The 267653-nt window shown below is 49.4% G+C and overlaps 99 protein-coding genes across 99 annotated transcripts in view, besides 2 other annotated features; 56 read left to right on the forward strand and 43 right to left on the reverse strand.

The window, feature by feature from the left end:
- Nucleotides 1-836: 836 nt before the first annotated feature.
- N7443_005717 (fungal specific transcription factor domain-containing protein) lies at nt 837-2501 on the reverse strand (the record flags this gene model as incomplete). The annotated part of the gene is made up of 1 exon (XM_056885773.1): nt 837-2501. One exon carries the CDS (start codon nt 2499-2501, stop codon nt 837-839), a length of 1665 nt encoding a protein of 554 aa, XP_056741221.1.
- A 1133-nt stretch (nt 2502-3634) lies between these two features.
- On the forward strand, nt 3635-4919 carry N7443_005718 (uncharacterized protein; the record flags this gene model as incomplete). Its single annotated transcript, XM_056885774.1, has 6 exons — nt 3635-3668; nt 3729-3799; nt 3864-4072; nt 4123-4204; nt 4261-4552; nt 4615-4919. 6 exons carry the CDS (start codon nt 3635-3637, stop codon nt 4917-4919), a joined length of 993 nt encoding a protein of 330 aa, XP_056741222.1.
- A 6352-nt stretch (nt 4920-11271) lies between these two features.
- On the reverse strand, nt 11272-12578 carry N7443_005719 (uncharacterized protein; the record flags this gene model as incomplete). Its single annotated transcript, XM_056885775.1, has 3 exons — nt 11272-11682; nt 11733-11932; nt 11996-12578. The coding sequence occupies 3 exons, from the start codon at nt 12576-12578 to the stop codon at nt 11272-11274; spliced, it is 1194 nt and encodes a 397-aa protein (XP_056741223.1).
- A 905-nt stretch (nt 12579-13483) lies between these two features.
- On the reverse strand, nt 13484-14940 carry N7443_005720 (uncharacterized protein; the record flags this gene model as incomplete). The annotated part of the gene is made up of 4 exons (XM_056885776.1): nt 13484-13862; nt 13951-14211; nt 14293-14561; nt 14626-14940. 4 exons carry the CDS (start codon nt 14938-14940, stop codon nt 13484-13486), a joined length of 1224 nt encoding a protein of 407 aa, XP_056741224.1.
- A 2505-nt stretch (nt 14941-17445) lies between these two features.
- N7443_005721 (cytochrome P450) lies at nt 17446-19257 on the forward strand (the record flags this gene model as incomplete). Its single annotated transcript, XM_056885777.1, has 4 exons — nt 17446-18348; nt 18407-18534; nt 18592-18893; nt 18959-19257. The coding sequence occupies 4 exons, from the start codon at nt 17446-17448 to the stop codon at nt 19255-19257; spliced, it is 1632 nt and encodes a 543-aa protein (XP_056741225.1).
- Nucleotides 19258-19637: 380 nt separating this feature from the next.
- N7443_005722 (cytochrome b5-like heme/steroid binding domain-containing protein) lies at nt 19638-20356 on the reverse strand (the record flags this gene model as incomplete). The annotated part of the gene is made up of 2 exons (XM_056885778.1): nt 19638-20191; nt 20257-20356. The coding sequence occupies 2 exons, from the start codon at nt 20354-20356 to the stop codon at nt 19638-19640; spliced, it is 654 nt and encodes a 217-aa protein (XP_056741226.1).
- A 454-nt stretch (nt 20357-20810) lies between these two features.
- N7443_005723 (cytochrome P450) lies at nt 20811-22521 on the forward strand (the record flags this gene model as incomplete). The annotated part of the gene is made up of 3 exons (XM_056885779.1): nt 20811-20940; nt 21000-21092; nt 21164-22521. 3 exons carry the CDS (start codon nt 20811-20813, stop codon nt 22519-22521), a joined length of 1581 nt encoding a protein of 526 aa, XP_056741227.1.
- A 955-nt stretch (nt 22522-23476) lies between these two features.
- Nucleotides 23477-25778, forward strand: N7443_005724 (asparagine synthetase B family protein; the record flags this gene model as incomplete). The annotated part of the gene is made up of 3 exons (XM_056885780.1): nt 23477-24247; nt 24307-24562; nt 24628-25778. 3 exons carry the CDS (start codon nt 23477-23479, stop codon nt 25776-25778), a joined length of 2178 nt encoding a protein of 725 aa, XP_056741228.1.
- A 321-nt stretch (nt 25779-26099) lies between these two features.
- Nucleotides 26100-27095, reverse strand: N7443_005725 (NADP-dependent oxidoreductase; the record flags this gene model as incomplete). Its single annotated transcript, XM_056885781.1, has 1 exon — nt 26100-27095. The coding sequence occupies one exon, from the start codon at nt 27093-27095 to the stop codon at nt 26100-26102; it is 996 nt and encodes a 331-aa protein (XP_056741229.1).
- Nucleotides 27096-27490: 395 nt separating this feature from the next.
- Nucleotides 27491-28379, reverse strand: N7443_005726 (uncharacterized protein; the record flags this gene model as incomplete). The annotated part of the gene is made up of 2 exons (XM_056885782.1): nt 27491-28182; nt 28241-28379. 2 exons carry the CDS (start codon nt 28377-28379, stop codon nt 27491-27493), a joined length of 831 nt encoding a protein of 276 aa, XP_056741230.1.
- A 981-nt stretch (nt 28380-29360) lies between these two features.
- N7443_005727 (type I polyketide synthase) lies at nt 29361-36668 on the forward strand (the record flags this gene model as incomplete). The annotated part of the gene is made up of 5 exons (XM_056885783.1): nt 29361-29700; nt 29763-30031; nt 30092-31770; nt 31844-36447; nt 36508-36668. 5 exons carry the CDS (start codon nt 29361-29363, stop codon nt 36666-36668), a joined length of 7053 nt encoding a protein of 2350 aa, XP_056741231.1.
- A 3916-nt stretch (nt 36669-40584) lies between these two features.
- On the reverse strand, nt 40585-42429 carry N7443_005728 (uncharacterized protein; the record flags this gene model as incomplete). The annotated part of the gene is made up of 4 exons (XM_056885784.1): nt 40585-41623; nt 41676-41750; nt 41808-41876; nt 41930-42429. The coding sequence occupies 4 exons, from the start codon at nt 42427-42429 to the stop codon at nt 40585-40587; spliced, it is 1683 nt and encodes a 560-aa protein (XP_056741232.1).
- Nucleotides 42430-44947: 2518 nt separating this feature from the next.
- N7443_005729 (NAD(P)-binding protein) lies at nt 44948-46464 on the forward strand (the record flags this gene model as incomplete). The annotated part of the gene is made up of 4 exons (XM_056885785.1): nt 44948-45062; nt 45224-45300; nt 45367-45598; nt 45692-46464. The coding sequence occupies 4 exons, from the start codon at nt 44948-44950 to the stop codon at nt 46462-46464; spliced, it is 1197 nt and encodes a 398-aa protein (XP_056741233.1).
- A 4042-nt stretch (nt 46465-50506) lies between these two features.
- Nucleotides 50507-51877, forward strand: N7443_005730 (uncharacterized protein; the record flags this gene model as incomplete). Its single annotated transcript, XM_056885786.1, has 1 exon — nt 50507-51877. The coding sequence occupies one exon, from the start codon at nt 50507-50509 to the stop codon at nt 51875-51877; it is 1371 nt and encodes a 456-aa protein (XP_056741234.1).
- A 2072-nt stretch (nt 51878-53949) lies between these two features.
- Nucleotides 53950-55241, reverse strand: N7443_005731 (uncharacterized protein; the record flags this gene model as incomplete). The annotated part of the gene is made up of 3 exons (XM_056885787.1): nt 53950-54830; nt 54958-54988; nt 55050-55241. The coding sequence occupies 3 exons, from the start codon at nt 55239-55241 to the stop codon at nt 53950-53952; spliced, it is 1104 nt and encodes a 367-aa protein (XP_056741235.1).
- A 1687-nt stretch (nt 55242-56928) lies between these two features.
- Nucleotides 56929-57808, forward strand: N7443_005732 (intradiol ring-cleavage dioxygenase; the record flags this gene model as incomplete). The annotated part of the gene is made up of 2 exons (XM_056885788.1): nt 56929-57120; nt 57173-57808. The coding sequence occupies 2 exons, from the start codon at nt 56929-56931 to the stop codon at nt 57806-57808; spliced, it is 828 nt and encodes a 275-aa protein (XP_056741236.1).
- Nucleotides 57809-58464: 656 nt separating this feature from the next.
- On the reverse strand, nt 58465-58738 carry N7443_005733 (uncharacterized protein; the record flags this gene model as incomplete). Its single annotated transcript, XM_056885789.1, has 2 exons — nt 58465-58577; nt 58606-58738. 2 exons carry the CDS (start codon nt 58736-58738, stop codon nt 58465-58467), a joined length of 246 nt encoding a protein of 81 aa, XP_056741237.1.
- A 528-nt stretch (nt 58739-59266) lies between these two features.
- N7443_005734 (uncharacterized protein) lies at nt 59267-61060 on the reverse strand (the record flags this gene model as incomplete). Its single annotated transcript, XM_056885790.1, has 3 exons — nt 59267-59866; nt 59937-60351; nt 60504-61060. The coding sequence occupies 3 exons, from the start codon at nt 61058-61060 to the stop codon at nt 59267-59269; spliced, it is 1572 nt and encodes a 523-aa protein (XP_056741238.1).
- A 1214-nt stretch (nt 61061-62274) lies between these two features.
- N7443_005735 (alpha/beta fold hydrolase) lies at nt 62275-63084 on the forward strand (the record flags this gene model as incomplete). The annotated part of the gene is made up of 1 exon (XM_056885791.1): nt 62275-63084. The coding sequence occupies one exon, from the start codon at nt 62275-62277 to the stop codon at nt 63082-63084; it is 810 nt and encodes a 269-aa protein (XP_056741239.1).
- Nucleotides 63085-63232: 148 nt separating this feature from the next.
- N7443_005736 (uncharacterized protein) lies at nt 63233-64631 on the reverse strand (the record flags this gene model as incomplete). The annotated part of the gene is made up of 4 exons (XM_056885792.1): nt 63233-64140; nt 64194-64354; nt 64408-64510; nt 64571-64631. 4 exons carry the CDS (start codon nt 64629-64631, stop codon nt 63233-63235), a joined length of 1233 nt encoding a protein of 410 aa, XP_056741240.1.
- Nucleotides 64632-65510: 879 nt separating this feature from the next.
- N7443_005737 (EI24 domain-containing protein) lies at nt 65511-66432 on the forward strand (the record flags this gene model as incomplete). The annotated part of the gene is made up of 3 exons (XM_056885793.1): nt 65511-65612; nt 65680-66260; nt 66315-66432. 3 exons carry the CDS (start codon nt 65511-65513, stop codon nt 66430-66432), a joined length of 801 nt encoding a protein of 266 aa, XP_056741241.1.
- Nucleotides 66433-66685: 253 nt separating this feature from the next.
- On the reverse strand, nt 66686-67321 carry N7443_005738 (uncharacterized protein; the record flags this gene model as incomplete). The annotated part of the gene is made up of 1 exon (XM_056885794.1): nt 66686-67321. One exon carries the CDS (start codon nt 67319-67321, stop codon nt 66686-66688), a length of 636 nt encoding a protein of 211 aa, XP_056741242.1.
- Nucleotides 67322-72044: 4723 nt separating this feature from the next.
- N7443_005739 (putative mucin family signaling protein Msb2) lies at nt 72045-74462 on the forward strand (the record flags this gene model as incomplete). Its single annotated transcript, XM_056885795.1, has 1 exon — nt 72045-74462. One exon carries the CDS (start codon nt 72045-72047, stop codon nt 74460-74462), a length of 2418 nt encoding a protein of 805 aa, XP_056741243.1.
- Nucleotides 74463-75572: 1110 nt separating this feature from the next.
- On the reverse strand, nt 75573-76947 carry N7443_005740 (uncharacterized protein; the record flags this gene model as incomplete). Its single annotated transcript, XM_056885796.1, has 3 exons — nt 75573-75878; nt 75973-76525; nt 76808-76947. The coding sequence occupies 3 exons, from the start codon at nt 76945-76947 to the stop codon at nt 75573-75575; spliced, it is 999 nt and encodes a 332-aa protein (XP_056741244.1).
- Nucleotides 76948-77544: 597 nt separating this feature from the next.
- Nucleotides 77545-78069, forward strand: N7443_005741 (ATP19 family protein; the record flags this gene model as incomplete). Its single annotated transcript, XM_056885797.1, has 3 exons — nt 77545-77671; nt 77786-77913; nt 78021-78069. Exons 1-3 carry the CDS (start codon nt 77624-77626, stop codon nt 78067-78069), a joined length of 225 nt encoding a protein of 74 aa, XP_056741245.1. The 5' UTR covers nt 77545-77623.
- Nucleotides 78070-78771: 702 nt separating this feature from the next.
- Nucleotides 78772-79347, forward strand: N7443_005742 (uncharacterized protein; the record flags this gene model as incomplete). Its single annotated transcript, XM_056885798.1, has 1 exon — nt 78772-79347. The coding sequence occupies one exon, from the start codon at nt 78772-78774 to the stop codon at nt 79345-79347; it is 576 nt and encodes a 191-aa protein (XP_056741246.1).
- Nucleotides 79348-79872: 525 nt separating this feature from the next.
- N7443_005743 (histidinol-phosphatase) lies at nt 79873-80986 on the forward strand (the record flags this gene model as incomplete). Its single annotated transcript, XM_056885799.1, has 2 exons — nt 79873-80640; nt 80747-80986. The coding sequence occupies 2 exons, from the start codon at nt 79873-79875 to the stop codon at nt 80984-80986; spliced, it is 1008 nt and encodes a 335-aa protein (XP_056741247.1).
- Nucleotides 80987-81566: 580 nt separating this feature from the next.
- N7443_005744 (FKBP-type peptidyl-prolyl cis-trans isomerase) lies at nt 81567-82291 on the forward strand (the record flags this gene model as incomplete). Its single annotated transcript, XM_056885800.1, has 6 exons — nt 81567-81700; nt 81754-81821; nt 81901-81961; nt 82018-82038; nt 82157-82198; nt 82249-82291. 6 exons carry the CDS (start codon nt 81567-81569, stop codon nt 82289-82291), a joined length of 369 nt encoding a protein of 122 aa, XP_056741248.1.
- A 271-nt stretch (nt 82292-82562) lies between these two features.
- Nucleotides 82563-84746, reverse strand: N7443_005745 (putative triacylglycerol lipase (LipA); the record flags this gene model as incomplete). The annotated part of the gene is made up of 9 exons (XM_056885801.1): nt 82563-82702; nt 82763-82898; nt 82967-83250; nt 83307-83565; nt 83614-83704; nt 83899-84017; nt 84067-84181; nt 84267-84345; nt 84374-84746. The coding sequence occupies 9 exons, from the start codon at nt 84744-84746 to the stop codon at nt 82563-82565; spliced, it is 1596 nt and encodes a 531-aa protein (XP_056741249.1).
- Nucleotides 84747-85999: 1253 nt separating this feature from the next.
- Nucleotides 86000-87895, reverse strand: N7443_005746 (putative LysM domain protein; the record flags this gene model as incomplete). The annotated part of the gene is made up of 1 exon (XM_056885802.1): nt 86000-87895. The coding sequence occupies one exon, from the start codon at nt 87893-87895 to the stop codon at nt 86000-86002; it is 1896 nt and encodes a 631-aa protein (XP_056741250.1).
- Nucleotides 87896-88678: 783 nt separating this feature from the next.
- Nucleotides 88679-90004, reverse strand: N7443_005747 (protein-degrading AAA family ATPase MSP1; the record flags this gene model as incomplete). Its single annotated transcript, XM_056885803.1, has 2 exons — nt 88679-89887; nt 89939-90004. The coding sequence occupies 2 exons, from the start codon at nt 90002-90004 to the stop codon at nt 88679-88681; spliced, it is 1275 nt and encodes a 424-aa protein (XP_056741251.1).
- A 273-nt stretch (nt 90005-90277) lies between these two features.
- N7443_005748 (putative chromosome segregation protein (Pcs1)) lies at nt 90278-91930 on the forward strand (the record flags this gene model as incomplete). The annotated part of the gene is made up of 3 exons (XM_056885804.1): nt 90278-91166; nt 91220-91651; nt 91704-91930. 3 exons carry the CDS (start codon nt 90278-90280, stop codon nt 91928-91930), a joined length of 1548 nt encoding a protein of 515 aa, XP_056741252.1.
- A 955-nt stretch (nt 91931-92885) lies between these two features.
- On the forward strand, nt 92886-96027 carry N7443_005749 (mannose-ethanolamine phosphotransferase MCD4; the record flags this gene model as incomplete). The annotated part of the gene is given in 5 exon segments (XM_056885805.1): nt 92886-93351; nt 93378-94809; nt 94867-94984; nt 95003-95111; nt 95168-96027. The coding sequence occupies 5 exon segments, from the start codon at nt 92886-92888 to the stop codon at nt 96025-96027; spliced, it is 2985 nt and encodes a 994-aa protein (XP_056741253.1).
- A 1010-nt stretch (nt 96028-97037) lies between these two features.
- On the forward strand, nt 97038-98637 carry N7443_005750 (FAD-binding oxidoreductase; the record flags this gene model as incomplete). The annotated part of the gene is made up of 4 exons (XM_056885806.1): nt 97038-98004; nt 98055-98203; nt 98285-98503; nt 98554-98637. 4 exons carry the CDS (start codon nt 97038-97040, stop codon nt 98635-98637), a joined length of 1419 nt encoding a protein of 472 aa, XP_056741254.1.
- Nucleotides 98638-100208: 1571 nt separating this feature from the next.
- Nucleotides 100209-103576, forward strand: farA (CeGAL family transcription factor; the record flags this gene model as incomplete). The annotated part of the gene is made up of 7 exons (XM_056885807.1): nt 100209-100339; nt 100503-100527; nt 100691-100708; nt 100778-101693; nt 101741-101813; nt 101863-103473; nt 103528-103576. 7 exons carry the CDS (start codon nt 100209-100211, stop codon nt 103574-103576), a joined length of 2823 nt encoding a protein of 940 aa, XP_056741255.1.
- Nucleotides 103577-104080: 504 nt separating this feature from the next.
- On the forward strand, nt 104081-105519 carry N7443_005752 (cystathionine beta-lyase STR3; the record flags this gene model as incomplete). Its single annotated transcript, XM_056885808.1, has 3 exons — nt 104081-104290; nt 104354-105397; nt 105448-105519. 3 exons carry the CDS (start codon nt 104081-104083, stop codon nt 105517-105519), a joined length of 1326 nt encoding a protein of 441 aa, XP_056741256.1.
- A 495-nt stretch (nt 105520-106014) lies between these two features.
- Nucleotides 106015-107035, forward strand: N7443_005753 (uncharacterized protein; the record flags this gene model as incomplete). Its single annotated transcript, XM_056885809.1, has 2 exons — nt 106015-106226; nt 106291-107035. The coding sequence occupies 2 exons, from the start codon at nt 106015-106017 to the stop codon at nt 107033-107035; spliced, it is 957 nt and encodes a 318-aa protein (XP_056741257.1).
- A 1104-nt stretch (nt 107036-108139) lies between these two features.
- On the reverse strand, nt 108140-110214 carry N7443_005754 (ferric reductase family protein; the record flags this gene model as incomplete). Its single annotated transcript, XM_056885810.1, has 5 exons — nt 108140-109157; nt 109205-109555; nt 109605-109719; nt 109770-110020; nt 110075-110214. The coding sequence occupies 5 exons, from the start codon at nt 110212-110214 to the stop codon at nt 108140-108142; spliced, it is 1875 nt and encodes a 624-aa protein (XP_056741258.1).
- Nucleotides 110215-111105: 891 nt separating this feature from the next.
- N7443_005755 (putative cysteine synthase B) lies at nt 111106-112768 on the reverse strand (the record flags this gene model as incomplete). The annotated part of the gene is made up of 3 exons (XM_056885811.1): nt 111106-111636; nt 111703-112532; nt 112585-112768. The coding sequence occupies 3 exons, from the start codon at nt 112766-112768 to the stop codon at nt 111106-111108; spliced, it is 1545 nt and encodes a 514-aa protein (XP_056741259.1).
- A 979-nt stretch (nt 112769-113747) lies between these two features.
- Nucleotides 113748-115724, forward strand: N7443_005756 (MDR family MFS transporter; the record flags this gene model as incomplete). The annotated part of the gene is made up of 6 exons (XM_056885812.1): nt 113748-113903; nt 113966-114099; nt 114156-114949; nt 115000-115255; nt 115305-115358; nt 115406-115724. 6 exons carry the CDS (start codon nt 113748-113750, stop codon nt 115722-115724), a joined length of 1713 nt encoding a protein of 570 aa, XP_056741260.1.
- Nucleotides 115725-117124: 1400 nt separating this feature from the next.
- On the forward strand, nt 117125-119841 carry N7443_005757 (uncharacterized protein; the record flags this gene model as incomplete). Its single annotated transcript, XM_056885813.1, has 6 exons — nt 117125-117229; nt 117300-117468; nt 117527-117888; nt 117937-118771; nt 118829-119012; nt 119070-119841. The coding sequence occupies 6 exons, from the start codon at nt 117125-117127 to the stop codon at nt 119839-119841; spliced, it is 2427 nt and encodes an 808-aa protein (XP_056741261.1).
- Nucleotides 119842-120028: 187 nt separating this feature from the next.
- Nucleotides 120029-121651, reverse strand: N7443_005758 (Phosphopantetheinyl transferase PptB; the record flags this gene model as incomplete). The annotated part of the gene is made up of 3 exons (XM_056885814.1): nt 120029-120385; nt 120435-120906; nt 120978-121651. The coding sequence occupies 3 exons, from the start codon at nt 121649-121651 to the stop codon at nt 120029-120031; spliced, it is 1503 nt and encodes a 500-aa protein (XP_056741262.1).
- A 1750-nt stretch (nt 121652-123401) lies between these two features.
- N7443_005759 (E3 ubiquitin-protein ligase) lies at nt 123402-125729 on the reverse strand (the record flags this gene model as incomplete). The annotated part of the gene is made up of 1 exon (XM_056885815.1): nt 123402-125729. One exon carries the CDS (start codon nt 125727-125729, stop codon nt 123402-123404), a length of 2328 nt encoding a protein of 775 aa, XP_056741263.1.
- Nucleotides 125730-126321: 592 nt separating this feature from the next.
- Nucleotides 126322-129135, reverse strand: mfp (putative peroxisomal multifunctional beta-oxidation protein (MFP); the record flags this gene model as incomplete). Its single annotated transcript, XM_056885816.1, has 3 exons — nt 126322-128643; nt 128703-128930; nt 128980-129135. The coding sequence occupies 3 exons, from the start codon at nt 129133-129135 to the stop codon at nt 126322-126324; spliced, it is 2706 nt and encodes a 901-aa protein (XP_056741264.1).
- Nucleotides 129136-129750: 615 nt separating this feature from the next.
- Nucleotides 129751-130981, forward strand: N7443_005761 (TDA10 family protein; the record flags this gene model as incomplete). The annotated part of the gene is made up of 5 exons (XM_056885817.1): nt 129751-129912; nt 130007-130509; nt 130569-130592; nt 130650-130765; nt 130827-130981. The coding sequence occupies 5 exons, from the start codon at nt 129751-129753 to the stop codon at nt 130979-130981; spliced, it is 960 nt and encodes a 319-aa protein (XP_056741265.1).
- A 525-nt stretch (nt 130982-131506) lies between these two features.
- On the reverse strand, nt 131507-132362 carry N7443_005762 (ESCRT-II subunit protein SNF8; the record flags this gene model as incomplete). The annotated part of the gene is made up of 2 exons (XM_056885818.1): nt 131507-131819; nt 131890-132362. The coding sequence occupies 2 exons, from the start codon at nt 132360-132362 to the stop codon at nt 131507-131509; spliced, it is 786 nt and encodes a 261-aa protein (XP_056741266.1).
- Nucleotides 132363-132704: 342 nt separating this feature from the next.
- On the reverse strand, nt 132705-132917 carry N7443_005763 (uncharacterized protein; the record flags this gene model as incomplete). Its single annotated transcript, XM_056885819.1, has 1 exon — nt 132705-132917. The coding sequence occupies one exon, from the start codon at nt 132915-132917 to the stop codon at nt 132705-132707; it is 213 nt and encodes a 70-aa protein (XP_056741267.1).
- Nucleotides 132918-133316: 399 nt separating this feature from the next.
- On the forward strand, nt 133317-134278 carry N7443_005764 (60S ribosomal protein uL30; the record flags this gene model as incomplete). Its single annotated transcript, XM_056885820.1, has 3 exons — nt 133317-133403; nt 133598-133764; nt 133819-134278. 3 exons carry the CDS (start codon nt 133317-133319, stop codon nt 134276-134278), a joined length of 714 nt encoding a protein of 237 aa, XP_056741268.1.
- A 2605-nt stretch (nt 134279-136883) lies between these two features.
- N7443_005765 (uncharacterized protein) lies at nt 136884-137616 on the forward strand (the record flags this gene model as incomplete). The annotated part of the gene is made up of 2 exons (XM_056885821.1): nt 136884-137236; nt 137343-137616. The coding sequence occupies 2 exons, from the start codon at nt 136884-136886 to the stop codon at nt 137614-137616; spliced, it is 627 nt and encodes a 208-aa protein (XP_056741269.1).
- Nucleotides 137617-137870: 254 nt separating this feature from the next.
- Nucleotides 137871-137895: a sequence feature (Protein overlapping with rRNA (N7443_005766, KAJ5300764.1) was converted to a misc_feature.).
- A 159-nt stretch (nt 137896-138054) lies between these two features.
- Nucleotides 138055-138266: a sequence feature (Protein overlapping with rRNA (N7443_005766, KAJ5300764.1) was converted to a misc_feature.).
- A 5112-nt stretch (nt 138267-143378) lies between these two features.
- Nucleotides 143379-144327, forward strand: N7443_005767 (ankyrin repeat domain-containing protein; the record flags this gene model as incomplete). The annotated part of the gene is made up of 2 exons (XM_056885823.1): nt 143379-143782; nt 143844-144327. 2 exons carry the CDS (start codon nt 143379-143381, stop codon nt 144325-144327), a joined length of 888 nt encoding a protein of 295 aa, XP_056741271.1.
- Nucleotides 144328-144423: 96 nt separating this feature from the next.
- N7443_005768 (uncharacterized protein) lies at nt 144424-145118 on the reverse strand (the record flags this gene model as incomplete). Its single annotated transcript, XM_056885824.1, has 2 exons — nt 144424-145029; nt 145089-145118. 2 exons carry the CDS (start codon nt 145116-145118, stop codon nt 144424-144426), a joined length of 636 nt encoding a protein of 211 aa, XP_056741272.1.
- Nucleotides 145119-147634: 2516 nt separating this feature from the next.
- N7443_005769 (uncharacterized protein) lies at nt 147635-148558 on the forward strand (the record flags this gene model as incomplete). The annotated part of the gene is made up of 2 exons (XM_056885825.1): nt 147635-148062; nt 148117-148558. 2 exons carry the CDS (start codon nt 147635-147637, stop codon nt 148556-148558), a joined length of 870 nt encoding a protein of 289 aa, XP_056741273.1.
- Nucleotides 148559-150377: 1819 nt separating this feature from the next.
- Nucleotides 150378-151461, forward strand: N7443_005770 (Riboflavin synthase-like beta-barrel; the record flags this gene model as incomplete). The annotated part of the gene is made up of 5 exons (XM_056885826.1): nt 150378-150402; nt 150521-150608; nt 150661-150886; nt 150972-151114; nt 151179-151461. The coding sequence occupies 5 exons, from the start codon at nt 150378-150380 to the stop codon at nt 151459-151461; spliced, it is 765 nt and encodes a 254-aa protein (XP_056741274.1).
- A 265-nt stretch (nt 151462-151726) lies between these two features.
- On the reverse strand, nt 151727-152621 carry fmaE (monooxygenase fmaE; the record flags this gene model as incomplete). Its single annotated transcript, XM_056885827.1, has 4 exons — nt 151727-151884; nt 151942-152190; nt 152253-152347; nt 152440-152621. 4 exons carry the CDS (start codon nt 152619-152621, stop codon nt 151727-151729), a joined length of 684 nt encoding a protein of 227 aa, XP_056741275.1.
- A 1299-nt stretch (nt 152622-153920) lies between these two features.
- N7443_005772 (uncharacterized protein) lies at nt 153921-154806 on the forward strand (the record flags this gene model as incomplete). The annotated part of the gene is made up of 3 exons (XM_056885828.1): nt 153921-153978; nt 154311-154434; nt 154488-154806. 3 exons carry the CDS (start codon nt 153921-153923, stop codon nt 154804-154806), a joined length of 501 nt encoding a protein of 166 aa, XP_056741276.1.
- A 2261-nt stretch (nt 154807-157067) lies between these two features.
- N7443_005773 (uncharacterized protein) lies at nt 157068-157970 on the forward strand (the record flags this gene model as incomplete). Its single annotated transcript, XM_056885829.1, is given in 3 exon segments — nt 157068-157190; nt 157270-157728; nt 157746-157970. The coding sequence occupies 3 exon segments, from the start codon at nt 157068-157070 to the stop codon at nt 157968-157970; spliced, it is 807 nt and encodes a 268-aa protein (XP_056741277.1).
- Nucleotides 157971-158405: 435 nt separating this feature from the next.
- nip1 (translation initiation factor eIF3 core subunit c) lies at nt 158406-161107 on the reverse strand (the record flags this gene model as incomplete). Its single annotated transcript, XM_056885830.1, has 2 exons — nt 158406-160663; nt 160774-161107. The coding sequence occupies 2 exons, from the start codon at nt 161105-161107 to the stop codon at nt 158406-158408; spliced, it is 2592 nt and encodes an 863-aa protein (XP_056741278.1).
- Nucleotides 161108-162142: 1035 nt separating this feature from the next.
- Nucleotides 162143-165240, reverse strand: N7443_005775 (putative protein kinase Yak1; the record flags this gene model as incomplete). The annotated part of the gene is made up of 7 exons (XM_056885831.1): nt 162143-162915; nt 162967-163325; nt 163385-163836; nt 163897-164056; nt 164108-164307; nt 164368-164630; nt 164685-165240. The coding sequence occupies 7 exons, from the start codon at nt 165238-165240 to the stop codon at nt 162143-162145; spliced, it is 2763 nt and encodes a 920-aa protein (XP_056741279.1).
- A 1264-nt stretch (nt 165241-166504) lies between these two features.
- N7443_005776 (DNA-dependent ATPase RAD26) lies at nt 166505-170012 on the forward strand (the record flags this gene model as incomplete). The annotated part of the gene is made up of 3 exons (XM_056885832.1): nt 166505-166597; nt 166646-166719; nt 166781-170012. The coding sequence occupies 3 exons, from the start codon at nt 166505-166507 to the stop codon at nt 170010-170012; spliced, it is 3399 nt and encodes a 1132-aa protein (XP_056741280.1).
- Nucleotides 170013-171978: 1966 nt separating this feature from the next.
- On the forward strand, nt 171979-173160 carry N7443_005777 (uncharacterized protein; the record flags this gene model as incomplete). The annotated part of the gene is made up of 1 exon (XM_056885833.1): nt 171979-173160. One exon carries the CDS (start codon nt 171979-171981, stop codon nt 173158-173160), a length of 1182 nt encoding a protein of 393 aa, XP_056741281.1.
- Nucleotides 173161-173851: 691 nt separating this feature from the next.
- Nucleotides 173852-175429, reverse strand: N7443_005778 (uncharacterized protein; the record flags this gene model as incomplete). Its single annotated transcript, XM_056885834.1, has 1 exon — nt 173852-175429. One exon carries the CDS (start codon nt 175427-175429, stop codon nt 173852-173854), a length of 1578 nt encoding a protein of 525 aa, XP_056741282.1.
- A 717-nt stretch (nt 175430-176146) lies between these two features.
- N7443_005779 (uncharacterized protein) lies at nt 176147-177914 on the forward strand (the record flags this gene model as incomplete). The annotated part of the gene is made up of 3 exons (XM_056885835.1): nt 176147-176677; nt 176798-177742; nt 177894-177914. The coding sequence occupies 3 exons, from the start codon at nt 176147-176149 to the stop codon at nt 177912-177914; spliced, it is 1497 nt and encodes a 498-aa protein (XP_056741283.1).
- A 1822-nt stretch (nt 177915-179736) lies between these two features.
- Nucleotides 179737-180304, forward strand: N7443_005780 (uncharacterized protein; the record flags this gene model as incomplete). The annotated part of the gene is made up of 2 exons (XM_056885836.1): nt 179737-180112; nt 180186-180304. 2 exons carry the CDS (start codon nt 179737-179739, stop codon nt 180302-180304), a joined length of 495 nt encoding a protein of 164 aa, XP_056741284.1.
- Nucleotides 180305-181415: 1111 nt separating this feature from the next.
- On the forward strand, nt 181416-182363 carry N7443_005781 (uncharacterized protein; the record flags this gene model as incomplete). Its single annotated transcript, XM_056885837.1, has 3 exons — nt 181416-181539; nt 181590-182180; nt 182230-182363. The coding sequence occupies 3 exons, from the start codon at nt 181416-181418 to the stop codon at nt 182361-182363; spliced, it is 849 nt and encodes a 282-aa protein (XP_056741285.1).
- A 974-nt stretch (nt 182364-183337) lies between these two features.
- Nucleotides 183338-183808, forward strand: N7443_005782 (ankyrin; the record flags this gene model as incomplete). Its single annotated transcript, XM_056885838.1, has 1 exon — nt 183338-183808. The coding sequence occupies one exon, from the start codon at nt 183338-183340 to the stop codon at nt 183806-183808; it is 471 nt and encodes a 156-aa protein (XP_056741286.1).
- Nucleotides 183809-183893: 85 nt separating this feature from the next.
- On the reverse strand, nt 183894-185066 carry N7443_005783 (RNA polymerase II mediator complex subunit MED27 domain-containing protein; the record flags this gene model as incomplete). The annotated part of the gene is made up of 3 exons (XM_056885839.1): nt 183894-184064; nt 184120-184776; nt 184884-185066. 3 exons carry the CDS (start codon nt 185064-185066, stop codon nt 183894-183896), a joined length of 1011 nt encoding a protein of 336 aa, XP_056741287.1.
- Nucleotides 185067-186347: 1281 nt separating this feature from the next.
- N7443_005784 (uncharacterized protein) lies at nt 186348-186792 on the forward strand (the record flags this gene model as incomplete). The annotated part of the gene is made up of 2 exons (XM_056885840.1): nt 186348-186557; nt 186610-186792. The coding sequence occupies 2 exons, from the start codon at nt 186348-186350 to the stop codon at nt 186790-186792; spliced, it is 393 nt and encodes a 130-aa protein (XP_056741288.1).
- Nucleotides 186793-187600: 808 nt separating this feature from the next.
- Nucleotides 187601-189273, forward strand: N7443_005785 (uncharacterized protein; the record flags this gene model as incomplete). Its single annotated transcript, XM_056885841.1, has 4 exons — nt 187601-187811; nt 187862-188033; nt 188081-188559; nt 188615-189273. 4 exons carry the CDS (start codon nt 187601-187603, stop codon nt 189271-189273), a joined length of 1521 nt encoding a protein of 506 aa, XP_056741289.1.
- Nucleotides 189274-189534: 261 nt separating this feature from the next.
- On the reverse strand, nt 189535-189756 carry N7443_005786 (uncharacterized protein; the record flags this gene model as incomplete). The annotated part of the gene is made up of 2 exons (XM_056885842.1): nt 189535-189668; nt 189726-189756. The coding sequence occupies 2 exons, from the start codon at nt 189754-189756 to the stop codon at nt 189535-189537; spliced, it is 165 nt and encodes a 54-aa protein (XP_056741290.1).
- Nucleotides 189757-190241: 485 nt separating this feature from the next.
- Nucleotides 190242-191346, forward strand: N7443_005787 (uncharacterized protein; the record flags this gene model as incomplete). The annotated part of the gene is made up of 4 exons (XM_056885843.1): nt 190242-190346; nt 190396-190631; nt 190694-191040; nt 191102-191346. 4 exons carry the CDS (start codon nt 190242-190244, stop codon nt 191344-191346), a joined length of 933 nt encoding a protein of 310 aa, XP_056741291.1.
- A 162-nt stretch (nt 191347-191508) lies between these two features.
- Nucleotides 191509-191880, reverse strand: N7443_005788 (LysM peptidoglycan-binding domain-containing protein; the record flags this gene model as incomplete). Its single annotated transcript, XM_056885844.1, has 2 exons — nt 191509-191687; nt 191742-191880. The coding sequence occupies 2 exons, from the start codon at nt 191878-191880 to the stop codon at nt 191509-191511; spliced, it is 318 nt and encodes a 105-aa protein (XP_056741292.1).
- A 984-nt stretch (nt 191881-192864) lies between these two features.
- N7443_005789 (flavin-containing monooxygenase) lies at nt 192865-194322 on the reverse strand (the record flags this gene model as incomplete). The annotated part of the gene is made up of 1 exon (XM_056885845.1): nt 192865-194322. One exon carries the CDS (start codon nt 194320-194322, stop codon nt 192865-192867), a length of 1458 nt encoding a protein of 485 aa, XP_056741293.1.
- Nucleotides 194323-194826: 504 nt separating this feature from the next.
- N7443_005790 (uncharacterized protein) lies at nt 194827-196438 on the reverse strand (the record flags this gene model as incomplete). The annotated part of the gene is made up of 7 exons (XM_056885846.1): nt 194827-195199; nt 195249-195621; nt 195679-195759; nt 195821-195857; nt 195912-196090; nt 196138-196273; nt 196322-196438. The coding sequence occupies 7 exons, from the start codon at nt 196436-196438 to the stop codon at nt 194827-194829; spliced, it is 1296 nt and encodes a 431-aa protein (XP_056741294.1).
- Nucleotides 196439-197209: 771 nt separating this feature from the next.
- N7443_005791 (zinc-binding alcohol dehydrogenase family protein) lies at nt 197210-198310 on the forward strand (the record flags this gene model as incomplete). Its single annotated transcript, XM_056885847.1, has 1 exon — nt 197210-198310. The coding sequence occupies one exon, from the start codon at nt 197210-197212 to the stop codon at nt 198308-198310; it is 1101 nt and encodes a 366-aa protein (XP_056741295.1).
- Nucleotides 198311-201380: 3070 nt separating this feature from the next.
- On the reverse strand, nt 201381-202953 carry N7443_005792 (uncharacterized protein; the record flags this gene model as incomplete). Its single annotated transcript, XM_056885848.1, has 3 exons — nt 201381-202268; nt 202321-202560; nt 202609-202953. 3 exons carry the CDS (start codon nt 202951-202953, stop codon nt 201381-201383), a joined length of 1473 nt encoding a protein of 490 aa, XP_056741296.1.
- Nucleotides 202954-203541: 588 nt separating this feature from the next.
- Nucleotides 203542-205042, forward strand: N7443_005793 (uncharacterized protein; the record flags this gene model as incomplete). Its single annotated transcript, XM_056885849.1, has 3 exons — nt 203542-203714; nt 203765-204001; nt 204055-205042. 3 exons carry the CDS (start codon nt 203542-203544, stop codon nt 205040-205042), a joined length of 1398 nt encoding a protein of 465 aa, XP_056741297.1.
- Nucleotides 205043-207464: 2422 nt separating this feature from the next.
- On the forward strand, nt 207465-208685 carry N7443_005794 (uncharacterized protein; the record flags this gene model as incomplete). Its single annotated transcript, XM_056885850.1, has 2 exons — nt 207465-207561; nt 207613-208685. 2 exons carry the CDS (start codon nt 207465-207467, stop codon nt 208683-208685), a joined length of 1170 nt encoding a protein of 389 aa, XP_056741298.1.
- A 1932-nt stretch (nt 208686-210617) lies between these two features.
- Nucleotides 210618-213507, reverse strand: N7443_005795 (uncharacterized protein; the record flags this gene model as incomplete). Its single annotated transcript, XM_056885851.1, has 3 exons — nt 210618-212700; nt 212751-213263; nt 213311-213507. The coding sequence occupies 3 exons, from the start codon at nt 213505-213507 to the stop codon at nt 210618-210620; spliced, it is 2793 nt and encodes a 930-aa protein (XP_056741299.1).
- A 1156-nt stretch (nt 213508-214663) lies between these two features.
- Nucleotides 214664-217204, reverse strand: N7443_005796 (uncharacterized protein; the record flags this gene model as incomplete). Its single annotated transcript, XM_056885852.1, has 1 exon — nt 214664-217204. One exon carries the CDS (start codon nt 217202-217204, stop codon nt 214664-214666), a length of 2541 nt encoding a protein of 846 aa, XP_056741300.1.
- Nucleotides 217205-218163: 959 nt separating this feature from the next.
- N7443_005797 (uncharacterized protein) lies at nt 218164-219101 on the forward strand (the record flags this gene model as incomplete). Its single annotated transcript, XM_056885853.1, has 2 exons — nt 218164-218722; nt 218779-219101. The coding sequence occupies 2 exons, from the start codon at nt 218164-218166 to the stop codon at nt 219099-219101; spliced, it is 882 nt and encodes a 293-aa protein (XP_056741301.1).
- Nucleotides 219102-221182: 2081 nt separating this feature from the next.
- Nucleotides 221183-221688, reverse strand: N7443_005798 (uncharacterized protein; the record flags this gene model as incomplete). The annotated part of the gene is made up of 2 exons (XM_056885854.1): nt 221183-221208; nt 221358-221688. 2 exons carry the CDS (start codon nt 221686-221688, stop codon nt 221183-221185), a joined length of 357 nt encoding a protein of 118 aa, XP_056741302.1.
- A 1453-nt stretch (nt 221689-223141) lies between these two features.
- On the reverse strand, nt 223142-225120 carry N7443_005799 (carotenoid oxygenase family protein; the record flags this gene model as incomplete). The annotated part of the gene is made up of 3 exons (XM_056885855.1): nt 223142-224311; nt 224363-224999; nt 225071-225120. 3 exons carry the CDS (start codon nt 225118-225120, stop codon nt 223142-223144), a joined length of 1857 nt encoding a protein of 618 aa, XP_056741303.1.
- An 817-nt stretch (nt 225121-225937) lies between these two features.
- On the forward strand, nt 225938-227784 carry N7443_005800 (phytoene desaturase family protein; the record flags this gene model as incomplete). The annotated part of the gene is made up of 4 exons (XM_056885856.1): nt 225938-225974; nt 226036-226157; nt 226209-226742; nt 226789-227784. The coding sequence occupies 4 exons, from the start codon at nt 225938-225940 to the stop codon at nt 227782-227784; spliced, it is 1689 nt and encodes a 562-aa protein (XP_056741304.1).
- A 769-nt stretch (nt 227785-228553) lies between these two features.
- On the forward strand, nt 228554-230630 carry N7443_005801 (uncharacterized protein; the record flags this gene model as incomplete). Its single annotated transcript, XM_056885857.1, has 6 exons — nt 228554-228576; nt 228639-228738; nt 228785-229134; nt 229198-229371; nt 229433-229726; nt 229781-230630. The coding sequence occupies 6 exons, from the start codon at nt 228554-228556 to the stop codon at nt 230628-230630; spliced, it is 1791 nt and encodes a 596-aa protein (XP_056741305.1).
- A 926-nt stretch (nt 230631-231556) lies between these two features.
- Nucleotides 231557-233313, forward strand: N7443_005802 (phytoene desaturase family protein; the record flags this gene model as incomplete). Its single annotated transcript, XM_056885858.1, has 4 exons — nt 231557-231584; nt 231639-231757; nt 231814-232347; nt 232405-233313. The coding sequence occupies 4 exons, from the start codon at nt 231557-231559 to the stop codon at nt 233311-233313; spliced, it is 1590 nt and encodes a 529-aa protein (XP_056741306.1).
- Nucleotides 233314-233466: 153 nt separating this feature from the next.
- N7443_005803 (alpha-L-arabinofuranosidase A) lies at nt 233467-235538 on the reverse strand (the record flags this gene model as incomplete). Its single annotated transcript, XM_056885859.1, has 2 exons — nt 233467-233856; nt 233913-235538. 2 exons carry the CDS (start codon nt 235536-235538, stop codon nt 233467-233469), a joined length of 2016 nt encoding a protein of 671 aa, XP_056741307.1.
- A 1120-nt stretch (nt 235539-236658) lies between these two features.
- N7443_005804 (SDR family oxidoreductase) lies at nt 236659-237616 on the forward strand (the record flags this gene model as incomplete). Its single annotated transcript, XM_056885860.1, has 2 exons — nt 236659-236942; nt 236998-237616. 2 exons carry the CDS (start codon nt 236659-236661, stop codon nt 237614-237616), a joined length of 903 nt encoding a protein of 300 aa, XP_056741308.1.
- A 439-nt stretch (nt 237617-238055) lies between these two features.
- On the forward strand, nt 238056-238879 carry N7443_005805 (uncharacterized protein; the record flags this gene model as incomplete). The annotated part of the gene is made up of 3 exons (XM_056885861.1): nt 238056-238377; nt 238432-238533; nt 238584-238879. The coding sequence occupies 3 exons, from the start codon at nt 238056-238058 to the stop codon at nt 238877-238879; spliced, it is 720 nt and encodes a 239-aa protein (XP_056741309.1).
- Nucleotides 238880-239725: 846 nt separating this feature from the next.
- Nucleotides 239726-240860, reverse strand: N7443_005806 (uncharacterized protein; the record flags this gene model as incomplete). Its single annotated transcript, XM_056885862.1, has 2 exons — nt 239726-240664; nt 240714-240860. 2 exons carry the CDS (start codon nt 240858-240860, stop codon nt 239726-239728), a joined length of 1086 nt encoding a protein of 361 aa, XP_056741310.1.
- Nucleotides 240861-242073: 1213 nt separating this feature from the next.
- On the forward strand, nt 242074-243117 carry N7443_005807 (uncharacterized protein; the record flags this gene model as incomplete). Its single annotated transcript, XM_056885863.1, has 4 exons — nt 242074-242138; nt 242223-242391; nt 242457-242729; nt 242782-243117. 4 exons carry the CDS (start codon nt 242074-242076, stop codon nt 243115-243117), a joined length of 843 nt encoding a protein of 280 aa, XP_056741311.1.
- Nucleotides 243118-243224: 107 nt separating this feature from the next.
- On the reverse strand, nt 243225-244923 carry N7443_005808 (carboxylic acid transport protein; the record flags this gene model as incomplete). The annotated part of the gene is made up of 4 exons (XM_056885864.1): nt 243225-243887; nt 243947-244125; nt 244183-244313; nt 244370-244923. 4 exons carry the CDS (start codon nt 244921-244923, stop codon nt 243225-243227), a joined length of 1527 nt encoding a protein of 508 aa, XP_056741312.1.
- A 1590-nt stretch (nt 244924-246513) lies between these two features.
- Nucleotides 246514-251945, forward strand: N7443_005809 (uncharacterized protein; the record flags this gene model as incomplete). The annotated part of the gene is made up of 6 exons (XM_056885865.1): nt 246514-246552; nt 246619-246639; nt 246778-246804; nt 246879-247250; nt 247319-251539; nt 251592-251945. The coding sequence occupies 6 exons, from the start codon at nt 246514-246516 to the stop codon at nt 251943-251945; spliced, it is 5034 nt and encodes a 1677-aa protein (XP_056741313.1).
- A 2482-nt stretch (nt 251946-254427) lies between these two features.
- N7443_005810 (pyruvate carboxylase) lies at nt 254428-258065 on the forward strand (the record flags this gene model as incomplete). The annotated part of the gene is made up of 2 exons (XM_056885866.1): nt 254428-257901; nt 257958-258065. 2 exons carry the CDS (start codon nt 254428-254430, stop codon nt 258063-258065), a joined length of 3582 nt encoding a protein of 1193 aa, XP_056741314.1.
- A 765-nt stretch (nt 258066-258830) lies between these two features.
- On the forward strand, nt 258831-260558 carry N7443_005811 (putative carboxylesterase; the record flags this gene model as incomplete). The annotated part of the gene is made up of 3 exons (XM_056885867.1): nt 258831-259182; nt 259235-259513; nt 259573-260558. The coding sequence occupies 3 exons, from the start codon at nt 258831-258833 to the stop codon at nt 260556-260558; spliced, it is 1617 nt and encodes a 538-aa protein (XP_056741315.1).
- Nucleotides 260559-261575: 1017 nt separating this feature from the next.
- Nucleotides 261576-262068, forward strand: N7443_005812 (uncharacterized protein; the record flags this gene model as incomplete). Its single annotated transcript, XM_056885868.1, has 2 exons — nt 261576-261731; nt 261835-262068. The coding sequence occupies 2 exons, from the start codon at nt 261576-261578 to the stop codon at nt 262066-262068; spliced, it is 390 nt and encodes a 129-aa protein (XP_056741316.1).
- Nucleotides 262069-263336: 1268 nt separating this feature from the next.
- N7443_005813 (60S ribosomal protein uL5) lies at nt 263337-264013 on the reverse strand (the record flags this gene model as incomplete). Its single annotated transcript, XM_056885869.1, has 3 exons — nt 263337-263463; nt 263554-263951; nt 264011-264013. 3 exons carry the CDS (start codon nt 264011-264013, stop codon nt 263337-263339), a joined length of 528 nt encoding a protein of 175 aa, XP_056741317.1.
- Nucleotides 264014-264201: 188 nt separating this feature from the next.
- Nucleotides 264202-265300, forward strand: N7443_005814 (small nuclear ribonucleoprotein-associated protein; the record flags this gene model as incomplete). The annotated part of the gene is made up of 5 exons (XM_056885870.1): nt 264202-264366; nt 264503-264574; nt 264633-265025; nt 265092-265136; nt 265199-265300. Coding segments are annotated over 5 exons (777 nt in total), but the record flags the coding sequence as incomplete, so codon positions are not given.
- Nucleotides 265301-266002: 702 nt separating this feature from the next.
- N7443_005815 (pyruvate transporter MPC1) lies at nt 266003-266770 on the forward strand (the record flags this gene model as incomplete). Its single annotated transcript, XM_056885871.1, has 4 exons — nt 266003-266075; nt 266267-266339; nt 266451-266609; nt 266698-266770. 4 exons carry the CDS (start codon nt 266003-266005, stop codon nt 266768-266770), a joined length of 378 nt encoding a protein of 125 aa, XP_056741319.1.
- A 626-nt stretch (nt 266771-267396) lies between these two features.
- The window catches only part of N7443_005816 (putative amino acid transporter), a gene marked incomplete at both ends in the record, with an annotated part of 2296 nt that continues 2039 nt past the window's right edge, over nt 267397-267653 (reverse strand). Inside the window, 2 exons of the mRNA XM_056885872.1 lie at nt 267397-267567; nt 267617-267653. The exon at nt 267617-267653 is cut by the window's right edge and continues 2039 nt beyond it. Coding sequence (XP_056741320.1) covers nt 267397-267567; nt 267617-267653 — 208 coding nt within the window. The remainder of the gene's footprint in view (nt 267568-267616) is intronic.

Below are 267653 nucleotides of genomic sequence, written 5' to 3' on the forward strand. Positions count from 1 at the left end.
AAGAGGTTTAGCGCCGACGCGTCAATTCTAGAGACCCACCGGGTCAATTCTCGATGCCAGCTATACACTCAGTTGTTAGCTCGGCCTGTCAAGTTGGGCGCTAGCCAATATTGGGACATGGAAATTCGTACTGTTACACCACTTATAATTGAGACACTCTACGGTCTCTCAATTCTCCATGGCGAGCTAACGAGTTCAAAGAAGAATGGATGCGAAAAAAGCAAAAAAAACATACAACAGCAGGGATTCGCTGGTGGTCACCCACCCAACTACTAACCTGCCGGCGTGTGGCTTAAGTACGGCTGAGCGGACGGGAAGCCCTGTTCTCCACACCCTATGGTCGTATGTGTTAAAAATTTGTGATATAGAGGTTATACCTCAATTCAATTTAACATGACGTCTGTGGAATTGTTGGCAGGAGACAGTATCCTGAGCGAAGTCACTATTTCTGGATATAGAATTTATCAATAGATGATGTTGATCATAAATAGTGGCAAGGAGAAAATAGTGACTCGTTGATAAGAACGATTGGAAGTTGAAGTCATGGAAGACTATATAGAATAAGGAGCTCCTCGAAGGTGTTAATACAAGGTGGAGGAAATTCAGATAAACGCCTTTCATTGCCTTGCCTGAGACTCAATCTTCCGGCATTCCTTGCCCATATGCTTCGCTGTGACATCATGTACAGAAATCAACCTTCCCAAATAGTTAACGCAATCAACATTCACTCCCCGAGTTCGTGTTTCGCGTTTTTTAATTATTTCTTTGATCCCATGGAAGTGAGATGCATTTGCCTTCCTTTCTCATTCCTCATCGCTGGTTTTTTCTCCCTCTTTTCATTTCTGTCCACGTAAAATACTATCAAAGAAGGCCAGATCAATGCCTTGCAGGTACCATTCATCATCGTTTAATGTAAATTCTGTGGACGGAAGTAGCTGCGCGGGTTCGCTCTCGCTACTGTTCGCGATTCCAAATCCATAAAACGCAGAGTATTGTTGCCATGATGAAATTTGGTGGTGACTTGATGGTATCGCCTTCGAATAGGACCAGTTAAATTGATTCTCGCTGTGAACTGCAGATAGCTCTTCCGATCCAAGCGGCAACTGATTTGCCGGCTGGTTCGGATCCAATGTATTCGCGATCGTCATGGGTAAGATGTCTGGTAACGTTGAATTGGATTTTGAGATAACACCATGTTCGAAATTGATCGTGCCAAGATACGGAATGCGGATATACAAAGCCTTTCCGCCGTGGGTCAATCGGGCATCACAGTCAAGCTCTCTCTTGCCCTCTTCCGATGAGCTTACGCTGTACATGTCGCCACTTGCGGCACTAGCCTCGATTATGAGTATATTTTTGATTATCCGGGTGAGTTTGTAAGCGATATCATCAATATCGTGTCGGGCCGTCGACTCGATGAGCTCTAAGGTACGTTCCATAGAGCCGCGGTCACTTGGACGGCTGTGGGCAAGAGAGTTCAAAACTGTCCCTGGGTTCGAGGATTCATCAAGGGCTTGAGTCTGAGTATGAGAACTGATATGAGCGAAGCAGATTGCTGTAATGGCCATGAACGCGAGAAAATCGGAGCCACGGCAGTAATATTTTGCTGGGTTAGAAGTGCGAAACGTTAGATAGCGAGATAGTATTTCGCGGGCAGAGTTGAGAACAGTGAGCTTGCTGTGATTGTATCGATGTTCAGAAGAGTTACACAGCATATAAGGTAAATGAAGCCGCATAAGCAAATGGTAGTGCGAGAATTGATCCATGATAGAAATCGTGTCACGAAACATATTTGTTTCATCGTAATCTCTGGACGTGAAATTCGGAATCATCCACCACTGAGGCGGCATCTCAGATGCGGCATTATATAAAAGCAAATCATCCTCGTGGACTTTGGCAAAGCCGTTCATATCATCCTCTTTGCCTTCAAGTATATTTCCAGCAACGACGCAGTGAATGCGTTGCAATTTTCCATTGGGGTGGCAGTTTTCGAGTGCTTGAGAAGTAGAGAAGTCATTGATGACTGAACTATATGGTAGACCCAACATAATGGAAAGATAACGGTCCATTTGGGCCAGTCGAAAACTAATCTGGATTGAGTTGAAGGTAGCTCGAGTCTCGGGATCGAGGATCTTCAAGGACGACGAGCCGAGACCGCGGTGTAACGCCAACATCTGGGCAATGGCAACGGCGCGGTGTATTGATATCCATGCTCGATGAAGATTTCCGGAGTAGTTGTGATACATGGCTTCGATCATAATACACTCGATGCCCTCGACAGAGCCGATGAGCTCGTCATTGGTAGTTACTAGTCTTGTGGCTGTATCGACGGCGTGGGTCATTATTGAGCATAAATAAATACCACGTTCCTTCGAGTCTCGGGTAAGATAGGGTGGCATTCCTTGCAGAAATGTACCAAGGACCAGAAGCTTGCGCGCAATCAGCACTGGGTGAGAATCTATTGGGGGTAACCTTAACATGTCTCTTGGTGATGACGGCATTGAAGCTGTAAGCTGGTGTAGGTCTTGCATATCCCAGAGAACAGTTGGGTTGAAATGCCTAATGGGAGGCTACAGATTATATCGAGATCACCCTTGCTAGGCCATGCGGCGATGAGGTTGTGAGCCAGGTCTTCATTTTTACTTGAAGCTCGCTTGTTCGAGTTCTGAAGAACGACTGGTTCTGGGTGAACAGTTTCATACTCGTAGGTAGGACTCTGTCTGAATATAAGCAAGATTCCTTGGTAATTTTCACAAGAATGACAGAAAGACCTACTACTCTATCAATATCTTGCCGTGGGTCTTCCCTATCTCCCCTTGTCCCCAAGGCCGAGTTGGACCCAAGCTGATCTTCCGAAGCCTGTTGTCGAATATGAGCAGTCTCGTCATTGGTCACTAATTGCTCGAGGATGTTCTCTAACTGGGTAAGCCGAGACTCTAGCTGGTCAGCGTTGGAGAGAGCCGGCTTATCAGGGTACTCCTGGCCGATGCATGTTGTCCCACGCCTTCGACAGTGATTGCATGTAGAATGGGTTGAGACAAAAATACAGCGAACTTTTCTTTGTTTATATTCCCAGCAGCTTTGAGTTCCTTTTCGGATCTGTCTGTGTCTGGCGCCTAAGCCGGCTTCCAGGGAGCTTCTTTCGGCCATCGCCGGTTATCAATTCTGGGCTTTGCGTCAAGAAAGAGCCAACTTGGTGATCAGTATCGACAGCGCCTAAACATTTGATCTCGACACTGACAAAAAGTTCGGGGCACCCCGACCGGAAGGTGATGCATTACCAAGCGATCTCGGCTATTTCGGCCGAAGTGATATGCTTATCTCCGGTGCTTAAAAAGTGGCGGCGCTTCACCCGAGTTCAGCGGACGAACAGAACATCACCCATTAAAAACTTAGAATGACAACATAGCGCCCAAGGGCCGAGACGTATACACTGGTCCAGTTGATTGGAAGTCAAAGTGTCTTTTCCAATCATTGACATGTAGTATCATTGAATCCGACCGAAGTCTCGGCTCCTATTCCAGGTATATAGTTGAGTCCATACGCTCGCTTCAAACATCTGAGTTTAAATCAGCATAAGAGATTCGTTGTAAGGATCATTTGGAAACGGAACCAAACAATCAATTCAACGAAAATGGTCAAGATCGCGTTTGCAGGCGGGTCCGGCAGTAAGTAATGGGCATACATATGACACATACACACTCTGCAAATGTCTTATTTGTCCACAGATGTCGCTCAGGAAATCATGGATGTCCTGTTTGAGAACAAAAAACACAATATTTTGATTCTCTCTCGAAAGGTTTGCATAGAATCTCGAGCTTCTCTTAGACTGTTGTTGAGTCTTTATTGATTGGTTTCTACAGGATGCGCTTGTTCAAAAAGCCACTCCAGGAATCACCTGGGCTAAAACAAACTACAGCGACACGAATAAGTTGGCACAGGCCCTGCAGGGTGTCCATACCCTGCTTTCCTTTGTTTCCGAAGAGGATTCATCTAGTCCAAACCAGAAGACGCTCATCGATGTCGCAGTTCAAGCTGGCGTGAAACGGTTCGCACCTAGCGAGTGGGCCACGTAAGTTCTCTTCAATTCTTGCTGCTTTCTTGCTTATTAACGGATGGTAGTTCTGGCTTGAGTCACCTAGGCTGGTATGCCTACAAGGGGGAGATTCGTAAATACCTCGAAGAGCTGAACAAAGACAAAAAAGTAGATCCCAAAGCCGCCTTTGCGAAACTGTAAATCTAACACAATATCTTTTACAGCACTTGGAGTATACACTTTTCCAACCCGGCTTTTTCGTGAACCACCGGACTCATCCTCATCAGTCAATGAAGTACGTTCAATCAACGGAGCTGCCTTTCGATTTTGAAAACCGTCGAGCGCTCATGGTCAATGGTAGCTGCGATGATGAGATCAGCCTCGTTACAGTTGATGATTTTAGCAACGTGGTAGCTAGAGCCATTGATTTTGAAGGCGAGTGGCCAGTCATTGGTGGTATTAGAGGCACTATTATCTCTATTAGAGAGCTCATTGCCCTTGGCGAGAAAGTTCGAGGTGCGTCATTCTAATCTATCGAAATGAAGGGTAGGAGAAATATGCCAATACCTCGATATTAGGAGGGACGCCATTTCATATTGAGAAGGTTCAGGCAAAGGACATTGAAAGTGGAAAATGGCAGACCTCATGGGCACCCAAGCTCAGTCACCCTTCGATTCCGCCCGAGTATGAGGAAGTGTTTTCAAGAGTCGGGGTCGCCAGCATTTTGTTGGCGATATCTAAAAATGCCTATTCTGTGTCAGATGATTGGAATCGGTTGCTCCCGGACTACAAGTTCACTGCCGCAAAAGACTTTTTGAGTCAAGCTTGGGGCGGCAAACCTCAGACAAGTACAGAGATCGTTGATCTGAAGGCTCTTGTTTAAGCCAATAGACATGCTAGGCCTAGGTAGCAGAATGTTACTGTCAAGATTTTGATTCGCCGCATATCTACTTAGGTAGATATCTGGACCTTGTAGAACAACTTGCTGCTTGAAATGATCGCTCGAACACCTGGCGCCTTCTTCAATTGGTCGGGGAACCCCGAAGCCAATCTCTTAATAGTCTCATTCCTTCTGCTGAGACTATGGCAGAGTTCCGCAGCTGTGGGTAATGATGATAGCCTTTGGGGGGAGCATGTGCAACCCGTACACTGAAACCTCAGTAAATTACCTCCTGGAGTGGGGAACTACTGACTACCTGAAGTGGCGGTCTATCGGGTGATTCAGCTTTTTGTGTTATATAGGGCTTTCTGCGCGTAGCATAGCAATATAGACACACTATATTTTCCAAACCACCCCAATGTGTTCTACTCTCCTATAGTCCCGTCGGCCGACCTGTTCGCAAAAAGATAGGCAGAGGTGGATCTACCTAGGTTTTATAGATATTAATTATTGCGGTCGCCAACTTGAAAATAGTCTATTATTTTTGTATGAGCTAATATAACCGAGGGCCTCTCATTTTTCAAGGGCAAAATTGTCAAAACCAGTGTTTAGGACTGTTTTTACATATTCAGTCATATTCAAAGCAACTTATAGATCAATAATGGGACTTATCTCATACCGATCGCATCAATGGTGTACCGGTAACATTAGCGCCTTCCACCTTCACGATAGCGCTAGCACGGGGTTCGACTCCCCGTTGATGCATTGTTTTTTTTTTTTTTTTTTTCTTCTTTTTTTTAATTAAGAATGTAATTTACAGTCTCTCTTCTTTTTGAAATTCGAAGGAAGCTAGCGGATCATCGCATAGTCGGGTTTTGGTAGGTTTTCAATGCAGATCTAACTTGGTCAATTTTGGACACAAGCTATTTGCCAGCAGCTAACGAAATACACGCCAACCCCTATATCTCATACAAAATACAATTTTATGACTATGTAGGTAAGTTAATAACTATCGAATAATCAAGTTGAACTGCTTCCTGCGTTTATTCATCAATAATCTGAGCGCTAAATATGCGACTAGGTCATATTGCGCTCTTGGGGCTTTGGCTAGTCAGAGGAGGGCCCTTTGTTTTGTGAGTACTAGGCTAGATCTTGGTAATTATATGGTTTCTTTTGAAGAGGAGTGGTGTTGTTCTTTGAGGGATACTTCTTGTGAGGGAATGTTGTTGGGAAGAGTACCGTTCCTAGGTAGCAGGATGGGTCAAAAGGTCCACCCTATCCCTACGTCCTTCTTTCCTTCCTCAAATTGATGTTTTCATTTTTTGAGACTCCATTATAGGTGTTTCACTCCTTCTCTGGCTTGTTTGTCGGAATGTTTTATCCACTTCGAGGTAAGAATATATTCATTGGATCATAGTACGAAAAACATACTGCCCGTGGCGAAAAAGTAGGTATTGTGGTGGTGAAAGCGGTGATATGGTATATAGTGTGCCCGAGGTGTCTCACATGCCTCGGTCTATCTGCATTCTTCTCTCTTACATGGACACAGAGGCGGAACAACTATTCGGAATATGACTGCACTATTCGGTTTCTTTACTTCATGATACAGTGTCAAGGATAGAGTGATACTCACCTGCAGAGCATGTCCACTACGCCTTCCTGAGTCCTTGTGAATGTGTATGTGCGTGTTGCTGGCGCCCAGTATGCATTGCCAGAAAGCCATTGAGCCACCCCATTTCAGTCTATATACAAAATTACCACTGCCCGAAAAATCAACATATGGAAATTGGAATGCTCCGGTAAACGTTCCAAGAGTCTACTTGGGATTATAAGTGGGTAGGTATAGATACTATTTACATATGCAAACGCAATATGTTTCCGGTGAACAATGTTTACAAAGGCCATTAAACAATCCCCCTTTGGTACGTGATGGTGGGCCGTGGCCTGGTGCCCTCGACGTTTAAGATTATTAGTAGCACCTCGGAGTCTGAATTTGAAGAAACTTTAGCCAGTACAGTCATGCCAGATATATACTATTTGATTTCAGAACTATTATCACGGTCGGCATGTCATGGAAATTGGTAAATTATTCCAATGAGTCTTGGAAACGAAAAAAAAGTCGAGACAATAATGAAAAGGACGAAAAAGTAGGAGAAGAAGGTTCATATAACCACTCTTACTCTTACTCCTAACGGCACTCTTCCACGCAATAGTGCTCCATAGAGAGTATCATCCAAACATAGACATCGAAGATCTTACGCGGGAAGTATCCTCTGATGGCCAACGCTAGACAACAAAATACAAACCCAACAATTCTCCTCTAACTGGCCAAAGCCCTAAAACAGCCATGTGACCTGGTCATGGATATGGAATGAGTCAGACTTCATGACATGGTCGAAAACTTATCTCAATCTCGAGATAAAATCACATCAGAATAATGAGTCTTGCCTCATGGTCTCTATACCAGGGAAAAATCTTCACTGATCAAGCATCAATGGTGTACCGGTAACATTAGCGCCTTCCATTCCATGATAGCGCTAGCACGGGGTTCGACTCCCCGTTGATGCATTCTTTTTAGTGATACTTTTGATCCAATGTTTTAACCAAATCTAGTAATGTGAAAGGTGCTTGTTATATCAAAACCAGGGAAAAACGTCATCGATCAGCATCAATGGTGTACCGGTAACATTAGCGCCTTCCATTCCATGATAGCGCTAGCACGGGGTTCGACTCCCCGTTGATGCATTTATTTTTTTCCCTTTCTTTCCCACCTTCGATCAGGAAGCCAGCTAAGTTGGAGTGATGGCCATGTTTATCCTTGATTTGATTCTCGTTACAGTGATATTCGAAATCAGTTTTACCACTAACTCTTGAGACTTATTGCTGGAAAATAAATCCTGAATGCGCAGGTCCTCATTGGATAGGCTATCAGTACCCCGCTTTCCAGACCGCTTCCTAGAAGGGTCAGCGTATTTTACAATACGACTAGGAGACCTTTACGAAAGTATTTTACATGAAAGTGCTAACATCGGCTGGCCAGCACGGTAATGTCGCCGCCAAGATCCATAATGCCGACCGGCAAATACAAGCGCCAGATATGTGATTCTGAACCAAAACAATCTACCTGGAATGGAGAAAGATACTCCTGTGCTGGACTCAAAATTATGTGAATGACACGCAGTCTTTTCAGCATATGGGAGGGAGTGCTTGGAGCCGGCCCGCGCTAACCAGTAACTGGCCCTGTAGGCTATAGGACGCTTACATTGATCCAATATGCCCTACATTCGACTGACCGAATCCTTGAAGTCATTTCTTACTATTGATTCCCTTTTACCGTAGTAAATGAAATGCTTTTTTCCCCCTCTGATCCCGGGACTGCGTCTGCTGTATATGATTGATGTCATGGGTATAGTCGGCTTGACAACCTGGGTTGGTATGACTCTTATCAGTGACCCTTAGCCCAGAGACACAGTTGTCGTTTCTGCTGCTGCCGGTGCCACAGGAAGCATTGCCGGACAAATTGTCAAGATCAGAGGCGCTAAGGTGATTGGTGCGGCGGGTAGTGATGAAAATTGCAAGTGCTTGAAGAGTTTGTTCTCGACGAGGCGTTGAGCTACAAGGATCCTGACTTCGGGAAGAAGTTCATCGAGGTCCCTCGAGTTGGCGGGATGGAGACAGGAGGGTAAGCTGAAGACCAATCTGTCTTCGCTCACGAGTGCCTACTCGGATATTATTAATCTAATATACTTGAGGGATTTTATATAATCTTGGCTGCTAGGTTGGCCGGATGTTTGGAAGGAGCTCGCTGGAGGGTATTTTTAGAAGCTACTAGTAGTAATTAGTTCATATCATAAGGTTAGAATGGTACATATTCAATTTATGGTAACCTATTAGGTAGCCGGATGGGTCAATTTAGACGATATAAGTTGAGTAGTTACTAATTGTTCCCGCTAGTAGTAACTAGGAATTACTATCTGTGAATTTGGGTCGCGTTGGAGAAATATAGGCACCCTATCACACGCGGTCAACAGAGACGGATCAGTACCCTCCTCTCAACGCGCCATCTTCTTCAGGCTGACTGGAAATTGCGCTTTTCGATTACCTTGAATATCACTTCTTCATTTTGCTTCCTAACCCGTGGAAAACCTGAGGAATCAATCAATCAATCGATCAATCCATGGGTAGCCCCTGCCATGGGCGGAGTGAATGTGTCCAGACCCGCTCACGGGCCGGCCACGGCCTTGTCCATACGGGCGGCCCATGGGCGGCGCCGAGGTCTAATTACTCGATCCGATTTATTTGACCAGTTGCGGTGCCTGGCCTAATATTTTAAAACCGCGATACCCGAGGGCCTTATTGAGAATTTCCCCTTCCCAATCACATGCAACTTTAAGCAATAACTTCCCGAGGTTGATGGAAATAGTGGATATTCAGTGGCGTCAGCATTAATAAAAGCCTACTATCATTGTGATAGTATTATATCAACGGTTACACCTTTTTCTGACGGTAAAATTATCTGTTTTTTCTTTTAAGTGCTCTTTGAGGCCACGGTGTTCCTATCACTGACGAGGAATTCGCTATACTTTCAGATATAGTCTAAATTTCATGCAAAAGCCTTTATTCTTTGGTAGCTCTCAAAGAAGCTTCGAAAAAGATGTCACAAAATGGTTTCCCTTCAATGATATTTTTCGATGTCTTGGGGACAATTGTGGAGTGGAGATGTTGCATCGCGAATGAACTGAATGCCACGGCACGAAGGGCTATGCAAGATCAAGATCGATATCTGAGTGCCGATGTGCGAGCACGTGTCTCGGAAATGTCCACTTCGAGCTGGCAGGAGATCGCTGATGAGTGGCATCGCTCATATATGAGCTTCGGAAACACTTACGATGCATCTAAGCCCTTTGTCTCAGTAGATGAGTACAACCGCATTTCTTTGGAAAATATTCTCATGAAATGGCTTCTCCGGGGTTTATTTAACGACGACGATCTCGAAAATTTGACTCTCGCTTGGCATCGACTTGACTCACACTCTGACAGTGTACCAGGCCTTTCGTTGTTAAGCACTAAATTCTCGACATCTACATTATCCAATGGTAATGTGAAACTCCTCGAAGACCTACAAAAACACAATTATTTGCCTTTTAAGCACATCACCAGTGCAGAGCATTTCGGTGCTTACAAGCCGTCACCCGAGGTCTATCATGGTGCTGCTCGCAGATTCGGTTTGAAGAATTCGCAATGTTGTCTCGTCGCAGCCCATCTTGAGGACTTGCATGCCGCCAAAAAGTGCGGGTTTCAGACAATCTATCTTGAGAGACACTTGGAAGAAGCTTGGGATAGTAGAGAAATTGCACGAGCGAGAGAAGAGGGGTTTGTCGATCTTTGGGTCGGAGTTGGAGGCTCAGGCCTAATTGAAGTTGCTCGATATTTTGGAATAGAAAGTGGACTTTGAATAAATTATCACCCAGTCGCACCCCGAATCAATAGATCCAAAGCACTTCATCAGCTCTTGTGCAGATGGAAGCCACTTTGTCACAATGATGGTCTCTCTCTTTTCTTTCCATATTTGAATAATTCTATTAGAATCGTGGCTAGATAGTACAGTAACCTGTAAGCGAACGGGCCACGCAAGCCGTTACGCCATAAACATTGCCTTTAATGAAATTGTGCTATGTTTTCCCATTTATTGCAGCAATGCTTGGGTAATTAGAGAAGTCTGAAAATTGTTTTGGCGTCTTGGTGCTTTCTATTCGGAAATCTTATTTCATTATTAGTAAACTTGCCTGTTTTTCTGGATATCAAAGCTCTAAATATGGCAGAAAACTCGTGGTACCAAAGATAGCTGGACAACACATAGATTGCTGCTTCATTGCGTCTGATTCCCTCGGCAGAATAACTTTAAAATTCTCGTTCAACGGCTACTGGCACTGGTCGTTCTTAGAGCTCGACAGGGCGCGTAAGGTTGAGTCAAGGGTTTGCCCAGACGATCCATCATTGGTTCTCTATATTTGGTACTATCACAGCCAGCTTCACTTTTCCAACCATCTTCACTTTTCTGAATAGTAGTCCGCTCTAGGCAAGTCGTTGACTTTTGACTGCCTCACCTCCAGACACTACACCCCGGCTCTATGCCTCGTGACATCGCAGTATCGGAAAATAAAGGACTGTCAAAACACTTTCGGATACACGAGCAAATGCATCACGCTATAAGTAGTAAAGTTTACATTTATTATATACAGGTCTTTTCATCCTCAAAGTTTTGCTCGGAGCTGTGGTCCCGATATAATGAATCGTGCTCCCACAAGAGCGAATACCGCCATGATCAAGGCTGACCCTGCCCACATCTGCGAAGCTAAGTAATTCCCCCTGTGCGCGCTATCAATGCCCCCGCCACGGATGGGCCGGTCAACGGTCCAAAGCTTATTATTGAAAGCGCCATGCCGACTCGAGTGCCGATTTTGTTGAGATCTTTCGTCAAGGAAGGGACAGTCCCAGCAAACAAGGCCATAGCTGCCGCTGATGCCAGTCCATAGAACACTGCGAAGACGTATAGCTCGGCCACAGTATGTACAGCGGCCCAGCAAAATATGAGAATGCCACAAAGAGTCACCCAAGGAATTAGACAATTAAGCGGACCGATGTACCGATCGGCCAGATAGCCAAGAGGGGCACGGATGGGAATCCCGAGGGCGTTGGTAACAATAATCAAATTGACACCTGCTTTTTGGGAGAGACCGAGCACCTCGGTCGCGTAGACTTGTATCTAGAATTCGTTCAGCTCAATCAATCGTATATCTCTGGTGGGGAGCGTACATAGAAGAAGGTAAAATAAAGGCTCCAGTATAGCAGAAAAACTCCTAAGGTAAAAAGCATGTAGGCGGGCTCTTTAAACGCACTCCATTCGACCAATGGTCCCGACTTCCGCGGTGGCAGCCGAGGGCGCAGAAGCGCTAGGGTGATTGTTACCATAATAAGGACAACAAATCCCATGCACCGGATAGCCCATGGGAACCCTGCTCGTTAATTTGCCCAATAAGCCATAGCACGTTGATTAAACTGAACAAACGTTGACTCACCAATCTTTGGAGTAAGGTACTGAATCATTGCCGGGAAAATTATGCCCCCGGTACTCGTTCCCGTGGCAGCGGCCGTAACTGCAAAGACACGCAGGCGCACAAAGTACGTCGAAATCAATGTTACACTAGGCAGCCACATGAGACCCTGGCCAATACCAATGCAGAGCCCTTGAGCCAGAAAGATCTGCCAGTATTCGGTGGCCAGACTAGTCAAGAAGGTGCCCAGAACCAGCAAGACCGCGCCCACCCCTACCACCAGTCTTGCCATTCCAGCATCTGTTGCGCGACCAGATAGTGCCGAGATGAACAAAAGACAGAAAACCTGGAAACCACCGATCCAAGAAATATCGGAGGGGCTTTGAGGCAGTGTAGATTCATAGTGGCTCTGAAACACCCCGAAACTAGCAGCGTAACCCCAAGTCAGGGCTACGACTAAGTGGCCCGAGACAACCTGAGCCCAGGCGTGAAATCCACCGTCGGGAGGCGGTGGTATGGGTGAGGTGTCCCTGGACGGTGCATTTATCGATTGGGTGTTGTTCTCTCTCTCGCGATTCTGAACTGTTTCACGCTTATGATTCGCCATGTTTTCCCACGGTAAATGAATTGAGAATTTTATGCCAGTTGTATGGCGGAACGGTGCCTATAAGTGTGCGGACAGAGCAGAACGAAAACCGGCTATGAGGAGGAAAAAAAATCGCAAGTCAGCAGCAGGGGGTTGCTTCAGCATGTCAGAGCAAAGTCCTATGCACGTGAAACATATTCAGATTTATTTGGAATACGAAAAGCGTTTGCACAGTTTTGAGAATTGTAAGGTAGGACTCCCAAATACTCCTAGGGTCTCCACCTGATGGCGGCCCGGCTGTAACCCCAACCAGTTGCCTATTTCCCGCACTGTCAGGCGCTCGGTTGCATCAGTTCGGGAGCGCGTGCGATTGTAGATAATCAACAGGATCCGTAGAGGCTGCTGGTGTGCCCAGAGATGTTTGGGGACCAAGTTTCGGCACATACCTACCTGACAGAAACAATATTTAGTCCGAAGAAACCAGAAATGAGGTGGCAAATGTATACGGCCCATGTTCCCTAGGCCGATGGACGTGATTTTCCAGGGAAATATAGCTTCCATTTGGATGATTTATCTGTGCCGTTTTCTAGAATCCAGAATTAAATTAGATTCATTTCAGCTACCACAGTCAGTGTTCTTATACCAAAATTCTCTGACGGAGTCAGACTGGTCAAACAGGAGATTGGCCTACCACTTGAAGTTCCGAAATAGCAGATTTCCATATGCGCTTGCTACCTCCATAAAACGAGAAAAACATTGGGATTCCACAATATTATGATGTCACCGATTTAAAAGAATAATGAATGAGCGAGTTACTGCTACTTGCTACCAAAGTAACACTAAGGTACTATGTTCACAAAATTCTCAAGTTTCTATAAAAGATCTGCACATCGCTTTGAGTTCCCCAATTACGGGTTTAGAAAGGTTCACTCGGTACCGCCTGCGGTCGTGAGTGGGTCGGCGGCCGGTGGTGTATTGTCAACCTGTATTCCGCCTCGTTTAGGGTGGCAGCTGTCGTGAAAAGGCAGGCACCATCCCCCCTCGTGTTCAGGTGTCGACATCCATGTGCGTAGTAAATATCTCTGCGGCTGTGGAGGAGGGGGATCCGTAAATCCGGTGCGCGAGTGGAATGTCTGGCAACAAGACACGAATTGGATGTCTCCAATCTCGCAATCATAGACAAGTCCGTTCCGCTGACAGGTCTCTTCCAGGACTTTCATGGCTTCCAGTTGCTCTGTGGAGAGGGAAGGGATCATCCCCCTGTCGCTGAAGCGGGCCAATGACTTAACAAAGTACGGGTCCCACCTATGGGATTGAATGCGAGGTTAGCACAGTCCAGATTTCATACTAGCCACGAAGAGTAAATGGTGTAATAAGAGGAAAAAATGCATACTTGACATAGACACGCTCTTTACCACCCGGCTCCACCATGAAAACGGGGTTCCTGAACCAGGGCTCTTGGCCATCTGTCACCTCTCCTTTGCGGTCTACATACCAGATCGGTGAGGCCAACGTCTTGGCCACATCAGGTCTTTCTTTAAGCAATGCGTTCCAAACCGTATGTGCAGATGCACAGCCCGAGGCACCACCCGTTTCTCCGGGGGCACAAAATAACAGGCCAACGATATCCGTTTCGTCAGTGTGATAGAATTGACTAAGACGTATGAGGTTAGCGCTCGAACAGTAGAGTAAAATCCGAGATTCTTTTATGGATCGAATGAGGTGTTGGACTAACGGTGCGTTTGTGGCTGAAATTTTGATCTTGTCCAGACTATTGTGATAGTCGGCGCCTTGGTTCGTCACATGGCCGAGGATCAGGCCAAGCTTATTTTGCGATAAAAGGTACCCGAAGTGCGCGGACAATCCCATTGTGGCCACTGCCGCCTTGTATCGGCCCCATTGGCTGATGGGTAAGCCACGGAAAACAACGAACCCACGCCCATTCAAAATGTCGTTCCGAATGCCCTGTAAAATGCTCTCAAGAGTGGATAGCCTGAAATTAGCCTTGGAGGACAGACATCTATGTCAGCTATATAATTCATAGATTGCGGAATCTGTTTCCATCTACCTTGTTGATACTGGTGAGTGGGGTTCCTGAGGCGATGAATGTCTCAATGGCCTGCAGGAGCTCCTTGAGCTCTCGCTCAGTCCATTGGTGAACCCATTCCTCTGGATGATCAATCATCTGCTGCGGTGTCCAGACAGTCGGCCCCGTTATCTCCCGTGGGAATTCCTCGAAAGGACGCAATTGGCCTTCGATTGGTGGATGCTGGCCACTCGTGCGAAGACCATCAGGGAATAGCGTGCGGTCCACGGGCATCAAGCGAGGAAGGCCAGCAGGTAGACCCCGGAGGGCTGGCGCTACATTCAAGTCAATTGACATATTGACAAGGCACAAGATATCACAGGATTCTAAAAGAGGAGAGAAAATTTTTGCGTTCTCAAACACGAGAATCAAAGGAAGTTTGCCACGCTTAAATACACGTTTGACGCAGCTAACAGGTGTAATTCCGTCTCAATAAGGACTTCGTATATGCTATGCAACGAGCTTGAACCGTGTGGGCGGAATGACCCATGCAAGCAGCTGCTGCATAGCCTTGTAGTCGTCCAGAGTACCGAGGATATTGATAGAGTAGTATTACAGTACGATATCTTGTTTGTATACATGTGATCAAGGATCTCCAAGTCTCACGGTTTGTGTGCATGTGATCAGGGATCTCCAATTTTTGCCATTCGTGCAGACATCCCGTACGGTGCACCGAAAAACTTGAAGATGTATATTTCCGCGACCCCTAATGGCCGGGGATCGATACCCTTTGTGACTCATCATTATCCTTCAAACATGATGGCAATCTTGAACGAAGAGAGCGTGGCTAGTGTATTGCATGCACTATCACCTTCAGAAGTCCAAGACTCACAGATATCACCCCATGCTGCCATCAATTGCTGAAATAAATATAGCTCATCGTATACCCCATATCCTCAGCGATTGTTAATTTCTTTTCGTAATTTCTTTGCTCGAGGATCTGCCTCGGGATTTCTATAAACTTCTGCCTAACCTGGACAAAATCTTCTCAGAGCAGTCTCAGCCAAGACCCACTTTCCTGGCTCCTCAAAACTCAAGAGACATTCTAAATGCAAGTTCTCAGCCGGAACGGAAGCCCAAGGCGTCTGTTTCCTAAGAGAAGCAACCCAGTGTGGTGCCCTGTCATCCCAATTCTGTTGAGAACAATAATTTCACCACTGAAATACAAGAAACACTTACATTCTTTGCGAACAAAGTGTCTTCGACAAGCCCAACTGCATCGTCTGAAGTGGGTCTTGCAGGGGGCCTGGAAAGCGCCCCGTCAGTCCGCAAATTTTTATCTCGGATTATGGTCAGCTCACCGAAGTCGCGTGTTCGACGCAAATGGAGCCGTTCAGTCACGCATAGCTCGATTATTCCAGGGCAGAAAAGTACTTAAGCAGGAGTCCCAACGTTTTGAACATGCTAGCTGGTTATTCTTGGTTTTTCTCTCTCACGATGTCGAGGTAATCAAAGCCCAGAACTAGAAACAGGCCCCAAGGCAAAGTCAGCAAAACGCTGCAGTAATTTTAATTGCATGCCATCTCAAAGCGGCACCTGAAGAAATCAAAGAAGAGTGGCGACGTAGTCGCAACTACATAGAAATAGTTGAAGAGTGCGGACCAGCTTTGTTACTGGAGTTGGGTATAGGGGTAAATTGGTAATGAGTCAAATTTCATTCAAGTTAATCGGCTGGGTCATAAGTCTGACAATTTTGGTTCATTAAACCTGAAAGTTGGGAAAGGGCACTCAATAAGCAGGATATGACTCTGTTCATTCAGTTATACAAGAAAAGGTACGTAAGTTTTGTTCCAAATAGAATGGAACTATTCAGCTAAACAGAATGCTTGCTTAGGAAACCATCCTTTGCTTTTCATGCAAGCGATCTCAACCCAGTAGGAGCGTAAATGATGTCGCCAGGCTTATCGTTAGGGATTTGGAGAAGAAGACACAGACTGCGGAGTAGCCTCGCATGATGGCGTCGAGCTATGCCAGGGGCACGTAGGAGCGAAAATCTGGAAGCCAGAGCTTGTACCGCTTTTTCTCAGTTTCATCAACTATCTCGAGATGGGTTGCTGCGATTAAATTAGAGAAGAAAGATTTTATCAGAAAGAAGCGAGTTGTTCTTACCATTAAGCCAGCCTCTCATGGCAGGTTCAAGATCCAAGTCTTATATTTCGGATATCACCTTACCGTCCTTGACATCTTTAGGCTTGGGAATATGGGTCTTTTCTGGTGAAATGTTACATCAAGGTCAATGTCACCCTTGGAATGCTCGAGAATGGACGAGAGGCTATTGCGAGACCTGATTACTGGAGCTTTCTGTATACTTGAAGGAAAGGAAGAAAAAGAGAAGAAAGCGATAGATTGAAGCTCTAAAGAAGAAAGAAGAGAAGAAGCTATAATCTATCTGGAAAGTAAGCCAGAAGGCAAAGGCGGTGAGACTCAGTAGAACTATCTAGTACGGGTGTGTAAATATACAGCATAGGAAACAATGTGAGTGGCCCCCGGACTCTACTAAGAGGGAACGGCGAGACGCTGAATTAAGCGTCCCGCAGTGGGTCTTTCGGCCTTTTCCAAATTCGGGGTTTCTCCGCTCTCTTTTTGGGTTGAGTATTGTTCCGACCGAAAGAATCAGTTACAATCAATCCTAGTGTAGTATATCCAGTCAGGTAGTCGCATACACCAAAAATGTATATAGTCTAATTAAATATTTAAGAACATTTCTTCCGCAAGGCTTTGGATCAGTACAAAGACCTAATACGCACTTAAGCTTCAGTGTCCGATAGAAATCTTTCACGTCGTCTCCCGCAGTCGCCTAAGATGCATCTGAAATTACAACTGTTAGCTTTCATCGCTGGCTCCCTCTGCTACGTGGGATATTTCAATCGTGGTGAACATCACATGCATGGCACAACTTACATCCAAATTCACACAATCACATATGCAGTCTTGGCTGCTCTGCAGTATCAACTGGGGGCCACTCTGAAGGAGGCCTTGAAACAGACATGCTTGTATGATGGTATATTTTTGGTCGGTTTATTTGCAAGTCTTCTTTTGTATCGTGCTTTCCTAAACCCGCTTAACGTCTTCTCGGGGCCATGGATAGCACGCATCAGCAGCTTTTATATGCCTTTTCGCATCCAAAGAATGCGAATGTACAAGGCTTTACACGAGCTGCACGAAGAATATGGCTACTTTGTGCGTATTGGCACTCAAGAACTTTCGATTACGCATCCGAGCGCGGTCCAGGAGATATTCGGAGCCGATTCAGTGTGTCAAAAGAGTCCGTGGTACGACCTTACTCGGCCACAAGACTCCGTGCTTCTTCGTCGGACCTTTACTGGGCACGCCGAACTGCGTTCAGTCTGGAGTCAAGCCTTCTCTGTAAGGGCGGTTAAGGGCTATGAGAAGCGAATTCACACATATAGGAGCAAACTCATTGCCGAACTCGATGCTCACGCTGGTCAACCTGTGAAAATTAACCACTGGCTGGGGTTGTATTCCTGGGATGTCTTGAGCGACCTATCATTCGGTCATTCATTTGGCATGCTGGAGACTAAGGAGCATCACTGGGCAATGAACGTTCTCGATAAAGGGATGAGCCCTATTGCTTCCCATTTGCCAATGTGGTTTTTCCATATTGTGGCCTCAGTCCCCGGCGGCAACAAGGATATGAAGTTCATGTTAAAGTATTGCAAAGAGGAAATGCTTAGAAGATGGAAGGTTTGTGCTCCTTCATTCTTACTCGTTGTCCACTTTATATCTTACCAGCTTTAAACAGACTGAGCCTCAGGTACCGGACGCGATGAGTGCCCTCTTTGCACCATACAGGAAGAAGGAAAAGAATTTTGATGATGCTGCGGTAAATCTCTTGGCTGGAGAATCACACCTACTTATCAACGCCGGAAGGTAAGGCGGGCCTGATCAGGAGAGAAGTACAGAGTCTTTCACTAAATCCTCCCTTAGCGATACCACGAGAATCACGATGGCTTGTATCTTTTGTACGCTTACTCAACAACCCGAGCTCGCGGAGAGGTTGCGTAAAGCATTGGAACCTCATGTTCCACAATCGCCCGATGAAATTTTGATGGACGACCAAATCAAAAACGTAGACCTTTTGAATGGGGTTGTTCAAGAGGCACTTCGCATGTATCCACCAAGTCCTAGCCATCCAACTCGGGTGACTCCTCCCGAAGGTACTATGATCGCTGGCCGATTTATCCCGGGCGGAACGCAAGTGATGGCCCCTCAGTACGTTATCGGACGAGGTAAGTGGTTCTGTTCCTAGTTAAAAAAAAATACTTGATATATTCCTATTGACGCATAATCGCAGACGAACTTATCTTTCCCCGTGCCAATGAGTTCATTCCCGAACGTTGGTACAGCCTCCCAGAGTTGGTCAAAGACAAGAATGCAACGGCGCCATTTTCACTGGGACCCATGAATTGCGTCGGAAAACAACTCGCAATGGCGAATATTCGAGTTACGGTTGCAACGCTCGTCATGCGCTATAACTTGAGTTTCGCCCCCAGTCGCACCGATCCGGCAATTGATTTCGAGCAAGGCATGTATGAGCATTTCAGTATGCAAGCTGGCCCACTGTCCCTATGCTTAAAGAAGCGGAATAAATAAGCGACTAGGAATGCAACCCTGAAACACGACTTCAGAATGGAGTTAGATGAGTTGGGTAGTTTTGATAGTTATGGATTTTATAGTTTGTATTCCATTCTTTGCCAATAGCTACAAATTCTGTCTCCAATTTGCTTAAGGCAGCAAAACGCATATGCAGTATCTGTCAAATATAACAAAAGCTCTTTAATACCTTGAACTTAAGTGGGCATCAACCGTCGATAAGCATAAGGCCTTGAAAATGCGAACAGAGAGCCACCTCAGTCTCCTATCTTGGACCCCTTCTCAAATATATCCGCTAATGTACTGACTACCAAGCTCAGTCTATCCTTTATATATCACTGAAAATGTGTCACAGCTGATCCTGGTTTCAATTGATGACTCTAAGGTCCACTGATTTGGTTCTGTCTTCTTGTCTTTCTTGGTATGGTAGGTGGAAAACTGAATACGTCGTTTTGGTAGTCAAGGGACGACAAAAACAGCTTATAAAAATACCTGAAAGCCATGCTGCTGACTGATAAAGCAATCGCTATACCTGCCCAAAATTCATGCCCAGTCTTTTGGTCCGAGATGGTTGTGAATTGGAGCTTGGAGATATCCAGTGTCGACGAAACGCAACGGTAAGAAAGAGCCATGATAATGCAAGTAGCGATTATAGTGAATGCCAGATTCATCCAGAAAGGGATGGTGAACTGCTCGGGACTGAATGCAGCGCTTCTTACGCGCTTAGTGTTTCCAGCAAGGGGGTTATGGGAAAGTGGAGGAGCCTGTTCCGGGTTTCCGGCAAGCCTGCCGACACAGTATTGCTGCATTTTCACCATGTTTTCTTCGCTGTGGCCGGCGTATTCGTAAGCCTCCGTACCATCAGTTCCGGCACAGCTCTCAAGAACATCGATGCCGCCTGGGTGGTCCGAGCTGACGGTTGTGAGGTCGTACACTGAGAAGCTGGTCAACTATACATCCAGTGTATCATAATTTGCAGAAATATTAGTGCTAGCCTACCAAGACCATGGACCGCTATCCATAACGACTGTAGAGTATTGTGATCGGCCAATTGCTCAAGTGTGATGTTTTCGCTCAGCTGGGTAGTTGTGGATGCCATTGCCGTTGTGCTTTAACACGAAAGAATTATCAGAATTATCGAGAGAATCTTTGTAGGAATAAGGATCCCTTCATTGTTTCAATGGCAACAGCGTCATCAATCTGTCTTGCGCCTGTGAGGTACATATGCTACGCAGGGATTAATTGCCCGAACCTGGGCGGCCACTAACGGCCTTCCAAAAACGGTCTTTCGCCGTGATTCCCAAAGGGGATAAACCAATAATATTGCTGCATCAGACAAATAAATTTATTACAAGCAGTATATTTTCAGCCTAAAAAATATATTTTACAAATCACAAACAAGGCTCAATATCTGGCCAAGGTGGATTGAGTATATTAGTAACGTGTACCTGGAATTCGGCTACCAATCTAGCTGAAATCTAGTTCTTATCATCAAAGTGACTCCAGGCTTACTGTGCTCGCGGCATTGTAACCACCATTATATTGTCGCAAAAATGTACAAAGAATTCTATATCGGATGTCAGAACAACGTACACTCGCACCGTCTGGATATGTCATCCTTCACCAGCATAGAGCAACTCACGACGACGCTGGCGAAAGTTTTTGGATTTGTTGATACAAAATGTGCGTTCTCGCTGCCATGTCGAGGCAAGCTCACTGGATTCTAAGCTAACCCGAGAAAGCGTTATGGCTCGTCGATCATAAAGGAAGCCATCTTTCGACTTTGAAAGACGTGCAGGAGACCAAAGACAATGTTGAATTGCGAGCAACCTGCCGTGAATCTATTCGCGAGCCCCCGGGCCTCGCTTGGTACCCTTTGTCGGCAACCGCTACGAGCTATATCCAGACGTGCTCGGAAACTACGACCGGTTGTTCTCGCTCTATGGCCCGATGATCAAGACTGTCAATATGGGAACCACCATTTATCACACCAATGATCCCGCGATTGCCCGTCATCTATTGCGCGAAGACGGGTTCTTCACCAAGTCAACGTCCGACTCATCACACCCACTTCACTATATGGCCGATCAAGACTGCCTCTTTACGTGCGACAGTGCATCCCCTGCTTTTGCGCCGAGCCACAAATTTGTACCGCCAACAATGTCGCCACGCGCTGTGGCTCACTTTATGCCGCTGATCCAAGACGCCGCGCAGTCCATCTTTCCGGCATTTGACCAATTGGCCGAAGCCGATCTGGCGGTAAATGTCTATCAATACATGTTCAAGCTTGCATCACAAATCGTCTGGCGCGTCATGTTAAATCAAGACCTGAAGCACTTTGAGTCGCCCAAGACTCCCCCATCGGTACCTATCCGGCTATTTGGCCAGTATCTCTCGCTGATGAAAAAATCATCCATGCAGCCACAGTGGTTCAAATATATCCCCTTTGGAGTCTCTACCAAATTGAAAAACGTCCGTCAGCAGGTGCTTGACACCACCGAAGAGGCCATGGACGTCAGCATCCAAAAGAACGGCCCACCTCTATCTTTATCTGACCCCAAGGCAATTCAAGGCGCCACATGTGTGGCTGATTTCCTATATCGCGCCCGTGATAAAGATGGAAAAGGACTGCCGTATAACCTAGTACTTGGCAACGTAGTGGTAAGCTGTGGCGCCGGGTTCACCACCAGTTCATCTCTACTTTCCTGGGCTTTATATTCCCTCGTCCGATACCCTGGAAATCAGGAACGTTTATTCGAGGAGATAGCCAGCCATCGTGGAAATGTCGACAAACGCTGGACGTATGACGAAATCCACGACATGAAATTTCTGGACTGTTTCGTCAAAGAAGTTCTCCGTCTCCACAGCCCCAGCTTTCAGACAGCACGCAACGCCAAACAAGACGCAATTCTGCCGGGAGGGTACTTGATACCAAAAAACTCCATTGTCATTGCGTGTTTTCCAAGTATACACAAGAACCCAGCCCACTGGGATAATCCTCTGCGCTTTGACCCTGACCGCTGGGCACAACAAGGTCTCGCGGCGCAGATGGCCCGCCAAGGGTCTTACACGCCATTTGCAGCGGGAGGCCGCGGCTGCGTGGGGTTCAATTTGGCGCTCACACAGGTCAAGGTAGTTCTAGCAGAGCTGGCCTATCGATACGAGTTCGACGACTCGTCGCCCGAGGCGGTCATGTATGATCCTGAGTTCTTGGTCGTGCGGCCATTGAACTTCTACGCGGGGATAACGAAGCGGGTACATTGAGTTAATTTCCAATTCTGATTCTGTGGATAAGAGCCATTTTAAAGCGCTCAAGCACAATGTTTATTGTTCTTTCGTAGAGTACCCAGAGATCATTTCTATTCACCTTCTAATCAAATACGAAAACATCGGTTATACCCAAGTTACCTCGCGAAGACCAGTATGCGTTCAGGAGTGATGCGACAGATTGTCAGCATGCACTATTTCAAAATATTTCTTTTTTTTTTAAACCGTCCCGTGCGGCAATTTTCGGCGTTGAAACTCAATCGGTACAGGGGTTGATAAAAAAGGCTGCGGCCCGTTTCAGGATGATAGCCAGATTTGGATGATGATATCGGAGGCACCGATTTCATTCGGCCCGACACAGCGATTCCAGACGTGCAAAGTTGGCGCAGGGCTTGTTACCAATTCAGTCCATCGCCGACTCAGTCAGGCGGCTCCGGTCTCGGACTTAAATGATTTAGCTGCATCAGTAGAACGGCTCTTTGCCCAGTCAGTTATGCCCGATTTCAAATCATGCCCTGAATACGGAACTGTATAGTTAGTTGGCCCTTGACCGCGCTGCCACGAAACAGCCAGCTGGTTTAGGGAAAATACCTACTGAAATGGGAATGGCTCGATGGCTGTCTGGCAATGCAGACCGGGCGCCAGCAACACACGTATACACACTCCCAAGGAATCAGGAAGGCGTAGTGGACATGCTCTGTAGGTGGATATCGCTTTATACTTGAAACTGTATCATGAAGTAAAGAAACCGAATAGTGCAGTCATATTCCGAATAGTTGTTCTGCCTCTGTGTATCCATGTAAGAGAGAATGCAGATAGGAGAACATGTGAGACACCTCAGGCACATTATATACCATGCCCCCGCTTTCTCTGCTACACTACCTTGCGCGGGATCTCTTCTGCAATTCTCTTTTCGATTATCACAATCGATCTAAAGAGAAAAAAACGAACAATGTGCGGAATTTCTGCCTGTATTTCGCTTGCACCAGCAAGCATCAACGGCCATGATGGCTGCAAGGAGCATGACAGCGGGGTCATCAAGTCAGACCACCAAGTCAACGGTGTAGCAAAGGGACTTGCGACGCAACTCAAAGCTTCGCTCGACATCATCGCCCATCGTGGTCCCGACGACTCGGACGTATGGATCAGTGACAAAGAGCAAGTAGGACTTGCCCACTGCCGACTCTCCATCAACGATCTATCTTCTGCAGGGCGACAACCCCTCCACAGCAGCGACAGCCAAGTTCATGCTGTGGTGAATGGCGAGATTTACGACTACGATCGCCTTCGCCACGAATGCGAAACCGTTCACAAATACAATTTCCAAAGCGACAGCGACAGCGAGCTTGTTTTAGCACTCTACGAGATCTTCGGCGCCCCAGAATTCTTCAAGCATCTGCGAGGTGAATTCGCATTTGTCCTCTATGATAACCGCCAAGGAACTCAGCGCGTAATTGCTGGACGCGACCGTTATGGTATCAAGCCGCTGGTGTATACTCGCCTCGGGTCGAAGCTACTCGTCGCTTCTGAGGCTAAGGCATTCTTGCACATGGGTTGGAAGCCACGCTGGGACGTGTGTGCAATTGCCGACGCTGGCTGGATGTTTGATGACCGAACGCTGTTCCGCGGCATTCGAAAGGTTCTGCCTGGACACTATCTTGATATTACAGAACAAGATGGTGTGCAGCAGGTCAAGTATTGGGACGCTGAATATGAAGACAAGGTTGGTGGCCAATTGAAACTTCAAAAAGTGAGCGCCCACAACTAATTGCCTTTCCACAGAATAAACCCGAAACTCGCACCATGGACGAAATGGTAGCTGGCGTCCGTGAAAGGCTAGTCGAGTCTATTCGTCTTCGCCTGCGTGCTGATGTACCTGTTGGCATCTACCTGTCTGGCGGAATCGACTCTTCTGCCATTGCCGGTATAGTTACTGAACTTGCACGCAAGGGAAAGGTCAAGATTGGAAACGAGGAGGCTACTCGCGTCACCTGCTTTAGTGTGGCGTTCCCCGAGATATCCGGGTACGACGAATCAGGTAAGTCTCGACAGCTGCGCACGAGCATTTCTTCCAGTATTATCCTGCAAACTAACAGACACAAGATATTGCCGAGCGTACAGCCGAATGGCTCGGAGTAAAGACCATCAAGAAGACGGTCACGGAGGATACCCTGGCTAAAGACTTTGGAGACGCCGTATTCCACTGCGAGCATCATCACTTTGACCTCAATTTTGTGGCCAAGTTTGGGCTCTCGACTCTCCCCCATGAATATGGCGTCAAGGTCGTTCTTACTGGTGAAGGCGCCGACGAGCATTTTGCTGGCTATCCATACTTTTTTGGCGAATTCCTTCGCGAAGCTGATGAAGCTTTGCCTGACTCTTCCTTGTCCCAAAACAGTGACCTTCGAAATGACATGTTCAAGTCCGTGCAGCGGGAAATGAAAGAAATTTGGCAAAAAGGTGGTGCAACGGCATATGAGGATAGACCAGCTCCTGCATCCATTGCAGGAGTGGGCGCAACAGACATGAGTGATAATTTGTTGGCGTGGCATCCGGCGGCCACTCTCTTCGCTACCTGGCTACAAACTCGACAAGATAACTTTGACTGCCGCAAAACGGTCCTGAATTCGTACCCTAGCGATGTCCAAGCCAAGATGCGGTCACGATGGCACCCTTTGCACACGTCCATGTACATGTGGAACAAGAATTCGTTGGCCAACGTTCTGCTATCATGCCTTGGTGATCGTACGGAGATGGCACACAGTGTTGAAGCACGCCCACCATTCCTAGACCATCACCTCACCGAGTATGTCAACCGGTTGCCGCCCAGTGTCAAACTGCGCTACTCAGCCGACGCTACAAGTAATAATGGCGAACTAGGCCCCATCTGGACCAAGTCTAGCGTAGCTTTGCAATCACTTACTGAAAAATGGATCCTGCGCCAGGCGGTGCGCCCTTACGTTACGGACGAGCTGTTCAAGCGAAAGAAGCACCCTTTCCTTGCGCCAACTCGATGGGCCGAGGACGGAGCATTGCATCGCAAGTTCAAGGCGCTACTGACGCAAGAAGCTGTGGAAGCACTGGGCTTTGTTAATTGGGAAAGGATTCAGGAGGATATGGACGTTGCTTGGGGCGGGACAGCAGACCCCAAGGCCTTCCGACGGTTGATATATTGCGGAGCTTGGGTGACGCTTAGCCAACGTATGGGCGTGGCGAAAGCGGAGGAGTCTGATTGGGAAGTCACTAAACAGTAGCTGTCTGGTTTTGTGGATGATACTATCTCAGTAGTGTGAGAACTGTATAGACTTCTTAAAGCTGTCGTCTCTAAATGACTGATTGAAGGGATTTTTTGAGTCATGCTGAGTGCTTCTCGGTAGATGATGCATGTAAATAGATTGATGGTGCATCATAGTGCGCGGTTCATATAGTGGTTACATTGATGGAAATCTAGATGCCCCCTCAATTCGGGTTGGCGCAAAGCCAAAAGATGGCAAAGAACACATCTAGAAGACAAATTGTTTTTTTTGATAAGCTTGATGTCGTGGAAATGTAGTTTATTCAAGGATAAAGTGTATTTAGATCAACACCACAATCTTGCCGTGCCCAACACCTCTAGAATGAGCAGATTCATAGGCTTCGCGTACGTCGTTGAATGATACCACTCTTGATACACGCCCTTTTATATGTCCCTTGGCAACATGTTCCGTGATGCGCGCCATACTCTCTGTCGACGGCTCGGCAATCATGAACAGTGCCCGAACTCCTTCCTTTCCTTTGCTGATGCCCTTTTCTTTGTGGTCTTGTATATAACCCCAGCTGCACGCGTCAAAGGACAAGAGGGTACCGTCTGGCTTGATAACGCTCCAGCAGTCTGCGAGAATCTGAAACCCAACAGAATCAATAATCACGTCGACCTTGTCCAAAGTGCCGAAATCTTTGTATTCCACCACTTCATGAGCGCCAATGGAGTGCAGGAATGGCTCGTTCCGCTCGTTCGAGCTAGATGCTGCCACGACGTGGTGTCCAGCCAGTACAGCAAACTGCACGAGAAACGTGCCAATGCCACCACCAGCTCCGGTGATCAGGACCCTCTTTGGTCCGTTTTGCGCTGTGGTCTCGAGTCCAGTATGTCTGAACAGGGCCTGATCAGCCGTGATGGCACTCCCGGGGATAGCAGCAGCCTCCTCCCACGACAGGTTATCCGGCTTCTTGACTGCTTCTTCCGTCATGACGATGGTGTACTCTGCCCATGTACCTCCCCGATTTGCATGCGTCATACCGTACACATGATCAGCGACGCGGAAGGTTTTCTCGCTGTCGTGCACGGCCACGACTATGCCGGAAAAGTCATTTCCCAAGGTGGCATGGCTAGGGGGGTACAGCTCGTTCCACTCGAGATTGTCCTTATACACGGTAGAGGCTTTCACCTGGATTAATAGTTCGCCAGGCTTCGATATTTGCGGTTTGGGGACGTCCTGGTGGATTTCAATGGCTGAAGACGGAGCTACATTTCCAGGGAAACCGTAAGGTGTTCCCTCGGGGGAGGTAGGTCGAACTCGCGCAGCTCTCATGGTTGTACTTCGGGGTTTAAACTAGGATATTGTTGCGGGAAATGTGAAGCACATAGTGAAGTGGGGGTTTCAATTTGGGAAGACGACCTTTAGGTTTGGGTTGTAAATGTTCGCGGGGTGGACCCGACGTCCTCTCGGAGTCCGTAACGGTGATTTGCCAAATTGGGAGTGCCTCCCAATATTGTACAAACTAGGCGTAAACCTTGTAAGGCTTACCCTTTTCAGCCAGCTGAAGCAGTGTCAGTTTGACTTAGACATGGTTCTCTTGTTTTCTTTATTATAATTATCTATTGCATACATGATCATGGTCATAATGGAACCTTGACTGTTAGAAAGGGAATTTTGAGTTGTCATCTCTCTAGCTCTCTATATGTATGCTATGAATCTGATTAACTCTATGCCTGGGCTATAGCCCAGTCAATTCCTCGAAGCACAGCTTTGATCTCAGTCTGTTTCTTCGGCATGTCGTGTAACCCACTATGTAAGACTGTTTTGGATATGGACTGGTCGCATAGACTGCGGGATAACTTGGCCATTTGGATCATATACTCGAAGTCATTTTGACCCCATACATGGACAGTTGGAATTTGAATCTTTCGTGCCAGCGCTGATGAATACATCACCCGAGGAATATCGTCAAGTTCTCCGCGACGATATACATCCATGTCAGTCCATGGGAACAGCGGATCTTGGATAGCGGCGTCAACAACTGTCCGCTGTAGTATCTCCACAAACTCTTGCTCTTCGCTCGTCAGATCTCTCCCGTTGGCCCCTGCTCGATCCGTAATGTCGTGTTCCCTAGCTCGTAACTTTGATATGACGGCATGCCCCAAACTCACATCAGAGCTGCATGGCATGGCAGTCGAGAAAAGACATGCAAAATTGACTGCGACTGGGTTTTCGGCTGCCTGCTGCTGATAGAAATATGACAGCATCAAAGCTGAGCCCTGACTAAAACCAAAGATGCCATCAAAGGGCCCCTCGTCTTCAAGGATCTCTTCAAGGTAACTGATAGCTTTTGCAATGTCGGCAGGAGAATAGCCTTGGGTGTGAGAAAAGTATGGACCGGTCTGGTATTCCGACACGCCTGTATTTCAAAGTATTAACGACCACATCAAGGCCTGTCCGTCACATGGCCTACGTACCAGGCCCTCTTTCACACTCGAATGGCCCGTCTACAAAGACAAGCTCGAAGCTGGGATCCAGTTCGCGCCGCAAGTTAGACATCTGCTTTTCAAGAATGGCACCGGAGCTGCCAACACCATGGAGACAGAGAATCCTCATTATTGCGTGCAAAGTATCGAGTACAGCTTTATGCTGGTAAATACAAGAATTAATAATTGGTAACATAGCAATTTGAGACGAAAGACTTACAATGCCGTTGTTCTGATCATGGCCTCAACATGCGCTTGTGCGATCCTCTTTCCCTGGTGGGTCTTTAACTAGCGGAGAAACGCCTAATTTGAAACGGGCCGCGGCAGGGTCCACGGGTTTCTTCGCGCGACATTGACTAATACCGCTTGCCAAATCCGACAACTCGCCGTCCTTCCATTTTTGACGCCCTCAAACAAATCAAGGGACATCGTCCCGGACACTCGGCTTTGCGTAAGCCAGCAACCACGCTATACCATAGAGAGCCAATTAAAACCACATAGGTCAGCCTATTATATCTTGAGAGCATCCGTGTCTTTTGATATCTTATTTATATATGAATTCTATATGATAAACAATCAATCTAATTAGAATATTGCGTAATCCGATACTTTATATATGAACTTCTTTACAATTAAAACCAATAGATAGTGTATTATTTTCTTAGATTTTTACTCAATGATGTTGTAGTTCTTGAAAACAGAGATAAAGGAGATATATAGAAGTACTTGGGCCCACATTTTGTGGCGCTGACTGTAGCAGGTACGGAGAGCCGGGAGCCTTGGGCGTCATCCCTCGCGCGCACGACCCTAAAGGGGCTTGAAGAGTCTCAATGTATGTGACAACCAAATCGAGGCATAAGCATGTTGAGGGTGGCGGAGCCGTTGTGTTAGGAAAGGCGGAATCTTGTGAAGACATGTGGCCGGACAAGGATGCAGGATATCCACAGTGAAATCCAACTCAATCTCTACAAAAATCCTAATAAGATCGTCTATCATCAGCTTCCATACTCTTCTTCACTACTGTTATTCTTCCTCTCCTTCTTGACATTGATCTTCTTGTAGTTCTTTTGGTGCTAAGTCTACAACCAGTCACATTCATCAACCCTGCGCCATGGACTTTTCATATTCAGATAAGCAGGAGCCCATCGCTATTGTTGGTGCCGCATGCCGCTTTGCTGGCGAAGCGTCCTCCCTGGGATCACTATGGAACATGATAAGCAAGGTCAAGGCCGGCCACGGTCCCGTCCCCAGCGATAGATGGGACAGCAATATGTGGCATCATCCTGATCCAGACCGAAAAGGCGGAATCAGTCCACAGCATGGGTACTTCCTCAAGCAAAATATCAGCCACTTTGACGCTCCCTTCTTCTCAGTAACAGCCAAAGAGGCTGCTTCCATGGACCCGATGAAGAGAATGTTGCTCGAAGTATGTTACGAAAGCTTTGAGAATGGTAGGTGATGTGCCCCCCCCAAGTCCGTCAACGAGAATGTGGTGCTGATTACGAGCCTGTAGCTGGCATCCCCGTTGAGGATTTGATGAACAGCCGTACAGGTTGCTACGTCGGTTGCATGACGAACGACTACGAAATGATCTCCTTACACGACATCTACGACATCGGGCATCCGGCAGCAACAGGTCTAAGCGAAGCCATGACCGCTAATCGTGTGTCCTGGTTCTTCGGTCTCAAGGGTCCCAGTTTGACGCTTGACACCGCTTGCAGCTCTTCACTTTACGCTCTTCACCTTGCATGTCAGTCACTTAGGCTGAAAGAAACAAACATGGTAGGTTGTGACAGGCCACAAGTTTGCGCGCGGAATTGATAGCTTACCTTATTTCCGTAGTCTCTCGTCACCGGAGTCAACCTCATAATTAACCCAAATACCTCACACCAGCTGACTGCAATGCACATGCTCAGCCCTGAGGGTATTTCACACACATTTGATGACCGTGCCAACGGCTATGGCCGTGGTGACGGCATTGGCGCCATGGTCGTCAAACGTCTGTCGGATGCTATTCGAGACGGCGACACCATCCGCGCCGTGATCCGTGGCTCTAGTGTTAATGCCGATGGCAAAACACCCAGTGTTACCCAACCAAGTTCCACAGCACAAGCCGAACTGATCAATCGGACCTACGAGGATGCAGGTCTGGATCTGTCAGAAACAGGGTACTTTGAATGCCACGGCACAGGGACGCCGGTCGGTGACCCTCTTGAGCTTACCGCCATTGCTTCTACGCTTGGTGCAGCAAGGCGCGCAGCTGGAAAGCCTCCTCTCCACATTGGAAGTATCAAACCTACCGTGGGCCACACAGAAGGATGTGCTGGCCTTGCCGGCGTTTTCAAGTCCATCCTGCTACTTGAAAAAGGAATGCTGGTCCCCACATATGGCGTAGATCGGGTGAACCCGAAACTGAAGTTGAGCGACTGGCATCTTACTCTTCCAGAAGATGTCGCCAGATGGCCGACGCCAGGACTTCGTCGAATCAGTGTCAACTCATTCGGGTTCGGTGGTGCCAACGCTCACGTTATTCTGGACGATACTTACCACTATCTCCAAGAACGGGGACTGGCTGGCAAGCACAACACTGTCATAAGTGATTCTGGTTCTGATTCCGGCGTTGAGGACACATCAGTAAACGGCCTCGTCCACGACCCATCCAACAAACTTTTCCTCTTCACTGGCAAAGACCAGTCTGGAGCCAAGCGTGTGTCCGAGGCCTTAAACACATGGCTGCAACAAAATTCGGAGGATACCCATGACCCATCCTTTTTGGAGAATCTCGCATTCACACTCACGCAGCGCCGCACACATCTAGAGCATAGAACTTTTGCAATTGCAAACTCGCTGTCTGAGCTCACAGAAAGGCTCTCGAAGGGTCTGCTACCAGCAACTCGATCACAACGTCATGGCAACAACCTCGTCATGGTATTCACCGGTCAGGGTGCTCAGTGGCCGGCAATGGGTCACGAGCTTTTCGCGAACCCCATCTTCCGCGCAAGTGTTCATGTTTCGCAGTCTTACCTCCAGGCCTTCGGCTGCAAGTGGAATGCAATGGAAGAGCTGACCAAGACACCCAACCCAAACGTCAACCGCCCAGAATACAGCCAGCCCCTCTGTGCGGTGGTTCAGGTCGCGCTGGTTGACCTTCTTCGCTTCTGGAAGGTTTTACCCAGAGCCACAATCGGACACTCGAGCGGCGAAATTGCCGCCGCATATGCAGCATCGCTTCTAACACACCACGATGCCATAAAGCTTGCCTTTGTCCGAGGTATCAGCTCCGCCGCTGTCTCCAAGCAAGGTGCAATGATGGCTGCTGGGATTTCTGAGGATGATGCCCAGGCGTACCTTGAGAAGGTTCCAGCCGGGTCTGCAGTCGTTGCCTGCATAAACAGTCCATCCAGTGTGACTCTCTCCGGCGATGTCGACGCCATTGATCAGCTGGACACCCTGATTTCTGGCGACGGTAAATTTGCCCGCAAGCTCAAGGTGGCCACGGCGTATCACTCCCCCTCACATGCGTGAGGTCTCGCGGAACTATCTTGAGATGATTGGTGAAATAACACCCAAGGAGGCAAATGAGACAGAAAATAGCCCTGTCATGTACTCATCACTTACCGGGTCTATCGTTTCTTCTGCCAAGGAGTTGAGCGCCCAGTACTGGGTCAACAATATGCAGAACGCCGTGAAGTTCTCACAGAGTTTCTTGGCATTGCTGAAGCATAAGAAAGTCACCCCAGGCGGCACCCGCCCCGTGGCCGTACAGTGGGGAGGCTTCCTTGAGGTCGGCCCTCACGCAGCTCTCCAGGGACCCGTGCGACAGATCATTGACGCAAGCAATAGCAAGTTTGCTAAGTCCGCCCCTTACGCCTCTATGCTTGTTCGTGGCAAAGACGCAACGGAGTCAGCTCTGAACGCTGCCGGTGTGCTCTGGGCTGCTGGCTACAAGGTCGACATGGCTGCAGTCAACCAGCAGGCCTCAACAGGGAGCAGCACCCCTCATATGCTTTGTAACTTGCCCAGTTATGCATGGAATCACACAAGGAGCTTCTGGCACGAATCTTACTCGTCGCGCTCGTACCGCTTCCCTCCCCACGCGCGCAACGACTACCTGGGCATGGCGGAAGATTCTTATAATAGTCATGAGCCGCGATGGAGAAACTACCTGCGCATCTCTGAGAACCCATGGATTGAAGACCACGTAATCACAGGAACCGTGTTATACCCAGGCGCAGGAATGCTTGTCATGGCCTTGGAAGGCGCAATGCGCACCGCCGACTCATCCAAGGTGATTGAGGGTTTCCGCATGACCGATGTCATGTTTGAGCGTGGACTGGTCATCCCCATGGACGAGGAAGCGCCTGTGGAGACGCGCATCAGTTTCTACCCCCACAGCACGAAACCCGAGTCATGGATCTTCACTGTCTATTCGATGACCAAGGGCTCTCCATGGGCGAAGCACTGCGCTGGCACCGTTGCTGTTGTGTATGAGAAGGAAGCGAGCGAGGTTGAAGAAGACAGCGTGGATGCCTTGTGGCAGAAGCAATTGGGCTTGCGCAAGACCCTGCTATCCGAAGCCAACGCCGCACATGTCAACGTGGATGAGTTCTACAAGAATCTGAACACCATTGGCATGCAGTATGGTCCATCATTCCGCAATGTCCAGTCCCTCACGGTAGTACCATCTAAGAAAGCCTCGTACGGATCTGTGACTGTTCCAGACACGAAGTCAACGATGCCTAAGAATTACGAGTCTCCCCATGTCATTCACCCGGCTACCATGGACTCTATCTTCCACCTAGTAATTGCGTCCCTCGATGCCGGCCAGCCAGTGAAGCAAGCCGCGGTACCATATAGCATCGATGAGATTTACATTGCCCATGATCAGCCAAAGGAGGCTGGGGCTCTCTACTCCGGTTATGGTCGCCTGCTGTCCCAGGACGGCCATGAGATCACCACCGAGCTGGTTGTCTCTGACCAGGAGTGGGCAAAGCCAAAACTTACTGTCAAAAACTTTGCTCTTCGTCAGGTTACTTCTGGAGGCGACTTGGAGAATTCTAGTGCCGCATCTTCTGGTCGTCCCGTCAAGAAGTGCGCCGGCATCACCTGGATTCCTGATCTCTCTTTCTTGACCAGCAACGAGTATCTTACGAAGCTCGTTTCCTCCGGTAAGGCGGCCGCGGTGGTCACCAGCTGGCTTGACCCAGTGTTCCTAAAGACGTCAAATACCACCGCCCTAGTTGTCTTGTTCGATGAAACCGAAGCTAGTATCGATGTTCTCCGCCGCCTCAAGATCCAAACATATGGCCCCAAGAACATCATTGCCCTCGCCACATCTGAGTCGACATCGCAGTTGATGAGAGACACCCTTGGCGAATGTACTGAGAATACGACCATCACCTATAAGTGGCTGCCGGAGAGCCGGCTTCTGGAGACGCTGGCTCCAGAAGATAATGATGTCTTTATAGGCTTGGGAGTTCCTGACATCGCCAAGCACGCTGCCACGCTTGCGACGCTGGCTCCTTTGGCGTGCCTCACTCACGTGGGTCAGCCAGGTGAAGTCAAAGTTCTTGTGCCAGGTAGCAAATGCATTACCACCCTAGCAGAGGATGAGATCTACGTCCTGTTCGCTTCAAGCACCAGTTCTCACTCGGCTGAGTTGCCCCACTCTGTGGTGCTTCTCTTGCCTGAATTGTCATCCACCGCCCTCGGTACATTTGCTGCCGCAATTCAGACCAAGCTTGAAAGCTCCGGTGTCACAGTCTCACAGACAAACCTAAGTCCAAGCGGCGTGGCTTCACTCGCTGGCAAGTATGTTATTTCTCTCCTCGAGATTGACAGCCCACTGGTGTATGCCTGGGGCGAAGACCAATTCAACACATTCAAGACACTCGTCTCCACGGTTGGACACCTTTTCTGGATTACTCACGGCAGTGTACTTGAGAGTTGGTCGAACGGCGTGGAATTCGCGACAACTCAGGGTCTGTTCCGCGTGATGCGCAACGAATACCCAATCGCCATCTTACCGTCTATGGATATATCCGCAGTAGCTGATATTTCCAATTTCCAATACGCAGATCTGGTTCTTAACGTTTGGCGAACATCTCTGTCCGAGGACGCGGAACTGGAATATGCCGAAGGCAACGGCTTGATTTACATTCCTCGTGTCACTGAAGATGTTGGCTTCGACTACGAACTGCAGCTGGCGAGCAACACCGCGAAGCCAATCGTTTCGGCTCTGGGCACCACTGGAAAGCCACTGAAGGCAATCGAGTCGGCAAACACCCAAGGTTGCATCTGGATCGCGGATGAGCAGGCCGAATTACCACTTGAAGCAGACCAAATCGAAATCAAGACCGAGTATGCTGGAGTCGGAACGGGCCAGACTTTGAACTCTGTCCGCCACGCTGTTGGCATCGTTACTCGTCAAGGCGACTTGGTAAAGACTTTGCAGCTTGGTCAGCGCGCCATTGTTTTCTCCGACGCTGCTGCAAAGACTCATGTCCGCCAAAGGCAGAACCTAGTTACACCGCTGCCCGACTGGCTTGCACCGCAAGAGGCTGTTGCGCTTGTCGAGCCACTGATTACTGCGCAGTATGCGCTTATAGAGATCGCTCATCTCAGTCACGGTCAGGCATTGCTACTTGATGACGCTACAAGCGCCGTCGGACAAGCCCTGGTACAGGTTGCCAAAGCAATTGGGGCCGACATCTTTGCTCTTGTTCACAACAAAGGAGCGCGCGATATCATTGCTGGCCGATATGGCATCCCTAAAGACCGCATCTTCGACGCCGCTTTGAGCAATTTCGTGCCACTCATACAGAGTGTTACTCAGAACCGCGGTGTTGATGTCGTTGTCAACCAGCAGGCCGGTGCACATGTCGCTAGAGCCATGTCGATTCTGAGCGACTTTGGCCACTTTGTCGACATTAACGGTGAGAGCTCCCGAGCTCTTCTTCCGGCCTCTAAGACCAACGTAACTCTTGCTTGCATCGACATAGCCGCGGTAATCCATTGCAGACCCGCCATTGTCAGCAAGCTCTTCCAGCAAGCCTTCAAGCAGTACATCCTGCAGGGACCTTCCCTGTTGACAGTGGTGCCGGCGACTAATCTCTCTGTTTCGGTGAATGGCATCCGCACCGAGCAAATTGTCGTGTCTTTGGACGATACCAGCCCAGTGCTCATGTGTGCACCCCCAGCCGAGGAATTGAAGCTCGACAGTGAAGCAACCTACGTGCTGGCCGGTGGTTTGGGCGCTCTTGGCCTAGACATTGCCAACTGGATGGTCGAATGCGGTGCCAAGAATCTGGCTTTCCTGTCTCGGTCGGCGGGCGTAAAGAATCATCAGGATCTGCAGAAGCTCGCCGACCGCTCTGTGCGAGCCGAGGCATTCAAGTGCAATGTTAACGATGCTGTCAGCGTTGCCAAAGTCTTCGACCTGATCAAAGCCCGTGGCAGCAGGATTGCCGGCGTGATCCAACTTGCCATGGTTCTTGAAGACGGCATCTTTGACAACATGTCCTTTGATCAATGGCGCCATGCGATTGAGCCCAAGACCAAGGGCTCACGCAACCTGCTTGCCAACATCTGGCCCGGTGATAAACCCTTCTTCATTCTACTATCGTCCATTACCGGTGTTATCGGCAACACGGCACAGGCAAACTACGCTTCTGGAAATACCTTTGAGGACGCGCTGGCACATCACGCTCGCAACCACCTCGGCATCAACGCTACCAGCATTGACGTCGGCTTGGTCTCTGACTCGTCGCACTTTACCACAGCTGGCGAGTTTGGCGACCTCGCCAGCTACCTGGGTAGATACCAGCACGGCTGGCGAGGCCTTCAGACGAACCTTGACGAGCTCGGCGTCGTGATCCGCGCCATCATGCGAGGCTCGACCACTAATGGACAGAGCACGCCCGCCCAGATAGTTCTCGGTCTGGGTGATCGCATCGAGCAAGACGAGAACACCGGAGGCTTTTCGAGAGACAAGAAGTTTGAGCTCCGTGTCGTAAAAGACGGCAGCCAGGCCGGCGACGGCAAGGCGAAGCAAGACTTGGGCACCCTCTTGACCAGTGCGACTACCATGGCTGAGGCCGCCGCAGCTGTGGAAGGAAACATCAAGGACCTTGTCGCTGCGGCCATGGGTGTCTCTTTGGAAGAGATTGATGCTCAAAAGCCCCTGTATGACTATGGTGGTACGTATCAAAGTCTTGCATAAAGAACCAGATAGAACTTTTGCTGATGTTTTATTATAGTCGATTCGCTACAAGCTGTTGAAATTCGCAATCGTGCCCAGAAGAATATGAAGAGCGATATTTCTGTCTTTGATATCTTGAGTGCTATGCCGCTGGCCGATGTAGCAGCCAAGATTGCAGCCAAGAGCCAATTGGTCAAAGTTGCTGCAAGCGAAGAGTAAGAAAAAAAGAAAGAAAAGGCCTTTGTTGATTTGAAATGGGAAATTAGACGGTTGCTTGTCCTGTATTTCTACAGTAGTATTCGAAATCAGGTTTACATCTACACTCTTAGACTTGGTCCTGATAAGGAGCGGCAAATACGTACAGGCAATAGGATGAGTCAATTATATACATGCCAAGTCGCGTAGCACCTTGTGGCGCAAGGGGCGATTGGTTGAGCCTGGACGCTGAAATATACCCGTCAAGTTAGATTGACTTGGTTAAAAAGAGATACAGACTCTTAGGATCTAAATATGAGTGTTCGTCTGGCAAGTGAGTTGAAGTTCTCAAATAAGTGCCTTTACGTTGATTTGTTGCAGGAATTATTCTGTCATGGTGGAGCCCGGCTATATTTGTTTGAAGTTTCACGCCATGCAGCAATCGTCTCTTTTTCGAGGTCCTATTGTGGATCAGGGCCGAATCGGAGGTCTTGTATGTCGAGTTCTTGCAGGAGATGAAGGCCTTCGGATGAACGTTCCGGTGACGATCCTGTCCCCGGATCGTGGGGTTATCTTTGTGGTCGAGGATCGCAGCCACATGTGTTGAGCCTTGCTCTTTGTAGTCGGTGAGGCTGAAAGCAGGGCACATGAGAACTTACTTTCTATGGATGAAATAGCCTTTCAAGGTTATAGATCGCTCTGATGGAAAGACTGGCAGGACTAAAGGTACAAGGTGTTAAAATCCAGTGGCTTTTGGTCTGTCCGGTACAAAAAATACGCAGGCGGGTGGCTTGGTGCACATGATATAGAGGTCCTCGATTTGGAAGAAAAAGGCTAATGGAGAGGTGTCAGGCAACGTTCATGACAATCTATGGAAAACAAACGGACCAGTCTGGTCTACCACGATACCTACAGCATTTTCCGCGGCACCATTGACCAGGCCCAGCAGGGTACAAATGTTTGTCAGTATGATGACAGGCATATTTAGGGTGTACGGAAAGGCTCCTGGGAAGGGAATCTTGATGCCTTGGTCCGACTGCTGGAGCAAGTCATTTGCACGGAGTCGCAGATTGATTGGACCAGTAGAATTGGTTCGCGTATGAAGCGCAGGAAATATAAAGATATTTTGGCATCTTGTTTGTGCGAATTGCTCTATCTGAACCGTGGCGAACATGGGTCAGGCAACAAGAAAGCAGTGAATCATATTAGCAAACCCGGACTTCGGAAGCTCTCTAAGTACAAGAGAACCAGGATCCCCTGACAAAAGTGACAAGATACGGGAGAAAATGCACAGAAAAGAAGGCAGATGAGAAAACCAATGAGAACAATTCTTGGCAAGAAAGTGGACGAACCAGCGTCGAGATCTGCGACAAGTTTGGTAGTGGGAGCAAAGTTTCGCAGGCAGCTCGCGCGGGGCAGTAAATCAGTCACTTCGTTCCTCGTTTCAGGGCAAATAGAACATCTTGTGCAACTTAAAATGGGTTGGTATGCTGATTCAGCACCTGAGGCCTTGAGTACGGGGGTATAACTTTACAAGATCAAGGCGTGAATATGAAGGGATTCGAAAATTAGAGCGAGTTCCAGTGGAAGAGACAGAGGCGTCTAGCCGTGGAGTCACCGGGAAGGTGGTGAGGTCGCCATCTTCATCTTCATTAGATAGCTTTCGGGGTTGATGCTGGCGGCCTCTCCATCTGACTTTTCTGTGAAGAAGACTTCCGCCGTCGGCTAATTGACAACAACACCAGTTTTGAGCTCGCGAGAGACCGCCAAGGATGTATCCGAGTGTGTAAGCAGCGTAGATTCATGGGGTTTTGCGTTGAGCTATTTCTTCCCCCCTGCAAAGTTCCAAAGCTAAGCTAGTTCAAGTCTCTGAGGGTAATGTTGAAGAAGGATCTTGGATTTTGAAATGGTTGTTAAGAACGGTGGCATTTATCCGAACTCATAGTGCTGGGCCAGTCATGTTTTGAAAAACACATAATCAATTCTTCACCAAAGGGACAGCCTACCGCAACTGTTGTATCATTCGAAGACCATTTGCACGATCGATATTCCATAGGCAGGAAAATCAACTTTTTTCCTTGATATGTCACCCAAGACAAATCCTCATTTAGTGCATAATAACCCTCTTCGAACAGGGGGCGATTTGAAGATTGTGACGAGTGCTTCACCCAGTCACTCGACCGTATATCAAATGTGCCCGCGCTCGTGTGCAAGAGGGTTGGATTCTCATAATCAAAGAATACTTCATCTTTATCTGGACAGTCAAGCATGAAAATGCATTCCATGGCGTTCTTGGTCCAAACTCTGATCTTGTTTTTGATGCCTTCCTCAGTTGTCATTGACACAGTTGCTAGTAGGTTTCCATCAAAAGACCGGGATACTTGAGAACAAGTTTTCCCACTTCAATTATCTTTGTACACTGTCCGGATACTGGGTCCCATATCCTGGCAGTTTCCATCGAGCGATCCAGATGCTAGCAAGACCCCCTTGGGCGACCAGGCCACGCACCTGGCCCAGGACAGATTTCCTTCAAGTGTCAAGACACATCTTCCGGTATTTGCATTCCAGATCTTTACTGTGGCGCCCCAAGATCCAGATGCAAGTAGATTTCCGTCCGGGGGCCATGCGAGATATGTGACTAACTTTTGCTCCCCATCGATAGGTCTTATAAATATACCGCTTCCTTCACGAGGAACCCAGATTCTGATGAGTTGATAATGCCAGAGGGTCGAGCATGTCATCACGATAATCATGAAATAAGGCGCAAACATAATCACCGAGCGGCTATTCAAGAAAAGAACTACCCTGAAGATATAGACAGTCATCGGCATATTCATAACCAACACCAAACGCTTCACAAACAGGCTGCTAAACCCGAGTACCGAATCACTGGGAAAACACATGATATGATCGATGAAATTTATATTGATGATTTGTGAAAATGTTTGAGATATCTACATAAAGTATTTCTGGTTCATATCCATGGATCGACTCACCAACATTCGAATGAAATTCATTAGTAACTTGTTCATAATTAACTCCTAACTGAAACCCCTGGTTCGAGTCCCCAAACGTTGTTTCATGACTCATGATTTCCGAATCATAAACCAGGCCGCCCAGGTACTTGTAAATCCTGGAGAATCTTGGAAGACGAAATGAAAGTCAATACTTATATCTAGAGATAACACTGATGATGTCATCTCGCGCACCGCCCCCACCGGGGTATCCATTCTCCCGGCTTGTCATGCCCCTGAACTGCACGTGCCCATGGCTGAGTTCAGGCAGTGCTATAAATGCTATAAATATAGCAAAAGCGGTGCGCTAGCTGTGCAGGGAGAGGGAATTAAAGTCTAAGAGTGTGGAAGTAAATCTGATTTCGAATGTTATTTTAATAGAGAAATGTCTTTCTTTTGAGGGAAACGGGTTTTATGTACGCTTTAACGCTCTTGTCTTACTGGTTGAAGAAAGAGAAAAGTAGACATTTTGCCATTCGCTTTGCTGTAGTCACATTCTGTCTAGCACGATTGCTAGATTTGAGCGGATTGGGTCATTCATTCTAGACATTACGAATCATAAGTCAGAGGCAACGAACAAATCAAAAGCGTAGATAGCTAGATATAGGCGCATTGTGTCATGCTTACTTTAGACACCACCAAGGACAAGCAGGAAGAAAGATGAACTCACAGGCACAGATGGCCTTCACAAAAAGATCATATGGCAGTCCATTAAAACCTTTACTTTGCAATGTAATTTCTACTGCATTAATTTCGGATTAATGCCGAAATCCAAGTATTTCGAGTAGCAAGACACATAACGGCACGACCTCGTAGTCGGAGCAGTTTTAAAGCCTTAATAGAACCTACGCGGGTGCTTTTCATTTCACGCACGATGGCGTTTCTGATGTAACAAGCCTTTTTGGTCCCGTTGTCCCCGTATGCGTTTAGGTCATTTTCACCCTCTCCCACCGCATCAAAAGTCCTGCCAGCAGCACCGTCGCAGCTCCTGCGACTGATATGCCAAATACCTTGGCAATGGTGCTTCCAATAGCATCCGACGCGATGGCACGCACCTCGGGAGTGCCGTCGGTTAGGATGGCCGAGTATCCACCGGCAAGGGCTTCACGAATCTCACCAGTGGAGTACCCTCTGCCACTGAGGGCCCTTTGCAAGGTGTTGAAGCCAACATTCTGAAAAACTGACCCTGCTATCGCCAGTGACAAGGCTCCTCCACCTAGTTGTGCCACGTTGATGAAGCTGATGACTGATGTTGCCTTATCAGCCGGAGATTTGCTAAGAGCGATCGAGTAAGCAGCTTGGAAAGTCAAACCACAGCCAGCGCCAACCAAGACCTCAAACCCATAGATGTTCTTCAAAGGTGTGGCAGTAGAGATGAGGAACAAGAGCACACTCCCGACCAAGGCTATTATGCCGGAGATGAGGTACCAAGGGGCATAAACATTGAGTCTTGGGAAAAGAGCTCCACATAGAAGGGCACTAAATATCATGAGGAGTATGAAGGGTAGCAGCCGAGCCGCGACCGAGATAGCGCCATCTCCCTTTGTGAATTCGAAAAAGAGCGGAATGTAGTAGATGTTACAGTTCAAGACGGCGGCGCTGCCGGCAGTACCAATGTACAATAGAACCAATGACCGACTTTTGAGGCACCAGACTGGATAGAGTCGATCTTCTTTGGTCGTCAAGAATGCGGTCCATTGTTGAAGCGCATAAAGAATGGTGGTGACCCCAGTCATGACCCAAAGGGCGATGACTGAACCCGAGTTCCACGGCCACGTAGTGCCGCTGTATGTGCACGAAATAATGAAAAGAGCGTACGTTGCGGCGTTGAGTAATGCGCCAAGCCAGTCTAGATTCTTGATCCGGGGAAGGATTTTTTCGTGTCGATGTGCGCCATGGCGCGGAAGCCAGAAGATGTAGATTGGGGCAGTAACTCCTCCGAGGACGAGGTTGATATAAAAGGCCCTTGTCAGGATTAATGGATGAAACTCGAAGCTTATTTTGGTGCCGCACTCACCAACGCCAAGTTGCTTTACTCTGTGCAAATGCGCCACCGATGACAGGTCCGAGGACGGCGCCTAGACCCCAGAACCTAATCACAGTTGTCAATTTCAATTCGATCTTCAAGACTAGTCAATTGCAGACGTACGTGCTGATCAAGGCAGTGTAGAGTGGCCGTTTGGCTGCCGTCACAAAGAAGGAGATGTAGCTTATGCCTCTTCCTCAATGGTCAGCGTCTACCCTCTGCAGTAGTGTCATGGCTGTGCTCACCCAAGATAGACACCTGAACCACCTATTCCTGCCACGACTCGACCGACAGTCATGGCTTGCATGTTTGGAGCTGCACCACAAATTGCACTGCCGACCTCAAAGGTGAGAATGCTGCTGAGGTACAACCATTTGACCTCTATCTTGGTGTAAAGCGAGCCGAACAGCGAGACGGTGGCCACCGAGCCGAGCAGAAATCCAGTACCGACCCATGGTAGCAGGTGAAGATCACCAAGAGAAGCCAGAATGGGTCCTTGCACATCAGCAGAAACCGTGGAGTCCAGCCCATACAGGAACGCGGTCAGGTACAGCCCAACACATACGCTGAACCATCGAAGATTGCTCATTCCCTTGACCGCAGCACCGCCAGTGTCTTGCTCTGGTGTATCGGGGTAATCATAAGCGAGGGCGATGGACTCGTTGGGCGAGGGACCAGTGACTGGCCTCTTTTCAGCGGCATCTCGCGTGTGAAAGTCGCTGACGGACTTGGTCTCCGATTTCATGATGATGGCGCACAAAGCAACACTGATTACGTTGCTACAATTGAAAGGATGGAGTTGGGCGCCGAGTAGGGCGTGACGCACGAGCTTCTAGTCCAATATGAAGAAGTGACGGGTGATGAGCAGCTCTACTCGCGTCGCTACCTGTACAGGAGGGTACGGGTTGGTACTAGTGTACGTGCGCTCTAATACTGTATAAAAAACCATATAAACTGACTTTCGTGATCTAAATGTCCGGAAATGGCTGACGCCGTTTTCCATTTTAGGAAGAGTCCGAACCGACAGGAGCTAAGTCAACCGCATCATCCACATCTGGCGTTATTAAAGAATTAAGAGGTACAAGTAGTGATACATGCCAGACGTAGGAGGTAGAGGCTGCCTGCCTCAGCCATATGCGCGCATAGTAGTTGTCACCGTACAAAAGGCGTACTAGCAGTGCGAGTCGGGCCGATTCACCGGTAGACATCGGACCGTCCCGTCCCGTCCCATGAGGGACATGGACCTTGGTTCCCCAAATTTTCTCACATGTGGTCTATACCATTGCATGTGAAATTTCTCACCAGAAGCGATCGTGCTAGATCGAGAATATCTGAGGACTTCCCCGATTTGGGATATGGAGCCGCCGGGCAATAAGTCGCACACGTGAAAGCAATAATAGTTAGTATAATTCTGGGGGAGTAATACGAGAGACCTCGGCTGCTATGTTCTGCTTATTACCTACCCCCACTATGGGCCGAGACTAGTAGATTAAAATATCGACTATGCGGCCTTCTTATGAGAGCCTTCAAAATGGAGATGACTAGGACTTGCTAGGGGCAATTTGCTTTCTCTGAGGTTATAGATAGTAGTAGGTATAGATCACTCGATTTGAGAATAGTTAAGAGTACAGGGTAGTGTTGCGCTAAGCTCCTGCACAACGGCCTCTGACCCATTTATTGATCCAGTGACCGATTGTGAAGTGGAATTCCGGCCAATGGATCCCTGGCCAATGCTCCTCATCGCCAATCACCTGAGCCGTCGCAGATGAACTGTCGACCCAGGTGGGACGGTGGGAGAGCCATCTGCATCGGGATCCTTCCGCTAATCTCACTGCATACACGCAACTGGCCCACCACGCAGTCTTTGCTCGATAAAGACGGCCCCTGAATTCCGCAAGGGGTACTGTCGAGGGTGGAGATGATAAAAGCACCGCTACTGGGATAATTCAGCTTCACCAGCCTCCCCCATTACTGCCGATTTACGGCCAGGCCTATCCTCGCCCTCAACGCCATCTAGCTGAAGATATCTTAAAGCTAGGTCTACACCCTAGATAGACAATTCAGACATATATTATCTATGAATCTATTGGCTTTCCTAGATACTAGTGTGTACGTTTCTCCGTTGTCCGACAGGTACTTTCGTTGCAGGCTTGGACCTAGTCTAACATCTGTTAGGCGTCCAGGCCCAAACCCGCGGGGTTTGCGCTAGTGTAATATATCATTAATATCTCAATCACACCAATAATAGTCGATAATCTATATATACAGTACCAAAAATACATGAATCTTTTGGCCCCCGTGGGGTGTTCTGGGCTTTCGGCAAAACCCGGGGGGGGCTAAAAAAGGGGGTTGTCGAGATCTAGAGCCTGTTACTACTAATACTTCAATTAACGTATTCGTTAAGCGAGTGGCCACCCGCAAAACACTATAGTAAAGGCCATTAATTAAAACTTTATACTTCAACAACGTCATAGTATGTTCATCTAATTCTTGGCATATAACTGATATCACATATCAACTTGAGATTGCCCGCAGGCGAACATATAATTGTTTTATCATTAAAAAAAGCACACGTCTTGATGGCTATGAGTGTATATATTTCTGATGCTAGCCATCATTTAAAACACTATGAGAGCTTAGAGATACTCTTATTATATCATAGAGACCGATAGGTAGGAAAAAGAATCGTAGTAAGCTATGGTTGTTGAAATATAAAGTTGTAGATCCATGTATTATTGCACGAAGGCTATTTCCGGCCTGCAAGCCGGCGCTGCAGAGTTATTCTCGATACATCGTGGATAACCGTCACTTGCGGACCAATTCCGAAAGAGACACATAGTAGGGATCTCGTCATTCCTGAAGCCTGTACAGCTAGTGATATTATACACTCTTGATTGGTAGAATTCTGACCGGAAATAGTGCGATTTGGTGGCATATGGGGTGATTGAATGCCGAGGCTCGCCACTTTCAGCCCAATCATGTAGAATCAGTTATTAAACATGGAGGATAACAAACTTGTTATCAGGTGGTTACGTATGGGAATCCATAATTTGTACGCTCTTCGTTTCAGCCTGTAAGATTTTGCTGCCGATTCGATATTCTTTCTGCATGTGACTTTGCTGACCCTTCAAGCCACACAGATCCCGAACGTCTTTAACTTACTGCATAGTCTTTGTCGCTACGGCGTTGCTCTTTATTTGCAGCAGCCTCTATAATTATTGTGGGCTGCTTTGCACTCGGCACAGCGCCTTGGAGTTGTTATCATGTTTGGCACGCTGGTCTCCACTGACATTGACCGAGAGACCTTGGAGTACATTGAGAACCCAGATCCTGTTGCTGCAGTCAGCCGTAACGTCCAAGACAATATACGCATTGCTTGTATGCATTGCCGCTCTAGAAAGGTATGCCCCTAACCTGTGCCTGCAACCATGGGTGAATAACCGTACTCCCCTCCAGTCTACTGTGGCGTTACGTTTCTAACAATCTGAAATTATAGGTACGCTGTTCCGGAGGACGAAAAAGATGCCAAAGATGCGTAGCGATAGGACTCGAGTGCGTGTATCCAGAAAACCAGGGGCGGAACAAACGACAGGAAAACAGCAAAAGCCATCGTACAGTAAGTAACGAACAAATGAAATTTATGTTCGCGAGATTGAGTCGCCAACGCATTACATTCATACAGGCGATTCGGCGTAACTCCAACGTCCCGACCCAGATTGTATGCGATGAAGCAGAGCCTTGCGCCAGAGACGGCCATGCAAAGTACGGCCAAGAATTGGCAGTGGATGACTTGCACGACAATAAGTTTGACGGGTGCATCGACGAGTCTCTGTTTACGCCTTGGATTATGGATACTCCCATGCAGCACAGTTTAGACAGCAGATCTTGCTCGAGCAGCAGTGGCATTCCAACCCGTATGTGCCTGGTTTATGAATATCCAAAGCCTACTAAATTGACACCTCCCATAGCTGCCATTGACCTGACAATAAGCAAATCTCCTTTTTTAGCAAGAAGTCGCAGTGCCACGGTGGCGCCGCCCGATCAGCTTCCGGAGCTATCGACGGCAGATATGTCCTTGGTGTCGCTACTCAGGCCGTCGACTACGGCTAGCGCAGGCGATTCAGCACATTGGCAAGGACCTCACATGGCGCATGACGATATCAGTTGGGCGACGGCTGTCGATGGACACGGTACGGTAGGCCCGACATCGGAACCGCTGTCTCGAGAGCCTTGGGGCAAAACGCGCACAGAATCCGACAGCTGTTGTCTGCTGAGCTCTGTATCTTTTCTCTCAAGACTCTCCTCCAGAACTGCTTCGCGCGAGAACCGTATAGACCTATTACTCGCCGACGTTCGGAATTCTATTGAAACCTTGGCGATATTCATATCATGTGAGAGATGTGCTGCTCGAGTAGAGCAGAACATGTTGCTCGCTATGGCGGCCCGCCAAATAGGCGCCATCTGCGGAAAGATGGCCAACTGTTGCAAGGCCATGCATCGGTGTGGCCTCAGCGACACTGACTCATCTCAGCAGAAACCCGAGTTTGTTGCCTCTCCGGTTCCCATCGATATTTCCGTGTCGACATATCGCGTGAGCCGACGTGAGAGGCTACACTTGCTTGAAAGCCTTGTGACTCTCCAGATTATGGATTTTCAACGGCACATCAACACAATCAAGTCTCGATATCGCAATCGGCCAAATAAAGGCCAAGCAGAAGCCCTGAATGAAGCAGAGAACTATGTCAAGTTAGCACAGGTTTCTATCAGCAATCATTTATGACAGCTATGGACGCCTATCATAAATATGTCGAACTCAGAAACGTTATTATTCTTATTCATTACTCAAGCTTTTCACGACCAGGTTGTATGCAGCCCCCTAGCTAGTGTGCCCTGCTCCGTACAATATGTGCATTGTATAAGTTTACCTCCATTCGAAAACTCAGCCAACGTTCCGTATCACCCCGCAAAAGTCAGCGATTCCATTCTCCTCTTTCCATGCTTTTGCCTGGAAGAACTTTATCCGAGATTTCAAAGGATGAAAGGGCATCACTACCCGTCCATGTCCGGGCAGGGAAAACTTCATGGAAAAAACAAAAGAAACTTGAATAGCTGACGCAGCTTGGAAACTCGGCGTAGGTTGAAATGTAGCAGCATGGCCACGTTTCCCATTCACACTGAGTTGCGTAGCTTGTGGCTTGACTGGCCACAATGTTCGTACCTGTAAGCATTCATATACTAGAGGTATGCGGTACCCTTTAAGATGCTCTGGCTGTCTAAGAATAAGGGCATTATGCCAAGACTTGCCCAGTGAGGTTGCTGGAATCAAATGAAAAGATCGAGCAGACACAGCGCACGAAGAAAAAAGCCTAGGCCGCTTAGCTAGGCTACGATGATACATTATTGGATATAATCGCTAGCGCTGGAACGCCGAAGTCTTGGTGTCTACACATAGCCACGCTAGGCCATTGTTGATTGGCGACGGGCATAGTATATATGTACCTCGATACCGCTCACCTAAGTATCCTTGACTATAGAAAATTCCGCCTAGATTGTCTGACTGTGTGATCCTAGGAACACTATGTCAGAATGTTTTGTATTCAACCAATCAACGATGTAAAAAGCTCTGTTTTTATATTACCCCTGATTCTGGTAATTTATAACGTGGTCGGCAAGCGAGTGAGCCATGTAAGCGAGTGAGCCACCCCAAAACACCATAGTAAATGCGATAGATTACAACTTAATATCTCCACAACCATAGCTTATCGTAAAGTCTTCCTGTATAAATAGTTTCTTCATGTTTAATCTGACGTATTTTGAAGGTCTCGATAATTTTTAGGAAGTGGTGATTAGCTGGTATATTCTTGAAGCTCAAAACGTTAGATTACAGTGTATTTTTTGTAAATATTGTCAAATCAAAATTAAATTAACCTAGACTCTTATGATAGGCTTCTCATGCTCTAAACAATTATCATACGGAAGATAGAGTGGAACAAACTTGTGAATGTTGAGAATGATCTTAAATTATTGCATTTACTATGGTGTTTCGGAGTGGCTCACTCGCTTACCGACCACGTTAGGGTGATTATAGATTACGTAAGTAATAAACATGAAGGATAATTGTATCTCCGGTCCACCGCGGTATTCGTACTGATATAGCGTCGTGGCCTGAGGCCGGCAGCCAGCTGGGATGCCGCGCCAAAACTGCCCAACTTTGAAAGCTTATTACATCACAACCAATAATTTTTAAAAAATTCATAAAGCAATGTTGCACTGTTCTAGGATTTTCGTTTTCATTGATTCAAGAATATCTCAAGAAAATGGCGATTGTGGTTGTGAATAGGACCTGGGATTTGCCTAATATATAAGCTAGATTTTGCGTCATAGGATACACTGTCGCCGACACAGAATCTAGGCTACGAACCATGAAGGACTTTGTCTCCCTATCTCACATTCGGTCCCTACTCCTGGAGCCCATGGTAGGATCAAGCTTTGAGCCCCATATATCGCTTCTCACCTCTATTATTCTCCAATCCAAGTGGCCACTGGATGAATTCCGTCCTGACTGACAGATAGATGACCGGTGGCCCAACATACTTCTTGCTTTCACCCATGCACGACTGTGTCTAAATCATTGCCAATCGCAGCTAGTGCTTATTCCTGAGCTGAACTAAACGGTGCGTCAGCATTGGGCGTCCCGTGAGTCACTTGAACATGACCATTGGACTCGAAGCCTATTTGTATTGTATGAGAAAAGAAAAAACCATAAACCTTGCGACCCCTTTCTCTTCATCTCTGCCAAGTTTGGGCTAGCAACCATAGTACGTGAACACACCCGGAAGGATGGCAGCAGGTCGTATGACAGTGGTGGTGACATACCCCTTCTCAGTCATTACATCGAAATGATAGCCAGTCGGCGGCAAACCGTGAACCCTTTTTCCGGTCCAGAAATCATCAATGCAATTCTCACGAATGGTGCGGGCCCTGACCGACCCTGAGAAGAGCTCAACGGAAAGAGCCAGACGCCCTGGCTGGTTGTTCTGGATTATCTGATAGAGGCAGGTCATCGCCAATGGATTGAGTACTACGGCACCAGTGCGAATGGTACTTATCGTCTGTCCTTGATTGTATCGCTATTTATTCAGCATGGCGCAGACCCCAATGGGCTACTCGTTGAAACGGAATTCAGTCCTTCGGCTCCTGCCATAGTGATTATTACGGCTATTTACCGGAAATACGCCGCTCCGGGGCTTGGTCAACTTCGCAAGCTATTGATAGATCAAGGGGCCCATGAAAGATAAGGGCATGGCATTTTTTTATGAAGTGTATGGTACCCAGTGTGACTCGGAGCATCGAAACATACCTAGCGTACATCCTTCTCTGCATACGAGCTATATTTTGTCGTGGACAGCGTCTTAATCCAGCAAGTAGGGAGCATCATGCACCTTAACCATTGGACCAGCGCCAAAGCCTGAGATTAAATGTCACCTGGACCCGGAAAGCCCCGTGCCATTCGTTTACCAAGCATCTCCCAATTTATAATTGGTTGCCTCTTTCGTGATATAGCGCGGCAATTTGGAGGTAGTATTGAGCACTTCCTCGATGTTGCCGACTACCGTAAGTGTTGATCACCGTTGAATAAAAAAGGGGTATGAGTAGACCTTGGGAGTATTAGCAACCACAACACAAGCATTCCGCCTCAGGCGCTCTTGTTGGGGAGAGCTTTTCCTGGGAGGAGGACAACACAGTAATTGCCGGAGTACCGGTCTAAAGCACAAAATTTAGGTTCATGTCCATTGCTGGGGACATGTGGTATTTTGGGGTGGCCCACTGGGTGTTGTGGCCCACTCGGCAGTGAATTATTACACCATGAGCCGGATTTGATTTGTACTAAGTCTTGCCTTTTTCGGCCCCACCTTAGTCCTTCAAAACATGGTAAATAGCAACAGACTTCAAGAGGAGTATTGGGGGGTTGCCTTCACCTATGCGATCATCAATGTGCAATGTAGTGTTGGACTGGCTATATTCTATTGAGAATTTGTTTATTGCAATGCGTGGAGATATTTCCACTTCTTGTCTCGCGAGGATCTTAACGTTCAAGTGGCAAAACAGAATAATTTAAAGCGGGTATATAAATTGCCCCAGATGAGAAGCATTCCGAGATTCAAAGGTAAAAATTCACTAAAGCCGTTATAGCACGCACTAGAATACCCCGGAAAAGAAGTGGGAGAATTCCCCCACATGTTCTTTTTTGTGACCCCACAAGACACGCAATCTATGGACTAAATAACCAAGTCGTTTTTAGCCCGATCCACATACGGCATCTCTATTGGTACAGGAGGCCTTTATGCTTAGCCCTGAAGGATTTTCGACCAAATGACTTACCCCAGCCTTAGGAGTTCCCAACGGGCTCCACATAGCAACATTTGACTGATGCGCGATCAGGAAGGTCCATAAACACACCTTAAGTAGCTTGATGATTCTAGAAACGTACGGATAGAAGAGCGCAAAATGTATGGTATGTATTATTGTATTTTCAAAATGCGAGGAAGAACCAAGTCTAGGCTACGATGAAGGTGAGGTAAGGTGGATGATGACAGTATTCTAACAATTGAATCAAGCATATGACTATTTCATGTTCCCCCGATCTGTCCACCACCGTGTGTGAAAACCACGGAACGGATGTGGACAGTTCGGGTTTCCTCGCGAGCTTTGAAGTATATAAATAAAATGCTCTTTCTTCATGCTTGTTTCCTCACAGAAAGAATTGGCAGAAAGTTGTAACTTTGATTGCCAGAGCTACCACGCGATTCCACTTGGTCAGCATGTTGAAATTTATGCTCTTTGCGGCGTTGAGCGCAGCCACCATCACTATTGTCGATCCCAGTGACTATGCAGACCTCTCAGCCGATGCGGTGGATGACGCTCTTACAGCAGACTGGAACTATCAGCCACTGTCATATCAAGCCCACGCAATTACTGGGCCATATACCTACAGCGGCGAAGAAAAAGAAATTTCTCATCACACACTCTCTGTTTCAGCCAACGACACAAGCGTCGTGGTCATCACCGAAGGGTCACAAGTGAATATCTCCGACTCAACTATTATCAAACATGGCTACTCCACTGACCTGTACCAGTCTAGCTTCTACGGACTGAACGCTGCAATCAATGTGGCTAATACTTCGGTTGCCTATTTGGACAACATCAATGTCACTGTTCACAATGGAGCGGCCAATGTATATGTATATGGTAACAACTCATACGCTTATGTTTCCAACTCTACTTTATACAGCTCAGGTCCCGTCTCTCACGGGCTTTATGCTGCTGGATATGGGACAGTTGTTGGCAAGAATCTTCAGCATTACTCGGGAGCATACCGATCATCATCCTTTGCTGGTGACAGTCCTAAAGGATACGTCTACGTCTATGATTCAGTCTCTCATACTGTTGGCATTGGCAGTGCCATTTTCTACGGGCAAGGAACAATCTACGCTGAAAATATCATTGGTCATGCCGAAAATGCTCCCATTGCGTTTTTGGATGGCTCTCAAGTGGACATCCATGAATCAGACCTGACTGCCGGTTTGCTTGCCGGCGTGATTGTATTCTCCTCGGGTGCCCGTGAATCTGGATCTGAGATCAGCTTCACAAATTCACGACTCACAGTTCTCCCAGAGTATGGGGCGGGCTTGTGGTTTGGGAATGTTATTGCCACGGCAAGCCTGGTGCGCTCCCAAATCAATACGACTTCGGGAATTCTGGTTGCTGCCAACTACTCGCAAGTGACACAAGATTTCACTTATTTTGCGGACTCAACCGCCGCCGCCGAGGCTACGGTCACCGTCTCCGAATCCGATCTCACGGGAGATCTAGTTGCCTATAACGGAAGCACAATCAGCTGGACCCTAGGTAACTACTCCTCATGGACAGGCTCAGCATATTCTGGATATGAGAAAGCGTACTTCTCTGTGTATATTGATGCCACATCTTCTTGGACCCTAACTAGGGACACTGTGTTGACAAACTTCACCGATGCTGATACGATGCTTTCCAATATCCATAGTCAAGGCTTTAGTATTTATTATGATTCGAGTGCCAAAGGGAGCCAGTGGTTGAAGGGAGCAACTAAGAAGATGAATGGCGGAGGATCCATAAAACCAGCAACCAAAAAGCAGTTGCAACACCGCGATTGATTGTTCTCTAGCTAAACAATTGATTTCATTCAAATCACCGGTTCAATCATTTCCTAGAGGTGTGCCTAAAGCACTGGGACTGCTGCCGTAGATATTGATATCTCTTGGTGTCCTCATTTGCCTTCCTAAAGGCGTATAGCTCATCAGGTCATCAGGTCAACCGCCGACCTGATGACCTGATGAGCTACATACCCCCTTCCTAACCCCCTTAATACTACACGAACAAGTCAACTTTGTTCTCTTATATTTTAGCAATGCTATGTATTACGTATTTGATACATGCCAGTAAACTTTAACTGGGATTACAAGACCTCATATGCCCCGTAGACGATAAGGTCACTGCTTATCACCGTTCTATTAGTCCCTTTTCCACACTAGGTAACAATACTGAACTTACTTTGTTCCGTCTTCTTGTTCCAACTACGACCATATGTATATCTTGCTCTGGTCTGTGCTCATCGTGCCACGCTAACAGCTTCGTCTATACCACTAATGGTTTCTTTGGCTTTTTCTTTGGAGTACGGGGTGCTGCTATGGGAAGAAATCATTCATGGAAGATTTATCAAATCCCTGATCCGGAATTTCTTCATACAACTCCTGACGCTGCTGGATAAAGACCTTCAGATCCCCGCAAAGAGCCCGATCGAATTCGGGCCGGCAGAGTATGGAGGCAAACAAACTAGCCTCGCAGCAGCTTCTATATACATCTTCTCGATCCATTCAAAGTGATTAAATCAAGCGTTATCCATATCTAATATAATTTTCAGCCTGGGCAGTTCTTCTATTCATTGAATACTGGGTAGAGCAAATATAAGCCTCTCCAAGGCTGCATTAATGCCTAGACAACTCTTGCGAAAACAAGAAAAATCCATTCAACGTCCTGGGCATCATTTGGTGCTCAGTATATTACATGTGACATCGAGAGGAACCGATTGAACCCACTTTTGACCACCCTCCATCATCGTGGTCGCCAAGATGGCTGGAAGAAAGAAAAAGGGGGTTCTATGGATGAGACCTGGCCGGAACCACCAATCGACCAGGACGACCATGAACTACGCGCGCATGCGAAGAACGTCTTGAAGACTACAAATCAATGGAAGAAAGCTGCTGACGAAGGCGGGTTGCCATCCCTCGAACGTTTCGTCAGTTTCTGGAGGCCGTGAGCTCCCTGGCTACCGGGATGAAAGACAGCGATCTGCTAGCTGAGCTACAGCGGATCAGCAAGCAGCTCAATGACAATGACCGCAAAAACATAGATATGATCACCAAGATGCAACAGTCAATTACTCTACAAGCCGCGAAAGTCGCCGCCACCAATCAGGCTCCATCCGGTAGGGGTCTGTTGAGATAAGGTAATTGTATTTGTTGAGTTATCTCATCTCTCGGAGGTGGGACTCCTCATCTATTTACATATATCTTGGTAGTCCCCGCCCTAAGCTTTGATCACCGTGATACTCAACAGCGAATATCTCAAAATATTACGAATATGTATTCGTGCCGACCCCTACACCGAGGTCATCGTATTCCGCGCTCGTGGCGAATGGAATCGCGTGGTCTGTCAAATGTTTCAAATCTAGATTAATCACCCGCTGGGTTGGTCTTGGGTACGGCGTTAGGCGCAGAATAGTCCTACTAGACTGCCCTACACTTGTAGACTTGCGGCAAGAGAGCTTCGGTAAAGGCCGACGAGGCATTGAGTAGCAAGTGAGCCCTACTAGGAGAAAGTGGAGAAGGAAGGGAGGGTACTCCCGACAGTAATTGATCTGTCAAAACGGCGGAGACCGACCTGGACTTTGTGGAAGCATCGCAGCAATTTCGAGGCCGCACCCCACAATGGCAAGATATCGAGAACAGACATTAGGCCACGGCAGGCCCTGACAAGGCTCTAGTTTCATTCAGAAAAGGGTACACGACACATGGATACGAGGAAATGCGTAGTTGCGGTAGCCTGCACATCGCTTTTCGCGAGAAGCCGAGGCGAATGACATCAACCAACCAACCAAACGTACAGCCGTAAGACCCAATTCGCCTAGCCACGCCTGTCTCCCAGCTTACTTCCGGTTCGTGACCTCTCAATTCACCCAAACTACGTTAGCGGGGCTATCAGCGACATCCAAATGCGCTATAGACGTAGCTGTTTGAGCATCTTCGCCCAATTTCCACACTTCAATAAAGTTGTTCTGTGCGTCTGAAATTGTAAAATATTCCTCGGAGAATATTGCTGGACTTATTGAATTTGAGGCGCCTCCAGACGCAGTGGTCGGAATGAGAAACAGCCGATTGTTGATTGAGCCAGTGGTGCTATCGAGCGCGAACGCAGCTACGAAACCAGGGTCGGTTGATGTTCTGGAACGGATGGTTGCGAATAGATATTTGGGGTATTTGCCTTCTTCCTGGGGGTTCGAGAACTTCACCTCATCCGACCAGTACAGGGAGCTGTTGGAGTATGCTGAATAGAAATGAGAATGATTAGCGTCTGACTGTACTTGTCGACCAAAGAGGATGCGAGTCGTACCTGTGGGAAGGAGAGAAAGGGTCTTGTTCCTTCCAGTGAGAAGTCCGCTAGTACTGTCACGATTGAACACGGCTAGTTGATTGTTCTCTTCAAGAATCACATAGACAAACGAGGCTTGCGGCGACACGACCAGGTGTCTTGGATTGCCGGAGACATTTAGTCGCTGGAGTTTTGTCACCGTGTTGGTCGCTTCATTGTAAGAATGAGTCCAAATAGAACCTCCCATGTCATCTCCAGAATAGATAAATCGGCTATCAGCGCTAAGTGCGAGGCCATGGACGCCAGAATCACTGCTATAGCTGATATTGGCTTCGACCGATTCCAATGTTCCGGAGGATCCAACTGAGATAACCTGCCCGGGACAGCCGGCTGAGTAGGGTGCACCAAAAACAGTGAAGGGAGCAGTATCTGCAGAAACGATGTAGTTGACATTGTCACCTGTGAGACGTCAGCGAATATCATTGTTGAACTACCATCGAATACGGACAGCTCTCCGAAATCGAAGTGTTCCCTTCATACAAAAGGGAATAATTTTTGCCAATCGAGTAGCTTTGGTAAGAATTACCGTCTGCGATGTAAACATTCTTTTGGCTTATCTGTAATGGCCGGTCAGCATATTTATGTTGAAGTATAGATAGACCGCCGATAGTGACATACGTCCGTCGCAATCCACTTTGAGCTTGACACGTTCAGAGTCCCGTTATAAAAAACGCTCAGTGCAGAAGACTGTTCGTTAAATTCAACCCCATACAATGAATCGCCGCTCATAAAACCAGAGTAAAAATGATGCACTTGGCCCAGTACAGGTGGAGTCAAAAGGACGCCGAGCAAGCCGAGAGCCATCATCATTTTGTGTATGCTGCCTCAAATGAACCGCGAGGTTTATTGCGAACAAGTTTTTCAAAGTTGGAGCGATAAAGCCCACCTGGGATGTTCACCTTTTCATCAATAACTCACTGAACAGTAGCAACTAACCAACTGCTGATCAAAGCTTGACCTGGTCAGCACCCTGACATCCGCGTATTGGGCTGACGTTTGCGATACACATCCAATCGATGGCGCAATAAGATCAGCATTTATGCGCATCATTTCCCGATTATCGATTTGACCAGCGAAAAGCTTTTTTGTTTTTCACATAGCCTTAATCCTCATGTCCTAAACCTTGCTGACTAGTATCTCGTTATAGTTGATTAAGTAATACGCCATTCTTCAAACGTTGATACCCAGCAACTTGACTGCACGACAGCACGCACGGAACATGTAAATACCACTTGACCAGTTGGCATCTAATCGTCCTGGAGCCGAGACATGTCAGATTTATTCCTTCACACTAAGACTCCTGTAAGCTCATGAGTCTTTGAAATTCAGGGCTGTTTGGACTTAGTTGGGTTAGCATGACGCGCAACCTTGAATTTATCTGGGCAACGCCAAGAAAGACGCGTACACACCCATGTGGGCAGGGCAGTTCCAAGGGGTGATTCTAAAAGCTGACAATCTGCACTAAGAACCTGGGATAGGAATTCGAACAACACTATCCATGCAGACGTACGCCAAATCCATCGAGCTGAAACCCGACTTTTGTGGCTCTCGCCCAGTTATGGAGTGGACTTATCACTTACGACTCAAAACCAACACGGAGCTCTCCGTCCAGAGATTGCCAAGATATGTGCCGTGAATTAGCGTCCGTTGGTTCAATTCAGACCCACTTATTAGAACTTTGCAGTCTGAACGATTAGCTAGATAAGTTAAAACCGGAGCGCGCGGCAGAGGCTGAAATACCGTGTTGCATGCCGCATATAGCTGTCGAGTCGCGGTGGAACGTGAACGCGCTATTCCTGATTCGAAGTCAGCAATTGAAAATTGAGGCATAACATGATGGAATTTTGCAATCAAGAGAAAGATCCCTGGAGGACCTCAATAGCCTCTGAGGAAGGCTGAATCGGCTTTTTTGTTGCTAGCGAAGCATTTTGAGTGCAGGAATTTGTAGGTTTAGTCTTCCTAGATAATAGAATCAAGGAAATACGCTCCAAATGGCCTTGTAACAGACTCTCCATCTTACTCTATCTCCAGTGATCTGATGTCATCAGTCAGTGGGCACGGTGCTGAGAGTAAACGGAAAAACGACTAGACTCTAGGCAGAACAAATGGAACAAACGTCACATACGCCACGAATAGTATAAAGTGATGATCTTCGCACATCAGACTCGGCTTATTCCAAGCCAAGCTCACATCTGTGATCATTTGACACAATGCGCACCCTGTTTCTTTCCCTTTTCACTATTGCTGCTGCGATCGGCAGCGTCACTGGTAAATTTTTTCTTTTCAATCCCTTCCTTTTCTACCACTAACAATACGAGAAGCCCATCCCGAACGACATGACCACGGCAGCCTAAAGCATGATCTCCATACGATCTCTCATCGTACCGACTAGTGTGCTGGTCAAATCAACGCACGTCGTGACACTGTGATTAAGAAGCGCAAAAATTATTTGAACAAGCGCGGTGCAACGCCTCCAAGTTCGTTAGCAAGTCGATACATGTACAGTGAGCTGCAGAATACGACTTGCTTGCTGGCTCCTGACACCATCTTTGGCCCCTACGATGTCAATGGAGAGCTTCATCGTCACGATGTGCGCGAGGATGAGGAGGGCATCAATCTCTATCTTGACCTGGGCCTGATTGACGTTGAGACCTGCGAGCCTTTGCCCAATGCTTGGATTACTATTTGGGTATGCGACTCTTCAGTCTCAGATTCAGAATTTTGACTCACAAGACTCACAGGCTTGCAATGCCACCGGAACTTACTCTGGATACACTGGAATTGACCCGAACACCGTCTCAGTCCTGCCTGGATGGAGCACAAGAGAAGATGGCACTACAGATGACGAGACCTTCCTGCGCGGGATTTCTAAAACCAACGATGCCGGCTTTGCTGAGTTCCTCACTGTCTTCCCCGGTTATTATGATAGCCGAACCACCCACATCCATGTGGCAGTGCAGTCAAATGTGGTCAGCGATGACACCAGTTATTCCAATGCCTCGATCCAGCACGTGGGTCAACTTTTCTTCCCGGGGGAATTGATCAATTCAGTATACCAGCTAGCACCTTACCACGCCCATTTATCGACATTGAACAGAACCTTGAATTCAGAAGACTCGGTTTATAGCGTCGCCAATGCTGATCGTTACTCTGCTATTATCTCTACTGAGCTAGTGGGTGAGATCTTAGCGGATGGTTTGATTGGGTACATCACTATTGGCGTTAACAAGAGTGCTTCTGCTATTGCTACTGTTGGCACCCAGGTCAATGTCCAAGGATACATCCCGACGGTTTCCCTTACCAGTGGAGCCCAGGCTGCTGCAAATACTAAAGACCCTCCCGAGGGCTACCGTGCCAACGGCATGAGGAAGCTCTAATTTCCATTTTCAGCGTGTTGAGCATACGAAGTGTGTAGCTATCGAGGAGCTAGTTATGGACAGTACTTAATTCATGTGGAGTTGGACTGTATTGCAGAGGAGACCCGAACGAGGCCCGAGGCTATAAAAAGGAGGGAGGAAAAGTTGGTGTCGACAATACGGCGATACATACTTTGATGTTGTGTACCGAGCGGGAACCATCCCCAAGCGGACCCACCGACAGAAGGGCCCGGAGAAAGCTTCTGTAATTACGGTGATTTCGATTTCCTTCCACAATAGTTCAATTGGCCTCGCCACGGGGTCGATGTGGTCCAGTGCCGTTTCAGACACCACGTAGGGTGCCAGCTGATTGGACAGGAGATTGGAAGCAATATATGAAACTTGATGGCTAGGCGCCAAGCGACATACCGGGCCGGCCGTTCAAGAAGCTTGTCGTGAGGAGGAAGCGTTGAGAGCGCTTCAAGGGCCTGTCTCCCAAGATCTCCCTGCTGAAGGGGATAGTGAACTTTGGACCATTTCCCGAGTGCCTGCTGATGCTGACGGCTGGCCGCGCGCTTCTTTGTTGTTCGGAGATACGCCTAATGCCGAAATATAATAGAGCCGCGAATGATTCATCTATGGGAGAGTGGCAAGCTGTGACCGCACATTACCGCACATTAACGCACATTACCACGCCGAGGTCGAGCCATGCCCAGCACGATTTCGGCGTGCTGGCCCGGGGCAGTGACAGTCAACGCATAGTGAAGATCCCAGGATCGAGTGGGCCGTTCTATCAACCGGTTGGTAGGATTTCTGACTGGTCGTGCTGGTGCCGGTCTGCCATCGAGGTGGCCGTGTGGCGACTTGGATGGGCTCGCGTTGGAAGGCGTAGGTCGGAAGCTCTGAGCGACAGCCGAAAGGCGTAAAGAATGCACCCCATTTGATAGCCATATGCAGCTCGGTAGGACTGCGTTATATTATGGAGGCGTTATCTTTCTGTGCAACGACTGACGGCAGCCAGGCAACTGAAATGACATTGTTAGCGGTAATTCCACTATACGCGAGACACGCCGTGCCCATGCCGGATAGCACCGGCTGAGGGCCCAGATCCAGGGCAATGGTAATGCTGAGGATTCTCGGGAAGTACGATTGTTGTGCGTAAGCGTTTGCTTCCCAGGGGGATGTCAGCCTAGCAGGGGGTTGTCAGGCTTGTTAAACGGTTTAACCGAGGAGTGGTTGGATCACATATGGGCTTAGTCGACCGTAACCAGGAGTGGAGTGCATAATTACGCTATATACATAAATCGAATCAAGGGCGGTGTCTACCATTCGAGGTCTCTGGTGATCAAAGTACTCCCGGTGATCAAATTGGATGGGACCGGGCGCTTCCCTTGGCGACCAAGCACCGAGTCCAAGCTCAATTAATGCCGCCGGGCTCGGGCCGAAATTGTTCGTCTTGGAACAATCAGGGTGCTCCTTTCACGACTGCTTCTGCTTAATCGAGCGCCATTCGATCAGGACACTTCCCACAATTGTAGTGCAGGCCAGTGCGACGGTCAGGTACCAGGTCCGAACCAAGCTCCGATCGATCGCAATCACAGCCTCATCCCACCGCTGCTCGGGGACTATCTTCTTAATATCACTAAGTCCATGGTACGCAATATCCGCAGGGGTCAGGCCGGACACAATGTGTCTTAAACTCTGCGATAACTCGTTCGTAAATATTACCTGCGCAATAGCAATAAACACCGCCGGCCCCATGCTCTGCCCGAACAAGATGACCCCGATGCCAAGGTTGACATCTGCGGCACTTAATGTTGCCTGTACCGCGGTTTGGGAGCCTTGAAAGCCAATGCCCCCGCTGAAGCCTGCGAATCCGGAATAGAAAATGATTTGAGCAAGGGATAAGTGGGGATTGTAAGTAGTCATCAAGCCGGCCGCAATAGGCATACAAATAGAGCCAAATATCATAAAGGGGGCATAGTATCCGAACGTGGAGGTACCGATGCCGTGTATAAAAATTCCGAGCATCATTCCAACCAGGATTGGGATCATTAGATAGCCACTTTCGCCTGGGGTCTAACCGAGGATTACATCGTTAGTGCATCTTTCCAGTAGCTGCGAACGAGTCGGTTTACCCGGGGCTTACCCGGGATTGAACGACTTGATAGTAAGTCGGCAAATACCATTCCAAGACGTTTGTCATTGAGTTAGTGCATGTTGTGTAAATGAAGCCGGCGATGACATTTCGCCTCCCAATGACGCGAAAAGGAAGCGCAGCGGAGTCTCCGCGTCGATACTGATTAAAGAAGAAGGCGATTAGTAACACACCAAATACAACAAATAACCCAATAACTTTCCCATCTGACCAGGGGTACTTCGTTCCCGCCCATGATAGTGCGATGAAGAGCGCAGTCAGAGACGGGATGAACAAGCAGTTGCTGACTAGATCTAGCGCTTTGATTTTCTGGGCCAGTGTAAGGTTATCCCCTCGACGGGTTGGTGGGTCTGATAAAAGAAAAACCATGGCCGCCAGTGATACAGCGCCAATTGGAAGGTTAATCCTAGAAAGTGGTTAGTGTGAAGCCACTCAGGTCAAGCAGAAGAGGCACACCAGAAACACCATCTCCAACCCAAAGACTGCGTTAATGCACCGCCCACTATAGGCGCAGCAACGATTGCAAGAGATTCAACGCATGTCATCAAGCCCACATACATTGGTCGCTTGTCCAGTGGCAGAATTTGAACGGCGACTGCGAAACACCCTGCCAAATTGCCCGCAAATCCAAGGCCGGTTACTGCTCTCCCAATAACGAACATCAGTGACGAAGCCGCCGTAGCACAGAGTAAAGAGCCGACAAGGTATATAACAACACTCATCAGAAAGACCCTCTTGATGGAGAAAAGCTGATATAGCTTCGCAAACCCAAACTGAAACGCGCATGTGCAGAGTCGAAAGGCGGACGAATACCATCCGACATCAGCAACCGTGTGAAAGTGATCAGTGATGCTCGGCACAGCGGTCGCAACAATATTGGCGTCGAGACCCCCAAGGACCAGGATCAAGCAGAGAGCGAGGACTGTGAACCAAAATTCTGTTCCTTTTGGGTAGTTTGGTTCCGTACGCAAGTTGGATTCGAGGTTAAGAGCTTCAATTGGTGCTGCCGCGGGTGCGGTAGATAGCGTTTGATTTTGCGATCGCGGTTGATTAGGCGATACAGGGGCCGCCTCATGCTTGGGTGAATGGTCCTTAGTGGTGGCTGGGTTCTCCATTCTGCGAGATTAGAATTGGAATTAGAAGTGGAATATGAGAGAAGAGAGGTTACGAGATCAGACAAAATAGGGTGTGATCTGATCGGTCAGCACGCATGTGATTGCCTTGTCTCCTTTCTAAACACCTCGAAGCATTCACCATAACACTGATTATTACTGCCCTTGAATATCGAATATCTGATGTCTACGGAGTAATTCACTATCGTAACTAGTATAACCTATAGGAATGAATGGCCTTTAGGAATGACGTCCGTGGCTGTTTTCTCCGCAGGCTGTGACTCGTAATATATAACCATCCGAAGGATTGGGTCCTTTTGACTTCACCAAAATTATGACAGAGACAGGGTCCATAGAAGGATAGTGTCTACAAAAGTAGGAAGCTTCAGAAGCTTCAGTAATTTTGAGAGAGCAGCACATTGACTTTTGTCAAGATTCGAGCGACGAGTCCGATAATATTATAGTTAGACTGCGCCAAAGCCCACGTTTGGGCCCAGCCATCTAGGCCTGAGCCCAACCCACAGCCCACTATGGGTCCCTATTAGGGGCCCACGAAAGCCCAACTTTACATAAAATCAAAGATACTATATAGACGCGATGTAATGGTATATAAAGTGGTAATTCTGCCAGAAGTTCACCACTCCCACACCGAGTGTACAGCTGGTATCGCTAGTTGAATCGGTGGGTCTCTACAGTTGGCGCGTTAAAGCTAAATCATTTTGGGAACCAACTGTCGACGTCAAGTAGGCAAAGAAGGTTTGGCGCGGTATAGTGGCCAAGCCCTTACACAAATATATTCTTTAACCTTCTACCCACCCCTCATGCACGGCTTTAGACCACGCTCAGAACTTTGGTTGGGGGGCGGGGCGTGGATGAAAAAGGGAGGTGTATGCCAAGGTAATAAAGTGGATACCACCAGAGTTATATGCTAATCCTAATTAGGAAGGCGGTCCTCCAACTCTGGTCTCTACAGTAATATCTAATGAAAGAAAACTGGATGGATATCGCCCATAAAAAGATGAGAGAAGAGCAAAATTTCAAAACCCTATCTTGGGATGCATACACAATATCAGTCACGTGGTGTTGTGGTGCCAATGGCTGCCTAAATTTGGGGGTGTAATATGGCCCTATTGTGGTATAGCCGCCCAGGTGAGAGATAACATGTCTTTCCAAGGCTGACTAGGAGTCTTCGAACAATCATCATTTTCCATAGCGACATGTCTTCATCCACGCTCCCAAACCTAAATGCAAAGCCTGAGCTCTTCTTCCAATCACTCAATGGCACAGGTAATGAGACAGCTCTATTGATACACGGCGGATTCGGTAGCAACAAAGAATGGGATAACGTAACACCCGCGCTCATCGAGAATGGCTACCACGTGCTTCTCCCAGACCTGCCCGCCCACGGTCAATCCGTAGCGATCCAGCCTTTCACAGTCGACTACGCAGCTCAACTAATCTTCGAGCTGATCGCCAAACATGCCCGAAATGGCAGCGCGCATATCGTAGGTCTGAGCATAGGCGCGCATGTTGCCGCCTGCGTCGCCGAGCGTGGAGGGCCTGATCATGTCCTTTCGGTCATCGCGTCGGGATACAATGTTTTCCAACCACCTCGCTTTACCGTACCGCTTTTCGCACCACCCGTCTTCTTTCTGCTACATTTGGTTAACGCCGCTACGGATCTGCGGGCAGAGTTGGCGGCTTGGCAGAATGGCGAAGCATCCTACGCGCTAATTAAGGAGATGACGAGGACGATCGTTCAATCGAGAGAAATTGGTGACATTCATATACGTCTGTTGGCGGTCGCAAGTGCATCCACTGACACTTGGTTGTCGAAGGATCGTCCTGGCAGCTCGAAAAGGCTTCTTGAAGCCGTCGTTGGCGGACGTGAGAATGGAAGTCGCGCCGTAATGCATCATAGCATCAGACATAGTTGGCATATAGAAGAGCCTGCGTTGTTTGGGGCGTTGATACTTGCGTGGATTAGGGACGAGGCATTGGATAACAAATTTAAGGACGTTGAGTAGACTATACAGAGGCAAGGTTAGCTAAGTGTTCGTTGCCTGCTAAACATACGTATCGATGAAATACTTTATGTAGCCTACACTACTCTAAACGTGTGATGGACCCAAGATCTCGGTAACAATGTGTAGACGATTAAAAAAATGAATCAATTTAAGTATAATCCCCCTCATTGTATTTAGGTAAGGATTGACTTGGCTTCACATGATGGAAGCTTTCTGAAATACTCGGAAAGAGCTTTGTCCAGTAGTTCCACACCAAAGCGGTTGCAATAGTGGTCGGCACGGCAATCACCCAGTATATCCAGATCTGGCTCGAGACGGCCCAACCTGAACCACTGTCGTAATGGAAGAATGACATGCTGAAGAGCGCGCAGATAAAAGTGGGAGGTAAAAAAGTGAGTGTAACAAAGGCAAGGGTCTTCATAGTTGCGCTGTCTGAACGAGCGGCACGGCTAATCTCAACAGTAGTGCCTGCGTCATGCTGAGCAACAACATTGAATGCTAGCTGAATTTCATTCTGCAGTCGTTTCTCGTTCGATATTGAGCGTTGTCGTGCGCTGTCAATGTAGCTTTTAAAGAATGCTAGTCTTCGAGAAACCTCTTGGTGAGCTGCTCCTGCCCTGCTATCCGTCCGAGAGCCGACGAAAACCTCGTGCTGTCTCCCAATATGCTCGATATTCTGAACTGTCACTTCGAGGGCTTCGGTTACGTGAATTGCATGGCGAGCGATATCGTGTAAGCGCCGATAATCGGGCTGTGGCTTTTGACCTGACGACAAGACCACTTTCTCCTGCTTTCGGACATGATCTCGGATGTCCCATACTGTGACATCGTCTAGACGGGCAACATCTTCCAGAATACGAGTATAAACCCAGAAGGGGTCATTCATCCGATCTGGTTCGGGACTGAAGAGCGATTTCAACATATCTTCGGATGTATCAAACAGTAGAATTCCGGTTTGATTAGTCGAGGGTAGCCATCGTGTGAAGACCTTGACCTTTGACCAATGGTATGTCATATCCATGGCTAAATGCTTAGCTTCGAAGTATGCCCAGGTATCTAGCATTTGTTTTAGCACATTTTCAATTCGGGACATTTCCGAGCAGATTTACTAAATCCAGTCACTGTGTCCCCATTATGAGTTGCCTCGCAACCGAAATACCCGTTCGCGTTGTCGATATATTTGGACCACCAAAAATGGGGCATGCAAAAGTGATTTACCAACCATTTCTGAAATTTCCCGTTCATGCTGATTTGTTCAGCGTCCACAGCTCTAGATGGATCAGCTACTTCTCTGAATACTAAGAGCTCGAAGTTTTCACGCACACGATGAAGACTTGAGTATCTTCTAAGATCATCCATGGTGGATATGACGCATTATCTGTCTGAAAGTCTTCGAGTGGTGCGTCGTGCTTTTGCCAGCCGTGGTCTGCGCTGTCAGCGACTTCCTAGAGGGGCTTTAAGCGAGCTGAGCTCGCTGAAAACCTACCTTGACGCCATTGATGAACAGATACACTGGAGTGACGATTTAAACTGCTGGTTGGAAGCATGGGGGGTCAGATATTGTTTTGTCCGGAGATCTGAGAGTTGAGTCAAGACCCCGCCCCGTCTAATATAGCTAGTGTAATGTGTGACACGGGCGATTCAGTTGCGCTAATGTACTGTGGCTGTGCACAATACTAAGCACACGCGAGTCTTCTTTTCTGAGATGAGGCCCATCTCAGACTTTGTCCGCGATCGCCTAGAGTCATCCTGGGATATTTGGTTTGATATTCTCAATTTGTAATAAGATAATACACGCTCGGAAAAAAGAAAAAAAAAGGGGTTGCTCTAGTTCTGATGAGTCAAGCGATCGTAAAATGCGCCTTTACAGAGTACTCACACTTGCAATCCTGACTTTTTGGACTGCATAGCCTCGCTAGAGCACGCGCATGATAAGTCGCTCACATTTCTGCTGGATGTTTACTAGCCAATCATCCTTTTGATCGGGACTCTATTCGCCGGTCATGAGGCTGATGGTCACTTAGCCCCGGTCCCCTCTCGGGAAGTCGCAGGGCGCCCTTGAAGATACGATCGCAGACCGTCCATTCGGTGCCCGAGACAACAAAGGACAATAGAGGGTAGCCATACTATTTCTATGGCCTTTCAAGGTTCTCGATGAGACTAGAGTGTTGGGCGCGTTTTGGGCGCATTTGAGAATAAAACCTCCGCTCATCTGAAGGGGATGGATCGGTTATAGGCATATCAAAATCTCAGTTAGATTATTGATATATGTCTTAGATGCAGAACAAGTAAATCTGGAATAGATCTAACCCAATCACGTCATGACGTCACTGTTTCCGGCCCAGTGGAGCTTTCCGCACCGACGACATCTCTTCCAATGTTGCCCCAACCTCAACTTCCTTTGCACAAGACTCATTAATTTCGCCATGTCAGACAAAGTGAAGGATGCGGTTATTGCCGAGGCCAACAGTGTCCGTGCGGCTTCCCAAGATGTTGTCAAATCCGGCGCGTATCTGTACCCGTTCAAGGTAAGTCGGCGCTCAACGAGAATGAGGATCATAGCTAGATCTAACCTCGAGCTGCGGTATTGATCAGGGCATAATCTTCTTCGCAACCCACAAAGGTCTCTGGGGTCCCTTTGCTTCCCGCGCCGGACGGACCATCAGTCTGGGGCTGGGCGTCACGACAGCCATGTTCTTCTTCACCTACGTGCCGCAGATGGCCGTAATGGCCCTCACCAGTGGCCCACTGGCTGCGGTTTCCGCTGCTATACTTGTCCTAAGTGAAAGCTCTGCGATAACCAATCTCCTCTCACGCTCCTTCCTTCTCGAAGATGCACTTCTCGACACCTTCGATGGTACCCTCATCGCCCGCAACCAGGAGCCTCTCCTCGCACAGGGGCGCCAGATCAAGCCCCAGTCTGGAGGTAGGACTGCCGCAGCGAGGCTGGGAAAGATGCTTAGTCGCCCCTTTACACGACTGAAGCCACAGGCGCTGCTACGATCGTTGATCTATTTGCCTTTGAATCTGATTCCCGTGGTTGGAACCGTGTTGTATATTGCTGTGCAAGGGAAGCGAGCTGGGCCGATGCTTCACGCACGATACTTCCAGCTCAAGGGTTGGAACTCTGAGCAACAGGGGGAATGGGTGACAAAGCATCGGGGGGCGTATACTGCGTGAGTATCTCTTTCCTATTTCAACACCATGGGCTTATGCTAACTTATTAGTAGACTTGGTATTGCATCCTTCGTCCTTGAAATGGTCCCATTTGCCTCTATCGCATTTTCTTTCACGAATACTGTTGGCGCGGCCCTGTGGGCTGCTGATATAGAGAAGGCTACAGAGTAGCGAGCGGGCTTATATAGAGAACCCCATTTTTGCAGAATCAGACAAAGAAAAGAAATGTACCAAAGGCTACATTACTATGTTTGAACGAGTCAAATCCAAAACAGCCTGAAAATCAGTTTTGCACGCCAGCTTCCACTCGGCTTCTCTGTGCGGTGTCCATCCCAAAGCTCTGCCTTGAACCGCCTTCGATCGAGCGCTATAGACCAATTAGCATTGTCTATCTATGGGTATTCGATAACCAACACGATTCAACTTACTTAGACGCAAATCCCAACTCGCGAACCTGCTGGCTCCCATTCGCAGACCACGATGTCGCTTCCTCCAACGAAACACTACGAACTCCATCGGTGGTAAGAGCTCTCAGCTCCTGACCCGCCGATGCAATGCCCTGCGAGATCTCCATCCACGTGTGTCGGCCAGTCTCCGCAAATAGCAAGCCAGTTGCTCCATAGGGCACATCTTCGTCCCCTTTGAGAACCGCGACTAAAACGATCTCAAACAGCTCTGCCAGATCTGCAATGTGCACATGATCCCACCCCCCAGCCCCGTCGCTAATGACAACCGCCTGGTCGTACTCCATTGATTGTCTCACAAGCGCTGGGATTTGGATGGAGAGCTGGTTGACGGGGCCGGTGCCGAGGCCGAAGATCGTAGGAGCCATGATTATGGTTGTCTTGATGTCGAGCTCGATACCAGTGTTGAAGACGGCCAGATCGGTTGTGCGCTGTTTGTACGCCTCCTTGGACTCGCGAACCTTCTGGTATTCGTATACACCGTCGGTGTCGAGGAGCTCGCGGGTCTCGATGTAGGTCTTGCTAATGGGGTGGTCGCCGATACTGGATGTTCCTGATGTCTGCTTTTTGTCAGATATTGAGGCTTGTGGAAGCATGTCGAGTGAAGTCTTACATGAATGAAGTGGGTTTTCTAGCCTGTTGAGCTCTCTCGGTCGTCTAGGCCTGAGATCATGGCTACTGCAGAAGCAGTGTGGAATGCGGAGGCGGTGTTGATGATTACTTGTCAAGATTTGTTATCATTTAGACCATTGGTTTGAGAGCAACTATCATACCATCATAGTTGCTTGAAATTTTCCTGATGGCATTGGTCTCATCTAGGTTTTGGAAGGTGATAACTCGAACTCCAAGATTCTCAAACAAGGCCACTCTCTCCTCTCCTCGGATGAGGACATCTATCTGAGAATTCTGTACTGTTGTATCGGAGCTAGATCTCAGCTTCATGAGAACCGATCCGCCGCTATGTGGTGAATAAGTCAGTAGAAGAAGTGGTAGCAAAGCACGATATATTTTAGGTCTTTTCTCGGGTATCCTTACATATAGCCTGTGGCTCCAGTGATCAAAATCCTTGTTGGCTGCATTCTGAGAGGCTGCGTTCTGAGAGGTGAACAAAATATTTTGAAGAAGACTTGGTAAATTGAAGACTTTATACGATCTTTAATGCCTAATGGGCTATTTATGCTCTTGATTTATCAAATCCTGGTTTTTTAATACCTCACTATGATCTCCCTTCTCCTGTTGATTTATAATCCTCCCAGAAGCATAATGGTGGGTGTAGAAATGGAAAGTAGGCAGGTTGGACCTTCCTTGTCCTCATCCAGCTCTATACACCGCCCCGAACCGGCCCCTCTGTCGCTGTCTAGCCAAAACAATCGAGCTTCGCCTGGAACAGGTGACGGGCAGATTATTACCTCAGCGAACATAGAACCCATTGAATCATTCAAAGTTTTGAGCCCCCTCAAAACTCCCAATCGATGCTTGAAGTTTTCCAAGTTGATTATTAAGCAGGTGCAACCCCGAGACCCTGGTGGCTTGGCATTCGAGGCTTGGCTGGTACACACGCATGCTGGCACTGTTAGGGAAGATCTTATTTCAGGCGATGTCGCTTGCACAGGTGCATTGGTTGGCTTCATGTCTAGGACCATATTTTGTTTATAAACTCCCATACGGCACCGGGTTTGCTTCTTAATAGATCCCGTTCTTGAACTCGACGAAGCTATACTAAATACTAAAGCAGTATTAACTGTGCACCTGTCTAAATAGATCTGACCAGAATGACAGTCTTATGATATACTATTAGGCAACCTATAGGTGTATGGAGCGCTCTACAGCTCCCCTGAGAAGAAAATCTCAAGGGGCCTCTATACTTTATTCTTCAGCTCTTTCTCGACCTCTTTCAGCCCACCTCATCGCCATTTCTTAGACCTCTTCCAAGGAATCCCTATGAATGTCCTTCAATTCCTCCGGTGGAATTAGATACTGCCGCCTATTTGGAACATTTGTGTTATATTCGTGGTCCGGCTGTATATATGTGCAGGCGATGAATCAGATTTCAGGTAAGTAGGGGCCTACTTACCACATTTTGTTGGTCTGACTAGGTAGGAATTATAACATTTGACGCATATAATGTTGCAATATTGAAACGTTGTTGCTTCCAGAATCATGTATAATCGCTGCACATATGGCGTCGCGTCCCGGTGACGTTTCCACAGCGGCGTCTTTTTTACCTTTGGCAATTCACCATAATGGACCACTCATTTTCCATGTTTCCATCCCGAGGTCTTGGAGCCCTACAGGGCTGCCCAGATGGAGCTCTTATAATAATACCTTCCCGCGTGGCTTTTCAAATAGAATTCTACCCTGAACCACGGCCAGAAAAGGTGGATATATATTCAGTGCTAATGGTAGCATATCCCCACGACCCACCGGGGCACGTACATAGACACATCACCAGTGCCCACCTGAGCAGGCCACTCGGACTCGAGCCTAGAATAGAATGATCAAACCGACAGAGGCAATACCAGTATAAGGCTGAGACACGTAAGATCTGATAGAATAGACAAACCCTGCGACCGTCTAGAACCCACCACCGGGGCCCAATGGTCCAGCCACAAAACTCGTTCTAGACTAGAACCAGAACCAGACAGGCCAGCCATGACGTGCGATTCTGGGTCCGATCGCACAATGAGAAAACCCTGGAGAGCCTCCACATGAGATACGTGTTTGACATTTTTTGACAGGGCAGATGCAGACGGTCCAGACCACTGCAATCTCCACTTGTCCACCTTTTTTCCCAGGCCATAACAGAATCACGTGATCTTATGCATCATAGTTGATGACATAATACGGGAAATCCATGGGCTTGGGTGGAGACGATATCTCAGACAGATCAGGAACAGGTCTAGCGCGGTGCCTCGTCCGTGGTCCCGCTGATGATCCTGTATTATTGTTTTTTTGAGGGGTTCATTTCGCCTGTTGTGTCCCTTATATTCTTGGCTAGGGTTGCCCCTGCTATCTGGGTAGCATATTATGGGATCGCCCTGGCGTGCTGAAGTCAGCGTGACTTGAGAAATGCCAGCCTAATGGCGCCGTTGTCGCACGAAACAAAGAAAATGGAGCTAATAGTCCTGGAATAGCTATATATAACCACGGGGCTTTTGCAGAGCCACCACTTGCATTGTTTACTATTTTAGCTTCTTCGCATTGACTTCGAAGGGTTTCCACGTATCTACCTACCTTGCAAAGGCTCCCGAGTAGTTGACTATGGATAGGACCGAGCTTAAGCTCAACGTCCATGTTTACCTTGACACGGTAATGAGAGGAACATAATACCGCATTGCGCAATGCAACGGATGCAGAAGCATGTGCACATGCGCATTGCAGACTGAGCCACACGAGATCGCGAGATCTTGTCACAGGACCCCCACAACAATGCCAAACACAGGAATGTTAAAGTGACGATGAGAGGGGAAAGAGGGGAAGGCGTGCCAGTTGCCCCTTCATTCCGATCGGCTGTCACTAGACCTACACGTGGTACCGGCAGAATAAAAAGTCTGTAATCTTACAGTGTAGATCGGTGTGGTGTGCAAGTAAATTCAGCTAGTCAATAGTCTGTAACATGGTGATCCATCCTATCTACTACTGAATCCTGGTCTCAGCCCTCTTCTTGTTTTTGAGACAGGAGTGTGTAACCTGGTATGTAAACCAAATTGCTTTCACCAATTTCCCACCGACAAGCCATGCAGGATGACGACGAACCGAAGCAGTTAGGTCGTGGCTGAGCCCGCTTCAAATACCCAACACTAACATCAACACCACTCTGCGTAGGGCGAGGGGACGGCCCCAGAGAAAACGAAGGCAAAACTTGAGCGGCTAGCGCAAAGGCACGCTCATAGGATCTTTTTGTTGATCGCTTGCCCGAAGAGGCCAGGCGAGCGAGACTGGCGCCGCAGGGCAAGCCACTAAGACCTTAAGGAGGCTAGCGGGCCCGCGAAGGCTGGCGAAATCCCCGTGAAATATGGTGGTATTGCGCAGGCTCGGGAAGGACCATGGTCAGTGTACCTGCCTTTGCCCACGCACTTTCTCACTCCTGGAGCCACGCCCAGGAACGCGCAAGTGGTTGCGGCCCCACTGCGACGACGCCGTCGGTCTGGCCCACGGACGGACTGGACTATCCTACAAGCCCGCTGATTGTGATGTGCACTCGGCGTTGAGGCCCCGGGGACTGATCATGCAGATCCATCCATCTTGGGTTCAGGAGAACAGACTGAAAATCCAGATCTTCCCATCCTCGCCCATGCTCTTCCGTTATCTTGCTCATTTGTTTCACTGGTGCGTGCATTACCCACAGACCTGGAGATGATCCGATCGATCCTAGGAAACTGCCGATCGGGATATGAGTTGGTCGCTAGTCGTACAGAGGGCAATAACGGGGTAACGGTGGGAAGAGGCATCTAAGCTCCGGATTCCTGCATGGCCGCTAGTACCTGTGTCGCGGGATAGGGGAGCCGACCGGAGCGGTACCTGGATTGGGAGATCGAGATGGGAGACAGGGTTGAAATACTAGATATTAGCTATGAGTCCTACTTTCTATCAAGCGATAGCTGACCTGAGGAAGTGAACCAAACTCGGACCTGTAACAACACTAACTCGACATAACCAGGGACCAGCAAAGACAGGCAAAAACAGGCTCAAGAGAAAAGTGCGTGTCAATACAGAGAGGGAACAACAAGGGTTGGCAACAAAGTAGATAATTTACCGTAATTTACGGGTGGGTGTTTCACACGTGTTCCACCGCCCCCATTTCCCATTTCCCCTTTGGCCTCCCCTAACAGTATCCTCACACTTCATTCACCTTATTCACTCCTTTCTCTCCTTGTATGCTGCGTCGTCGACGATTTTCGGGTTGACCTGGGTCCTTGTCAATTTCACCCCTTACCGGTCACCTTTCGTCTCGTTTCTCTTTCATCGACTCGTTGCCCGGCCACTTTCTGCCTTAAGGCTGTCACTCCCTTACAGAACCACATTCGCTTTTCCATTCGGGTCGTTTCACTCGTTGTCGACCCCTTCCATTCGTTTATCGTGCTCGATTCGCCTGTTTCACCCTCCGTTGCCTAGACGCCCGGTCTACCTGCTGTTGCGACTGCGTCCCAATAGCTCGAGATATCCCGCATTTCTTGGACTTGGAATTTGATATCGGACGATTGTTTAAGCGCAATCGCGATTTTACACGAGGTGTTGACAGACGAGACCCATTACCCTCGTTCTGTACTCTCAAAGCATTCGGACGCCATTTGAATTTCCAGCACAGGATCGACCAACATGCGTCTTGGATCTTTGTCGCTCCTCACGGCCTTCGCCATTGGAGGCCTGCAGCTTGTCGCAGCTGAGGATGATACTCACGTCGAACGCCCCCGCTACTACTTCCCTCGCGAGGTGAAGCGCGTTGTTCGCAACTACACCCATCCCGACCCCGACCCCGAAACGGACACCAACCCACTCGGCTCGCTCCTCAGCAGCGCTGAGAACATTCTGGGTGGAACTGCTACTTCTTCGGAGGCTGCTGCATCCACAGCAGCTGCCTCATCTTCGGACTCCGGAAAAGAAGTTGTTGTGGTTGTTTCCATTGATGCAGATGGCCACCGTCACACTCTGACCACGACCACCCGTACCGCCCAACCGACTGACAAGGTTACCACGTCTACTACGTCCGAGAGCCCCGATTTGAAAGCCTCTGCCGCCACGACGACTGATGGCGCTTCCACCAACAAGGCTGACACCACCTCGGCTAGCACCGATTCCTTGGCCAGCACCGACTCCTCGGCCACCAAGGCCACTACCGCCGCCTCTACTGCCTCCACCGACGGAAGCCTCTTAGGAAGTGTCGGTGACACTCTCGGCAGCGTTGTGAGCGGCGTTGGAAGTGCTTTGAGTAGCGTCGGTGTTGCGCCCGCGGCCACTTCTACTTCTTCTGATGCCACCTCAACTGATGCCACCTCAACTGACGCGACCTCAACTGACGCGACCTCAACTGACGCAGCCATTATTATGGGCTCTAGCTCCGGGTCGACTCCGCTTGTGACTGCCTCAACCACCGCTTCTCCTGCGACAACTACTGATGCTGGACTCTTGGGTGACCTTGGTAGTGTTTTGAAGACCGTTGGTAGCGGTGTTGACACTCTTTTGGGCGGTGGCTCGAACACCACTTCTACCAAAGACTCCACTGCTCTGGTGTCCAAGACGTCCTCTATCGCTTCTGCTTCCGCTTCCGAGACTTCGACCGCTTCCTCAGGTAATGTGCTCGGTAGTCTCATCAGTGATCTCGGCCTTGGTGGCTCCACCTCCGCTTCCCCCAATGCTACTGCCTCGAACGGCTTGTCTGCCATTCCCGTTAGTGTTCCTGCGTCAACCACCGCTTCGCCGACTGCTACTGCTTCCTCGGATCCTCTTGCCTCCCTCGCAAGCAGTCTCGGACTCGGCGGACTTGTTAACAGTACCGAGACCAGCGGCACCGGCATTGGCTTGATCCCCACCCCCGTGGCTCCCGCTAGCAGCCCGGTCAAGTCGACTGCCATCACTGGAACTCCCACTGCCATCACTGGCACTCCTACTGCTGGTGCTGGAACCGGTTCTGGTACCATCACTAACAGCGTGGGCACTATTCCTACTCCTCACAACTCGGGGGGCTCTGGCTCTGGTATCGCGTCTAGCACTGTCTCTGGCTCTGGAGCCGTCCCTACCCCTACTGGTAGCGCCCACGAGAGCGCCAAGGCCACTACTTCTGCTTCCACCCCTGTTGTTGTCATCCCCGTTTCGACAACCAGCTCGACCGAGGCTACGGCGACCCAGACCGCCACGCAGCAGGCTTCAAGCAACACCAATGACTGGATGCCATCCAGCATTCTTGTTATGCCCACCGTTACGCCCTCTGAGACTACCAGCACCGGTACCAACTCCCAGGAGACCGCTGCACCAACCGAGCTTCCTGGCTCGATCACTCCGTCGACCAGTGTCAGCGAGGCTCCCTCTGACTCCATGCTGCTCCAGCTTGGATTCGACAGTCATCTTCCCTGGTCGTTCGTCGCTACCACTCCTCTGTCTTCTTCTCAGATCTTCGAGTACATCCCTATGGCCCTGAAGCACGCCATGCCCAATGCCGATGAGACTATGTTCGCCCTCGAGCCTTATTACTCGTGGCAGACTACTGGTTACAACGCCACCCTGGCTATCTTCTACTTCCCTCGTTCCAAGCTGGAGGCGCTGAAGACAATGAAGCTTAACCCCAACTCTGCCCTCTACAATTCTGACAGTGAGGCTGTTAAGACTATCATGGCCATGATTGATCCCTCGATTCCCCTTGAGTTCACCGGCAACTACCCTACCGACACCGGCAGCTCAAACACCGGCAGCACTGGCAGCACTGAAGGCAACACCGATGGTGGCAACACCGACAACGGGAGCGACGGTTCCGCCTCCAGCTCCAGCACCAAGGCCAGCTCCGTTGGCATCGGTGTGGGTGTTGTGGCTGGTGCCGCCGCCTACGGTGCCGGTATGTTCTGGGTCGCCCGCCGTTACCGCAAGAGAAAGCAGCTTCACCAGCGCTCTCCCTCAACCGTCGACCAGATGAGCCAAGGCTCCAACGCCGGCTCCGTCTTCGGCGCCGGTGGCCGTACCTCCAGCCAGCGCTCGCAGATGATCAGTGCCCCGGTGATGGCCGAGAACTCTCTGGGCTGGAACTAGACTCGACTGTGACTTGAAGATAGAAAACGCCTTTCCCCCGTCTCCTCAGCTTGCAATTGCCATTGACAGTTGGGCACATTGCCATCCCACCTGTCGCCAACCCGGCCCAACCTTGCGGATGGAGATTGCACAAAACATTCCTTTCATTGTTCATCTCATCACCCTGATTCGAACTATGTCAATATCACGTACATTTACATTTCCTGGCCATTTCACCCCCATTTCCCTTCTCGACCTTTCCAAGCGACGCAACTCCGTCCTTTGGATCTTGTCTTTTTTTCTTTTTGGAATATTCCCCCTTTTGTCTCAATTACCTTTCTTTTTTTTTTTCCTATGGCACTGTGACATCTGAATGAGAACGACCCTTAATTGCTGCCTCTGCCATCTGAAAATCTTAACCTTTTTACTGGTCATACTTTTTTTCGGCCTTTGCACATCCCTAATGGGTTGGGTGGCCTGGATCCTTGATGAGCCGACGCTATGCCCCTTTCCCGATTTCATTTTTCCTTGTCTGAATCTGAGCCTGAACTTGAACTACCTTCTAAGGTTCAACTGTTCAATACCTCTCTGTCTTTGTATTTTTTTGGTTCGTGTGGTTTTTGTACAGAAGTGTGCTCGGAGCCGCGGCGAGTAGTCATCACTAAGTGAATGAGAGGTGTAGATTTCCTACTTATTTTGTTTTATTGTGGATGTAGATGTAGATGTTTACTTTTTCTTGGAAGGGTTCCTCACGAGATGCTCTGCTTGGTTCCATGGTTGTCTCGACGGCCCGTCGGCAACCTTGGAAGGGATGGCCACTCAGGTGATAACTAAACCTACACCAATCGTACTTGGAAGCTATGGCTTAATGCAAAATTCAACCGAACGTCTAGGAATTGCTAACATCGATATTCAAGATCTAACATCTGATTGAATTTCCATCCGGTCTCGATGAAAACGAGGTTCTCAATAAAAAAAGAAAAGAAAATGGATATCGATGTATGAATCAAGAGAGGAAATAGATATATACAAGAAAAGACAGGAGAGATATAACAACCACGAAAAAAAAAAAAAAAAAAGAAACCAAGAAAGGAGATGCCCCGAAATGCATCACATCAGGATCGGCTTAATTCAATCCTTCTTGTCTTTTCCCGAGCCAGACAAGCTCCCCAACCAACTCGAAACAGAAGACCCACCCGCCTGCTGTCTGAGCTCGCGCGCCTTTTCACGCTCATTCTTATATTCTTCCCAGGACAGCCGAGCCGCCAAAGGAGTGGTGCCTTGTTCGTCAGGACGGTGGTGGGCATGGTGGGGCAGAGGACGAACGGCGTCTTCGCCGCCATAGATACGCAGTGCAGTGCCGAATGCCCAGTCGACAGCTTCTTCAACGGGTTTGTCAAAGAGATAAGGCAAAGACGGGACGACCGCGAGACCGAGCTAGAGGCAATATTAGCATCCCATACTCTCAAAGCGCGGACGCAAGTGCAAAGAGAAAAGGAAAAGAAAAAAAAAAAGAAGAGAGAAAACATACCCCAATAGGCAACCAAGTACGCACAAGCGTACTCTTCGCCCCCTTCACCATCGTTCCGGAATACCTCACCAGACTATGAATAGTAAACGCCGGCAACCCCATACTAGCAATACCCTGGAACAAAGCGCGCTTCGCCATAACCATGCGATAATCCTCCGCTAGCGAAATTTCCGTCGTAGACCACGGCGTAAGCTCCTTTTCTTTCTCCCCGCTCACGCTCTCGCCCAATGGACCCGCGATATTCCCCGTAGCCATACCGCGAATAATTTGGTCCTGCGGAAGCTCGCTAGCATCCTTATACGTCTCGCCGGGCGGCACGAGCGCGCGCCGGTTGCGCAGGTATGCCTTGTAGCCTTCATGGCTTACGTCGCCAATTAGGTAGGCCCAGGAGATTCCGTAGGCGGAGCGGACGAGCCAAGGGTGCGCGACTGGGCGGAAGGATTCGCCTATGTCGGAGGTGTAGGCGACATAGCGGTGGGCGGAGAGGAGGATTGTGCGGATGCGGTTGGCGTAGGCGGCGTAGCGGTAGGGGGTGTCGGTTGAGTCGACGGAGCTGGAGTCAGAGGAGGACATGGTTAGTTTGCGGTTTTGCTTTAATGACTGTGGTGACTCTGTGACTCTGGCTCTGTGGCTCTGTGACTCTTGAGGCTGGTTTCCTTTGCAGTGTACGTCATTGGCAGACAATGCGCCGGGAAGTGGAGTCGGGCTGTGCGGGAAACGACAGAGTTGATTCCAGGTCTTGCGCCGGGTTTCGGGGGAGAGGGGGAAGGTTGGGAAATTGCAAATCGGGAAATCGGGGAATCGCCATGGTTTGGTGCGGGAGTTGCGCACGTACTAGGGAGAGTAGAGGTCGTCGTAGAAGTCTTCTTCTTCGTCGACTAGCTGTTGCAGCTTTGCGGGGAGCTTCTCTCGCGTCACCGGCTGGTCATTGAGCGTGGGAGCTGGAGTGTCTTTCTGGCGAATCCCCCAGACCATCGTGATCGTGTGATCGTGAAAATAAGGAATAAAGTGTATAGAGAATATTGGAGTAAAGAGAAGACCGAGGGGCTCCCAGATGGGCGTTCGCTGAAATGCAAAGCAAGGGAGGGAAGTGCAAAAATGCAGCAAGTCCAAGGGTCAAAAAGGACAAATGGTCAAATGGCCCGAAATCATAAGATCGGACCAAGACCAGGCACTTAAATGGGTGAATAAAACCCGCGCGTGGCAGCCGAGAAGGTGCATAGCCGGGGTATACAGCGTTCCCTGGAATACTTCACTTTTCCTCCGAGGTTCTATTGCGGCTGTCCATTCAACCCGGTTATGGCATCCGTAACAACTATACTCTATACTCTTTACTGAAATTCACCTGGATGAGTTCCTGCCACTTCATTGCCCTCTCCTCCACAACAATTCAAATGCAACCTGCAACCTTCAACCACTTAGGCGCCTTCCTCTTCCCCGGCGCTCGTGACGACTTTCCCGAATGGGTCACATGACTCGGATTAACTCGGGAGATGATATGACTGAGCGGCAGCTGAGTCATCTGATACATGCACTAGCCGAATGAGGAAAGGCGGTCTTTTGAGCCGACTTCGTCCTCACTCCGAGCCTGAGGATTCCGCTTCCACATCGCTTTTGACCTCCAGCTCCTCTCCCATCTCACTCCCTCAAGATGGTCGTCTACTACCAGATCGCCGGCAAGAAGGTCGGCTCCCACGTCGTAAGTGCTCGATCGACCCCGGAACCATCGGCCGCGCTCCCTCAGTCATCCCTTTTTGCGTCCCGGCTACACATGGACCCAGGAAACTAATCGGACCTTTCCCCATTGATCTAGCTCTCCATGGCTGTCCTCGGCTCCATGTTCGCCGGCTCTTACCTCGCCCTGAGCGGTGGCTCCAAGCCCAAGACCGCCGCTGGTCCCCCGATCAACGCTTCTTCCAAGGAAGAGGGTGACTTCATCCAGTACGTGACCCTGAACGAAACATCGACTTGATTTGATCTATCGCATTGAATGAAGCGAATGGAAGTTTACGTTCGCGTTGGGGTTGATCAATGCTAACAAATATCAGAAATTTCCTGAAGGAGGTCGACGGCGACAAGAAGTCGGAGAAGCACTAAATTCCTCCCCGAATGGATTATATCGATGGACCGACCGTGAAACGTGAAATAACGTGATGCATTGAGTCGACCATTTTATTCGTCTGTCGCTTCCATGAAAGGACTACGAGATTGTTGGATTCCGTGGCGATGAAGCTGGCGGACGATTTCGGAAGTCGGGGGTGGATTTCGTGGATCTGTACATAAGAGGCGTGTACGCTGCATAGGACAATTTCGTGTTTCTTCTGACTTTGGTCTAATTTTTGGGGATCCTGAGGGGTTCTCGGAGCTGCGCTCATCTGAATGGGGAGTGCTGAGGGCCCAGGGCTGTCTTGTCTGTTGCTCTCCCTGGTCCATCACGGTCCCTTTAAAGGACTTGATTACCTGGATTGTGATCTGCGATACTGTCAGTCGCATTCCAGGAAAGCTGATGGGGTCTCCATGTAGCTTGTAGAGCTCCGCTGAAGCACCGTAGTACTACAGAATAGAGACTAGGATCCTAGCTCCACTGTGCACATTCGCATAGGACGGATGATCGGATTGAATCTTTAAGCTTATTACCCAGTCGCATCTTCCAGATAACACAAGCTATCAAGTTCTTCCCCGCAGTCAATCAGCTAAAACGTGCGATCCCGCGCAACGTGACCACACCAAGAATATTAACCTCCAACCGCGCCCTCAATTCCACACTCCTCCGCCCCCCTTTCCAAAACTCACGTCAAAATGAAACCTTTACCATTCCCCCTTCCCCTCCGCATCGGCACAGACATAGTCCACACTCCCCGAATATCCCGCCTCCTCAACCGCGCCGACTACCTAACGCGCTTCACCCGGCGCATCCTCGACCCCCAAGAACAAGCCGACTTCACAACGCGCTTCAAAGAAACCCTCGCACTACATGGCACTTCCACCAATCCACCAATCACGGCTGACATGACGCGCTGGTTAGCTGGTCGGTTCGCGGCGAAAGAAGCTGCGCGCAAAGCTGCGCCCGAAGGCGCGGCCGAGATTGGATGGAAGGATGTGGTTGTTAGGGCGCAAGGGGGTATTGGAAATAAGGAGGATAAGAGCTCGATTCCGGAGATTGTGTATTGGCCTGAGGGGAGAAGTGGGAACCCGGGAAGTGTGGGGAGGCTTTCAATTTCGCATGATGGGGAGTATGCCTTTGCTACGGTGCTGGCGTGGACTGGAGATGTGCATTCGCATTCGCATCCGCAGCTGAAAGGGAAGGAGGAGAAGGGGAAGGAGAAGAAACACAAAGGTCCGAAGATGGAAGACAATGAAGACCCGGGCAAATGAAGCATGAAATGGGAGAAGGACTGAGAAGACGCGGAATGGGCCCGAACTGAAAAAAAAAAAAACAGTCTGGAGGAGAAGCAGGCGTAGATAGACGCCCTGGGGAGGATTAAAAGGGATTCTCTTCAAAAGAGCTGGATCTCTTCGATGGTAGATGCGTTCCAGAGGTGAAGATGCTCCTTTGCTCCTTGCGGGCCAACGCACTCAATGCCTACTGTAAATGTACAACCCAATTGAAACTATAGTACTGTTGAATCAATTGAATCGTAGAATGCAAAATGTAAGCACATGTGAAGCTTGGATCAATCTCACCTCGGAGCATTTTAAGAGCGGAAATCCTTATCGGACTCTATCGCCATCTTCCCCTCGATCATCCAATCCCTCACCAACACTGAAAAGTACTTGAGGCGAAAAAGTAAGTCCAACTAAGTGTGCATTCTGTAATAAGGATCTCTTCTATTACCCTACCTCAGGTCCCATCCCAGACGCCTCCAACCCTCGATTACTAACAGTAACTCAGACACCACCATGCCATTCTCCCATCACAGCCATTCAGGGCAATTCTGCCCAGGCCACGCTCAAGACTCTCTTGAAGATGTGATCCAAGCGGCCATCTCCAAGAAGATGCAAGTCTTCTGCCTAACAGAGCACATGCCCCGCGCCAAAGAAGACTTCTATCCGGAAGAGGTAACCCACCCCCAACCCAACCTCCAAATCAACTCGTCATCTCGTCATCTTCAATCTAACCACCTCAAACAGGTCGAATCAGGCCAAACTGAAGAATGGCACTTTACCAACGAAGCAGCCTACTGGACAGAAGCCGTCCGCCTCCGCACCAAGTATGCCGCTCAGATCCAGATCATCATTGGCTTCGAATGCGAATGGATCCGGCCCGAGTCCAAGTCTCTAATCGAGCGCTCACTGTCCCGCTTCCCATTCGAGTTCTTCATCGGTAGCTTGCACCACATGCACACAATGCCGATTGACTATGATCGGGAAATGTACGAGAAAGCGCGCGATCTCGCGGGTGGTTCGGATCTGCGACTTTTCGAGGATTACTTTGATGCGCAGCTTGATATGCTGCAGGAGCTTAAGCCGCTGGTGGTGGGGCATTTTGATCTTATTAGGTTGAAGAGTGATGATATGGAGAGAAGCTTTAAGAGCTGGGAGGGGGTTTGGGCGAGGATTCTCAGGAATTTGGACTTTATTGCGGGGTATGGTGGGATGCTGGAGATTAACGGGGCTGCGCTGAGGAAGGGCATGAGTGAGCCTTATCCTAAGGCTGAGATTTGCAAGGTATGTTTTTGTTGATGTTGATGTTGATGTTGATGGTCATGTTGATGTTCATGTTCTTGGCTGTCTTGTTTCTGGTTATGGAGTAGGGCTAATACGAGTGGTCTAGGAATTCGTGGCTCGTGGTGGCCGCTTCTGTCTATCGGATGACAGTCATGGCGTGGATCAAATCAGCTTGAACTTCCACAAAGTTCTGGAGTTCCTGGACGTTGCTGGTATTGAGACCCTGCATTATCTGAAGCTGGCGGAGCCATCGGGGACAGTGCCCGACGCTCGGTTCCCGCGCACACATATTGCTGCTATCTCTGTGGAGGATGTGAAGAAGACGGCATTCTTCAAGGTTGAATAGTGCGTGCATAGTTGTAGATGATTCGATATACATAGTCGAGGTAGAACCATAATTGACGAATCAATCTACCTCTGATCTGCATAGTCTACGGAAAATAACGGTCGACAGTTCCGGAGACCCCTCCTCCGTCAGGGTGCGGCCTCGGAAGCACGGGGCAGGCTTTGATCGCGGGTGTTCTGGAACGCCCTGTAGCGGATCTAGGAGCTATAGAAACATTCCAATCAATTGACCGTACAAAGCCACGGTGGCACTAGATCAGACAACCCGCTTAGGAAGCTCCCCGAGCTATCCCCCACCTAGATAGCGAAAGCATCAGAGCAGGCTCCCGGGAATTCCCAACAGAGACAAATGGAGAACCAGACATTAACCCTCGCCACACGAAAAGGCGTCAATCAGACTCTAGGGATCGACATGAAATGTGGCCCGTAAGCATAGGTGCTAAGCCCCGGTACAGAAAGGAAGAAGGTGGAAAGTGCATTACGTCGGGAAACCCCACTCGGAGGAAAGTGGATAAAATCACAGCTGCCCCTCGTTTTTCACCATCACCATCCCCCTCCATCAACACAACACATCTATCAAAATGGGCGTCGAGAAGACTACTCTTTCCCCCGGTGACGGTGTCACCTTCCCCAAGAAGGGCGACAATGTCGCTCTCCACTACACTGGCTGTGTGTATGACGCCAGCAAGGCTGACAACCACTTCATGGGCGACAAGTAAGACACCTCCTATCCTGCATTTCTGCGGATACTAACACTCAATCAAATAGGTTCGACAGCTCCCGTGACCGTGGCACCCCTCTCGCTACCCCCATCGGTGTCGGCCGTCTCATCCAGGGTATGTGGAAGCTCGAGGAACCAGACGATAAACGACACTAGGTTCTCATCAGAATTGTTTGCTGACGTGTGATGAACAGGCTGGGACCAGGGTGTCCCCCAGATGAGTCTGGGCGAGCGCGCTATCCTGACCATCAGCAGGTGAGTTAAATATCAACTGTCATCATTGAGTCCCTCAATGCTAACCTTCATCACAGCGACTTCGGTTATGGTTCCCGGTACGTAACATGCTATCCGAGCTCTCACGAACCTTCCAAGCTCCAGCCTTGAACCCCAGACACACCTCTATACATATTTACAGCACTGGACGTGATTCAAGTACTAATTACCTCACAGCGGCTTCCCCGGTTTGATCCCTGCCAACTCTGACCTCGTCTTGTAAGCCCCTCAGATCCCATTTCAGCTACACACCGCTAACCCCGTTATAGCGATGTCGAGCTCGTCAGCATCAACGGCCAGAAGGCCAACTAGATTGCTACCATTATCTCTTTGCATTGAGTCGACGCGGAGCTCGGATTCCGTCTCCGTGCCGAACTGGTGGAATAGTCTTATCAATAAAAGTTGAGCCGCTGCTCTCCATGTCTTCGACTCTGAATTTTGAGGAGAAGCATGAGAGATGCTGTCGCACCAGTCATTGGTTTTTTTTACGTAGGCCCTTACATATGGGTTGTAAGTTTCTTGGAACTTGTTCTCACGGAGCTCATTGCTACTCTACCATGCAATCCTAGCTACTGTTTCCATATCATCGAGCGATACTATTGATAACATCAATTCCGGTCGCGCGATACGTATCATCCTCGATATAGCTGTCCTTGCGTGGAAGGCGGAAGACGAAGTTCGTTATCTTGGAGGAATATTCCGGCCATTGGGGAACGTGCGATACTAGAGTCGTCAATACATGTACCATCCGAAAGACGCAAAGGATCAACCTCAAAGACTCACCTCCATGGCCATTCGGATCCAAATTCGTCACAAAAGAAGTCCACATTCTCGCCGCCAATTGCCCCAATTCCAATCTCGTCGGATCGGATCCGAGTGCTGTGATATTCTGCACCGGGTTCGCGAAGACGAACGGGATCTACAAAGTCAACTCATCAGCATCGTCCTACAAGGTCAACCGTCTCAGAATTCAATGTATGAACACACCTCTGCGAAATGCTGCACTCCAATCGTCGTGCTAGTATTCAGCGCCGCGACATCCCATCGATACGAATATACATTCTCGAATTTAGCCATGGTGTCCGCTAGCATCCGGCGCGGCGCGAACATCGCCAGATCACCCGCTATGGATTCATAGCGTTTATACTGCAGTCCTAGGGACGGCCAGGTAGTATTGCCCCACCCGTAGGGACACCCTAGGGCCGGGATATTGGGATACTGTGAGAGAATCTCGGTAGCTTCAGTACGGTCGAGGACCCAGCGTTTAGACACTTTTTCTCCATTAGCCGTTCATGTTGAGTCCATATGACGAGGAAGAGGTACATACAAGTCAATTGCTCGATACACTCCTCACCCGTATTCGTCCCTGTCGTACCGAAACTAGTTCCTTCGTCTGTATTCGTTCCTAATAGAATAGGCACTTTGGCGAGCTTCCCTTCTTTATAGCTGATCTGGGGATATTGGGAGATGAAGATGTTGTCGATTGTGGCGAACCACTCTAGACCCTCGTAGGCCACGTTATAGATTGTCGAGTAGGGGAGGTCGCGGAGGCATTGTAAGGTGTTTGTGGCGTTTGTGCAGCTGGACTCGGTTTAGATATAAGATCGGGGATTCGTGGAGATGGTTAGACATACCCTGCGCGCTCGATGAGTCGGTCGTACATTGGTTGATGCCATGAGGTGCCGTTGTATGGGGGCCCGACGGCGTTGCCGGATTCCATGATTGCTGGTACAAGAATTTAGCTATATATGGAATTTTTCCGTTTTAAGTGTGCCTAGGTTCGTACCAGCTCTGAAGAGACCTTCATTATCTCCGCCGTTTGTCACGAGGTGAGCGCCAACGCTGTAGGCGCCTCTAGAAAGCCAGACATTGGACATTAGTTAAATCTCAGGTTGGAGGTAAAAAGAACTTCTACTTACGCAGACTCGCCCCAGATGGTGATCCGATCCGGGTCGCCGCCAAATGCCTCGATATGCTTCTTCACCCAATGCATAGCCGTACGTTGATCCCTTAGGGCGAGATTGGTATTTCCCTCGGCCTGTAGAGTCAACTCCCTGCAAAGATCCCAGAGTGAGCAGACAACTTACACGCACTTCCTCTGAATCCAAGAACCCAAATGCAGCCATGCGATAATTAATGGACACACCAAGCACTGGTTTACCATTTAAGGCACCCTGTTGAATGATATAGCTCATATTGTACCTAAACACTCAAATTTCTCCCAGTTAGCCAATTTCCCCCCCCCCCCTTAATCCGAGTGTAATATAGAAGCAAAAACAAAACATACCTCGGATCAGCAGTCGCCCCCCTGCTGCCACCCACCCCCATAAATCCACAACATAACCGGCAATCTCTCCCCACTCCCCCTAGGGCGAATTATATTCAAATTCAGACAATCCTCATCCAACCGAGCCAAGCCTTGATTAACAAGAGTTGTCGTATCAGATCCATATGCTGGGCAGTCATATCCGTATTCTGATGCGTTGTAGTACACATGATTATAAGACGTGAACCCTCCGACTGAAAGATCATAGGCTCCGGAGTTACTATCGTTGGAGGCATATGTGGTTTTGAGTGAGGATGGTGTGAAGCGGGTTGGTTTGTCGGCGTATTTTATGCCAAGGAAGAGGTCTTGGTTAAATTCGGGCAAGGTTCTACCAATGAAGACTGTCTTTGATAGAGTTGCTGTTGGGGGGTTGGTGGTTGTTTTTGAGAGAGGGGTGGAATGGGCGAGGGTGGCTAAGACGCATATGGGTAAGAGGAGCATTGTCGGTTTTTTGCAATTAAATTTTTTTAGGGAGCTGGATATATCTGCTGGGAATGAGTTCAAGTTGTTTCAACGCTGAGTCTATAAGCAGAACGAATGTATGACTATGGATCTTGGGGCAACATGGTTTCTTATACTACATGTTACCCCTCTTACCTTCTTATGGAAGGAGGATCACAACAGGTACATTCCATCTCGGAGACTAGTCTTAAGAAGATAGCTCCCCGCAGTATGCTTGGCTCTGCATAGAGGAACAGGCTCAAGTGGTGTTGACGAGCGCGCTCATAGGTGGGAAAATCTCGGGGTAAACGCGGAAAAAGGGTTCGATCTGCAGACACTGCTGGTTCATGCATTGAAACCTGGACATTTTAAAGCGTACTTGACGCACCGTACACATACTGGTCGCTGTAGTTTGCACGTTAACTGTAAATAAGTGGCCGCCACTATCCGTATGACCTTAGGGTCAGGGGGGATGGTATCACGCTTGAGGCTTGTCAAGGCAGAAGCGGTGGCTAGCTAGGGTACAAGCGGTCAAGGGGAGTGAAAGCTTGGTTCTGCTACATAGAGTGGGTGTGCATAAGTTTGAAGCCATGATTCTACTGCCTATTTTTCACTGCCATCACTCACCCGACGCGGGCTGAAGTGTCTCATGCTATTTTTCCAATATCTCTATGCCTTGTTGATGCTATTATCCCTCTCATTCGAAATTAAAGGCTCACAATGGTACCTCCTCGCTGCTCGAAATGCCAGCTAGACGCATATATGCGTACAAAGTTTGTCGACCTTTTTGATCGGAGGCCTAAGAAACACGAGACCTAGATATCAATAAACGACTACTTGAGACGAAGCCTCGTTGTGTGCAAACTAATATTGAGGCTGATGATTGGTATACCCAACATTAGAGAGGGTTTAAGTAGTATTGTTCAATGCCAAATCGCTTGGCGAGATATTTACATGAGTCGGGTACGCAATTAAAGGTGCCGTTTCCATTAACCAACAGGCCAAGCTCAGTTACAGACAGTCAGATGCGAAGCCCTAACATCAACCTCCCCCTGCTATGCATGCGTTGCTCCAAGCAGCCCTGCTAAAAGGCCAAACGACAACGTCCGCCGAAAGAAAAGAAACACCAAGCCGCTCATGATAATCGAAGGAAAGAATAGAAGGAAAGAAGATGCAGAATCCGTGGATCCTCAAAAGAGGCACAGTACAAGGCGAGGAAGCTCTATTATATACGCTGGACGCAATCAAACACATCAGTCGTCTTTTAGACGGTCAGTTGACCCCGACCCCGAGCCTGTTCCGAGACCATTCGCGCGAGACCTGCTCGTCGAGGACGCGGAGGCCCCGGTCTGGAATGCGGAGGAAGAGGACGTGCTTTGCAGGTCAGGTCGGCGGGAGGTCCCGAATGCGCTGGGCGATCTGCGGCCTTCGGATGCATCGTCCATCTCAATGAGATCGCCCATGCCCCACAGTCCGGTGTTACGGCCTCGACTTCCGGTTTGTTGGGTTGGGTTGGCTTGCTGGAGGTCGTTGATGCCGGCTTTGGCGCGTGTTGCAACCTTTCGGACCCAGCCCTCGAGGGCGCCACCGATATTTTCAAGACCGGATGTGTTGGATGTGACAGTCGACTCGGAACCGAAAGACAGCTTTCGGTTATTTTGTTGGGGTGCAGGCGGGGCAAGATAGGTCACATGTTTAGAGAACCACTGGGTGAGGCCGTCCATTGCAGGCCCCGGTGCGGTGGAATCGCGGTCAAGGGTACCAACTCCGGTACCAGACAGGTTGATGCTGCTACGTTGCCGGCGGTGTTGTGGGCGCATGGGGTGCGCAGGGCGCGGCTTGGGTTGATCACCGCGAGTTCGAATGCGGGGAAGAACGCTCTGAGATGAACCGATTGACGGGGATCCAGCTGGGGACGGACTTCTTGTCACGTCCTGAGAAGAGCCGAAAGAAGGCTCCGCGTCGGAGTAGGACACGGATTTCCGACGAGTGCGAGGAAAGAATCCTAGAGCCCTCCGAGGAACGCGGCCAATCTCTATTCTTGAGTGGAATCCGTCTATTTGCACCCAGTATTCGTGCTTCCAGATGCGATTCATTTGTGATTCACAAGAGCCAGGATTTGTATGGTCTGGTGTCGAATCGTCTGTAGAGCCCGCCGGAGGTGCAATAGAGCTGTCATTCGGATCCTCATTATCGCTACCCAAGAGGTCCGGTTGCTCCTCATGGATCCGCCGCCCTTTCACCGTGCATGCTTCTACTGGCAAAAGGACCGTCTTCCTGCACTGAATGTTGTCATTCGGCCAGAACCCGTTCGCTTTTCGAAATACCGCAGCTTGACAGCCATATTTGATGGTCACTCCCGTGATGCTGTCCGTGGCCTGCACATGGTGAATATAGGCCAGCGCCTCTTCATCGTGCTCTGGGTTCAGCGGCTGATCAAAATAATCCCCCGAATCGCGTTTCTTATGTCGAAAGTTGCGGCTTGTAATCGGGTCGGAGTCGGCGAGAAGAAGCGCCTCGCGCTTCTTCGCCTGTACTAGTGCCTGTCTTTCCTCCTTGGTTCCAGTTCCGATTTCCGGGGTCGAAGGCCCTGATGGGCCCCACGCCGAGGGCGTTGACCTCGGGATACTCCGAATATATAAGTCTGACCGCGATGGCTTCCTCCGTGTATGTGTCTTATTCACATTGTTTAGTGTAGCCTGTCCGGCGTCACTCCCTAATACCGATGATGCCAGGTTCTGAAGTGACGACCAGGGCGAGTCCAGAAAATCGGCGGCCCCTCGCGAGGACGAGGCTTTTGATGATCCATTCCACCCAAGTGATATTGTATCGTTACGACCACGGTATGCAGATTCGGTGACACGGGAAGGATGTGTCATTGGTAATGGTGATGTGCCGCGAGAGGACAGAGGCGAGGGGGTTGCACCGCGGGAACGAACCGTCCCGATATCCGCGGACAGCGTTGTGCCCGAGGCAAGCGGTTGCGATTCATTGTATGAGTTATTGTTGCTCTTAACAACCGCGTTGTCGGATTCATCGTCCATGAAAGAGACCAGGCGGCGAGGACGCGATCGAACTGCAGAGGCGGCGCTTGTGCTGACAGTGTTGGAGTTCACAGAAGCATTGACGAAGCTATTTTGGGAACTCATTCCTATCAGCGAGGCCCATGGAGCTCTTCCTCCAAGGGCGCGAGTCGTAGGCTCCTTTAGGAACGTGTGTTGCTGTGAAGGCACTGACTTCCATCAGTGGTCTTCTAGGAGAGACCCATTCGTTACCACCGGCGTTGCGTGGCCTCAAAGCTTGGATCGAACAGTAAAAATCATGTACCGGCAATTCCAAGTAATATAGCAAGATCGTTCGGGGGCGAAAGAGGTGGGGGAAATGCGGAGTGGTAAGGTGATGGATGCGATAGGAGAGCGCAGGAGGCGTAGGTGGTCAGTGACGATAACGACCCACAAGGCGGCACCTCGAGTTCGGAGAACAGCAGTAATCCCACGTCACTCCGCGAGGGCGATTATTCTTAGTGGGTTCGACTTCGAGTGCAAGGGGTGTAAATTATAGGCGAAAAGCTAGAGAGAAGGAAGATTTTCGGGGGGAGGCGTGATCGCCAGCTGACTTTTGCCCTGTCGCAGGTACATGACGTTGGCCGGCAAAACTCCACTTGTTGGAGGTACCAGTACGTGGCTAGCATCTTGGAAATGTAGAGATGGAGCGAATATTGTATTATATAGCCCCAATGGAACGGTTGTACATGGAACTCATCAGATCACTCTATAAACATAGCCCGGCCCTGCCAGAAGTCACTTGCAACTTGCCACCGATCAGATAATGTGGCCATTATCGAGATCCCAAGTCTCCGATAACGCCTTTCCTTCAATTCAAAATTGGAAATCAAAGCAAATAGTCGTCTACATTAAACATAGAATTGAAAATTACTCTGGAGGCTCAGCCACCAAAGGACGGGCATCCGTGTTATCTTCGGTTTCATCTTCGGTGTTCCACTCGCCTTCGTCCTTCTCCGACATGACCTTGCCAGTTGAAACGGACCCCAGGACCTGGCTACCCTGAGGCGGCGGGATGACCTTGATACCTCCGGCATGGGAGAAGAAGTCTTCCGTACGAAGACCGCGAACCTCTTGAGGGTCGACGGCGGTCATCTGCGTGCCGTCGGCCTTCTTCTTTCGGATCAATTCCCGCACTGGGGCCATGGCTGCATCCCGGCAAGCTTCCTTAATGTCACTGCCGGACATACCGGCCATGTTCTTGACCAGGTAGTGCAGGTCAAAGTTGTCCCGGTCGACCTTGGTGTCCTTAAGGATTAAGCTGAGGATACGGAGACGCTGAGGGGCGGGAGGAAGTGTAACAGGGAACTTCTTGGGCATACGCCGAAGAATTGCCTCGTCGATATCCTGGATGCGGTTGGTCGCGCCGAGCACGACGACCCGCTGTGGCTCACCCATGGAGTTGGCCGAGGTGAGACCATCCCAGTGGGTCATGAACTCGGCCTTGACCATACCACTTGCTTCGTGCTCTCCACTTCTCCGGGTTCCAAGGACGGCGTCGATCTCGTCGATGAAGACAATGGAAGGCTGGAGCTTGCGCGCAAGGGAGAAGACCGCATTCACCAGTTTATTCGAGTCACCGTACCACTTCTCTGTCAACGTGGAAATGTGCAAGTTGATAAAGCAAGCACCACTCTCGGATGCCAGGGCTTTGGCAAGCATGGTCTTTCCGCAGCCAGGCGGGCCATACAGGAGGACACCGGAGGGTGCAGTCAGAAGAGAGGAGCTGGAGGAGTAGAGATGAGGCATAGTCAACGGGTAGATCACGGATTCCTTCAGTTCATCGATAATATGATCGAGACCGCCGATATCTTCGAATGACACCCGAATATCTTCTGGCGCAACAACGTCCATGGCGATGGCTTGCTCGTATTGAGTCAATGCAAGCTCGGCTCGCCGTTGCCGGCCTCCCTTTTTACCCCCCGCGCGTCGAGACGATTCATCATCTGAGTCTTCCCCACCATCTAACCTGCGCAAAATTGCTGCCGACTTCTTGCGTTGTTCTTCCTTCTTCTGGCTCTCTGGGTCGAAGTCGAGGCGCGATAGGAGGTAGCGGATGAGGAAGTATGCGGAGGCGGACTAGACAAGCTGTTAGACTGGAATGATGATGCGACACCCGGCGAAACTCACGGTACCAGCGACCATGATCATCTCCTGAAGGAACTGCTGCCATCGTCGGCCGCCTGCTGAAGCCATGACGACAACGGTATGGAGGTGATGGAGGTGAAATGGGGATGGGGATGGGGAGAGTATGGAGAGAGGAATTAAATCGGGTTATGTTGAAAGTGTCGAGCTGAAGGAATGGAGCCCGTGAGTCCGGGGAAGTTCACAGACCAAGTCCAAGAGGAAGTCCAAAGTCCGCCGATGGTTCGGGCAGCCGTGGCGGGTGTGGTCCCGGAATGTCACATGTTCCCCGGCTGTTGATAGTCGCGTCTCCTACACATATCAGACAAAAGGCCGCCTTACAATATGCCGAAACGGAAAGCTCCTACTCAACTCTCTGCCCTTGCTGGCTCGGATGATGAGGATCTGATGCAACTCACTGAAAACGAAAGCGCCCCTTTCCCCGACGCGCGCGACGAGCCTCCCGTCAAACGTCGACGAGGCCGACCGCGTACTTCCAACGAAACTGCCACCGAGACCAAAACCACGCGAGCAAAGAAGCAGGCATCAGAGCCACCGTCTCAGGATGAAGCTACAGTAGCCAAAAAGCCTGTTCGTCGAGGGAGACCTCGAGGAAGCAGTCGCACGGCCGATAATCCTGCGGGTCAAGAGCGGGCAGCCGTGACGCAGGAGTCAACAGAGGATGAAGACACCAATGACCAGGAGAATGAAGATCCGAAGGCTACAAAGGGTACGAAGACTTCGCGCGCTGCCCAGAAGGCTAAGCCAGCAGCTGCGACAACGACAGCGACCGCAGCGCGTCGCCGAGCCCGAGCACCCAGCGTGGCAAAGCAGACAGACGGCGAATTTGAGTACACTCCGACACGCGCTGCCCAACTACAGCAACTACAGCCTGAACACGAAGTGCTCGATTCGCAGATGCATGAGACCGAGCCTGGGGTTGACGAGTCTGTTCTCCCAGACCCTCCAACTCGCTACGCATCCTCATCTGTTGTTAAGAATGCGCGAGCCCGAATGGCCATTGTACGGACACAGGATGCCTCACCAAACAAGCGCAAGTCTGCTTTTGGAGTCGAGCAAGTTGTTGATCCGGACTTAAGGCGTAGGATTGGAGATCTCACCAAGAAGCACGATGGATTAGAATCGAAGTATCGCAATCTTCGCGAGATTGGTATCGTAGAAGCCAACACCAACATGGAAAGGTTGCGCAAGCAATGTGAGAGTATCACCACAGGTACGATACAACCCGAAAAGTATGTCTGCCGAGCGTCACTAATTCCCTACTAGCATCGAACGAATTGGTCGCTTCGCTCCGAACCGAATTAGAAGCACAGCGAGCGCTTGGACAGCAGAGCCGCACTCTCCAGAAGCAACTTAAAGACCGGGATGCCGAAATGGCCCGGCTCAAGACCGAGGCCGAGGAAGCTCGCTCTCATCTTGCGGCGACACAGGCCGAAGTCAAGGCCTTGCAGACGAAGCTCGCCGCAGCACGCAGCACAGCCGCAAGCCTCGAGAGTGTAGCCAAGGTCCCCGGAAGCGCCATGAAGATTGGAACCAACCGCGCAACCGCCGCTGTGACAGCCGAGGCCGCACAAGCAGCCCAGCTCGCCTCGCTCAAGGAGGAGCTATATACTGACTTGACTGGATTGATTATCCGGGATGTCAAGAACAGAGAGACAGATGATCTATACGACTGCATTCAGACCGGTGTCAACGGAAGTGAGTAACCTTCAGCTCTTCTGTGCCGTCTCAACATCTAACAATGTCACAGCACTGCACTTCAAGCTTGTTATTCCCAAGGTGGCTTCGTCGAAGTACGAGTCGGCGGAATTCCAGTATTTGCCCTTGCTGGATGCGAACAGGGATCGTGACTTGGTGAATATCCTTCCCGATTTCTTGGCGGTGGATATCACCTTTAGTCGGGGGCAGGCGTCCAAGTTCTATACAAGGGTTATTGATGCCTTGACGAAGCGGCGGTCGAGCTCAACGCGGCAGTAGTTAATCTGGGATTTGAAAGAATATAGCAAAGGCATCAAGTGGTGTTGTAAAAAGGCTTCAAGCATTCCTTTTTAAGTCCCTCAATGTTCCAACCATATCCCTAATCTCTCTTCAAATGGATTTATGGGCACCTTTCGATAACTTCTCGATGCATTCCAGATCCTTAGTCCAACATCAGTAGTCAATGCTTTACCGACCCCAATTACATAGACTCAGCCAGATTCACAACCCCACCTGGTCTTAAAATACTCGAAGCAGCATAACCATGCCTAGCAATCCCTGATTATCCCTCTATAACCATTGAATGTTGACCATCAGCCAGCCACCTCTGTAACTTTGCTAGCACTTTGTACCCATGAGAGAGAAGTTTTGCTTGAGGCCTATCGGTGAAAGATTGACTTTGATTCTACACGTGAATGCAGGGATTAGGTAGCGAGCAGGTCCTCACCTTCTCCTCCTGCTCCATCTCAGCAGATGCGGCTTTTCCATCATACTCAAAGATAGGGCCCCAGCACGAGTTGAGTCATGGTTATTAATCAAGTTCCTTACGCAAAGGATAGTTTAATGTTATAGACGACCTGGTTGTCTAGCTCAATTAGGTGGCCAAGAATAGCCCGCATTTCGGCGAGCTTATTTTTGTTCCCGGGGACGAAGTCGAGGCTTGTTAAGGCATTATGAATGTCTAGCTTGCAATCGTGTCATGAGTGAAATGTATACACAAGGTAGATTGAATGAAGGTCTAGCCCTGGCTATAAACACTTAAAACGTAAACAAGTGGTTCTGCCGTGCACAATTCCCGCCCCGTGATTGGTGTTCACCGCCCGTCCTCAAGTTCCCCGGTGTCAACGTCTGTAAAAGAGATGACCTCCTTTTAAGCCTTCCTTTCTTTTTCTCCAGGGGCCCAATTCCACTCTTTTTTTCAATTTAAAGGCTGGTTATCCCCGAGTCCAGCATAATGGCGCGTCTCGGCCGCGTCGGGTTCCTCGCCCTCGCGGTGGTCTTCCACCTGATCTATACGTATTCGATCTTCGACATCTACTTCGTGAGCCCCATTGTAAGTGGCATGCGCTCATATGGGGTCAACCGCCCGACCGATACGCCAGCTCCCGCCCAACGCCTCATCCTCTTCGTTGCCGACGGCCTACGCGCAGACAAGGCCTTCCAGGCCTTTCCCGATCCCGCCCCGGCCGCGCAGTCCGACGAATTGATTCGCCTGGCGCCCTTTATTCGCGACAATGTCCTCGAGCATGGTACATTTGGAGTCTCGCATACCCGTGTCCCTACTGAGTCCCGGCCCGGTCATGTTGCTCTCATCGCGGGTCTGTACGAGGATGTCTCGTCTGTGACCACAGGCTGGAAGCTGAACCCTGTCAACTTTGATAGCGTGTTCAATCGCAGTCGGCATACATGGAGCTGGGGCAGTCCGGATATTCTGCCCATGTTTAAGGAGGGGCTGTTCCGGGCCGCGTGGACGCGGAGATGTATGCGGAGGAGGCGGAGGATTTCAGTGTCGATGCGACGCATCTGGATACCTGGGTTTTTGACAAAGTTCACGAGCTGTTTGAGTCAGCTAAGAATGACCCGGAGCTGGATGGCAAGCTGCGCCAGGACAAGCTGGTGTTCTTCCTGCATCTGCTGGGCTTGGATACCACTGGTCACGCTTTCAGACCTTATTCCAAGGAGTACCTCAACAACATTAAGATTGTGGATAAGGGTGTACAGGCGGTTACTAAGTTGGTGGAGGATTTCTATGCCGACGATAAAACCGCTTTCGTTTTCACTGCAGATCACGGTATGAGCGATCTGGGCAGTCACGGCGATGGACACCCGGATAACACCCGCACTCCCTTGGTCGTCTGGGGCTCGGGCGTGGCACAGCCGCAGAAGACTACGAATGGCATTGCACCCGGACACGAGGATGGCTTTTCGTCGGATTGGGGATTCGACCAAATTGAACGCCACGATGTCGCACAAGCCGATATTGCTGCACTCATGGCCTACCTGGTTGGCGTTGATTATCCCGTCAACTCTGTTGGCCAATTACCTCTGGATTATCTCAATGCCAATCCCAAGGAAAAGGCAATGGCTGCATTGGCGAACACGCGCGGTGTTCTGGAGATGTATCGTGTGAAGGAGGAGCAGAAGAGAACAGCGGTTATCCGCTATGTGCCGTTTGAGCCGTTGTCGGGTGACGGCGAGACCTCTATTGAAGGCCGTTTCGCTAATCTAGAGGCGCTCATCTTCAACGGGGCCTATGAGGAGTCCATTGTTCTGTCCTCGGAACTGCTGGTTGTAGGCCTTGAGGGCTTGCGCTATCTGCAGACGTATGACTGGTTGTTCTTGCGGACTACTGTCTCACTGGGATACCTGGGCTGGATTGCCTATGCGTTGACCACAGTGATTGACCTGCACGTCTTGCATGGAACTTCAGATTCCCACCGGACGGTGGCGAGTATTTCTTTCTTTTCTTCCATCTTAGTGGCTCTTTTCTCTGTTTTCCTTTATCAGGGATCGTCATGGCGGTACTACTTCTACGGATTCTTCCCTGTATATTTCTGGGAAGAAGTTTTTGCTCGTCGCAAGGCTCTCATTGCTGGACGCCAAATCATTCTGGGTCATGTTCATTCCTTTTCCGGATATATCAGCTTTGGAATACAGCTCCTGGCATTCCTCGGTGTGCTGGAGGCACTGGTTCAATCCTACTTCCACCGAGAGATCCTCACCGTCTGCTTTGGCTTGGGTGCTCTGTGGCCTCTAGCCTATGGTCTCAGCTTCGTCCGCAACCATGCATTCTTGACGGCGACATGGGCCCTTGGCTGCTGTCTCATGAGCACTTTTACTTTGCTACCAGTCGTTAAGATGGAGGATCTTACTAGCATGTGAGTTTTTTCTGTTCATAAACGGGGTTTGTTGGTGGATTACTGACCTATGTTTAGTACCTATGGTGGTCTTCTCATGTTCCTCACTGGAATATTGTATCTGCTCTTTGAGGATGCCATCATTGGCCACAGCTCCACAAAGAGCGCTGGCACCTTCAATAGCTTTGGATCTCGGGTTATCATGGGCATGCAGGTTGGTATGGTGCTGCTCGCATTGGTCGTCACCCGATCAAGCGTTGCCTCTCTCCAAGCCCGCGAGGGATTGCCATTCGGCAACCAAGTGGTTGGCTGGTTTGTTTTGAGTAAGTGATGCATCAGATAAATCACTAGGATGCCCCCAATACTGACCCTCTTCAAGCGGCCTCGCTCTCGCTGCCATTCTTCCACCGACAATACCCCAACAGCCACTATTTGCATCGTCTCATGGTCATCTTCCTGACCTTCTCACCCACATTCATCATCCTCGCCATCTCATGGGAAGGCTTGTTCTACTTCATGTTCTGCATGACCCTCGTAACATGGGTCCGACTCGAGCACGCCATTTACGTGCACACCAGCTCGACAACAAGCGAATCCAACGGCTCCGCCACATCAAAGCCAACAACCAGCACAACAACCGTCGGCGGCCGAACATACCATTACCGCGCCCTGACGCTCTCCGACACCCGCGTCGCCCTATTCTTCTTCTTCCTCCTACAATCCGCCTTCTTCAGTACCGGAAATGTCGCCTCTATCTCCACCTTCTCACTTGACAGCGTCCGCCGTCTCATCCCCGTCTTCAACCCCTTCAGCCAAGGCGCCCTCCTCATCCTTCAAATCCTGATCCCCTTCGCCATCATCAGCGCCAACCTAGGCATCCTCAACCGTAGACTCGAAGTCCCGCCTAGCGCGCTTTTCATGGTCGTCATGTCCATCTCCGACGTGATGACGCTGAACTTTTTCTACATGGTTCGCGACGAGGGCTCCTGGCTCGATATTGGTATGACGATTAGTCACTTCTGTATCGCTAGTGCGCTATGCATCTTCGTTGCCGGGCTGGAGTTCCTTAGTGAGCAGTTCGTCAGTGGCGTGGAGTTTGGGCCAGCGCTGGAGTCGGTTGAGCGAGTTATTAGTGAGGCTGTGGAGTGCGGGCATGAGAAGAAAGAGGAGAGTGCTAAGATTGCTTCTTCGCCTGCGAAGAGCAGTAAGAAGAATCGTCGCGGTGCCAAGGGGAAGTAAGGTTGATTGTTCAGCTAGGTTTCTTTGGGAGCGATGTTAAATCCCGTGTACTTTAGGTCTTGGCCATCTTGTTAATATAGAATACGCTATTGAAGCTGCAGTTGCTTCCCGATAAGTGAAAGCACTAGGGTATATTTCGGATATGCCAGGTTTTTTTCTATTCTTAATTCCTTAAATCTGCTCCTGTCCTACCAAGTAAGACCTGATCCGGACCCGCAGGACTACCTTTGCCTCCGATCCTCAGCATCGTCATGTGACCTATTTATACGAAAGCGTGACGTTTTGGCTTTGAGAATGCTTTTTAGGTGACTATTCGTTTATCTATCAGACCTAAATAGTTATAGTGTAGTTTGTGCGGGTCGCTGCCGGTCAAACCGAATGTTGAATTTGTCAAATTGTTCAGAACCCCGATTAAAGCTGGGGCCAAAGCTGGGGTTGAAACCCTGACGGGAAGTCCCGATCGGGGTTCCACCTGGAAGGATGGATGGAGCTGACCGAGACTTCCACTCAAATCAATTGATGGTGCGCGTGAACCGCTCACTTTATCTTGAATTGGTGGAGCTATTGACGTCAGCTTCCATAGTACGCATGGAACCGCCTACTTTCAAATCGACTAGCCCATTTGCACTTGGACATTACTATTTGGCCAAGCAGGTGGAAAGCTTGTGCTATTCCACGATCACGCATTGGGCTTTTCGCGTAAACCGTCAATGACTGATGGAAGGCTGGGAAGTGTTCGGCTTCTCTACTGTTGCTCATGATTCTCCCGGATGGGAAAAGAAGGTTTCCGTATTGCTTCCGACTAGCGTCATAGACGTTTGGAAACTGATCCAAAAGGTCGAGGCCCGGTCGCAAATCCACTCATGGGCAGAAGCGGCGAAACATATACTAAAGGTTTGGCTATATATTGGGCATTATTCAGTCATATAAAACTTCGTGAAGTACTCTAACTTCGTTGCCTTTGACCAATCCGGGTGTCCTGCTCACTTATTTTCTCGATCCACCTCACGATGTCTTCAGAGCTTGACAGAATTTATGCCACGCTTGCGCCCGAAGAAATCATACTGCCAGATTCACCTGACTATCTAAAAGAAAGCAAAACTTGGGCAGTACAGAGGAATTTGAAGCCAAAGTTAGTTGCGCGTCCGAAGTCTCTCGAAAGCCTTTGCAAGCTCGTCGCTGCTCTCAATAGAACGACCTTGGATGTCTGCGTACGCAGCCAAGGTTACGGTTCGAGCTCGGCCAAAGATGTCTTAATCAACATGACAGCTTTTGACTCGTTTGAGTATAGCATTGAGCAAAAATCTATCACTATTGGGGCCGGACAAAATTGGAGCCGAGTTGATGAGAATATTGACAAGCACTGTCCGGGATATGCTACCTTGAGCACGAGATCTGGCTTCCTAGGCGTTGCAGGCACCATTGTTTACGGTGGTTTATCTTGGGCATCATCTGAGCGTGGTACTGCTGCACGACCGGAAAATCTACTGGACGCTCAGATAGTCAAGGCTGATGGTACTGCTGTCTGGGCCTCGACAGATCCAGATCTCTTCTGGTGCATTCGGGGGGGTGGACATAGCTTTGGCATTGTCACCGCAGTGAAAGTCAGGATCTTCAAGTATCCTAAGAGTATCTTCACCGGGCGGCTTGTATACCCTCGGACTTCTCTACAACATATTGCGCGTGAGGTAGCAACCTTTACTCGAAATGTCTCAGATCCTAGGCTTTGCTTGCATCTCTATTGCATGACTGTGGAAGAGTTCAAAGCGGAAGAGCCTCCGGAAGAAATGAAAATAGGATCGCAAAAAGATAATTGGTCGAGAGGCATGGATAGTGGGCAAATTTCCCTTTGGGTCTACGACGCACACGGAGAGCAGCACGCGAGGTCTGTCAAAGGATTTCAATGGGCGTTTGAAATCCCAGGTGCAATTGATAAGACGATGAATCTTCCTTTCACCGAGGTGAACAAGCTTGCTAGTAAGTCGGTCTTGACTGGCACTTTCAGAAGTTCTATTGACAGAATCAAGACCCGTTGATAGCAGCTAGTGGAGTGACGGACTCATGGATGTCAGCACCACTCATAAGTGAAATTTCAGAAGAAGTTATTTTTCGCGCTTGGGAGTGGTTTGAGGAAACCGTGGCTGCCAATCCAGCTGCTAAGAAGGCACCCCTGGGGGTAATGGTATTGATAGAAATGCTGCAGAAGGTCCGCAAATTGAGACGAATCAATTCGATCAGTAGACTAACTGTTATGAAGCCCGCAATCCATACGGACACGCCACGGACCGACTGTGCTTGGCCCCACACTCGGGCCCAACATGTGCTCCAGCTCGGAGTGGCAGCCCCCATTGGCGACGTCGACACAGGAAAATCAGTATTACAAGCTCTGGAGGAGGCGCCCAAGCGAATTTGGCCCGCACATCAACCTAGCGACTATCTTCCAAACTTCATACAACACTTCAACGACGTTTCAGCAGTAAGACTTCTAAAATTTCGGAAGTAATGGCATCTGCTGACGTTTGATAGATTTATGGACCAAATTTTAAGAAGCTACAGGAGATGAAAATTAAGTATGACCCCAATGGAACTTTTGGCGGCCCTTTTATGTAGGTTTTCAAGGGGGGTACTCCGGCTTGCATGATGTAGGAACAGAAACGCGCCAGGGCGCAACGTGATAAGCGGGGAGTCTAAACAAGTGGGGTACACTCAAGTTGCCGAGGCATCACAAGCTGGTTCCTCCTGTCAACCAACACTCAATGGCTTGGGCTTGCGAGTCACCTGTTGGTGATTTCGAATGAATTCTGATGGCGAGGCTTAGATGCAAGGTTTTGATCCCCACAATTCTATCCCCGACTTTTCATCCCCGCAATTGTCGGCTTGTTCCTCCAGTGCGTTGATATACTGGATACGTAGGTGTACGATACTCACGCTCAGATGCGCCACCATGATCCACAGGGATCTTATGGTGCATGGAGCCATGGGGTATAGATGTCACGAGGTGCATGTTAAGCACTGTGCATTGATTACCTGCAGCCTAAAGTATGGATGGATCTCGATGTAGGATGATGTATACCATCACCTTATCACAAGTAAGGCGTGGTGCCTAAGCTGCATCTAAACTACTAATAAAACGTTCAATGTCTGGTGACACCGCATACTTCCGAGTAGATGGCCCGTGTAAGGAAATAATCCCCGAAGGATCAAGGTCAACGTCCCCGAGTCACGTCTTGAGTAAAAGAGGTTCCCCATCCGCGACGACCCGCGTGGCGGGCTGGATCTGACGGTGCCTGTACTAACCAGGAAAGCCCTAGGGCGCTCCTAGCTTTGAGTCTCACGAGGGCACGAAAATCACGCACCTCGAGTTTTAGACAGGGCAGGACAATGGTTGAACCCGAAACCCGGGCTCAGGTGGTATTTCCACGGCGGTTGAGAGGGCCCTAAGAAGGTAGGTCCACAGTGCCTGGACCAGGTTGCGTTCACCGGCTACTTAACCTGTTTCTTTCTCTCTCTCTCTCTTTTTTTATCTCTCTGCCTTTCTCTGTCTCTTAGTTTTCTGTACTAGTTACTAGCCTGTACACGCGACCGTTTCAGAGCTGAAACCTTCTTTGTACGGAGCCTCCTCGGAGATTCCAGATTCCAGATTCCACCTGGATTTTGGGTCCCTCCACTCCCCTCCGTCGATCATTCCTTAAGCGGGTCAGGCAGTCGGTGTAGTTGGGATTGGGGGTTGTCCAAGTTGTGGGTGTCATAGCTATAGCTGTCGTGGGTGTCGTAGTGGTAGTTGTAGTGTTGGGTAGAAGGGTCTAAAGGTAAAGATGGCAGGGTTAAGGGGCATCGAAGTAGACAGAGTATAATGTTGCCAGGTAGCCAGTCAGAGATTGGTGATTGCCCGGGACTCCAGACCCTCTCTCTCTCTCTCACTCCTTCTCTCCACAAGTGACCTCAGATGATTTCCTCCTATTGCCACGTCCCGCCCAAGGTCCCTCACCACCCCAGATCCTCTCTACACATCTTCAATATTCTTCCCCTCCCTGTTCCGGTACTTTTTCTTCTCCCCTTGATCGCGTGGCGTTTCCGAGCCCCCTTCCCCCGACTATAATATACCGCTCCATCGCACAGCGCTTCCCTCGCTCGGGATTTCCTGCTTCCCACTTCAAGCGACGCATGGGGACTGCGCGGCCATGAGTACTACCACCGAATCCAAAACCGATCCCCAGGCGGCCAGCCCTGCCCCCAGCGCCACCGGCTCTACTGGAACCTCTGGAATCACGGTGCGCAATGGCCCTGGTGGCCAACCCTTGAGCTTTAGAAGGTGAGTTTTCCCAATACCATTTCGTGGTTGTGTGGTGCATGTGTGGGCGCAAGACATTGGGGGGTGAGGGTGGATGGAAGAAATGATCGCGCAGGGTTTTCAGCCCCTTCGGAACCTGCGAAAGAGATCTGGTATTTTATAGAGGCTGATTCGGTTTATCTAGACAACGTGCATCACGCGCGTGCGAGGTACGTTCTTGTTCTGCGACGCGGTCTGGACGTGGTGCTGGAGAGCCGAGGTACTCGGTCCCTCCTTATCGCGATGCTCTCCAGCTCCAAAGACGCCGATGGGAGCATAGGTAAATCGCCCAGTTATTTACTAGATTGCTAACATTCGATTTCTGGCATATAGACATGCCACTCTCGCAAAGTGAGCCTCCTTTTTTCTTTTTTTCTTTTTCTCGGTCGCACTCCGTCGCTGATTCTAACCTTACGCTAGGTCCGCTGTGATGCCGCCAGCCTAGGAGTTCCTTGTACCAACTGCGTCGCCTTCTCCATCGAATGCAAGATTCCTTCCCCGAAACGAAAGAAGACCTCGACAAAGGGCAAGGATGACCAGTATGCCGACAGCCCTCCCCACACTGCGTCTTCGCTCGTCGACGCGGTCGCCCAATTTCAACCCGATCACCCCGAGGATCATGAACACTCCTCTGGCGAACAGCAAGGCCAATCCTCGGACTCGGAAGATAAAGATGATGCCTTTGGATACCGGAAGGGCCGACTCGGTGTCGATGGCATGCCCGTCACCTCCCTCACGGAATCCGAGGCCGCCCAGCAGGCGTCGGCGGATAACGCTTATGCTCACTTCATGAAGCCCAAATTCGCCCGCGCTCCCATAAAGGAAGCTGGACGGGTGGCGTATCTGGGAGAATCGTCGAACCTGTCTCTCCTAGTCCAGGACCGCCACGGGACCACCGACGTCGTGCACTACCCGCTGCCACCCAATATCAGAGGGTCTCGGGCGCGGTTGACGGATCTAGACAATCTGGAGATTGACATCCTTCACCAGCGAGGTGCATTCCTGCTTCCTCCCAAACCGCTGTGTGATGAACTAGTGGATGCCTACTTCAAGTGGGTGGCCCCTGTGGTGCCCATTATTAATCGCAGCCGCTTCATGCGTCACTACCGGGATCCCAAGAATCCACCGTCGTTGCTCTTGCTACAGGCTATTTTGCTGGCGGGCTCGCGTGTCTGCACGAATCCACAGCTGATGGATGCTAACGGCTCGACGACCCCGGCTGCGATGACTTTCTACAAACGGGCGAAGGCGTTGTACGATGCCAACTATGAAGATGACCGTGTCACTATTGTGCAGGCACTGGTCCTTCTTGGTTGGTATTGGGAAGGACCGGAGGGTGAGTGGCACAGTCTTGAATAAAAGACCTTTGCTGACTGGTTATAGATGTGACAAAGAACGTGTTCTACTGGACTCGGGTCGCGATGGTTGTTGCACAAGGCTCCGGAATGCACCGCAGGTATGTTTTTCTCTCTTCAGATTCTTAGTTATGTTCTAACATCCTTCAGCGTGGAATCATCGCAGCTCAACAAACCCGACAAGAGACTTTGGAAGCGAATTTGGTGGACCCTCTTTACTCGAGATCGTTCGGTAGCCGTCGCACTTGGACGACCGATCGGTATCAACACCGACGATTCGGACGTGGGGATGGTGACTGAAGACGACTTCATCGAGGACGAGCTTGACATAGTAGCCGAATACCCACCGGACCCGGTGCATGTGCAATTTTTCCTGCAATACGTCAAGCTGTGTGAGATCATGGGTCTTGTACTTTCACAACAGTACTCGGTGGCGGCCAAGTCACGGCGCATGAACGCCATGGACCTTACACACTCCGATATGGCCCTAGCTGATTGGCTTCAGAACTGTCCCAAGGAAGTCTGCTGGCAGCGATCTCGGCATCACTTCTGGGCTGCTCTTCTCCACTCGAATTACTATACTACTCTGTGTCTTTTGCATAGAGCCCACATGCCTCCAGCTTCTTCCGCTCCGAATAGCTACCGGGTCGAGGAAATGGCCTACCCTTCACGCACGATTGCCTTCCAGGCAGCTGGTATGATGACTTCCATTGTTGAGAACCTGCAAGCCCACAATGAACTCCGCTATACCCCTGCGTTCATTGTCTACAGCTTGTTCTCCGCTTTGATCATGCACGTCTACCAGATGCGTTCATCAGTCCCTTCGATCGTGGCAACTTGCCAGGAAAGAATCAATGTGTGCATGGCAGCCCTGAAAGATGTGTCCAAGGTTTGGCTGGTGGCCAAGATGGTTCACACTCTGTTCGATTCCATTCTCGGAAACAAGGCGCTAGAAGAGCGACTCCAGAAGGCTGCTGGCAGGAGGCATCAACGGCGTCCCCACGAGCCCACTGCACCCCCGAAGAGGCCAGATGCAGCAAAGCGCAAGTTCGACGACATGGATCTTGGTGGCCTGCCTAATGGAGGTCCCACACCCCCTGTGTCGTATGAACGGTCTCGCCCGCAGACCCCCGCCGTCACACCTTCTCGCGAATTGAACCAACCTCCTATGGGTAACGCATCCCCCAATGCCCACCGTGGACCACACGACCCTATCTCCGGCCCATCCATCTCCCGAGGAAACACTCGACCCACGACACCATTCAACGCTCAATTCTCCCTGCCCGCCACCCCTCCCGATTTCTTCCTCGTGACTCGTACCTCGCCCAACCTCTCTCCATCTCTCTGGGAAAACTTCCAGCCCGACCAGCTGTTCCCCGACGGCACAGCCATCTTCCCTGAGCTCACCTCCCCGCCTCCCGGAACTGTGGATCCGTCGCTGTCAATGCCCGCACAGCCAGGTCCCAACATGGGTCAACGGCCCATGATGGGTGGTATGCCTCCACAGGTACCTGGTGGACGAAGCATGTCCGTTTCCCAAGGCAGTCCGCAAATGATGTCGGGCGTGCCAGCCGGCATGGGGATGCAGCCTGGTCAGGGACCGCAAGTATTTGGCATGGAAGGCCAGACATGGCCGATGCAGAGTATGGATGGTACTATGAGCGGAGCGGCGCTGGACGCTGCCAGCCAAGACAACGACAACTGGAGCAGCAGCTCTCGTAGTGGCCCGACTGCGCCCACGACCTTGAACGTGGAAGACTGGTACGTTTTATTCGGCTTACTCTATATAATTTGGGCTTTGACTGATTGTTCTAGGTTCCAATTCTTTGGTATCAATGGTGGCTTTGGCGACCTGGCAGCGTAAGCTCCATATATAATGTAATTGCGTGTGTATAGTTTCTTTTCTTCCCTGGCTACTCAAAATGGAAGGGGATCGGGGATTTGCCTGGCGTTTGGGTGCTAGGATGGGTGGAGGATGATGATTCTGTTCTACTCTGTATTCTGATGCCAATCAATGAGTTTCTACTCCATGCACTCTTTCACTCGTACACTCGGACGCTCGTACACTCTTCACATTCTCGTTTCGTGGTAATGTGGCACAATTAACCCCTTTAGGCCTAGCGCATGACGAGATCACATCATCGCGACTTCGTCCAATCAGCAGCCTGCAAAGGCGGAGTCATAGCAATGAGTGTCCGGGGATGCCTCAACTCTTCCATTTTTTGAATCCTACTTATTTCCATCTCATCTATCCATTGCCTTTTGCATTGTGTACTGTTCACCTGATATCCAACAACCCGTGCATCCCCCTTGATCCTTACCCCTTTCTATACCCCTTCCCACAATATCTCTGCCCCGCACGACAGCGATGTCGGCGTCAGGATCCGAAGCCCCCAACGCTGGGGCTTCATCGAGCTCGAAGAAGCAATTCCCTAACATTGACCTCGAGGGTCATAACCTTCCGCCATCCCCGGCTCCCTCCAGCCCTCACGCTGGCCGCCGGTACAATATCGCCACCGAGCTAGTCTTTACCGAGAGCAACGACCAATACAACGCGAGCAGCGTGCCAATCTACCAGGTAGATCTATGCCATTCAGTCAAGCCCACAAGAACACTCAGAACTAATCACATACAATCACAGAGCGCTACCTTTAAGCAGACCTCCGGCGGCGGCGGCGGAGAATATGACTACACCCGCTCTGGCAACCCAACCCGCACACACCTCGAGCGACACCTAGCCAAGATCATGTCCGCCCAGCGCGCCCTTGTCGTATCCTCCGGTATGGCCGCCCTGGACGTGATCACCCGTCTCCTCCGGCCCGGCGACGAAGTCGTGACCGGCGACGACCTGTACGGTGGCACCAACCGCCTCCTCAAGTACCTTTCGACGAACGGCGGTATCATCGTGCACCACGTCGACACAACCGACGTCTCAAAAGTGACAGAAGTCCTCTCCTCCAAGACAACCATGGTCCTGATTGAGACCCCAACCAACCCTCTTATCAAAATTGTCGATATCGGCACCATCGCCGCCGCCGCCCACGAAGCTAACCCGGCCTGTCTCGTCTCCGTCGACAACACCATGATGTCGCCCCTCCTCCTGAACCCCCTCGATTTAGGCGCCGACATCGTCTACGAGTCCGGCACAAAGTACCTCTCCGGCCACCATGACCTCATGGCCGGTGTTCTCGCCGTCAACGACCTCGCCGTCGGCGAACGCCTCTACTTCCCTATCAACGCCTCAGGATGTGGTCTCTCCCCCTTCGACTCGTGGCTCCTCCTCCGCGGCGTCAAGACCTTGAAAGTCCGCATGGACCAGCAGCAAAGCAACGCGCAGCGCATTGCCGAGTTCCTCGAGTCCCATGGCTTCAAGGTCCGCTATCCTGGTCTACGCTCGCACCCGCAGTACGAGCTTCACAACAGCATGGCGCGCGGTGCTGGCGCCGTGTTGTCGTTTGAGACTGGCGATGTGAATGTCTCCGAGCGTATTGTCGAGAGTGCTAAGATCTGGGCTATCTCGGTTAGCTTTGGCTGTGTTAATAGTTTGATCAGCATGCCGTGCCGGATGAGCCATGCTAGTATTGATGCGAAGACGAGGGCAGAGCGTCAGTTCCCTGAGGATTTGATTCGGTTGTGCGTTGGTATTGAGGATGCGGATGATCTTATTGAAGATTTGCAACGTGCTGTAAGTTTTGTCTCTTGGTGTTAAGGGTTCCCTGCTAACAATCTTCACAGCTTGTGCAATCTGGCGCGGTTAAGGTGACGCTGGACGGCTTTGAGGCTAACTCGACGGCTACGACTGCGTAGATGGGGTGTTTTTTGGGTTCTATGTGAATAGGGCGTTTCGGGGATTGAAATAACATATCATGATTTCATTTTATTGAGACTATTCCTTGTAGGATTAGCGTACTATATGCAGAGTCAAATTGGGGAATAGACGCTAGTGAGAAGCCTAAAATGATGGAGAGATAATAGAAGAACCAATAATAAGTCAATAATAACTAAACTATATGAAGAACCCCGGAACTGGTTCTGTAAAACTATAGTTGAAAAAAGGTATAGGAGATAGGAAGTAACGTTTACCCGGGCCGGCATCGGAGAGCCGAGAGCCCGGGCCTTTCTCGTCCGAGCTCTTCGGGATATAAGATAGCGCGCTTTTTTGTAATCACTTTTGCATCACTGGAGAACCTCGGATTTGCTGTTCTCGTCGTTGTTCATCTCTTCTTTGCAATTTTGATGGCATTCTAGTAATCTCATTTCTCGCACTTACCTCGCATTAACCTCCCATCTCCTTATATGAGTATGTCTCGCGATGCCGTCGCGCAGGATGCGTCATTTCCAATGGCCGTCGATCGGCCTGTCGTGCACTCTACAAAAGCTCCAGTAGCTGCGCCTTCACCCAGACCAACATCACCATGGAACACAAAAGACCTAGCCCTTCGCCTCGGAGTAGACTTCGCCAGCGCCGCGAGTGCTGGCGCGCTGACATGTCCGCTGATAACAATCATCGACCGGTTCGCAAAGCCCAACTCAGACTAAAAAGAAAACAACCCGAAGCTAACCGATTCTTAATTCCAGCGCGATCATCGAAAAAGCATCCAAAGGCTTCCCGATCCGCCAAACCATTACCTCCTGTCTCAAATCAATGATAACAAAACCCGGCGCCTTCTTCACCAGCACGCCCTTCCTCCTCATCTACACCCTCTACAGCTCAACCTACCTAACAGCAAACACAATCGACACCGTAACCTCAACGCTCCGCAATCAATCCTACGACACCGTAACGCCCGGCCCAGCAAAATTCATCTCCACAACAGTCGTCAACATGGCAATCTGTGTATACAAAGACGCCCGCTTCGCCAAGATCTTCGGCGCCCAGCCGAATTCAGGCTCATCTCCATCAACATGCCACCCCAAACCAACGGCAACAGGGCCCCAAATCCCCAAAGTCTCATACACCCTGTTCTGTCTCCGCGATAGTATAACCATCTTCGCCTCATTCAACGTCCCACCTCTAATCGCACCTTCAATCCCCGATTTCATCGCCAGCACGCCGTCGATGAAATCCGCCGTCGCGCAGTTCTCGTGTCCGGCGCTTATGCAGTTCGCTAGCACGCCTATGCATCTACTTGGGTTGGATTTGTTTAATCGGCAGCCTGTTGGTGGGTTGCCGTGGACGGATCGCATGGCCAGGATTAGGAGGGATTATGTGCCGAGTTGTTTTGCGAGAATGGGGAAGATTGTCCCAGCTTATGGTATTGGGGGTGTTGTTAATGTCCGCATGAGGGCGATGCTTATGGAGAGGATTCAGGAGACGAAGTAAATTTTGATGCTTATTGGTGGCTCTCTTTAATTAGTCCATGTTGTCCCTGGGCTGGGATTATGACTTGATGAGGAGGATTGATGGATTGGTCTGCTTTTTCTGCCCCTTTTCTTCTTCTCTTTCCTTTTACTTTCGACTCGACGACGATGACTCTCCACTCTACATTTGGATCGGGTATAGGGTGTTTCTGGATGGCGCCTGTTTTGATCTTCTGTTAAAAGGGTCATGTTTGCATTACGGGACTGGCGTTGCATTTACGTTTCTATATAGACTGCTCCGATTGATTCTTTTCGGGATAACGTTATATTGTGACATATTAGACTGATTACGTGCGATACAGCATTTAGGCTCGCATAGAGAGCTGGATTGGATGGGTTCCATGGCTGTTAATAATTACTTCTTTTCATTCAACTAGTCATTGGCGAGAGTAGGGAATACTAATTGCATAGTATGCACACCCTTCGTGGATCGTAGAGTATCTCACATGAACAACTTGGTATGTCTCACCATAGAAAGAGATTCTCATATAGGTGGGTACAGTGGTACATCGGCGCGGTCAGGATTTAGGCATAAATGACAAGACGAGAGAAAATATAATCCAAGGATAAAAAATTGTCTTGTTCAAGTAGATACGGTTATAGAAAAAATCGTCATTGTTAGACTCAATCAAAGTAATCGGTCAGGGTGGCTTAGACGAAGTATCATCTTATTCTCCGGTGCCTTCAATGCCCGAGATTATAATCAGAAAGGCATGATATATCGAAAGTTCAATTATCATGGTAAAATGGAAGAATAAAGGTCTTGAAGGAGATTGGGAAAGTCTTTAAGACTCTCTATTCGCTGGCCTTGGAAGCTTCGGGCTTGGAAACACCTGTGGGGCCTAAATCACCTCAAGAGGTAGAGCCATCCGACAACATTGGAACTACTTGGAATAAGGCTACGGGCTTTTAAGCCTACTATCACCCACTTGAATAACTAGCAACACCATAGCGATTATAATTATAGATTATGTGCATCAGATAGAAAAGGGTATTGACTATAAGACAAGAGCAAATATCAAGCCAGCAGACACATGCACAGAACCGAAGAAAAGAGGTATAAAGATCACCACGCAAAAGGTTCAGAGTGCAAATAAAGCTCCTCAACCTCGCCTCCAAGTGTCCGAGTCTGCGCCAGGGCTGCCGCATTGCGGGTATCGTGCAACATAGAAGCAGGTCCACAGACCAACACACCAATGCGCTGCTTCTTTCCAACATGTGTTCCCTGTGCGTGTGCGCTCGCCACGCTTCGCGCGATCAGGCCTGGGATATCAGGACGAATATTCCGGTGAATGTTTAAACTGAAGGAGCCCGTAGCCGTGATATCTGGGGATGGCATTTTTTTCTCAGGCGGGTTCTCTGCGTCAGGTAATGTGAAAGAGATGGCGGAGTCGTTGATGGGATCACGAGCTGGGTTGGAAGTGACGTGCACCGAGATGGATGTTTCGAAGCCATCGCTGTTATCGTTTAGAGATATTGTCGTTGATTTCGACAGCCGGGCTTCTATTTCGTTCGTGTACCAGTCTGCCATTGCCACGTCGCGGGTTGAAAAGACGACTTGGAGATTACGACGACCTTGTCCGGGCTTGGGCTTTTCGGTTAGGCGGAGGGCTTCATCAACCATCGCAAGTGAGAATCCGCCTCCAGAACCGCCGGCGATTACAAGGAGGGTGTCGAATTGGGACATATGGTGGGGGCTTACGCCGCCGTAGGGGCCTTCCATTAGGATTTTCTTGCAAAAACCGGGTTGTTTGGCAGCCATTGCGGCTAGGCGGCCGGTTACGCCGTGGCGGGGTTTGATGTAGAAGATTATCTCGGAGGCCTTGCCGGCTTCATCGGGATTATGGCAGGCAGAAGAGATGGTGAATGGGTGTGCGGTTAGGAGGTGTAGATCTGAGGTCAGGAAGCGGACGAAGACGTGCTGACCGGGAGTCCAATTTATGACTGTTGGGACGGTGACGCGGACGAGACCGCAGGGGAGGAGTTCAAGAGTTGCGGTGTGAAAGCCGTGCATTAGGTAGGTTCGAATATGGGCTGCACCAAGGGAGAACAGGTAGATAGAACCGGCAGCAATGAAGTAGTCCCTGGGCTATGTTAGTGGATACCAATATGGAAGAGTTGCTCAACTTACCATGAGGACAGACGGAAGTCACAGTGGAGGAAAAAGAAAACCATAAAGATCACCGCGGCACCGATATGCGTGGCTTTGAAGAACTCGTAGAAGCGGTTCCGAATACCAGGCAGGGACATGACAGTCAGATAGGTCTGGGCGAGTAAAGCGATGATACCCGTCCAATAGACAATACTGGTATTCCACTGCTTGACCATATCACCTTTCCAGATGTGATATATGACATAGGGAAAGGTGTGAATCAAAGCCAGGACGAACATGGCGTAGCTGGTCCAGTGATGGAACACCTGAAGCTTCTCATGAGGAATACCAGTCAAGGCAGAGATCATGTTTGCCTTGGCGCTTAGGGCTCTATACCATCATCAGCACAGTGCACAGCAGATACTTCGATAACACTCACAGTACGAAAGGTAGCAGTCCTAGGGCCATCCATCCAGCTCGAGTAGCAATTGGTGGACTGCTTCCATAGTTCGCATCAGTTGGCCAGTAATAAGGTTTCGGTCCAAGTGTCATAGCTTTCATTTGCGTTAGCTCTGATCCGATCCCATTTGCAAGCCAGCCATACCGAAGAAAAACGCCGCACCAGCAAGACCCAGAAGTATCACACCCAGCGACGGAGACCAGTATCGCACAACGGGGAGCCGGTAGCCCCGGTAGGCCAAATACCGTGAGATGGATGTCGTAGCCCTCCATACCCTCATCCGCTTAACCCAGTCAGGACTGAGCCGAACCAGCAGATTTGACAAAGTGAAGACACCGATAATTGCACACAGGAAGTAGACCGTATTCAACGCATAGACATTATCCGCTTGGTACCTAAGCACCAATAAATCAGCACATAAACAGCCACATAAGCCGAGGAATGCGTACCAATATCGCCAGTGGTTATTCCGATAAGCGCACTGCGCTGGAGTCAACTTGCACTTGTCCGCTCTGGACGAGTGAAGCATCACCGGCTGGTCGAGCCAGGGGATACCACCTTTGTGCATGTCCATTCCCATTCCCATCATGTTGGCTGGGCTTGTTCAAGGAATAGAAAATCGACTTTGAAGTTGCGCCCCCCCCTGCGTTGTTATAGAAAAAAGAGAAACCAGTTCGGGCGCAACGGAGCTTGGCGGATTGAAGTTTGGTAGGGTCGATAATATCATCTCCCGCTTCCTGGACCTGGTTCTCTGGGATGTTGTTTGAAGGGTGTCCGAAAGCGGGAATCTTACTACGGGGACGGCGTTACCAAGGGAATCGTCGAGCTTGTTTCCGATGACATTCCAGACTTTGGTGTTGGCCCGCCGATCATCCGCGGGGATCTGCTCGGAATTGAGCAATTTTCATGGATCTCATTATGTATTAGCGGGCTCTTAGTGGGTTCTGAGCGGGTTGTTAGCGGGCTGTTAGTGGGTGGACTGTGGGTTATTCGTGGGTCTGCGTCATTGAGTCGCGATTAAACATTTGAATCCGGTGCGGGTGGCTTGATCTTAAATGAGAGCACATTTGCGCCCCTGCAGCGGCTCGGGTGTGCCTGAGCGCATTTCCGCAGATCCCGGCTAACTGCATCCTCGCATGGAGATTCATATTCCTAGACAAATATTTTATGTCTTAGCTGCAGCTAGTACTAGAGAGCAGAGTAGTGAATAGGCTGTATACCTCCAGTATCCACCACCACCCCCAGAGGTGGGAACACTGACGTACTTGTTCTTGAAATGCTACTCTGAGTAATAGAGTCCAGGCCTCAGGACCTTAAAAGGATGTCTAGGGTTTCATGCATTAGATAATTTGACAAATCTAACACCAATAAGAAAAATGATCAAATAAAATTGCTTTAAAATCTCCAAGAGTATATACATGTCCGCAGTCAGCCTAGTGGCATGGGCCCGACCCTGCATTCTCCCCTCTTTCCGCATTCTTCAATCAAGGGGTACCGCCGAGACAGACACCGCCGCCGCAATGGGAAATTTGGTAGAAGATATCGGGGCTTCGCTCCCGATGCCATACATACTCATGGCATGGTATCCTCCCCGCACACTGTCCGCTTCAAGGTCCTTCGCCCGGAGCACGCTGGTAGCCACGCGTGCCGTGTCTCCATTGTAGCACACCACCAAGATGTGATGCGATGCAAGATCCGTCACCAGTTTGCCGTCATTGAAGATCTTCTCTAGCTCCACCCACTGGGCCTCCAGCACCGCCGGATCCGAAAACGGTGATGACGTGTGCGGCCCCAGGCTGTTCATCGGCAGGTTGATCGACTCGGGGAGGTTCCATGCGCCAAAGTCCCCTGTGCGTCGTAGATCAATCACCCGGTGCTGCGGCCTGAGACTAATCTCGCTGAGCAGGCTGTGTTCTAGGGATCGTGGCGACCCGTACACTTGCGGGAGAACCTCGAGCGCGTCCCGTTCCCATGCCTCGTCGTATCGGTGTAGATCCACATTGGCCAACCGCTGAACAATGGTTAGTTCCGGGGTCTCCTTTGTTGCATTCTGGCACGTCATAGATCGTGGACTTACCTCGTTGCGGATCGGAGGGAACTCTTCAGCTCCGAGTTTTTGGAAGTACTCGCCAATATACTGGTATGGAAGGTCGCAGCATAGGAAGACGCAATGCGTCAGTCCATCCGGGCCTGCCAAATCACCGAGCGTGCCGGCGTTCTTCCGCTTTTCCAGCATCTGAAACAGACCTTGAAGATTAAATCCGGATGATGGACCACATACCAGTCCCTCTCGACATAGTTTCAGGGACAAGGTGTACGAGCGCTCAGAGCCCACTTCTTCGATGCTATCCACAGCTTCTTTCCAGGGGAACTCAACAGGCCGCATGAGTGCATATGACCGGGGTCCAGGCACGCGGTCTCCAGGGGCAGTGCAGACGCCAAGTCGCATCACCGACGGCTTGACGCTCTTGAAGTATGTCCCCAAGCCAGTCATAGTGCCAGAGGTGCCCATGCCAGCACAGAGGACATTGATTTCTGGCAGCTGCTTGAAAATCTGTGGACCTGTCCACCGGACGTGTGATTGCCAGTTGTTATCGTTCTCGTATTGATTTGGGTTCACGATATCATCAGACTCCGCAGCCATTCTGCGAGCATTTTGGATACCACCCCGGTGGTCAATGGGCTCGGGCTGCGAGGGACCACCGAAGAGAGTGATGTCTAGGCCGAAGAACTGCATCAACTTCAACTTGGCGTCGCTGGTCTTGTTGCTCAGGAACGCTCGTGTATCCTGCACCCCATGCATAACTCGGGCAACCATGGACATAGAGATCACCGTAGAGCCCGAACTGTACTCAATGATTGTGTTTGTCTTTGTGGGGTCCACAGTCGATTCGAGCATATTCATCGCTGTTATCACATCAGCCAAGACCCTTCATCGCGTAATGCATGTTCATCCCACCTGGCATAGCCTTGACATTGTTCGCAGGATGCATAGTCATCATCTTGGCATAAATCCGAATTCCATCACAATAGTAAGGATTCAGATGTTCCGGCAACTCAACAAGCGGCAATGGTGGCTGGCTATCCGGGTCGAAGTACTTCTTCAACGAACTCGGGCCAAAATACACATTGCGCTCATTCATGTTGGGCGTCGTAGAAGATTCAAAAGCAAGCATATTACCAAACCCAACACCTACGACAAGGGTGCTTAGAAACAAAGAGGTAAATCTGAAAATCTAGGATCACATTTCAGGGGGCAATTCCTCGACAGATATACTTCCCTTCTATCCCAGCGCCCCTCCCATCCCCATGCGTACCTTGGCACCCAGAAGGTATCAACACCAAAGCACAAGATAAACCCTCAGCTCCACCATGGAAAATTCATACCTCGGGCGCTGCAAGCGCCAGAAATTTCCACCACGCGGCGGCATTGAATTGGGAAGGTCGACTAGACGATCGGGTGCATTTCGGGACATTCAAATGTAAGCCGGATCTTGATCGAAGTTTCCCATGTGCGTTGTTTGTCAAGGAAACTGCATTGCGGAGTGAGCATGTTTGAAAACGGCAGGATCACCACGAAGTGCGTCATGGCTTGTCTCCGCCGTGGTATTCGGAGGTGTGAATGCGATTGTTCTAGAAATGGGATGCGGTTCGATTCGCCCTATTGTCCCGTGCTTTAACCCCCCGATCTGCGATTTCATCTCTGGAGAAGAGACCCTTAGATTTCCAGGTATTCGGGAACAAGGAAAACGCCAAAAACATTTGAGCAGCGCACATGAGGGCCTCATGAGGGCCTCATGAGGACCCTGGTCATTTTTCATTACCCATCGTAATATTTCCAATTACTTTAGGTCTAAGAGTACCTTGAGAGTAATTGAGCAAGTTTGTCCACCCGATCAAACTCTAGTGTCCCTAGTGACGCCGATCAGCGGCTGTCAAGATCCGCTTCGGACATGCCGATCTATGTCGAATTCAGCATCCGTGCGAGAAATGCACTGACGACACTCAAATGCCTTGGCCTTTTCAGAATTGAGATCTGTGGTCCGTAATCATCTCCTGAATGCAGCTGCTTTTAAAAAATCATATCCTTCGAACAATACACCATCCTAGGTGCTGCACATAATGGCCGGAGTCTTGGAGAATCAATCAGGCCACTCGAGTGCAGATAACTCGAGTGCAGATAGCTCGACTGGCGATTTGGCTCACACTGACAAAAATGGAGCCACGGTGCTTTTCAACGAACAAACCAATTATGTACCTAGGCGCACCATTATCACGGTAGGTGGTTGTTCCTTCGAATTAAAGCTATTGGGGCTCTAATCGCGATTTTCTTTTATCAGATCTTTCTGGCGTGCTCCAGTGTTGACTTGTTGGCTTTGATGGACCAGACGATGCTGGCGTCTAGTTTGTCTATTATTGGAAATGCTTTGGGGGCGAGTGATCAGACTTCATGGATTTCTGGAGGTTATTTTGTGTATGTTATTCTTTCAAGGCATTTGTGTTTTGAATGGCTAATGTTTAATCGTGCAGTACATCGACTTGTTTCCAGCTACTTTATGGAAGACTGTCGGATATCTGGTCGCGCAAAATTGTACTTTTCGTCGGCCTTGGGATCTTCTTTATTGGATCGCTAGTTGCGTCTCTTGCGCAAAATGCCACACAACTCATCGTTTTTCGGGCCTTAACCGGTGTCGGGGGCGGCGGGTTAGTGACCGTCGCGCAGTTGATCGTCAGTGATATTGTTCCTCTCCGTGAGCGAGGGAAGTACCAGGGTATTCTTGGTGCTGTGGTCGCTATTGCCAACGGTATCGGTCCTGTCATCGGCGGAGCTCTGGCTTCAATATCGCAGGACTCATGGCGATGGATCTTCCGATTGAACCTGCCTTTGACGGTGATCACAACCCTGTCAGTGCTTTTCTACATGCCTTTGCGAAAAGTGGAAGGGGATTGGAAGCTGAAATTGAAGGCCATTGATTTCTTCGGGGCATTGCTGGCTCTGGGAGGTACTTCAGTTCTACTGCTGGGTTTGAACTGGGGTGGTGGCGAGTACCAATGGGACTCGGCACATGTCATTGCGACTCTTGTAGTTGGATTCGCTATTTCGGTGGCTTTTGTTGCCTGGCAATGGAAAGGTGCTCGTATTCCACTGGTGCCGGTACACATCTTTAAGGGAAGAATCGTCAATGGTGCCTGTCTCACTATGTTCATCAACGGATGGAACTTCTTGGTTCAGATTTACTACATTCCCACCTTCTATCAGCTGGTGTTCGGTTATTCGACGGTGAAAGCAGGTGCTATGCTGCTTCCAATTACACTGATGCAAAGTATGATCTCTCCTTCCTTGAAGAACATTGGCTAACCACCCATTCCACAGCGGTCAGTAGCACCGGTTCTGGCCTCATCGTCCACTGGGTCGGTCGTTATCGCGAATCCATTTTATTTGGTTGGATCATTTGGGCCGTCGGACTCGGCCTCTTCTCTACACTTGATCAATCGTCTGGGATTGGAAAACAGATTGGTTATGGGCTCTTAACCGGCGTGGGTGTTGGGAACACGCTACAGCCATCCCTGATTGCCGTTCAAGCTGGCGTCGAGCGACGAGATATGGCGGTGGTCACATCCTTCCGCAAGTAAGTTACTTTTAATATCATTCCGGTATAGGATCTAATCCATCATCAGCTTTGTGCGAAATCTCGGTGGCACACTCGGTCTCGCGATCGCCGGAACGATCATGTAAGTACACAATCACACGCTCGTGCCTGCTCTGCTAACACAGCAAGTAACAATATCGTTTCATCATCTATCTCAACTCTCGATCTCTCTGCATCTGAATCTCGCTCTCTGCTTTCCAGTCCGCAGACCTACTTATCCAAACAATCCGGTGAAGACGCCAATCATATCCGCAGTGTCCTCATCCCTGCATATCAGAAAGGATTCCGTATTATCTTCATCATTGGCGCGTCGTTAGCAGCTCTCGCTTTCTTCTTGGCATGTGGATTGATGCCCCAGCTCGGGTTGAAGCGAGCAGACGATGACGCTTTGAAGAAGGAAGGAGAGAAGCAGAATAATGGTGAACTGGATGAGGAGAAGCAAGGATAATTGGTTCAAGAGACTATGATGATGGAATGGAGTCGTGAGTGGTATTCAAGGTACATATTAAATGGTTTTATATATGTTCATCCTGCATGGAGCATGAAATAGCCTGCAGATCATATAATCGAGGGCTTTGGGCTTTAGTCTCCCGCTTGGTTATAGCAGGGATTTGTTTGGCGTAGATGCACTAATTCCCACAAGAGTTAAGCTTTAAATGGGGGTTTATGGTGGCTGAGGCCCACCGCGACGGTGTAACCGGTCACTTATAACTTCGGAGATTCCATAGTATCAATCGGTCCAAGTATTAATGCTGTTACCTATAAATTTGGGAGTCCTCTCTCTTGAAGCAGCAACTGACAGAGGGGCTTGCGGGAAGTTCTTAGCGAGAGTAAATACCAAGAACCAAGATTTCAAAATTTAAGCCTCACTAGCGTCAAGATCAGTCACACTTAAATGAACGCCACGTGATCCTCGTCTCCCTAGGGATTAGCTTGGGACGAGAGTTTTCTTATAGGGCTCGGTGAAACAGACGAATACTGCTAGTTGGAGGACGGAACTATCCTGTCGAGCCTACCGAATCCCGAAAAGTGAGCGGAGGACTTTATTAAAGGATGGGACTTGCCACGATGTCCAGAGTTGTACTCGTGGATGTTCAACGGCAATTGGGGATAATAATGATGTGTTTTTAGTAGCTAGGAACGATATTGTTGCCCTCTAACCTTATTGCTTGGGCCATTTCTTGTATCCATTCACCATATTGGCACGTTACCGAGGCCAGGGTGAAAGAATACGTGTGTGCGACGCGTCTCGGGCGGTGCCGTTTCTTTCCATGAACTCTTGATCTACAGTACCTTAGGACATCGCAACGCCAGTGTATGGCAGCTTTGACCACTTGATATTTCTCATATTCTTAAAATTGACTAACTAACTCATCAATACAAAGCTCATTGAGCCTATCGTGGAAAAGAAAAAAAAAAAAAAAAAAAAAAAAAAAAAAAAGAGGCAGACGGCAGTATTTTTATCCCCTCGATCAGTGGTGGGCCGGTTCAAGGCTGACGTACGACCGTTGCGCGTGGCTGCTGGCCGGACCTCCACAGTCCACGCCCAACCACGGCCTGGGACCTGCACCAAGAAAGACTTTTCAAGGTGGAATTGAAAATAAAGTTGATAAATATCACCGATGCTCTATGAATAGAATTTTCCTTGTCCTCCTAGTCTGAAAAAGCCACTTTCGCACACGTCACGGAGGATGGTCATCGCCCGCGCCAGTTCTTAGTTTGATACCGATCGCCCGACTTATTCACACAAGTTCTTGGTCTCCCTGTAGGTTAGTAGCCATCGTCTGGGTGATATAAACTCTTGATCGGCCCCGGATTTTTCTTCCCCTCTGGTCGAATCCAAGTACAATGGAGACTCCTACGCCGGGTGCCACCGCTCAGTCACGATTTTCGGACTATTTTTCAGCACACCACCGGGATAGCAGCTTCAATTCAGCCGCGAGCTCTCATGATGTGAGTACCCTTGAGATTGACCCCTCATTGCTTAAAGGGGAGAAGAAATGTGAATACTAGCCAATTTCAGCCCCGTCGATCACTAGTTCCCGGCGTCCGTCGCTATCCAACTCGAAAGATCAAGCTTGTTCAGGGCTACGTGTTAAGCATCGATTACCCAGTTCCGAGCGCCATTCAAAATGCAGTTCAAAAGAAGTACCGAGATGGAGAGTTCGCTGAAGAATTTAGCCAGCTACGTTGTGAGTTTCCCCTACAGGTCTTAGAGTCTGAATCCCATATCGGCGACTGACGAAGCAGACACCGCTGCCACCTGTGACCCGGACGAATTCGTTATGAGAAATGGATACAACCTCCGCCCAATGATGTACAATCGGCATACCGAACTCCTTATCGCGGTCACCTATCAAAGCCAGAACAAGGTTCTCACGGCTCGGACATTGCACGGAGTTATGCAGAACATTCGCGACATATGCAATCTCAAGAAATCGAAGTTCTGGAACCAAGGAGGCCCAGCTTGGCAGAAGATTGTTGTCTGCCTCGTCTTCGACGGAATTGATCCTTGCAATCAAAACACCCTAGACGTGTTGGCTACGATCGGCATCTACCAAGATGGTATCATGAAGCGATCGGTTGACGGCAGGGACACAACCGCGCATATAGTGAGTGGCCTACGGATGGGGATTTTCAAAAATTGCTAACAGAAACAGTTCGAATATACCACACAACTCTCCGTCACCCCGAACCAGGATTTAATCCGTCCCCAAGGAGACGAGCCCACCAATTTCCCGCCTGTTCAGATGATATTCTGCTTGAAACAGGAGACCACCAATAAGATTAATTCGCACCGCTGGATCTTTAACGCATTTTCTCGCATGCTGAACCCTGAAGTGGTAGTTCTGCTCGATGCTGGCACGAAGCCTGGCAAGGAATCTCTGCTTGCGCTGTGGCAATCGTTTTATAACGATAAAAACCTTGGTGGAGCTTGCGGCGAAGTTCATGCCTTCCGGGAGACGAAAAGCCTTCTCAACCCTTACGTTGCCGCTCAAGATTTCGATTTGAAACAGGCTAGTATCCTCGAAAAGCCTTTGGAGAGTGTGTTTGGAAACGTTTCACTAGGCGACTTCTCTGCATACAGGTACCGGGCCATCATGGGACGGCCACTGGAACAATATTTCAAGGGTGATTTGACACTGTCAAGCAAACTTGGCAAAAAGGGTTTCGAAGCAATGCCAATTTTCAAGAAAAACATGTTCTTGGCCGGAGATCGTATCTTGGGCTTTGAGCTTATCGCTAAAGCTGGCTTTAAGTGGCATTTGGCTCTTGTTAAGGGAGCAAGAGCGGAAGCTGAAGTTGCACATGATTTCGCAGACTTCATCACCAACCGCCGTCACTGGCTGAATGGTTCCCTTGCTGCAGACCTATACACTATCATTCATTTTGGTCGACTCTATAGTAGCGGGCACAACATTCTACAGCTTGCGCTTCTCCACTTTCAAATGATCTATACCTTCACCCGCTTTGTGATGAAGTGGTTTTCACTTGGTACGTTGAATGGCATTCATAAAACTTCTAAAATACAACAAGGCTAACTACTGATAGCCTCATTTTGGATGATCACATCTGTTCTTATGGGCCTTGTGGGCACAGCTAATGATGCCAATGACAACCGAGCATGGCCATTCGGCAATGAAGCTTCTCCGATTATAAACAACTTCCTCAAATACGGCTACGTGTTTTTCTTGGGCTTACAATTCATTTTGTCCCTTGGCAATCGTCCAAAAGGGTGGGTTTCGGTTGGGTCTCAAATTCTAGACTACGCTAACATCTGCTCATTCTTAAGGTCCCGCCTTGCCTACTCTCTCTCTTTCCTATACTTCACTTTCATCCAGTGCTATGTTACAGTCCTAGCCTTCTATATGGTCCACCAGGCTACATCACGATTCACCTTCGACTCGGTGTTATATGAGGACGACATGCTGGCGTCAACTTGGAACAATCTGGGTTCAAGCATGGTCTTGATGATTTTAGTTTGCACTTATGGAGTACACTTGATCTCCAGTGTCCTCTACACGGACCCGTGGCACTGCTTAACATCTGCTTGGGCATACTTTGCAGGAACAACTTGCGCATCAAACATGTTGATGGTTTACGCTTTCTGCAATTGGCACGATGTCTCAATCGGCAAGAAGCCCGCGCCGAAAAAGTCATCTTTACCCGAGGCTCAGACCCAGAAAGATGACAAAAACAAATTTATCGAGGAGTTGGATAGACCGCAGGCTGATATCGATACTATATTCCAAGCCACAGTCAAGCGAGCTCTGGCTGTGTGGGCACCACCGCCCGAGGGGGATGAAATTGATGTCCAAGACTTGTACAAGGGCTTTCGAACCTACCTGGTGTTGCTCTGGGTCTTCAGTAACCTTGCTATGGTCCTTTGCATCATGAGCAATGGAGACAGACAGCTTTGCCTGAGGGAGCTTCCTCAATCGCGCATCTGGAATTACCTTTTGGCTACTCTGTGGGGAACGGTTGGGCTTTTTCTATTCCGTTTCGCTGGATCTATGTGGTTCTTGGCTAAAGCCAGTGTTCTATGCTGTGTCTCACGACGTTAGGTATGAATTTTCAACAAGTTCGACGAGTTTTGAGCACAAAGTAAAATTTTCAGTGGTCAAATTTGTGCGAATATAAGAGTAGCCCTGGGCCCAGTAATAATAGGGGGTATATATTTGGACTCGATCTTACAATATACCCAAGAAAAAAAGTGTAAAAGAAGGGACAACTGTACACCGGCTTCAAAGCCTAGTACCCAGGATCCTGGTCGCACAAGTGTTTAGGACTCTCGAATCCATCCATATTAGCAGCACTGATGAAGTCCTTTGTCTTTTGCGCATCGCCACCGCAGATTGCACCGCACCAGACAGGGCGGCTATCGTGGCCATAGGGCTGCAGAATATACTCCTTGTCTTGATAATCCGCATCGACAGCAGCACCAATATCGCAAACCGGTATTGTAAATATGCCTTCCCAAGCTGCACCCTCCGAGCCGGGGTTTGCCCAGGCATTCGTGATAGCATCCTCAGCCCGTGATTTGGCAGTGTCAGCATTGTAGCCGTAACCGGCGACATTGTAGGCGTCGAGCGAGGAGTTGATGATGTCCTGTTATTATTAGACTAATGGCACCATGACCCGGGGCTGGAAAACATACCTCAACAGTAACACCACTGTACTCACTTTGACCCAGCGAGTCAGCTCCCGGAGGCGAAGCAACCCATCCCCACTGGTGCGAGGTAGTCGAGATCACGTCATTCTCCTGCCAATAGTACAGGTACCAGGCCTTTCCGTCGCGACAGACGACTGCTTCCTGGGGGCCAGAGCCGATTCCTTGGTTATCACCACATGCACCACCGCCCATGACAAAGACCTTCTGGGTGCGGTAGAGCTGGTTGACGGAAGTTCCGATTAGCATGTTGGTCATGGCATCTGTGACGGCATTCTTGTCAACGCCTTCATACTCCAGGAAGGCACCACCGGAAATATAGGTGCGAATGTCAGCGTTGCTGTAGCTTTGGCCACCCATGAGCTGGTTGTTGGCTGTTGTGAAGGACTTGAGAGAGTCGGTCACGATCGTGCCTAGTAGGCCGCCTAGATCGGCGGATTTCTGGAATGAGTCATCTGTGCTGTTGAAAATCAACAAAATGAGCTCTTCTTGAAGTCGAAAGGGACAAGAAAAAAGAAAAAAATAACATACTGCTGTCCCACAATAGAACTTGTAGCACCATTTGCACCACCCATAAGAGCCGACCCAGCACCAGCAACAGCTCCAGTAAGAGGCCCAGCCAGGCCGGCAAAAGAAGCGCCAATGCCAACAATGGTAGCAACAGCGTTCAGCGCCTCCTTTAATGCAGTAACACTCTTGTCATCCTTATCCGTATAGAACGTAGTAGCCCACGAATCCTTCGAAAGCGCCGCCCCAAGCGCAGCAGTAGTAAAAGCCTCTCCAATACCAATGAAATAAGTATGCAGACGGTTTACAGACTCCAGAATATAGTAGGTGTTGCGAATATCTTGGCCCCGGTTATTCAGGACCCGGTTATCACACAGCGACAGATCGCAGTCCGAATCTGAGCCGTCGTCTCGGCATGACCAGTCCGGGTTGCCCATTGCCCATTGTCCAAAGGCGCCGGAAAATCCGCCGGTGTTGTTGCCCATTAGGCTGGAATGGGAGTTCCACCAATTGTTGAGCCAGTCACCGGTTTGGTAGGTGTCCCAGTCGGCGGTGTGCTGGCCATAATATCTGGAGACGGCGCCGCAGCGTTTGTAAACTCCGTGAGGCGAGGTGATAGGTTCGATTCGTTTGTGATGGGGGACTGCTTGGACGGCCGGTGCCAGGGCCAGAGCTGCGAGGGCGATGGTGGGAAGCATTGTGCTTGAAGAGGACGTAACGACTGGACTAGCACAAGCTGTCGCTCGGGCTCGAGCGATGAGGAAGATGGTATGTCGAACAGGATATTAGGCATCTTATTTATACCCGAAATGGTCCTTCAATAGCCAAGTAGATGGGATCTTCATTGAAGTCAACGGCAACGGGCAACTCCTCATCAAAGCCCCACGTCGGAAGATAATGCAGGCTCAGCATGTCAGGTTTGACGTGCCAAGCTACAGTGCAAATCGAGGTGTATACCCTTTTTGTATACACCAAATCCTTGATGTGTCTGATCGACAGGGACTCGTGCACTTCGAGATTAGCGGTACGCCTAACCCGCCTCCATGCGTTGCAGACGGTGGGGGCCACGACTATGCGCGGACATGAAAGGCCAGGCTAGAGATGAGCAGGCTTGGCAGTCGATTCGGGGGCTAGAAAAGTTCTTGTTCGATTACTCTTCCGGGAAATTGGTCATTGTAGAAATGTCAAAGTTAATCATCAATCAGCTCTTGGGGTAAGTTTGTGTGAGTGGGGTTTGTTTCATCATCAGGGTCGATCTGCAAGGCGCCCCTAGGGGATCGTCGAAGCATGGTTCGGAGTTTTTCAATAGTCGGATCCTTCAGGTTTGTTCGCTAATACCTGTCGAAAGTAGCAATGCTCACGACACTAGTCGACGTTGGTGATTGAAACGAGTTATCCCATATAAATAGGGGTTTTATGCAAACAGAAGAGGTGTAAGCTATCCCATCTATCTCGTTGAATCCCATTATTTCTGTCTTTAACTTTCTAGGTCCTTCAGTTTGTCTTTAAATTTTTTTGTGAAAGAGGTCTTTATATTTCTTGTACAAAGGCTCTTTCAAGGCGTCCGAAAATTCGAAGTATGATCGCAACCCAATGCCATTAATTTCGCCAGCCTAGCAACTGTCTTCCACGACCAAAGACCGGCACAATCAACCAGTTGACACATAAGCACTCTGTGACAGCTGTCCTAATTTCTACTAGCAGAGGTTTAGGCTCTCTGGGTTATAGTAAATTACTGACCATGCGAAAGGAGCACCAGTCGGACCGCCGAATTCAGATCCTCGAAATAGACCTAGAAGATCTAGAAAGAAAGTCTCGGAGTAGGCGTCGGGAACGAGAAGGATAGTTTGAAGGGTAACTCAAGCTAAGATTGATCATCGAGTGGGCAGTTGGTTAATGTCATTTGGGAGTCTGGGAGAGTAAGACTGGATCATGGGTAGAGGAGTGAGGAGGGGTGTTAAGGAAAGTGCGGATCTTGGCCAGAAGCTTGGGACGGTCAGCCCTACGATTATCGGACAGAACGGACCTCGAATTACAGGCATCCACTGCTGGGCCGAGCCTGCATAACAAGGCATTTGATGTTTGAATTTGGCAGCCGGGTTTTCTTGAGTCGTAAATTCTCAAGTAACAACCACATCTATTCAAACCCTTGGGGGGCATTTTAATGCAAAAGAGACGTGTATTGAGTAGAGATCAGCAAACTAAGAAAAGCCCAGCACCGAAGGGGTCATAATCATGCAACAGAAACAAAGTCGTGACGGTCATCAAGTCATCATAAGCAAAGAAAAGACAAAGCCCCGAATAAAGGAAAAGCCCTCGAAGACGCCCACATCCTGCTATTTTAATTGTCTGTGTGATCCAAGCTCCGAGGCCCGAAGACCCAAAAACCCAACATGCACGGCTTGAGCCAAGCCCGGAAACTGCATAACATGAAACAAGCGCCCGGGTCTAGACGTCTTCAATCACGACAGTGCGCTCCACGATCCAATTGACCAGAACTTGGCCTTCACGTTTCCACCGCCCGTCCATCCACACATCAGCTAGCCAGTAAGTCCACGTATTGCCTGGTGCTGGGAAGTTGAGGTCCCACAGGGTATTGGAGACGCGGCGGGATATAGGGCCTTCGGTACCGGCAGAGAGGTCTTGATTGATATTACGAAGGCTAATGGCAGGTTCGCTGCTGGAAGCGACATCGCCGTGCCGGAGGTGCCATTCGCGCTCTGCTTTTTCGCCTGCGCGTCGGGCAACGGCTTCTTCGTCTTCAGCTTGGTAGAGGTCGCATTTGCTACATTCCGTGCAGCGGGAGCCGGGGTTTATACGGAAGTGTTCGCAAAAGTGTTTGTAGCCTTGTGGTTCCTCAGATTCGTCGTCCGATATGTCGTTCATTATAGCGTTATCTAGGTCGTCGGCTGGGCCGTCGAAAATATCTTGGTCTCTGGGACGCGCATTGCGGCGGGCGGGTTGAAGGGGTGGTCCGAGGGCTTTGCGGCAGAGATAGCACATCGAGTAGCCGCAAACGCAGGTTAGTTTGTTGCAGCCGGAGGATTTGACGAAGGATAGACCACAGCGGGGGCAGGTTCGTTTCACGGCTGCTGTGCGAGCAGCTTCGACAGTGGCGCGGAGGTCGGTTAGGAGGGGTTCATGACAGACGTGGGGGTCGCGCCAGGATTTTTGGCAGGTCATGCAGCTAATGCGTTTGCACGTTGGATTGGCGCATGTGAATCGCTTGGGTCGGATTTTGAGGCAGAGGTGTCGGATGGCGGTTTTAAAGACGGCAGTGAGGGAGGATGGGTTTAGGATAAGGATGACAAAGAAGGGGATGATAAGGATCGGGACAAGGTCGAGGATGAGGAGTATCATAAGGATAGTTGGAACAACATCACCATCGCGACGTATGCGCCAGCCAACAGGCACCGAATGATAGATCGGGTCGGCTTCGGCGTAGGAACAGAACGGGCATCTGACAAGCTTGAGCTGAGATTTGAGAAGCGCCTCGGATGCCAAGCGATCTTCAAACTTTCGTAGCGTCTCAATGCCAGCTGTTTCCTGCAAGATGGCCCGTTGGACAGCCAGTGGATGAAGACAACCATCACAGGATCCGATGGACAATGGTGCTAGGCATTTTAACGTAGAACGTTCCAAGTCCACAGACTTGCCCCATCCTTGGCCAAACAAGGCTTCGTGGGTAGTCCGTTGGATACATCGATAGCAAATGACATGGGCATTGGCCGAACAAGTCGCGATTTCCTCAAAGGTCACGTCACCGAAGCAGCACTCGCACTCATAGAGAGCATCGGCAGCTCGAGCCTCTTTCTCGTTGATAGAAGCGGCAAATCGGAAGTCACCAAGCTCTTGCTCCTCGCGTCGCTGTTGTAATACAGGAGCCACGAGTGCGTCATATAGTTCAGCATCCAGCTCCACGCAACCAGTTTCCTTCAGTCGGGGCAAGGACTCGCCATCAGGACCTCGCTGCCACGCCACAAGCAGATGCTCCTCTCTATCCTTCTTCTTCCGAAACGACGGAAGAATGCTGTTGAACGTAGCTCGCCAAGTCCGACGTGATAAATCTCGTAACGTCGGTCTGGCACGCGCATAGCTGAAATTCGCCTCAGCTAGCACAGCCTCAACGACGCTCTTGCTCAGACTGCTGTATTCCTTGCTCAAAGTCGCCCGGACCATCGCCTTGTATTCGTCCGATCGAAAGCGTTCTTCAAGAGGGACCAGACACTCCTCGTCATCCAGATCCTCCCTGGCCTGTAGACGGTCACCTCGGTCATCTGCATCTCCATCCTCGCCCTTGCCTTGTCCTGAAGAAATATTCCATCTCCCCGAAACCCACTTCTCCTTATGTCTCAAAAGCTGATCAACACAGACCTGCAGCCTGCTGTCACCATCAAATCTCACGAGCAGCTCTCGAAAAACCTCGATTCTAACATCCGGAAAAACTCGCGCAAGGGTCTCCAGCGCTGTATTAAGCTCGTCTTGCTCCCTCCTCTGCTCTTCGACGTCCTCGACAGAGACCTGAGCCGAGCGGGACCGCGACGTGCTCCCGAACGGGTTATTGCGCAGAGCCTCGCTCAGTGTAATAGAGGTGCTATTCGAAGACGAGGCTCCCCCTCCAAGGCCGGGTGGTTTCCAGGCATTCCGGCTGGACGAGGAACTGGACGAGGAGGCTGAGCCGCGATGTCGGCGGGATGCGGGCGCGGTGCCGTCGGCGGGGCGTGGCGGAGATGCGGAGGATCTGGCGAAGCTGGGTACTGGTAGCGAGAGCACCATTTTATCGGCAAGGCACTGCTACATTGTCGAAGTAGAGGTTGAATCGGATAGGAACAGGCTGTTTGTTGAGGGGAAGAATGAAGGATCGCGGTATCGCGGTTACATAAGGCACTGTTGCCTACGCTCGCTTTGATGGATTTTTGTGCGAGCCTTGGGTGAGCTTTGTTTGACGATTGAGGGATATATTCGCTTTTCTCTCGCTTAACATGGTAGTCTCTTGATTCGAATTCGATTCCTTATCTCGGTGTTCTCTTTCGCTCGGTTTATAATCCAGTAAAGAGCCTAGAACGTCCCACATCTAGACTCCATGCCCCCGTTGTATCCCTTACGTTCCGCCAGCCGAGACATCCTGCACAAGCGGATGCAGAGTGCCCACCTACGCCTAGAATAGAATTTAGTCTCCTAGAGTACGCATAGAATATATAGACTTCAGTCCAAAAATGAGGTCATTCCAAGATTGAGATCAGAGTCACATAGAAATAGCGCAAAAGACAAGAAAAGAAGCTAGGTATATACAAACAAGAAGCCACAATCTGATCGGAGAAACCCAGCTCCCACGCCAGGAATTGCTTCAATCGAGGTATCCCATATTTTACAGCTTGGCCTTGGCGCCCTCGAGGAGCTCGGCGCCAGCGCCAGTGATGGCGGGCTTGCCGGTCTCGACAACGGTAGCCTGGAAGAGTACGGTGTTACCCTCCTTCCACATCTCGGTCTTGAGAGTCTGGCCGGGGAGAACAACGCCGGCGAAGCGGACCTTGAGGTTCTTGTAGGCTCCGTACTTGGAGAAGACGGCCTTGGCGGCCACACCCAAGGAGCAGAGACCGTGCAAGATGGGGGTCTTGAAGCCGCCGACCTTGCTGAACTCGGGGTCGATGTGCAGGGGGTTGCGGTCGCCGTTCAGGCGGTACAGGGCAGCCTGGTCCTCGGAGGTCTTCTCCTCGATAACGGCGTCAGCAGCGCGCTGAGGGGGCTTGTAGGACGCGGTAGCACCCTTGGGGCGCTGGGCAGTAGGCTTGGGAGAGCCGCCGAAACCGCCGCTACCGCGGATGAAAACGGTAGACTCGTTGTAGAACAGATCCTCACCGGTGTTGGCGTCTTTGGTGGTGAAACCGGCCACGACGAGGGCGGCATTGCCTTTGTCGACCACGTCGATGAGCTTGGGGTAGGTCAAGGTTTTGGCGGCAGTGGGGATGGGGTACTTGCGGACCTCCATGTACTGCTCACCGTGAAGGAGCATCATAGGCGAGAAGTCCTTGACAATCTCGTCCATGTTCCAGGGGGTCTGGGTGTTGAACCAGGGGACAACACCGTATGAAGGCAAAGCCTGGAACTGGTCGTTGTTCTCGTAGACCAGGGGCAGGTCGGTGCGCTTGGCGCCCAAGCTAAGGTTGTAAAGGATGACATCACGGTCCTCGTAGTCGAAAGCAGTTCCCTCGGTGGAGAGACCCTTAGCCTTCTCAATGGCCTGGAGGTAGTCGTTTCCGCCGCTGGACTCGCCGTTGACACGGTTGGCCATATTGGCCATGATACGCTCGACGCCAGCCTGGCCATCCTCGGGGTGGTCGGCACGGCCGTCCTCGAAGTTGACAATCTGCTTCCACTTGGCAACGACCTCCTCGGGGGTCAGCTTGACGTCCACGGGGAAGCCGTGACCGCCAGAGCGCTGCCAGCGAGTGCGGCCGAACCAGCCACTGCCACACTCGAAGAGACCCTTGGTGGAGGGCTCGGGGGCGGCGTCAGAAGACAGCAGAACAACTAGGGGGGCGACGTAGTCGGGCTTGAAGGCCTGGACCATCTCCTCGGGCATGATACTACGGGTCATGTTGGTACCAGCGTTAGGGGCAATGGTGTTGACCTTAATGTTGTACTTGGCGCCCTCCATGGCGAGAGTGCGGGAAAGACCCAAGATACCCAGCTTCGCGGCAGCGTAGTTGGCCTGGCCGAAGTTACCGTAGATACCGCTGGTGCTAGCAGTGTTGACAATACGGCCGTACTTCTGCTTAAGCATGTGGGGCCAAGCAGCCTTGGTCACCTTGTAGGTACCACGCAGGTGGACGTTGATGACCTGGTTCCACAGGTTGTCATCCATGTTGGTGAAGGCCTTATCACGGAGGATACCGGCGTTGTTGACCAGAATATCGATACGGCCAAAGGCATCAATGGCAGACTTGACGACGGCATCACCATCCTCGCAGGAGGCCTTGTTGCCGACAGCCTTGCCGCCCAACTTCTTAATCTCATTAACAACATCGTCAGGGTTCATTAGGTCGTTGACGACGACAGAGGCACCAAGCTTGGCGAACAGCAAGCAGTATGCGCGGCCAAGACCAGCACCACCACCAGTCACAAGAGCGACGCGGCCCTTGAAATCGGGCTCCTCTCCCTTGGGGGCACTGGGCATCTTCAGGCCATCCTCAAGGTACGCCATGAAGTCAGCAGGGCCCGTGGGGTACTCGGGCTGAGAGAAGTCGTTGACTTCGTTCCACTTGCGGGCAATAGTGCCAGGGGTCAAAGAGTCATCGGTCTTGAGGAGAGCACCCTTGGCACGCTCCCAACGGAGCTTGGCAACGTGACCACCGCCAACCTCGTAGATGCCACCGGACTCGGTGGTGTTGGAGGAGTGAACGAGAGCCGCAACCAGAGGAACAACCCAGTCGGGCTTCAGGTTCTCGAGGACATCCGGGGGCATAACAGTAGCAGTCATGCGGGAAGCAGCAATAGGGGCAATAACGTTGGCAATGATGTTGTACTTGGCACCCTCCTTGGCCAGGGTCTCAGTGAAACCGACCTGGCCGAGTTTGGCAGCGGAGTAGTTGGCCTGGCCGAAGCTACCGAAGAGACCGGCGGCGGAGGCGGTGTTAATAACGCGACCATACTTTTGTTTCCGGAAGTGAGGCCATGCGGCTCTGGCGCACTAAAAACATGTCGAGTTAGTATTGCGCGCTTTGTATTACGTTGTGTGGGGTATCATACCTTGTATGCACCGTAAGTGTGAACACGGTTGATCAGGTCCCAGTCCTCATCCTTCATATTTTTGAAACTGATGTCACGCAGGATACCAGCGTTGTTGAGGAGCACATCGATGCGTCCAAAGTTCTTAATGGCAGTCTCGATGATGCCCTCTCCGTTCTCGACGCTGTCGTAGTTGGCGACGGCCTTGCCGCCGGCGGCGCGGATCTCGTCGACGACCACATCTGCGGCCTTCGGAAAGTTAGCGAATAATCCAAGGAATATCTAGAAGCAAACATACCTTTGATGACTGGCCCTCGCCCTTGTGAGAACCGCCGAGGTCGTTAACGACGACGCTAGCACCTCTCGAGGCGAAGAAATGGGCGTATGCCTTTCCTAGGCCACCGCCGGCGCCGGTGACGACGACAACTTGATTATCAAAACGCAGTTCGGACATGTTGTATGGGTAGAGTCCGACTTGTTCAGAGTTGGGGAAAAGAAGGGGAAGAATGACGGAGAGAGCGATGTTTAAAGACGGGGAGCTCGGCAGAGCTGGGGGACCTCGGCACGTTCTGTCCCAGCGTAAGAAAGCGGGCGTATCGTTACACTGGCACATCACCCGCTTCACATGCCGACGATCGACATAGGTATTGTACTTGGTTTGTACATGGCTTGCTATTTCCGTGGGATCGATACACTGCACTACTAGCTATCAATATATTTTATGATTGTCTTATGCCCCGGTACTCGCCTGTCCGCTGATTCTCTCATACAATTGCATGTACCGAGTACCGTGCTGACTCAGACATGTGACAACAACGTCATAGCCATGTGCCTACCCCGAGTGTGTGCGATTATATTGCCCAGCTGATCCCATTCGTACCATAATTATGTGAAGATGAGTCCAGTTTCACGGAGAAAAGCTGCTGGTTGTTGCTCTCGCCCGAGACGGGTCAAATGAGTAGGCTGAGAGATCCCCCGCGGGGGGGAACAAAACCCCAGATTCCCCCGGCAACTTACCGGCCACCGTAACCGATAGGGTCCCTCCGTAAAACCATACATCGGACCAAATATGCCGGAAATAGTCGACGACAAGTCCCAGCATTGTATTCCGTTCCTTCTGGAGCGCCTGCAAGCTCATATCGAGCGGCATCGCAAAGCAAATGGCTCAGCCGATACCCCACCGTTCTTCCTAGGTCTCAATGGCGTGCAGGGAGCCGGCAAGACAGTTCTGGTAAGTCGAATACTCGGCCTGGATTTCTCATCCAACCTCGGGACGGCATGTCGGTCTCCTCGGGGATGGAGCTAATGCTGTCAATGCTGTGCAGGTGTCAACATTGCAAGACACTCTCCGCTCTGCGCCGTACTCGCTCTCTGTCGTGACCCTCTCGCTCGATGACATCTACCTCACCCGCGCCGACCAGGAAGCTCTTGCTAAGACGCACCCATCAAATCCGCTGCTCCAGCACCGCGGCCAACCTTCGACGCACGATCTAGCGCTAGGCGAAAAGGTCTTCGATTCCCTTGTGGCGGAGCGCCCCACTGCCATACCGCAGTATGACAAGTCTGCTTTTGCGGGGCAGGGTGATCGCGTGCCCGAGTCACAATGGCAGGTCGTGAACTCTGAAGGGCAGGAGAAAGTCAAAGTGGTCATCTTCGAGGGTTGGTGTGTTGGTTTCCGTGCCTGGGATGAGAAGACCCTGCGCGAGAAGTGGGATGCTGCTGTGCGGCAGAAGGAGAGCGGCGAATACCAAGGCCGATTGGGTCATGTCAAATTTGAGGATGTTCAGACTGTGAACGATGCCTTGAAACAATATGACTTGTTGACTGAGTGGGTTTTTTCCTCAATTGAAGACCGTGCAACGCGAAGTGGCTAATGGAACCTTGCAGCAAACTTGACGCACTAATCCACATGTGAGTATTGAAGAAACCATGTTTCTTTGATATTATGTGAACTGATAACCCCTCAAGTGACACGCAAAACCTTCGGTTTGTCTACGAATGGCGCCAGGAGCAAGAGCGCGGTTTGCGAGCTGCCAAGGGTGCTGGAATGACTGAGGAGCAGGTCAATCACTTCGTGGACGGCTGTCGGTGCCCCTATCCTGGCTTAACCACCTGGTCGAAGAAACAGGGCTAATTGTACCCCAGACTATCCCTCCTACGAGCTTTTCACCGAGATCCTCCGCGACGGGGCCTTCAAGCCTGCTGCGCCCCAGCAGTCCACAGCATCCGACTGGCAAGGCAGACAGCTTCGCCTTATTGTTGATCGTAACAGGAGGGTCCAGGAGGTGGTCCGCATCTAATAGAGACACGTGGACTATTATCGAAATGTTTACAGGTCAAATGGATTTATTCAGTAACCGTCCTAGGTACAGTTGCTAGATTTGGGTGCACCAAAATATATATCGGCTAAATTGAGCCTCGAAAGTTGATATTGTAGCTGGGGGGTATAAGTGAGAAATAAAAAATAATTAGAAACAAACGCTCAAATGCATCAAACTCGGGGACAACAGCTTTGTGAGACATCAATCGAACGGGCGTCCCAGCTGGTGGAAAACCCTGTGAAATTCCAGATTCGGGTCCCCATCATGAGCCTCGGCACGACCTGCCCCACCGCCTTAGCAACCGACGATGAACCTGGGTCTTTAGTAGACACTGTGGATAATTCCAGAGGGATGAGCGGCTGTGTTTAAGGGCTTGGTAAAGATCTTATAGGAAAATTTGCCTCTTAGCAGCGCATGTGTTGGAGGCCAGGCAGATCTTGATGGGCGTTATTTGTGGCGGTGCCTGCGTGCCTGTGTCTACCATACTGATGCTCTTGAAGACTATCATCCGCTGTCATCGAGCAGATTCTGAGGCGACCAATACTCCTTCTCAGGTCCCTGGGCATCCAACCAGACGAGCCCATCGGCCAGCAGATCGTCGATCACAGTTTGCGCTCGGGCTTTTTCCCAATTGAGATTGAGCCGCAACATCGAAACGCTAACGAAGCCCAGCACCTGTATTGCTTCTAAAACCGTAGCTTGGTCGGTGTTAAGTTCCTTGGGGATAGAACGAATGTATTGCTTGGCACCAACGCGAACGATAGAGAAGCCGGAGGCGAGAGGTTCTAAGGAGCGTACAGCGCGCAGGATGTCGTCCCTATTCGAGCAAAAGCCGTGTTAGTTCAACTCGAATGCAATGCCAGCCGGATCAAACAGGTCAGCCATACTCGGAAACTTCTAGGCCACTTCCGATCGCCTTCCCTTTTCCCACGCGAGTTCGGCATTCCTCAACGCCAAGTAACCCTCCATTCTCACTCCTCGTTTCCCGACACAATTCAACCACTCGGACAGCAACTTCAAAATAGAAGTCATTCATATCACCGCCCAGAATCTGGGTCCAGAAACTGCCTCCCTCGCCGAGCCCGCGGCGGCCATTCTTGCCTTTGATGTTACTCGCGGCAAGGGGATCCACACCGATTGTATTACACATACGTGCAAACTCTGCTCGGAAGGTGGGATTCGACTTGATAGTGGAACTGTGTTCGAGAGCGAAGGTGTGTAGCAAAGATTGGAAGACGGAGAGCTGGGTTTGAAGAGAAGCGGTATGTGTGGATCGTAGGTTAGCGCCATGGGTGGCATATGATTGGGTTGTCTGATTGCGATTCACAAAGGCCCCGAGGCCGACGCCGCGACGAGACATGACTATAGGTATATAGTAGCTCTAATGAGGCGTCGGAGTTGCGGGTCGCGGGGCTGCTTGGAAGCGGAGGGATGAAGTCATCTGACTTGTCCGATAAGCAGAAAGCCCTAGTCACGGGTGATAAGGGCATCTAACGCCATATTAGGCTTAGCGCTTTATCGCCCGGTACTAACCCACATCAGGTTAGATTGGACCCATCGCTCCCACAAGCGAATTCTCTTTTCTTCGTCGTTTCGCTCGAACTTTTTCTCTCGATCATTCCTCGCCGACCACCTCGCGACACTCCAGCACAATGGCCGCCACTACGTATGCTCACCCCTTCCCTTCTGACTGACTCGATCTCTATGAGATTGTGAGGTTTGAGGTATAGTCGTCCTTCTCGCTGGAAATGCCACGGTCGTCGCCGGCCGCTGTGCACCAGCTCGATCCTTCCCACCTTCCCTGCCTGCTCGAATGACCTTTACATATATGTGTGTCAATGAGGACTGCCGAACAGGCAGGGGCCAAGGGAGTCTTGAGGTTGGAAGCTGTTGTGGCCTTCTCCTCCAAATCCATTGTTGTCAGCTATCGTCATCCAACGCTTTCGATGCGGTAAAAGCAGTCACTGCGTTTGGAGCGAACAGCGGCAACAGATCCTTCCTGAACATATGTTCGGGGTGTTGTCGGATGAGGCAGACGTGGCAGAAATTTTCACAAATTTTTGGGTGGTCATAATTTTGCGAACTTTGCGCTGGAACACGCACAAATAGTACCAAGTCCAATCGACCGTGAAGCCCCTGCCATAGCCCTCACTGATTAAAGACATTTCGTCGAGTTTTTATTTTATTTTACCTTCCAGTTGAGAATGTGGCGCTGTGCTGCAATTCTTACACTCGGCGGATTGTTTCACGTCTTGGTTCTTCCGGACGGACTATACTAACCTCCCACAGCTCTGTCCCCACCGTCGACCAGGTCATGGTCCCCGAGACCCTCCTGAAGAAGCGCAAGTCCCAGGAGGCTGCCCGCGCTGAGGCCCGTACTGCCGCTGAGGAGAAGAAGAAGGTCAGTGTCTTTCCTTCCCATCACACCCACACCACTCCCAACTATCTGATGAAAACTGCCAACCACGCGACTAGACCTCCGGGTCGATGTTGTCGGATTGTTAACCATCTTTCGGGTCTGACAAAAGTTGGATCTCTCATGAATTCGTTCACACCAACAGTTTTGGAATCTCCTGCTGACTCGAGATTCAATAGGCCAACAAGGAGAAGCGTGGCGTTATCTTCAAGCGCGCCGAGTCCTACGTCCAGGAGTACCGCAACGCTGAGCGTGAGAAGATCCGCCTGGCCCGCGCTGCCCGTGCTGAGGGCAACTTCTATGTTGATGACGAGCCCAAGCTGGTCTTCGTTGTCCGTATCAAGGGGTATGTCACGTCCTGCAACTCACGTCCTGCAACTCATGACTAACCTCTCTCCAGTATCAACAAGATCGCCCCCAAGCCCCGCAAGATCCTCCAGCTGCTCCGTCTGCTCCAGATCAACAGCGGTTGCTTCATCCGCCTGACCAAGGCTACCCAGGAGATGCTGACCATCGTCAACCCCTACATTGCCTATGGTTACCCCAACTTGAAGACCGTCCGTGAGCTTCTGTACAAGCGCGGTTACGGCAAGGTCAACAAGATGCGCACTGCTCTTACCGACAACCAGCTCATCGAGGAGCACCTCGGCAAGTACGGCATTGTCTGCATGGAGGATCTCATTCACGAGATCTACACCGTTGGCCCCAACTTCAAGCAGGCCAACAACTTCCTGTGGCCCTTCAAGCTGTCCAACCCCAACGGTGGCTTCCACCAGCGCAAGTTCAAGCACTTCATCGAAGGTGGTGACACTGGTAACCGTGAGGAGAACATCAACGCTCTCGTCCGCCAGATGAACTAGATTAGTTTCTAGTGTATTCTGCACGGGGCTAGCCATCAAAATGGAGTTTCACAAAAATTATTATGACGTTCTGTCACGGGTTGTTTGTTTAGCACACGGGCTGTGTCTATCTTGAGTCAATTAGCGATACTATGGTCTGGGATTTCCGGAATTTAATGCTTCGAACAACCCGCAATTGCACCTTCACGCACCGTAGTAATCTTGTCTTCGTAAAGTAAATGTGTCCATCTTGCAACCTTGCTCTCCCTTAGATCTCGAGGCTTTCAAAGCTGCAGGCCCCTTGAGTTCTTTTTGTTTGGTCGGCCTGTCGAAGACGCAAAGATGCACTCGACACGGCGATTTTTCTCCGCGAAGCAAACCTTCGAACTTTCATGTTTCATCATCTTCAAAAAGCCCAAGTCAATTTACTAGTTTCTTTAAGGGTTTATTTCGGTAGGCTGGAATTCCTTTGATATCTCTTCTCGATGGTGGAATCTTCAAAATCAACTTTTTAATTTATAATTTCCTGGCATTCCCCTGAATGCGTCGAACTGCCATATCAATGTACTCACGGATTATATATTCCTCAGCCCAGTCAGAGACCCCCATCACCATTGCGGACATTCTTACTCATGGAAGTCAACCTTCCAATGAACCTTGAAGAATTGGCCAGTCTCTTTATAAGTTTACTTTCGATAGCTTTCACGCTCTTTCTTGGTCGGAACTGCTTCCAGTCTGATCTCCGGGGCCCTCAGCTTGACTCATCGCTCAGGTCCACGCCCAAACAACCTTTTTTTTTTCCACTCATGGACATGTCTCGCATATTAAAACCTTAGAAATCGACAATTTTCAAGAAAGAAATAAAACTAGTCCACTATCATCCTTTTGCCAACCGTCGGGACACACACTCTGATTGGACCACCTTGCTTAGTTATGTAGATGGCGGTAGACCCCGGAGATGCACGGATTTCCCTGAACACTTACCTACCTTACCTTAGTGTCAATTAGTGAAGTACCAAAATTGCTCACGACACTGTTTGGTTTAGCGGGAACTTCCTTGTCAGACAACCCGAGAAGTCCGATATCGCTCCCGAGGTCTCCTCCAGGTTTCAAACTTCGAAAGTTCCTCGTGCTTCGCTCCCCCGCCCGCCTTCCATTTCAATTTCACAGGCGTACACTCATTCCGAAATCTCCGACACTTCCCGAATACATATACGGACCGGAAGGAACGATAAGCCCGATACGAAGCTATATATCTAGTATTCCCGCAGAATGACTATGGAACGTGACCTCCCACCACCATACGAGGCTCATGATTCCCTTCCAAATACAGCAACATGGAGCCGGAGATTGAATCAAATTGAACCCGACGTTTTCAACATCTCGTGCCCCACCACCCGCGACTACAAAGTCCATTCAGACAAGCATCACACACTATTCGTCCGCGTCCATAGGCGAAATTTTACGAAGCCGAACTTGGTACTCTACCTCCGGGATAACGACCTCGAACAGGACCTAGCCCACTGCGAATTTAGAGAAAAAATCGGCCAATGCGACATGGGCGTTTCAAAAAATCCCAGTGGCGAAAGCTCTATGATTTGGTGGTCAGATACGGACCGCAGCATTCCAGTTTCAAAAATGTACCGTTTTTCAGCGATGGTGCAACCTAACGGTGGTGGTGAAACTGTGAACAAGATATTTATCTGGAAGCGGACGTCAGGGTTAGAGTTGGTAGATGAAGCTACAAGTACGGTCGCTGCTGTAGCCCTTGACGTGACGCTCGACCAACCTAAGCTTGGATCATTGGAAGTACTGGTGCCCTATGGTCCTGATTTCAACCTGATAGCCTTGACTACATTTTTGACAGTCTGCGAGAGACTGAAGGAAGAGCATTCATGAAAAGATGCTCAAACAATAATTTTAGACTCGGCTCTCCGATCTCAAGGGGACTTGTATAGTACAGTGAATTTGGAAAAGTTTTTGACCCCAGAAAACTCTGCTATCTCCGAGTGAGGAAGTTTATAAAGCCCTGGTACAAATATAATGCGAGCATTGAGATTTGAAATAGAACTAGGGAACAAGGCGAACATGTATAGGCTTATGTTATTAGCGGTTGCCAGGAAGAGAATTGACCACTTGCACATGAATTGCTTATCGCGGCTAAAAAGCTTGGTAAAGCTTGGCTCAATGCTAGCCAAGTTGAGAAGCAAGATGAATAGGCCAAGAGGTTAACCAAAGTGCCGAATTTCCGAGTGAAACGCGCACTAGTCCATCGTGCGCCCGAGGATCTCTGTGACAGAAGGAATCGGGCCTCTTGATTTTGTCCGTATTTATTGCTAATCACTCTCGTGTACGAGGAAAAAAGCTTGACCTGAATTTAGGCTTGTTAAATCGGGAACTGGCCCCTCCGCGGAACTGGCCACGGATTCTAACAAGCGCTTAAAGGGGTTCGGAGGATCTGTATTTAGACTAGCGGTTTCTCACTCCGGGAAAGGACAATCAATTCTTCCATTGCATAAGGAACATCCTCAAGCCGCGCAATCGTCGAGCTGCGCATGTAGCGCGAAGTCTTCCACACAAGAATGCCCTCATTCAGGCGAATAATAATACTGCCTTGAAGACCAACATGAGCTCTAATCTGCAACCCTTGCTCGGAGAGCGCAACCTCGGATTTATTCGCCAGCCATCCTTTTCTTTGGCCGAGCATGAGCCCCTCATTGCGAAGTGGAGAAGGTCCGCCCGCGACTTTTTAACTTCTCGATGGGGCCATTACCTTGTGCTTCTGCTGATTACCATCGATGTCTGCTGTGGTTTCTCGGAATTTCTCATCCAGTTGCATGTCTGCGAGTCGAAGCAGAAGGGTCATGGCGTTGACCGGGGGTGGGGAGTCACCGAGCAGGCCCTGAGTGTCACCGGCCTCGTGATCTCATGTCTCTTCATGATGGAGTTGATTGTGGCGGTTCTTAGCTTTGGATTAGGGTGAGTCTTTATTGGCACCTTTTGTCCTTAATTTGACTTGAGACCCGGTTATCTCGATCTTCCCTGAAGCTCTGCATACTGGGAGTACTCTGACAATATGAACTAGTTATTTCTCGAACTGGTTTCATATATTTGATTCACTGGTTATTCTTGTCGCCTTTGTCATCGAAATCGCACTCCAGGGAATGGTAGAAGAACTGGGTTCCCTTGTTGTTGTTTTACGTCTCTGGCGCGTGTTCCAGATCATTGAGGAGTTGAGGTCTGCCAGTGAAGACACGATGGAAGAATACGAAGATGAGTTGGAAAGACTTCGGCAAGAGAATGCTGGTCTTAGACAGAGACTGAACTTGAACGTAGGGGGAAATGAAGGCATGGAGTGAATGGATAATCTCATGGGAATCGATAACAGCATGTCTACAAGATGTTACAGCTGACGCTGAGGTCATGATGTTCTGTGCAAAGGACTAGTCTTCTTGGCACCTTGGACTGGCGGGTAGTTTGATTCGCTACTCGTAATTCTACTCATTATTCGGGAGGCTATTGATCTATGTACTCATTCACCGCGCTGTGTGTGAGTTACCTCGCCCGAGGTAATCCGATAACCTTCCATCTCTCCACCAAATGTCTGAAAATACTACATCATTATCAGACCTAGACATCTGCATAGTATAGTTGAACACGTGCCTGATCTCCGATCTAGACCCACAACGGAGCGAGGAGTAGACCTTGATATACGCCATCCGTCCCAGAAAAAAAAAAAAAAAAAAAGAAAAGGTATCTCCATTGCAACAGAGATGGAGACAAAATTCAAAACATACAACAGCAGGGATTCGCTGGTGGTCACCCACCCAACTACTAACCTGCCGGCGTGTGGCTTAAGTACGGCTGAGCGGACGGGAAGCCCTGTTCTCCACACCCTATGGTCGTATGTACTTACTCGCCCCTCAACTGGGATTGTATAGAGCACAAGAACCCATGGGTGTATGGGTATAGGGTTTGGGTCTTGGACACGAACATGGACCCGGCCCATAGGTACGGGTCCTGAAGTCGTACCCATACCCGACCCAAAGTGAGGTCTACTCTCACATTACCAAATTGTACACTATGATTAGATAGGGCAAGCCTCGGATTAGGCTGTCAAATAAAGCTACCACCAGTCCCTACGCCACCCTCGCTCCCTCCAGAGAATCTACATCTCTCTCTTTCTTCCCTTCTGCCTCATAGCTCTGATGAGGTTCCTTTTCTGGGGTTGATTTACTACGCGATGGGTGTATCCCTGGCCGACTCAACGTCTAATACAATACTTCAAATCCTCGTGGTCTGGTATAAGAAAGAAAAATCGACCTGAGCCTCAATTTGTAGAGTACGCACTATATAATTCCACAACCTAGTTATTGACAACGTCATATTCCTACCGCATCTAGTTGAGTTGACACTTTTTCCAGTTTGGCGTCTGATTCGGGTACGTTTCGGGGTCTTCATGCGGTGCAGGTAATCGATTTGCATCCGCAAGTTTCCATGGCATCCTTCTCTGAAAGGGCAAAATTGTTACCGTCGGTCACATTCACAACACACTATACAGGCCCGATAATTTTTAGGAAAGGTAGCTCTTACTGCACTGGTAGTAACATTCAGCGGTTCCAACGCCTCCGTCGTTGCAAGTCGGCGTGCATAGGGCTGACCATTTGGCGCAGCACTCCTGACCTTTACACCCTCTTACTTCAAGGGGGCTTCCTTTCGAGTCACTCGAGGACAAAGCCGCTAGAGGTAATGCGAGAAGAAGGAAGGTACTGATAGTGGGGAACCTCATAATGGCTAGTTCGATAGTTGTAGATGAGATATGTGGAGGCTTGAGCGAAGTGATTTCTGAGAAGATGATGGTGGTTGTTCGATGTCATTGAGTGATAGATGGAATTAACAGTTGCTTTATATATTCTCACCCCGCGTCCGTCAGCCCGTGTAATGCCGATGCTGCCATTAAGCAAGTTATAAACTTGATTATCTGTGGAAGAACCAAGAGAAGTTCAATGTGCCGCTACTAGAGGTATAGGCCCAATAATTAGCCAATCAAACGCCAAGACTTTGTGTGTGCTATTGGCTGCCTGGCGTTTGTGTTTGGCCGATGACGTTATAAGCTTGCCTGAATGCAACTTCATATGAAACATTGGGGCCATTATCAAGCTTTAAATCCAATCTTCGCTCTCCCAGGGCCTTATTTATACCGTTTCAAGCTTTATGGTGCGCCGTCTGATACGGCCATACAAGAGGGCTAGCCAAGCCAACTGAGGATTTAGTCTCTGGGGCCGAACCAGATTGGTGTAGGCCTTGCCGATCAAACCCCTCAGCACAGGGAATGTTACTCCATGCTGACGTGGAGGGCTACCGACTGGGACGCCCAACACAGGCAAATGTTCAACTTTAATTTCAACCAGTATCATAAAGGTAGGAATTTATGAACTCTGATCGGTCGTCATCTGGTTAAGACATTGAGTAGAGGCTCGATAAACAATTGGGAATCTGGCCTACACTGGGATCGCCCCTTCAGAGACTGTCATATTATTTGGAATAGTGCGGAAGCGGGCAATGGAACAATAGTCGGAACCTGTGGAGTGTGTGCCAGAGACCCTTCAAAGAAATAAGTTGTCTGATTGGTGAAGTAGTACTCTATCCACACGTACCAGAAAAGGCCAATGGGCGTGACGAAGGCACCGATAGCCAGGACGGGGAGTCGGTACTCCGGCCTGGCCTCCCCACCATGCTTTTGATCAGATATTTGGAGACTCTATCCGAGGTGCCACTGGAGAAGAATAGAACCAATTCCCAGCCCTAAAGTCGCCAAGCCTGACGCTCCACTCCCAAAGCCGTACTTCTCGCTTAAATTACCGGGAAAGCGGTAAAACACAAGTAAAGATAGCTGTAGACGAGCGCACAATAGAGCGATAGCAAGAAAATAATCCGCGAGATAAGCATTTTCAGTAGACGCTAGATGGAAAATGCAAAACGCTGATGGACGGCAGGGTACAGCGAGGTTCTAAATCCGTAAAAGACCTGGTACACTTTACATGTATAAATATGTAACTGTGGTACCCTGGATGTTGTTTTTTGGTTGCGAAAGTCAGAGTAAACGAAGTCATAAAACCATCCATCCATCCAACCACTGTACATAATCTTTGTAGTTTGGAAAGAAGTGGCCTTGATGCTTTCAGTAATAAATGGATACGCTTTCCCAGCCTTTTCTTTCCGTATCCGTCCTTGTATGTTTGTTAAAGTGAGATCGACGATAACAGATCCGAATCATTGGCTCTCCAGGCAAGAATTCTACGCACAACGAATGTATGCGCGAAGATTCGGGAATGATATCGTGAGGAGTGAAGCCTTCCGATTCTATGTGGATTACCTGTGCAATAACCAGGGCCGTATTGGACATAGACCATTTTCCTTGGGTATAAGGCCCAAAGCTCAGTAGCCGAAGTGCATCATGTCTCACGTGCCAGTCGCGGCATTTCAAAGCGCAGAAAACAAGTGGTGTGACAATTCCCATCCAAGTCTCTGGCCCTTTTTGGAGCAGCAGGGTTTCTGCACGTTGGATAGTTTGCCGAAAGAGTGTGAGACTATCATCATACCTTGTCTCGCCATCGGCAAGTTTCATGTCTGTCGAAACCCTGATATAAAGAACATCAATCCAGATATCGAGAAACAACATCATCTTCTCTGCCCGAGATAAGAGTTCATGGACTTTCATCAACTCTGCTATCCGATTCTTCCAACCCTGGAGTTTCTCTAATAGCGTCACCGCTATACCCACCCGATTCACGGCGTCTTCTGCGCTCGGGCGGGACTTTACCTGCAGAGCCAACCAGCCGATGGCTACCACGAAACCAGAAGTTTCTTCTGCAGATTCCAGAGTGTTGATTACTGGGAACCGACCAGCGATTACATCAGGAAGAGTCAAGTCGGGGTAATTGTCGCCTTCGGCCAAGGAAAACCAGCGCAATTTGTTTTGCGTGAATGCTTGCATTAGACAAGCCCCAAAAGCGCTGTTGTTCAAGCCAACATCCTGCCATTGGTCCAACAATCTCCACCCAGAGGTTAGATGCCAGCTCGCCGCTCGGGCATCACCCTGTATCATGGACAATGCACCCAGCACAAGGCAAGTCGACAGTACTGTCTCTATCTGTGTGCTACTGGGCAGACTGACCGTTAATATTTGCCGTACATGCCCTAGGGATTTGCTGCATTGTTGAACTGGCAACGACCGATTCACGTTTTCAAGGGCCAAGACTTCGTGGTTCCAGTGCAGCGCGCCAACACCAATCGTAGCATGGCGGACAGCAGGCTGACACTCGCCAATCAGATGAACTATTTGGTCCCAGAAAGAGCGGCTGAAGTAGCTACCGACTTGTTTCGAAGTATTTTGTCGAAAGAAGTTTAGGTAAAAGCGCTCATTTTGCGTGAGTTCAACCTGACTTGAATCTACCAGGGAAGCCGCAATGACAGATCTTCCCGTACCATGTCTCTTTTGCTTATCTGAAGGGCAATGAACAGTCAGCTCTTGGAACTTGTAGCGCTGAATTCCATTGCCGACACAGGAGATCCGCAGGCGCGTACAGCGCGAGCAATTTGGCTTCAGTTCATCGCACTATTAAGCTCAGTCAATCAGAAAATCAACTGATGCTGTTGGACGACCCAGACCTTCTTCTTTTTTGTTTACGACATGCTTCGCAAGCTCGACTAGATGGAACCCCGGGCATTGTCCCTTTATTGTCCTGATGTGACGGCAAACTTCTCAACGAGTTCTTAGGGGTCAAATTGTAGGCGCATAGAACATCACATAAAACCAGATCGGCGTGGTGCCAAGTTGGCTTCAAGATCATGAAGAAGGAGAGGGACAGGGAGGGGTAAAGGTTGTTTGGATTCTGCCAAGATCGGAATCGGGCGTTCTCGGTTGTACACAGTGTTTCGGTCCTCACCATTGGCAGTAGGAGGCGTTTCGGTCGAAGACCTTAGCGATCAAGCCCGCACTCAGTACACCATCTCAGTCCTGCATCAACGTGCAACTTCTTGTCAGGTGACTCCCTTGATGAGAGAATGAGATGACCATCAGTAGACCATTTTGTTTCTTGAGTTACGGTGCTTTTGGAAAGCGATGTCACCACCTGCATTCTTCGGTTGTTTGACTCAGGCACCAACGCCAAAACCTCTTTTTTTCGAAATGCAAAATTTTGGGAAATACCGAAGAATGCCAGACTGAAGGATATCCGTACGTGATAGTATTGAGGGAATGCGTATCACCAATCTTCTAGACTTGACACGTTTGAACGCTCCCTTGGCGTCCATGAGGAGGACCACCATCAGTTGCATTGGTGTCTGCAAGCGTCGTGGGTGCTCTAGATCAGACATCGACCACGCTGCGTTCTTTGCGGCACTCTATCTTCCCGGGGTGGCGACCCGCTTGGGAAATATGTTAGCAAGCATAACAAATTTAGAGGGAAAAAAACATACAACAGCAGGGATTCGCTGGTGGTCACCCACCCAACTACTAACCTGCCGGCGTGTGGCTTAAGTACGGCTGAGCGGACGGGAAGCCCTGTTCTCCACACCCTATGGTCGTATGTGCTTCGATAGTGTTTATATAGAATCATTACAAATTTGAATTTAAGTAACAGAACTGAGATACAATAGGTCAGCGTCTGTGTGAGATTAGATAAGTGCCACTTTAGTCTCGTGCGATCGTGGGTGAGAAAAGTGAGTGTAGAGTAGATAGATCCATAGTTAGATTTCGCATTTAAGAGCTTGCTTTCGGCAATATGGGTTTTAAGCACGTTTCTGAAACAATCACGTTACAGAACGAATGATTCTATTGGACCAAGGTGTTTGCTTGAAATATGACTCAGTTTCATTCAGCCTAGGCCCACTGTTCATGTCAGCATTAGCCCCTGACAGTTCCATGATCAAATTGTTACTTTTAGCCCCATAAGCCGAACCGTACGGGTGCTCATATAGGTTGGGGGCCAACGGAAGAGTTTGAAACCGCATCAGACTCTATCCCAAACTTCTTATCAGTACAGTAGTGCACTCAGAGAGCTTCTTGAACTGTCTTGTTATGGCAGAAGCACACCCCCGGTATTCTCTTCTTCAAGACATGCAGGCCGCCGCAGACATTGGCGACCTCGCTGAACTACAGAGTCTCCTGCGAACATGGGAAAACCAAACTGTGGATGGCATCCTGGCGATAAGTAAAGATCATGAGTGGTTCACCCCGACCGTGCCCGAACAGTTCGAAATTTTCAACGAGCTGAACCGTGCTCAACAAGAAACAAAGTCAATATACACAAACTGGTACATTTTCAACCGGTTATTGAATGCCGCATCCCGGAGCAATCAAGTCGCGATTGTGAAATTTCTCTTGGATCAGGGATGTGCAATCACCTCATCGGCTGTGCAGAAAGCTATGGCCAAAGAAGCTTATGATGTGTTGGAAGTCTACCTGGAAAACGGGTGGAATATCAATCAACCTATCAGGAACAATCTATGTCCCATACTACGGTCAGTCCACACCCGGCTGGCTTTTATTACTGGCGATCAAACTTTGACTGTTATTACATAGTGAGGTGGTTATTAATGAGACTAAAACGCGCTGGTGTTTGGAACACGGAGCCAACCCAAACGCTCACAGCAAGAATAAGTCACAAGATGTGCTCAGTCATGCTGCCCGCTTCGCCTCTCTTCATATCTTAGAGCTTCTTGTCTCTTATGGAGCTAATTTCGCCAATAGCAATGCCTTGCATCATGCTACGGATAGGAAGCGTTTGGATGTTATGCGATGGTTGCTTGAGCAGCAAGCCTTCCCGATCAATCAGCGAGAGCACGAGTATGATACTGAGCTGTTCCTAGATCACCAGTCCGATGGGTTAGGAACGGCACTGCATTTAGCTACCAAGAAGAATTGTGTCGAAACCTTGCGGTTCTTGCTCGAGCAGGGAATTGACAGCAACAAGCCAGATTCTCGGGGTAAAACCGCCTACGATCTGGCCCAGGAGAGTAATGATGAGGAAATTATTTCAATTCTAGAAACGGAAAACAAACAATGATCATCAATCTCTCACACCACTACAAGAACCTCCTTATAACTGATCGTCTACCTCATTCTCTTTTGGCACCAATGCTAGGTACCAAGCCACTGCTGTTCAAGCCCATCCGGCAGCTGATACCTGCCAAGAAAGGTCCATAAATGTGGTCGAGGTGGATTGGCTAGTGTGTTTCACCATCATTGCGCCATATAGCAGATCTTCGGGGCACTCATCCAGAAGCTCATCATTATCATCAACCATCATATCCTCCGGTTCGATATATTTAACTCGCTCGGGGGTGATGTCCAAATTATTATTGACAATGTTTATCAATCGCAAGTTGTTCGGCTCAGACACCCAATCGTCGGGCTGCCTCAGCTTCACTTGTGCATACAAGTAAGCTCTGGCTCCACTCAAAGCTGCCGAGTTATCACTGATAAGTTCTGGCAGTTTGGCTTCCGCTTGTCGTATATCCGTTTCGGTGTTGCTGTAATGTCCAATAATGGCTCCCCCGTCCCCAACGATCATGATCCCAATACATCCCATGAACCCATCACTAGCGAGCATGGTTGTGCCTGATTCCCAGGCTAAGAACTTCTCTTCTCCTTGACCGACTCTGGTTGCCCTTTCAAAGTCACCGAGGAAAGCCGCGTAGTCATATCGCTTTTCGAATTGGTGAACCTCAGGTCCTCGCTTTTCAAAATTCCAGGAAGTGACGCTGGCCTGTAATTAGTATGAAACCACTTTTGAGAGGGTCTTTGGGAGGAACAATATTCACATACGTGATATCCTTTGTTGGAGTCGCGTGACATAAGGTGAAGTAAGAGAGGAAGGCCAAAAGCAAGGCCAATGGCCTGCCGTTTCGGAATTGAAGACCCATAAGGGTAGGAAATTTAGCAATGTAAACTTCTCAAGCGTGGTAATCAAAGAATCTCACTGTTGCATGGAGAAATCAACCCAGGTAGTTCTTATAGACATACACAAGGCTTTAAACAGTCTGACAGTGGCCTTGGTGGAGGCATGCATTTCACGGGAAATGATCTTCAAATTATGAAACCGAATTAAAAGATTAGTATAATTAGTAACTTAGGTGCAAGCTCCACTTGGATTTCTTTAAAGCCGAAACCCGATTTTCTAAGGACATTCAGTGAACTCCACATATGCAGGGGAAATCTGAAATTATATATGTGGCTGACAGTGGTAGAATATCTTTCGAATAGCCGATCGCAATTTCTCTCGTCTGACATCCGGTGGGTTCAAGTGCTAGGCTATCTTGCATAGCCAAAAGTTTCACTGGAAGTTTTGGTCAATAAAGCAGCTTACATAGGCAAACGCGACCTCCTCGCCTCGTTCTCAACTCTCTCGCCCATGTGACCCACATTCACACTCGAATACTTGCCGTGGCTATTTTGGAATGACAGGGATATTGAGGGCAAATTGAGAATTGGCTATGCAGAAATTGTGGCTTAAGTAAGGCTGAGTGGATGGGAAGCCCTCCACAACATATGATGGTATCTGCTAGACGGCATAATTTAATGGAGTATACCTAGATATAGAAAAAAAACGAAAGAAAGATGAGTGTGCCATGACAGAGTAAGTTTCGAGATGAGAATCGGGTGAGAATTTCACGCCTAGTCGTGCGACCAACGCACTGACCCTTTGATCTGAAGTATTGTACTTTCTATTGTGCCAGCGAGTCTTAAACGACCTGCTCTTGGTATCTACGAGCAGCACCATGCGGCGATTCACGACTGGAAGAACTACTCTGATACACATAAGAATTCTGATTTGTGACTCATGTGAGTTTAACACATCCTTCGGGTTGGCTAGAGCATGACACCGGACAGAAATTTACTGCGTTCTATTCGTATCTCACCTTGTATATGGTGAAGGCTACAGCTGAGTTCGATTGGGGCAAAAAGTCTTTAAAGGTTAAATCCTACAAGAGACAGATTCTTGGCGATTTCTAGACTTCAAATGACTGCTTTGCTCAGTCTTTGACCCGGGCCAGTTCTTTGAAACTAAAATTTTTAACAAAAACAGGCAAAATTCAATAATAGTGTACTAGCATAGATCACATTCCAAAACACTGATTACTCAGATCTATGATACGAAAGGCGTATCAATACTACCAAAGCCCACCACCATTGGGTCTCGGCGCAAGATGTGGCTAGTGTCGCCCTAAATCCTCCGCGGAGGTGGAAAATTGTTATTCCTTGTACTTGTATGTTTGTGCACTTTGCATGTGTATCCCCTAACGTGGTCGGTAAGCGAGTGGGCCACCCCAAAACACCATAGTAAGTACAATAATTTATATCAACAACCATAAGTTTATTATACTCTGTCTTTCGTATCGTATTTATTTAGAGTATGATAAGTCCAGTGTGAATGTCTAGGTCAATTCAATCATGATTTGACAACATTTACAAAAAATACACTGTAATTTAACCTTTTAGGCTTCAAAGATATATCTTCAAATCCTAACATCTTAAAAATTTTCGAGACTTTCAAAAAAACATCAGACTCAATATGAAGAATATAGTTTAAGAATAAAACTTCATGAGAAGCTACGGTTATTGAGATATAAAGTTGTAATTTATTGCTTTTACTATGGTGTTTTGAGGTGGCCCACTCGCTTACCGACCACGTTGACTAACTTATGTTAGTCATGAATTGTCGATTCAGGGATTATATATAATAGTAGAATTCATTATGCCTTTGATTGGATAATCATATTCGTATTTTCCAACAGCTAGCATACCGCTCCTGGGAATGCTTGACTCTTGGTGGTCCATCAGTAAGTTGCGGCCCTTGACAAAATGCAAACAGTCTTCAGGCTTCCAGGCCACCACGAATCCTACAGCAGCCGTAACACTGGCTCCAAACTTTGATATCAAAGCGTCAACGGTTCATGTGTAATCTATTGTCGTTTTCAGGAATCAAATTACACTTCCATGATAATTTGACCCCATTTACGACCCCATCGGATTTTTTACGCTGTGGGTCTTGAGGCTTAAATGTCGGAACTGCCCCTGAAATTTAGGGGCCATCTAATAGCGGTCTAGATCGGGACTGGGCTCGCTTATGACTATTTATTCCCCGAAACTTGGTAGTGAACTCGGACCCTGGAACGTTCGAGTGTAAATAATTCTGGGTATTTGTAGGCCGCGACCTACCCAGGTTACTTTCCCACGGAGTTTTTTTTTTTTTCTGTCACCAAAGACCCCCCCCCCCCCCCCCCCACTTCTCACATATCGTCTCTAATTTCTTACTATCGGGAATAATCTACTTCAACTTTTTTTGTCGCCCTTTTCAAATTCTCAGCAAAATGGCCTCCTCCGCCACGATCTTTCGCCTCTTCGCGTTGTCCGCTGCTTTGGGCCAGGCGACTGCTACCTTCAGTCTCAATACTTCTGGTCCTAGTTGGGACTATACAACCAAGGACTTAGCAGGCACGACGTCACAGGCTTGCAAGGATGCTTACAGCGCCAGTATCAATTGCGATGAAACCCTCCTCAAGATCGTGGCGTCTATGGATCCTGACTTCAACCCGCAATCTTCGGACTTGCAGGCTATGTGCACTACGACATGCAGTGATTCCTTGTCCCAGTATATCAAGAACGCCAAGGCTGCATGCAGCAAGGATGGCGATCTAGCCGGCGTTGCCAGCGGGAATAAGTATATTTATCAGGCTCCCGTGGCCACCGTGGGCGAGGTTTTCCAGTACAAATACGGTCAATCTTGTGCCAAGAACGGGTGAGTTCGGCACATAGTGGTTTGCTTAGGGTGCATATACTTATATTTTCACAGGTCTGATTATTGCTACTTGACCTATCCCGACAGCGACGATTGGGCCAGAACCGACTTCCCATGTAGCGACGAGTGTGCAGTCAAGTTTTACCAAAACGCACACGAGCAACCTGGCTCGGCATATTTCTTTGACTACTTTGCTCTTGGTAACCAATCATCTTACTGGGAGGATACCTTTGCCGGTGGTTGGGAAACTGTGGTTCAATGCGGCGATGGTGAAAGCGATATGAGCTCCGCTAGCACTAGCGCAAGTTCGACCAAGACCGATATCGTTGGCATTTCATCTTTGACCAGCTCAATTAGCACCAAAGAGGCTATTTCCACAACCTCAACACCCACTGCAGCCATGACAACCGCCGCGACGGTTCGGTCTGCCTCTGAGGTTACTTCAACTACAGTCACCAGTGGCGCTTCAAGGCTCAGAGCCCCCTTTTTTCTCTAGATTTCTGGGCGTAAATGTTCACCTGAAATATCTTCTTACCTAATATAACGATGAAAGCTTAGATCTTCATCTTCATTCTCTCCGCAAATTCGCATAAATCACCTGCTTGTCAGTGCTATAGGAAGTCTGCTAGCCGACCGACAAAAAGGGGTGGCAAGAAATTTATTATGGTGGCTGTATGCAAGAAGGGTCTATTAAAATTTCGAAGTGGACGCAACCCACCGATGAATTTCGATTTGAATTATTTGGCTGCTCTTTGTAAGTTTGTATTATAAGGAATGAATCGACATCTTGATCATTAAAAGGTAGAGCCGCATATGAGCGCGGGAAAGCTAATACTACAAGAGCTTGAATAACAGCCCTCAAAAGTAGCCATATTGTCAATACAAAATTATCCTAAATTGACTAAACATTCGTTAAAGGTGGTGGTGATACCACGAAGGCTTTGTGGCGCTGATACTTCTTCGTCGGGCTATGGATTGTCCGAATAGAATGAATAACCTCAGCTTGGTTTCCATGCTTATCCCTATATTGGCGCAAAGGAAGAATAATAAGATAAATTGTACAAGAAAAATTGAATAAGAACTATTCGAAGAAAGTAATTGGCTGGCTTGAGGTATTGAACTGTCTAAATCTTCTGGTCTTTCTACTTAATATCTGACGAGGATTGATAGATGAAAAGTCTTTCAATCATATATTTCATATTGAAAGGAAAAGAAATGACTTTGTAACCAAATCTGATGAATCTGGCGGGGTAAGAGGGGCAAAACAGCCTGGTATTATTATTGGACGAAAAGAGGGGTAAGCAACCAAATTGCAGGGTGGACACGCTTGTGTTGAGATAAGAGGAAAGATTCACCCTTTGTAGCATTGGCCCATATTCCAACACTTTGTGTTCAGCCGCGATTAATTCTGAGCAATATGGTATAATAAATTTGTACTCTTGAGGGGTCCTTGAAAGGGTCCAGGTACGGCTCGGGACAAGCAGTGCGCATATACAAACTATCAGGGTGAGTATGTACAGCCGCAAATGAACAGCCACTGATGGAACTCGGCCGAGTTCTGAGCAGGCTGAAGCTTGTATTGCTGAATTGGCAGCCTCATTCAGTACATCCCTTGGTGTAGCAGGCGGTCTTGTTTGTCATAACATGTAGCCTAGGACAGTAACGAGCCAGCATAGTGAATGCCGCTTTATCCGCTACGTTGTTCCTGCGTGGGCCCGGCTGCGGACTAAGCATTTGGCGCTCAAGAATCAATCACTCACGTACTGGTAGCTTGTCCAGATATTCGGGCATACTAAGAGAGATACAGAGGGAAGTCAAGAGCTAAGCATGGCCTTGTGCATAGCGCTGCAGTACCTCAAAAAACACCTGATATCCAAAATGAATTCAATGTAGATTGCCTAATGTGTGGGAGATCCTGTAGACCTCGGTCTAATGCACCAGTGTGTTTAGTCAGCCCATTGGAAGCTAATGATTGGCCAGATGCATAACTGGTGCGCAAAAATATCAAGGGCTAATCTCCCTCGAAAATCCCTAAAATGAGTCTTGCTTGCTTCCTGAAAGCTTTCCGCTTCTTTCTGGACAAGGTCAGTGGCTCCTATTTAGAGGACCGTGCGAGGGCTGAATGGGAGGCCTAGTTTCGTTTTCGCTTATTATTCAGGTGGCCCACTCGGCTCCAGTAAAGCTTATTACGTGCTAGTCGATATACGAATATTTATATGCCTTTCTTTCAATAATATCGGAATATCCTACCTGTTATCGTGCGCATAGCCAAATCAAGTTAATTCCCGATTTCATGTCCCTTTGATTGTTTAAAAATGACCGACCAAGTTCCCTCTCGAGGTGAGTATCTGTTGGTGAGGACCATGGCCGAAAGCGAAAGGTTAGACAGCCGAAGAAGCACTTATCCACTAAGACAGTCGCTTAAGTGGATGACATAGGCTGGAGACGCAATATACAGCCTGGCAAGCCAATATTGGATACCTCTTTCATCCTGTTATCGAACAACATGATAATATGCGTATCGCAGATGTTGGTACAGGGACTGGGTTAGTAGCAAATATGCCAGCAAAGCACTAGTATCTGACATTATTTCCCAAGAATATGGCTACGTGATCTTGCAGATGCTCTCCCAAATACTTGTCAGCTTGACGGATTTGACCTCTCAAACATCATGTTTCCCAGCAAGGATGCATTGCCGGCAAACATCGCCTTCCATCACCAAAATCTCCTCTTGCCATTCCCAGATGAATATATCGGAAAATATGATGTCGTCAATGTTCGAGTGATGGTAGTGGCTTTATCATCTAATGAGTGGGAGCCTGCTGTACGAAACATGATGACACTTCTTAGTGCGAAATCTCCCAGTACAGAGCCCGTTGATTTAAGACCTAACCTCTCATTGAACAGAGCCAGGGGGTTATTTGCAATGGATCGACTGTGCCGCACATGATTGTGTAATCAAAGGAGTGCCTGAGGGGAAACAAGCCAGTAATGCGCAACGCGGACTCGACTTATTCCGGAAGACTTTAAATACGCTTGGGAAAACATCAAAGTGAGCTTGAGCCATCCTAAACCAATTCCCCGGGCTAATCAAAGAGCTTCATATCTCATTTTAGTATTGCTATTCTTCACAGTATCTTCCAGAAAAGTGGACTTGTTTCTTGCGAAGAGGAAATATGCTCTCTTGATAACCCAGAGACTCGTGAAAACGTCAATCTTGCAGTTGTTGTTGGAATTCAACATATTCTGACTGCTGCTTTCAAATTGCATAAGTTGGATGAAATACAATCTATTGATCAGATTATGGAATTGAAGGAAGCTGTTTTAGGTGACCTGCACGATATGTCCTGTTATTTTTGTTACGATGTTTACGTTGTTGTTGGGAGAAAACTTGATTGAGCTTTATCCAGCTCCCTACCCTTTTTTCTTGTCGTTTAAATCGGCAGCATGCTTGTTTGAAGGGGACTTGTTAACTCATTTTACTCTTTTATTTTATATCTTGAAGATCTTCGACGTAAACATGAAACAATCAAAATAAGTAATATCAAAGTTAGGCAGTACAGCTCTTGAAGAAGGGATCAAATCATTCGGGTTCTCTGGCGTATTGGGGATAAAATGGGTAACCCTCACCTAAAGCCCTTTAAAAGACGCGTGATATTTGATTTTAGAAGATCCTCTCGTTATCATTACCTTCAGTCTCTTCAATCCTGCCCTTGTGCGTCTTGAGTCTACCCGTACTGGCGTCAAAAATAGGGCGAATCCACGTATTTTGGACGTTGTCGCTTCCGGCCCTTGGCCTGAAAATACTTTGGGTAGCAGCTACTGTTATCTTAGTTTCAGATTTATATCGCATGAATGGGAAATAGGAGCTCAACTGACCAATACCTGTAAGGTGATTGTTGATATATATATTTTCCCAGTGATTTTTCGGTGCTTGGTAGACTTCATGCATGATGCTGAGGTGTGGGTGTGATTTTGTAATTTTGTTCCACCACTCCCATGCCTTAAGGTGAAGCGGACTATGTGCATATGCGTGTACGTCCTCTAGTGTTCGAAAGTAGGTCGCAAACATCAGTTGGTTCGCTGTTGGGCGCTCGCCAGATCCCAACCAGGAGGTTGTACCGAGATCTATATCGATAACAATGTTTAGTCCGATGTACTGCGCGGGAAAATAGAAACTATATACTCACAGTTGTACTGTGTTGCATTTTTTGCAAGCTCAGCTTGCATTTGATTCATATAGTCTCCCAACATTTTGAAACCGGGGCCGAATATCCCCATCGGACTGTTGGGTGTGGGAGAACATGAGACTGGGTAACTCTAAAATGCCAGAGACCATAAAGTCACACTGGATTAGTGGAAAAGGCTTAGACATACTGGTTTGAACGCGCGGCCAGTAGGATTAATGTGACATCTTGATCAGCACCCTTTCCTGAGAACACCCCATTTCGGTCGGGGAGTAATGCGGTGAATTTGCCGTTAATAACACCAGCAATTTGAGGATTTTTGATAAGGCCAAGTGTCGCAAGAACAGTCTTGGCAAAGAGGTATGACAACATGAAAATAGGTGGTAGAACCGCGTATGAGGTCGGGAAAACTAAAACAACGAGACCTTGAAGAACGGCCCCCAAAAGTAGCCATGTTGTCAAAGCAAAATTGTCTCGGATTAACTAAGCCTTCGTTAATTTGCCTCCGAGTAATTGACGATAGAATGAACCATCATCATGTTTATTTCTCAAGCTGAGCGCAGATAGGGCGGCACAGACATTACTTTGCTGCTTCCACTCAGTTCGTGTTCTTTCGGTTGACGGGGAGAAAAGCGGTTCCATATTTGTGATAGGCCGTGTTGCCTTCGTTTTGGATGATGTTTGGAATCTCAAAGGTAGGTTTTTTAAAAATTGCTCAGTAAAAGCAAGCCTTGCAATACTGCAAGATGGATGACAGGTGAAGAGGATAAAAAGAGGGTGAAGTGGGGAAGGGCGGAGTCCAAGCCATGACCTAAACTTTTCTGGACAATCACCTCAGGTTCAGGCGACCAGCATTTGTCTATTTGTATAGCCACCTTGACTGGGGCTCCGAGCCATGTTCAATGTTATAATAACTACACTACCGCTTTGCTTAAAAAATGGTACAGCTAGCTTTTTTTCAGCGTATTTAAATCTATCAGTCTTCCACCGCCCGCTTTTATTTGATTTTTTGTTTTTCAAAACTCACAGTGCAATAGAAATCAAATATAATAAGGAAGTCTTTCAAAAGTGGGAAAAAAAAAAAAAAAAAAGGGTTGAGACTTTACAGTGCTCCCAAAATTCAATGTGACGACCTACACGCTTTGATTGTTTCTCAACTCCTAAAGCCAAAGAACTCGAAGCCAGTGTCATCGTAGCATAGTCAAGGAACTTTTCCTATTTCTAAGCGCTGTACCGTAAATACCCGATAATCACATAAGCTAGGCTCGTGTTTAGTCCAATCACAAGTCTCTCTTCAATTGGGAATTTTAAGCGAGTGGTATACGGATAATTGTTACTGCAGCTGCCACTGGCTAGGCGAATCGATTGTCTAATTTGGCTAGAGCAAAAGTTTGCTAGTACGATCATTTGAACCCTTGTTTATCTTTAGCTTACTTGTGTCAACTAACGTATACCACTTCCCCGTGCCCAAATGAATTACGACTTGCTTCAGAATGGTGCAATTTTAAGTTCACTTATTGATAAGCTGAGCTGACTGGCGATACCAAAATCTTATAAAGCAACTTGCAATATCCCGCTTTCAACTATCGTGTGAACTTCACCTTCAAAATTTTCGTATTCTTCTTCATTCCATATTGATTAGCTGACCACGTTTAGCTCGTCTTTGCCATTATGGACGCATTCTTTGCTCAAACAAAAGCCCTCATCGACGCGGCCGACGAGACCGGCCGTAAGCAGATTCTAGAAACTCTGCGTGACCTCTCCCACTCGCTCGAATCTGCCCAAGATTCAGCCCAGAGAATCATGTATCTCGTATGGTGTTCACCCCGACACAATACCACTTGTTCCTGCTGACACTTGGGTAGCAACTTCAAGTGGCCACTGTCCGGATTGGCTGTGACCTCAAGCTATGAGATGTCCTTGTGGAAAGTCCAGTTCCATTGACTGTGCAGAGCCTTTCAAAAACGACCGGCGCAGCACCAACTCTTCTAGGTAAAAGAACGCTGCAGGAGTACTATCTGCATTAGCAATGGCACATTGACTAACTAGAGCATTACGCAGCTCGTATTCTGCGTTACTTGGCCTCGAATGGCATTATTAAGGAAACAGAAAAAGATACATTTACATCAAGTAATATAACGGAGACCTTCACGAACACTGGTTTCCAAGGTGGTATTTACCATTAGTGAGTAGAGATACCGTGGACCCGAGTTTCACGCCACTGCTGTCCATTCGCAGCCATGACAGTATTGGCCCTGCCATCACGGCCCTCCCTGACTTCTTGAAGGAAAACAACTACCAGGATATCAAAGACGTGGTACAGACCCCGCTTCAAAAGGCATGGAATACAGACCTCCCCGCCTTCCTCTGGGTTCAGACCAAACCGGATAATTTTGCCCACTTCAATCAGTTTATGGTTGTTCAGCGCTTGGGCATGCCGACCTGGCTGGACGTCTACCCATATCAGGAGAAGGCAGATGGCCTAAAGCCGGAGCAGCCATTCTTTGTCGATCTAAGCGGAGGACTCGGACACCAGAGCATCGCTCTCCGGTCATGATCCAATGATTCGGCACCGTGGCATGACCGAATGGTTGTGCGGCCTTCGCGTCGTCCCGGGGGATTCTCACCTAGTTCTCACTCACATTGTCTATTGCGCCCTCACCCTTCTCACCCACGGTCGCGCGAGGATAAAGCGGCATTCGTCTAATCTCACAGACGCTGATCTGTTATATCCTAGTTCTGCTACTTAAAAATTCAAGGTGCATTTGCTCTATATAACCTTATTTGAGAGGCATTTTAGTACATACGACCATAGGGTGTGGAGAACAGGGCTTCCCGTCCGCTCAGCCGTACTTAAGCCACACGCCGGCAGGTTAGTAGTTGGGTGGGTGACCACCAGCGAATCCCTGCTGTTGTATGTTTTTGTTTTTTTTCCTCTTTAATTTTTCTTGCTTGTTTGTAAGTGGCTATTTCAAGGGAAGGTGCAATTATATGTTAATCTGAGCTTCGGTGTTTTCTACATTTTGATTTTTTTCTCTTTGCTTGCCAATCAATAAGGAGCAACTTTACATTTGAAAACATTAAAACACTTTACCTGAGCATGTAAAATAAGTCTTTCCCGTAGGATCAAACAGTGTGATCATGTCTGTTGAGAAGCAAAGAATGAATGTGTATTCCCTGTGTCAACATCAACGAACGTCTTCTTTATTGGATGAAGGGTCAACCTAAGCGAGTGAAAGCAATGAAACTTGAGCCCCATTAGGACCTTCCCAAGGTTTGCGAGATGTCTTTGGATGAAGTCCTTCAGCAACGACATATATGGCCCTAATCACCATATCAAGTACTTAGCCCCGAGATGTCCCATTTCTAAGAGCACCCGGAAATTAGGAGCAAATGATCGGTTTACCGTTCTAAATCAAAGGACCTAGGAAATTGGCAACGTATTGAATTTCCCTGCTAGACTGAGCCAAACGAAAGGTCTATTAGCTGCGCCTCAGCAAGAAGCTAGTGGAGGACCCCAAATGGCTTCGGGGGCTCAGGGCGCCCGGTTGGAAAAGTGCGTTAAGCTTTCAGCCACAATCGGCATAGCACGCTTAGATGCAGAAACTATCATGGCCGCCACGAGCCCAGGAGCCTTTCTTTTGCGAATCTCACACCTTTCACAAGGGACGACAAGCTTAGAAAAATGGAGGAAGCGGGAGATTCGGTACTTCTCCAGAGGCTTTCGTAAAGCAACAATCACTCGAAAGAAGATAGAACACCGGAAAATTCCGGACGCGTCTCAAATTTCTCAACATCAGACGCGACGGCGACGTATGATGAGGAACTTCTACCCTATAGCCAGGTGCACTCGACAGGTGAAATCTTAAGCAGGGGACACAGCGCCCTGCTTCATCGCTCCGCGTGGATGACTCTCATTACAACAACATACATAACCATGGCTATGTATGCATGGGTCATCACGGTGGTTCTTTGCTTCCCGATAAAGGGAAAGTCATGGGGCTAAGAATTTAAAGACGCGATCTACCATGACGACAGGTTAAAGCCCAAATTTGCGCGGTCTGCGAAATTTTATCGCTCGGCGCGCATAGTCCATCGTTGAAGTTGCCATACTTCCCTTGATTACCGCTGTGTGTGCCAGTGCCGCAGTTATCTTTACACAGAACCAGAATGATACAGTCTTTCAATTACGCCAGGTCATTACTTTGGCCGATCGAAGATGGGATGACTCTCCTTGTACTTGTCATTAGTCCGGGGATGTGGAAGCGATATGGTAGCGCATTGCTGTTTGTCGCGATTATCGTTTACATCTTTGGTGCTATCACCTACCCTGCACAGTCGCTCTTCCTCACCACGCAATTGATCAAGATTCCAACCGAGCCTAGCAACCGAGCAGTAATCAGTGATTTCAGCACCAATGATAGGCAGTAGATTAGTACTCCTGACCCCCAAGCCGGCCTTGATGTGCTTCAAGCCCGCAGTGCCCTCAGCCAGGCAGATAGCCATACCTACCACCCTAACGTATGGGGTAATGACAGTGGGGTGCAATTTATAACACTCAATGGGTTTTCCTCTTTCTATTTCCAGCTACTTAATGGATCTAATACAGGACTGCTGCGTCAATTCGCACCACACGTGAATTCTACAGTTTCATACGAAACCATCGTCGCAGGACAGTTCCCAACCAACTGTAGGACTGAACCTGGCACTTTCTAACTCGACTATCAATCTACATATGCATTGGATGACGAGGGCGATTCCAGCTACTATGGCCTCATCGCCTACATGCCAGCAAGCAGCACAAAATCTCGCTGTTAAATGGCGCGCAACCGGCAAGACTTCACCGAAATTCTCTACCTTAACTTGACTGGCTCGAACATTGCCGCATTCAGCTACTCCGAAAACTCATACGCCACACAATTTCTCTACAAACCACCGCGAGTACTACATCCGGCTATTTTGAGCTCCCTAACTACATGAATAAAAACACCGCGGGCCCCTCCTCGAATCTGACCCTGAGAATGTCTGCGACGATTCATGGCAGACGTTCAAGAACGCCCGCCGCTCTACCACAACAAATACAACAACATTGACAGCCGGCTCGTTGTCCCCCCTCAGCACAAAATATAAAGGCCCGCTCTTAATGACAAATTTTGCGACTTTCGGCCCCGACTCATTCATTGACACCTTCCCAGCAGCCTATGCCGCCATGGAGGCAGAAAGCAAAGCTACCGGTGCTGTAACGATGGACTCCTCAGATATCTGGATCGCCAACCCGCCTCTGTCAAATCTCATTCTTGACAAGTCAGAAGGCCCATTCTATGATCTGTGCATCTCCTTCGACATCTTGGGCGATGAGGAATGGAGCCCTGCCGGCTCGAGTATCTCCGCACGGCTGCAGTGGTTTACCAACAACGCCGACCGATTCCCGTCTGTTTTCACAGCAGCGGCGTATCTATGCAATGCACAGCTGCTCAGTGTCTTCTCGGGAGCTAGGATGTGTACCAGAACCTCGGGAAGGATTTGGAGATTCCATCCATCTCGTTGCTGGGAATTGTACTCGTCTCTATCCTTATCGGCATCTATTTGATTCCGCTACTGATATTGGGCCTTTACACGGGGAACCCTGTGCGGTGGACGGGGCATCTTGATTCATTTGTTATGTTGCGGTTTAGAGCTCCTGCAGGGGTTAAGGTCTTTCCAATATGGACGATGTGTTGAATGTAAATAGCAAATGCTCGACTGTACTTATATACCGCTATGCTGGAGCCCTGCACACTGGGAGAGGAATGACAGACTAATCGACGGTCATCTCCCTTACTGAAACATTAATATACGGAAATCTGGATAATAATTTCTTCCGTCCTCGAGTTCCATAAGTCTTTACATTTGCAAAGATTGATCGCAACCCATAGGAATGAAAACTGAAATATCTGGAGTTATTAATACCTGAACTACGTAGATAATTAAAGTTACGAATTTACTGGGAAGATAGATATCTTCTAACCATTTATATTCATTCATTTTGAGTCATCGACTGACACGAGGGATTTCCTTCGCGATCGGAAATGGCATGAGAAAAAACAAAACCATAGTAAAAAAGGGCAAGGAAAAGAGAAGAAGGCATGCCATTATATCAGATCAAAAACGAACCCTTTAAGCCTTGATCGCACCGCCCAATGCACCACCACCGAACTGCTGACCGCCAGGGACACGGGCACCACCACGGCCACCTCCTCGACCACCACCACGGGCACCTCCCCGGCCACCACCACGGCCACCGCGGGCACCAGGGCCAGACTCGCGCTGGAAGGCGTTGGCCATACCCTGAGTGCGTTGCTCCAGGGTCTTCTCGTTGGACTCGAGAAGAGACATGGACTTGTCGGCCAAGGTGACGATCTGGGACTGCAGGCGGGAGAGCTCGACGCCCTTGCGGAAGACGATGGCGTCGTTGACCTGGTCAAGGGCGGCGCCAAGCTCCTCGTGGGAGATCATGCGGCTAATGATAGCGGCGATCTTCTTAATGGGGAGCTCAAACATGTCAGCCAGGGAGGAGATGGAGAGGCTGTCGTAGAAGGGGGCGTAGGTGAAGAGGTAGGTGCGCAGGCCCTCCTCCTGGGTCTGGGCAGAGAGCATCTCCTTAATCTTCTCGGGTTGCGGCATCAGATCCCAGATCTTGATAGAGGCCAACATGTCGGCGGCCTTCTTCCAGTCTCCAGCGGCGAGGAACTTGGCAGACATGATCACTCCGTCGCGGGTGTTCTCCGGGGGTCCAGTGAACACCTGGCGCTCGTTGTAGTCGAGCATCCGGCGGAAGGTCTTGGAGATCATACGGCGGCGCATCTCAGGGGCGGAAGAGGTCTGGGCCATGAGGGGAACCTCGAGGAACATGCTGGAGGTCAGGTAGATGCACTCAAGCAACTCGAGGTTGATGTGCATGTGGAAGGGCAGCTGGCGCTGGCGCTCCAGACGCTCCTGCTCGGGGGAGACGGTGGAGTAGCGCTGGAGGATGATACCTTGGGCAAGCAGCTCCTTTTGGCGGCCGCTGCCGCAGATCTCACCGAGGGTAGTCTGGGCCTCGTAGATGAGACCGGCGCGGAAGGCACACAGACCGATCTGGACAAGGGTGCGGTTGAAGAGGATCTGGGTGCTGACGTCGAAGTTGGAGATGTTCTCGGACAAGTGCGACATGAGCATCAGGTCACGAGAGCGGTAGTATTGGTCGTGCAGGGCAAGGAAGTAGATCTGGCACAGCATGGAGCGGGCACGAATGATACCGTCGCTGTGCTGGAACAGGTAGTTGGTGAGGGTCTGGAGGAGGTCGGCCACATCGCCAGCGTTCTTGCGGGAAGTGATGGCGGAGTCAAGGTGCTCGGGGAGAGCCTTCCATGTGGCGTCTTCGAGGATGGAGACAACCTGGGAAGGCTTGAAGTAGACGTGCTCCAACCGACGGATGACAACGCGGTTGACACTGTCCTGACGAGCATCGTTCTTGTCACCGGCGTTCAGGCTCTCAGCATAGAGCTGGGTGCGAACGATGTTGTTATACAGCTGCTGTTCGTCGCTCAGGCGCTCGATATACTCAGCAGTATGGGGATCGATCTGCTGCAAAGAGCGGGTGAGCTCGTCATCCAGACGCTCGATGTATGAGACAATGCTACCGGGAATGTAGAAGGTCTCGCCATCAGCAACAGTGGGCATCTTCTCATCATCCTCCCACTCATCAGCGCCCTCGGAGATAACGAAGTTGCGGTGCTCCTCCAGAACAGACAAGAGAGTGCCAAATTCGCGATCGGCGTGCTTCCACTGCTCGGGGCTCATGTAGTTGGCGGAGGCGGAGGTCAGGTCGAAGCGGGTAGAGATAAGGGTCAGGTAGACACGGATGCGCTGATAAGGGGTGTTGGCGACCTCGAGCAGCTTCTCCATGGTGCGGATCTGGTCCAGACGGTCGGTGTTTTTCTTTCCTCGAGACTCGACAATGACGCGGAGGTGCTTGAGGATGCTCTCAGGGGTGTACTGCAGGGTCTTGCCACCACGGCCAACAGTAGCGAAACCGTCATCGTCGCCGGCGGCAGCGGCAGCCGCGAAGTTCTCGATTTTCTCGACTTTGGTGGGCTTGGGGGCGGGGGTGGGAGCGGGCTTCTCAGCCTCCTCCTCGCTGGCCATGAAGTCGTCCTTGGCGGCGCGGTACTTCTCAATCTGGGCGGCATATTCCTTGTTGCTCTTCTTGATACGCTGCTTGACGGCGTTGAGACTCTTCTGGCTGCTAGCGTTCATCTTCTTGTTGGAGGACTTCTGCTTGCTGGTGGTCTCGTTGACGAAGTCCTCGAGGTCGGCGACGGCCTTGATGTAGACCTTGGGGGTCGGGCCGGACTGGTTGACCTTGATGATCATTTTGTTAAGGTTGTCGAACTCTGTGAAATCCCATTGTCAGCCTCCAAATTCATGTGCCATATCAACCTCCCCACCGCTATCGCAACATCGCGTTTAAAAGCCGGCTCCATAGGCGAAAGAGAATACTCACCAGTCGAGATGACAGACCAGTCACCGATCTTCTGGGCGTTCTCGATCAATTTGATCGTGTTCTCCAGACCCTCCAATCGCTTGTCCTTGGCACTCTTGACGACCGTGACCTTTTCCTCATCCTCACTCTCCTCGCTATCGGAAGCATCCCTCAAGAACTTGTTGATGCCGGTCTTGCCATCGTCGGAGTCGTCGGAGTCGGAACCAGAGTCGGAAGAATCATCGCTAGAATCCTCAGCTTCGCTGTCCTCTTCCCCGGAGTGGTCGTAAACATCCTCCTCCTCGCCGGAGGAGCTGGACTCGCTGTCGCTGCCGTAGAAGAAACGCGACGCCATGCTGAATATGGTGATGCACGAAGGCCTTTGTCAAAAAGTGAATGGAGTTGAATGGCGGGTTGAGCCACACACGAAATTTAAGCGAGGGGCTGACTAAACTATATCGGGACTAGCGCAGACCGGAGTGACTCGCCGCGATTTCTTTGGTCTACTTTTTTTATACTTCGTTGATCATCATGGATTTTACAAAGAAGACTTACAGTGAAATGCTCTTGATTTATCGTATACGCTTGTTATGCCATACCCCAATTACCTTGGGGCGAAAGAGCCCCACATGTATCCAAGTACTCAAACACGGAGGGGGAAAAGAAAAAGACGTCCCCGAAGCCAAATCGAATATCGACGCGCACAAAGGGGATTGACTACTCAGACACAGATAAGCAACGTTGTTGATATCGTTCTTTCATACTCCAGGCTATGCCGAAAGAAATGACCACAAAGACGAGAAAAAAGAGTACACTAACAATCATTGCAGCCGCTACTTCCGAAGTAGTAACTGTGTTAAACCATTCGCGGGGCAGGGGAGGTAAACAAAAAGCAGGAAGTACAGGAACGGGGAAGGTGGCCAGGATGCCTTTCAGAAAGATCTCACCACACTCAGTCTACTGCTCGCCTCTTCACGAGCGACCGAGGAGTGTTTCGATACAAAGTCAGGCCGTGTACCGGGTTTTGCCCTCTCCACAGGGAAGCCATGTGACAAGACCCATGCTAGCTCTGACGCGAGACAAATGGCCTCCGAAGCAATGCGGATCATCAACGACTCACGCTCGAAGTGACTCATACCAAGGGCACATCACTTAGCAAGGATCACCTGCGGGAACCGGGTGGGTCGAGAAGGCATGTGCTAGGCACAACGAGTAAGGCTCTAGGCATCAACTAGAGAGTAGAAGGGGACTAGCGCCGATCAGGGGAAAGGGCGCACGAGCTAGGCGTACGACGCTCGTCTGCAAGGGAAAGGAACCGAGAATAAACTAAAGGCGGAGGCACCGTAAGAAAACACCCGGCAGAGCGAACCCCAGATGCCTTGAATCACCTTTAGTGCCACTGGTTCTGGCTCATGTATCCTTCGCTCAGGACACCATCCTCAAGTGTGCGGATAAAGTCTCGGTTGCGCTGGTTTCCATTTCCGGTTCCGTTTCCACTTCCACCAGCTCGACTGCCGCGACGATGTTGCTGGCCAGATGCATCGGCATAACCGTCAGCAGGGGGCGGGTAGTAAGCAGGGCTGGGCTGCAGGCGAATGGGCGCGCTGGGGTCAAGGTGGCTAGCCACTCGCTGGATTGTCGGCGGAATGCCTCCTCCATCATGCATCGTAGAAGCACGCTGACGGCCTGCCCTTGTTGTTGCTTGAGCGTAGAGGCTCTGTGATTGGGCATACTGAGGTTGAGGAGGAATCTGCCCTGGCACCATATTCATCTGGTGGCCATACCCGGGCGGTTGTGTGGGGTACGGGGGCGGCGGTGGTGGTGCGCCTTGCTGGTACATGCCGTTATACACTGGTGGGGCTTGAGCATGGGCCGGAGCGTGGTACTGGTTCATCTGCATGTTGTACGTTGACTGCGCATGAGCCGCCTGTGCCGCGCGCTGCTTACTAGCAGCCTCGGCCTGCTGCTGCTGCTGAACGCCGGGTGCGACGGTCTTGTTAAGCGTCGAGTACTTCAGGTTCATCGGGGGCACGAATGGGCCAGTGAACTTTTGCTGAGTGATGAAAGGATGAAGCTTCGCCTGCTGAGGAGACCATCGCTCAAGGGGGTTGATGGAAAGTAGCCCACGCACGAAGTCGATAAATGCGACTCGGTTATTGAGTTCTGTTAAGATTGATTAGAAAGTTTCGGGAAATGGTATAAGAAAAGACCAACCTCGTTCCATCTCAGCTTGCTTCATGTTCTTTCTCGGCATTGGGTAGCTCCGAATGATCTCCTCCAGAGTTGAGGCAGAGAAGTACTTCTTGCTCGGCTGTTCCTTCGTGTTATGCTCTCGAGAATATTGTTCTAAACTCTTGAGACGGTAGGTCTTTCGCCCATACTCATCCGATGTCTTTTCGAAGAACTCGCCCGATTGCTTGCCCATCTCCAGCATCCATGTTGGGGGTAGTCCCAGCATCTCAACAATCCGACAGACCTGGTTATATTCGGAGGAACCGGGGAAGAGGGGGAGACCGAGGAAGAGCTCGACGACGATGCAGCCGAGTGACCACATGTCAATTGCGGAAGAGTACCTATTAGCTCGTCAGACCATGTCCTAGAAATAACAAAGGATTGGATAAGGGCAACTCACGGCAAACCAAGTAGCACTTCTGGTGATCGGTAAAAGCGCGATTGAATATATGTGTAGACGGTCTGCCGCTCATCGCATGCTGAGCCGAAATCGATGACTTTGATGATTGGGCTCTCAAGACTGTTGTCCTCGAGCGTTAGCGTTTTGTCCAGGGAGACCGAGGGTTGCAAGCAGACAAGGCAGCTAACTGACTTCTTCAAGAGGATGTTTTCCGGTTTCAGATCGCAATGGATCAGGTGAGCCTTGTTTAGAAGGCTGAGGGCGTTCAACAATTGCTGCGCGAAGACACGGACGAGAGTAGTACTCAATCCGCGGAACTGATTCTGTTTGATAAGCTCGTAAAGGTTGACACTGAGAAGCTCAAAGGCAAGACACAGATGCTGCCGGTGGATGAATGTATCCTTCAGACGCAGAAGGTGGTGATCATCGTTCTTATCGTACTTGCTGTTAAGCTGTAGGGCGGTACAGTAAGCATTGCGATCACAACAACGGGTAGTCGAGATAGAACTTACCAGATCCAGTACCGAAACCTCCATCATGCTCTGGTTGAAGTATGCGGTCTTATTCTTGATGACCTTGACAGCCACAACCTCTTGGGTCTTCAGGTTCTGGCATTTTACAACTTGACCGAATGTACCTTGGCCTAGGACATCGAGGATGAGGTAACGGTTCCTGTTGACAGATTAGATGAGACAAGGCTCGATCGACGGGAGAGAACCCTACTTGTGACCAGCTTCCTCGCTACCCAGAATATCGTTGACGTATAAGATGTAATCGCTGTCTTCGTTATCGTAACCATCGTTCTTCACGCCCTTGCTAGGCTTTGTTAACACGCGTCGGGGGTTCCTCGAGGACTCGTAGTTGAAGTTTGGGTTGCAGATGCGGTACGTCGAAGGGAGGTGCGTCGTCAAGGCCTGAAGGGGCTGTGGAGCGCAGCGTCTTAGTCTGAGAACTGGGAAGAAGATGGTCTAGGGGCCACTTACACTAATGAAACCACCCTCTGGGTTGGCACGTCGGTACGCAGGCTGGGCGTGGACCCGCGGTTGCAGCTCCTGCACGGATTTGATCTTCTGGAACTTGGGAACCGGACCACGTCCGGGAACTTGTGATGGCAGGGAGCCGGATCGTGGAGATCGCGACCCCGGGCCGAATGAGGAGCCCATGTGGGAGGATGCGGACGGTGGGTAATACTGGTCTGGGCTGAGGTCGCCCGCTTGAAGCGGGGGTAGTCTAGAGGCTCGATTCGCTGAGAAAGCCATTAGCAACAGGAAGAGCGAGCTGATTACGAAAGGCGACTTACATGGCGGCGATTGATACCCGTGGGAAGGCGATGCGTAGTCGGCCGATCTGGCCGGCGACCGTCGCGTTTGGCCTGGCACCGTAGGCGGGAAGCCGTAGCTCTGCTGGGACTTTCCGGGGCTCGTAGGGTATGACATCGGCGGCGACAAGACGCTCATGGGCGAATATCTGCGGGCGGCCGACGACTCTTCGGCCTGCGAGAGGAATTGAGACGAGGCGCGATTGTGATGATTCGGCCTCGAGGGGTACTTGGCACGGTTGTATGGGTCCGCGTCCTCCATGGTGGCATCCGCATCGGTGACATAATCCCGGTTACGTGGCGTGGCGGTCGGAGATGAGGCCATGGAGACAGGCTTGGAGTTTGGACCGGCGGAGGAAGGCTTGGAGTTGGTGCTGGGAGTTTGAAAGGTCTCATATTGGAACCCGACGGGGGGCTGTGACTGCGGTGGCTGACCGTACTTCGAGCCTAGTTGCTGGGGATGCGACGCCAACCCAGTATCGTACTGCGCGGGATCACCCATCAGGGGATCCTGGTAAGGCTGCCACCCAGAGTCCATCGTGAGAGAGAAGATTCGCGGTCAAGGGAGAATGAAAATGAGCACTGTCACCGTCACCGTCACCGTCCACAGTGCACATGCACTGCGATCGGGGGTGCGAGGGATCCTAGCGGGGAAACAACACGACAGGCGCGACCACACTCAAGGCAACTGAAGCACAGGGGGATGATGATTTCTGCGATAGAGGGGGAACGTAAAAGATCAATTTGAAATTGAGCAGCAGCGCATCATCTGAGAGATCGATTTCAATGGATCCGACCTGGAGTTCAAAGGGCGGTCGCTAGTTGCGCCGTGGGCCACAACTTTGGAACGAGGTTTAAACCGAGAGTATAAAAAAGAAGTTGTTAAAGAGCTCTTTCCGTCAAGGAAAAGGGGGGGTAACAAGACACAAATCACAGATGGTGTATACCCAACTTCAACGTGGAGAGGGGAAGAGGGAAAGTGGAGAGGCACAGGTTGCTCCGTCGACTTTGATGGGATCGTCGCGTGGAATTCTATCTAACATTTATTCCCTAGTTCACTTCTGTGTGGGTTAGGGTCCTATCCCCGGGGCCCTTTCACGATCGTGATCCCGACTCGGTGGTCTCACGACTTGGTCTCCTCGGCGACGCACTAGTTTGAGATCGTCGCGTCATTGCATACCCAACTGGCGGTGCGGCGTGAATGCCCGATCTCGATTCCTTCAGCTGAAAGCCTTGACAGCCGTAGTGGGTTTTCCCGTTCTAGCTCAAACGCACGGTGCATCTGGTTAACCAAAGCAGCTGATAGGACATAGCAGAATGATGACGATGGCCCTAGTACACGATGTCCACTATGAATGCAATTTACCACCTTGGCCCACTAGCCAAAGTCTGTATATCATATCGATGCCTGAATCCTCGACAATGCTACCTACAGTGCGATCGTCTAGTCTCAAATTCATAGCAATTATACTTACCTCAATACTACGTACATATATCCCATGCCTTAGTGTGAATCCCACAAACCATTTCGATGGAAACCTCAGGCTGTATGACTCACCCTCTCACGTGATATCATGGGCGGCTCTTTAAGGCGGTGAATTGTTCTGCCCCACTGTTGCCTCCGATAACGAGAAGTGGCGCCTATCGAGGCGACTCTTAATTGATTCTTCGAAGATGCTCGATGACTGGGGTTGTCGCCATGTCCACCTGCATTTTCGTTTGACATGATTCTCACCTACTGACCCAAGTCCCTCGTTTCTTCTTTACTCTCCGAACTCTCCGAACTCATTTTTCATCCTGCCATGACTTCCAACGATACCGAGGCGAGCCGTCTGCAGGAGCTTCATGCAGTCGTACGCGATCAAGATGACCTAGAAAGAGATATCACCAGCAAGGTCAGTTTCCCGTCAGCTTGATATCTCTTGACGCTCACTGTCTCATAGGCGGACCAACTCCTCGCGGAAAAAGCGGAGGAAAACGACATCAAACGCCTGGAGAAGGCCTTGAACGAAAAAGAGTACGTTGACTTGTTCGTCTGATCTCGGAGCGCAGATATCCTGACTTTGCTTTCTTTTCAGGAAGCTCGATGCCCAGATACGATCGGCGCGCCACCGTCTGGCTCAGCATGTCGGAGCCGCAACCCGCCACAAACTCGAAAATGAGCTGCACAAGCTGGAGCAGCGTCGAACCGAAGTACAAAATGACATTCGAGATATCCAAAAGCGTATCGACGATCGGCGCAAGATCCAGGAGGCTGGGACTGGTGTCCAGGGCCCCGGTCGACAGCTCAACGAGTCACGCCGTGACTACCTCCTTCGGACGGGAAAGATCACCCCCTTCGATCTCGCGAATGCCGGAACTCAGGTTGGCGACCCGTCGACTCTCCAGGATGCCCTGGATGACGCAGAAGATGAACAAAAGCTGGAGGAAGAGCGTGCGCGGGCGCCGAACGAGCCCACTGCGTCCCACCGCAACCTTGCGCGCCCCGGACTGGATTTCGAAGACGGTAGTGAGAGCAGCGTCACGGCGGGTGCCACTAAGCGGAGGAAGCTTGCCACAAGCCCCAAGACCGTAAAAACGCGCAAGTCTAGTTCGCCTGATGCTGACTCGTCTGCGAGCTTCGTCGCCTCTGATGGCGAGAGCGCGAAATCAGAAGATGACGACTTCATGTTCGATACCAAGGCCGATACCAGTACTCGCAAGCGCAAGCAGACTAACGCCGAGGCTGAGTTCGAAGATCTCAGCGGTGTGGATGACGGGAATGAAAAGGTCTACCAGGATCGCCTCCAAAAATGGATCAAAAAACGCAGCGCCGCGCGCAAACGCGTAAACGCGGGCATTAAAGAAGAAAACGAGGAGCAGGATGAATGGCTTAAACCGCATCCCACCGAACCCGACATGGAGCTAGCAAATGGACTTCGCATCCCTGGAGATATTAGTCGATATCTGTTTGACTACCAACGTACAGGCGTCCAGTGGCTCTGGGAGTTACACCAACAGATGGTCGGCGGTATCATTGGAGACGAAATGGGTCTGGGTAAGACAATTCAGGCCATCTCCTACCTTGCATCTTTGCACCACAGCAATTTTTACGACAAGCCCTCAATTGTTGTATGCCCTGCAACCCTCATGGTGCAATGGGTTAACGAATTCCATCGCTGGTGGCCAGCATTCCGCGTCTCGATCCTGCACAGCTCTGGTAGCGGTATGGTCAATCTAAGTAAGGAGAGCAACCGCGAGAGCCGACTGGCATCTGAGATGATGGGTACCAACCCTTCTCACCATATGTCAGCCGGCCAGAAAGCTGCCAAGAGAATCATTAACCGCGTCACTGATGCCGGCCACGTCTTGGTGACTACATATGCTGGCCTGCAGTCTTACGCAGATCTTCTAGTCGGTGTTGATTGGGGATGTGCCATTCTTGACGAAGGTCACAAGATTCGCAACCCCGATGCTAGCATCACGTTCAGTTGCAAAGAACTAAGGACTCATCACCGCATCATTTTATCCGGAACCCCTATGCAGAACAGCTTGGTTGATCTTTGGTCTCTTTTTGATTTTGTCTTCCCGATGCGCCTGGGAAACCTAGTCTCTTTCAAGAACCAGTTCGAAATTCCTATTCGCCAAGGTGGATACGCATCCGCATCAAATCTTCAGGTTCAGACTGCTGCGAAGTGTGCGGAGACTTTGAAAGACGCTATCAGTCCTTACCTCCTTCAGCGCTACAAGGCCGATGTTACGTCTGATCTGCCTAAGAAGAGCGAGCAGGTGATATTCTGCAAACTCACCAAGTGGCAACGAACGGTCTACAAGCGGTTCCTTGGCTCGGACGACATGCGCTCTATTTGCAGAGGCAAAAAGAATTCTCTTTTCGGAATTGATATTCTTCGAAAGATCTGCAACCATCCAGATCTTGTAGACCACGCATTTCGATCCCACGAGGCTGATTACGGCCAGGGTGATCTGTCTGGCAAGATGCTCGTTTTGAAGGGCCTTCTTGAGGTGTGGAGAGATACCGGCCACAAGACTTTACTATTTGCACAGACTCGTCAGATGTTAGATATCATTCAGAAGTTTATTCGGAATCTCGGTGACTTCAACTTTCGTCGCATGGACGGAAATACCGCGATCAAAGACCGCCAGAGTATGGTGGATGAATTCAACACCAATCCTGACATTCACGTCTTCCTGCTTACCACCAAAGTTGGGGGTATCGGTGTGAATCTAACAGGGGCTGATCGAGTTATCATCTACGATCCGGATTGGAATCCGTCGACTGACATGCAAGCCCGTGAGCGCGCATGGCGTCTTGGCCAGAAACGCGATGTCACCATTTTCCGTCTTATGACCAAGGGTACAATTGAAGAAAAGATTTATCACCGCCAGATCTTCAAGCAGTTCCTGACCAACAAGATCACCAAGAATCCACACCAACGGGAGGGTTTCCAACTCGGTGATCTCTACGATCTGTTCTCTCTGACAGAGGAGGATGACAACGAGCTGGAGACAAGCAGGCTCTTCCAAAATGCTGAAGTGACCTACCAAGAAGAGGAGGAGTCGGCTACCATGAAAGGCAGCGCTGCGGAACTGATCAAATCTCCGCAGCCCAAGGCTGAAGATATCAACACCGTCCAAGGAGTTGCCAACATAGAAGAATTCAAAAACAGCTCCGAAGAGGCAAAGGAATCTCAAAACGCCGAACAGCGCATCATGCACGGCATCTTCGCGCGTTCCGGTGTCCATTCTGCCCTCGAACACGACCATATCGTGGACGGCAGACGCGCAGTCCGAGCTGACGCGAAAGACATCGAGCGCGCAGCCCGCCGCGTCGCCGACGAAGCAGCCGCAGAGCTCCGCAAAGCCGAAGAGACCGCTCGCACCATGCCCATCGGCCTCCCAACCTGGACGGGCCAGTACGGCGTCGGCGGACGCGACAATCAAAGCGGTAGCTCCGCACGTCCAGCACGAGCCGGGCCCTCCTCCGCCAATCTTCTCGCAAACCTCAACCCCGCCGCTGCTCAGAACAACGCATCTCCCGCCGTGCCAGACCGCATGCCCCGCGGCAAAGAATTTATCCCACTAATCCGAGACTTCCTTCTCAAGCGCCGTGGTCCCGTCTGGAGCCAGGTGATTGTTGACAATTTCAACCATTTCTGTACGAATCAGCAGCGCTCAACTGAGTTTCAGGAAGCGTTGAAAAAAGTAGCCAAGCTTGAGCGGGATCGCGGTGGGCGTGGAAAATGGATTCTGAAGCCTGAATTTGTACCCTCGCCCTCATCCGAGTCTGTGCGGAATGTTCCGAGGAGATGAATGTTGCACGATATTTGTCTTCGGATGAGGTTATTATTGGAAATGGTGTTTTGTACGATAGAAAGACTAATGATTCGATGACTGAGATCATGATAATGACAATAACATTCAAGGCAGTTAGGCCCTAGCGGAAAGCGGGGCCTTGCAGACGAATTTGAAGTAATGACCTTGAAAGGTTTTTCTAATTTTGTGAGGGCTGTCATAGTTGTGTAATGCTGGTGCGAAGTTTCCATGCACGGGTGTTCACGGATTAACATGCCAACCTATGTACTTTGAATTGAGCAAGTCTATGGGTGATCCATAGACATGAATATTCTGAGCTAGTGGCAGCCAGGTACTCCAGCAACACTGCGGCTGCATTCAGGTGCCAATTACAGAAATCCCCTTAATGAACATGACGTGTTGACTTTTGTATCTCCGTAAGATCGGCTTGCGGTGAGAGATCTGCCGCGAACGAATAATTATCCCGCCATGACTAGACGATGCTACTGCTCTAGGTAAAATGCCCAAACCGTAGAGCTCTTTGAACGACCATTGAATCTTTTTGTCGACAATAAGATACCCAATCTTTGAGTCTGAATTTGACAGCTTCCTTGGAAGGAACTTCGAGGCCGGCCATGTATATCAAGCCAAAATCTAACGCCCTACTTAGGTTAAAGGTTATTATTCGTACGTGATGGCGAAAACATAGAGGCTCTCGTATACCCTGAATACGGGCCGTACGGTGTCGAGATCAGCAATGAAGCAATGACTTAGAGATATGTAACTCATATTCAGACTCCTTATTCTAGTGCGGTACTACCGCTTGCACTATGTGGTCGAAGACGCAGTTATGCATTGTATATTGAGATTCGAGAAACAAGCAAATGGATTCGCATCCTTTGGGAAACATGTCAGCGATACAGGTTTCCAATCAATAAAACCCCCTCCTTTAGTAGCCAAACTTTTCCAGGTCTAGCCTCGTCATCGCTATTTCATAGTCATAATCTCAGGCCTTCAGTAGCCAGCCATCTGTGTTGCGCGTGTCCGGCGGGGCTTCTCGGCACCTTTGATGCATCTCAGTGGACAACAATGTAGCTGAATGTTTCGTTGGGCTATCCTGCGAGGTATGTAAGGAGCGAGGGCTAGTAAGGGGTCTTGACCTAATTATGAAACTGTAACCGAAACCGGTTCCAAAATATGCCTAGGTGAAGAGTCGGAATTCAAGCCGCAATTTATGCTTTCATTTATTGCAAGCATATTCCAGTATTGTCTACTGTGTCGAAAGCCAAGATTGAAATTATGGCACGGGGCGGTCCGGCGGCAAGTGCCGACCGGAAAGCCTTGTATTTTCTTCAGATCATCTGTAAATATACCCAGTCTCAGCAGGAGTCTCGAATGAATCATGCTTGCGTAAGGATTGTTGTCCAGCGTTTTTATTTGGTTAAGATTCAAGTTCTTAACATTTGAGGTAGGGCAACAGTTAGTTACATGACGTACAAAATACCTTTCCGTGTGATAGGTGGCTGCACCTGCATCATCCAGATGTCGTGTAACCCGAGCAGTATACCCGATACTTAGGATCTCCTCAAGATCCATTGCATAACATAAGTCCTGTTTGTACAGTCGAGCTTCAGAGTGTTACTACAGTCTGCTAGATCAATCTAATGACGGCGTCACATACACGAATGCGGAGTCTGGGTAGCGCTCGAGTACCTGTTCGTCTTGTAGCATCTGCGAGATGACGAAAGAAAATAGGAAAGGTTGATAGATCTACGCGACATCATGTGCGACATATCTCCTTGCTCTCAGGATCTACCAACTATTAGAATCTTGCATGTTCAAATAAAATTTTATTATAGTTTAGATTCTAAGGGTTTCAGGGGGGAAGAGAACTAATATAAGAGTTGATCTCATCTCACCGTCTTCTACTCCTTTCTATCCATCTTCCATCTATTCTTTCTCAAACATCTTGGACAACATCACCATGAAGTTGCACTATCTCATTCAAGGTTTGTGCTTCCTGACGGCTGTCGAGGCACAGACCGCCAAAGACGACTATGATGCACTATGTGACTCTCGGGACGAGGATATCCTTACCGGGGGCAACGGAGAGAACTTTGCCTATGTCTGCGGGATGACCGCAAAGGGAGGCCGCAATAATATCATCGACACCCTTGAAAATGTCGGATCCAGCAGTGCTTGTGCGGATTCATGTGCTGCCGTTGATGAATGCAATGGAAGCACATGGAACTACTTACTCAAATCCTGTTTGCTCCACAGAGATGCCGAGGATATAAAAAATCGAAGAGGAGGACTTTTACTCCGTCGCGCGGACAGACGCCCTTCCGCAGATTGCACGGTCATTCAAAACGAGCTCAAGGAGTGCGAGGACGCGGAGATCATACTGCAAGATGATCTGAATACGTGTAAAACTGCCCATACTACATCAGAGAAAGTAAACACCGATCTGGAAGACAAACTTGAAGCTTGCGAGTTTGAGAGAGATCTTCTTGAATCCGAGGCGGCAACCACGCAGGACTGCGAAAGCGCGAAAGGCCAAATTGAAGATCTGAATCAACAGGTGGAGCAGTGCAAGTCTGATGCTTTGTCTACCGCTCTTGATCTGCATGAGTGCCAGAATATTGCTGCTTCTGGTGCCCTTGAGCTGCAGCAATGCAAGAACGCCGCGGCGACAAACTCTCTGGAGCTGCAGCAGTGCAAGAACTCCGCCGCTTCGAGCTCTCTTGAATTGCAGCAATGCCAGACTACTGCTTCCTCCGGTGCCCTTGAGCTACAGCAATGCAAGTCTAGTGCAGCGTCCACATCCCTGGAGTTGCAGCAATGCAAGGCCGCTGCTTCTAGCTCTGGACTTCCTGCATTCAAGGATTGCACAACTGGTGGTGATGGACAGATTCTCAAGATCGGGAGCAGGAACTTCAAGCAGAAGTGCAATGTTTCTATGGCGAAGAGTCAGATGCCTCTCAGAAGGGTTGTGAAGCCGGGTCTCAATAGACTGGAGTGTGCCCTGATTTGCGCTCTTGATGCAGGATGCCAGAATGTTTACTTCGTTCGCTCAACTTCAACAGTTGGTGAATGCCAGCTGCAGCAACAAAATATCGAGTCTCGCCTAGGGCGGGGCGAAGATATTGATTATATCCCAGTATAAACCTCGAGCACCTGATCTGGGACAAATTAAAACAGTACCGAATATCTGCCACAAATATTTTCCTCATTTTACAAGCGGCCGGTCTTTCGTCTACTCGCGCATTTGAGTCGAAAGTCAGGATAGTGATCTACAATTGGTCAAATTAGGGATAGATCGCCCATCTTTGCTGGTCGGCATCTGGTGTCGTTGCGACTAGTCTGTTTTTCTTTTCTTTTCATTTCGCCATTGATTAGTAGTTCACTATCTCCTCAAGCCAATCCTCTGCCATGCTGACTCCTGTCCGCTGTCCGCTCCAGGTAGACATTGCTCGCTGTTCTCAACGGTGCCACACTCTGCCTCCTGCGAGGGACATTTCGGGCGATTGCCTTGTTTTCGTGGCTGCGAATGGCTTGTGGTGGCTGCGAATGCTCTTCAGAGTACGCACTATACATACACGAAGTGACACGAGTGATTTGTACCTGGAACGTAGCGTTGCCATTCTCACGGATGCTCTTGGGTACCGCATCGACGAGTGGCAATTATTCGTAACACGTAACAGCCGCTCATCGAGGCTCCTAGCCGTTTGCAGAAAGAGGTTTTCTGTGAAGTAGCCAGATATGTTACGACGTGAGATGATTACCCTCCTGGCAGAATGCTCTACAGCAATACCGCATAGAGAGTAACATACAGCTAATTGAAAAAGGAATGTTTCCTATAATTTCGCTGAGCGCCGATTCTTTGCAGCTCTCTTGATGAAGTCGTCCATGATGAACTGACACGAAGCCACGGCATTCATATCCTTGTCATTTCTCAGCCGTTCCAAGACGACAGCTTCGCCAGCAAACATAACATCTACTTTGCCATTATCACAACCTGGCAGGAGAGTAATCTCGCCACGGGGAAGCTCTCGGCCAAGATATGGCTCACGATACGCCTCACACCGGCCGAGGCCAGGACCCCAGTCCTCAAGCACGACTGAGCTTAGACGTGTGTGATCAGTGACAAGGGCATCGAGCGGACCATTTGGTACCAGACCCGGGTTCATAGGGTGCATCTGCGCAATCTCTATCATTTCGCAGAATACCTCTTCACTCCAGTTGTTGTTGCTACTGCGAATCATCGTTGCTACCTTGGCCAAGGCCTCCGGGGCTGTGGATGTGAAGCTATCAGTGTTTGCAGTAACTGGAAAGAGGTCCACGCAAGCCGGCATGTAGTCGAGAGGCAAAGGTGGTGTTAGGCGCGTGCGCACGCTCCCAGCGTAAACGATACGCGTCGTCTTGGGTATAGGCTCCGCGCCCGGCACACCCGGGGCCCATTTGGCTGCGAAGAAGCGCTGCCAAGCAAAAGCTGTCAGACAGTCGATGGATGATAACTTGGTGCCTCTAGGCGATACTCTATCGGCGGCGAGCTTCAGTTTTCTTATTGATGACTGAGGGAAGGTCCATACAGAGGTTGACAGCCCACGAAGCTTATCTTCAGAAAAATTGGCCAGGTCATTGTCTGTCAAACGAGCCTTTGTGAAGATGTCGTCTATTGTCTTGCCCATCTTTCGGGGATCGCGAGGATCGACCATTGTCCAATGTGGAAGATTTGCCGCGCGAGCCGCCAACTTCTCGAGATCATGCTCAATCTGCACATTAGGCATCAGCGGTGAGCGGTCCATCAAATTCGCTGCTACTTGCTGCGGTAGCGGAGGCTCAGGCTGATTCTTTGTCCGAGCATTGGCAACAGCACACGTGTTACGTGCCCAAGACCCCATCAAGTCCTTAAACTGCACGAGGTCGCACATCACATGTGCAATAGACATGGTCAGCACTATTCCGCCTTTGATGACATTGAATCGAGTAATAAGGATGGGGTCGCCGGCCTGGGCGCTTGGGAAGACTTTTTGGCGCAGTTTGCTCAAACCATCTTGGTCGCCGTCACCGAATGGCCAGCCAAATCTTCTGAACTCCTCATAAGAGGGCATGCCCTTCATATCTCGGTGGTCGTGGAACTCAAAATTGACACCGGCGTACGGCGTCGGGCGAATCTCGATCGAGTTGCGTCCAGTTTCATCCTTGAAAATTCTACCACAAAGATGTGGGTGTTGGTATATGTAGCGGGCGAGGCCACGTTTGCAGTCTTCGTAAAGCTGTCTGGGGTCGGTGTCTGGTTTTAAAGGGAAGAACTCTGTCGGCGAAGGATAGACTGGCGTGGTTAAATTATCCAGAGCAGATAATCTGATGAGAGAGGGATGCACAGGGCCCGCAGGCTCAACCCATGAGCAAGGCAGTGTTTGGGGGTCCATTGAAAAGCCAAGCGCCTTTCACAGCGAAGAGAGAAGATACAGAATCGCATTAGGCTTTCGAGGTGGTGGCACCATTAAGAACTTGTGGATTAGTGCCCTCCAGTGCCCCCTTGTTGACGTCTAATTGTAGTATGTTTCTGACGATCACGGAACTTCAAGGGGGCTGGCTTGTGCGCGCGAAGACAAGAGACAATAGAGCGTCTTCACAACCTTGATTCCGGGCTATTTGAGTCGACTATTGAATATTATAGTTACAATAGGTTAGTGTTGACACCATTTGACATAGCCCTTAGGGGATCATTGTCAAGTGGAGTCATTGCTGCTGCTCGTGGTACTGTACTGTGTCTGTTCCAATTGGTCCGGTGGGGGCACTGGAAAGCACTAAAATGTCTTGGCAGGAGGACAGTGATAATAGGTAAATTATCGCCGTCCATACATGCGTAGCATCCCGCCCTGACTAGATCCTATAGAGTAAAGATCGACGCATTAGCGGACACCGCAATGGCAGGGGCTGCTTCACGAAATCCTGCTGGAACTGTGATAATGGGTCCAAGCCCTGGAGTCTTTGCCTCCCCCTGGTAGCTAAGTCATGTCCGTCGCCTTTTTATCTTCTCCAAGCCGTTCCAAGTTATACAAATATTTGTTCACCCACTAGCTCATGCATTCCTCTTGGTTGAACATAAAGGAGGTCATAGGTGCAGAACAAAGTCACTCAAGATGTCTGACACCGTCAAGACCGCGGCCATTGTACCGACCAGCTCTGTCGCAGTTATCAAACCACATCCAGACAGCCACGGACAAGTGGTGAAGCTTTCTGCGATCGATCAGATTGCGCCTAGAGACTATATGTCGATATGCCTATTTTTCCGACTGGGTCCAGATGCGGATAAGAGACAAATCTTCAGTGTCCTCCAGGAAACCCTCTTGAGAATCGTGAGTGACATGCCGGAGCTTGCGTGCTGCGTGCAGAAACACACCAATAACAACCGTGAAGAAGTTGAGCTTGTATTCGACTCCAGCAAGGGTGTTGAAATCCATTACAAAGACCATACCTCACCTGAGCTTTGTGGTCTGTGGAACTTTGGCACGTTCGACCAACTTGAGCAGGAACACTTCCCTCTCAACAAGATGCCAAGGCACATTGTTTTCGGAACGTCCGCCAAGCTGGAGGACAACGTGAAGCTTCCATCTCTTATTGTACAACTCAATTTCATACCTGGAGGGCTGATACTTGGAAGCTGCCTACATGTAAGCCTCCACTCTGTTTTGAGTTCATCTTCTTTTGGCTTGGGGCGGGTTCTAAGGTCAAATACTTTGATAGAACCTGTCACGTCCATTTCTGTGAGGGCGATACTAATGAAGACATAGCATGTGGCTGGTGATGGTCAATGTAACTTCATGTTATATTCTACCATAGGCGCTCACTTTTCTGCTGTGGCCGATGGGCTAGACAGCAAACCTACCTCGAAAATCCACCTTCTAGAGAGAAGTGGTGTCGTTGAGGGCGATCAGAGTGTGACGCTCGAAGAATTCCCTCACTGGAAGCTCGCGGAAGACACTACCGAGTTCCTCAATCCAACGGTGTACAGAGCTAGTGAGATTCCCACATTCGAATATGCTACGTACTTTATCTCGGCCGAAAAGCTTGCCTTACTCAAAAGCCGCATCTCGAACAATGTTCCCGAAACCAAGCTCGGCACAGTCGAAACATTGGGTGCCTTCATCTGGCGTCACATAATCGTGGCCAGAAATATCAATCCTCGGAGGTATCCCGAGGCGAAGCTTTCCATCACCATTGATGCTAGGGGCCGTATGAAAAACCCCAATGTCCCATCCAACTATTGGGGGAACTTTGCCGAACCAAACGCAGTGGCCAGGCTACCCGTTGCCAGTCTTCAAGGCGCATCGTCATCAACGAAACATCTTACGAGCACCATCTACCCCGAGGCAGCGCGCCGCATCAAAAAAGCGATAGCTGCGGTGGATGATAAAGCAGTCAGGCGCCTTGTCGGTCTCCTTAATCAGATGCCCAAAAGTACGACATTAACTTGGAACGTCAACCGCTACCCTGGCCCGGACATGCTTCTTGTCTGTATCCAGGGTCATGCGTACAATGACATCTACTTCGGCCATGAGCTTGGTTGTCCTTCAGCATTGCGATGCACTGTGGGTGACACTGAGGGTAAACCTGATGGCCGTTGTCTGATTCTGCCACCTCGCCGCGGCGACGGTAAAGGTCTTGAGGTCGCGCTGCAGTATGACAATAGCACACTGAAGAGGCTTGAGAATAATATCGAGTTTGGGGAGTTTTTTGTACGTAGAAACTAAATCATCTTCTCACCGGAGGTGGCCAAGAGCTTGGTGAGACCCGTTCACTCGTGTCTCACGGAAAAGGGAAGCATCTAGAGAAAATATCAGTCTTATGGATGATGTCAACACAAGCATAGCTCTAATTGCTTCACAGTATCAATGGATGGTCATTTGACTTAGGTTCTCGTTATTCTTAGCCACCATTGATTTACAGTCACAGGGACCATACTTGGACTGTACACGTATGGAGAGAGTTGTTTTGGTTATTCACGAATCTGTCGAAATCATTGCCTCTATCAGTCTAGTCTATGCCTTTCACCTATCGAATGCTAGGCATTTTCCTGTAGATATGTTCTCCATGACACCCAGAAATTATGAACCTTGTGAAACCCACCCTTTTTCCCACTTGCATCTTCCACCCGAGGGGGCTATTCACAAGTCCCAAACAGGAAGTATTTGTTCATACCTAGGAAAATCAGTCCCACACATTTGTCCGGACATGAGATGATGCCATCGTATAGTGCTGATTAGGCAGTTTCCTTCATGCCTAGGAGGTCTGTTGACTGTCAGTGCCATAGTCATCGTCATCGTCATTGTAGTTGTCGTCGTCGTCGTCGTTTTGGAGATTCAGAAAGCATCCATTGATGGTATGGGCCGTCCAACGATTGTGATACTTGCATCAGTGCATACTATCGCGGGGCTTGGGGGCAAGGGTATCTGTATAGTTTGTAGTTTAATCAGTGATCTTGCTGACACGCACAGAACTATCATGAAGAAGAAACTGGTCGATGACGGTAGTTTGTAAGTAATATGGCATCAAGACTGTCTCATTTACGGCGATGATGATGTCTCAGAGTCAAGCCACATGCTTCCTTCAAAGTAGGGTCTCCTGTCCAATCTTGCAGCTCTGAGTGGGTAGATATCCCCGTCACCTCGGAATCGACAGGGTACGTAGAGGTCCATCAGTGACAACTTTTTTACAAGGTTCCAGGTGTGGAAATCGGGAAACGGGAAGTGGGAAACGCCGGGGTTTTCTTTGGGAAAAACCTCAACAGCCTAGTTATATGTGGTGGAGCGGATAATCCGTTGCAGGCACCGAGGTTTCAGGGGCTCGGTGCCAAGTGCGGCTTTCCATGGATGGAGCTCACAGAAATGGAGAACTCATCACAACATGATTTTACTTCGTCTTTTGGCACCATTGCAAGTCTCTTTTAATTTTACTAGTTGAAATTGACAGAATTCAAATTGCCCCGAGAAGTATCTATGTTAATATCATTTGTCAATGAAAAGTGCTTCCAGCTTGTGACACAAAAGGCAGCGGGGGCTGGTGGAAAAGGATCTACACCCCTCGATACGCTAACTGGTGCATGAATCCCCTACACATCTCCGTATCCACTCACTGAAGGAAGCTCCAAGCCGATTATCACCAGATTCATTCTCCCCGAGGCAATTACAGGATTCGGCAGATCTGCCCCGCAGAATTTACCCAAGACAATCATGCAACCCACAGATTAGGAACCCCTGGAAATAACTATGGACCATCTCATTTGAAGACCTGCAGCTGCACCAGGCAGCCCATATTTCCACGCCCTTTTCACTGCCACTTCGTCTTGAAGGCCAAAGACAGACTACCCAGCACGCCTGACAAGCACAGGGCTACGAAACACACCAGTGATCTAAGACCCTCGTTCTTGCAGGTCAGCTAAGGCCAACCACTAAGCCACCCGTCCCACGACAAGGGCTCATCAACGACCCAAGGATGCGATCGCAGATCGCCAGGTTTCTCTGGGTGGCGCTATACTCCATTCACCCCACACCCAGCAGCCCAGCACCTTCTGTCTCGGCATAAATAGCAGCGTCATTTCCTCGTCACTTTCAAGCAGCGCCCTTACTTTCACTCCAATTGAAAATTTACATCACGTCTCACCTATAAACGCCAATTCCGAGGGCAACGTCGCTACCTAATCTCTCAACCCTATTTACGCAACTCACTCAAAATGAACCTCCTCACCACACTCCTGCTCGCAACCGCGGCCTCCGCCGCCCCTCTCGAGAAAATGTTTAACCTCGTCACATCCGGTGCCCCCACCAGCAGCAACAATGACCTCTACGTTACCACCGAGTCCACTGGGCCCTTGAACAGCAACGCCGTGCTGAGTACCAAGGCCGACGCCGCTAGCTTCTACTTCAGCAACGGAACGGTCCACTATGAGGCCCCCAACGGCGCGCCCTGGGCCATGGCTCTTGTCTCTGGTTCCGAATATGAAAACCCCGTGGAGATCAGCGTGGATCCTACGACCGGAAGCGAGGGCTTCAAGGTTGCAGCAAGCGGTACTTTGTCTGTTGCGCAGCCCAGCTGGGGTGGCTGGTTGAGTAAGTTTGATTCCCTTTTTCCTTTGCTCGCGTTTTATTGGAAATTGGAAATTGGAAGCTGACTGGGATTTAGTTTGCACTGGCGGTAGTGACCCGGCTGTGTACTATGTCAACACCAAGGCGACGAGTGGGGCTTTGAAAGCGGGGTGTGAGAAGGTGCAGCTGAAAGCTGTTTTGAAGCCCTCTTCTTAGCCATGGAGCCCTGACAGTTTGAAGTGATGATGCCGACTTGATGATGAGTTTGGGTTGAAAGTATTGTTTTCTTTTCGTTTGTATTATTTTGGGCTGGTTAGACGGTAGAGGGGCGTTTTAATGACATTCATGATTCTCCACGAGGCTTCGTTATTTGTCAGAGTAGCGATAATAGAAACCAGGCCTATTCATGGATCAATTTTCCAAGTGGGCTATGTAGTGAGCAATTGCTCTTTATAGGTCTTTGTCGAGCCACTGAAGGCCGCTAGGTGCCTTTCATTCCTCAGAGAACTTGACCTCGCCGATTAACGTGGGGAACTCTAGCAGATAACAACTCGCTGATACTTGGCTTTCTGCTAACTTCAAAAATTATAAGTTATTCTATGTTTCCATGTTTTTAGTTGCCCTTCCAAGGTTGTGATAAACTGAATGAGTTACTCTTTTGGTCTCTTGGATGGCTCGGTACTTCAGTATTTCCACGGGTGGGGCTGCATGGACCATGGCTGGATTAATGTCAATTCAGGTCAGTGTTGATCTAGGAAGCTACAACAGTCCGACTATCAAATATAGGTCATGGCATTGACAATGTTATGATCGGCCTAAAAATAGCCCACTGTCTCACCTCCCTTGACAGCCATCGCCCGTTTAGGCTTAGCCCCATAATACATCCCAAACACCTTTTCCCTCACTTTCTGTGCCACCGTTCCAACCTCTTGACTATTCTCTCGCTTCAATCGTCGCTCGTTTGACTGCTTTAACCCTCGTTCGCTGTGGTGGTTGTACATCGACCCCGAGACCCGCGCTCCACAGAACCGTCCAGAGCTCCCGAACCCACACATTCCGCCGATCGACACCACTCAGGGTCCAGAGTGATCACAAGCCCGATAGCATTTTTCCCGCTCGCCAGATCTCACCAGAGGCGTTGAAGTCGAAGTCCTCAATCTCCTTGAAACTTCATTGTTCTTGGTCAACAGTCTCTAGCGACTTCACTCTGCCGCTGGCTGCAAGGGGTTGTTGACTCGGCTCTTTTACCCGCCAAGGGAATCTTTCTACCCCTGCTGTCCCTGATCCGCCCTCCTCCACAACCAGATCTGCATCCAGAACACTCACAATGCGGTCCTTCATCTTCTCATTTTTGTTTACGGTGTTGTTGCTAGGCACTGTGGCCTCGGCCTGGCCGTGGGGTTCCCATGGGGAAGTCGTCGTTCGTGATGCACTTTTAGACAGGCGCGCAGGTACATGACCTGTTTCTCGTTCCCCCAAGAAGAAACTGACCATGTCTTAGAATCAACCACGACCGAAACTGGAACCACTGACACCGCAACTACCTCTACGGGCACCTCAGCCTCCGGTACTACCGATACAACAACCACCGATACAGCGACTACCGACACTGCAACTACGGGCAAGTCCACCGACACGAAAACAGACACCAAGACGAAGACGAATACAAAGTCCACCACCTCCACCTCGATCTCTATCGACCCTGCTGCCGCTGCGGGAGGTATCTCGATGCTCACCCCGTCTGCGTTATCGACCACGTACTACAAGATCGGACAGGATATCACCTTTGTGTGGAACTACACTTCGCTCAGTGTGACTCCCACTGCCGTCGACGTCGTTGCCTCCTGCAGTGCCAACGCCCAGGTCTACACCCTCACCTCAAACATGAGTGCCAAGGCCACCGGAACCTACATCTGGGATACCGGAAAATACCAGTCGTCTGCCACTATCCCATTATTGACGGCTACTTACACACTTTTCGTCTATGATGCGAGCAAAGCCCTCACCGACACCGCCAGTGCTGGCTACCTGAGTTCTAATCAGGGTTACAGCTTTGGCATGTACAGTCCCCAGCCTTACACTCCTCTGGGTGGTGAGTCCCCTTCCACTCTCCGAAAACGATCCAAGACTGACAAGTCCAGAATTCAAATGTGCCACCTGCAGCGGCTCCATCTCCGACATCCAACGCCAAGGCATCAAATTCGCACTCGGCATGGCCTTTATCACACTTGCCTCCTTCACATGGTTCGTCGGTGGCCTAGGAATCTTCTCCTGACGGCCCACGACCTACCTCCTGTAGAAGCGGAAAATGACATTCTCATGGATATATTTTGAGCTGGCGTTGCGATTCTTTCAAGCGAAAAACTGGATTTACGATAATAGCAAGAACCCCGGCGTTTGTTAATATTTGGACTAGGGATGCTTCATGTCTATGGTTTTTTTTTTGCCTTTTTTCTTTTTTGTCTCCCCTTATTCAATTTGCACTTCCCGCTAGGTCTGCAACCTCTGCAGCCTATGAACGATGCAAGTCTAGCGAAAGGGCTCGTCCTTGTTTTGTATTATTTTTTTTCGGCTCGGTTCTCCTACATCCTTTAATTCATACATTCTCGGCACATATTGAAAAGGATTTTCTGCGTCTGCGAGGTTATTTCGGATAGACAATTTTGAGAATTTGAATTCGTTCAAAGAAACAAGGGGAATGATTCTTTCTCTAGTAGTGTTTCAGGGCTAGACAATATTCATCGTTTGATGCAGAGTTGTTTTGTAGATGACATTGTCTCCCACAGAACTTATCCAATGTAGGGGCAATTGAAGAAGAGAAAGCTAACTAACACGGAGTTTCATTGATACGGTAAAACATGCGTCTTTGATGGCGTGTGTTCCTGAGGGTACCGGGCATTGTTCCGATGTCTAGGACGGACCACAAACACAAACCGGCGCGAGCACGCTGTGACGATGTGATTTGGAATCCGAATCAAATAGATCTAGAATTTAGAAGTTGCGACAATGAAAGAAACAGCCGGAGTAGGAAATGTGTGCGTGGAAATCAAGCAGTATGTTTGTACTACGCGCTATAGGATTTTTTTAAAAAAAAAAAAAAAGGTTGATCGCTCCCAGTCGCCTTATATTCTGTCGGCAGTTCCCAGCTCCCAGTCTCCAGACTTCCACTCCTAAACCCTCGAAGTCGTCAGGCCTCCCTTAAGTAACACCAACCTCTAATCTCCCATACCGAGCTACCACCCTTAAACCATGGGCCAACCTCAAACCTTCGGCTGGATCTGGCCCAAAGACCAACGCCCCGGCAAACCCTCCCACTGGTCCCGCCGCTGGCGTTTCCGTGACATCCTTACCAACAAGGGCCCCGACATCTATGTCGGCGTGATCGGCAAAAGGAAGGGATCAGGAGCCGGAACCGGAACAAACTGGCACCGATGGACGAACGATGTCACCAACCCCGGTGAAACAGAGGAGAATGACACGCCCTTTCCTTGGGCTCGTCGGGGTCCCGGCGTGAGATACGACTTCCGGCAACGGAAGTACCAAGTTCCGAACCTTGCCACTTGGAGTAAAGTTGATTATTGTACCGGAGCGAGAACTGGGGGACGGTTCACGAGGCCCGAGGTGCATTATGTGCCGAGGAGATTTTGGGATAAGAATGGTAATGAATATCCGTGTCAGGGGTGGCATGATTGGCAGCATGGGTATCATGTTGATCGCTAGGAGGTTGTAGGTACTAGGTTTGAGAGACTTGACACTCATTTGGGATTTCTTTTGTCAGGAGGCAATGTGTGGGCATCATAGCTGATCAAGCGCAGTCGGAATGCAATGCGTCGAATGCGAAGATGCGCTGTTCGCTCTGGGATATTTGGACGGGTTGAATGCGGCGAATTGTTGGAAGTTGGGCGGCATTGTTGGTTAGACGCGTGCATTTGGTACACGGTGTTGATTTGATGTCGGCGTATGATGATATCATGTCCTATGGATGAATCAGTAAAAGAAATTTGTGTTTTTGATGTCGGAGAACAACATACCAATAAGAAAGCCAGATCCCACTTCCGCGGCCGTGAATTTAAGCAATTCATTATAGAGTTTTCCAGTTTAGTCGGGGAGCGGCCTGGGGGTGCCTTGGCGCGAACTTGCCATTCAGAGACACCAGGTATATCGGCCTCTTTCATACCTTCAACCAAGAGAATCATTCCTGCCTTTGCGAGCGCAATGCCCATCGAGAAAGGCTTCTGACCCTTGACAATGCGAATGCCGGGTATGTTCCGTTGCATGAACTTCTCGACAATAGTCCCCCATTCACCTTCCGAGGATTGAGCCTTAACACGCTCGGCATCCTCCTCTTCTCGTTGAGCCTCTTTTTCTTTCGTCTTCTCGGCTTTGAGCAACTCTTTCAGTAGGATGTCATAATCCATCTCCCAGATTCCAGTCGGTTGCAGGAGCTCTCCACTAGACTCTCTGATACGAGCCTCAACATACGACCAGATCGGCTGTAGCTCCGGGCCACGCCACACGGACTGGAAGTTCTCGATATTGCTTAGCCTGTTGCGCGCTGTCTTGTCTAGTTCGCTGCGAAGCAGCGATGGTGTCTCGGCAACTGATTTCAAAGGCGATGCTTTCGAATTTGAGATAGGGACCAGTGGCTCTAGGACCCCATCGGGCACGGACTGGCGCAAGACATGGATCTGGGTCTGTTAGATTGAAGACGTGATAAAGGGGTGTGACGTGGTGAGAATCCAATGCATCGGAAAATTCAAACCATAAGGAGCCACAAAGGAATAGCTGTACTGACTTGTCGCTCAAGCTCTTGAAGCTTTGCCAATGATGCCACGAGTTGAATCTCGGACTCCCAGTTGATCTGGTTGGAGGCATCGTTGCCGTCTTGGGACTCGTTTTTGATTCCGGGGATCTGCCCACCTGCCTGATGCTCTGCAGAGCCAGCTGTAGGCGCAGGGCCAGTAGGAACAGTAGACATGCTCGGACAACCAAGGAAAGAAAGATTGCCCGGAGTTCGATAGTGTTGACCTTGGTGTTCTGAACCAAGCGATCAGTCGCCCAGGTAGATTTTATGATTCTCGCCTTCGCAAGAGCCTGGGTTCGCGCTACTGGGAAAGCACCCAGCTGCTATCTTGACAAAGCACAATGCCAGGTGGGCCTGTTTTCAATTTTGAAGGGAGGCGGAATGTTGATGTCCACAACGGTTGATTGAAGAGCAGGAAGAAAAAGTGTTTTTCTAATAGATGGGCGGATAGTCCCGGCGGGGATTGAAACTTCTACTGGCAATTGAAGGCAGAGTCCATTGACTCTCAGGCTGTCGGCGAACGAGGGAGTCGCGGGACATGATCTCTAGCCACACCCGCAGCCACTGTGGCTGCATATCACGTGATGAAATCCTGCAGATGTCTTTTTCCCTCAGTGTATAGTACTTTTAGTTTTTGTTTTATCCGTGTCTATTTGACATGAATCCACTTTTACCGATCTAATAGCTATTCAGCTTTCTCCAGAGCCACAATCGAAATTTGCGTCGAGTTCAAAAACCGCCTGCGGTAATGGACGTATATATTTTTACCAGAACTTTCCTATGTGAGAAAGTTTTCCCAACAAATTTTCCCAAGTAGTGAGCTGCTTTATTATCTGGGCCCATTACAGCCAAAAGTTGCCAAGATAGGTTATGTTGATATGTTTGATAGATTGGTAGGTAGTTGCGGTAGAAAAATGCCGCCAGAGCTCGTTCATCCCGAGGTGTTTGGTGTTTAATGGGATTGTGGACTATTGCTATCCACCAGTAGGATTCGAGACAAAGACGTTTCCCAGTGGCTTGAATCTCAAATTTGAGATCGGCAAAGTGTTGGAGAATGTCTGGAACACCATGTCACTTGATGAATGCTCTTTGAACGAGGCCTGGGGCGCTTTGAGTGGAGACTATATCGGCACGCGGAGAACACAATATGGAGAGCAACAAAAAGCCAAGGCAGTATCAGGTTGAACCTTTCCAGTTTGCGACAAAAAGCAAGTCGTCGGAAGGCATCACATTTAATTTTTAATCGATGGACTGACAATGGAGTTGTCCGGGATGGAAGAGATCAGAGTCTGTCTTACTTGCTGATACAGCTTTGTTCAATTCAGATTTTCAATCACGAACCCCGATATCTCAGCTACATAAATGGACAGTAGATTATCAACTAGTCAAGTAGTTAAATAATCATATCAATTCATCAGCTTTCAGAACATCTGAAATCCCCGAATAAAAATCAAAATGACGGCGACACGAAACAAGAAGCCCTTGTTTGTGAAGCCTCAGAAGTATTCCAAGTCAGAAACTTCACAAAAGCTTGAGAATACTGCTGCAGACGACTGCCAGCGGTGCTTCCTCCGCCTGGAGGCCTACCCCGACCATGCTTGTGAGACACGTCAAGGATCTAGATCCTGCAACTACTGTCTTCTGGTGCGCCATAGGTGCCAACCGGTAAGTTTTGAAGAGAGAAAAGAAAAACTTCCTCATTTTAATTGTTTGATAGCTTCCTGACGAGATCAAACCTGCTGCTGTTGCTTCTCTGAAGAAGACTGGCAAAGCTAGGGTGAACGCAATCCGCGCTGTTCGTCAGATGATCAAGGACAGAAGCCGCCGAATTAATCGGAAGGCGAGTGAACAGGCTGCGCGAAATAAGCAGCTTAAACGTGAGCCGGAGGATAGCCTTTGATACTCTAGAGAAGCTGAGCTCTACCCAATGGTAGATTGAAGGAAACCATATGGCCATTGGCGATCAGCTTTAGAAGTTCAATTGGGTCGTTTGTGGGGTTTGAGTGAAGAATAGAATATTTCCATTCCGATAGACAAGAGACTAGCATCGAAATTATCTGTTTTGCTCTCAGGAAATCGCGCAGTGCAGTCAGTTCCCAAGCAGTATTTCACTTCTCTCGATCGTCCGGAAACCCCACATGTTCAAATTTCTAAATCCAGGTGAGATATCTCTCAAAGGTGAAAACTTTCCTGAAGATGCGTTCAACTTGATGTCAACTATCAACTCGTTTATTGAGGGTGGTGGTTGAAGATTCCAAATTGGGACATCGTTCCCAAAAGAGCAAGTCACTCGCCCGGAATAGTAATAACCCGGACAGCTTCGGTCCAAAATGGCAGTTGCAACCACGTCGGGCTTAGCCGAACATCGGCAAGTCAAAGCAATTCCCGTGGATAGCGGCTGGCCTGCCTGTTTCAGTGCCTGAGCCCCCATGGAGTCCGTCATTTCCCCCACACAGATGCATGGCGCCGCTATTCAGCGTAAAAAGCACTCTCCAGATTCCCCGGATCCCAACTCAGGGCCCGCCGTGGACCCGTTAAGAAAACATTCAATTGGATAAGAGACGCCGTCATGGGCGCCCATCATGCGGTTCGGGTCTATGATACTCGGGATGGGCGCACGCGTCTTGTGCCTTCAGCCGGGGGTACATATAAGCGGGCGGACCCGAAGGACAGGGACTTACTGAATCTTACGAACATCTTCATCCACCATGCGTTCTTGGTATGGAAGAGGCAAGTCTCTCCAGGTTGCTGTGACTGCCTGCTGTTTAGTTGCGTTCATCTTGTTTGGATATGACCAAGGTGTCTTCAGTGGGATTGTCAACAATGAGGATTGGGTTGAGCAGTTCAATCATCCGAACGACTCGGAGGAGGGTATTATTGTCAGCTGTTATAATTTGGGGTGTCTTTTGGGGTGTTTGAGTGAGTGATACTTTCAAGTACTGGTGAGAACGTGGGCTAATGTGAGCCAGTCAACTTCTTTATCGGCGAGTATCTCGGCCGTCGCAAGACCATTTGGTTAGCTATGGGCGTGGTCATTGTTGGCGCAGTTCTTCAGGCGTCGGCCTTTACAGTGCCGCATCTCATCATTGGTCGACTAGTGACCGGAGCAGGTACCGGCCTGAAGACTTCCACGGTGCCGATGTACGTTGTGGTTTCTCTTCCAGTCACTATGATACTGATTGATCTAGGTACCAAGCCGAAATGTGCGAGGGCAAAACCCGAGGCCGCCTCATCTCTTCTGAAGTGCTCTTCACGGCTGTAGGCATCGTTGTGGCTTACTGGTTTGACTTTGGAATGTCCTTTGTCGGCGGACCCATTGCCTGGCGTCTTCCCATTGCAATGCAAATAATATTTGCTGTCTTCGTCATTGTTTTGGTATTCGGTCTGCCCGAGTCTCCTCGCTGGCTGATGAATCATGGCCAAGAACAGGAGGCCATGGATGTCCTCTGTGCTGTCTATGATCGACAACCAGAAGACGAATATATAGTCACGGAGCGCCGGGCGATCTTGTCTGCCATTGAATTGGAGGACTCCGTTAACAAGAAGTCGTTTTGGAAGATTTTCCGCAATGATGAGATCAAGACGGGTCAGCGTGTTCTCCTTGCATGGGGTATGCAACTTATGAACCAGGTGGGAGGAATTAACCTGGTCGTCTATTTTGTTCCGAGTAAGTTGTTTTACCCTCTGCACGTTGATCAAACATCTAACATGCCCATCCTTAGCTGTTTTGAAGAACAATGTCGGCATGAGCAGCCAGCTTTCTCAAATCCTAGGTGGATGTATTCAAATAATGTTCATGCTCGGCTCCCTCCTACCAGCGTTTATGCTTGACCGCATGGGCCGTCGGCGAACAATGATGATTGGTTCTCTCGGCTTGGGCATCTGTATGATGATGGTTGCAGCGCTACTGTCACAAGTCGACAAACCGAACGGCACATCATATGCATCCGCATCAGTCAGCTTCTTCTTCCTGTTCATGCTAATCCACGGTATGTCCATCAACTCGGTTCCGTGGGTGTACGTGCCAGAGATATTGCCTCTCGAAGCCCGTACGAAGGGAACGGCCATTGGTATTAGTTCGAACTGGCTGTGGAACTTCGTGGTCGTCATGATCACCCCAGTGATCATCAACCGCCTGCAGTGGAAGGCGTATCTGATCTTCATGATCACCAACTTCCTCTTCGTTCCGGTGGTCTACTTCTTCTACCCTGAGACTAGTAATCTACGCCTGGAGGATATTGACCTGATCTTCTCTCGGGGCGGGGACCCAGTGAAGCAGGCTCGGCTGATGGCTGCTGAAATCAAGGCTCACGGATATATTCAAAACGACGGTCTCATTGGCGAGAAAGAGATCGAGAGTGTCAACGTGGAGCATGTTTGACGACTGTACCTCACTTTGGAACACTGTCTACACCTTGAGCATGACATTTCATGAATTTGTACATAGAATAGAAGCTCGCCGTCCCTTGATCGGAGACATGAAAAGAATTGGCATTGAATAAAGCTCGATGACAAGCCATGGTTGCCGGTGAGCATGGAATTTGGAACGAACTGCCGCCATGCACTCTAAATTTTCAGCAAACGCCCCCCTGCAATAAAAACCCTCCATATCATGCAGTTAGGAGATCACACAACCCTGCAGTCACTTGGCAGCCTTAGGAGGGTACTTCTTGCCATCCTTCTCAACCTGGGGCGAGCACGAGCACCACTCCTCTTCCGGAATGGAGTCCATCACAGAGGGAATATGGGCACCGCAGCCCCACCAGGTGACCTTGCCTGTTAATCACGGTCAGCAATGCACCCATCGCACGACAACCCTGAAGGCGAACATACTGCAGGTAGAGCACTGAGCCTTCATACACATGCTGGGCAATTCTCGTAGATAGATATATAGGAACCCGAGAAAGATAGAGTGGATAATAGACGGACTGTGGTGTGGAGAGATAGCGGTCGAGCGGGAAGTGGTTTTATATACTTTTTCACGGCACGGGGATCTTAGTAATAGCCCGTAGCTAGGAGACGCCGATAAGTGAAGCCCGAAAGCCCGATCTCGATCTCTCGGCCTTCACTCTTCACGCGTCAATGATTGGAAGGACTGTGGTTGGAATCAAAATCTCAATTTAAGAATAGCTTCGAGTTCCGTCAGGGTTGAGCTGCTAACAATTTTGGTACTTTTGCGCTTCCTGTGCAGGTGAAGAGTCAAGCGAATATTATATTGGGTTCTGTGTGTGGGGCTCGACGCGGGGTGGAACCCGAGCCTGGACTTCACTCTTCGCTCGGTGTTCTTGACTCGATCGGGTTGGTATATCCTTGCAGACTCGGACTTCTATATTGCAGTGTCAATAGACCATGGCTGTCGTCGCTGTAGCTGGTGGCACTGGGGGCCTGGGAAAAACTATTGTTGAGAGGCTAGTGCAGGAGGCCAAGTTCGATGTTGTGGTGCTATCGCGGAGCGTCAGTACTTTGTTCATCCTGCGATAGGGTAGGGCTAAACTACTTCTAGACTCCAGAGCAGGGCGCTATTCCTGAATCCGTTCGCCTTGTGCAGATTGACTACAACGACATCGCGTCGATGACCAAAGAGCTCGAGCGCTACAATGTGCACACCATCATCTCCGCCATCGGCCTTATCTCGGATGCAGCCAGCCAGTCTCAAATTAACCTGATAGATGCCGCCGAGAAATCTTCAGCGACGGAGAGATTCATTCCGAGCGAATATTCTTTCATCCAGACACCAGAGTGAGCTTCTAGGTCCGGGGAAGCTGAGACCGAGTATCTAACAACCACTTCTTTCCCCACAGCCTGCTTCCCGTGGACCCCAGCATTAAATGGTGGCTCGATGCAGCCGATAAACTAAAATCCAGCTCCCTGAAGTACACGAGAGTGATCCCGGGATTCTTCATGGACTACTGGGGAATGCCGAATGCCAAGACCAACCTCTCACCGTACACTTTCGGCATTAACATAGGTAGCGGTATTGCGGCTATTCCTGGTGACGGATCAGACGTGATTTGTATGACCTACACATATGATATGGCGACCTATCTCGTCAAAGCCTTTGACCTGGACGAGTGGCCGGAGTTCAGTGTCATCGTTGGCGACCAAGTTACCTACAACCAGGTCTTGGCCATGGCAGAGGAGATTACAGGTACGCGCCTACGCCTTGCTTTTTGTTCTCGCAGATCGCAGCTAAGATAATTGTTGTACAGGCAAAAAGTTCAAAGTCAGCTACGATACTCTCGATCAGATCCAGGCGGGAGATGTCACCGTTCCCCCCATGCCGGACGGAACTGAGTACCCAGAGGACGAATTGAAGGAGACTACCGCTCTAGTCAGTCGGCTGACCGTGAATGGGGTCTTTGACCTCCCCAAGGAGAATCGACTGAACGACCGATTCCCTAACGTGCGACCCATTACAATAAGAGAGTTCCTGGAGAAGGCCTGGAGAGGCTAGTGAATGTCAAGTGCAATAGAATATTATGAAGAAGCAGTTGTTAAGCAGATCGCTCAATTGAGAACACTTTCAAACCAGGATTTCCAACAGTCCATAACTTTCAGAAGGCGGTCAGCATACGCACTTCATCCTTTCAGATACAACAGATGAAATGGCCGGCCCTTAACAATACAAAGGATTGATAACCCCAACGCAGATATCCCGACCGGGGATCAAGTTCGAGCAGTTGGGGTTGATATCGGGGTTCCAGCACATGAGTTGCTTGATGGTAAAGGTATTTTCGTTGCGAGTTATAATGTCCCAACACGTATCACCGATTTGGATTCGGTAGAAGAGGCTACCTTCTCCCTATTGTGAGCTCTAATTTCCCCAGGGCAGGATGCTAAGAGACTCACAGTCGGGAGAAAATTGTACCGGCTCAGCGACCTTCCCATCCCGATTTTGGACAGCATCATGGTTGATGGCGGCGGATAGGGCCAAAGAAGCCACCCCAAACATCAAAACCGCGGCTTGCTTGCAAGGGACGAACACCATGGTGCGACTTGAGCTCAAAGAAAGACACGAACCTTTCCCGAACGATGTAGCTAGCAAATTTTAACAATGCTCAATAACGAGTGAATGGTGATCTACCTGTCTACCTGGCCACACTTTATATCGGGAAGCCCGTCTACTGCCCGAAAATCCGCTCAGGCCAGAGATCGTACAGTCTCAGAAAAGAGTAAACCACCCAGACAAAGTGTAACTCACCGTGGCATGAATGGCCTCCCCTATCTCAGAGACAGGTTGCATCCACCGAATAAGATTGCAACCCTACCCCATGCCGACCAGGAGCGCATGTCGAGAAGACAAGCTTCACGCAGGTCTCATAGAGTCACCCAATATATCACGTCGTCGACGCATTCGTGGGGATCCGGAATCACCGTTTTGATCTTTATTGCAGATGTTTCTAATAGATCGTGCTGCGCGCAGGTCTACTGTTACATAGCATACCAAAAGGATCAGCAGTTCAACCACCAGGGTCACAGTTACTTTTTGTCAGGGAGACAGCATGATCGAGGTGCATGGATGGTATGACCATCTCCCTGCGCGAGGTTGTCGGGTAACGATGAGCGAGAATGCCAGATAGGGCAGACTTGTGTAACTGTTTTGGCTGGGACTGGGCGGATTGTTGATAAACTTGGGGCTTAGTTTGGCTTAAGCTCTTACGCTTTGCAGATCGTCTCTGTGCCCTGATCGGATTGAAAGGTCACTGCTGAGGTGTACAGAGTAACGCTTTGATCCGTGCGGGTTTACCCTTGTTCATGGTTGAATGGAGAGACTGGAAATTTTAGTACATAGAGATGGAAATTGGTTTACGAGGAGTATCAAAAATTCATTTCGAAAGAATGCTTTAGGAATATACCGGGTAGCTTTGAAGTGGGTGGTGGATCAGAAAACATATTATATTGCCCTTCAGGGCCCACGGGTATATCAAATTATACAAAGCATCACATGTAAGAAATCATAGGCCAGATACAGTTACAGCCCCTTCTTCTCGCCGAGAAACTCCAACCCTTCGAGCGACCCATTCTTCGCAAATTTCATATCATCAAAGTAGTTATCTCTTGGAACCCAAGGGCCCCGATCCGCCGATTTCGGGAAACTATTCTGCGCCTTAAGCACATACGTAGAGCTTAACGACAACAACCTCCTAGGCTGCAAGTCCTTATCAGTAACCGGATTCAACCTCGGAACAGCAGCCTTGACCCCACGATCGCGCATCGTCTGAAGCAAACGACAAACAAACTGCGATGTAGCATCAGCGCCAAGGGTCCAAGACGCATTAACGTAGCCCAGTAGGAACGCGGCATTGGGCAGATCCTGAAGCATCATCCCGTGCCAAGAGAACTTGTCGGGAATGGACAGGGGGTCCCCGTCGATGGTGAGCGAGGTGCCGCCGCCGAGTTGGAGGCGGAGGCCCGTAGCCGTGACGATGATGTCTGCGTCGAGCCTGGAGCCAGAGTTTAGTTCAATGCCGGAAGTTGTTACTTGGCTGATTGTGTCGGTTTTGATGTGTGCACGGCCGGTATGGAGGGACTTGAAGAAGTCGCCATCGGGGCAGACGCAGAGGCGCTGGTCCCAGGGGTTGTAGCGCGGCTTGAAGTGCGGATCATAGGGGATGTGGCTTGGGAGTTGCTTGGTGGTTCTGCGGCCGAGGAGCCAGCGGGAGAAGTTTGGGAAGGCTTGACAAAAGAGGAAGAAGAAACGCGTAAGGTAGAGGTGGCGGGCGCGTTGAAGGCGGCTGTTTAGGGATCGGGGGAGGATGTAGCTTAACAAGGAAGATGCTCTGTTTGGAAGAGAGATGATGTAGGTTGGGCTGCGTTGGAGCATTGTGACTTCCTTTGCCTTCTCTGCGAGGTTGGGGAGCAGGGTGATTGCAGTTGCACCGCTACCGATAATAACGACTTTCTTATCGGAATAGTCAAGATTCTCGGGCCAGAACTGAGGATGAATGACCTGTCCTTGGAACTGTTCGATGCCCGGGATTTCGGTCTGCAAAGGCGTATCGTAGTCGTAGTATCCGGTCCCAAACACTAGGAACTGGGCAGAGATAGACTTCGTATTGCCCTCGTGCTCGACGCTAACTGACCAGGAGTTGTCGAGTGATGACCAGTCGGCGCCTAGCATGCGGTGTTGAAACTTGATGTGCCTCTTGATTCCATGTTTCTCGGCAGCACCATCCAGGTACTTGACAATTGAGGGGCCGTGAGCGATCGGATTATTCGATTCCCATGGGTGCCAGGCAAAGCCAAATGTAAACAGGTCCGAATCAGAGCGAATACCGGGGTATTTAAAGAGATCCCAGGTACCACCGAGATTATCGCGAGCCTCTAGGATGGTATATCGAAGTGTTGGGAACTGAGACTGAAGGCGGTATGCAGCGTTGAGACCGGAAATCCCGGCCCCGATGATGACCACGTCGAAATTCTCTTCCATGGTGAAGGAATAATCAATTGTGAGATCGATACTTCTGTTTTGGTGAAACTATGCCTTCCCCGCGTCTTTTATAGTTCGAGAGCAATCTGCCTCGGCTGCATCCGCAAAGTCAGAGTTGGGAGGGGAAGATGTGACCGGTCGGGTAAGGTCACGTCTAGGCTGCTGTTTCGGGGAGAAGCATAAGTTCAGTTATCTAGGGAAGCCGAGGTGTACCCTCATATAACCTGAAGTGCTGAAAAGGAGGGGCCCTTCGTGCACGAACAGGTTTCCCGTTCAGGTTAGGATCCAAGCCGCAGTAACCAATTTGGCGATGGTTGCGAGTTGACTCCACTCCGCCAAAAGCTCGCCGGAACCTCGGCACCATTTTCCCCGCATAATTGGACCATGACTCTTTTAGGTTCGATTCTCGTTACAGTCAGCTTTGCGATCAATGAATGAACAATTCGGTTTTTAAAACTCCGAAACGGGGGTATATCTCTAAATTGATGACTGGGGTACTATACGTCATCGTGGGGAGGCGCAATCCTCCCGTGATAACCGCTCTGCACTAGCGAGTGAGCTATTAGAATTATGGGGCGATTCCTTTGAGAATTCGACTTCACAGCCCTCTGCCCTCCTTGGACCACCGGGCTTCGAGACTGAGCAGACACGGCGAATATCGGTACCAGGAATATTCGATCTTCCCTCTTTCCTCAGAAGGTACATCCCTCGGAGCTTCAGATATAATGGTCGGATTGCCAGCGCCGTAGCACAGACGTGGGCAACGGATGTCTCGGCACATGTCCAGTAGAACACTCCCTGGTTCGCATATGTTGGGTCCTGGATTGAGATAACGTGCGCGAGGCTCGGGATACGTGCGGATGCGATTGCAATAACGCTACAACAACTGTCAGATGGAGTTGACTGGGGGACGTCACACGACTTACAGGATTCCGGCGCCGAAAATCGCGTATAATGCGGCTTTTTTGGACTTCGACACGCGAAGTTTTTGAAGGAGAGGAAGGGGAAGAATCAGGATTGCAATTTCCGTTGCGAGGTTCACGCCTGCGTTCGCGTAGGCCAGTCCGATCACATTGAGGCATCGGGCATCGGCACGGCGAAGGTCCCAGATGCTGTGAACCGGAATACACTGACAAATAATCATTGGGACAAGAATCAAAACGGAAATAGTCAACAGAACCATTGTGGTGATGAAGTATCGATGGAAGTTAGTCTCCGGGAATATTCGAACGTAGAGACAGAGGATAGACATCTTGATGAAGTAGATCTCGACACAGTAGAAGATTTCGGCCATGTAATCTGCCAAAGACACCGTTGGCTCAGTTTAAGTGTATTGTATGTGAGGGATTCACCTACACCATATGAAAAGATCTCGAGCATCAGTCATCGACGAGAAATTGATATCGTATAAGTGGTACCCCATGCCATAGGTGACACCTGTGGTCAGTCAGTGGCTTGCTTTGCGGTTGTCTTCGGCTTTAATGGGTGACAGACATACAGAGATTACTAAAGATGGTCAGGGGTATGGCAAGCACCTAGGTAACAATGTTAAAAGAACATTGTTTCCCACATGTTTCCCGTATACTTACCCCAGCAGTGATATGACACCAGTCATCCCACCAAAACCGAAGCGTGTAGAACCTTGCTATTATGCGAAGCCCAACCATCAGAAATGCGGCAATACCGCTGCCAACCGCCGCCGATCTCAATGCAGCGTTGTGGTTATTGTGTGGTCGATCGCATTGTTTCGCCCAACCCCTTGAGAGTTCTACATGCGCGTCAGTTTTAGGAATGTTAAGGTAGCATGGCTCTTACCAATAGAATCTTGGTATGTGCAATTAAAAACCACACACCTTGATACTCGAACACTGTTGTCCGGGTCTTCACATTGGCATGTAGTATCTGTAAGCGGGCAATTTACGGCTGCAGAACTCTGCGCCCAGCAATTGAACTGAGGGTGTCAGTAGCGAATGATTCAGTCGAAGGGGACTATGCTCACAGCGCATGGTGACAGTTCGCTTCCCACCGCCTCTCGAAGTTCTAACTCGGTGAATGCAACGACATAGCTGAGCAGGAGCAGCCAGACAACAAGGAGCGGCCTGAACAAGCGCTTCATTATGCAGAGCATAGGGCTGTAGGAGAGAGGAAGAGCCTAAGTCTAGGTCGTAAGAAGAAGGTTACAGCCATGACTTCAAGATTTCTAGACCGAGATCCGCGTCTTCCTAGACGCATTTTCGCCCCCGCAAATGGGTACTATTAACCACCTTCTCCACGAACGAGGGACAGCTATCTACGAGCGGATGACGGCTATAGAGAACTATCTTTCAAGAAATTTCAGAAGAATCATCCCACGTCGACCCGAGGCTCAACATATTAACATCTCAAGTCCACCGATCAGAGTTCCACGAAGTAGGGGTTAAGCTTTAAGTCGACGACGTAATGGCAAACCCAAACAAAACCCGCACCGGAACTGACCCGGACGCGCCAAGACCATCACCACGCGACATCCGGCTGAAATCCGCAAAGTAACAATAAGCACTCGGTTCCCATCATTTCACGTGTCTCCCTGTGATCGAGCATGGTTGGTCGAACCTATCTTCGAGATTTCGGGGAATTATCTAGTCAAGGACAAGCATCCCGGCCTAGATCACAAACTCGGGATGATCACCGCCGACGGTCGGACAAACTTAAGGGTCCGTCGGGACGGGAAGATAATCTCTCGGTTTGCCCACAGTTCACAGCCTACTTTAACCTGCCGAGGTTGCCTCGAATGTGCGATTTTCTCAATCGATAAGAACGGGATATAAATACGATAGGCTCGATAGGCGCATGTGAACGCCACATTTTTACACTCCTTCATAACCAATTTTCAGTTGAAGCCATGAACATGGCTGCGCAAATCCCAGCTTCTATGAAGGCCCTGGTTGGGAACCGGTCTATTTGCTCTCGGATTGCGAACTTCGCCTTTGGTAAATCATCTGGAGATGGTGTACTAGTCAAGAACGTACCGGTGCCTGAGATTTCCGATACTGAGATTCTGGTCCAGGTTTCATGCGTTGCGCTGAACCCAACCGATTTCAAGCATGTCGATTTTCTGTCACCTAAGGGTGCTATCATTGGTTGCGACTACTCAGGAACAGTCGCGAAAATTGGGTCCAATGCCCCCGGGAACTGGTCCATTGGAGATCGTGTTGCTGGCGTGACCCACGGTGGCCTCTACTATGATAAGGGCTCTTTCGCGGAGTATCTCAAGATCCCCGGGGACTGGGCCTGGAAGGTCCCTTTTTCCGTGACTGACGAGGAAGCCACCACATTCGGTGTATCTGCTGCCACTGCCATGTTGGCCCTGAACACTCGCCTGGGCGTCCCCTGGGTTGACGGGAATAAAGACCAGGGATCAAGGGATACGCCTATCTTGATCTATTCCGGAGCCACAGCGGCCGGACTTTACGCCATTCAGCTGGCCAAGCTGGCGGGACTGACAGTCATCGCCACTGCATCCCCACGCTCACACGACCTGGTGAAGGAGTACGGTGCAGATGCCGTCTTTGACTACCGATCACCAACTGCCGCTGAAGAGATTGTTCATGCATACCCAAACATCGACAGAGCTCTGGACTGTTTCTCTGAGGGCACGTCGACAGATTTCTGCGTCAATGTCGTCCGCAGGAACAAAGGCTGGGTGGTGACCCTGTTGGACAGTAAGAAGACGGAGTCCGAAGGCGTGAAGATCGAGTTCTTGCTGGCATACTCGGTCTTTAACTCTGAGTTCCAATGGCTTGCGCCTATCGGACCCAAGTTTCCCAAGAAGCCCGCAGACAATGAAGCTCTGCGCCGATTTTATGCTTCATTGCCGGAGGTCTCAACGAAGCTCAAGACGCCACCTCTCAAGAAAATCAAGGCAGGGTTTGAGAACCTGAGCGTTGGTCTTGACATGCTTCGCCAGGGTCAAGTATCTGGTACTAAGGTGGTGGCATCCTTGAAATGATTGAGTAATATGGCCGGAAGTTATAATGGGGTACTTAATTAATTGTGAACTAATATTTCCCTTTTTCTTTTTAAAATAAACCTAAATGTGCCATATTCCCAAGAATTAAACTGACAATCACAAACTATCAGATAAACAACCTCATCTTCGATATGTTGTGTGTCGTGTTGGCAGAGTGGAGCGTGGCTTGGGGTTCATGCTTCCCCAATTACCTTCCAAGTCCGCGGTCGTTGGTGCTGTTCATTCCCTATCTTCTTCTCATAATTGATCCGTTGAACATGCCAGATTTCTTCCTATCAACTCTTGAGACGGGTGCCTCATAGTGCTTATAAATGGGTCTAATGAGATTGTTTGTTGATACTGAGACAGTCCAAAATTGTCCGGAGGTCTGTGGTCTTACCATAAGTGAGTAAACTTACTAAAAAAAAGAGCTAGTAACGCATTCTTAAGATAACTATCACTAGTAATGAACTAGCTCATGAATCTTCAAAGCAATGGGCAAAGCACCAGAAAATAATGTATATTGCATCTGATCTTCACTGTGCTTCGTCTGATGTACAAGACAGGTTGTTGAATTCTATGTGAATGAACAAAAATGCAGTTGAGCAAAGCCACCACAAAGTTAACACGCGTGGTAAACAGGTAACTTATTGACAGAGCGTACTCCGGTGTATTTATACTCTCTAATATCCTCCAGTACAGTCTACTAACTCTATTATTTTAGGGGATTTGGTCGTGATATTCAAAATATTCAAGAGTACAAAACTCGTGTTACATTAGTTATTCGAACGAAGAACTCCTTAAGCGGTATACAAGCTACAATATTGAGGTGGATGCAGCGTCGCATGTACTTTCTAACGCGGTAATATCGCATTATTGATGTACTATTTAAAACTAAGCAGCAACAGATAGACTATGAAGACGCTCTCTCCCTGGATGATGCTCCATTAGAAGCTGAGTTCGTTACTGCACATACCTCACCGTGCTTTTTACGGCGCATATTCCACTTGTGACACGATCGATACGATCTAGGCAATCAAGTATTCGAACACCTACACCTCGACCGCCAGCACCACACAATCAATCAAGCGTGTCTTCCCTTACCCGCGGTAAACTCTTCAAGCATAACGCATTACTACTACGTTACTGACGTTTCACTCAGGCAATCTAATCTCCAATGTGTTGCATCAGAGAATAATCTCTCTGTGGGGCGTAACTCAGTATTACAGCATCTACAAGATAAGACTGACAGGAAGAGCTCCGTAAGTGCTGTGATAAGAGAAATTAGAGAGCCGGAAGAAATGAATGGAGATAGATGAAATGGATAGCGAGGAGGCGAAACGCTGGATGTAGTGAGAACATACGTTGGATTATTGTACAGTTTACCCGTTTAACACTCTTAAATGAATGAGTCCAATATTTAATTACCTAACCCAACTCCGAATAATACCTATAACATTTGAGTGATGATTGATCCGATGTCAACTGGGCCCACCCGCTCCTATATCTAAGGTCTTGATGTCTAATTGGAACGAACGCTTGGTCAATACCTCTTGTATAATGGTGTGATCAGACCTGTCCATAGGCTTTCTATAGGCCAGGCACCTCATTTATGCTATCTCTTTTCATCGGCCTCTGGAAGTGAAGGCACTGGGAGAAAAAGAAAGATAGATTTTTTTTAATATTATGAAGTTTGCATGTAGGCAGACATAGAAACATCAATATAGCGGGTAACAAGCTTGCCAAGAGCGATAATTTTATGGAGCTATTCTATTCACATCTCTTGGGAAGAGCGTGACTTCTCGCACGTCATCAAGGCCAAGGAATCCCTGGAGCAGCCGGTTGACACCTAGACCTCATCCTCCATGAGGTGGCATGCCGGGCTTGAAAGCCGACAGATACGGCTGCCACTCCTTGCTATCTGGCCCCATATTAGCAGCGATCATAGCGTCGCAAACATCCTCGTAAGACTGTCATCAAGGTGGTTTTTGTAGTGCATTTGTCCGAGTCACGATATAAGAGCCGATTTAAAGAAGGGTTGTATGTTTTACGTAGTCAACGATGGCTAGAGAAGCCACATTCTCTGTAAAAATTTGGCTGCCCATGGTGAAGGTGGGCAGAACCTGGATAAAAACCCCCTTGTGGAGTCAGGGTTTTGATACATAGTATTTCTCTAATTCAGTTATACGATCATATTCGAGAGCTCATTTTCTGGGTCCAATCGTAAATGTACTGGCCTGGTGTCGGCTTACGTATTTGGTACTGCGCTGAATATGCATCAGTGAGAGTGGCTTTTAAAAGGGTAAATAATATCATGCTAGTTAATCTCATTTCTAACTATCTGGCGTAACAAGCTGAACCTTTTTGTCACCTTCCATTTAATACCAGCCGCGTTGCGTCGTACACTCAACTGAAAATTTTGTTGGGGTCCAGCCTCATACCAAATTTTCACACCTCTTGACTTAGCTCCGATTATGCGGCGTGGCTGGCTGAGAGATGCCTAGAGGGCCCAAACATCTTGAATTCACTTCCTAGTGGGGTCGTACCACCCATCGAGCCCCTCTGACTTGCATCGTCACGCACGCCCTACATATGATATGTAGGCGCAGAGTATGGGCCAGGTAAAAAACATTTCGAGTCATACAGGATCACCTTTCATGCTCCTAGTTCCTGCTTTACACGATCAATGCGGATCACATCTACCCAGGCAGGTGTGGGTCCTGTTTCTTCCATCTTCAGCAAGCCACAAAGTAGTACAGTGCGGGACCTATAACATAGTTTGTAGGAGAGGCGACTGCTGATCATTGCATAATAGTCATTTTAAATGATGATAGGATGGAAGAAAACGATGCTCAGGGGGCGGGATTTTTTCACATATTGAACATCCTGCTGACCGCCCATTCCTCACATCTACCATGGTAGTTCATCACGCTTCCTCCTTATACCAATACCGCTGGACTTTACTATTAATTATATATCTGTATGCAGGCAATTCGTAGGGCTCTAGCGTCTGCAAAGAAACTTTATGTATTCAGGAGAGGTTTTCGTCTGCTAATGATTTCTTCCAAGATTATTGTTGGATCAAGGAACACATCCATGCTCCTCCACGGCTTAAAGCACAAATCCGACCAGGGCCGCTTCGCCAGAGTCCGAGTCCAAGGAAAACACCATTTGTGATATGGAACGTCCCGACGAGAGGAAAGCTCTCAACACCAGCGTCTTCTTCAAGAAGAACATCATACTTTTGTTGTTCAATTTCCTTTTGAACGACGTAGGTTGTTTTCCCGTGTTTCAGACGAGGGTCCCGCATGCCCTGAAGAAGTGAGACCCACTCCTCCTGTGTGACCTGATCTCCAAATAAGATCCCGCTCCCCTTGCCACTGCGAATTGGCTTGAGAAGATAGCTGTCCTTGATGCAGACGTCTGCTTGGCAGCTGGACATGAAACGCTCCAATTTGTCTGACCCGGGGATAATGGTGTGGACGAGTCCCCGATTAAGTATCTCGGCTTGGCGCGAAGAGAGCACGTCTCGAGCAACCAGTGAATCGAGCTCTTCCAGAACTAAACCTAACAAGCGTTTGTCATGAACAAGAAACACAGTACGTAGGTCGTTGAAACTCCTGAGGCTGATTTGCTGAAGCATTTCAAAGCTCATAGCAAGCAATTCTCGTTGGTAGAGTTCCAGTCCTAGCTGAAGTACTTCTTCTAAACACTCACCGACATCATTAAAAATTGTCGGCTGCTTAGTATCTGCCCCAGACAGACAGTACAGCTTATATCCCCCTGGAGCTGCAGCAGGTACCAATCGAAGACTCTCGGGGGGAATGACTTTAACATCCATCCCCAGGTAACGCTGTGCATACGGAACGAACATGTGGATATCGAATCCAGCTTCCTTCCCCTTGACCAGATGCAAGGGGAGTGAAGAATCGAAAAGGCTTCTCAATCCAGTAATGACCTGTAGTGTATCAGACTGGCGTCTCTTATATAAAAGCAGGCGATGATCTAACATTTTGTGGGTCTGTGGCTCCTTTGATACCGTATTCCTCGAGGCCCATATTGAGAAGGGCTTGCTGGCCAAATGCAGTAAAGAGGAATCCATGCATACAGAACCTAGCATTGATCTCACAGATGCGATAGTTCTCAATTTGTTCAGGGTCTTCAGAGGATTCAAGCAGAAAGTCGGGCCTCCAAGAGCCTTGATGGAATCTGAATGGATGAAGTACATGCTTCTCTTGTTGTTGCATCCACTGGGCCCTTTAGCAAAAATGCACATTATGTTAAGGGTTCGAACTCACTTGTAACAGCTGTTCCTCCACTGGTTCGATCGGCATCCGCTCTGGAAAACGAGCCCCAACGTCGGACCACCATCTTTCCACAATATCAGTGACTGCTAGGACCAAAGCCTGGCCAAGCTCTGCTATCTGGCGTTGGTGAGCTTCATTCCCAAGTATTGGATAAGGCGCCGATTTCTGGTGGGCATCGCCGACCCACGTCTCCCGAGGACTACACTTCTCGAGCTCGTGATGATACTTCTTAAGTAGAGCAGATCGAGCCTCGGCGTCAATGTCTGCTGGATGAGAGAGATCTCTACCATTTGGGGGAAAGCAGACACTATGGAAACGGTTCATTGGCTTCTTCATCGTTGCGCTTGGGGTGGTATAAAGGTATTTTTAAGCGGACATGATACTCTGGGGGCTTCATTTCCTTTAAGTGCTGCTCTAATAGACACATCCTTGGTGTCTCAAGTCAAATACACCTGTATTGATTGCGTAAAGCTTCGTACAACTCAGGAATACAGATAATGAAGGGATTCACATCCCAGGTAAGGGATTTCTTCCTGGCCCCCACTAGCGCCACGCGCGTAGGTAGCTCATCAGGTCATCAGGTCAACCCCTGATGAGCTACACGCCTGTGCCACGCCACTAGTGAATAGCGCGCCCCACTTATATTCTCTCACTGTCACCTCTCGCTACTCCTTACGTAGTACCAGAAGCCACTTCACTCATGAGTACGTAACAAATATCGAGTTTCATTAATGCTCCAGACAGCCGATAGTATGTATTTGATATTGCGGTGAACACCCGGCAGGGCTGTGATCGCCACCCATAGAGATAGATAGCTGCATCCACCCCTTTTCTCTCTTCCTTCCCCTCATGCTCTGTCTCTCCCAGATTAGGTCTTCGTAGCATACATGGTCAAACGTGAATTTTACGTCCAATCTGAACATGATGAATGGGTTCCACTTGGGCGATGTTCTGGCCATCGCCAGTGTCCATCCTTTTTATTCCGCTACTCCGTATCCACCGAGAAGTGAAGATCTGCCTATTCTGCTGGCGAAGCACCGCGAGTCAGCAACAGACTTCAAGCTATCATCATTTCCATTGACATGGAAAGAAGCACTGTAAGCTCTTCCGCTTTCGTTTCCGTCGTCTGCATAGCTAAAAGTGCTAGCTACAAAGAGATCGTCAGACTGACCACTGATCGAGACACTCGGAATGGCTATCGACAGGCAACTTACATCAGTACGACTGGTGGGGGTTCTGGCAAAGGTTCTCCGATGGTTTTTGCAACGGATTCGCAGGAGACCCGTCAACAACGAGCAGCCATTGGGGCTCTCTTGCGGTCTTGTAGGATCACAGAGCCAGGAGATTGGATCATGACAATGCACGTTTCAGGGCATCTTTACAGGTAGTGTTTAAATTGTACCCTATATAGAAAAACCCTTCTCTTAACGTGGACAGGGCGTTGGATCTCATGGCTGAGGTGTTAGAGGGGTCTGGCGCCACAGTTCTGTGTGCTGGTAGCCAAATGGAACAGGACCAGATGGTTGAGACCCTCATTGAATACCGAGTGAATGCCATTGCCGGAGATGCAGGTCAAATCATGCAACTATCACGATACATCTCTACCCTCTCGGAGGACAAGAGAAGACAACTGCTGATCAACAAAGTACTATATACTTCGGAGCCGATGACCCCAGCCCAGCATAGCTTTTTAAGTTCTGTCTTTCCCGATGTAGCTGTCTCTTCAGTGATTGGTAGTGCTGAGGCTGGGCCTTGGGCCGTTTCGCCAGCCAAACTGACAGAGGCAACAAAGGCGGAGCACTATGCCGACTTTGTGTATGACCAGCGTCTGATGCATCTTGAAGTATTCCCTTCCGCTATTGAAGACAATCAAGACCCATGCATTGTCGATGCTCAGCCTCTTCCCGATGGCGAAAAAGGGCTGCTTGTGCAAACCTCGCTGCAAAGAATGCGACATCCTCTCATCCGCTATGTCTGTGGTGATGTTTGCTCGCTCCACCCCTTGCCAGAATCGATCAAAGCCGAAATCTCACCAGAGGATGCGTCTCACTACAAAATCGCGCGGATATATGGACGCGATCGAAGAATCAGTTTTGATTGGTACGGGGAGTATTTTGAATTCCCAATTGTCCAAGAGGCGATGCGAATTGAGTCATGGGGGATCTTACAGTATCAAATCATCCGGAGGTATGATGAAGGGGATAAGAACAATCTCGGCATTGTTCTTGAGCTGCGTGTGCTGCGGCACAATGAACCAGGTACGATTAGTGAAGAAGAATTGACACGGGAGTTACGAAAACTCTTCTGGGTCTTTGAGAACAACGAAGAACTGTTCGATTTGCGTTATCTCTTTGACTATGCAGGATTCGTCAGAAGCACTACGGGACGGAAGGTGATCAATTTCATCGACCAAACACAAGTCTAGATTAGCCAAAGCATCCTAGTGAAAATTGAATCGCTTCATAAACTATCAAGTGGAGACAGAAATCAGATGCTGCCTGCTCTTCCGCCTGACTTGAAGCTCTTCTGCATGTTGGAAAGTTGGATATATGTCAAGTGTCAAGGATCTAGTTACAATTGTCAAACATGTATGTACTAGGCACTACATACAAATTTATGTATTCTCAAGTGCTAGAGAAAACTCCAAGTTAACAACCCAGATCATTGCGGCAGTACACTAGAGCATTCACGGTCCATTCTGAATGAAGAAAAGAAAGAAGATTCACGTATGTCCTATTTGCTAATATGAGCGAAGTAGGTAACGTATTCCACCGTCTTCCCGCCCACCCATTTAATTTTCGCGTCTCCATGTCTTCCTACTTAGTTTAATCACCCACCATGCCACCAATTCGTTCTAAATCTAAGCAAAATTCTATCGTTCAGGAAGGTAGGATCGAACTTGCAATTCAGGCTATTCAGAATAAGACAATATTGTCTACCAGGGCCGCTGCAAGTGTCTATGGCGTACTGCGTTCCACGCTACGCGACCGCGTCAAGGGCCATGCTTTTCGGTGGCGGTGCAGCCCCTAGGCACTTTGCTATGGAAGTATTGGCCAACTTATTGCTCGCAGCCCGCGGCACTGATACGGTCGGCTCTAATTGGGCTACTAGATATATTAGCCGGACACCGTCTATTCAAATACGCTTCTCACGTTAGTATAACTATCGATGTACAGAGCAAGAGAATTCCTAGGTACTACGCGTATGGTTTTGTCTAGTAGAAGAAACTATATCGCGCTCTGGTATCGTGCCGAATGATATCTATAATTTTAATGAAACTGGCTTCGCAATGGGCCTTATTTTTACCGCAAAAGTGTTTAAAAGGGCTAAATACTATAGCCGTCGATCTATCTTATAGCTAGGTAATCGCGAGTGGGTGACTACGGTCGAAATAGTTAATACTTTAGGCTAGGCTTTGCCGCCAATAATTATATTTAAAGGCAAACGATTTATAGAATCCTAGTTCTATATTAATATCCCTAGTAATTAGCGTATCGAGGTTAGCGATAATAGGTGAACTACTGATACTATTAGTCTTCAATAGCTTAAAAAAACTGTTTATTCGTTTAATAACTAACTAGCTAGCGATATAGTCGGTATTCCTCGATAGTTATGGAAGCCACCTTACGCCTGAATTTAATCAACTCTACACGAAGAACGATATTATACCTCTAAAAATACCTACGTATAGCTCATACCTATTATAACTACTAGATATTGGCTATTTTATAGTTCTAAAGCGATTATATAGTCGCTTAGTCGACTAGCAAATACGTCTAGGAATTAACCTTATTGATAAGCTTAATTTCCTTATAGCATATCTACGCGCGCTAGAATATCTTTCAGAATAAAACTATTATAAATGCATTTAAAGCGACCGGTTTAGTCCTATTAGATCCGGAATCAGTGCTATTGAAGCTTAATATTGTGGTTTAGTCACCTACACCAGAAAAGGAACGACCTACTAGCAGATCAAGTATTTATTGCCCTAAAATACCTAAGACTCTTATATAGCTTTCAAAATATACTAAATCGGCCAAGAAGCTATTAAAAAGTCGATCGGAAAGCCCACTAACGCCTACCAAAGATATCACCAATTAAGCATATAAAGTATGTCAATCGGTAATGTAAAATATGCTTCTTAGAGAAAAAGGTCAAGGATCTACGCGCTACGAACAAGAAGCAGGTACAAAAAAAAATCTTTATCTAGACGACAGATAAAACGCGCTGAAGGTACGGTAATTACTGAAGCCCATAAGCAAGGCATTAATCTACTAGGTGGTTTAGAAGGTGGTGGGGAGTCCTCCGTACTACCTACCCAGACGGCTTTCTAACAGACGATAATATAAATTCAGTGTATGCGGAACGCATGGTCATAAGGCTAATAGATGACCGGATAGGGTTTAAATTGAATACAAAGGCGTTGTGGTTATTTAAATGCTTCATGAATAAAGAAATAAGTGGTTAGGTGGACGGGAAGACGGTGTGGGCGGAAAGGCGGTGGAATACGTTACAGGTCGATAAAAAATCCCCCTCATCTCAACCCAGATTCCACTGATGATCTTAATGTTTTCATTTCTCTCTTCTTGGGGGACCATAGGCCCACAAATTTCGATTCCTAATCCAATAATAAAGCAGGATATGGAAGGAGTACCCGGCTTTAATAGTCTGTTTATCCTTGCATTAGGGTCTTAGGTCTTACGAACTGCGGCATGCTGAAGATCACCCTTTTAAAATGCTGTACCAACGATCTTGCGGCCCTAGCCTTGCCTTTTTAGTATAGATGAAGTCCCTACAGCCTTTCCACTAAGCTAAGTTTAAATGCTCGATCAAAAATTTCAGTCGACATGAGGGATATCCATTCCACAAGTGAGGCCCCAGGCCTCAGCTGGCGATCTTCTAAACTGTTCATCCTCTCGACAATCGCAATCGCGCTGTTCGCGGGTTTGTATACCCCCCTGCCTCCTGGTCGAGTGAATGGCTGACAGGAAATAGAAACATTCCTCTATGGCTTCCTTGTGCCTATGTTGCCATACATCTTTCGAACGCGACTACATGTGAATCAAGCCAAAATTCAGGAACTAACGTCACTTGTGCTCGCCGTGCATGGAATGGTCTCGGTTATTTCAGGTCCCATCATCGGCCACTTTGCAGATAAAACCTCGAATCGCAAGGTCCCACTACTACTATCACTTTTCGCGTGTACAGTCGGTACTAGCATGATCGCTTGCTCAAGCTCACTTGCTATGCTCTTTATTGGCCGTGTGATGCAAGGTATTGCTGGATCCTCAGTGTGGATTATTGGCTTCGCGACCGTGGCTGCTACCGTGGGTGGAGATAATATGGGTAAGGTCGAGGGTATAATGATGTCCTTCCTCTATTCTGGATTGATAGGAGGCCCGTTCATTTCTGGTCTGCTCTTAGAGTATGTGGGCTATTGGTTGACATGGTCGCTACCGCTCTTGCTTCTCTGTATAGATTTCTGCGCACGTCTAGTCATGATCGAGAGACGTCTAGTCCTGATCGAGAGCCGACCTGTGGAGCTTTCCAGTAGCAGGCGAGAATCGACAGAATCAAGAACGTGTGATGCTACTAGCCCGTTCCTCGCTCCACGCGAAAACCCTCAAACTCGGTCTACTGCAGGGAATTTCTGGCGTATTATCCTCACTGATAATAGAGCGCTGACTGCGTTGTTTGTTGCTGTATCGACAACAACGGTTGGCACAAGTTTCCATGCTACGCTCCCCATTCATGTACAGGAAACATTCGGCTGGGGCTCAGGAAAAAGTGGGACATTGTTTGCTTTTCTCATTATGCCAACTCTCCTGGTCAGTCCATTGGCAGGATGGTTGCGCGATCGTTTTGGTGTGCGGTATCCTGCCATGGCATCTGCGGCTTTTCAAGCAGTGATGTTTGGGCTCTTGGGCCTTGCCGGTACCGATTTACTCCCTTGGAGTAGTGCTCAGACCGGAGGTGGCACGTTGTACACGGGCTGCATTCTCGCCATCGGCGTAGCGCGGCCATTCACGACAAACGTAGGCCCCGTCGAACTTTCCGGTCAGTGCTAATTTATTCGGACCTCGCGCTCACTGTTGACTTTTGACAGCCATTGTGAGAGGGTATCAAGAGAAGTCACCCGGTATCTTTGGACCCGAAGGGGGATGTCCCGTGTTTTCTCTCTTGATGATGTTGCTGCGTCGCTAGGGACGGTTCTGGGTCCAATAATTGGTGGTTTTCTTAAAGAATATACCGGATATATCTATATGTGCTGGACTTGGAGTAAGTCGTGTCTTCGACGCAATGTATGCTTTTTTTAACTCGATTCAGGCGTTTTATACACCACTCTTGCTATTCTTGTCATGTTTTTTCTTGGCAGAAGATGAGAAGGAGAGAAATAAAACGAGGTAAGGGGCACTTCGTTGTGTTTTTGGAGAGAGTACGAAAAAGAGTCGTGTCTACGGGATCTGGAAGTCTATATGACTGGACAGCTGCCTACGGCTGTAAGGCAACCAGACTTTTAAAGTGTATCATAGTGCTTTTGAGGCATATTTCACCACTATAAGAATATATTCTTCATCAATCATAGACTGCTGAGTCTAGATATTAACGCACCGCGTAATCTACGCTACTTGCTGTAATTCTTGTACCTTATTAACTAAGCGGTTACTCAGTACACCGGGGGCCTTGCATGGAGTCGTTGCGGTGTCCTTCGGTTGCACTATCTGCTGTGTATTAGCTAGGTGATTACCGATGCCTGTCGATTTGAGAGGGCTTTGTCGTTCTGAATTCTATCGACAATCTAAGTATTTTTCGGTCAGATCTGCGTCCACGGGAGATATGTGCTCGGTTAGCGATCGATCCTGACGAAATGGCATTTCAGCGGTGTACTAACAGCTACACTTGATCGGGAAACTCATGCATGCTGATGCACCAGGCGGCCGTGGTTTCACAAAGCTGAGCGAACCGCAGGATGTGGTTAGCTCACGGTGGCACGGAAACGCTTTGACCTCCACTTCGAGGCGACTCGCACCGCCCCGCTATGGCAGGGCCTGCAAGGTTTCACGACAGGAATGAACAAAATATGAGAAGTGGGTCCATTTATAGGTGAGAATGTGCGCTACATCTGCTTGTTCCCAAACGGGAAGTGTCTGTATTTCAAAAACGTACTGTAGGCCAGCGTGAGGCTGCAGCCACAAGCAAGCACTACTAACTAGTCCTTCATAAGCCCCTTTATATTCCAGAGCCTGAATGCATAGGATATTTTGTCTGCGGCACACTTCTCGCCTTAGAGCTGTTAACCAGAATGAGGATTATCTTGGAGTTCCCGAAATACTTCGTGACAAACAATCTTTACTGTTCCCATCAAGCTGAAGATACGCCAACACGAACATAATCGTTCGCTTGTAGGCAGGAGCAGTCTGTCTTTATCGCCGGGATCCAGGTGTAGAAAGAAGCTAGTTACTAGAACAGGGTGTGGCGTCGCGACACCGGTTCCCGTGAATTTCACACCAATACAGACGATTAAGGGATTCTGCTGTGTAAAAACTGCTTTTGTAAGGCTAATATGGCAGACTATAATAGAGTAGAGGCCGCTCCCTACATGCGAAATGGGTTTGTAGGGATGAAGGCATCATACATCTTCGAAAAGTAAGCCAAACTTGCAATAAAATGGAAATTGGAAGAAATGGAAGTTAAGCTGGATTGTAGCTTCTCCATCATAAGAAAGTACACTGACCAAGATTATTAAGGTAATTTGCACTCTCCTGTAAACTTTTGATAAGAAAATTTGTTCGACCAAGCTTGTACATACGAGATAAAGTCTTGCCCCGAGTGCGGGCGAGCTTCGGTAGATCCCATGTAAATATAATTGGAAGGAGTCCCATTCAGCGACGATTCACCACAGCGCAAACTCGAAAAGTGATGGAAGGATGTAGTGTACAGAATATTATCATTAGATATACAGGAAATCTACTTGAAGTGTCAAGTTATCGAAAGGTTAGCTATACAAGGATAGCGACAAGACCCCACGCAACGAAGCCCAGCAAGCCTGGTTGAGCGGCTCGGAGGGATGCTGTGCCATTGAAAACAGGAGCCACAGATGCAGCCGTGGAAGAATGATAAGCAGAAGAGCTGGCAGCTGTAACTAGTGTGAAAGAGGCTACCGCTGCTTTGGCGGTGCTAGGAGTATGCGAAGCTCCCGAGGACACACCGGAAGATCTAGAGGAAGCGCTCAAAACCCCACCCTTGCCATTTGAGACCATGCCAGTTACCACTGCACCAGAGACAGCCTGAGAGTTATCTTGATGGCTCACGCCTTCATTCTCGTCACCGATGGTAGATTCGGTAGCAGTGCTTTCGGAGACATTGCTGCCTGCGGAGACAGTATTTGGCTTTGGGACACCAGTTTTGTTTGCCGAGATAGCATTCGTAGCGGCCGTCACTTTGACTTCTTCATAGCTAGTTTCAGTAGGAGCGCTATCAGGTCTACCGCTACCTGCGGAGGCGTTGGATGATTCTGAGACACCTGTCTTGTCTGACGCGATCGAATCGGTAGCAATCACTGTGCTGGCCTTCTCGGAGCCTGCAAAGCTAGCATTCTCAGGCTCACCAGGTACTGCAGTGGATTTTGTGGTTTCCACACCAGTTTCAGTAGGGGTAGAGCTCGAAATCGTCGGGATGGGTCCGGCAGAAATGACAGTAGTGCCAGCGACCACGGTTTGGATGCTGATATACGTCGTCTGAGAGCGCTCTGGGCAGTTCGTTACCGTGGCAGCGCACGAGGTTATAGTAATCGTCCGGGTTGTCAGGATTGTGGAGGTATATGAGCCATCGTCGGAATCGGGGGCTGTAGTTGGATACGATCCTTCAGCTTCGGCGACAGGGCAGACTGTAGTTGAGACCACGATCGTCTCAGTTGTCACATAAGTGGTTTTGGCTGTGGCTGGGCAGTCGGTCACGGTTGATGGGCACGCGGTAATCGTGCTTGTTTGAGTTGTAAAGACTGTGGACGTGGTCAATTGAGATCTGGCTTGAGAGCTCGTGGGATCGTTTGTCGTTGTGGACGTTGGCGAGGCCGGTATCAGAGGCCCTGGCGAGCTGTTCGTCACATTGTAAATTGGGCTAGACGGTGCTGTGGTTGAGGCCTGTTCCGGCCCAGAGATTGAAATCGATGGTGATGTCGACGAAATGGAGAGATGAGGAAAAGTCCTTGAGGAATCGGTATAGGAGCTCGCAGAAGATACAGAGGCTTTGATCGATGTGGAAGTTGAAACTGCTGGAGAGACCGGAGGCACACCAGACGGAGAGGACCCTGATGCTGAGGGAATTCGTGCCGAAGAGCCTGCTGGCAAGGAGCCTGATGTCGTGGAGACTGGAACTGTGCTGGTAACACTGGAATGAGAGCTCGACACTGCAGGTCTTGTAAATGATGAACTGGGTGAGCTGCTGACAGACTGCAACGAGGTCGAGGAGCGAGTGTTCAAGGTTGAAGAGACGGCAATGGAAGAGACAGCGATTGAAGCGACAGGAGTTGACTGGGGAATAGAAATCGTAATTGTGGTGGGGGCCGTGAACGGGGTGCTATACGGTGTCGAGACCGGAGTAGAAGAGGCAGAAACAGAGCTAGAGACTGGAGTTGAGCGAACCAAGGGAGTTGAGGTGACCGAAGACCTTAACGGCGTGGAGCTGGCCACAGCAGAGGGCGAAGGAGTTGCACAAGTCACCGTCTGGAGATTAAAGTGGATATCTGCGATCTCCATATCTGGAAGGTAATCATAATCGTCGACAGTGCAAGTAACATATATGTTGACTATTACCGACGAGACAGTCGCATTCCAGGTGCCATTGATAGACATCCACCCACTGTCCGTAGTTGTCAGGCTATATGTCATATGGGCAAGATCCAGGAGAATGTCATTGTCGAGATCGACGATTTTGAAGTCAAAGAAGCAAGTCGGGATGTCCACTCCGTTGGCCACGGGTGACTTCAACCTCCACATCGCGCTAGCATGGTACGTTTGACCCGCCTGGGCATCCGCAATGGTCTGATTCAACTCGTAGTATGCATAATCACTAGGGATAAACCTATTGCACTAATTAGCTTGATCTTCGAGTCCAGTTCTGCCGTTCCTTACATGCATTGACCGCCACCCGGGGCATCATCGTCGATCGCATACGCATACCCTTCAGTGCTCCAATAGTCGTCAAAGTCATCTTTTGAGAAATCACCATCCTGTATCAGTTCACCAGTGGTTCTGAGAGTGGACGCAGCACACTGAGAGGTACAGATAATCTCAGGACCCTTAAAAGAGATCTCTTTGACCCGGACAATTCCAGAGCCGCCGGTGCAGACAGCTTGGAATTCCACAATGATTTCGGTTGCAGTGGATTGCCATTGTCCGAGCACATTTGTCCATCCGGATTCTCCTGCTGACTCAATTCTATAGGCATTGGTTATATAACTCGAACCATCATCGTGGATTGCATAGATGCTCAAGTCACAACGGAAATCGTCATCTGGAACGATCACGTCCCAGTAAAAGTCCATCTGGTAGTAGGGTCCAACATTGATATTGGACACGGCTTGCTGGAACGAGACGGTGCTCGAGTCAGAGGAATCGGCTGTAAACGGGATCTCTCTTTTCCCCCTCTAGTTAGACTATAACGAGAGATGCGGGAAGTTTGTTAGACTAACATGTACCCGCTGTCCGATCCGGACTTCGTGACGATGGTGTAGTCCTCTGACGCGGTCCAATCGGAATCGACAGCAAAGTCGCCATTAGTGATGTATTGCTGAGTGACTTGAGTGCAGACATCGATGTCCTTCGCCTGGGCATGAATGCCTTGTGCTAGAAGCACAGCGAGGGGCAGTAGCAACAGAGAAGGTCTCATTGACTATACGACCTCCACCACAGAAGGTGATTTAACGAATGTGATTGAAGAATAACGAACCAAACAAGTAAAAAGGGGAGGAATAAAAGCAAGTTCCTGCGAGGAATCACAGGTGCTCCCACTTGGTCTTGGTCTTTGCTAGATATAAATGGTCCATCGGCTCTAAACTCCGTTCCTGCGCTAGACGATTGCTAATTCTAGTTAAGGACCAATCTAGGCAAGCTTCTTTAGAGTGGTAGCCCGTTTTGGACTAGGCCAATGGGCTAGCGATTCTGGAGGCTCTGCTGGGAAAATTTAGCCGACCAGGTTACCAGTTCCAAGGCCGTTAAATAACAACAAGGAAGAATTCACTCAGCAAACGAAGCACATCGTCATCCTCTTTCGAGATCTTAGCCAACATGAAGCGTTTTCAAAGAAAGTCTGATTCCATTAAGGGACCCACATTCGAGGCCCTCCAGTCGTTTGCTTCAGCTCGGACTTATCCGATGCTTAGTACCGCTAACTTTTGCCAATCACATTCATGAACTCTGGCACCACGCCCCTGAAAGTTTTCTTACACAGCCCGACCCAGAAGATAATCTAGATATTTCTAGATAGCCGACCGTAACTTGATCTCTCGAAGATATTAGAAGTCATTTCATGTAATAGATTGGAAGATAACCAAACGGAGGCCTAAAGGAGCTCTGAGAAATGGCTACAAAGATATCAATAAACAATGATCTGAGTAATTACATGTGCAGGCCCACTTAGATCATCTAGTTCTCGAAGGAGCCATGGAGGCGCGTCATCCCAGCTGAATTGTGGGGGCCGTACGCTGATTAATAGGAAGATTTTCCCGAAATGTGCTTGAAACTTCATTGCTTGTTCATTGGTGACTCGAGCGCCAAGATCGTCAAAAGGCCCGAGAAAAAGTGCGAAAAAACTTTCTATAGGGTGACGTGACAAAGGGAAAAATCTATCGAAACTAAATAGTCATGTTGCATATCAACAAGCAATCACTGTGTGGCTTTGCAGCTGGTGCAGTAATTGAGCGTAATATGACAGGAGTTTGAAAGGTACGTGGATCCGCATTTTTCGGCACTGTCATTTTCGAACATATACTCAACACTAGTAAACTCGTCAGATCGGATCCCCGGAATCTTTGAGGGTTATTGACTTACGCAGCCTTAATCTGCCGTCCCGTCATACCGAAACCATAGTCATCGTTATCGCATGTAAACATGGCGGCGCATCCCGCCTTGCCAAAAGTTGCATCCACGATAATGCCACTTTCAATATTGGCCGTGTAGGATGTGTACGCCGAGTAGATTGTGTCATCAACGTACTGTTCATAAGCTCTCGTACAGGCGTCGTCGATACTGTGGCATTCGCCTGAGCCTTTGTCGTTGCCACTGGTTTGGGTTGGCGACGGGGTTTGCAATGTCACGGGAGTGCCAACGCCCTCTGTGGCCGAATCGGTGATGATTTGCGACGGATACGAGAGAATTTCGCCATCTGTTTCAGTGGTAATATAGGGGACTGGGGTTGCTGTAGGGGTAGTCGGAGTAAAGCTCGGCGTTAGCGTGATCGTGGATGGGAAGCTGGTGTATTGCCAGCACTGCCCTGAGATGAGCGAGGCTGTAGCCCAGTAGGTTTGGCTCTCGGTGATTGTTGAACATTCACAGTAAGGCGTGCTAACACTGGGTCCTCCTTGGTTGTAACAAATGTAAGAGCTAGCAGTTGGCGATATTATTGGCGTTGCGGAAGTAGTTGACGGTTTGGGAGACGATGTCGTTGCCAATGATGACAGCACCTTCGAAGATGAGCTAGTTCCGGGAGACGTGAATGCTCCTGAAAATGAGACTGCTCCTGAAGAGGTCACTGCCAGCGAAGATGAGGCCCCCGAAGAAGAAGATACACTGGAAGAAGACCCTGTCCCTGGCCCTGATGACGAGGTCATGGATCTAATCGTTGATATTCCAGAAGACGAGGGTGGTGATGTGGGAGGCGTCGTTGATGTAGTAGAGCCACCTGAGCCAGTGGAAGAAGTCTCTGGAATATAAGGAATTGACGAAGCAAAAGTCGAGTACGTAGATGCAAGCTTGGTGGTCCTTCTGACCTTGCAGGATCCAGCCTCGGTAGTAGTGGTCATCATGGAGGTCGGGGAAGCATTGCAGGCAGTAGCAGTACTGCAAGTAACTGTGGTAGTTGTGCTAGTTGAAGGAGAGGCAGAACCATCATTCCCGGTAGAGAATGTTGGAACAAGGATAGTCGTTGTAGTGCAGTCCGAGAATGTTGTGCTTGAGGTGCAAGACGAGGTGGAAGAAGAAGTCGAGGATTTAGATTCTGAAGACGAATTTTCATCGTTGTCATCCTTTATCTTATTCTCCAGATCGGTTACAATATCGCTGATTTCATTCAGATACTCAGCACCTTTCTTGATTGTACCCTCGACGTCATCTGTGACATCGGATACATCATCCGGAATCGTTTTAATCATGCTGTCGGCAATTGGCTCAATGCAGCTAAGGGCATCCTGCACAATGCTTGTAGCTTCATTCACCGCACCTGCAGCTATATTGGCTGCACTAGAGGCGAGGCTTCCAATTGCACCGAAGAGGGACCTCTTTCTAAGAGAGCCGGAGCAAGGAGACCTGCTCGAGGCGTAGTTAACCTTAGACAAGTAATCCTCAGACTCTTTCTCCACATCCTCAAGATTGCTCTTATATGTTCCAGGATCCGTCTTGAGCTGGCCGATGTTGTTGTAAAAGCCTTTCAAAAAAAATGCAATGTCTGTAGCGTCCGAGTTTGCGGCTGTTCCGGTAACAGTACCTGAGGGAAGAACAGTCAAAGTGCCCCAAGGCTGTGAAAATGGTGAAGCTGTGGCACCAAACTCAATGATAGCAGACTCTGTAGCCGAAGCGCTACCACTCGGGGTAACTGAGTTGAGATACGGAGCATTTGAAAGATCAGCCGACGAGTATGTATATGAAGGCAGCTGAGAAGAGCTCGTGCCTCTTGCGGGAGATGAGCTGAGAACTGATGTTGTCGCAGAAGCAGATTTACTTTTTCCAGAAGATAATAATGATGAAGCAGTAGCAGAAGAGACACTGCTTGCGCTAGGAACCGAGCTCGATGAGCCCACCAAGGGGGTAGTGGATAACATTGGCAAGCGTGAGCTGGAAGGTCCAACTGTACTTGAAGATGGGTCAAAGTTGGAATTGGTCGGGGCTGAGATGCTAGAGCTGCTGACTGCTGAGCGACTTGTGATCGGGACCAGTCGCGTGGAGCTGGCCTTTGTACTCGATGTATGAGTTGAATGGGCGGGTGTAGAAAGGCTCGATATGCCAGTAGCAGAAATACTAGGGCTTGCAGAAGAAAACTTCGATAAACTTGAGCTTTTTGTGAAAAACGGAGTAGAGCTTTGGGACGAATGAATAGGGCTATACTGGATCACAGGAATCATGCCATCGTTGACTGTGACAACTGTTGTGAGCCGCTCTCGATAATTGTGCTTGCTGTCAAAGCTGCTTAAAGGTGTCGAGGAGGCCGGTGTTAACAAAGGTGTCGACACGCTCGGGGGAGGTGTCGTGGTAAAGTCAACGAATGGGGCAAATCCATGGGACACGGTGAGGACAGTAGTGATGGTTGTAGTCCAATCCGCACGGACTCCCTGCATGAGGGAAAGAAGGAGCAAGGCATTCCCCTTAGAAAGCATTTTGATGATGCCAAAATTTCGATTAACAGTAAAAAACAATGCCTGGGGAGATAAAAGAAAAGTCCTTCTTATAAATGTTTCTTTGTTCGGGGCCAATTCCAGGGACGGGTCTATGACATCCAGACGGGCCAGTGAAACCTAACGTATCTTATATGGTGAGGTTCTATGCGCTTTACTATTCTTAAAGCTTATTCCCGGCCAGATCTTAGGTCCCGCCTTGGTACTGCGCTGATGTGGGGGCGAGTTTCATCAATCCAAGCCACCGTCAGCAGTACCTGGCAGAATCTGTGATCCTGATTTGGGCCAAGCGTCTAGACTCTCGATTCTACAGGCCCAATTGTAATTTCAGGGCCGATGTCAGATTTCAAAGCTTATATCTCGTCTCAGCCTTGGCTAAACGGTGCCAGCCATTACCCAGAAATCTCCGCCCCTGTCCCCTTGGCCATCTAATTAAACCTTGTACGACGTATGAATTTTAAATCTAAACTTTCAGGCGCCCAGTATCGGCTTTATTGGAGAAAGGGTCGTCGATGTGACTGGTTCGATCCCTGAATAGCCAGAGATGATCATGGGAAGTAAGCTGCCGACTGGTTATTAGTCAGTGTAAGATCTGCAATAGACAATCTTGTACAGAGGCGGTTCTAATAGATTGAGGGCCCACATGCAAATGAAATTTTATGCCCTAATAATAAAAGAGAGCAGGACGCTGATTCTATAACGCTTCCTCCGAAGTAACTCTACTAATATTTCCTCCTGCATTCTTCTGGTCCTGAACACCTGCTACAATGATTATATTCAATAAATTTCCTCTCGCTTTAGCGACCTTGTGCTTTCTTCTAGAGAGTGGTTCTGCTGTCCCACACCAACTAGCTGGAATAGTCAAACGCGACGAGCCGGACTTCATTCAGAATTGGGACCTTTTTCGGAGATGGCAAAGCATGCAGGATCAAATTGCCGAGATGGAGGTACCGGAAATAGACGATGTAACAATGGCAGAGTGGGATCTGAGCACAAAAAGGCTCACATGGGAATGCTTTACGTTGGTGATGGGGACGCAAATTGCAGGAGCGGCTGCGGCAATTAATAAGGCCACACTCGATCCATACCCTGATTCGACTGTTGTCACCAAACGAAGCTCTGCCGACGCAAACCAGGTTATTTATGGAGCCAGTCTTCAGAAGAAATGCAGTAGCAACATAAACGTGCTTCCTGTGATTGACTACGTTTACTCGGAAGGCAGACGGAATTACGGATGGTCGATCATGCCCTACGTCTCCGAAGGCTCCCTGGAGGCCAACTTCGGTTCCTACTCGGACCAGAGCTCGGTGAATACTGCATTTAAGCAGATGCTTAATGCGGTCGCTGGGGTGCAAAGCGAAGGCATCATCCATCGTGACCTCAAGCCCGAGAATTTTCTGAAGGACGGTGATACCTTAAAGCTCATGGATTTCGATCAGTCAAGAGAGACCTCCTCTTCCAACCAATTTGATGTTGGCACGCCATCCTACATCGCCCCAGGTACATATTTACTCTTGGTTTCTGGAATAATCCTGATTCTTACTGACTTGTTCCAGAAATTATCGCCATGAAGACGGATACAGGCATAATGTATGACTACAAGGTGGACACATTCTCGATCGCGATGAGCTTTATCGTCATGTCAGTCTCAGAGCTCAGGGATGCGACCACTCGCTTCCAGCTGTGGAAAGATCTCATTGAGCCTGACGGTACTCTGTGGCCTTCAGCAGATACCGTGGCAAAACTTCTGAAGGCTAGAAACTATGCAGTCTTTAGTGGTAACGATGATCTTCTCAACGTGCTCGCGAAGGCTCTGTGCAAGCCAAGCGAACGCTACGACCCACAAGGCTTCAAGGCGGCTTTCGCTGGAGTGGCCTAATGGATTTTCTTTCTGTTGGGATCCTTATCATATGTTATGCTGAGGCTCAAGCTACAAGGTAATCTGGTGCGTCGATGACCTATCAGCGATACTTTCGTTCTCTTTGTGCATGCATTTCATTCATCTTTGATGGGCTTTCAAAGTTGAAAGTCTACACTACGGTAAAGCTCTATCGCGTAGTAAAGCCGAGAGCCTTGAGCTAGGTTATTCTTGGAACCCGAAAACTATTCATCTATTTTCATTGATCTTGAATCAATCCATTTTTCTCCTTATTGTGTATTATTTCTAGGCGGGGCGGCGACGGCCAAAATATCACATGCTGCGGGCGCCTACACTGGAGACTCGAATCAGAATATTTTTGACTTTGCGCAATGTGAAACTTCCAAGTGCGTCTTGGAGGCTGTGTAATAACAGGTTGTCAGCAATTTGCCCGGGCATATAAGCCCGGCCCTCCCCCGGTAAAAACAAAATAACTTCACTTCTCGCCCCCACTTCCGGCCCTATTCGATTCTCACAAATCCGCCAGGGTTTCACCCAGTTCAAAGCAGTAATGCAAGAATCAAAATTAGTCCCAGAATCATCGAATCGAAAGACTATTTCCCTCCCACGGCCAAGTGAGCCAGGAGTAAACAAGCCACTTTGGCTGATTGACGATCGCGCCAAGAATTCTATTCGCGATTTGCAAGAGGGTGAATTACTGCAGCTGGTGAGAAACCACCCTACTCGTTCACAAGAGAAATAAAAGGCCAGAGAGCTAAAGTTCTATCATTCTCACAGATGATTGATTATGCAGAAGAGGAGATCCGATTTGCAAGCTCCGACAAACAAGTTCAGCCCGACTCTCTCACCGAACACTTTTCCTCACCATCTCCTGATGTTTTCTCTTTTTACCGATATCCAGGAATGGATGCGGTGGCTCTGATCTGGACTGGTCCTCATTGGACGAAGTCTACTAAACACACCAAAGTGCAGAATCGCTTGCGGAGGGACTTAAGTATTATTGCTGACAGGGAAGGGATTAAGGTTGCACACATGGTAAAAATGCCCGACTCTATTACTATATCCCGTCGCGTAACTCACAAAACCAGATGAAAATCGGTTCTCAGAATGAAATAAGCGGAGATCGCTTAAGGGAAACAGTCCTCTCCTCGCCAACTCCGAATGATCTATCTCATGAACTATGAATCATGAGGAAAGCCATTCATGATCAACACCCGAGGGCCTCTTTTATCGCTAAGGATGAGGGATAGCTTAATAAAATCAAATTAGTCGAGAGTAAGATACATATGATGAAGAGAGAAAGTGAGCAGTACCCGACGGGGCTAACCCGGCGTTGTATCTAAAACTTATTTCATGACTACTGGATGAATAGAGAAGGCCTGTAGGCGCAGACCGAACATTATAGAGCGCCAACCTGGTTAAATATGACGTTGCGTTATAAACAGAAGACTCAAGGGGCTCCTTTCTTTTCAATTCCCCGCCTGTCCCGGGTTAGTATGGGGCTTGGAAAAGACCCATTCTCATTCTCACGCAACGGTTACTCGGGATATTACGTCGTGCGGTGAACCTGACGGCCCATTTAGTGCCACATGGAAGTCGTATGGCCAATCGCCGCTTTCCACGATATTCTGATTTTCCTTGCGGTTCCGGCATCTCATCGAGACAGCGACTTCTTAGAACGTTTCCAAACCCAAAAGAAATTGAGATAACTATAGATACCAAACAGCAGGATACGCAATTGCACCAGATGTCGCTTTTGCACGCTCTAAGTAATTCACTGCCGGATGTACCTAAAGGCGAGCTGAATAGGCGGCGAGCCGCCCACGGTGGGACGTTACCATCATTTGTCGTTGTATAATTTTTTTTCATTTCAGCCCAGTTTCTAACTACAAAAGCTACGTCGTGTCTTATTTGCGTTTAATGATTAACCAGAAAAAAGAATGACGGGTTTATTAGAGGCAAAAGTCAGAACTAAAAGAGGGAGCGATAGGATAAAAGCCAAATAGCGATGATCAATCGATCAGAACGCACTAAAAAAAAGCGCATTTGCAGAGTGTCCATCAACTTAGACACGCTATCACTTAAGGGCACTGTCCCACGTTGACGTCTGTGATTGTCATTAGCAGCCCCTTCGTGAGATCTATGCAGTGAAATACAGAAAACTTACTGCACTGCCAAGGCTTGTAATCCTCCTTAACCCACCAACCCTTCGAGTTCTGATACCAATTCCTATGGATTTTGTAAGTTTTGTCATACCGGGAATAGATAGGAGGGTGGGGAGGTCGTACTGATACTTGCAGACGGGCGCAAAGGTATCACCCACGTTGGATTCACCAACAGTCTCGCTGGAGTCACAGGGGTATTTGTGGTACCAGTAGGTCTTCTGTACCTTGCAAAAGTCTTCGGGACGCTGATGATAATTGCCATGGTCGCGATCGTGGCCATTGCCATGTTCGTTACCCCAGCCATTTCCGCCATTTCCTCGCTCCTTGAGCGAAAATTCGTCGGGCTCCGCGACCGGGCTAGCCATGGCCATTTGCGAAGCAAGAGGAAGGATGGCAGTGATGATATAGATAAAAGACTTCATTGTGGAAGAAAATTTGAGATTGGAAAGCTTCGGACTGTAAGTACGAAGGCAATTGTCTGTCAAAGTCGTTGAAAAACAATCGAGAGGAGGACATACGGGCTGCTTTATATATTACTTTCTGGTAGATATTTGGGCCTTGAGTATATGAGAAGCAGAATGATGAAGCTGTCATCGATGAAGCCTAGAGTTTCATACATACAGTATGAGAGAACCCAATGGCTTGCGTATTCCATGGTCATTCAGTTCTTAGCAAAGCAGCTACCAAGCGAGGTGATCTAGTCGCTGCAACCGGAAAGATCTATGAACAGCAATGCGCATATGAGCCACGGTCTTGGAGCAAAACAAACAAACCCGTGGGAAAGTAGGGATGATCAATAGAGAGCAAGAACCGCCAAGTCCTTGGCGATCGATAATTATCCCAAGTCTAGCTACACAAATCTTGAATTAAATCAAATGACTTCAATATGGGCAGGACTAGACCGGAATTGCCAAGAATTCCGAGTTTTGTTATTTAGCGGGGTATGAACCGTGGGTACCGTGGGATGTCTCGGGCCAGAAATAGAATTCGGGACTTTAAATCGATCGCCATCATTTCCTTGGCGATCATAAATCAAGTCATTTTTACCATGAATGAGCACTCCCGTCGTATACGTCCAATAGCTATTGTGGATTTATTTGTGTTTACGAGGTCCCCCTTCCCTCCCGCAAAATAATCTTGCCGGCATTTCCCCGGATGGCTTGGCACGACTTGGCATACGCCAGCACTCTCGTAGGTGACCTATTGGACTGTATTTGCACCTCTCGCTGCTAGGAAAATACAAAAACTTGGAAGATACTTACATATACAAGTATCAGCTTCTTTTCTCAAGGTATGAGGAGGGTATTACGCAGTGCACAGTCGAGACTGTGATTCGAATACTTTCAATTGAATCAAAGATCGCACAAATAAAGTCTACCCGCTAGTCTCCGGGGCGGAGCGGAATCTAATTTTGCTGAGAAACAGGATTCTGCGGGCTCCAGACTCAAAGAATGCCAAGTGCCAAGAGCTTTAGATTTCTATGTCAATGACGGACAGCCATATGCGACAGCGAGATAGCGAGCGGGAGCGAGGCTAGAGCCAAACATTATTCCTTTCTGGATACGAATCCGAACCAAGAGTCACGGGCCCATGGTAACACTTCCCCACTAGTAATCGATCGAAGCACTGTCAAACATGATGTCTTGCACTATCTATGGACTTCCCTCTGATTGATATTGCTGGAAAACATATCTCTGGTACTATTGAACAATGATCATTGAGCTGGCACCGGCATACAGGCCCCCAATTTGTCAAATAATAAAATATTTTGAAAATATATCGGAAGGTCTCTAAAATTTGCATTTCGTATGATAATTTACATCCGGCCAGGAGCGAACCAATTGCGCGAATGATTCACGAATATTTTCAATTCGCTTATAGATTAGCCCATTTCTCCGTGCGCGAAGATCTATATGACCTCTGCATTTCGATCTGTTCTTGAGTAAACCAGGTGCCATGAAATCCATAGGGCACTCTTTGTGGAAGGAAGATCTTCGCCACCACACTGGTCATATCGCGCGCTTCAATAATCCAGAGCTCGCTGTTAACGTCATCCGGAGCCGCTCCATCTTCATTCAGCTGGGTCTCATCAAACATTAGAGTGAGGAGGTATCCATCATCCTCAGACTGAGCGTCGTGCCGAGGAACAAATCGAGGCTCTTGGGCGTACCACCCTTCCGGTGCTTGGAAAATTTTAATAGAATCTTCATCGTCATCGTTCTGCAAAATCTCTGCGATGCCTCTTTCATCAACGCAGCCAGCGACTCCTTTGGTTTCTTTTTCAATTCCTCGTCGAATTAAAGTTTTGATGTCAATTTTGACAAGACAGTCGACTTTCATAGGCTCGCCTGTACTTGATCCAAACATTGCATCTTTTGAGGAGCATCCGTATATGAACGTGGGTGCAGTTGTCAAGCAGGAGGGTGAGATAACTGGCATCTCAAAGGGAATAGCAGACAAGGCCCATTGATGAGAGATAAGATTCAGTTCTTTGTCTGACAGTACGAATCTATAATAATAGAGTCGACTATCGCTCCCCTGGTCCTCGGGGAACTTTGGACTCGAAATTGTATCAATGGCGCCCATAGAATACAGCATATCTGCGCTAGTGTAGCGACATGCGACCATGTTCACTGCCTCAACTTCGTCATCTCTTGCAGACTTTGGTGCAAGTTCATCCCAAGTGCTGGCGGTGTGGAAGATGAAGCAAGCCTCTGTTTTGAACCATCTTACTCTGCCGGGATCGTGTCGGGGGAAGACACCAAACCGTGATGGTGAGTGCTGATCATAATGAACTATTGGTCTCCCCCTCAGCATATTGATGGGGTCCAATGACATTGGGAGATCAAGAATCACGGTGTAGTTGGGTGAGACGCCAAAATCATGCATCAATTTCGGGTCCGATATTCCTGGCACGGAAGCATGTAATGAAGATTTTTGAGATTGTCCTTCTCCCGTGCTAGGAATGACAGAGTACCAGACGAAAGGGGGTAAGAAAGAAGATTGAAATGATATTAGCTCCCCAGTGGTGTAGTCAACGCGTGGCTAGTTTCACAATCAGCAACCATATTCCTAGGTAGGGCAGCGGATACTCACATGAGCGGTGGTCCAATCTTTCAAAAAGCCAAGTAGTCCACTGCGACCGAATAAATTATCATCGGAGCGCGAAGTTGTTTGCTCGTGATCCGCTGAGTTTCCATTGTACCAGCCGATGGTCTCTAGATTTGGCAACTGTACCCTCATCGGTGGTCCAGTCTGACAGGTTGCTATTGTTATCTTGTCGTGATAAAGAACCGCTGTATTTGCGACACTGATTACACGGACTGGTGGTCCATTAAAGTTGAACTGGGACCAAATAATGAGGATTAAGAAGCGACAAAGTTCACAGAATGTTGAAATTGCAGAATCAGCAGGGTGAATCAGTGTCGCGATACTTGGCAATATCGATGAACGCAGTTGGGGCATCGACTTTGTAGCAAGAAAGACATCTGTCAAGATGTAGCGATTGACAAAGCAGGGCTCGACTTTTCCAGATTGTTCAGTTGATCGGAACAATACACCACTAAGCATGCCGTCACCATCGAACATGTGCACATGGCCAGTGAGCTCGTCTCCAAAGCTCGGATTGCCACCATTTCGAACATACTGACCACCATGTAACTCAACAGGAATAGTTCCAGAGTATGTGCACGGCTCTAGGTTGAGCTGACGATGGATCGGTGCAAAGTTGCCTCTAAGGCATCTTGAATTTTGTAAGCTTATGTTTCTTGTTCAATCCTATAATGTTGCGACTCCGAGATGTACCGATGTGTTTTGTTCGCGGCGCACATTTGGCCTTTCGCCGCATCTCCCATGGTCCCAAAGCGATGTCGACTCGTTAGATAATCTCTAGGAGGCATGCCATGAGGAAGATGGAGTAAGTCACGTGGCGCGTATTTCTTGGTAATATTGTGTTTGGCAATGAAAATGTTCCGTCCACGTGAAGTGGATGTTGGCGGGAGAGTTGACGTCACAAATGTGATGGCCAGGTTGAAAGAGTGTAATACGAATTGAAATCTGCCGTCCATTAAATCTTTAATGAAATAAAATTACAGGCAGTAGCATTTTCGTCAAGCTATAGCTCACCATTGGCCGATCGAGGTATTGATCTCATGCTTCCGACGCGCATAAATGAGGCAGAACGTAGGTACGAAAACGAGGGTTTGGAACACGGGCATCGGGACATAAAGTCAATGATCTCAATCACTTCTGACCACATTTAGTTGGACCTGTGATCTCATCTCATGTCTCACGGCACTGCGTAGTCTGGCAATGTTAGATCATTCTTAGGTTTCAATTCGTCAGTCACATCTGATATGCCTAACAGCGCTGTAGATTCAATCACCAGTACATGGGATTTTATGATTACAAGAAGAACCACCATCGGTGGTAACAACCCTGTTCAAATTTCCTCCAAGGAAACGCAACGGGAGCTTATCCTTGATGTGGACTGACTAATCCAGATCGGGAAACGCATCGGCTTGCATGGTATCATTACGTGTTCGGACTTGCGATCCGGATGTAAGCCCGAATTCGTAGTCTTTGACTAGCACATGAAGGGATTCTTTCAAGGGAGACTTGAGCCCTTGAGATGTTGGCTTCTAAGAGAAAATACCTTCATTCCGCTTGAGTATGGTTGATACGCAGAAGAAGAAAGTGGTTGTTATTGGTATTGAATCAAACGTTCAATCCTGCTATCCTGGAATCTAGCTAATGGGAACTTACTTTAGGAGCGGGAGTTGGCGGTGTCGCAACAGCAGCCCGACTGGCCAAGGCTGGGTTACAAGTATCAGTCTATGAGAAAAATGATTTTCACGGAGGAAAGTGCAGCAACATTGTTCACAATGGCTACGTAAGCTTTCAATACTTGGATATGGGAGACTTTTGTTGACTTTTCTCTAAGCGCTTTGATCGTGGAGCCTCAATCATGCTGATGACCGAAGTATTCGAAGAAACCTTTCACCATCTGGGCACATGTATGTCCTCAGAAGGCATTGATCTTCTCAAGTGTGAACCGAACTGCAATGTCTGGTTCCAAGATGGTGACTGTTTTGCGACTTCCACGGATATCGCTCACATGAAGCGTCAAATCGAGAAGGTCGAGGGTTCAAAGGGATTTGATCGCTTCATTGCATTTCTCCAAGAGTCCCAAAGCCATTACGAGAAAAGTGTGATTCATGTATTGAAGAAAGACTTTCCTAGCTTTCTATCACTTCTCAGACCGGCATTTCTGCCTTATTTGTTTAGACTACATCCTTTTCACAGCGTCTGGCAGAGAGCGGCCAACTTTTTCCGATCCCATAAACTTCGCCAAGTTTTCACCCTCGGGAGTATGTATCTTGGAATGTCTCCTTTTGAGACGCCGGGTACTTACACTCTCCTTCAATACGCCGAGCTGGCTGGTGGAATTTGGTACCCCCGTGGTGGTTTTCATCGAGTAAGTCGCTGTCTGTTATTGATAAGAAGTGAGCTGAGTCTGAAAGGTTGTTGACTCATTGGTCGAGATCGGCACCAGGCTTGGTGTCAAGTACCATCTGTCACAGCCGGTGAAGGAAGTGGCCATATCCCCTGACGGGAAGGCTTTCGGCGTCTTGTTAGATGCAGACAGATTCGTCGAAGCTGATGCTGTTGTCATCAATGCTGATTTACTTTACGCCCACAGAGCGCTTCTCCCATCGAATCTACCAGGACAGGCTGGTTTGGACAGGGGCAAAGACATTTCCTGCAGCAGCATATCCTTTTACTGGTCACTTTCGAAGAAGGTTCCACAGTTAGAGACTCACAACATCTTCGTGGAAGATTCCTTTGGGCAGCTATCCCCCCAAATTTACATGAAGCGGCAAAGTTTGCTGAAACCCTCATTTTATGTCCATGTTCCCTCCAGAATAGACCCGTCAGCAGCACCGGCAGGAAAGGATGCGGTCATTGTCCTCGTTCTAGTCGAGAATCTTGGCGGTTCAGATCCGATGAACAGCCCATCGGAGAAAAATGGGATAACCAAATTGGTTGCTGCTGCACGCAAGCATGTGATATTCTCCATTGAGAAGCGAACTGGCTCTGTCGGGTTCAAAAAGCTCATCGAACATGAGATTACCAACACGCCATTGACCTGGCAAGAGACTTTCAACTCGGAGAGAGGTGGGATATTTGGCCTCGACCACAGCTTCTTTAATATACTCTCTTTTCGACCAAAGATAAGACCCGATAACTTCGACGGTATATACTTTGTTGGTGCGAGTACGCACCCTGGAGCTGGGGTTCCCACCTGTCTGGCAGGCGCAAGTCTAACCGCACAGCGAGTTTTGAGTGATTTGGAGGTTCCCATCCCTTGGGAGAGTCGCAACCCGAAAATCAATCAAGTTGGCTCGCAATATTCTACAAATAATTTATTTGTCCAGTCTTTGGGGAAGCGGCTTTTCTTTACTATTGTTCTCTACATGGCCATCGGGATAGCTTTAGGAACGCTGTGGGCAATATGATTTGGGTTCTTATCTACGAGCAATTGTTGTATAAGAAATCTTGACATAATTTTCGACAAACTTCTTTTGATGGCCTTCCTATTTTGTGGCCTTCAGACTTGCTTTGTCAGAGAGAGCCATATCGGTTGATGATCGATCGATCGATCGGCCGATTCAAGCCGCCAAACACCGAAACTGAGATTCACTTTCCCTGCTTTTTCTACTTTCGCTAGTCTTACATGCATTAGTGATGCCTAGTCCTGGTTGATTAACAAAGATGCTCGAGTTGAGCACCAATTACGTCGTCATTAAACTTTGATTTTCTTGGACGGTGGTTTGTTACACCGCGTGTTTGCTGTCCCGGTTTCCTCGATACGGATACTCTCGATCGAGCATTCTCTTTTTTCACTAAGTCCGTTGCTGAAAGTCGTATCTCTAGGCCAAACTTACTGTGAATAAGAGGTGTCCGGGCGAAGACTGTCGGCTAACAGCCAAATTTCTGCCCTTGGTGGCTGACAGACGTATATTACCAAGTTGTAATTGTGATTACCGCGCGCGTTCTGCATATCATTCCAAGCAAGGAATGCGGAGCTTGACGCAAGCTTCTTACCTTTCAACCGGAATTGGGATCGGTGACTTATTGAGTCAGCAGAAAGATTGGACCTGGCATTTATAGGGAATGTCTGGGTCAATTTCTTTCCGCCGCATTCCTATACTGATCTTGAAGACCTGTGCTCGGCCGGCCAAGGCAGTTGCAAGTTTCCGGCACTCGACATTCGGCATAAGCATAATGGGATTCGATTACTGGCTGGTGTATGTTGTGTAAAGCTCTTCACGGGTTTTCGAGGTTGAGTGAGGCCTAACAATGTCTGTAGCCACTTGATCTGGACACTTCCGCCCGCAACCCTACTGACAGCGGCCTATTGGCCGTTCTTCACGAGACTTGAGATTACCAAGATACTAATTCTAATAAACGTAAGAGTCATATTTTCGCTTTCAGAAACATCATTGACAGCATCAGATCGCCGTTCTCTCCACCATCCCATGGGACTCGTATCTGATTCGCAATCGCATCTGGTCTTATCCAGCCGATGCAGTTGTCGGGCATAAATTATTTGAAATTCCATTCGAGGAAATATTTTTCTTCATCATCCAAACATACTGCACGAGCTTGCTCTATGTCATTCTCACCAAGCATCTGGTACTTCCAGCTTACTTGCTGCCACGAAAGGGCAATTTCACAAAAGCCATTGGATCTGCCATATTGATGGCTGGAACTGGTATTGGCATTATCTTCACATCGAGCAAGAACCACTTGACATATCTTGGCCTAATCCTAGTATGGGCTCTTCCTGTGTTGGCCTTCCAATGGTGAGATTTTGACAACCGCTTGAATCTGATGGCAGGGGAAATCCTAACATGGTCGAACACTAGGCTTCTTTGCGGGAACTTCCTCCTCGCATTGCCAAAGAGACCCATTCTCCTCTCCATATTGTTGCCGACTTTCTACTTATGGATCGTCGACTCTCTCTCGCTCCAACGTGGCACATGGGTGATTGAACGTGGAACAAAAGTGGACATTCAGCTTTGGGGGTCATTAGATCTGGAGTAAGTGTGGAAGAAATTAACTTCGCAAAACTCACTGACAGAGCTTTTTTGTTATTATTAGGGAGGCAGTATTCTTTCTCGTCACCAATGTCATGGTCGTTCTTGGTCTGGTGACTGTAGATCATGCTCTTGCGATGGCCGAGTATGACATGGTCATGACCAAGCCGGCGGACAGCCATCAATCGTCGATTGCCCAGATCTTCTGGTCTTATATGACCAGTCAATGGAGATCTTTCGATGTCCGGTTTCTCGAGGGGTTGAATGCAGCCATCGAAAAGCTATCCCAAAAGAGTCAAAGCATGTATTTGGGTAGCGCGATGTTCCAGGACAGACTGCGGATTGACCTTGTTCTCCTGTATGAAACTAGTGCAGCTTGATGAACGGCCATAGTTTACTAACAATCTTACAGGTACTCCTTCTGCCGTGTTATCGACGACTTGGTGGACGAAGCTCCAGATAGTAAGACAGCGCAGGCGAACATCAAAGAAGCATCTCAAGTTTTGCATTGGCGTTTTTCAACGAAACGACCTACTAAACCTCTTTATGAGTATTTGGAAGTTGAGAATGGTCCCGAGCAGACAAGCGCTTTAACTCCACTACTATCCTCCATCGCACTGCTGCCAGCCTCCCGTCTCACCTTGAAACCACTGCTTGAACTCTTGTCCGGGTTTGAAATGGACCTTGGGTTCTCTGCTGAAAAGCAAGAATTCCCAATCACGACTGAATCGGACCTGCAACTCTACGCCCATCGTGTGGCGGGCACCGTCGCATCTTCTCTCCTCGAGTTGGTATTTAGCCACTACGGAATGGACGAAAATAAATACGATCGCGCTCAACAAGAGAGAATCATCAACTCTGGGCAGTGTATGGGACAGGCATTACAATATGTCAATATTGCCCGCGATATCAAGCGGGATGCCGCGATCAGCCGGGTTTATATTCCTTCTTCTTGGTTGGCGGAGGAAGGAATCACCCCGACTGATGTATTAGCCAGTCCAGATGATGACAAACTCGCCATATTCGAGGATCGCATGTTACGCAAAGCGAATGATGCCTATGAACAGAGCGTGGGAGCAATCGATGAGCTACCCAAGGAGGCTCGCGGGCCTATTAAGACGACAATAGAGAGCTACATGATGATTGGGGGAATGGTTCGCAAGAGGCGGCAAGCTGGAATCAAAGAGGAAGGAAAGTTGAAAGTGCCTTTGTGGCGGAGGCTCCGGCTCGCGTGGTGGGAAATGAGTGTCAGTCATTCATAAGCTTAAACTACCCGATAGCCCCTTAGCCGCAAGGGGGGAGTCTCAAATCGGCCGACTTTACCACATTCTCCTGTATCTTTACCGAGTGAAGCAGAAATGAGAGCTTGGGAGGCTGCCTAGACATATATTAGATGACAGGTCAAGCTCCGAACCAGGTAAAAAGAAGTAGAAAGACTGCGCGGACGCATTTGATTGGGTTTGTCGAAGCGATCATCTGCAAGATATTGCGAGTCGACCCTTGATAGCTCTGGGAGGATTGCTGCGCATAAGCAGTGATGATCGCGACACAGTTTTTGCTCCTAGACTGGACTTGATGGGGTACCCGGCTTGCTGATGGTGGCGATTGCAAGAAGCTCTCGATACCTACAACAATTCGATGACAAGGCTGTACCCGACCGGACTTCTGACTGTTAGGTGTGATCAACTTCGCCGCATAATTGATTGCGTTCCAAAACAGACCACACCAGTCATGCGCATAAGCGGGATGGGTAATAGAAGAATCATTTTGGGCTCAATTTGGCAAGAAATTAAGGACCGTAATCCGGCTAAGATCGCTGATTCCAAATACTCAACCCCAGAAATCCACTGCGTGTTGAGTGAGGGCTGGCGGGCCGATGCCCCAACTGGCAGTCTTTTTCCGGCTGCAAGGGAAAAACTATACAACCCGCTTCCACCGATCTGACTCATACGTTTGGTACTATATAATTTAGGACAGATCGCGATAATCGCCATCAGGGTCGAAGTGAAACCTGGAATACCGTACACTGTCCAGATCGGGAAATGTGGGGCCCGATAGGCAAGCATCAATCAGTACAGGAATTCGTCACCTGCCAAGGTGAGGACTAGGCCTAAGTCTGCTTAAATTCTCCTTTCTTGCTGTGTTGATCTGCTCGGCTTAGGAATTCGTACCTATCATTCACGGCAAAATGAACACCCCAAGCGCTATTGTCGTGGGTTAGTAGAAACAATGACGTTGATTGCCGAGCATTTGCTCACATATTTTAGGAGCTGGAGCTGGCGGAATTGCCACGGCTGCTCGCCTCACCAAGGCCGGATACAAGGTCACCGTCGTCGAAAAGAATGGCTTCGTTGGAGGACGATGTTCTCTCGTTCGTCATGAAGACTATGTGCGTTCGCGAAGGTTCTCTCGTACTGAATATATTATAAACTAATACTATCTTAGAGATTCGACCAGGGTCCATCCCTCTTGCTCATGCCAGAGGTCTTCCACCAGACCTTCAGTGATCTTGGCACATCGTCAGAAGAAGAAAACTTACGATTTCTGAAATGCGAACCTAATTATCGCATTTGGTTTTCGGACCACGATCATTTCGAATTGTCGACTGACCTGTGCAAAATGAAGCCTCAAATAGAGCGATACGAGGGTAAAGAAGGCCTGCAAAATTTATTTCGATTCATGAGAGAGTCCGGTCAGCATTACGACCTCTCCATGGAACATGTTTTATCAAAAGACTTTCCCAACCTTTTGGCTATGCTGCGTCCCAAATTACTTGTGTCCTTAATGGCCCTGCATCCGTTTGAGAGCATGTGGAGCCGTGTCAAGCGGCATTTCAAGTCAGACAAGCTTCGGCGCGCCTTCACTTTTGCCAGCATGTATCTTGGCATGAACCCCTTTGAAGCTCCTGGAACATATTCCCTGCTGCAGTATACTGAGCTAGCGCATGGGATACTGTATCCCGAAGGAGGATTTGTGAAGGTCGAAAGCCCCGCCTGATCATTCTTCTATCTTCCAAATGCTGATTTAAAGTTATAGGTGCTCGAAGCTTTGGCCGATGTCGGGAAGCGGCTGGGCGTGGAATACCGCCTAAACACGGAAGTCGCATCAATCATCTACTCGCCAGACAGCAAAGCCAAGGGTATACGACTGAAATCAGGCGAAGAACTTTTCTCCGACGTCATTGTCATCAACGCGGACCTAGTCTATGCGTACAACAACCTGCTGCCTCCTAGTTCTTATTCTCGAAGCTTGACCAAACGCTCAGCGTCCTGCAGTAGCATCTCATTCTTCTGGTCTTTCAACAGGATCATCCCGGAGTTGCACGTGCACAATGTCTTTCTAGCAGAAGAATATAAGGAGAGCTTTGACGCCATATTCCACCGCCACCAACTACCCGATGAGCCATCATTCTACGTCAATGTTCCAAGCCGAATTGACCCCACTGCAGCACCCAAAGGAAAAGACACAGTGGTTGTATTAGTACCGGTTGGCCACCTCGTGGACGATCCCTCTAATCCCCAAGACTGGGACCATTTAATAAAACATGCTCGTGACGTCGTTATCAAGACCATCGAATCTCGAACGGGCGCCTCAAGATTACGCGACAGCTTGATCCATGAATTAATCGAGACACCCACCAGCTGGAAAGCAAAATTCAACCTGGACCGTGGCGCGATTCTTGGCCTTTCGCATTCATTCTTCAATGTTCTGAGCTTCAGACCCAAGATCAGGCACCCTGATATCCAGGGGTTGTACTTTGTGGGGGCAAGCACCCATCCCGGTGCCGGAGTTCCTGTTGCTCTTTCTAGTGCAAAAATTGTCAGCGAGAACATAATAGCGGACTTGTCTAGGAGAGGAGGCATGGTTGGATCTACTTTTTGGATGGTACTTTGTTTCTTGTTACCATTCTTGATCATGTTGCTTTACTATATAATCCCACTTTAAGTGAAGCGCAGATAACAGATCATCGCGTATTCGAAATGACATTGGCCAACCACGGGATAAGATAAAAAAACAAGTGCTAAAAAGAACCCCTGTACGTCGTACTCCAAGCACCAATTACCCATTCGAATGAAAAGGGCATCCAGAAATATTGTATCATGTCGCGATCAAAACAGCGACAGCCCATGGCGCCATAGTAACCGAATAATTCCCATGATCGCCCGTCAAGTTAGTAGTAACCGGCATGACCGTTACATCATAAGGTTGATTACCCTCATTCTGAGAACCACCCAGCATTTCCAATCTTCCCGACTCAGTCTTCGGAATACTGACAGTGACATTCTGTTCATCTGGTCCGTAATTTGCTAGCTTCATATAGTATTTGGAATCGGTCTTTGTGGCCACCCAGTAAAGTGGGCCAAAGTCCGCGGTGGAGTTGACTGGAAGAACAGTGTTTCCTTTGTTTGACGAAAACATTTGCTGCACGTAGTAGGATGTTGAGAGTGTAAGTGTCTCTGGACTCGAGTTGAAGCCATACATGGTGGGCTGTATCATAATTTAGTATCGTCTGTGTGGTAATCGCCGTTGGAAGATATACTTACCGACCACGATATGAATCCAAAATGTTCCAGCAACGGTGCATATGCTGCCATTTGCACAATATCACTGTTTCGCTCCATGCCCATCATGTATATAGCCTCACTGCAGCTACCTTGCATAAATGACCAGTAAGTTCCGAGGGCACTGGACGTATTCCGACACCCGTATTCACCAACCATAACAGACTGATTTCGGGGCTGGTTGTCAAATTGATTGAACAGGGCAACGAAGTCATCAGGCTGGCGATACAAATGTAGATCGATGATGACATTCTGTGGCAGTGGCGACGGCAGACACGAGTAGTTGCCATTAGACGCGACGAGTGTGATATTTGGGTACTTGTCGTGTATCGCCTTGTAGATCTGATTGAAACGATCCGGGTATGTATCACAGCCACCAGTGAGATCATCTTCGTTGCCAATTTCCACAAAGTCGACTTTCCAGGGCTCCTTCCGACCGTTATCAATGCGCATCTTCCCGTAATGAGTGTGTTCACTTCCGAAAAGGTATTCCATCTCATTCATGATGTCATCAACGAAGGGTTTAAGATCGGACCCAGAAACAATACCCCCGTAGGACTTTCCAGACCAGATAGCCAGGAGAGGAGCCATGTTCATATCTTCGCACCACCATAGGTACTCATCCAAACCAAGCGCGTCCGTGTTTGGATAAAACCAATCGCTTTCGCGTCCGGGTCGGTCAACAAGAGGGCCGATGGTCGTGTTCCACTTCCATCTACTGTCGATCTCCAAGCCCTCGATGTTGTTGCCGCCTGGAAATCGAAGAAATGCTGAGTTGACGTGATCAAGGGCCGTAGCTAAATCGTGTCGCAATCCGTTATCTCTGTCATTATAAGTCGGTGGGAACAGCTGGATCAAGCCGAAGTTCAATGAACTGCCAGCGACTTTCGATCCATCGATGGTCAAATGCCACTCATTGTCCCCATCTGGGGATTCGGTGGAGTTGAACGACGTTTCAAATTCCCTGAACTTTGAGCTGGTGCTCTTGACAGTAAGGTTGTGATCGGCATACACAATACCACTGACGGATCCGACGAGTTGCAGGTTGACAGTTCCAGAATAGTCTCCCTTCATCCAAAACGAGCTTTTATACGTATGGTTCATGACTGGAACACCGATGTATCCGGTGTTTGCGAAGCCAGCGTATTCGGTAGCACCGTCAGGCACAGAGACCTTGAGTGAAGAGGTGATCGCGTCGCTCACGGGGTTTGACATGTCCTGAGAGATCTCGACATCTCCGACTGGCGCGTATGAAGTCATTCCCAGGCTCGTGCCTTGGAAGCCGTTATTTTGTAGCAGCTGACCGTGAATTCCGCCGTCGCCTTGACAGCAAGTGGTTAGTGCTCGTTCGCTAGCTTCATGGGGCCCAGCATACCAGAATGATCCATTTCCTGAAAGATTTGTTCCGTTAATGATTCGCTTGTGAACAATGAGTACCCATGAATGAAATACCTCGAACATTACTCCATACAGTAATGGGCTAGATTTGTTCCCTCCTTCCCTCCCAACAGTGAGGGTCACCGGCTCGGAAACATTGCCATTGCTGATCCCCTGCACGAGACCGACCGTTGATCCAAGGCAGAGATAAGCCACGCACCCTGGCCTCATGATGTCTTAGGATTCAAATAGCCGGCGTGATGATGGCATGTGAAGAGAGAAGAAGTCCTCTCAGGAGATTCGGGGCCTGAATGACCGAAGCGTTCCTGGAGAGGCACCTGACATCACCTCAGGGTCTAATTCGCTGCATTCAATATTCGTTGCCCGGTTCTTGATAGAGAGGACATCATGGATCTGGATTTTTGTGGGGTGCAAATCAGATTGTTTCATACACGCGTTAGCTTTCTCCCTTTGCCCAACCCAACAGGGACACCCAATGGAATACCATTCTGCCTTTGATCTTCCGAGATAGTCCAGCATATGCTACTTTTCTGAATAACTAATTCAATTCTATTATGGGGCAATTTGTCAATTTTTTGCCAGTCTGAGTGTAAGATCGCATCTTTGAAGTCATGACGTAGGTCATAATTTCGCCTGGCGAGCAGGCGCGTGTTTGTACAACCAGCGATCTACTTTGTGGAAATAAGCTAATATGATCTGAATCTATAGAAATTCCGAACTGAGTCACCATCATCATGATTCAGAGAGGGAAATTAGGCTAAAAGCCAGCATGCGTTGTGAGGCAGGGTTGAGTCCGAACACGCCAACTATATCCGTGGGTGCTGTGGTCGTTGAGAACCCCGGGTACATTGGCAACAAGCATCTAGAGATATATGGATAGACGATTCGTATCTCTGAATGCTATGAGAAAGAATGCATCGATGATGCTACGATCACAATCCGAAGGTGACAGGCAATTCCTTGGGCTGGCCAATCACCGGGCACTCCGAAGACAGCGCGCGAAGCCGAAGCCGCTCGGGGCCCCACATCTATACATCTCCACCAGTCAGGGACTGTTTTCCATTGTATTTCGATGCTTCAAGCCCTGATTCACTTGTATCGGTGCATATGGAGAAATGCTCGACATCTGACCCTTGTCTTGACTGGCTCGATTTGGGCAATAGGTGGAGTTCATGGAGTTAGATGAAAGTCCCCGTGGTCAATAGACCTTGCTCCCGTGAAACCATCAACCGATAAATAAGACCTTCCTCCCTGTGATCTCGCTACATCCAGATCAAACCCAATATCAGCTGCCATCTTGTCTGCCTCTATTCCCGAAACCACAAATATCATGTCTCCTCAAGTCTGGCTCATCACTGGTACCTCGTCTGGTTTCGGCGCCGAGTTTGTGAAAAGTGCTATCGCTCGTGGCGACAAAGTGATCGCAACAGCTCGCAATGTCGAGAAAATCAATCATCTCAAAGACATTGGTGCCGCGACCATGCAACTTGATGTCACTGCCTCTCAGGCGGAGCTTGATCGCAAGGCCAATGAGGCCATTTCCATGTATGGCAGGATCGACGTGCTGGTAAACAATGCCGGCTATACACAATTCGGAACCATTGAAGAGAGCAGGTAAGCACACTTGCCTGTGATGCTTATCAAGTCAGCACTAACGCAACCACTGGAGCCACGAGGAGTGGTTCACGCAGTTTAATACTAATGTCTTTGGAACCCTGAATACAACTCGGTCATTCCTTCCCCACTTTCGAAGCAACAAGTCGGGAGCAATTGTGTTCATTGGATCAATGGTCGCTTGGGATGGTGTTCCAATCGTTGGGGCATATTGCGCCTCTAAAGCCGCCCTTCACTGCACGTACCCACTAGAAGATATGAGCGAGATACCTGCTAACACCGTCGCAGATTCTGTCGAATCGCTCCAGAAAGAAGTTGGCCCCCTTGGCATCAAGACTCTCCTTGTTGAGCCTGGAACATTCCGCACTGATCTTCTCGCCGCCACCAACAGAAAATCTGCCCAGTCCAAATACGCCATCGCCGACTACAAGGCTTTGACTGAGGCTGTCGAGAATGGCTTCGCAAGCCTGGATGGAAACCAAATCGGGGACCCGGTAAAAGGTGTGGCTCTAATCATTGATCTGGTCAAGGGGAAGAATGTCGCAGCTGGAAAGGAGTGGCCGTCTCAACTTCCTATCGGATCTGATGCTGTCGGGGTTATTCGTAAGAAGTGTGAGGAAACTCTACGGGAGTTGGAGCAGTGGGAAGAATTGGCAAAGTCAACGGACGCTTAGACTCTAGGCATAGCTTGAGGAGTAAAACACAAGTGGACGAATTGGCCTTTTTCAATGCTTCCCTTTCCTTCAAATACAGAGCTGATGGCTTTTTTATTCAAGTTGATGTAGTTTGCGAGTTTGAAAATTTAACAAAATTTCCCATCAGATGAACAAAGGCAGCTTGGAGAAAATGGGCAAAGAACAAAATTTGAAGGAAAGGGCAACCAACGACAAGGTCGGTCAGCTGACCCCTGCGTTTTGTGCAGAGTTCAGGAGCTATTCTATAGGGGAAACACAGATTTGCCATTTTTCCTCATTGAGCTGTACTCGTGTAAACTACGCTGGAGTGTGATTGCGGCCCGGAACTACCAGCCCGCTTATCTCCGTATCTCCGAGTCAGTCTGACCCGTTCATCTTGGCTGTAGTGTGTCTTGCTCGTCAACACACGAAAGAAACCATGGAGCAAAAATTCATTTTCATGAATGGACTTTCGAATGATGAGGAGTCCAAGAAGCTCATGCGTCGCCATGTGATGAAGGGCAAGAATGCTGGGAAGAAGCTTCACCGTCGCTCAAGGCTGGAATTACAGGTCACTCGGAGTCGACCAAACGTCGCGACTGATTCTTTACACATCTGCCGCGACCTCAGAGAGGAGTATCATTATGCAGATTGGAGATATGTATCTCCCGACAGGCTTTCAATCGATTTCGGGAATGCATTCTTGACTTTCTCCCTCCCTGTGGAAGTCACGCCATACTCGCTAGAAGTCATCAACGAATGTGAGAGCGACCAGTTCAGCATTTCATACAGTCTGTGCTGACAGAACTTTGAAGACTTTATTTATACTTCCGACAGAATATATCCGATCAAGCTTGGTGTGTCATTACACGATGCCAAATTCTTGTGGCTGAAGGTTCTATTCGAGAGCGAGGCCAGTAAGGTCGCAGCTTCTGACAGATATTCCATTTGCTGAACCATGCCGTAGCATATCATTGCAGTCTTGCGTTGATGCAGGCGAGCAATGAAATTTTTCATTGCAATGGCCAAAGCTCACCCAAAGCGCTGTATCATCTATCTCAGACCTTCTCCCAAGTCAAGAAGAGGCTGGAAGGCGAGAACGCGTTGTCAGATTCTACGATAGCGATTGTGATGTCGCTCATCAATCAAGAGCAAATCAGACAGCAACACGCCGCTGCTGCAGTCCATGTCAAGGGACTCGAAAAGATGATTGAGCTCCGGGGGGACTCGGTCAACTTGAAGGGAATGCTCCGCTCGTATTGAAAATTTGCAAGTAGGTAGTTCGAACGACGATCTTCCATTCACTCAGACTCCTAACATTCTGTTTCTTTAGAACTGACATCATCTTTGCTTTCCAACACGGAGGGCCAACATCTTTCTTTCGCGATCGCATGGATCGAGTTCGAAATAGCTTGTGGGCTCAAGAAGTACGTCTCGATCACAACTCAAATTCTTGCTCTAGTCGATACGATCAGCTCGACCCCTATCTTCGTGGGATATTGTTGGATGTGATGAGCATCTGCTCGGTGTTCAACCAATTCGGCAACAAAACTGTTGACTACATGATCTATCTGGAGGCTTTGATATCGCTTTGTTACCGTTTGTTGAAATTTCGCTCATTAAATGACGCCAGATCACATTTTGATGCACAATCCGCATATCACATTGGGTTGACTATCTTCATGATGACCATGTTCCTCCAGTGTGATCGTCGCCGGATACTTAACTACAGCCTGATCCCTGTGTGTCTCAAGACTATTGTTCAAGACGAACTACATGAGCATGAAGAGTATTTTTCTCTTTGGCTTATGATTATTGGCGGGATCTGGATCTCGAATGAGCCTGAGAATGTATGGCTTGCTTCAAGGCTACGCGTGACGGCACAGCAGCTCGGTCTTGACTCTTGGGAGATGGTCAGAGACTCTGTTCGCCAATATCCGTGGATAAATGGTCTACATGACCAGCCAGGTCGTGAACTGTGGAAACGGATATACAATCTTGACTAAAGGCCACAATATATTCTCATTTAGCATTGGAGTAGTTGCGCTGAAGCTTTCAAACTGAATGGTCGAATGCAATCAAACCATCCTTGACTAACAGACATGCTGTTCACCAAGCAAAGCTCTGCCCAACCAGCTTCTCAGAAACCTCCCACAACTTCTCTGCCTCCTGACTCGAAACAGCAAGGGGCCTGGTTGAATCACTGATCTGGCAATCAGCAAGGAACACGCCCCAGTGCTCTGTGCCATTCTTCGTTTCTCTGGCCCCATTTCCAAGCTTTGGATCCAGCGCCGCGACAAGACTGGTCGAGGCTCCTGCGCCAAGAGTTTTATAAGTGAATACGCCACTCTCACTCATCTTCTTGATTGCCTCGAGAGTCTCAGCGGCGAAGTTTCTTCCAAGTTCCGTGGGGATAACTCCGGGGTGCACGGCGAGAGACACGATCCCGTGCTTCTCGTAAAGCCGCTTCGTCGCACCGATACTAAACAGGACATTTGCGACCTTGCTGCGATTGTATCCATCTAAAGGAATGTAACGTGCCTCTCCAATGTCCTTGTAGCCCCATACCTTGAAGGGTTGTTCAATAGGCTGTTCTTCTTCCGGAAGCTCCTTGTTCATCCTGTCGAAGTTCATGTCGCTCCAGCGCATGTTTGACATCCCAGGCGATCCAGAGCTCACGTTCACAATTCGGGTGGCACCTTTGGGATTGTGCTTGGAAGCTTCGATCATCTTCGGCATGATCAGGCAGGTGAAGAGCCAATGTCCGATGTGGTTGGTTGCGAAGTGCAGTTCGATTCCGTCCTCGCTCAAGGTCCGCTCTTGCACGCCCATGACACCAGCACTGTTAAGAAGAATATCCATGGCAGGCAAGTCATTCCAGGCCAAAACCTCTGCAGCGGCAGTGCGGACGGATTTCTGGCTGGAAAGATCCATCTGCAGAGCGCGGTAGCTCACGTCAGGCGAGTCTGCCTTCAGAACTTCGATGCATTCTTGGATCTTAGAGGGGCTGCGACCGGCGATGATCAACTTTGCAGGAGACTGGGCGGCCTTTAAAATGGTTAGGCCATTTCAGTGATAAAGAATGAGTCGAACTTACAAGAGCTTGCGCAGTCGAGAACCCGATTCCCCCACGATTCACGCCAGTGATGATGACCGACTTGCCGCGAATCTGGGAGAAAAATGCTTTTGTCACCTCAAGGCCCTCGGTGTTGGCATTAAATTCAAAATGAGTTGTGGCTGCCATTTTTCCTGTGATAAAGCTGAGAGAAGGGTGAACGAGTTGGCATGAGACTATTGAATCTTCAATGTGACTTCCAATGTAAAGTGAAGATGTCCACTTGAAGTTATGAACCAGAATTACCGCCTATTTATGTTTTTTTTTTTTGCGGCCCCGGGCCATAGTTTCGTTGATTCTTGTCATGAGGTCCTGATCCTGCGTGCAGCTACCGACGGAGCCAATGAGAGATTCACTGCCTAATTGGGAATGGCGGAATCAGGAGTGTCTGACCAATGGGAGATTCGTTTCCTATTTAAGTAAAGTGAGATCGATCTTTCAGGTTCGCCATGTATTCTTTGGAGATTTGATCTAACCGTGACCATCTTCCTCTCGGACATTAGCACGGAGGTTCCTAACTCCACTCCGCACAGCAACCTCCACGCGAGTCGGATAGAGTTCGTTTAGAACAGTGCATATCCTGTTTTGAAAGACGATGTGCCATAAGTTCTTGATGTCTCATTGAATTACTTCCATAATTATACGGCTACGAATTATGCGGCTCCCCTGACCAACGATCTCTTCCTCGATTCACAATTGATGATTCTTTCGAGCTAGAATCAAGGCTAACAATAGCCGGATGAGTGGTGAACCAGCAGGCACAACATGAAAACTCTCGCGGCTTATGCCCTTTATCCACCCTGTCCGCATCAGAACTAAGCTAGACAGTAGCCAAATTCATCAATCGAGATCAAAGAATTCGATCCCAGATCGTGAACTTTAGACTTGTTACCTGATACACGTATCAGATCCTCAAAATTTCCCCGAAAAGCGACTTTGAGGTTTTGCACTCCTGACAAATAAAAAAATGAGGCCGCGAGGGGAGGACAGGAAAAATGGTTTAATAGACCTCGCAGTAGAGACCCACTCCTACACGCCTTAGAGATATCTTAATCCGGAAGGCAGATGTGGGCCATGGGTGAAGCCTCGATATCTTGATCAAATTGGATCGCAGATACGGAGACTCGTTCTCGTAAACTACTCCATGATTCTTCAAACCTATTCTGCTTCATTCATTCCCCTTCTGTTTCCTTCCGACTGCATGTGAATCACGGTTGACCTTTCATACCATATTAGGTCACGTGATGGGCTGGTGTCAGTCAACTAGTTGGCGCTTTTGAACCTTCTCACGTCTCCAAGAGAAGAAAGGGTTATTCGGAGCCCTGAAGCTACATAGCCTCCCATGTCTCTGCAAGACGCTCCACAACCGAGTGGCACAGGTCGTCTGCTGAATATTTTTAAAGATCGGTGAGAAAGCACATTTCTGTCGAGTTGTCTCGATTACATTGGACGTGCTTCGTCATTCGTCACAATTTGCTAATTAATGACCAGTTCCGTTGAAGATCACGGGGTTGGATGGTCGAGCCTATGGGACTCGGGTGAAAGCGACCTATGGGACCGAGGCAAGGCATCTCCAGCCCTAGTGGATATCATTGAACAAGAAAGCGATCTTATCAACCCCTTGAACCAAAATGGCTCGAGGAAGAAAGCAATCGTTCCAGTATGTTTATCCCTGCGTGAGAATACACACCAAATAGAACAAATAACTGACTACCGAGGTAACAGGGTTGCGGACGGGGATATGACGTGGTCATGTTAGCACTGCATGGATTCGACGCCTACGGTCTGGAGATTTCGGAAACGGCTGTCAAGGAAGCTGAGGCTTATGCATTGGCTCAGATAAAGAGCCCGTCTGCTTATCATTTTAGATCTGGGGAGCATCGGCAGGGTTCGCGTGGGTCTGCGACCTTTTTGAAGGGAGATTTCTTTTCCTCTGATTGGGCTTTCACGGAGGATATTGGTGGGTCGACGAAGTTTGATCTTGCGTATGATTATACCGTGAGTTAGAGTTCCTTGAAATTGGTGCTCGGCGTCGTTGACAATCATTGAGTTTCTATGTGCTCTCCACCCCGAACGACGGAAGGATTGGGCAAACAGTATGGCGCGGATCGTTAAGCCTGGAGGTTTGCTTATCTGTCTTGAGTTCCCATTATACAAAGACCCAAGTCTTCCTGGGCCGCCATGGGGCCTCAAGGGGGTTCATTGGGATTTGTTATCTCAAGGGGGCGATGGTGTGGTGTGGGGAAATGTAGGGGAGGATGGTAAGGAGGAGGCTACCGAGCATTGTGAGAAGGGCGCCTTTCGAAGGATCTTATATGCTAAACCCGCTCTCTCTCATGAAGCGGGTAAGGGAACGGACATGCTAAGTGTTAATCAACGGAAATAAAAGTATTGGCCCACTGGCATCTCATTTCAATGCTGTGTAAGTGGTATAAAACAGTTCTGAACCATGTCATCTAGTCTTCTCCTTGTCCAAGCATGATTGTAATCCATTCACTTTCTCTGTTCTTTCATCTCCATCTCATTCATCGCATGATCATCACCAGCCTCCAAGTCCAAGCTCTTTGCGGGGGTCAAATCTTCCACGCCAGCCACAGCACTTTCAAAGCGACGGCCGCGTTTCTCGGGCCCAATAGCAGTGGTGAACATGATTCCGAGGGCGATGATGGCTGTAGCGACACCCATGACGGGACCATAAGCTGAGGCACGAGCACCGGATGCTGTGGTCACCCAAGTGTGTTCCGCAATGGCGTTCACAATCTGCGCCGACGGGGAGCTGATCATGTTGCCAAGTTGGTAAGTGAGGCCAGGGAAGGAAGATCGGAATGCCGGAGGGGACAGCTCGTTCAGATGGATTGGGATCACTCCCCATGCTCCCTGGATGAAGAATTGGATGAAGAATCCGGTCGCACTCAATGCGCGTTCACCTTCTGGGAGGATCCATGCCGGGATCATAAATGCCGAAAGCAGAGCTGCAACAATGATGGCACGACGGCGGCCCACGAATTGCGATAAGTATCCAATAATTGTCCCACCGACGCATGCTCCGGTCTTCATGAGAATTGATGCCCGTGATGCCCCAGAGTTGTCGAGCTCTTTCTGGGTGAGCATGAAGGTGGTATATGAATCTTGTGAGGTGTGGGAGTAGAAATTAAACTGAGAGTGTCTCAGTCAGTTTGCATTGCGCAGAATGGCAGGCACTGCCTTGCACTCACCCAGGTCATGAGAATGACACAATAGACACACATCCGCCACTCCTTGCCCACCATGAATTTTGTCTCCTTCCAGAATTCACCCGCGCTTGTGTACCGCTTACCAGCCTTCTTGGCCTCGAGAAACTGCTTCGACTCTGGAAATACAATGCGCAAAAGGCCAATTCCAATAGAAATACCAGCTAAAGTATATCAGTACAGAGCAGTTCCATATCTTTCATTATCGGATTTCGGTTTACCTGCAATCCAAAATACTGTCTTCCAGCTATCCGTTGAGCCACCGACGCCCAGGTTGGCACAAGCTGCGAACACGTATCCCAGTGAGTACCCTTGCTGAAGGATTCCGGACATGAGGCCACGCGCATTGACACTGAAATAAACAACAGATCAGTCAGGGGATCCCTCATTGAGAAGTGAATGACTTACGGGCAATGCTCCAAAGCCATGGCTATAGCATTTCCATATACACCTCCCATGAACAGACCAAAGAGACTTCGCACTGCCAAAAATTGCTGGAAGGTATGGCTGTAGATCGTGGCAACCTGCAACACTCCGAGGACAATCATGTTCACCACCATCGGCCATTTTCGACCATACCTGTCACCAGCCAGTCCAAAGAGAGCAGCACCAACGCTTCGGAGGAGGAGGGTAAGCGTGATGGCAGTCGTAACATCTGTCTTGGAGCGGTCATAGTAGTCGGAAAGCTTCTTGGTCTGGATGGAAAGGGCATGGAAGTCAAAGGCATCGGCAGTCCATGCTGCTAGTCCGACCAGAAAGAAGAGCCAGTCTCGAGCAGATAGCTGGGCCATCAAACTGATCGGGTTTTTGAGAGGCTCTGGTGACTGCCATTCTGCGTGAGATTCGCCAGACTCGTTGATGACTTCCACGCGCTGCTTCCAAATGAAGAGATCTTTGAAAGACTGCACGGCTGTGGGCAGGATGCCCTTGGCGATAGGCTCTGCCCTATCGTTTGAAGACATCTGCGGGTATTTACAGAAATAATGCTGAAATATGGGATGGTCTCTTCAAGGTAGAAGTAACAGTGAACCTGAGCTGATCTTGTACCATCTGCAGGATCATGCTCTGAGTTCGCTCCTTCTACTTATACACGTTCTACAACCGCGCAACCCCGCATCATCCCTCCGCATCATCCTCGTCGTCTATGCCGAGTACCGACTACCCCAGACATATCCCGAGATACCACGCGGGGACATACCACTCCACTGGCAGGCCAAGATGGTGCCAAGCATCTCGGCCATCCGTGCCCCTCCAATACCAGGACACCATACGATAAATATCCCGCACATCCTTCTTGGACAATGGCTTAGCGTGGAGGGAGGCTGACCCCGAGATCCTTTCGGTCTTGGCTACCCTGGGGAAGAGCTAACCAGTTGGGTGAGATCGGGACCTCGGTGATGATGGGCCAATGATGCGAGCATCAGTCGGCATGGAAGAAATTCAAAAGGGACGTCTGTGCAAGCCACAGGCCCTGTTTGCGCGGACATTGTCCGTTAAAGAGGCTTGGGGAGAATGGAGATCTTATGGACATTTGGAGAGGCAGTTATCAAGACCCGGTTTTGGAATTCTTGGGTACAAATTGACCGCATTTTGCTGACGCAAGTACGTTTGAGTGATTAGATTTTATTCTCCGCATCGTCTCGATCACCATGTAGGTGCAGGACTGTTCTGTGGAACCAACTTCGCGTGGTCTGCAGGTTGAGGAGAGGCGATGCGTGGAATGCCTGCCAAGAGGGTCCAAAGGCCCACCCGCCCCTATCACGGCAGAGCACCGGGGGGGCAGGTGGCAGGAGAATTGATCGAGGTATATCATAAATCATGGATGAACCGATCAATGGATATTCAACTTAGTGAGTTTCCATTATGTCCCCATCTCATCGTTGTTTGAGACTCAAGTGCTTGAAATGTCTGGCGTTAGAGAACTCCAGGGTGGATCTGTGATTGACACTCGTATACCAACCTTGGAACAGCTTCCCGACAGTGTATAGCTACCTAAGCTTTCAAATGACGGTGTCGATTATCTCCTCCGATACTTCTATAATGACATTTGTGAGATATTTGAAATATATATTTGTGAACTGTTGGAAATGCCCTGTCCGCGTGGAATGGAGGGAGATTGCGGCGGTGGAGACACGAGGTAGTAAAACCGGGTGCAAGTGAATGACAGCTAGGACTTCTCAGCATCAGAAGGTAGTTTCCACGCTTGCAATCCCAAGCTCATCAGCTCTTCGGCATCTGAATAAGAATATCTCTCATTTCCTCTACTTCACCTTGCACTGTTCTCATTCTGATTCTTATTCTTATTCTCATTCAATGACGCAGCCCCGTGCCCCTGTCTCACGTGACGCCCCATAAGCGACACCTCAGCAACGACAACAGCGGCCTCCTGAGGTCACTTCCGCTTCTTCAGATTCCCTACCCCCTCACTCTTCTCCCCCCATCTTCTTCTTCTTACTTGATTCCCTTCTTATCACTCCTTCTCCTTTCCAATTACGTTTTCTTTGCGTGGCGTTTCCTTGGGTGGTCAAGGTCGTGCTGCGGCCTAAGTAAATATGGCACCTCTGCCCATCAAGTTCACAGAACTGGTCAATGTACGTCGCGCTCCACTTGCGCCCCAAGTTTGAATCTGTGAATACTAATCGCTTTTTATGCTACAGTTGACCTCCGTTGGTATCGATGTATGTCTCGCTTCCGCCGTCCTCCCCCAAATACCCACTTCGCGACCAGCTCCCGATGCGCGACGGATACCCCGGTCGCACCCGGAAGACTGCCCGTAGCCATCATGACTGTTTACTGACATCAAACCCGCTCTCTAGTCAGGTTCCATCGGTTTCAACCAATGCGTGAGTGATCAATTCTCCGACCCAAAACAAGCGGTGATGAGGGAATGGCTAATGAGACGTTATCGCACTAACAGACTCTCGAATCCGATCATTATGTTTGCGTTCGCCAGAAGCTCGAGACGGACGATAAGCCACAAGTCATCATTGTTGACTTGAAAAACAACAATGAGGTTATGAGGCGGCCGATCAATGCTGACAGTGCTATCATGCACTGGAGCAAGAATATCATCGCTCTCAAGGCCCAGGGCCGCACAGTTCAGATCTTCGACCTTGAGGCGAAGCAAAAGCTCAAGTCCGCCGTTATGAACGAGGATATCGCATACTGGAAGTGGTTCAGTGACAGGTCTCTGGGCCTGGTCACCGACAACGCCGTTTACCACTGGGATGTCTATGACGCCACTCAGCAGAACCCGGTCAAGATGTTTGACCGACTCCCCAACCTGGCTGTACGTGCGCTCTGTGCTGGACGATTTTATGCGGTTGCCAAATATACTGACTGGGGTGCTATTCTTAGGGTTGCCAAATTATCAATTACCGTGTCAACTCCGAAGAGAAGTGGATGGTCTTGGTCGGTATTAGCCAACAGCAGGGTCGCGTTGTGGGATCGATGCAGCTCTACTCGAAGGAGCGCGGAATTTCACAGTTCATTGAGGGACATGCTGCTGCTTTCGCCGATATTAACGTTGAGGGCTCTGCTCTCCCCCACCACCTCTTCACCTTCGCCGTTCGAACCCAGACCGGCGCCAAGCTCCAGATCGCCGAGATCGACCACCAAGAACCGAACCCGAGATTCCAGAAGAAGGCCGTGGAGGTGTTCTTCCCCCAGGAAGCCGTCAATGACTTCCCTGTGGCGATGCAGGTCTCCACCAAGTACGACGTGGTTTACCTCGTCACCAAGTATGGCTTCATCCACCTGTACGATCTCGAGACTGGTACTTGCATTTTCATGAACCGCATTTCCAGCGAGACTATCTTCACCACTGCTGCGGATAACGATGGGGCGGGTCTGGTCGGTGTCAACCGTAAGGGTCAAGTTCTGTCCGTCAGCGTTGATGAAAGCACAATTATCGATTACTTGATGAACAACCCCGCCATGTCGGGTCTTGCCGTCAAGCTTGCCTCCAGAGCCGGACTCCCCGGGGCCGACCACTTGTACCAGCAACAATTCGATACTCTCGTCAACTCGGGCAATTTCTCCGAGGCCGCCAAGGTTGCTGCCAACTCTCCCCGTGGATTCCTCCGTACCCCCGAGACGATCAACCGCTTCAAGAACGCCCCCCAGACCGGCCAGATGTCGGTCATCCTGCAGTACTTCGGTATGCTGCTTGATAAGGGCTCATTGAACAAGTATGAGAGTGTGGAGCTGGTCCGGCCTGTGTTGCAGCAGAACCGCAAGCATTTGCTGGAGAAGTGGATGAGCGAGAAGAAGCTAGAGTCCTCGGAGGAGCTTGGAGACATTATCCGCCCCTACGACATGCCTTTGGCTCTGACCGTGTACCTTCAGGCCAACATCCCCCACAAGGTTGTTGCTGGCTTTGCCGAGACCGGCCAGTTCGACAAGATTCTCGCTTACTCCAAGCAAGTTGGTTATCAGCCCGACTACACCCAGCTTTTGCAGCACATCGTGCGGGTGAACCCTGAGAAGGGTGCGGAGTTTGCTACCCAGCTTGCCAACGAGGAGACCGGTGCTCTCGTGGATCTCGACCGGGTTGTTGATGTGTTCTTGTCCCAGAACATGGTTCAGCAAGCTACTTCTTTCCTGCTGGACGCATTGAAGGACAACAAGCCCGAGCAGGGTGCCCTGCAGACCCGCCTTTTGGAAATGAACCTAGTCAATGCTCCTCAGGTTGCGGATGCCATCCTGGGCAACGAGATCTTCACCCACTACGATCGCCCTCGCGTCGCGCAGCTTTGCGAGAATGCTGGTCTCATCCAGCGTGCTCTGGAGAACACCGATGACTCTTCCGTCATCAAGCGCAACATCGTCCGTACCGACAAGCTGTCTCCCGAGTGGCTGATGAGCTACTTTGGCCGTCTGTCTGTGGAGCAGTCCCTTGAGTGCATGGATACTATGCTGGAGGTGAACATTCGCCTGAACCTGCAGTCTGTTGTCCAGATCGCCACCAAGTTCTCCGATCTCCTAGGTGCCAATCGTTTGATCGACCTCTTTGAGAAGTACCGCACTGCTGAGGGTCTCTACTACTACCTTGGCAGCATTGTCAACCTCAGCGAGGACCCCGAGGTGCACTTCAAGTACATTGAGGCCGCCACTGCTATGAACCAGATCACTGAGGTCGAGCGTATCTGCCGTGAGAGCCAGTACTACAACGCCGAGAAGGTTAAGAACTTCTTGAAGGAGGCCCACCTGACTGAGCAGCTCCCTCTCATCATTGTTTGCGATCGCTTCAACTTCATCCACGACTTGGTTCTCTACCTCTACCAGAACCAGCAGTTCAAGTCCATTGAGGTGTACGTGCAACGCGTTAACCCCTCTCGTGCCCCTGCGGTCATTGGTGGTCTGCTTGATGTCGACTGCGATGAGAACATCATCAAGGGTCTCCTCAGCAGCGTGGATCCCGCTTTGATCCCTATCGATGAGCTTGTCAACGAGGTTGAGAGTCGCAACCGTCTCAAGCTGCTTCTGCCCTTCCTTGAAGCTACTCTTGCCACTGGCAACCAGCAGCAGGCTGTCTACAATGCTCTCGCCAAGATCTACATCGACAGCAACAACAACCCCGAGAAGTTCCTCAAGGAGAACGACATGTACGACACCTTGACTGTCGGAAAGTACTGCGAGAAGCGCGACCCCAACCTGGCCTACATTGCCTACCACAAGGGTCAGAACGACTTGGAGTTGATCAGCATCACTAACGAGAACTCCATGTACCGTGCCCAGGCCCGTTACCTTGTTGAGCGTGCCGACCCGGAGATCTGGACCTTCGTTCTGAGCGAGAACAACGTCCACCGCCGCTCCCTAGTGGATCAGGTTATTGCTACTGCTGTTCCTGAGTCTACTGAGCCCGACAAGGTTTCTGTCGCTGTCAAGTGCTTCCTCGACGCTGACCTTCCTGGTGAGCTTATCGAGCTGCTCGAGAAGATCATTCTGGAGCCCTCACCCTTTAGCGACAACACCAGCTTGCAGAACCTGCTGATGTTGACTGCCGCCAAGGCTGACAAGGGTCGTCTGATGGACTACATCCACCAGCTCAACGAGTTCTCTGCTGATGAGATTGCCGAGATGTGTATCAGTGTTGGTCTGTACGAGGAGGCCTTTGAGATCTACAAGAAGGTCAACAACTACCTCGCTGCTGTCAACGTCCTGGTTGAGAACATCGTCAGCATCGACCGTGCCCAGGAGTTCGCTGAGCGTGTTGAGCTCCCCGATGTTTGGAGCAAGGTTGCCAAGGCTCAGCTCGATGGTCTCCGTATCTCCGACTCCATTGAGTCTTACATCCGTGCTGGTGACCCGTCCAACTACAACGAGGTCATCGAGACTGCCACTCATGCCGGCAAGGATGAGGACCTCGTCAAGTTCCTTCGCATGGCCCGCAAGACCCTGCGTGAGCCTGCCATTGACACTGGTCTCGCCTTCTGCTTCGCCCGTCTGGACCAGCTTAATGAGCTTGAGGACTTCCTTCGCTCTACCAATGTCGCCAACATCGAGGCTTCCGGTGACAAGGCCTACGAAGAGGGTTACCACCAGGCCGCCAAGATCTTCTTCACCAGCATCTCCAACTGGGCCAAGTTGGCGACTACCTTGGTGCACCTCGAGGAGTACCAGGCCGCCGTTGAGTGTGCTCGCAAGGCCAACAGCGTCAAGGTCTGGAAGCAGGTCAACGAGGCCTGCGTTGACAAGAAGGAGTTCCGTCTGGCCCAGATTTGCGGTCTTAACCTCATTGTCCACGCCGAGGAGTTGCAAACCCTGGTTCGCCAGTACGAGCGTAACGGCTACTTCGATGAGCTGATCGCTGTCCTGGAGGCTGGCCTCGGTCTGGAGCGTGCTCACATGGGTATGTTCACCGAATTGGGCATTGCTCTGACCAAGTACCACCCCGATCGTGTGATGGAGCATCTCAAGCTCTTCTGGTCTCGCATCAACATCCCCAAGATGATCCGTGCCTGCGAGGAGGCTAGCCTTTGGCCCGAGCTGGTCTTCTTGTACTGCCACTACGACGAGTGGGACAACGCCGCTTTGGCCATGATGGAGCGTGCTGCCGACGCCTGGGAGCACCACTCCTTCAAGGATATCGTGGTCAAGGTTGCCAACCTGGAGATCTACTACCGTGCCCTGAACTTCTACCTGCAGGAGCAGCCCCTTCTCATCACCGACCTGCTCCAGGTCCTCACCCCCCGTGTCGATGTCAGCCGCGTCGTGCGCATCTTCCAGAGCTCCGACAACATTCCCCTGATCAAGCCCTTCTTGCTTAATGTCCAGACCCAGAACAAGAAGGCCGTTAACGACGCCATCAACGAGCTGTTGATCGAGGAGGAGGACTACAAGACTCTGCGCGACTCCGTCGACAACTATGACAACTTCGATGCCGTTGACCTCGCCCAGCGTCTGGAGAAGCACGATCTCATCTTCTTCCGCCAGATCGCCGCCAGCATCTACCGTAACAACAAGCGCTGGGAGAAGTCGATTGCCCTGTCCAAGCAGGACAAGCTCTACAAGGACGCCATCGAGACAGCCGCCATCTCCGCCAAGTCTGAGGTGGTGGAGGATCTCCTCCGCTACGTAAGTTATACTCTTATCTCGTCTCAACACCCTCACACTAACATGGACACAGTTCGTCGACATTGGCAGCCGCGAGTGCTACGTCGGCATGCTCTACGCCTGCTACGACTTGATCCGCCCCGACGTGATCATGGAGGTCTCATGGCGCAAGGGTCTGCACGACTTCACTATGCCGTACATGATCAACTTCTTGTGCGAGCAAACCCGCACAATCGAAATGTTGAAGAAGGACAACGAGGAGCGCAAGTCCAAGGAGAAGACGCACCAGGTCGAGGAGGACAACACTCCGATCCTGGGCGGCTCGCGACTGATGCTGACTCAAGGCCCGGTCCCGCCTGCCAGCCCCATGCCATACGGTCAAGCCAACGGCCTCACCCCGCAGGCCACCGGCTACCGAGCATTCTAGAAATCTTGATTCCTCTTTCTTTTCTTATGTGTAACATAAAGCGACGTGATGACCTCTTGGTGCGAGCAAAACGAGACGAGGGACAGGCAGATCGCCAGCAGGTGGAGGGACTTCATGCCCGTTAATTTGGTTGTCTTTTCTATTTCCCTTTTTTTTTTTAACTCCAATGTATTTGATAGGCTTTTATTCTTCAGTTACCCGGCCTGGACCGTGGTTATTACAGTAATGGCATTGCGTTCTCGACTTCCAAGGTTACCCCCCCCCCCCCCCCCCTGTGTTCACCGTATTTTGTGCAAGAGTGCCGGTGCCCAGTGTTGGTGTTACATGTGCATCAATATTGAGACTGCCAAGGACGATCCGATGAAGACAACCACCCCGCCAAGACGCCAAGGGCCATCATTCGCAACTATTTGCACGGAGACAAATAGTCAGAACAGCGAGGGATGCCCAGTCCGGTGGGTTTGATGATTTCTCGCCCCGCCGAGCGTGGGACAGATTCCAGCCCGCTTGGTTAGTGGAGCTCAGAGACCTCGGCATGTTGCACTAGATCCAGGTCCCCATATCTTTGCCTAATTTAGTCGGCTTTCATTCAGCTCTGAAGTCACGCGTACATCTTAGTGTCCTAGTGTCCTAGTGTTCTGGGTCTATAGCCTTGGAAAAGGAACCGGGCATACGTAGTCCTCATCCGCACCGGCTGGATGGAACAAGGGAAGTCCGGGGATATATTTACCCCGTGGAGAAGTTGAGCTATGTGCATCACTGAGGATCTCGATAAGCCACGCCACTGGAAAAATAGTGGAAAAATAGTGGCAGTGAATTTTCCCGTTCCCGGCTACTTGCGATCGCTGCGCCTAGTTTCGTTTCTGTGAATAGCGAACACCGGAGTGAGCCAGGGGACTTCGTTGAAAGGGTCTTGCTGACGTGGATGCGATGGTGACGTTTCTGACGGATAAATGAGAACTTGCAGAGTCGAGTCGAGAGCGAGATAAGAGATTCAATCTCGGGCGGTGATTGAGCGAGATAGCTCGGTTTCCAAGTGCTTATCGCGGGGCAGGCATTTAGCCTATTGAAGATGGCTATTTGGTATAGAGGACATCGGACAGGTCGAGGGTCTGGAGCTCTGGGCGCGGCGATCATTCGCCATTTCTCAGGATACAGGGATATCGCGTCTACAATGTACTGTACTCTACTTCCATACATAATGTTTGCACGCGGTTCTTGGTATTCACTTGGCCCCGCTTGGCTGTGTTTGTGACTGGGGGGAGGGGAATATGTCATCTGGGAGATCATCGCAACGCCAAGTTAAGCAGGAGCAAGGGGATTGTCTGGAATTCGAAACGTGACTCCCATGGTGGCTCCTCATTGCAGCGCCGTCCTCGCGGTCCTCATCGTCGGATGGGGACACCGAGACGGCTGGGCTATCGTACTTGATTCGGAAGATTGAGAGACTAGGAGATCCCTTCCTCTAGGGATTGGCAGGATTGGCACACATGACCTGACCTGAAGGGCTTTTGCGGGACACTTTTGCGGGACAAATCGATCCCATGAGTCAAGATCGGAGATGAAATCGGAGCGGAACTCCTAGGTTGAAGCAAGATGGGAAATGCAGTCTGGAGTCGGAATGACTTTCCCCGAGGTGAACCATTCAGGCACTGTCATGTCCAAGCACGGCGTGAGGAATTAATAGATTTGATTGGTAGTATGTGGGGGTGAGTCTGCACATGTCGAAAGTTCTCCGAGTCTCCCCCGGACCCTCCAGGTTTCCCGTCGATACCCGTTCTGCGTGAGTTAGGAGTTTCTGGGCTCTACGGAATGCGAAACCTAGGGCTGATGGGGCCCGAGGACCCGAGGTTCTCCTGGGCCTAATCCACCCGATCATGTCGAGATGTGGGTTGTAGCGTCGATGAGATCATCGGGGGAGATCGAGCCGAAGTCGCCAGCGAGGGAATAAGGGGGTTGGGGAGCGATGAGGATAGAGCTAATGGGAATACATAAGACGACCCGCCGGAGAACATAAGGAGCAAAAAAAAAAAAAGGTCTAGAAAATCTGGGCAAACCCTTAGAGTCGAACGGTGAACCGGTGAAGAGCGTGTTACCTCATTGCGGAAGTCACAGCGACCCCCCGGAAAAGCTGCAGATCGCCTCGTGATCCTATCTCTCTACTCTCTCCCCTTCCCTTTTATCTACCCCTCCCCAGGCTTGTTTTTTTTTTTCTCTCCTTCCGAGCTCCTGTCTTCTTTCACTGCAATCTGATTCCGGGGTAATCATCATCTTAATAAACTATCCCTGGAGTGATTGCGCTACTTCCTGCCGACACCGGGAGTGTAGAGCTTCGTCCCAGCTTCTAGGTGAGTCATTCCGGGAATCTCTGCGATTGAATGGCATTGCAGATGAATTGATTCGAATTGACTGACTTTTCTCCAGATTCTGTGTAAAATACCTCCATTCTCTCACTTTCACATCCTCCCCCCCGCCTTGCATCATGGCTGCCCCGCACCGCCAGCCGGAGGACGCTATCGATGATGCCGACTTCATCGAGGACCACGCTGGGCATCACCAGGACTCTGTCCACCGGCGCCTGCGTGCCAACTCGACGATTATGCACTTCCAGAAGATCTTAGTCGCCAACCGAGGTGAAATTCCCATTCGTATCTTCCGAACAGCTCACGAGCTGTCCCTGCAGACGGTCGCTGTGTTCTCCCATGAGGACCGCCTGTCCATGCATCGTCAGAAGGCCGATGAGGCCTACATGATTGGCCATCGTGGCCAGTACACCCCCGTCGGTGCCTATTTGGCCGGCGACGAGATCATCAAGATCGCCCAGGAGCACGGCGTGCATCTGATCCACCCTGGCTACGGCTTCCTCTCGGAAAACGCCGAATTTGCCCGGAAGGTCGAGAAAGCAGGCATCGTTTTCGTGGGTCCGACCCCCGACACCATTGACGCCCTGGGTGACAAGGTCTCTGCCCGTCGGGCGGCCATCAAGTGCCAGGTCCCGGTTGTTCCCGGCACGGAGGGCCCCGTCGAGCGCTTCGAGGAGGTCAAGTCCTTCACTGATGAGTATGGCTTCCCCATCATCATCAAGGCCGCCTTCGGTGGTGGTGGCCGTGGTATGCGTGTCGTCCGCAACCAGTCGGAGCTGCGCGATTCCTTCCAGCGTGCCACCTCCGAGGCCAAGACTGCCTTCGGCAACGGTACTGTCTTCGTCGAGCGCTTCCTCGACAAACCCAAGCACATTGAGGTCCAGCTGCTCGGTGACAACCAGGGTAACGTCGTCCACCTGTTCGAGCGTGACTGCTCCGTTCAGCGTCGTCACCAGAAGGTCGTCGAGATTGCCCCCGCCAAGGACCTCCCCGTCGATGTCCGTGACAAGATTCTGGCCGATGCCGTCAAACTGGCCAAGTCGGTCAAGTACCGCAACGCCGGTACCGCCGAGTTCCTGGTCGACCAGCAGAACCGCTACTACTTCATTGAGATCAACCCCCGTATCCAGGTCGAGCACACCATCACCGAGGAGATCACTGGCATTGATATCGTCGCTGCTCAGATCCAGATTGCCGCCGGTGCTACTCTGGAGCAGCTCGGCCTGACCCAGGACCGCATCTCCACCCGTGGTTTCGCCATTCAGTGCCGTATCACTACTGAGGACCCCTCCAAGGGCTTCTCCCCCGACACTGGTAAGATCGAGGTCTACCGCTCCGCCGGTGGTAACGGTGTCCGTCTGGACGGTGGTAACGGGTTCGCCGGTGCCATCATCACCCCTCACTATGACTCCATGCTGGTCAAGTGCACATGCCGTGGCTCCACCTACGAGATTGTGCGCCGCAAGATGCTGCGTGCTCTTGTTGAGTTCCGTATCCGCGGTGTCAAGACCAACATTCCCTTCCTCGCTTCCCTACTGAGCCACCCCGTCTTCATTGATGGTACCTGCTGGACTACTTTCATTGATGACACCCCCGAGCTCTTCGCTCTGGTCAACTCTCAGAACCGTGCCCAGAAGCTGCTCACCTACCTCGGTGATGTTGCCGTCAACGGCAGCAGCATCAAGGGCCAGATCGGCGAGCCCAAGTTCAAGGGCGAGATCATCAAGCCCATCCTCAAGGATTCTGCGGGTAACGCCCTTGACGTTTCGCAGCCCTGCCAGAAGGGCTGGAAGCAGATTATTGACTCCCAGGGCCCCGACGCCTTCGCCAAGGCTGTGCGCGCCAACAAGGGCTGCTTGCTCATGGACACCACCTGGCGTGATGCCCACCAGTCGCTGCTCGCCACCCGTGTGCGTACTATTGACATGCTCAACATCGCCCACGAGACTAGCCACGCTCTCCAGAACGCTTACAGTCTGGAGTGCTGGGGTGGCGCTACCTTCGACGTCGCCATGCGGTTCCTCTACGAGGACCCCTGGGACCGTCTGCGCAAGCTCCGCAAGGCCGTTCCCAACATTCCCTTCCAGATGCTGCTGCGCGGCGCTAACGGTGTTGCCTACTCCTCCCTTCCCGACAACGCCATCTACCACTTCTGTAAGCAGGCTAAGAAGTACGGTGTTGACATCTTCCGTGTCTTCGATGCTCTCAACGACGTCGACCAGCTCGAGGTCGGCATCAAGGCTGTTCAGGAGGCCGGTGGCGTGGTCGAGGCCACCATCTGCTACAGCGGTGACATGCTGAACCCCGCCAAGAAGTACAACCTCGAGTACTACCTCTCCCTGGTTGACCGTATCGTCAAGTTGGGCACCCACGTTCTGGGTATCAAGGATATGGCCGGTGTTCTGAAGCCCCAGGCCGCTCGCCTGCTGGTCGGCTCCATCCGTGAGCGCTACCCCGACCTCCCCATTCACGTTCACACCCACGACTCCGCTGGTACCGGTGTGGCTTCCATGATTGCCTGCGCCCAGGCTGGCGCTGACGCCGTCGATGCCGCCACCGACAGCTTGTCCGGTATGACCTCTCAGCCCAGCATCGGTGCCATCTTGGCCTCGCTTGCCGGCACCGAGCAGGACCCCCAGCTCGACGCTGCTCATGTCCGTGCCCTGGACACCTACTGGGCTCAGCTCCGTCTCCTCTACTCTCCCTTCGAGGCTGGTCTCACCGGCCCTGACCCCGAGGTCTACGAGCACGAAATCCCCGGTGGCCAGCTGACCAATTTGATCTTCCAGGCCAGCCAGCTCGGTCTCGGCCAGCAGTGGGCACAGACCAAGAAGGCCTACGAGCAGGCCAACGACCTCCTCGGTGACATCGTCAAGGTTACCCCGACCTCCAAGGTCGTCGGTGACCTGGCCCAGTTCATGGTCTCCAACAAGCTGACCCACGAGGACGTCATCGAGCGCGCCGGCGAGCTGGACTTCCCTGGCTCCGTCCTCGAGTTCCTCGAGGGTCTCATGGGCCAGCCCTTCGGCGGCTTCCCCGAGCCCCTTCGCTCCAGGGCCCTCCGCGACCGCCGCAAGCTCGAGAAGCGCCCCGGTCTGTACCTCGAGCCCCTCGACCTGCCCGGCATCAAGAACCAGATTCGCGAGAAGTTCGGCGCTGCGACTGAATGCGACGTGGCTTCCTACGCCATGTACCCCAAGGTGTTTGAAGACTACCGCAAGTTCGTGCAGAAGTTCGGCGATCTCTCCGTTCTGCCCACGCGCTACTTCCTGGCCAAGCCCGAGATCGGTGAGGAGTTCCACGTCGAGTTGGAGAAGGGCAAGGTCCTCATTCTCAAGCTCCTCGCTATCGGTCCCCTCTCCGAGCAGACTGGTCAGCGTGAGGTCTTCTATGAAGTCAACGGTGAAGTCCGCCAGGTCAGCGTCGATGACCAGAACGCTTCCATTGACAACATTGCCCGCCCCAAGGCCGATGCCGCGGATAGCAGCCAGGTCGGCGCCCCCATGAGCGGTGTCGTTGTTGAGATTCGGGTGCACGACGGTCACGAGGTGAAGAAGGGTGATCCTATTGCGGTGCTGAGCGCCATGAAGATGGTAAGTTCTCTTCTCTTCACAAACTACCCATCGCACAATTACTAACCTTCCACTAGGAAATGGTTATCTCTGCTCCTCACAGCGGCAAGGTCTCCGGCCTTCTCGTCAAGGAGGGTGACTCCGTCGACGGCCAGGACCTCATTTGCAGGATTGGCAAGGCGTAAAAAAGAGCCTAGATGGTTTGGCTTCTGTGTATAAGACGTGCACGACCTTGATGCGCAAAGATATGACGATAGCTTCTAGCGTTGGTGTCCCAGTGGGACTTGGTTTGGTTATGGTTATCATGTTGGTTTCGTTATATTTAAATGTTGAATGGTATTTTAAATCTTTTATCTTCGTCTGGTTTGTAGGTGCATTGTGTAATACCTAGTCAATTGTGAGGCTGCGTAGATGATCAGAAATGGGCCCAGTGGGGTTAGCTTGCGAAAAGCCACGTCCGATGGAACATTTGCAGGTACGAGAAGGATCATTATATGGGATGTGTTTGCGTTTGTGTTTGTGTTTCAAGACCGCTGGGATTCCACCCGTGGACCAAGCCATCCCAAACCTTCCAATCCAATTCTGCTATTTAGGAACTACCCAGGGCATTGAATTCCGAAAGTGCTATCTCGGCACCAGATCTAGTCGCCGACCTCCTCTCCCCGCAAACCCCAAGCCCCAAACCAAATTGCCGATCCGCTCGTCTGCATCACCAATAAGCGGCTTGATATTCTTTATCTCGGCAATACGTATCATCGCATGCGCTACTGCGGAATGCCCTCCGAGGGCAGATAAAAGCAGAGTCCTGTCCTGTTCGTCGGGCACGCAAGCCAGGGTCCAGGAAACCACCCCAAGTTCAATCCAATCTCAATTGAGATTTCTTAAGGAATACTCCACCTCACTTATAGAACACAAATCAGATACCTCCCGCCTTTGAACTGCTCACCAAGATGGAAACTACTCGTCGTCCATTTACCCTCTCCCTCGCACAGCGCGGCGTCATCCAGGGCTCCACTATCTCCGCCGGTTCGGAATTGTGCCACTACTTCGGCGGCGTGCGATATGCTCTCCCGCCACTACAACGCTGGCGCCGTGCCCGCAAACTTCCATCGTCCTTTACTTACGGCAGTAAAGACGCACCTGGTGTATGCGACGGTGGAGCGGGATTATGTCCGCAGCCCGGGTTCCTGGACCTCTCGCCAGAGAAGCCTGAAGCATGGGACGAGGATTGTTTCCAGTGTAACGTGTGGGTGCCCACGGGAACACCTCCGCGCGATGGATGGCCGGTGATGATATTCATCCGTAAGTGGCTTTCAATTGGTACTTTAACAAGGACAATGGCTAATATGAACAGATGGTGGATGGCTTCAATTCGGCTCGCCGAATGGCTTCAACGCTGCGGCACTGATTGGCGAGACGGAGTTCAAGGCTGTCTTTGTTCTGCCTGCATACCGAGTCAACTTGTTCGGGTTCTTGTACTCTGCGGAACTTGAGCAGGATGCTGCGGATGTGGGGGAGACTGTTGGCAACCAAGGATTCTGGGACCAGAGACTCGCTTTGGAATGGACGAAGGAGAATATCAGTTTATTCGGTGGAAACCCCGATCAGATCACCATTTCTGGATACTCCGCGGGTAAGTCACAGTTCACCTCCTAATATCAACCCATACCACCCATCCTAACACACCCTCAGGCGCAAACTCCGTCTTCCACCAACTCGCCTACGACCTTCGCCAACCAATCGCCCACTCCATCGTCCGCCAGGCCGTAATCTACTCCAACAGCCCAGCCGTCCAACCTAAATCCCCCACCGAAACACAACCTCAGTTCAACGAACTCCTGACAGCCCTCTCAATCCCACTCTCCCTCTCCGCAACCGAAAAACTCGCTCGTCTCCGCTCCCTCTCCTCCAAAACCCTACTCGATGCAAGCAAAACAATAACCATCCACCAATTCCGCCCAACAACAGACGGTTCCTTCATCCTGCCCACCCTCTTCACGTCGCTAGACAACGGCACCTTCGCCCAATCTCTACTATCCCGAAATATCCGCCTCATACTAGGCGAATGCTCTGACGAACGCTTCCTATACGCAACCTGGTTCCCACCAAAGGAGAATACCCTCTCAGCACTACGCACCCGCTTAATCGCAGATTACCCAACCCACATCGTCGACGCAGTCCTACCACTCCACTACCCCAATGGAACCCTGCCACGGGGTATAAAGAACTGGGACGAAGATGCCTGGGGCCGTATCTACGCCGACATGCAAGTCTACCATATGCAGCGCGGACTTGTTCACGCGTTGACATGTAATACTGGCGGGGTTGATGCGTCGGCGCTGATTCATAGGTATAGGATTGAGTTCCGGGCGGAGTGTATGAGAGGAATTCCGGCTGAGTGGGGGGTTACGCATTCGAGTGATTATCCGTTGTGGTTTTGGGGGAATGGTGATGTTTTGACGGAGAAGGAGAAGAGAGGTACTTGGGTGGCGCTTGTCGGGCCATTGAGTAGGTTTGTGAAGGGGGAGGAGGAGTTTGGGTGGGGGGTTAGTGGGAGGGGGGTTAGGGTTATGGAGAAGGACGGCGGGGTTAAGATTAAGGGGGATGAGCTTTGGGAGGAGGGTGTTAGGGTTTGGAAGAGAGTTAGGGATGTTGATGGGGCGAGGGCGAGGCTTTGAGGGGGATGATGGTGTGTATATAGTGATTGGGGGGGGGGGGGTTAAATCTAGATTTGGATGCAATGTAGATAAATCTCATTTCCTCTTATCTCAGCTTAGTGTCGCTTTTAAATCGCTGGTAGCAAGTTGTACATATCTCAGGACAGGATATAAACATCATTGACAGGGGCTACGAATCATCGTAATCATGGAAAATAATATAAGAAGCATTGGATGAGACGAGCCGTGATCGACATGCATGTGGGTACCCAGTACTTAGCTCATACGCGATTTTCAGCGCTAGACCAAAGTACCTGGTACATCGACCCGCCACTAACTGGATTTGCCATCGAGCTTTCCCCGCATTCCTTCTTACGTCAATCTGCAGTGCACCGACGAGCTACATCATCAACCCTAGCAGCTCAGGCGAGAAGCCAAGTACCTCTGAGTCTCTCAAAGCAAGTGCATCAATTGCGTGGTCTGTGTACTGTATTCATAGCTTCCTGTACGATCCAGACTATGGCGATAATAGCATCACCATTCGCAGCCCAGAGATGATCACCAATCACCGTAGATACCAGTCAGCTTAAATCTGCCAGATGAACCAGTTAGACGGCAGCCCGGAGGATCAAGTAACACGCGACACCTAACCCTGGCTCACAAGCGGCCTTATAAGGCCGACCTTCCCCTCCCACCATCACCGATCATCCAAGTCCCCGATCTAAAATCAAGGCAACCGGTACGTTCTCTCCTCCATCCCTTCAAACAGCATACTCGGTGATAGTGTGCTTTATCACACATCACATCAGCCCAAGGACAGAGTCCAACCATCACCCTGGCTCAATGACGTCTTCGACTCAACCATCATAACCTCATCCAACATTCCCTACCCATTGTCATTTCCATTCACATTCCCATCACTACCGTCTTCTTTCCAACCCTCTCACTAACACGTTTCAAACGACCAGCACCTAGCCCAAAGTCTAGGAACCCCACACCATTACGGACTGCTTCCTCTTCGAGATCTCAAACTCAAAAATGACCGACGACACCCGCCGTCACTGGAAAGGCGAACCAGGCGCCCGACACGAGCACGCCAACCCCTGGGGCCACGGCGGAGCCAAAGGTCCCGCTGCTCGTGCTCCGTGGGCACTGACACCGGAGATGATGACCAATTTGAATAATACCCGTCGAGTAAGTCCCCAAGTCCCATTCCCTTTGGAACTATAGATGGAGATGGAGATGGAGATGGAGATGAAGATGAAGATGGAATAGTAGCTAAAACTAAACACCGCAGGACTCGGATACTTCCACATCCTCGCAGAACGCAACCGCCGAGCCTACCAGCCCGCAGACTGTTAGTGAGCGGCGCCGGTCGAGTTCCGGGGCGGGCTTGTTCTCAAATCTGCAGACTCAGAAACGGGATAGTTCTGATGCGGGTATGGCGGGTCGGAGGGCGAGTTGGAATGAGCAGCGGGAGCAGGGGGGTTTCTTTTCGAAGCTGTGGGATGGGTATACTCGTGGAAAGTAGTGGGTATTGAAATGTCTGGTCTTGACTTGATTTTGGCTTGACTTTTTGAGTTCACTGTGGTTTTCTTTTCGATGATTGTATTTGGATTATTTATATGAATGAAAATGATGATTTGTATGAGGATCTCTCTTGTACTTTGTAAGTTTAAAATCCCAAGTCTCATCACTTGGGTGGTTTGTACATGTGGATTGGGAAATGATAACCTCGTGTACATATATATAGTGGAGGCATGGAGTATACGGGTGTCGGTGTATGGTCACTACTTTGCTTCCTATCCCTTGAGTACGATAAGAGGCCCCAAGTGTAGATGAACGTGTAATTGAACGTGTAATTGATCGTGGAAATGGGGGTTTCCGACTCTAGCCTGCTCGATGCTCCGCTTATCTCAAGGTATCGCGACGGCGACCATAAGCGAGAATGGACGCAGTATTTTCGGATAAGCTTGCTTCAATGGTGATAAAGAGGCCTGGCAAAGCGGCGAAGAAGAGTCTATAGGATTCGGAAATCGATAATGATATTGTGAAAGAATGGAAGATGAACAGGGCTCTCATTACATAATCGGGTTAGAGGAGCGAGAAGCATTGTGCGTTCCGGTTTGACTGGGATTCCGGGGCTAGATATCGATCATATCTTTCGGCTATCAATCAGGGCCCTTGAAATTATTTCTTTGACAGAAAAGAGGGCGGAAAGTAGACAGCATTGATTCGGTAGTAGTGCAGCATGCACCGGGACAAGTAGTCTGTGGAAATTAGCATGGGTAGTAAATGTGTGACGGGAGGCAATTCCTGAAGCTACAAGAGTACGACTACAAACTACGATCTACTGCTACGCAAAGGGCACCAGGTGTAGACAGTAACGACAAGAGATAGGCCAGAAGGTGGTCCCTCCCACCACAGCAAGCTGTGAGGAAGGAGACCCGACTCTTCAACGTGGTCAGAGACCAGTCAAGCGAGTCGTGGCTGCCCAGAGCAAGTCCAGTGCAGCCAGCCTTGTTCAACAATGGTTATGCGGAAACAACACCTCATGTGCAGCCTGCATTGTGAAAAGGAGAGCAAATTGGTTCAAGGTAGTGGATTCATGTCTCTAACACGCCTATCCTGGTTGCCGTGGTAGAAAAAAGAAAAGGTTTCAGAACACCATATCCGACGCAGGGAACAGGAGCGTCCTGGGCCGTTTTTTGTTTCGGAGAAAATTTTTGGCTCCCTTCGATGCATCGTAAATCACAAGGTCCAACCGTCCCCCCATCATCCTCACATGTCTTGGGACATTTACCGAACGATGCCGTCGAAGCGGTTCTTGAACCACTTGATGGTCTCGCTCTCGTTGATCTTGTGGTTGACACCGATGGGGGTCTTGCAGCGGCGGCGCTTGGCAACACGCTCACCGGGGCGGGTCCTATAAAAAAAAAAATTGTCAATTTTGCTCCCGTTGTGGTGGAGTGCCGAGGCTTCCTCATTAGAAGGCTCTGCTAGATGGTGCACTCACATGCAGCAGTAGAAGTCCATGCCGTAGATACCGATACCGGGGTCGTACTTGATGCCGAGATCGATGTGCTCGGAGATACCGAAACCGAAGTTGCCGGTCTCGGAGAAGTTACGGCGGCGGAGCTCGTACTCCTTGACCTTGAGGCCACGCTCGAGAATCTCCTCAGCCTTGGGGCCACGGACGGTAACGTGGACGGCGATCTTCTCGTTACGGCGGATACCGAAGGTACGGACGGTGTAGCGGGCCTTGGAGTAGACGGGGGTCTGACCAGAAAGCTGCTCAAGCACCTTGGCGGCACGAGTAAGTCTGTCACCAGACTCGCCGACGGAGATGTTCAGCACGAGCTTCTGGATGCGCAGCTCGCGCATGGGGTTTGCGCTCTTGTCCTTGGCGTCCGACTGCATGTCCGTTAGACTGTGCGTTGCGATTGAGAGAATGTGTTGGGGTGGTAACATACCATGGTGTTGGTGTGTGGGCGTGGAGGTGGTTGTCGTCGAGATCGAGAAATCTTGCAACACACAAAAAGTGGTTTGTGTGGGCTTCGGGTCACGGGACTCAAGTCACGGGGATCGGGAAGCGAGAGGCTTGGCACTTAGCTAATGGGGAAGTCTGCTGAATCATCATAGCTGACTCATCACATATCCAGAACCTGAGTCCGCCAACCCAAAGCTAAGCTCGTGCAAAGGATCCCGCGTCTCGCTCGATACCTTTCAGTCAAGAGAGCCTAGTCGCTGTCTTCCTACTTTTTGGACTCAAGTCGCATTCGTGCGCGCTATTTTAGGCAAGATGGCTGCGAACAAGAATGGAAAGATGGTGAGTATCAATGCTTTCGTGAATCCCAACTCGTGTGCTCAATGGCTGTCGCTAACTTCTTTCTTCTAGCAAAACCTCGTGAGTTCAATCAGACGACATACACAATTCACTACGAGCCCCTCTAACATACCTCCAGATCAACTACCGGATGCGGGTCACACTCAATGATGGTCGACAGATGACCGGCCAGATGCTGGCATTCGATAAGGTCCGTCAAACCTACGCCTCATGAAAGTTCCAGGGCTGACATTCAATCTTTTTTTCAGCACATGAACCTTGTTCTCGCCGACACAGAAGAATTCCGCCGCACCAAGCGCAAGTCGAAGGCCGCCCCCGGCGCCGCCAACACCCAAGTCGAAGCAGAGGAGAAGCGAACCCTCGGTCTCACTATCGTCCGCGGTACTCAGGTCGTTTCCTGCTCCGTTGACGGTCCCCCTCCTGCCGATCCCTCTGCGCGACTCGGTGCTACCGGTCCCACCGGTGCTGGCGCTGCTGCGACTTTGGCGGCCGGCCCTGGTATCAGCAAGCCCGCTGGTCGTGGCCTGCCCATTGGACTTGGTGGTCCTGCTGCCGGTGTCGGTGGCCCCGCTCCTCCTATGGGCGGTTTCCCTCCCGGTGGTTTCCCTCCCCCTGGATTCGGTGGTCGTGGAGGACCCCCGGTGGACCTCGTAAGTGATCTCTAATACACGGTAATAGACAGATATACTAACTCGTTCGGGACGCAGCTGGCTTCGCTCCCCCTCCTGGATTTGCTCCTCCCGGTGGTCCCCGTAAGCTTTCCCTCCCTCACACTGAAATTTGCAATAGTCCAGCTAACAGATTCTTCTCACAGCCGGCTCTTTCGCTCCTCCTCCCGGATTCCAGCCCCCGGGCCAGGGACGTGGATACCCCCCGCCGGGCTTCGGCGGTCGATGATTGGATAGGTGTACATTGAAGGGGATTTAACGCTTCATATCATCAGCGATCTGTTTTCACCTGGAAAAAGGAATAGCGATGGTTCAATATCAGGGGACCGCGGTCCTTATTTCGGAAAAGAGAACAGAGCGCGTACGGGTTAATTCAACCCAGTCTACCGGGCCAGGCGTTGCGGCGCATGCGGATGGAGGTCGTGTCAAGGATTGGAAAAGCCGTGAAATCCTTTTTAAGATTCGCATTCAGTTACCAAAATAATGCTATCTAGCTCCTACGACCCTCTTGTCGCAAAATGCATTGAAATCTGTTTCCACTAAATCTTTGGCTTGTATGTGCACTTTTGAGCCTTATAATCAATTGATGTTATCTAGGTATGACCCACTACGTATAACCATAGGGCCTTTCACAGATAATATATATTTGTCGTTCTTTACAAGTGGTCCACGAGCAGTGATATATTGCGCCAATCCCCCGCCTTGACGGATAACTCTCTGAAGACTCCTAAGTTGCCTTTTTTAAACAAAGATATACAAATGAACATAATCAATTGATGCAAATATGCCTCCTATGAAGATGGATGTAAGAACAGCCCAGCCGGTGGCCGAGCACGTGACCACGGTCAACGCCGGTTGAGTCGACTAAATCCGCACCCGCAGACCCCCAACCCCAACCTTGGAACATCACACCTATTCCCCCCCCCCCTTGTGTCCTCCAGCAACTCATCATGGCTGCTGTTATCAAGGCGATCAACGCCAAGATCCGCTCCAACAAGGTGGCGGATTATATCTGCTCAACCCGTACGTCTTGAACCCGCTCCGAGTTTCCCGCCGCGCTTCCGGACACCGAGACCGAGATCGGCCATAAGACTTGCACCCAACAAAGAATACGAGAGAAAGATTGCCAAGTCCAGGAGACGGAGTTATATCTGATCTTCGTTCTTGAGCTTGGGAATTGCTTGCAGGACAGATTACTGACCATAATGACGCAGACTTCTGGGGCCCTGTCTCCAACTTCGGTATCCCCATTGCGGCCGTGATGGATACCCAGAAAGACCCTGAGATGTACGTTTGACACAGACACTATGCTATCATCCCCACCCACCGTTCTTGTCACACCTCCAAGCTACATGAAAGTCACTTGAATCGTTGCCCTAACTCCTCTCCGCTACACAGTATCTCCGGCCCTATGACCGGTGCTCTGGTTGTCTACGCTGTTACCTTCATGCGCTACTCCCTCGCTGTCACCCCTGCGAACTACCTCCTCTTCGCTTGCCACTTGACCAACTTCGGTGCTCAGAGCACACAGGCATACCGCTACCTCAACTACTGGAAGTACGTTTCTCGATGCTCCGTATTTTCCTTTCTACATGCTCCCCCCTATAGACCCAATCACCATACTAACCATATTTTCTACCTGCAGCTGGGGTGGACGGGAAGCTGCTCTTGCCGAGGCAGCCAAGAAGGGCAAGGATGCGACTGAGGCCGGTGCTTAATCGCCAGACTCTTGTACTTTTTCATTGACTTGCATGTTTTGTACCTCTCGCAGCATTGCATCTATACACACCTACATTCTGTTTCGCGCCAGAGTGACTGGTCATTTGTTGGCCTGGGAAGGGAAAATCAGAGTTGTATAGAGAAGGAACTGCCCGAGGAATGATGAGTTGCAGGGTGGACTGGGGATGCTTTTGACCGGCGAGATACACATTAGACATAGTGGCTGGTGTGCCTGTCTCGGTCACTGTACATAGACTATTTGAAATTGAAATGCTTCAGAGCGAAGTTCATTTCCAGAATGTTTCGTTTGACTGATACCTTGCAACATTGAATATGTAGAAAAGATCTTGAGGTATGGATTTGTCCAGGTCATGCGATATTCACGATATTCAAATCATCCCATAAAATTCAAACAGATGACCTGTCTATACAAAAGGGTCACAAGGGCCACAACGCCCAAAAGAAAAGCCGTCAAATACACTGGCCAACAGTAGAAGAAGTTTAACACCAAGTTTCAGCGATTTCCGCCCATGCGTACAAGAGACAAGAATACAGTCAAATGCTATGCCACAATTTTGAAAAACATCTAAATCACACCAAAGGTGTAATTGTCATAAAGGTGAAATTACTGTGAATCGCAGTATCCAGGGCTGGAGGGCTGCTCGGCACCGCCGATCCAGTTTTGGAGAGTCAGTGTGGTCGTATAGATGCAGCAAATGACACCGAAGGTGGCGAGGGTGATGTCGGCAATTACTTGGCGTCTGGAGCTGGCACAAGCGCGGACGTGGAGGAGGGGCTGGGACGATGTTAGCCTGTGGTAATTAGAAGAAGGTATGGGAACTTACCGGGTACACGTAGATCAGAGGGACACAAGCAAAGCTT

Source organism: Penicillium atrosanguineum, assembly GCF_028827265.1.
Source record: "Penicillium atrosanguineum strain IBT 20685 chromosome Unknown utg000004l_segment0_segment0, whole genome shotgun sequence".
In the NCBI taxonomy this organism is placed as follows: Eukaryota; Fungi; Ascomycota; class Eurotiomycetes; order Eurotiales; family Aspergillaceae; genus Penicillium; species Penicillium atrosanguineum.